Source organism: Bos mutus, chromosome 7 (genome assembly GCF_027580195.1).
Source record: "Bos mutus isolate GX-2022 chromosome 7, NWIPB_WYAK_1.1, whole genome shotgun sequence".
Classification (NCBI taxonomy): Eukaryota; Metazoa; Chordata; class Mammalia; order Artiodactyla; family Bovidae; genus Bos; species Bos mutus.
In genome coordinates this window covers 44,689,415-44,937,100 of record NC_091623.1, presented here as the reverse complement: position 1 = coordinate 44,937,100, position 247,686 = coordinate 44,689,415, and the positions used below count along the sequence as shown (strand labels likewise).

General features: G+C 50.8%; 6 protein-coding genes and 1 non-coding gene across 17 annotated transcripts; 4 read left to right on the top strand and 3 right to left on the bottom strand.

The window, feature by feature from the left end:
- Positions 1-4,130: 4,130 nt before the first annotated feature.
- Positions 4,131-23,450, top strand: CHERP (calcium homeostasis endoplasmic reticulum protein). Of its 4 annotated transcripts, none has more exons than XM_005901458.3 (17): positions 4,131-4,248; positions 4,556-4,729; positions 9,253-9,437; positions 10,501-10,638; positions 10,884-11,035; positions 12,637-12,748; positions 12,851-12,940; positions 14,153-14,405; positions 15,445-15,620; positions 17,283-17,718; positions 18,560-18,798; positions 19,654-19,787; positions 20,449-20,535; positions 20,882-21,025; positions 21,109-21,225; positions 21,714-21,808; positions 22,077-23,450. In XM_005901458.3, the coding sequence occupies exons 1-17, from the start codon at positions 4,224-4,226 to the stop codon at positions 22,268-22,270; spliced, it is 2,751 nt and encodes a 916-aa protein (XP_005901520.2). In that variant the 5' UTR covers positions 4,131-4,223; the 3' UTR covers positions 22,271-23,450. The 4 variants fall into 4 exon arrangements, with proteins under 4 accessions (XP_005901520.2, XP_070229354.1, XP_070229355.1 ...); XM_070373253.1 differs by having other exon boundaries at positions 12,604-12,748; XM_070373254.1 differs by having other exon boundaries at positions 9,226-9,437.
- Positions 23,422-45,987, bottom strand: C7H19orf44 (chromosome 7 C19orf44 homolog). 3 transcript variants are annotated; one of them, XM_005901474.3, is made up of 8 exons: positions 45,884-45,987; positions 38,861-39,605; positions 36,534-36,840; positions 31,849-31,922; positions 30,083-30,503; positions 27,640-27,735; positions 25,864-26,030; positions 23,422-23,989 (listed from the first exon to the last, which is right to left on the bottom strand). In XM_005901474.3, exons 2-8 carry the CDS (start codon positions 39,602-39,604, stop codon positions 23,918-23,920), a joined length of 1,881 nt encoding a protein of 626 aa, XP_005901536.2. In that variant the 5' UTR covers position 39,605; positions 45,884-45,987; the 3' UTR covers positions 23,422-23,917. The 3 variants fall into 3 exon arrangements, with proteins under 3 accessions (XP_005901536.2, XP_070229356.1, XP_070229357.1); XM_070373255.1 differs by lacking the exon at positions 45,884-45,987 and adding an exon at positions 45,389-45,800; XM_070373256.1 differs by lacking the exons at positions 23,422-23,989; positions 25,864-26,030; positions 45,884-45,987 and adding exons at positions 26,118-27,425; positions 45,389-45,801.
- On the top strand, positions 41,047-41,583 carry LOC102285644 (large ribosomal subunit protein uL11). The gene has a single exon (XM_005901459.2). The coding sequence runs from the start codon at positions 41,047-41,049 to the stop codon at positions 41,542-41,544; it is 498 nt and encodes a 165-aa protein (XP_005901521.1). The 3' UTR covers positions 41,545-41,583.
- Positions 45,988-46,164: 177 nt separating the features above from the next.
- Positions 46,165-71,500, top strand: CALR3 (calreticulin 3). Its single transcript, XM_005901475.3, has 9 exons — positions 46,165-46,323; positions 46,538-46,639; positions 52,267-52,470; positions 60,932-61,026; positions 63,849-64,037; positions 65,115-65,222; positions 65,305-65,433; positions 66,277-66,369; positions 70,610-71,500. Exons 1-9 carry the CDS (start codon positions 46,233-46,235, stop codon positions 70,751-70,753), a joined length of 1,155 nt encoding a protein of 384 aa, XP_005901537.2. The 5' UTR covers positions 46,165-46,232; the 3' UTR covers positions 70,754-71,500.
- Positions 57,432-57,504, bottom strand: TRNAG-CCC (transfer RNA glycine (anticodon CCC)). The gene has a single exon. It is a non-coding gene; the product is annotated as a tRNA-Gly (tRNA).
- A 6,869-nt stretch (positions 71,501-78,369) lies between the features above and the next one.
- EPS15L1 (epidermal growth factor receptor pathway substrate 15 like 1) lies at positions 78,370-184,552 on the top strand. 6 transcript variants are annotated; one of them, XM_070373246.1, is made up of 26 exons: positions 78,391-78,439; positions 98,784-98,920; positions 104,105-104,146; positions 104,347-104,436; positions 104,905-104,952; positions 106,744-106,839; positions 107,540-107,602; positions 114,848-114,973; positions 118,879-118,938; positions 122,339-122,572; positions 126,618-126,775; positions 128,497-128,653; positions 128,942-129,027; positions 131,714-131,786; positions 138,855-139,016; positions 139,521-139,718; positions 141,678-141,842; positions 146,458-146,581; positions 147,470-147,520; positions 149,325-149,461; positions 156,557-156,617; positions 157,610-157,692; positions 163,574-163,706; positions 165,989-166,036; positions 178,626-178,831; positions 183,936-184,552. In XM_070373246.1, exons 2-26 carry the CDS (start codon positions 98,801-98,803, stop codon positions 184,080-184,082), a joined length of 2,868 nt encoding a protein of 955 aa, XP_070229347.1. In that variant the 5' UTR covers positions 78,391-78,439; positions 98,784-98,800; the 3' UTR covers positions 184,083-184,552. The 6 variants fall into 6 exon arrangements, with proteins under 6 accessions (XP_070229346.1, XP_070229347.1, XP_070229348.1 ...); XM_070373245.1 differs by lacking the exon at positions 98,784-98,920 and having other exon boundaries at positions 78,370-78,439; positions 107,450-107,602; XM_070373247.1 differs by lacking the exon at positions 165,989-166,036.
- A 24,189-nt stretch (positions 184,553-208,741) lies between these two features.
- Positions 208,742-212,378, bottom strand: KLF2 (KLF transcription factor 2). Its single transcript, XM_070373244.1, has 3 exons — positions 212,198-212,378; positions 211,198-212,014; positions 208,742-210,666 (listed from the first exon to the last, which is right to left on the bottom strand). Exons 1-3 carry the CDS (start codon positions 212,270-212,272, stop codon positions 210,491-210,493), a joined length of 1,068 nt encoding a protein of 355 aa, XP_070229345.1. The 5' UTR covers positions 212,273-212,378; the 3' UTR covers positions 208,742-210,490.
- Positions 212,379-247,686: the final 35,308 nt, after the last annotated feature.

Sequence of the window (247,686 nt, the reverse complement as noted above, 5' to 3'; positions counted from 1 at the left end):
AATGCTTGAAAATGAAAAGTGAAAGTGAAGTCACTCAGTCGCGTCCGACCCTCAGGGACCCCATGGATTGCAGCCTTCCAGGCTCCTCCATCCATGGGATTTTCCAGGCAAGAGTACTGGAGTGGGGTGCCATTGTGCTTAGGTGGTGCCCAAAACAGGAAACAAATAAGCCTCCTGCCCTCTGAGCACTCAGCTCAATTTCTAGATGTGTGACTAAGGAGCACACAGGTGCTGTGTTAGAGGTGGGGGAGAAAATGCTAAAGTGCAGGGTTATTTGAGGGGCACGTGGGGATGTGCTGACATACATTTTCAATTCATAGAATATTTTATCCACACATTTTTTGATACACATGTCTCATTTAACTATCAGAACCCAAAAGACAGATATTAGCCCCATTCTACAGAGGGAGATGGCAACAGAAAGTCAGGCTTGGCCCACTGAACAGGGCTGGAACCCAAGTGTCAGACTCCAGGCCCAGGGCCCTCTGCCCTGCAAAACAGCCTCAGTAAGTGAGCAGTTCTGTTTTTTGTCACCTTTGCCTCACACAGTCAAAGGTACATCCTTTCATTTCGCTCGCCTGGGCCCCCTGTGACAGGAAGGCCCTGGAGGAGCCCTGATGGCCAGGTGACCAAGCAGCTTGGCAGCTGTCTGCTGCAGTTCCACGCGTAGTGCCACCGTCTTGTGAGTCAGGCAGAGCCAGGTTCAAGGATGGCCTCCTTGCTCGGACCCCAGAGCTGGAACCCCTCTTCAGAGATGTCCTCTCTCAGACACTGGAATCTTCCTTTGTCACCCCAGGGCAGCTCCTTTGTGACTAGAGGTTGGTTTGGTGACAGGCAATCAGGCCCAAGGAATGCTCATTGTCTAGGACATGAAAGGATCTTCTCAGTTCCCACAAGACATTCTTCCTGCCGTGGCTTCAGCTTGTTGACCACACAGCGTTCAGTTATTGCAGATGAGGCTATAGCCACACAAAGCTTTGGCTTTATTGAAACCATGGATCTAGATGGGCCTAGATTTCCTCAGTCAGCCACTACTTTTTTTAATAACAATTTTTATAGTCTACATATAATTTTTTAAGTTTGGAAAAAAATATTAAAGCCAAATATACAGAGGTCAAAAAGAAAGAGACAGAGAAAACAACTTGTTTTATATAGATATAAAGGTGCTTGTGAACAGTTGATCTCTGGAAAGGTACACAAGAAGCTAGACATAGCCGTTGCCTTTAAGAAGGATATATGTACTTTCTTCAAAAGTGGCATGTTGCCCATAATATTTTGTAAGCTGCGTTTTAGTAACACTTCCTCGTGTTACTAAATATTCTTCCTTGATTCTGTGTCTGCTGTATATGGTATTAGAGGATGTGCTACAATTAACCAACCCCTATTGCTGCATCTTAAGTACTATTTTAATGGGATAAGTCTGCAGTGCACAACGCTGCACGCGCTTCTGATCTAGGATAAATTCCTTCCAGCACATTTGCAGGACAAAAATGGGCATGCACATGGATCTTAAATTCTTGCCTTTTTGTTACATGGTCCCCTCGGCAAGTTCATCTCACCAAGGAGTGTGCACTCTACTTGTTTTCTTAAAGAGTTCTGTTTCTAGGTCCTTGAAGATCATCTCTGTCTGCAGCAGCCTTGACTTCTCGCAACTCTCTCCTGCTTTCTCCTGACAAGTGGATTCTGATTTGGCCCACTGAAATAAGCCTGGGGGAGGCTTTGTAATGCTTAAATTTTCAGTCTCAAACAGCATTTTAAACACTATGAGATGAATGTACGACACACTGGTCAAGGGTATACAACCTTTTTGGTGGTAGCTGAGCAACATCAGCATTGAAAGTGCAAACTCTCTGACCTCAACACCTGTGCACAAGCTAAAACTTTTAACAGTGGTTTAAAAGCACAACCAACCCAAGAGACTCCAGAGACTGGCTTCACTAAGGTATGGTAAATCCACACCACGTCGTCCTATGCAGTCATTAAAGATGACCACATGGGAACTTCCCTGGTGGTCCTGTGGTTTGACTCTGCACTTCCACTGCAGGGGCACGGGTTCAGTCCCTGGTAGGGGAACTAAGATCCCACATGCCAAGGTGCAGCCAACCAAAGAAAAAAGGATACAATTTGCTTGGTTCAGAGATCCTGTTAAGAATCTGGTCAGTGCCGAGTATTTTCATCTCACGAAAATACATGTGTGCAACAGGGCTATCTCTGTGGTCCAGCTGTGGTGATCACAGGTTAAGTTTCTTCTTGGCTGCACTGGGTCTTCATTGCTGCGCACAGGCTTTCTCTAGTAGCAGTGCACAGGCTTCTCACTGTGGTGGCTTCTCTTGTGGAGCAAGGCCCCAGTGCTCGTGGACTCAGTGGTTGTGGCACAGGGACGTAGCCGCCCCATGGCACGTAGGATCTTCCCAGATCAGGGATTTAACCGGTGTCTGCTGCACTGCAAGGTGGACTCTTAACCACTGGACCACTGGAGAAACCCCAGGTTAAAGCTACTTGATACAGATCTTGACCGATACAGAGCAATCACACTATCTAGATTTCTGAGCATTATAAGAAACAGAACATCCCCTTGATAGTCAGTCCCTCTGCCTGGAGTGTTCACATAGCTGGTTTCGGAGTGGGGATCTCAATCAAACCTTACCTCCCAAGGGCCTTCTCAGATAACCTTATCAGTGTAGACACTGCCCTTCTCCCTTCTCATAGTCTTCACACCCTTTGGTTTTCCTCAATAACACCTTTGAGGTGATATATTTGTTACTGATTTATGGGGTCTGCCTATCTTAGCAGTGGGCTCATGAGAGCAGAGATTAGGTTGGACTTGTTCACTGTTTCATCCACAAGTTACATCCAACCTGCCTTTCTGTGAGCCAAGGATGGTCTTTACAGGTGAACATTTGCAATCAACTGAGGACAGCAAAGACTGACTTGCAATCTTCAAAAACAGCACTGCATTCTTCTCATTAGACCTATATTTTAAAAACTGTACTCAATTGTTATATTTTAAATTCCACCAACAAGTACTCTGGATGTTTTTATCTTTGGTTATATAAGCACCTACATAAAAGCCTCGTTTTTGGCTCTTGGCCATCAGAGCCTATAAAATACTTGCTATCTGGCCCTTTATAGAAAGCTTGCCGGCTTCTGGTCTAAGGCAATATTTCGCGTACAGGAGACAAACCATAAGCGTCAGATGGGAGAAATTACGAAACAACAAAAAAGAAACGTATCTAAACACACAGACATCCATTTCCATAAAATAAAATACCGTATAGCCAACCAAGTATTAATGTGAACAAAGCTATCTCAGCGTCAGATTACCGGGCAAGTCCACAGTTTACATGTCTAATGCATACTGCAGCTTGTTACCTTTCCCCACAATTGGCATACATTAACATCATCGTTTTGGAAGCACTGTAACTGCATCTTTCAGGATGGCGCCGTGGCCTCTGGACGCGCGGTGTAGAGGGCCCAGCACCCGCAGGTCTTGGGCGCTCGCTCGATCACCGCTGCTTAAACGACTGCACAAAAGCCACGGGAGCCCCAGAGGGGCGCACTCGGAGGCTAGCGGAGGTAGGGGTTTCCCTCGCCTTAATATCTTATCAAACCGCTGGATCGAGAAGAAGAAACCGAATTGAAGATCTCTTGAACCTCAAAAAGCCAGTTCCATCCCTGCGAAGCCCGTAGCTTCCCGGTTCGGCTTCTACCTCCGGGCGGGCCCGGGGAGATGTGACAGGCGCCGCGTCCAGGAGCCTCCCGGACGTACCTCACCTCGTATTTTCTTCACCGTGGCCCCGCGAGGAGAAAAGAGGCCCTGACATGGGCAGGAATTCCCCAGGTTCCCTACTCCCGCAGAGAACTCAGCCAGTCAAGCCTTAGGACTGCAACGCGGACAAGCACGCCCGCGGCTAACGGTCGTCTGCGCCGTTCCAGCCGTTACCCGGCGTCGCGCATCATGAGCCCACTCTGGACATGCGCGGAAAAGCCATCGCACGTACGCATCGCTAGCCCCTCCCGCGCGCTCAGCCACGCGAGGCTTCTTCCCGCCCACCCCGTGCCCCCACTTCCGGGGTTTCCTGGCGACGGCCGTAAGTGGCGGGCGGAAGCAGCGCGCGAGGCCAGCCGTAAAAGGCTCCCTCGCGCCACTTCCGGCCGGCTTCCGCAGACGGCCCTGGTGGGCGATCGTGAGGCGCCGGAGGACGTTCCCCGCGGCCGGAGCCATGGAGATGCCGCTGCCGCCAGACGGTGAGGCCCAGCCCTGACTCGGGGCCCGTTGATCTCTCCCCGGGACCCCCAGCTGACCCGCCCCGCCTCCTAGGGTCCCCGGGCCTAGGAAGGGGCGGGGCTCGGCCTCCCGGGTTTGCCCGCGGCCTCTCCCGCGGGTCCTCGCATTCCCGGCGCGCTTCTGGCCCCTATCGGGACCCGTACAAGGGCGGCCTCTCCGGGGCCCACCCCTAGGGACCCGACCGGCGGACGCGGGCTGGGAAACCAGGGCCCCCGGATTTGGGCGGTCCTAGCTGATGCCCCGTGTGGCCTTTTCTCCGTCCTCCAGACCAGGAGCTCCGAAATGTCATCGACAAGCTGGCCCAGTTCGTGGCTCGGAACGGGCCCGAGTTTGAAAAGATGACGATGGAGAAGCAGAAGGACAACCCGAAATTCTCTTTTCTGTTCGGAGGCGAGTTCTACAGTTACTACAAGTGCAAGTTGGCGCTGGAGCAGCAGCAGCGTGAGTCCTCTCCAGCTCTCGGGCCCCCTCCTCTAGCCCTTCCTTTCTCCGATTCCATCTCGGGCTCTACCACTAAACGCCTTATTTGGGGTCGCATGCTATTTCTTTGTGAAAATGGGTTAGTTCGGCATGTATGATCTTTCCCGCTGTTCCTGGAGTCCTGCAGCCCTGAGGCTGCAGGGTCCGAGTGTTACGGAGAACGAGGTTATTGATCTTCCTTCTGGGCTCGGAATCAAGGATTCCTGTTGTTTTGCAAACTTGATGACTGATGTCACCGAGTAGAGTGCTTCAGTGTTTTACAGAGAGGAAGTGATAGAAGCCAGCCTGAGTGGGACCCTCCGGATGAATACCGTCCAGCCCTCTTTGCGGGCTCTCTGGGGCGTCCAGCAGGGTTTTTGTGCATTTCTGGTGGTTGCAATCCAGATCAAAATGAATTGTCCTGTGGACTTTATTACTTGGTAACTGTTTATGTTCACTGGTTTAGTGCTTCAGAAACCAGGCCTTGACCTTAAAGAGTTTAAGATGGAGTTTGTTATCACAGCTAGCCTATGAATAACAAATATAAACACCAGATTGATAGTCCCTGAGCTCACGTCTGTCTTGTTCAATAGCAAATCCCTAGCTTCTAGATACCTTTGTGTTGCAGATTGCCAAGCAGTTGGACATTGAAAGGTGAATGCTCCCTGGACTACAAGCTCCTCGAGGCCAACCAGACCTTGTTTGGGACATTATTGTGCCTAACAGGCAGCATGTAATAGGTGTTCTTATGGCAAAAGTACAGTGGCTTGAACAGGCACAGTGTGTTTTGAGAGCCGAGAGAGAAACCAAAGCGTAAGAGATCCAGCATGGCACCTAGACATGTGTAGACAGAAGAGTTTGCTCTGGAGTGGGAAAGTTTCCAAGGGGAAAGTTTGGGTTTTCTTCCTTTGTTCAGGGGTTCTTCTGGTACCTGTTTAGGTTTTTCGTTTGTTTTAATATTTATTTAGTTGTGGTTCATGGGCTCCAGAGTTCAGGGGCTCGGTAGTTGTGTTGTGAGAACTTAAGTTGCCTGCAGCATATAGGATATTAGTTCTTAACTGGGGATCGAACCCACATCCCCTGCATTGGGAGGTTGATTTTTAACCACTGGACCACCAAGGAAGTCTTGCCTATTTAGGTTAGATATGTGATTAGGGGAGATTTGTTGCCTGAAATTGTAGACAAAATGTACTCACTTACCTATGTGTTTCTGGAGCAAACCATTCCTTCGCCTCAGCCCATCAGGTTTGAAACCCCTGATATAGGCAGTAGGGAACCACTAGAGAGGCTGAAACAGGAAGAGGTGGATTGGGTTTGCGTGGCCTATGTGGCAGACAGGCTGGAGGGAGCATGAATGGAGACCAGGACCAGTGAGGCTGGCAGCTGGTGATGAGGTCTGGATTAAGTCAGTGAGTAGAGTAGAGAAAGTGGGCCTGGGGACAGCTAGGGTTAAGGGGTAGAATACATGAACTGAAATGCCAGTTGGATATTGATGTGGGTGATGTAACTGGGCAAGGGAGGACTGTGTTTCGGTTTGAGTGACCGTGAGGTGAGAGATACTTCTTCAAGGGGAGCCCACTCCCACTCTGGAAGGTCAGCAGTAGGAGGTGGCTTGGGACTTGGTGCCATAATGTGGGGAGCTTGGGGTGCTTCTAGCAGGCGAAGATCGGGGCTCAGGGAATCCTTTCTGCAGGTAACAGTATCTCCGTTGCCATTAAAGTCTGTGACAGAGTTAACCAAGTAGGAATTGAGGAGACAAGAGTGTTCAGACAGAAGATGGAACCTTAGGAGGGGTTGAGGAGTAGTGGGAACAGAAGCTTAGGGTTCCCAAACCCCAGAGAACGAGTGATTCTTGGAGTGGCCAGAAGTGCAGAGCAGGGAGGGCTGGCTTGCAAAGGACTTAGAAATTCTGGAAGCTCTAGGGAAGCTCTGGAAGGGTTTTGGTACTGTGTTCTGGAGCAGGGCTAGCCATTTTGTAGCCAGCCTGGTGGTTTGAGAAGACTGAGTTCCGGGACCACTCAGGAATTATACCCTACAAACTCCTACACCCTACACAGCAAACTGGTTTTGTTTTTTTCCCTCCAATCTGTTGCAGAAAGTACAGTTTTGCAAAGTACAATAAAAATGTGAACTTCTATGAGAGTTCCCTGGTGGTCTAGTGGTTAGGACCTCAGTGCTTTCAATGCCAGGGGCTGGGTTCAGTCCCTGGACAGGGGGCTAAGATCCCGCAAGTTGCACGGCACAGCCCCCCAAAAATGTAAACCATGAAACATCAAACTGCCATGAAAGCGCCCAAACACTCCTCTGCTGTTTCTGTGCTTGTCTCGGTGTCACCTGGGGCTGGCCCCTTGGACCCCACTTGGATCAGCAGCACTACGGCCATGGGGTAGAGAAGAGGAAAGAAAGGGGGCAGGACTGGGCGCAGGGAAACCTAGGTGACGAGTCAAGCCAGAGTCGTGGCAGTGATGGCCGCGCAGAGTGGTGTGTGATCTAGAAGGGTGACTTGACTACGTGGGGCAGCTGGTTAGTGTGGGGTGCAAGGGAGAGAGAGGTGCACGAACTTCGCTTCTGGCTTGGGTAAGTGGGCGTGGCTGTGCCAGCCATGGATCAGGAGTGGGGCTTTGGAAGGGGTGGGGCACAGGGCGAGAGGAAACCATACCTGTTTGGGGCATCTGCAGAAAACAGTGGCTATTTGGTCTAAGACCTAAAGCCTGAGGAATCCAGGGTGCCACTGGTAGATTTAGGGGTTATAGAGCAGTGGTCCCCAAACTTTATGGCATCAGGGACCAGATTCATGGAAGACAGAATGAATCGTTTCTACAGACGATGGTGGGGGCAGGGGGGGACTGGTTTGGGATGATACAAGTGCCTTATACTTGTGCACTTTATTTCTATTACTATTACATTGTGATATATAATGAAATAATTACACAACTCACCATAATTAGATCAGGCATTAGATTATTCTCATAAGGAGCTCGCAACCTGGATCCCTCACATGCGTGGCTCTCAGTAGGGTTCATGATCCTGTGAGAATCTGATGCTGCCACTGACCTGACCGGAGGCAGAACACAGGCGATAATGGGAACGATGGGGAGCAGCTGTAAATACAGATGCAGCTTCGCTTGCTCACTGCTCACCTGCTGCCGTGCAGCTGGTTTCCTCACAGGCCAAGGGTTGGAGGCTCCCTGTCGTAGAGTGCAGATTGTAACTGCAGCCACAGCAATACATCACATTCCCCTAGAGGCTTGCTCAGAGAAGAGCATTTAGTTCACAGTCCAGGCCTCCAGCATGTAAGAGTCGGACAGAGAAAGGGGACAGCCACGCCAGCCACATGCGACAAGGAGCTGAGACGGGGCCATCTGGCTGAGTGGGGATGACTGCAGTGGCTTTGAGGGTGGGGTGGGCAGGCAGAGCCCAGGCTTCTGTGGGTTGAGATAAAGGAGAGAAGAACTGAAGATGAACTTTGGCTTTAAAATTGTTGGATGGGGAGGCACAGGCTGAAGGGGGAGTTTGTAAAGACTGAAGACTCCACCATGACTAGATGCTAATGGGAGGAGCCAGTAAAGACAGAAAATGAAAGACAGCAAGGCGACACGTGCTGAAGCATCGAGGGGCGCGATCCAGACTGCACGTCGGGGTGGTCCCATGGGCTGCCCTTGGGTGCAAGGACCAGAAGGCCCACCTCAGACCTAGGCGCCCTGGCGGGCCCTGGGCAGCACACTCCACCCCATTGTTCTTTCTTTGGCTGGGCCCCCTGAGGGTGGGACTCAGAAGGGCTCCAGCAGAGTATGGTCCTGTTCAGACCAGATGAGGCCCAGAGGCAGAGAGGGCAGCCATCTGTCCCGGGACCCTTCCCCAAGTCCTCCCTTCCTGTCTTACCTGGCAAGGTTCGGGGCCTGCACTTGCCCATCCTGTCTCCTGCCAGCAGGATGGGGCAGCCTATGCTGCCTCAATCTGGATTGACCCCTGAATACAGGAGAGTAGAGTCTGTGGAAGGGAAGGCGAGGGGCCCAGTGTCCAGAGGCCACCACGTGTGTCGGGTCACTGCCGCGCTCCTGCCACAGGGCCACAGTTGTTTGGCCTTGCTGGTTGGCCCTCCAGAGGCTCGGTAGCTTTGTTACCTGGGAAGGGAAGAGTAGACTGGGGGACAGCAGGCAAGGATGCTTGGAGTCAAGAGAACCCCTTGGGGAGGGACTGTTTGTTCAGGCCCAGGTGAGGGTGGAAGCGGGTGGCTTTGGGCTTCTGGGCTAATGGACTGTGGGCAAGGCCAGATGGTGTTAGCTGGAGAGTGGAGACCATCCCAAAGGTCTCCGAGGAGAGGGCAAGTGGAAAGGGCCCAGGGCCAGGCCCTATGAGACAGGGTGAACATAGCTGGGACAGGTCATAGGAGTTCTCTGCTGGGGGGTGAGTATACGGAGGGGAGCTGCCCAAGTAGCCGCCAAGGGGATACCTGGACCCCCGCCGCCTCCTCACAGGGGCTGCCTCTCCTCCTCTCCTGCCAGTCATCTGCAAGCAGCAGGCCCCGGAGCTGGAACCGGCTGCCACCCTGCCTCCCCTGCCCCAGCCCCCGCTGGCCCCTGCGGCACCCGTCGCGCCAGCCCAGGGCACCCCATCCATGGACGAGCTCATCCAGCAGAGCCAGTGGAACCTGCAGCAGCAGGAGCAGCACCTGCTGGCCCTCAGACAGGTACGGGCCCGCTCCTCCCGCCCCACCCCTCCTCCCGAGGGGCACCCGGCACTCACCTCTGTGCCTCGGGTTTCACGTCTGCACTGGCGCTAAGGACGGGGCTGTCCCATTGCCCAGGGCTTGGAGCGAGACAGTCGTCGCTCCTCCCGCGCTGCCACCGCCTTTATTGTGTTTAGCTCAACCCCTCACGCCGGACCCTAAGGTTGGGTCTCCTCCCAGTGAGCTCATTGCATAGGCTTTGACACACATGCCCCCATCATGCTGCAGCAGGTGTGACAAGTGAGCCTGCACGTCGGAAATGGTGTGACAGAGAACGCCAGGTGGCCTCTGGTGCCGTTCGCACAGTTCTTGCCAGTTAGGAGGAGGCTCTTGTGAGGTGGACCCTTTTGTCCCAGTCCATCACAGCCTGGTACTTTGGCCAGATACAGTAGGATCAACTGCTGGAAACCCAAGGTGGATAAGGACACTTGAAACACCAGCCCCAATTTTATTACTGGAGTTGAGACGCAAATTGATGTATTGGAAACAAGACACTCCAGAATGTTCACTCTCAGTTTGCACATGAAACTCTTCACAAACCGAGCAGTCCAGCCTCAGCCAGCCCTGGGCTGACCGCTTGTCCCCCTGCAGTGCTGGGTCTCAGCCATACTTCAGTCTGCCAGTCTAATGGGCAGAAGTCTGGCACCGCGTGTTAATTTTGGACTCCTGGTTGCCAGCACTATGGCCCTGCGTTTATTGACTGGTGTCTGTTTATGTGCATCCTCCCCACGCCTTGTTCACACCGCCACTCATTTTTCTTTCTTTTTTTGGTGAGTTCACGTGCAGAGGTTCCTTGTTCCTCTGGGCCTTAACGTTTCCACCTGTCACCTCTCGGGGGGAAATGTCTCCCCCTGTGTCTTGCCTGGCTACCCCCGCTGCCTACTCTTGTACTGCGGCGTGACTCTCCAATTCGTGTCTCAGGCTTCCGGTGTGAATGCTGGGGGCGGGGCACGGATGGGCCAGCCTGGGTGTGCCTGGGCCGGGGTCCCTCCTCACACAGTCTTGGCGTCCCCTTGCCTTCCAGGAGCAGGTGACGGCAGCCGTGGCCCACGCACTGGAGCAGCAGATGCAGAAGCTCCTGGAGGAGACGCAGCTGGACATGAACGAGTTTGACAGCCTGCTGCAGCCCATCATCGACACCTGCACCAAGGACGCCATCTCGGTGAGGGGCGGGGGCGGGGCGTGCTCCAGAATCTGCTGCTCCTGACGAGGTGGGCGGCCGGTCTGGGCTGGGGCTACTCTCGGGGCACCCCGTTTCTCCCTCTGCTTTCTGCCTGAGCACTTCCGTGGGCTCTCCCGCCAAGAGAGAGGGAAGGTGGGTGGAGGTTCCTGGGCACTCCAGGCACCCGCACACCCTCGGGCCTGGGGAAGCCAGCCCCGCTTCACCTGCTGTCCTGGCCGTTGCAGGCCGGGAAGAACTGGATGTTCAGCAACGCCAAGTCCCCGCCGCACTGCGAACTGATGGCGGGCCACCTCCGCAACCGCATCACGGCCGACGGGGCGCACTTCGAGCTGCGGCTGCACCTCATCTACTTGATCAACGACGTGCTGCACCACTGGTGAGCACCTGCCAGCCCCTCCATCCCCCACTCCTCTGCCCCCTCCCGGCCACTGCTCTGCCCGCAGGAGCCCGGCCTGTCTTGGGATCCCTCTTCTTGAGGGTTGGTCTGAACCACAAGCCCCCACGGGGAGGACAGCCACCCCCTCTCCCCTCACATACACCCCTCAGCCCCTACCCTGGACCCCGCGTCCCCCCAAGGCCACTGTCCCCTTGCGCCTTGCTTTCAGGGCAACTTCTGCGTGTTTTCCAGTGTCCGTTGGCTGCCTTGTTCATACCTGCCACTCATTTTCCTTTCTTCACTGATCTACACACACTCCATTGCCCTGAATGCACTCTGCGTCAGGAGTCTTCCCATAGGGCCTCCTGGCTAATCCTGTGTCCCAGCCCAGAGACTTGCCTCCCCTCTCCACCCAGCCATCCTAAGGCCGGGCCAGTATGTACTTGCTCATGGCCTTTCTGGTGTCTTACAACAAAGGTTAAGTCGGGAAACCAATCCCTGGGCCAAAGACAGGTGGAAGCTCACGGGGCTAGTGAGGCTAGCCTGTCGCTGTGAAGACTGGCTGCCACATTTGACCTTGAACTTGACCGGCTGAAGAGACAGCTCCCATGAGGGCAGCAGGCTCAGACCCGGCTTTTGCCCACTTGCGCCCGCATGCAGCTGGCCCGCCACTCCCTGCTTCCTGGGCCACGTGGGCAGTTCCGCTTCCACTTCGCGCTCCCTGCCTCACCTTCCCTTATTTCTCTGCCGCTGGGAAACTAGCAGCTGCTCGGAACCTTGTGTGCCCTTCTGCTCCACCAGCCGCTCCACGGACTCAGGGCGGCTCGGCAGAGACAGCCCTGTTTCTGGCACTTCTGCAGCCATGCCCTTCCTGAGCCCGCTGTTGGGAAGCCCAGTGCCGCCGGCCCTGTCCTCCTGCCTGGACTGCCCTCCCCCAGCCTCAGGCCCTTGCTGCTGTCTCTGAGCTCCCTGGGGTGGGCTCGCCTCTGGGAGGGGCTCCAGCTGCCCTGCTTCTTTCCCAGGCTCTGACACCTCGTCGTACAGCCTGGGAGTCCCCATACTCACTCACGCTCAGAGTATACCCGCAGCTGTGCCCTGCCCCCGCTGAAAGGCCACCTCATCCTGCGGACCTGATTGCTAGGCCCCCTGACAGCCCACGTGCTCCCTCGTGGAAGGCAGGGTCCCAGCCCAGATTGCCTTGTGCAGAGAGGGTAGCTCTGCTGAGCGAGGCTTCAGGGACTAGGCCCCACACCCACAGCAGCACCAGCCCAGCCCTTGTGGGCAGCAGGGGCTCTCACCAGCCCATGTCTGGCAGTCCTCAGGCCACTCTGGGAGGGAAGGGTCATGGTGCTGAGGAGGGGACCGGGGGGGACAGGCCGTGCTCTGAGAGCCCCAGGGCTGTGTTCTTTCCCACTGCCGTCTGTCCCTCGGGCCCAGGTGCCAGCACGGCTCTTGTTGGGGGCCCAGCCCTTGTCCTGGCCGGGTTGGGGGCCCGTTTCCCAAGAAGGCAGAGGGGGCTGTGGCCGGAGCCGCAATGGTAACGGGCGCGTGGCTGGGTCCCGCCCCAGGGCCCTGACGCGCGGAAGGTCTCTCCCTCACAGCCAGCGCAAGCAGGCCCGGGAGCTGCTGGCCGCCCTGCAGAAGGTCGTGGTGCCCATCTACTGTACCAGCTTCCTGGCCGTGGAGGAGGACAAGCAGCAGAAGATCGCCCGGGTACGCGGGACAGCCGGGCAGGGCGGGGCGGGGACGGGGACAGACGCTGGGGGCGTGTGTGCTTGTCTCCCCCTGACAAGCCTCTCCCTTCTCCACGTCCAGCTCCTACAGCTCTGGGAGAAGAACGGCTACTTCGACGACTCCATCATCCAGCAGTTACAGAGCCCGGCCCTGGGGCTCGGCCAGTACCAGGTGGGCGCTGCTCCCTGAGGTTGGGGGGCTGGGTGGTGCCCTTGGGGTCCTGGTAGCATCTTCCAAACCCAACTCCCAGGGGTGCCCTGGTGTGGTGGTGAGCAGCAGGAGGCGGGGTCTGAGGAGCAGCACTGGGGCCCACCCCCTCCACAACAGCCAGTGAGCTCCCCCTAAGGGAGCCCGTCAGGGTGTCTCCTGGCTTGCCATGACCAGCTACCTGGTGTGGGCCCTGCTCTCAGGGATGTCTTTGGTCCGTCTGCCCTGGTCCTCCAGGCATGATAGGGACGTGCGTAAAACCTTAAGTAGGCTGCCATGGTCATTGTGTTGGGCGCAGGGTCCCCTGTGTGCTTCTCAGAGGGGGCATCTGCTCAGAGGACAGGGCTGCAGGGCAGGGAGAGGAGGGCCAGATCTCCTTGGTTCCCTCTGCCGTGGCTCTGGCATTGCCACCCCAGCAACAGCTGTCTGGATAAAAGACACAGCTCACACCCCTGATTGTCAGGCCGTGAGGTGTCGTCTTCCTGCACATCAAGAAGTGTCAGAAGCTTGAGCGTCAGAAGCCACATGCTGACTGTTGCCCCTGTGATGCTCCTGACCGCCGCCCTCCCTACAGGGGAGAAGCTTTCGAGCTCAGAGAGGCAAACGAGGAGAGTGCATCTCAGGCTTTTAAAAAATTCTACCCACTTTTTTTGGTTGCTAAATAAGAACGGGCTCACATCACCATACCACAGTGATATTCCCTGCTTTTCTTTTCTTGAGTTGGTGGCAGTAGCTCATGGTTACTGAGCCGCCCTGGTCCTGTTCACTGTGTTATTTCCTAGTCCCCAGAGGTAGGTTCTGTTATCGTCCCATTTTACAGATGAAGAAATTGAGGCCCCAGGGAGGTGGTGACTTGTTCAAAGCCATATGGCCTGTGAGCCCGTCCTAGGGTGTGTGTCAGCCCAGGGCACGGCCGTCCTTGTGTATTCCCTTTGTGAGGGAATTCTAAGCTACTGCAGCACTGTTCTTTACCAAATCTGGCTAGATTGAGATGCTCTGTGGTTGTCAAGCCCAAGCTGATTATTTTACGTGACAATCCCTCGCCAGCCTTGGATCCCTGGACCTTGCTGTCTACAGCGTCGCCCCAACCTTCTGGGTGCTGTCCCTGTGCTGCTCCAGAGGGTCTCGGACCTTGAGTCCCACATGCTGAGCGCTGGCTTCCATGCTCTCCCCCAGGCAACCCTCATCACTGAATACTCCTCAGTGGTCCAGCCAGTGCAGCTGGCCTTCCAGCAGCAAATCCAGACCCTCAAGACCCAGCATGAGGAGTTTGTCAACAGCCTGACTCAGCAGCAGCAGCAACAGCAGCAGCAGCAGCAGCAGATCCAGATGCCGCAAATGGAAGCTGACGTCAAGGCCACACCGCCGCCGCCTGCCCCACCCCCAGCCCCCACACCCGCCCCGGCCATCCCGCCAACCACCCAGCCTGGTACGTGGCTTCCTCAGCACCCACCCCCCGGAGGCAGCCTCCAGAAAGCAGTCTTCTCCCCTCAGGAAGGGCTCGGGTTCTGTAGTCTCAGGTCCAATCCTAGGATCAGATTCTAATCTACTTAAAAGCACCAGGCAGGTGATTTCACGGGTACATGCAACCCAGCCCTTACACCTGAGACAGTTGAATACAAACCATCCCAGAGAATGGAGAGGAAGGCTCTCCAAGTCATTTTCTAGGCCAGGATAACTTATACAAGATGCACGTGAGCAGGGAAAGAAATTTTTTTGAAAGATATCAAGTACCTAAGAGAGCCAACGGAGTAGGAATTATTAAAATCTAGGAAGATCTGGGTCTGTTGTGGTAATAATATAGAAAAATGTTAACCCACTGTCATTTCTGAGCAGAGATGGAACAATAGTAAATAAAACCTCAGCAAGTGAAGTCTAGCCGAGGATTTAAAAGGTACATCATGATCAAGTAGGGTATGTTTTAGGAATACGTAAGGGTGGTTTAATACTAGAAAATCTGAGACGTCCCTAATGGTCCAGTGACTCAGACTCTGTGCTCCCGATGCGGAGGCTCGGGTTCCACCCCTGGTCAGGGAACTGGATCCCACATGCTGCGACTAAAACCCGGCACAGCTAACTAAATTCAAAATCTTTTTTTTTTTTTGTAAATACCAGAAAATCTAGCAGAATAACAGTTGGGAAGAAATGATTTTTCAGCTAGATGCAGTAAGTGTATTTAATAAAATGAGGATAAAAATTTTTGAGTAAGCTAAAGTCCATATGGTATAGCAGTCAATAAGTAGGATACTTACTGTCAAGCTTTCAAAGAAGAGAGGTGTGTATCCCGAACAAGTCTTCTGTCTGTGCTGCCTTCCCCGAGGCAGTAGCAGTTTTCCTTGGGGTCAAAAATGAAGGGTTTATTGGGCGGTAAAGCCCAGCCTGGCTAGGCCCTGGGTGCTTGCTGAAGATCATTTCTGGTGGTGCTTCCTGCCGCCCCCTTCTCTGACTGCTCTTTTGTCTGGTTCTAGATGACAGCAAGCCTCCCATCCAGATGCCCGGGTCTTCCGAATACGACACCTCAGGAGGGGTTCAGGACCCTGCCGCCAGCGGCCCCCGTGGCCCTGGGCCCCATGACCAGATCCCACCTAACAAGCCCCCCTGGTTCGACCAGCCTCACCCCGTTGCTCCTTGGGGCCAACAGCAGGTATCTCTTAGAACTTGCTGCTGGGGTAGGTGGATGGCAGGCAGGTGGGTGCTGGCGCCTGTGTGGGTTCATGGGCCTTTAACTGATTCTGCAGCAGGGCACGGGGTGGCAGGGGCGGCCAGAGGGTGGTCATCTTCCCAAGGTGTGGGGACGGAGCTGGGGAGGAAAGCTGGGCCTTTGCATCCTTCCTGGGCGCTTGGGTTGCCTGGGCTTCTCACACAGGCCGCACGTTCACGTGAATGCTCGGAAGGTTCACCGTGTTGAGTATAGTGCGGTGATGTGCTTCCTTCCCTTTTTAACTGGTTCGGCCAGCAGTGTCAACATCTCATCACCTTAGAAAGAACCTGGTGCTTAGAAAGGGAAGGAAGTGAAAAGCGTTCGGCCGGCAGCGTTTTCTGGGGCTGGGACACTGGTCCGTCCCTCCCTCCAGGTTCCTTGGAGTCAGACTCATAGGCCAGGGCGGGTGCAACTCATCAGGCAGAGCATGACTGGCAGGCAGCCCACAGTTTGCTGTCCAGGCCTGGGCCTGGTCAGAGCGTCCAGGTCCAGCTCTGGGCGTCCATCTGCCTGTGGGCCGGCTGTGCTGGGTGTGGCCCTCCCTTGTGATCCTGTTTGGACGGGGTGTGTAAGGGAGATGGCTCTGGGCTGACGAGTAAGGGATTGTGGCTGTGACTTGCCCCCCTTCCCCCAGCCTACCCTCAGCTTCACAAAGGATTGGGTGTCTGCACAAAGCGGCCCCCATCTGTGGGTGCCTGCGGTGACAGCCAGGTCATGGGCACCCTCTCACGTGGAGGCGCTTCTGCGCATTCGGTTGATGCGGAAACAGACATGCCTCAGGTCTCCTGGCTCAGTCTTTCTAGGGACCAGCAGGTTAGGCTCACAACAGTGGGGCTCCCTCACTGAAGGCTAGCAGTGTGCCTACCATGCACGGTAGGACACCACGGCCTGGCCTGCCCATGTGGCATCTTATGCGTTTGAAATAGTTGTTATATTGAAAATCTGGCTTTGGGGTTTCTCTTGAAAGACCTGAGGGTGTGGTGGCCTGAGCTGGCCTCCCAGCCCTGCTCCTGGAGGTGCCCCTCTGGGCAGCCTCATGCTGGTCCTGAGTCTGGGTTGCAGTCCTGTTTAATTGAGTGTTGAGAGCAGCAGCCAGGCAGGCTCTGGAACTTACTGTCTTCGACTCATGGTAAGACAGTTCCTGGTGGCATAGCAGACACTGAGACAGGATGAGAGAACCGTGTTGGGGAGAGACGCGACGGAAGGGGGAACAGGCAGGCAGGGGTGTGGTCAGGGGCCCCATGGCTCAGCCTGCACACCCAGGGAGCACTGGGGAAGCACCCCTGCCCTGTGCTGCTGAGGGGCTCGTGGACAGGTGTTCATCCCACGGCTTCTGTCAGGCATGAGGTTGGGGTGCTCCCCGGCCCTGATGTGGGTGCGGCAGTTGAGATTCTGGGCCCGGGGTGCAGGCAGGCACCTCACATCCTCCGCCCGGGTCAGAGTGACGTGAAGGCGGTCATGCCCAGCTGGACTGTAGGCTTGCAGCTCAGGTGCTGGGCTCACGGCCGCCCACCCTGCAGCCAGACACCAGTGTCGGCAGGTGGCTGCCGCGCACCCCGCGTGCCCGGCACGGGCCGGGACTCACCTCTGCTCTTTGCCTTGCAGCCTCCTGAGCAGCCCCCCTACCCACACCACCAGGGCGGGCCGCCCCACTGCCCACCCTGGAACAACAGCCACGAGGGCATGTGGGGCGAGCAGCGCGGGGACCCCGGCTGGAACGGCCAGCGCGACGCCCCCTGGAACAGCCAACCTGACCCCAACTGGAACAGCCAGTTCGAGGGCCCCTGGAACAGCCAGCACGAGCAGCCGCCCTGGGGCGGGGGCCAGCGCGAGCCGCCCTTCCGCATGCAGCGGCCGCCGCACTTCCGCGGGCCCTTCCCGCCCCACCAGCAGCACCCGCAGTTCAACCAGCCGCCACACCCCCACAACTTCAACCGCTTCCCACCCCGCTTCATGCAGGATGACTTCCCCCCACGACACCCCTTCGAGCGGCCGCCCTACCCTCACCGCTTCGACTACCCTCAAGGGGACTTTCAAGCGGGTGAGTGTGAGATCAGCCTTGGGGGGCGGGGTCTGTCCTGGGGCCAGTGAACACATCCTCACCTGTCCCGAGATCCCCGAGGCCAGCTCACTCGCCAGCCTGCCATGTGACCTGGCATGCCCTGAGCCAGGGTGGCAGGCGGAGGGGTTGTAGGGTGACAGGGAAGCCCGGCCCAGGCCCGGACAGGGGGCAGGTGAGCGCACACTGGCAGCCTTGTTGTGGGCACCTCCCACACGTGGGCAGGCTGATTCTGTGTTTTCTAAAAAAATTTCGTTTTTACTCGTAGCTTCTTCCTGGATTTTCGCATCCATTCTTGACTATAAATTGAGCTGGGAAACCAGTAGGTTTATTGCTTATGTGAAGTGTTCTAGGGCTGCTGTAACAGGGCCATGGGCTGGGTGCCTCCCACAGCAAGGATTTCTCCACAGTTAGTTCTGGAGGCTGGAGGTCTGAGATCAGGGTGTCAGCTGGCTTGGTGCCTCCTGAGGCCTCCTGGGGGCCTGTAGATGGCCGACCTCTCCCCGCGTCTCCTCTATGTGTTAGTGTCTTCGTCTTACAGAGATACCAGTCAGTATTGGATCAGGGCCCACTCACAGGACCTCAGTTTCTCAGGACTAGGAGTGAATTTGCAGGGGAATTTGCACAGTTGAGCTCATAACATGGCTCTCTGAAGGTTATGTGATTTCCCTGTGGTTCCTTCTTTCACCCCGGAGGTCTGTTAGGTGCGGCTGTGTGTGCAGGACAGGCCACTGCCAGCCCCAGCTATTCCTCGGGGCTGTGAACGAAGCACTGCCCAGCTCTTGACTTGCCAGCAGGCCTGAGTGCAGTTTCTGTTCTGCAGAAATGGGACCCCCTCACCACCACCCCGGCCACCGCATGCCTCACCCTGGGATCAACGAGCATCCGCCTTGGGGTGGGCCCCAGCACCCTGACTTCGGCCCTCCACCCCACGGCTTCAACGGGCAGCCCCCGCACATGCGGCGACAGGGCCCTCCGCACATCAACCATGACGACCCCAGCCTGGTCCCCAACGTGCCCTACTTCGACCTCCCTGCTGGGCTCATGGCCCCCCTCGTGAAGGTAACGTTGCAGAGCTGAGCGCCAGGCCTCGCCACGCATGCTTGTCCTCCAGGTGGGACGGTCACGGGTAGGATCCATTCCCCACTTGGCTGCAAGACGTTGTTTCCCAGGCCCCTGTCCCCCCCATTTCCTGCACCCCAATGAACTTGATCAGCTTGTCATTAAGGGTGTGCCTCAGTTAACGACCCTACCTTGCACGCTCACACGTGGCCGTGAGCAAGGCCCATGTCCCTCTGCTCCTCTGAGCGTCCGTCCTGGGCTGCAGGTTTGGTACTGCTCGAGAAGGCTGGGTGTGAAGGGGGGTCCTCTTGGTCCTGGACTTGGAAGCCCCTTGTCCAGGGACTGAGGACAGGGGTTTCTCAGAAAAGGGGTGGTCAACCAATCAAGCAAGGCAGGAAAGGGGGTCAGAAGGGAGCCAGGGCCAGGGCTCAGGGCACTCTGGTCATTGCCCCTCCCTGGAAGTTGAGACAGGTTACACGGGGGCAGCATGGAGAGCTAAAGGTCGAGGTGCCAGTGGGGCTGCCCTTGGGGTAGGGGCTGGAGCAGAGAAGGGGGCACAGAGCGGGGCCCCGGAGGTGGGCATCTGGGCACAGCTCAGTGGTCGGCAAGTGAGGGCATCTGGGGTCCACGGAGGGTCTGGATAATCAGGGTCTTTGCATTTTTGGTAGAGAGAGAATTCTGTAGCTACTGAGTCATTGGTGTGGTTAAAGCCCTCAAGAGTATGGGGTTTCCCAAGAAGGGCCGCCTGAGGCACTCTGATGCCCAGGACAGCTGTCTGCTGCCCCTCGGTTCCCTGGATGGGATGGGCCTGGGGCGCTGAGGCAGGGAGTGGTGACAGCGTGTTCTCTGTTGCAGCTGGAAGACCACGAGTACAAGCCTTTGGATCCTAAAGACATCCGCCTCCCACCCCCCATGCCACCCAGCGAGAGGCTGCTGGCGGCCGTGGAGGCCTTTTACAGCCCTCCCTCCCATGACAGGCCCAGGAACAGGTATGGCACTCCCGGAGACCCGCCGGGGGGCCGGCAGCAGGAGGGGAGGCTGCTGTCCCCTCCCGGCCTGTCCTCCCGGGTCTTTCTTCACCAGAAACTCACAGCAGGCACACCTTGTGCCCCGGGGTGGCGTGAGGAGCCTGACTAGGAGGGCCCACTTCTCCCCCAGCTCGCGTGTCACACGTGCAGTGCCCTCGATAGAAAGCTTTTATCACATCAGACAAGCGCTTATCTCGGGGCAGGTGTGTTTCAGAGACGGCCAGCTGCCGCCCAGCAGGCTTTGTCATAGGCGTCCCTCAGGAGCCTCTCCCCTGGTGATCTCACTTCAGTGGTTACCCTGCCGTGTGGCAGGGCACAGGCCTACCTGCCTACATCAGAGTGCCTCAGCCCCCGTTATGGTAACCTGCTCAGCTGTTCAGAGAAACCCCAGCCTGGAAAGGCGAGGAAGCCACGCAGGGCTGGGGGCGCATCCTGGGGCTGGCCCGCCCTTCAGCCTGGCTCCTCCTCCAAGGGGCAGCCTGTCGAGGCAAGCCCCCAAGGGCTTTCGTGCTGGGTCCTTGCTCAGGATCCCAAGCAAAAGAGGGACGGCCTGTCGGGCAGAAGGTCCCTGAGGAGGGAGACTTGGGTCTCCCTTCAGCCCTGGGACACTTGTGTCTTACAGCGAAGGCTGGGAGCAGAACGGTCTCTACGAGTTCTTCCGAGCAAAGATGCGGGCCCGGCGGAGGAAAGGCCAGGAGAAGAGGAACAGGTGAGAGTCGCATGCCCGCCGCGTCCCCCGTGGAGAGCCAGTCTCCACAGTCTCGTCCCAGGGCGGCCTGCAGGCAGCTCCACCATGGCCCACGGGCTCTCTGTGGTGTCACGCCCAAGGCGAGGGGCAGGGATGGGGTTAGTTCTGGTCTTTGCCTGGGTCTTGGGTGAAGCACCCTACGGTAAGGGTGCCGGGAGCCGCCGCCCACACGGCCAGAGTAAGACAGGACGCACCGGCTGGCGCGCAGCATGCGGGAAGGGGTGTGTCTGCCCCCGCACTGGGCTCCTCTGGGTCCTCTAGGGCAGGGCTGGGGGGTGCCTCCAGCTCACCAGGCCTCTCCCCGCAGTGGACCCTCAAGGTCTCGGAGCAGATCCAAAAGCCGAGGGCGCTCCTCCTCACGCTCCAACTCGAGGTCCTCCAAGTCGTCCGGCTCCTACTCGAGGTCACGGTCCCGCTCCTGCTCTCGCTCCTACTCCCGTTCTAGATCCAGGTGAGCAGGGCGCCGCTGCACGGGGTGTGAGGCCTGGGGCCTCTCGGTGGCCGTACTGACCCTTCCCTCTCCCCGGCCCATAGGAGCCGCAGCCGCTCCCGCTCCTCTCGCAGCCGCTCCCGCTCCCGCTCGCGCTCAAGGTCCAAGTCCTACTCCCCAGGAAGGAGGCACCGGTCACGGTCCAGGAGCCCCACCCCGCCGTAAGATTTCTGTCTTAACTGTCCAATGATCTCTGGTAGCACTGGAACCCTCTGATGCTTTGCTGTGAATGTTGAAACGTGTCGTTAGAAGACCCTCTCTAGGCGGCCCGCGCCCAGGCGGCACCTGGGGGCCCCTGGGCGCTCGCTAGCGCAGTGACGGTGGCATCGCGTCTCACTCCTCGCTCTTACCTCTGCGGTCACGTTGTGAAGCCCAAGGCCAGGGCTGGGCTCTGTTTTCTAACCATTGACGGGTTCGGTGTGGCCGGCCGTTGCCACCAAGTGTGGGGCAGGGACCGTCATCTTAGGGGACCCCCTTAACTGGCCGGCGAAGAGGATAAAGAAGGCGGCTAGAGACCCGAAACGTGTGTGTGTGTGTCCATCTCACGCTGGCGACCCTTCATAGAAGCCACATGCTGTAATACTCTAAGTTTTCATTCCAATAAATGTATCCGCTCTTTTGTAAAAGACGTTACCTGTCTTAATTTTAGTTCCTCGGCTGGTCTGGGTTCTAATTCAGCACCTCCTATACCTGATTCAAGGCTTGGGGAAGAGAACAAAGGACATCAGATGCTGGTGAAAATGGGTAAGTTTCCGGGGAAGACAGAACAGCCCGCTCTGGGCACTCGGGGTTTGAGGGGGCTGAGGGAGTCAGAAGGTTCCCGCTTGGAAACAGAAACCTGCAGGGCTTCTGCCGGTGCTCTTTCTCACCGCGTTAGTTCCAAGTGTGTGCCCTGCGTGTCGTGGACTCCCTGTAGGCATTTGCACTGAACTTCACATCAGGGTAAAGGCGCAACGCTTCGGGCTTCCCCTGGGTCCCCTGGGTCGTAACCACTCATCCGTCTCTCTCTCAGGCTGGAGTGGATCCGGTGGCCTCGGCGTGAAGGAGCAAGGGATCCAGGACCCCATCAAGGGGGGGGACGTGCGGGACAAGTGGGACCAGTACAAGGGTGTGGGCGTGGCCCTGGACGACCCCTACGAGAACTACCGCAGGAACAAGAGCTACTCCTTCATCGCCCGCATGAAGGCCCGGGAGGAGTGCAAGTAGGCCGGCAGAGCCCCGCTGCTGGGCCCACTGCTGGTGGAGGATGGCAGGGGCAGCCCGCTCCCCTCGGCTCTGCCCGTGGGAGCGACAGGAGGAGGAAGACGGGCGCGGGTCTCGTGACCAGTGCCACGCTGGATGGTGCCGAAGGCCCAGGCCCCACCCGCACACCAGCTCTAACGTAGCAGCAGGCGTCACGAGGGGTGCCCAGCCCACGCGGCCACAAGCTTATTTCCCCGGACAGTGAAGCAAGAGACACAAGACCCCTGGATAAAAACTCCCACTGTCTGAAGGCACGGCCGTCTCACTCTCCCCTCAGCCTGAGCCTCTGAAACCAGGGGGCGTGTGTGCACGGGCCCTGCGCACGCACGCCAGGCCAGGCGCTGCTACTGCTCACTCGTTAAAAATGGAAAAAAGCAGAACCTTTTTGATTTGCAGAGTTAAATGGGGTTTTCATTTTTATTCCAAGCGGTTTAGTTTTAGAAAAAAGAATACTGATCTAGGCTGATCCCCAGGGACATAATTTGAAACCTATTTCCCCTGAGACATACCAGCCCTTAATTCAGTTACTTAGCTGTTTAAGTTGAGGATTTTTTTTTTTTTTTTTTTTTTTGAACATTAGCCATTTGCTGTTACCTGCAGAAACAAAAAGTTCTGAGGAAACTCACCTGAGGCATCTTCAGGTCACGGAACAATGACACCCTCGGAGAACTTGCACCCTTGGCGTCTCCACTTGCTTTTTTCACTGAGAGGAACCCCCACACCAGCACTCGTGTGAGACGGCCCATTCTCATCCAGAGTGTGGGGCGCGAGCCCTGGCCCTGCCTCCTGCTCGGTCACTTCTTTCGCGGGTCCCCGCCTGCCCCCAAAGGGCGGGAAGGCCAGAGGGGGCCGCCTCTGCCAGGAGCCGCCTGGGATCCGCCCTCCTTGGCATCCCCGGGCAGCTTGGTGCGGTGCCGTTTATTTGTACAGAAACATTTTTGGAAAATTCTTTTCAATAAGATGCAAAATCCTCTCCAACTTTTCAACCTGATAGGATAAACTGTTTGATTTTTGTTCTAGATTTCCTGTAGCTGTGAATTGTTCAAACGTGTCTGATTCAGGATAAAATGTAAACGTGTTGTTAACAATTTCTTGTGGATTTTACTGTTTTGCCTTCAAATAAAGACCTTTTTTTTAAAGACTTTTATCCCTGTGTTTAAATCAGAAGCGTACTCAGGCTGAGGAGGGCGGAGGTGCGTCCTGAGTGCAGACTGTCTGAATCGTGGAGTTGGGTCGGAGCTCTGCCTGGGTGTCTCACGGGGGTCCCCAGCATGGACGCGTGGCCCTGCTCCCTCGTTAGTTGAGGGGGCTCTTCACCCCCACCGTCTCGTGAGCCTGAGAAGCCAGCACCTGCCCGGTGGAGCCACTCCACGTGGCATCCCCTGGCATGCTGGCATCCCCATCCTGTGCGCGTGGTGACAGGCTCCACCTGGTTCCACTTCACTGGCCTGTGGTGTCCTCTCCCACGACAGGCACACCAACAAGATGGCTACTCAGCTGGAAATGATGAGCACCCCAACCACCGAATGCCCCCTGGGGTCTCGGGGGTGTGTGTCACGGCCGGTGTACGGGACCAGCTCCTCAGGTACTCGAGCCCATCTCTCCTGGCACTCATAGCTCCTTCTTTACCTCCTCCAGGGCCTCCTCCATGGTCAGCAGGGCGGGCCTGTGTTGTCTGATGTACTGTGGGGCAGAGGACACAAGGAAGCCATCACCGCTGCTGCCTCCGTGCACTGAGGTCCTGGGGCCTGGGGATGGCACCTGTCTGTCTCCAGGGGCTAAGAGGAAGAGGGGTTGTGGTAAAGGGGACAGGGGCAGGGCTACCCGGCTGCCCAGAGGATACAGGCTGGGGAGAGGGGCTCAGGTGCCACCCTCAGGGTATGGGCCTGGAGCAGAGCAGGCCACCAGCCACTCGGGCTGTAGGCAGAAGCAATCAGATCACTTCAGCTTGCATTCAGCTAACAACGTCCAACAGCAGAACAAGTTCAAGGACCCCTCAGGGGTGCCATCAGCCAAGTCCAAAACGTGGGAAAGTGGGACAGCCTGTTTTCTTCCAACCAATAAACTTTAAGGAAACAAGAGGTGGGGAAGGTGGGGTGGCCTGTAAGCAGCGGTTCTCAGAGTGGGTCCCCAGTGGGCCCATGGGAGGAACACCCACTCCCAGGCCCACCCTACCGCCAAGGCAAACCAGGTGGTCAGGCCTTCGGGGGTCTCACTGCTCAGGGCTGAGAACCTCTGCTATATATATAGGTTGCTAAGTCACTTCAGTCGTGTCCGACTCTGTGCGACCCCATAGACGGCAGCCCACCAGGCTCCCCCGTCCCTGGGATTCTCCAGGCAAGAACACTGGAGTGGGTTGCCATCTCCTTCTCCAATGCATGAAAGTGAAAAGTGAAAGTGAAGTCGCTCAGTCGTGTCCGACTCTTAGCGACCCTATGGACTGCAGCCTAACAGGTTCCTCTGTCCATGGGATTTTCCAAGCAAGAGTACTAGAGTGGGGTGCCATTGCCTTCTCCGATATATATAGGTTAGGAGTCTAAAAAAATAGTAAGTAAATTTGATGTAGGACTCTGGATACACATGAAGAAAACAGGAATGAAATGTACACCTTTTATGAGATGAGTGAAAATCTGAACACTGGACACCTAGTAATGGTAACTGAGAAAAGTCAGTTTGGTTTTGGTATTACAGTGGTATTGTGATTATTAAAGTCCTTATTCTTAAGAAATACGTACTAAAATATATGTAGCTGAAATGCTAAAAATGAACAATTCATATAGTAGGATGCCATTTCTATAAAGAAACACCTGTCACATCACGTATAACACTACACCTGTTCTATATATTTTATACGTTGTATAGGATATGTGACATGATATTGTATACATGCTCAACAGTTTATATATTACATAGAAATCTAAAGGATATATATCAAGCTGGTAATAATTATCCCTGAAATTATGGAGAACTTTATAAGTAACAGATGTCCAACAGGATTTTTATAAAATAATGTCCTTTTGTCATCGGACAAGAAATGAATTTTGCAGGGGAAAAAGCGAGATGAGTGTGATATCCCCGGAGCGCCAGCCCTTGGGACTGGTGGCCCTCAGGAAGGGTCTGTGGAGGGGCAGGGCCCTCACCCAGGAAAAGGGCACTTTTGCTCTGACGTCACACGGCATCCCTGCCCCAGCCTTGGTCACAGCCAAGGAGAGAAAGGGGCTCCTTTGGCCAGGACCGAAGGGGGCTTGGGCCCCAGCATCCCCAGCACCCCAGTTTGAGCCCCGGAAGCCCCCTGCCCTCTCCCCCCATGGAAGTAGGGGCAGCGCTGTGGTCACCTCTTTGGTTTGAGCCCCAGAAGCCCCCTGCCCTCTCCCCTCCATGGAAGTGGGGGCCCCGGAAGCCCCGTGCCCTCGCCCCACCATGGAAGTGGGAGCCCTGGAAGCCCCCTGCCTTCTCCCCACCATGGAAGTGGGGGCAGCACTGTGGTCACCTCTTTGGTTTGACCCTGGAAGCCCCCTGCCCTCTCCCCCCATGGAAGTGGGGCAGCCCGCGGTCACCTCTTTGGCCTCCTCCAGGGTGTGGTAGTGGAATGAGTCTCCGTCCAGGGAGCGCAGGAGGGACGCGTGCAGGTGCCTGCTGGCCTCGATGAACTGCTGCGTCAGGCTCAGCTGCTGCTTCAGCACATCATTGAGTGCGAACACGGCCGGGCTGTATGCAGTCAGGGCTGCCATCCCGGCTCCCGGTCAGTTGTCGGCCCCCCGGGGCCCCAGCCCCCAGCCCTCGCCGCACCCCCCGGCCAGCCCTGCACCCCCACCCCTCGGCTGTGGCAGGATGCTCTCCGCAGGTACTGCCCCTCCGGAAGCAGCAGCCGCCTCGCCTCGTTCTGTGCCTTTCTGCTCAGCGGTAGATGAACTGCGCTCTCTGACTTGTGTGTGGGTCTCACACCATCGGCCCCCAGGCACCACTGGAAGCCTCAACCTCAGTGTCCAACACAAGGGAGGAAGGCCAGCGACGTGGCTCTCCAGACAGTGCAGCCTCATGGTGTGGGTCTAACTCTCCTGAATTGTACACTTCAAAATAAGCAAGAGTGGAAATTTTACACTTCGTATGTTTAAACATGTGGGGCTTCCTGGTGGCTCAGCAGTAAAGATCCACCTGAAATGCAGGAGACGGGTTCTATCCCTGGGTGGGGAAAGTCCCCTGGAGGAGGGCATGGCAACCCACTCCAGTATTCTCGCCAGGAGAATCCCATGGACAGAGGAGCCTGGCGGGCTGCAGTCCATGGGGTTGCAGAGTCAGACACGAGTGAAGCAACCGAGCAGGCACGCATGCATGTTTAAACACGTAATTAAAATAATTTAAAATGCAATTAAGATAAAATTTTTAGGGACTTCCCTAATGGTCCAGTGGTTAGGGCTCTGAGTTTCCACTGCAGAGGGCACAGGTTTGATCCCTGGGGAGGAAACTAAGATCCCACATGCCACATGGCATGGCCAGAAATTTTTTTTTAAATATTTATATATAATTTTAACAAAATAAAAGTACAATTAAAAATAACTGCAATGGTTAAAAATGCTCATTACTAAAATAAAAAAGATCATTACTAAGACTATACTCATGGAAAAGTCACTGAGGTCAATATTATGTTTAAAAAAAGGATGAGGGTGTTTTTTTTTTAAAGATATAAACATTTTACTTATAACCAATACATTTTAACATCTTCATCTTCTAAAAATGGTAAGAAAATTGAAACGGTAAGAAAAAGAACAGGTTCCAGACGCCCCCCGGCTTCTGTCGTGTGAGCCATCAGTGGCCCCATGGGGACCTGGCACAGACTGGGTTTCCTACAGTGACCGTCACCTCTTCACTGGCACCTTCCTCTCACCCCAGGCTTGGCGGGGCCTCCCCAAGGCCCCGTGACCCCTCCACACTCAGCAAGAAGGCAAGGGCCGTGTCCACAGGACTGGCCACTCAGCACTGGCTGAGCGCCTGCTGGAGGAAAGCAGCTATGAAATCTGGAGAGACGGTCTCAGAGGGAACACATAAAGACGGCCCTGTCGGGGCAGGAGGCTTGCAGTGTGTCCCTGCCAACCTTCCTGTTTTCTCCAACATGGGTGTCCTATTGCAAGACAGAAAAGGTTCTGGGACACCCAGTCTGTCATCTGGGAGCCCAGAAATTGTGGCAGTTACCTGTGGCTGTGACCGTCCCACCAACAGATTCTCCAAACCCAGCACCTAGGGGTGGCCCTACGCCTCCAAGGGTGGATGTGAAACTGCAGGTAAAATGTGTCTGCTTCACCTAAAGGAACCCACAAGGTGGGCTGGGCTGTTACCTTCTATGGCGTCTGCACCGATGACATGGCTGGCGATGGGTGCCGGGTCCACGTAGGCACCTCCCAGGGCTGGTCCAATGGCCGCCATGCCGGCCGCTGCTCCAGACACACAGGGGGAGAGGTGAGTGGGCAGAGTCCAGAGCAATGAGCTTCTCATCAACAGGTAAGATGCTGAAATAGGCTATGTGAGTCTGTCTTTTTCTCTTTCTGAATGTGATGGCCACTCTCCTTGCTTTTTTTAATCTTTCCGCTGCTTAAAGTTTCCCCAAACCTGCCTCCATCTTTCTGGTAGGTTCTCCTTGTTCAATACACAGGTCAGGTGAGCTGGCTGAAGCAGTCACTCAGCTCAGGGCGGCTACCCTTCCCTGGATGGGCCCTCCTCTGACAGCCATTTGTGAGCTTCAGAGGCTGCCTTTTTCCTCTCTCCTTTCGATGTCAGGCCTAATCTAGGAAATCAGCACCACTGATGTTTTACGAAAGCATCTCTAAATTGCAAAGAAGGAAACAGACATGTGCTCATTTGCTGCCCAAAGGCTCTGTTGCAAGAAAGGGAGCAGGAAGACATGGGCAGGGACTCAGGTTTCTGAGTCACAGAGCCAGAGTTGAAAATCCTCTTGAACACCTTCCAGTGATTCAGCTGGGCCCATCTGACTGACCTGCCTCCCTGCAAAACAGAGCAGTCACACCCCGTGGACAGGTGCGAGGTCTGGACAGAAGTATCACGAAGCCCCAGATCCAAAGGACCAGATCAAGCAAGAACCACAGGGATTTCCCTGATGGTCCAGTGGTTAAGAATCCACCTTCCAAGGCAGGTTCAATCCTTGGTCCGGGAACTAAGTTCCCATGTGCCATGGGACAACTAAGCCTGAGTGCTATAACTAGAGAAAAACCCACCTGCCTCAATGAAGAGCCCATGCACTTCAACAAAGACCCAATGCAGCCAAGATAAATAAGTAAATTTTAAAAAGCAGGCATCACACCCCAGTGCACAGCCCGGGAACAAGCTCTGTCTGCATTGTGGGTGTTGTCTAGACGACTGGTCCCCAACCTTTCTGGCATCAGGGGCTGGTCTTGCAGAAGACAATTTTTCCACCAACTGGGGTGGGGGTGGTGATGTGGGGGGACAGTTTGGGGATGACTCAAGCGGAGAAGGCAATGGCACCTTTGCCTTCTCCAGTACTTCCAGTACTCTGAACTTCTTTCCAGTACTCTTGCCTGGAAAATCCCGTGGACAGAGGAGCCTGGTAGGCTGCAGTCCATGGGGTTGCTAAGAGTCGGACACGACTGAGCGACTTCACTTTCACTTTTCACTTTCACGCATTGGAGAAGGAAATGGCAACCCACTCCAGTGTTCTTGCCTGGAGAATCCCAGGGACGGGGGAGCCTGGTGGGCTGCTGTCTGCGGGGTCACACAGAGTCGGACACGACTGAAGTGACTTAGCAGCAGCAGCAGCAGCAAGCGCATTACGTTTGTTATGCTGCCGCTGATCAGACAAGAGGCGGAACTCAGGCGGTAATGCGAGTGATGGGGAGCAGCTCTAAATACAGAAGATGCTTCACTCACCTGCTCACCTCCTGCTGTACAACCAGGTTCTGAACAGACCACAGACCCATCGTGGTCTGTGGCCTGGAGGTTGGGGACCCCTGGTCTTGACGAGAAAAAGGAGCAGTGCATGTGTGCATGGAAATTTGCTTCAGTCACATCTGACACTTTGCAACCCCATGGACTGTAGCCCGCCAGGCTCCTCTGTCAATGGGATTCTCCACGAGTATACTGGAAGGGGTTGTCATGCCCTCCTCCAGGGGATCTTCCTGACCCAGGAATCAAACCTGCATCTCCTGTGTCTCCTGCATTTGCAGGTGGGTTCTTTACCACTGAGCCACTGGGGAAGCCCCGAAACAAAGAAGGGGAATCACTAAAAGAAAGCGACCTTTCCGTCCACATGGGCCAATGCTGAGAACAAGAGAAATGATGAGCCGTGCCTGCTGCATGCCAGAAGGGAATCCACCAAACACACTCGGCGAGTGCAGACCACCAGCTGGACCGGCGATGCAGCAGCTCTTGGAGCCGCCATGCTCAAGGACCCCAAAGCATCTGAGGATGCGCTGTCCTAGAGGCGGTCCCTGTCACACCTGATGTTTCGGGCAGGGTCGCACTCTGGTGGGGCCTTCCTGGCCACTGCAGGGTACTGAGCAGCAGCCCGGCCTCCACCCAGAGAGTCAGTCACCCACCCTGGCCGATGTCCCCTGGGGCCAGGATCAGCCCCGCTGACAACCACTGCTTTAGTTTTTGGTTTGAAACCTTTCAGTGTTTTGAAGCTTGGGAGACAGTGGGGAATACCCAGGGAGCTCCCCTTTTCTGTGGAAGAGGAAGCAGGGGCCTGAGGTCCCACCAGCCGCAGGCCTCCCCCTCCCTCCTCCGACCCTTGGGCCACGTCCTTACCCTCAGCCCACTGGTAGGTGAAGGCAGGATCGGGCGTCTGCACAGCCGTTTCCTTCACCACGACTCTTGGGTGTCCACCCCTGGCCCGCTTCTTCCTGGACTTGGGACTTGAGGGAGGGAAGTCTGACTTCAGACTTGCAGAAAATTCAGGCCGACTGGCCAGCGTCCTGTAGGGAGACTCCTCTGAAGGGGCCATTGACTCAGATGCTGTGGGACTGGGGGATTTTTCAAAATCTTCTGAGTAAGTCGAGTTCACCGCGCTGGCCATAGGTTCCGGAGACGTTGGCCCCAGGCAACAAATGCCCTGGGGCCCAGGGGACGAGGCCGACGGCTCACTCAGGCGCTCGGAGATCTCGCTCTCAGAGGGGGGATCCCCTGCCCAGGGCCTTCTGCTGGATGCCTTGCCCCCCTGACCTTCTTTCTAAAATGAAGGATGGCAGAGGCAACTGGAAAGTATTTTCAAATGAGCAACACAATCAAAATACACGATCAAAATACCACTGCATTAGAAGTGAAGGCGCCCCAGGGACCCGGCAGGTGAGGGTCTACACGGTCCTTTCTAGATTTGGGCAGGCCAAGTATTGGGAGCAGAATTCTTGAAACCCTTCGGCACGAAGCTGCTGCACTTAACAATGATGGTGTGAGCGTGTGTTAGCAGCAGGTGGGTGAAATATGTGTGTCATTTTTGTACCATTAAAACCTGTGCTAGGACTTCCCTGGCGTTCCAGTGGTTAAGGATCTGCACTTCTATTGGAAGGGACACTGTTTCGAACCCTGGTCAGGGAACCCTGGTGGGGGAACCCTGGTGATCCTGCATGGCAATCCTGAATGCTGATGGTGAGGTGGTTACTAATACAGCAAGAGTCACCACAGGGCGCTGGAATAAATATAGGTCAGTGCAGGAACTGCTGTGGGGAGGCTGAAGTCGGACCTGCTCTAATTGTCTGATACGTTAAATAACTCCTCTCTTGTCATCTTAAATCAGGGTCGCTGCACATTGACACGTTGACATTCAAGACACAAATATTCCCTGCAGTGGGGGCCACCCTGTGCACTCTGGGACACTGAGCGCCATCTGGGCCACTGCCTACTCGATGCCAGGAGCACCCTGCATCACAGTTGCTGCTGCTGCTAAGTCGCTTCAGTCGTGTCCGACTCTGTGCAACCCCATAGACGGCAACCCACCAGGCCCCGCTGTCCCTGGGATTCTCCAGGCAAGAACACTGGAGTGGGTTGCCATTTCCTCCTCCAATGCATGAAAGTGAAAAGTGAAAGTGAAGTTGCTCAGTCGCGTCCGACTCCCAGTGACCCCATGGACTGCAGCCCACCAGGCTCCTCCGTCCATGGGATTTTCCAGGCAAGAGTACTGGAGTGGGGTGCCATTGCCTTCTCCAGCACCACAGTTATGACCACAATATTGCCAGACATTGCCAAGTGCTCCCAGGTGAGAATCGCTGACCTAAATGAAGCACCATGGCTGCAAACCGTTCTGCATAAAGATCTAAAGTGAAAAATCAGTTCAGGGACTCCCCTGATGGTCCAGTGACTAAGACTCCAAGCTCCCGATTCAGGGGGCCCGGGTTCAATCCCTGGTCTGCAAACTAAGATCCCACATGCTGCAATTAAGTGTTCACATGCTGCAACCGAAGATTCCCACAATGAAGACAGAACATCCCGCAGGCCGCAACTGAGACCCGGCGCAGCCAGAGTAATTAAATAAATCTTTTTTTAAAAAAAGAAACAAAAAATCGGTTCACTGTACTTACTTCCCATTCCAAGTCTGATTTCTCACTGACAACTGGAGCCAGGTCATCCAGGGATAAAATGTTTATTCTAAAATCTGTAATTAAAAATGTAACATGGCAATATTTACTCATTTACTCCACAGGTATTGACCATCCTGTTGAAGGAACTGGGCTAAGAGCTAGGGATGGGAAGATGCAAAAGTGCCCTCAGAAAGCTAGTCCGGGCATCTGAGCACTTTTTCTTTAAAGGGCGAGGTAGTAAGTATTAATAGTCTGGCTTTTTCAGGCTAGTCTGTCTCTCTCACCATTGGTCAACTCTGCCCTTGTGATGATGGGAAAGCCACCAAGGACTGTGTATAAACAAATGAGCGTGGCTGTGTCCCAGTACAACTTTACTTATAAAAACAGGCAATGGGAAGGGCTTCCCTGGTGGTCCAGTGGTTAAGAATCCACCTTGCAATGCAGGGGATGCAGGTTCGATCCCTGGTCAGGGAACTGAGATCCACATGGTGTGGGGCAACTAAGCCCAGGCACTGCAACTACTGAGCCCCTGCCCTGCAGCGAAGATCCCGCACGTGGCCGCTAAAAGCTGAGGCAGTCAAATAAATACATATTTAAAAACAGACAATGGGAGGATTCCCTGACGGTCCAGTTGTTAGGACTCCATGCTCTTACTGCCAAGGACCCAGGTTCAATCCCTGGTCAGGGAACTCAGATCCAAAACGTAGTGGTGGGGGTGGTTTAGCTGCTCAGTTGTGTCTGACTCTTTTGACCCCCAAGGACTATAGCCCATCAGGCTCCTCTATCCATGGGATTCTCCAGGCAAGAATACTGGAATGGGTTGCCATTTCCTTTTTCAGGAAGATCTGAAAAATAGAGAAGCAAGGAAAAAAAGAAAAACAGGCCAGAAGCTTCCCAGCCCCTGGCCTCCACAGAGCAGCTCACAATGCAAAGAGGGAAGCGCAGTGGTAAGCGTGCTTGAGGTAGGAGGGGCCGGCCCTCCACTGGGAGAGGGCACCTCATCCTAGGTTCTCATTTAAAGCAAGTTAAGGGCACAGGGGGTCTTTCCCGGGGGCTCAGACGGTAAGGAATCTGTCAGCAATGCAGGAGACCCAGGTTCAATCCCTGGGTCAGGAAGATCCCCTGGAGGAGGGCATGGCAACCCACTCTGGTATTCTTGCCTAGAGAATTCCATGGACAGAGGAGCCCGGTGGGCTACAGTCAATGGGGTCGCAAAGGATTGGACACGAGTGAGTGATTAACACATTCGTTTCTAGCTCAGGTTAACTTCCACTTTGTGGTGCCAGCTAGCCAGCTGCCAATGCCTGAATGCCATGAGTGCAGGTTACTAGAAGAGGAAGGCTCCACGTAGTTCCAGTGCCCCAGCAGGTTTTGCCCCATCAACATGTGGGCCTGCTCTTCCCCGGGAGGAGGAAGGCTGACGGGCAGCCAGGGTGAGGAGCAACTCCACCACATGGCTCACTTCATGACTGAAGCACAGAGGTTGGGTGTGTGTGATGCTAGGGGGACGGGGGTGTCCACCTGTGGGACCTCAAAGCCCCAGCAGGTGCATGCAACCCCAGCTGAGCTGGGTGGACACTTGGTGGGGCCTCCAAGGTGTCTTAGGGGCTTCCACAGGGGGCGCCGAGCAGCCTGGCTGGCTGGAAGGATGAGCCTCCCAGAGGAGGCAGGATGTGCCCGCAATTCCAGGAACAGACAGGGGGCAGTCAGCGGGGGCAGCTGGAGCAGCGCCCACCACGTGGGAGGCACAGAGCTGGGGGTGAATGGGAGATGGAAGACCAAGCGGCTCACTCCTCCTGGAAAGGCTGCTGCTGCTAAGTCGCTTCAGTCGTGTCCGACTTTGTGCAACCCCAGAGACAGCAGCCCACCAGGCTCCCCCGTCCCTGGGATTCTCCAGGCAAGAACACTGGAGTGGGTTGCCATTTCCTTCTCCAACGCATGAAAGTGAAAATCAAAGTGAAGTCGCTCAGTACTGTCCGACTCTTAGTGACCCCATGGACTGCAGGCCACAGGCTCCTCCGTCCATGGGATTTTCCAGGAAAGAGTACTGGAGTGGGGTGCCATTGCCTTCTCCTGGAAAGGCTAGCTGAGTGCAATCCCAAACGCCAGGCTGCCCAGCAATGTTAGATGGAAATGAAAACCTAGCTCAGCACTTCAGTGCTAAGGGCTCACCCCGCCTCTGAACTCCTCCGACACTGCCAGTTGCCAGCATGCCTGTGGCACACAGGTCCTGAGATACGTTCACGGACAAGCCTCTGAACTAAGCCATCACGGTTGGCTTGGGCCAAGGCACAGCAGGAGACCGTGGACTAGTAATATTGTCATGTCGGCCAACCCTGCCTCTCACAGGCTCACCGTGCAGGAGCCCTCCACGTGTACTAGCTCACTGTCATAGCTCTGCCCCACGCTACAGATGAGGAAACCGAGACACAGAGCCTGAGGCCGTGTGGCCAGAAGGCGGCAGGGCAAGCGTGTCCACCCCAGGTAGTGTGCTTGTTAGTCGCTCAGTCTTATCCAACTCTTGGCGACCCCGTGGACTGTAGCCCGCCTGGCTCCTCTGTCCATGGAATTCTAGCAAAAATACTACAGCGGGTTGCCATCCCTTCTCCAGGGGCTCTTCCCAACCCAGGGATCAAACCTGGGTCTCCCGCATCACAGGCAGGTTCTTTACTGTCTGAGCCACCAGGAAGCCCCCACCCCAGATGGGCTGGACCCCCCAAACTCAAACTTGTCTTTGCCACTCCTTGCTGCCCTCCTCTCTTGAAGCTGCATCTGGAGGGGAAGGTGGGGTCTGGACACAGAGGGGACCCCTCCCGGCCAGCAGCAGGGGGCTGAGGCGCAGCCTGGAGGGGCAGTCAGGGAGGGCCAGAACCCAGGTCTGGCGTTCCTGTCGGCTGTCACGTCAGCCAACCCTGACCCTCACAGGCTTCCCGTGCAGGTATGCCCACCTTCTCATCCACGCCCACCAGGCTGGCTAGGACACCCATCACCATTTCCTCGGGCCTGAAGATCCGAGCCAACAGCAGTGAGGTGCCACGTGGCACGTGTGGTGACCCCCGAGGGGACTCCAAGGGGGCTTTCTCGCACCCTCAAGCCCATCCCCCTGCACAGGGAGGGGACTTTGGTCAGCTGTGCTTCCCCTCCCTGCCCCTACATCATGGTGCCTTAGCATCTAGGATTTTTTTTCAGGGGTAGGGTCACACCACGCAGCCTGTGGGATCTTAGTTCCCCGACCAGGGACTGAACCTGTGACCCTGAAGTGAAAGTGCAGAGTCTTAACCACTGGACCACCAGGGAAGTCCGCATCTTGAATATTTTTAGCTGCAGGAATCTGAGACACAGAAGGGGCTGCAAGGACTCCCTGACCTCCTCTGAAGCAGGCTGTCCCTCAGGTAAGACTCACCTTCCCTTTACCTGGGGGAGAGGAGCATCCTTATGCCCAGGATGGGGGGAACTGAGCCACCCCTCACCAGCAGGTTTCGCTCTGTCTCCCCTCATCTACTCCTATCCTTTTTCTATCACACTCTCCCAGGACTCTCCACTGCTCATCACACCTAGCAGGAGGCATCACCATTCTTTTACATTTTCATTTCCTTATGAAGGCTCCTGGGTCACATAAAACTTCTATGAAATCTTTATTGAATCTCAGAATGCTTTTCTCCTGTTAACCTGTCTTTGGTTACAGAGATCCAGCTGAGAAGTTAAAAGGACACAAGGAAAAAACTATTTTTCCTCCCTGACCACTGATTCACTGGCTAAAGATCATCCTAGCACCTGGGAACTAGGGCCGGGGCAGGGCAGATTTGCCTGTTTCTCATTGTGGTCCTGACTGACACCACCACGCCTGGCACCTGCTGGCAAACAGCAGGTACTCAACCCAGTTATTTAACTGGGTTTTGATGGCAAGGCAACTGCAGAGGGGAGAAATCCATGTTTTCTTTTTCTGTTCTTTTCTTAAATACATACAATATTAAAACTCATGCTGGGGACTTCCCTGGTGGCCCAGTGGTTAAGAATCCTCCTTCCCGGCTATACCCCAATACAAAATAAAAATTTTCTCTTTTTTAAAAAGAAAAGATCTGGGGAGTTCAATAAAGAGAAGAAAAAAAAAAATGAATCCACCCTGGCTTCCAGGGCAGGGGATGCAGGTTCGATCCCTGGTCAAGGAACTAAGACCCTGGCCACTGCAGCACAGCCAAAAATAAAAAATAAATAAGTACATAAAAAATCATGTTGAATGATGGTGAAATAATAAAAATGTCTGTGACTGCTTAGAGGTTGGTTTTGTTTTCTGCAATTAAAAAGGAAAGGAAATACACTTCTCTTTTACAACAAGGAAAACTTTCTCTCATATGAGGCTCGAGAAGGGTTTGCCTTTGCTCTGTCACTGGGCAGGGTCACTAGATGAAGACTTTAAAGACAGAACAGGGACTTACCTGGCGGTCCAGTGGTTAAGACTGCATTTCAGACACAGAGATGCAGGGGGTCAGGGAACTAAGAGCCCACAGTCCCCAAGGGGAAAAAGAAATCTGACTTGGCCCCTCAACTAGGAAAGAGGGTGTGGAAAAGCCGAGGGTGCCTTGCACCCCTCATGATAATACCCTGTGACCACCATGCTGGGGACCCTAAAGGCAGTCTCACCCTCCCTGCCCAGGGTGACAACTCTGCACAGGGATGAAGGCTACCGTTCAGACTGTCATCAGTGGCTTCTGAGGGAGGCTCCTCCTGAGGCCCAGGCTCGCTCCTTCTCAGGGAGGATGAGAGCTCGTCGGCCCCCGAGGTCAAGGGCGCTGAGTTCGAAAAGGCACCAGGGATGGAATGCGACACGATGCGGGAGGCAGGCGTCTGTGGGGAGGGAGCTCTCAAGCCGGCACCGGGAAGGGACCCGTCTGCTGACCGTGAGGTTGACGGCCATGAAGTGGCGAATGGCTTTGAGCTGGGAAGATCTTTACTGGGCCGTGAAAGGGCTCTTGGTGGAGTTGGGATTTGACCCTACGTGGGCAGAAACAAAAGAAGGGAAATTAACCAAACATGCTAAGTAAGTCCTGATCAAGCGACATTGGGGTTGGTGGACAGTGTGAGGCCTCATGATGACCGTTACCGTTCTCAGCCCTTTTCTCTCTTCTCCCCTCATAAATAAATAAGAAATACTCAGAAATATTGCTTGGCTTTCAAATCGTGTCTGACTCTTTGCAAGCCCAGGGACTGTAGCCTGCTGGCCTCCTCAGTCCATGGGATTTCCCAGGCAAAAATGCTGGAGTGGGTTGCGATTTCCTTCTCCAGGGGATCTTCCTGACACAGGGATTGAACCCACGATGCCTGCATGGCTGGAGAAAGAAATGGCGACCCACTCCAGTATTCTTGCCTGGGAAATCCCATGGACAGAGTGGCCTGGTGGGCTACAGTCCAGAAGGGTTGCAAAGAGTCAGACAAAGTTAGTCACAAGAGTGACTAAGCAAAATTGGCCAAAGTACCTCTACTGTAATCTCCCTTAATAACAAGTGTTGGTGAAGATGTGGAGAAATTGGGACCCTCATGCAAAGCAGTGCAGCCACTGTGGGAATCAGTTTGTCTGTTCCTCAATTAGTTACACACAGGCTTATTATAAGACACAACAGTTTTGCTCCTAGGAAAAACCCAAAGAATTGAAAACAGGGACTCAAACAGATACTTGTAACACTATTCATAATTGCCAAAAGGTGGAAACATCCCAGACGTCCATCAGTGGATGAGTGGATAGACACAACGTGGTCCATCCACGCAGTGGAATATTCCTCAGCCATAAAAAGGAATGGAGCATTGATGCATGCTACAATGTGAGTGAACCCCGAAAGCATCATGCTAAGGGAAAGAGACTGGACACAAAAGGTCACAGGTTGTATGATTCCACTGGAGAAATGTCCAGAACAGGCAAACCCACAGAGACAGAAAGCAGATTAGTGATTATTAGGGTTTGGAGGACAGAGAAACAAGGAGTGATTATTTGGTGCACGTGTCCGTGCTAAACCATTTCAGTCTCGTCAACTCTTTGTGATCCTATGGACTGCAGCCCACGAGGCTCCTCTGTCCACAACATTCTCCAGGCAAGAATACTGGAGTGGGTTGCCATGCCCTCCTCCTCCAGCAGATTTTCCCAACCCAGGGATCAAACCTGCATCTCTTGTGACTCCTGCATTGCAGGCAGATTCTCTACCACTGAGCCAAGAAGGAAGACTGATAGTAATCAGTAACGGTTTACTTTTGGGAGGATGGAAATGTTTTGGAATGAGACAGATGGCAGTTATACAACACTGTGAATGTACTAAATGCCACTGAATTGTTCATTTTTAATAGGTTAATTAGGAATTTTAGGTTATAGGAATTTCACCTCAATTTAAAAAAAAAATGGAAATGGAGCCTTCCCAAGTTAGTGATTCCCATATGGTCCAACCAGCGAGCGGGCACGGGTCACTAACGGCAGTGCTCACGGCCGGGGCTGCCTCAGTCATGCAAAGTGCCGTCCCTGCGGGTACACAGTCCCCAGTGCCGTACGGTGCAAACACCTGCCGTGTCCAAACCCGATCCCTTACAGAGCAGGCCAGGAGTGCGGCCCCGTGATGGGCTGAAACCCAGCCCTTCCTCATCCAACACTCTCTCAAGGAGCTCACAGGTGATGGCACTCCTCAAGACTCTAGTGCTATGACACAAAGGTACAAATGCAAAGTATTAATACAAACAAGTACAAAATAAATAAGTGCAAAATGCAGGATGTCCCTGGTGGGCCAGTGGTTAAGAATCCACCTTGCAATGCAGGGCATGGATGCAGGTTCGATCCCTGGTTGGGGAATTAAGATCCCACGTGCCACAGAGCAACTTGTGTCGCCACCTACTGAGCCCAGGAGCTCCAGAGCCGTGTGCTGGCACTAGAGAGTCCCTGCGCCACAAGGGAAGATCCCACGGGCCACAACTGAGACCCGGTGCAGCCAGATAAACAAATAAAAAACAAAAATGGATAAATACATGCAAACCTTACCGAGACCAGTTTTGTTTGTTCTTTCTCAGTGGCTTTGGTGAAACCCTGATTGGTGGTTGTTTCTTTTTCCCCAGAAGATTCTGTCAAGCTCCCCAGCAACTTTTTCATTTCCTCTTCATCACTGTCTGGTGAATCCAGTGTTCTAGAAGGTTGTTTCTCTCTGGGTCTTTGAGCATCCCTCTCCTTCCCAACCTGGGCTTCCACGGGTATCTTTTCCACCTGTGCTTCTCTCTTCTTTAGAAACCTACTGACCTTCCCACTCGGCATGTCTGTCTCAGGGACAGGAATTTCAAGGGCCTGTTCCTGGGAGGGTTGTCCTGCGTTCTGTGAAGAAAGGTCAGCCGTCCTCCTAGGGGGAGTTTCTTCAGCTCTGCTAGGGAGCCAGTCCTCAGATTCTGCGTCCGATGGATCCACCCGCACCTTCCGGTTCCTGATCTTGGTCTCTATCTGTGCCAGCTTCGTGAGCGCCGCGTTGGCCCTGACCTTGGAGGCAGTGGTTGACGGTCTACTTGAAGAGTGCCAGTGCTCGCTCCCCAGGACAGCGTTCTCTTTTGGCAGGAAGTGTTTTCCACCCAGAGTCTGGTTTCTTTTTAAAAATCTGCTGGGACCGGGTGCTATTTTGGTAAGATGTCTACTGATATCAGAGTTCCACATGTCCCCCAACTTTGAATCTTCTAAGGAAATATCACTGAGGTCGCCAAAGATGTCACGCACAGGACGGCTGGGTTTTCTTATCGAAGCCATTCTAGGGAGTAAAGACAGAAAACTTAAGAATCAGAACATCTGATGTTCATACTGCCAGTTCAAATCTCTCAACAGCTCCCACCACTTGGGAGAGACCACATTCCCTTTTGCCCTCTGGCCAGAGCCGCCCCACCAAGCCCGATGACCACCATGAAAATAAGACACCTGGGACTTCCCTGGTGGTACAGTGGGTAAGAATCCGCTTGCCGATGCAGGGGACACAGGTTCGATCCCTGATCCAGGAAGATTCCAGAAGCCACAGAGTAACTAAGCCCGAGCACCACAGTTTCTGAAGCCTGCGTGCCCTAGCGTGCGTGCTCCCCAACAAGAGAAGCCACCCCGATGAGAAGCCCATGAACCGCAACAAAGAGTAGCCCCCGCTTGCGCAACTAGAGAGCGCCCTGGAGCAGCAACTAAGGCCTAGGGCAGCCAAAAAATAAATTAAAAATATATAAATAAGATACCTGGTATGTTACCACTGAATTACCTGGCAATTACACTGAATTGCCAGGTATTAAGTGACACGTTACATAATAAAGACAAAAGTCAGCGATTCTCAGGCCCCAGCAGGAGCCCCAGTACTTCATTCAGAGCTGCCATATCTCATTTAACCCTCACTTGACCCTGTGAGTTGGTTATTGTCATCCCTCTCTCATAGAAGGAGAGGAAGGAAATGAAGGCCGCAGCAGGTTAGATCCTGATCAGTGAGTTGCTATTGTTGCTCAGTTGCTAAGTCGTGTCTGATTCTTTGAGACCCCATGGACTGCAGCACGCCAGGCTTCCCTATTCTTCACTGTTTCCCAGAGTTTGCGCAAACTCATGTCCATTGAATCAACGATGCCATCCAACCATCTCATCCTCTGTCGCCCCTTCTCCTGCCCTCAACCTTTCCCAGCATCAGGGTCTTTTCCAGTGAGTCAGCTCTTCGCATCAGGTGGCCAAAGTATTACAGTTTCACCATCAGTTCTTCCAATGAATACTCAGGGTTGACTTCCTTTAGAATTGACTGATTTGATCTCCTTTCAGTCCAAGGGACTCTCAAGAGTCTTCTCTAGCACCACAGTTCAAAAGCATCACCTCTTTGGCGCTCAGCCTTCTTTATGGTCCAACTCTCACATCTGTATGTGACTGCTGGAAAAACCATAGCTTTGTCTGTATGGCCAGTGAGTAGCAGAGCCAAATTCGGAGCTTAGGCCGATTCCAAAGATCTCGCTCACCCCCAGAGTTCTTCACAGTCTCTCCAGATGCCCCACTTCAACTCCAAGTCAGTCCTACTCCCCAGTCGCACCCCAAGTCCAGTCTCCGCCTTTATCCAAGTGTCTTCAGTTCTCTCAAAAAAAAAAGAGCTGTTGAGCTCTCGGCTTTTGGCTCAGAGGAGGCCAAAGTGCAACTTTCTTCAGTAGTCCCGAATCTGGGTTCATCTGACACCAGCCGCCTCCAGCATGCCACCTAAGCTCGACCCCAACGAGATTAAAGTCGTGTACCTGAGGTGCACTGGTGGGGAGGTCAGTGCCAAGTCTGCCCTGGCCCCCAAGATTGGCCCCCTGGGTCTGTCTCCAAAAAAGGTCGGTGATGACATTGCCAAGGCAACTGGTGGCTGGAAGGGTCTGAGGATTACAGTGAAACTGACCATTCAGAATAGACAAGCCCAGATTGAGGTGATACCTTCTGCTTCTACCCTGATCATCAAAGCCCTCAAGGAACCACCAAGAGACAGAAAGAAGCAGAAAAACATTAAGCACAGTGGAAACATCACTTTTGATGAGATCGTCAACATTGCCTGGCAGATGCAGCATCGGTCTCTAGCTAGGGAACTTTCTGGAACCATTAAAGAGATCCTGGGGACCGCCCAGTCTGTGGGCTGCAATGTTGATGGCCGCCACCCTTATGACATCATAGATGGTATTAACAGTGGTGCAGTGGAGTGCCCAGCCAGTTAAGAACGGCAAAGGAAAGAAAAATAAAGGATTATTTGACAATCCCCCCCCAAAAAAAGAGCTGTTGAGAGCCTGCCCTGGTAGTCCAGTGGTTAAGACTCCACATTCCCAATGCAGGAGGGCCAGGTTCAACCGCTGGTCAAGGAACTAAGATCCTGCATGCCACACAGTGAGGCTAAATAAATAAAAATAGTTTTAAAAACTGGCTGTACTATTTTTTTAAAAAAGCTGTTTTTGAAACTCAATCTATATGTTTAATGAGCTCCCCAGAAATCTTATTTTACTTAGTGTAAGAACCTCTGCCCCGGGAGCAGGACTGGGGCCTTTGGACAGACACAGGCTGCCCTCTCCTCCCATCCTGCACAAAATGCCAGCCATGTGTTGTGCGTGTGTGCTAGCGTACATTTTTCTGGGGAGAAGGGCCTGAGTTTTCATCGTATTCTCAGAGTTCTCGTGTACCCCAAAAGAATAGGAACAATCCACTGCAAGACTTACCAAGGTTTCAAAAGATTTTAAAGACTTGGAAAAAGTATGGCATGGGTGGGTGTCTGCTGCAGGCCCTTTAGTGAACTTGGCAATGGCAATGAAATGCACAGAACCATGACCCCACAATTCCACATCTGGGAATTTACCTACAATTACATTCTCAAAGGCACATAGAGATGTCCAAGGAATGTCTTGGTAGCATTATTTGTACTAATCAGAAACAGAGGCCCAGTGAGGTCCAGACAACCACAGGCACACAGTGGAATATTAGGCAGCCATTAAAGGAAGGGGGAAATCTGTGTGCGTAACATCTCCAGCATAATGGTCTGTGAGGCAGGAAAGACGAGATGTAGAACCATGCCTCAGCTCCATACTGTTTGAATGGTGGGACTTGCCTGGTGGTCCAGGGGTTAAGACTTTGCGCTTCCAATGCAGAGGGCACAGGTTCAATGTCTGATCAGAGAATTAAAATCCCACATCCTGAACAGTGCAGCCAAAAAAAAAAAAATACTGTTGAATGTTCTACCAAGACTATATATGTTACTTTTATTAAAAAACAAAAAAGTACTGTGAGACCCAAAAAAGCCTTTTCCCCCTCTCTATCCACTTGGAAAACTACTTTATTAGGATTACCAGAATAAACAGAGGACAGTTATTTGAATTTTAGACAAACAGCAAATAATTTTTAAGAATTAAGTATGACACAAATATTTTTATGGTAAAAGCTAATGTTCTGAACATTTTATACTAAAAAGCATTATGTTCCAAATATCTTCATATTAAAAAATTATTCATCTGAAATTGAAATTCAACTGGGTGTCCAGTATTCTGATTTAACTTGGCAACTCTACATGTTAGACACCTTTTAAAGCTGAGTTCAAATATTTTGTGCTGCTGCTGCTGCTACTGCTAAGTCGCTTCAATCATGTCCAACTCTGTGCGACCCCATAGACAGCAGCCCACCAGGCTCCCCCATCCCTGGGATTCTCCAGGCAAGAACACTGGAGTGGGTTGCCATTTCCTTCTCCAATGCATGAAAGTGAAAAGTGAAAGTGAAATCGCTCAGTCGTGTCCAACTCTTAGCGACCCCATGGACTGCAGCCTACCAGGCTCCTCCGTCCATGGGATTTTCCAGGCAAGAATACTGGAGTGGGTTGCAAATTTTGTGCTAGGCAAAGCATTTAACCCAGTCCCTAAGATTCTGGAGAAGAATGAATTATTTTTATTATTTTATTGTCTGTTTCTCTGACTAGTGTGCTTGCTTTCTTATCCCCATCTTAACAATTCATACACTAAGAGTGCCCAGCATAGGCCTGACCACAGGGGTCAGTGAATGGGAAACCACGCAGAATTCCTAGAGGGAGTGACCCTGGTCAGATTACTTAACCATTCTGTACCTCAGTTTGGTCATCTGTAAAAAGGGAATAACATAGGAATATAGGAATTCCTCATAAGAACATAGGAATCCTATGTTCAGTACGGCATACAATAAAATTTAGATAGCTGTCATGATGGTATTGGGGGGCTTCCCAAATGGCTCAGTGGTAAAGAATCTGCCATCCACTGCAGGAGATGCGGGTTCAACCCCTGGGTGGGGAAGATCCCTTGGAGAAGGAAATGGCAACCCACTCCAGTATTCTTGCCTGGGAAATCCTACGGACAGAGGAGGCTGACAGGCTACAGTCCATGGGGTCGCAAGAGAGTCAGGTATGACTTAGCAACTAAACAAAATGATAACAATGACAGTATTTGGACTACCTGCATAATGGGCTAACTTTTAGCTGCAAGGACATGGGGAAGGGGAAGTAGAAAGCACTGAACAACAACAGCTATCTCTGTGAATATTTTTGTAGTTAAGACTCCAGGCCATTCCGTGCTGGTCAGAGGGCAAGTCTGACCACCAGGCCAGGTTTTCTGGCATCTAGTTCTTCTGAAAGGTTTAAAATAAATTTAAAAAGTAATTTAAAAAATTTTTTTATTAAAAAAAAAAAGGAGGGGGGAATTTCTCTGGTGGCCTAGTAGTTAGGATTCCAGGGGGTGGGATTCAGTCCCTGATCTGGGAAGTGATATCCTGCAAGCCCCACAGATCAGGCAAAAAAAAGAATTAAAAAAAATAATAATGTTTAAAAGGGTAAATTTCATGTTATGTACACTTTACCACAACTAAAATAGATATGTATTTTTAAATTTTTTATTGAAGTATAGTTGATTTACAATATTGTGTTAGCTTCAGAAACATGTATTTTTTGTAAAAATACATTGTAAACTCACAATTAAAAATAAACCAATAGGCAAAATACATGAACTGATATTTCACACAAAAAAATATACAAATGGCCAATAAGCATGTAATAAGATGCTCAACATTATCTATGAGGGGAATTCAAATCAAAGCCACTATGAGATCCCACTTCACACCCACTGCTGCTGCTAAGTCACTTCAGTCGTGTCCGACTCTGTGTGACCCCACAGACGGCAGCCCACCAGGCTCCCCCATCCCTGGGATTCTCCAGGCAAGAACACTGGAGTGGGTTGCCATTTCCTTCTCCAATGCGTGAAAGTGAAAAGTGAAAGTGAAGTCGCTCAGTCGTGTCTGACTCTTAGGGACCCCATGGACTCCTCCATCCATGGGATTTTCCAGGCAAGGGTACTGGAGTGGGGTGCCATTGCCTTCACACCCACTAGAGTGACTGTAATCAAAAGTACAGAAAGGAACACGTGGTTGGTGAAGATGTGAAGATATTAGATAGAACCATTATACCCCTTGGAGGAGACTGTAAAACGATGCATCTGCCAACCTGGAAAACAGTCTGGTAGGTCCTCAAAAAATTAAACATAGTTCCCATAGGACCCAGCAATTTCAATCCCCTGCAGCCCAAGATAACTGAAATGGATGCAAATGTTCGTAACAGTTTTTATTCATAATACACAAAAAGTGGCAACAACCCGAATAGCCATTAACTAGTGAACGGAGAAGGCAATGGCACCCCACTCCAGTACTTTTGCCTAGAAAATCCCATGGACGGAGGAGCCTCGTAGGCTGCAGTTCATGGGGTCGCTAGAGTCGGACACGACTGAGCGACTTCACTTTCACTTTCCACTTTCATGCATTGGAGAAGGAAATGGCAACTCACTCCAGTGTTCTTGCCTGGAGAATCCCAGGGACAGGGGAGCCTGGTGGGCTGCCGTCTATGGGGTCGCACAGAGTCGGACACGACTGAAGCGACGCAGAAGCAGCAGCAGTGAATGGATGAGAACTATTCAGTAATAAAAAAGAACAAATAATGATACACACAACACGCACACGTGTCAAACACACCACACTAAGTGAAAATACCAGATGATGCAAAAAACCACACACCCTGTTATTCCAGTTACAAGGACTGTCCAGAAAAGCCAAGTCCACAAACTCACAAAGCCCATCGGTGGTTGCCTGGGACTGCGGGTGGTAGCGGGGATGGAGAGATACATTTCGGGTGACCCACAGGTTCGAAAGCTGGATGGTGGTGATGTTTGTACCATTTGGTAAATTTTTAGTAAAATAACGGGAATTGTAAGCTTAAAAGGGTGAATTGTACCGTATGTAGATGAGTTATCAATAAAGCTGTTAAAAGATAAACCAATTTTTGAAAATAGGGGCGCCCTTCAGACCAGCGGGTTGTTCCCCCAAGGCCTGGAGCGACCCACATCGGACCATCTCTCCTGTGCGCCTCAGACGGGGAAACTGAGGCTTCAGGCCCCTGAACCGCCCTCCCGCTGCCCGACCTACTCAGCTCTGGAGCGCGCCCCTTTCCCCTCAATTCCTCTCCCGAGTCCAGGCATCAAGCCCGGCCACCGCCCAGCCAACCCGGCCAACCTCCTCCCGCGAAGTCCTTCCGCGGAGGCTGCCGCCGCTCACGGTGGAACACTCGTGCCAGAGGGGACCGTTGCCCTCGGCAATAGCGCCCTGGCGAAAGAGACTACATCTCCCGGGTCACCCCGCGCCCTGAGGACCAATAGCGCCTCAGATCACAATCGCAAGGCTTCATGGGAGTGGTAGTTTTGGGGCGGGCCTGGTGTGCACCGCGCGTCCGAGCCCAATGGTCTCTCGGGTCATAATCGCGAGGCGTGACGGGAGCTGTAGTTCCGGGACTGGCCTGGCGGGCCGCGGAGACCGCTGGACGCGCCAAGGGGCAGTTACGAGAAGAAGTGGTGCCGCACGGTCCATGGCAGCGGCTCGCGTCCCGCTCTGGGCAATCTGTGTGCTGCGGGTGGCACTGGCCACCGTCTACTTCCAAGAGGAATTTCTAGATGGAGGTGAAGGGGCGACGCCGATGGTGGCGGGGGTGTAAGCTCCCGCATACCCCGTTTGCCCATCGGATGGCCTGAGTTGCCATTTGGCCCGGCCTTTAGACGAAGGATCGGTGGTATCAAAACCCTGAAGCCTCGAAGCCTCGAGCGTCCCCATCATTCTCCCTACGACACACATTAACAGTTTTCAGCCCTAACCTGTGTTATTTACCCCCTACAGAGCGCTGGCGGAACCGATGGGTGCATTCCACTAATGACTCACAATTTGGGCATTTTAGACTTTCGTCCGGGAATTTTTATGGTCATAAAGAGAAAGACAAAGGTTAGTGTAGGAAACGTGAAATTAATTAAATGAATATTAAACGCCTCATAGAAACCTTTCAAGGTAGGTGTGGCACACCCCAAAACCCATTTCACAATTCGGGAAACAGGCCTGGGTAGGGTTGTTTTGTCTTTTCTCTCTTTAGAAGAGACCAGGATGATGCCTCTTTACAAGCACTAGTCAGATGGGTTTGGAGACCCGAGGGCCTTACGCTCCAGAAGGAAAAAGATTAGAAGATACTTCTCATTTTTATTTTCAAGTTAAAAAAATTAAGGTAAAAGTTATATGCTGTCAAGTGGATGGATCTTAGGGGGTCCAGTAGAATGAATATAGTATATGACTGCACACCCAGATCAAGATAGGAACTTTCAGGCCCCACTTCCACCCCCAGAGGCAAATCCCCCACCCCCACCCGGCCCCAAGTCAGTAGCCTTCTGGTACCAAGAATAACCTCCGTTTTGGCTTCTCATTCCTAATAATTAAAAGTAGACAAACTACTGCCTGTTTTTTTATACACCCAGTTAGATTTCTAAATTTTCTTTTTAATCCACCTCAGGGCTTAGTCACAGCATGCGGGAGCTTCCGTTCCATGGCGAGGAGATCTTTTTCTTGCCATGCACGAGCTCTCTAGCTGTGTCACCCTGGCTTAGTTGCTGTGCGGTATGTGGGATCTTAGTTTCCAGAACAGAGCTTAACCTCTGTCTCCTGCATTACAAGGCCAGTTCTTAACCATTGGAGCACCAGGGAGTCCCCTCTTCATTGTTTAGTTGTTGGAGGAAAAAGAAAGGGAAATAGTATTTTGTGATGCGTTAAAGTTATACGAAGCGTTCCATGCAGTGTCTGAAATTTCACAGTCTGTAAATAAAGGGTTAGTGGAACACAGCCATGCTCACTTATTTGCATACAGTCTGTGACTGCTTTCGGACTACAATTCTCAAGGCAGAATTGAGTAGTTCAGACTCTCAAAAGTGTAAAATGTTTATTCCCTGGCTTTAACAGAAAAAAGTTTACCAACCCCTGATTTAGATGAAAAGTTCCCCTCTTTACCACCTTCCATTCACCTTCCATTCATCTTCCATCTTGGCCCTGTTACAGCAATGTTGCCCTAAAACCCGGCAACCTCTGGTTTTGGAATGTACTTGTATTGTTTCATAGATACATGGTGCTACAAATTGTCAGGCTGTAATGGAAAAAATGGAGTTGAAAATGACAAGTTCTATGAAGCTTGTCTAAGGAGCAGAGTTGTCATTTGTTTTTTTCCACCATAATATTTTTCCTTCCTCCAACCTGGAATGCTGAGGCTCTAGACTCTGCATTTCATTCACTCCAGCACGTGTCTACTGAGAGCAGATACAGGCAAGACACTGAGTATACTGGTTAATTCCACCCCTCATTGTGGTCTCCCAGGATCATGACATAGAAGTCATGGATGGAAAGATCCACAGAATTTAACTAGACAGAGAAGGGAGGTGCTGAGAGGTGATGGTGATGGCTGAGGAGTGGGGTGAGTCAGATGGCCTTCAGTTCAGTTCAGTGGCTCAGTCGTGTCCACCTCCTTGCGACCCCATGGACTCCAGGCTTCCCTGTCCATCACCAATTCCCGGAGCTTGCTCAAACTCATGTCCATCAAGTCAGTGATGCCATCCAGCCATCTCATTCTCTGTTGTCCTCTTCTCCTCCTGCCCCCAATCTTTCCCAGCATCAGAATCTTTTAAAATGAGTCAGTTTTTCACATCAGGTGGCCAAAGTATTGGAGTTTCAGCTTCAAATCAGTCCTTCCAGTGAACAGTCAGGACTGATCTCCTTTAGGATGGACTGGTTGGATCTCCTTGCAGTCCAAGGGACTTTCAAAAGTCTTCTCCAACACCACAGCTCAAAAGCATCTATTCTTTGGTGCTCAGCTTTCTTTGTATTCCAACTCTCACATCCATATGTGACTAATGGAAAAACTATAGCCTTGACTAGATGGGCCTTTGTTGGCAAAGTAACATCTCTGCTTTTTAATATGCTGTCTAGGTTGGTCACAACTTTTCTTCCAAAGAGTAAGCGTCTTTTAATTTCTTGGTTGCAGTCACCATCTGCAGTGATTTTGGAGCCCAAAAAATAAAGTCTGACACTGTTTCCACTGTTTCCCCATCTATTTACCATGAATTGATGGGACCAGATGCCATGATCTTAGTTTTCTGAAGTTGAGCTTTAAGCCAACTTTTTCACTCTCCTCTTTCACTTTCATCAAGAGGCTCTTTAGTTCTTCTTAGCTTTCTGCCATAAGGGTGGTGTCATCTGCATATCTGAGGTTATTGATATTTCTCCCGGCAATCTTGATTCCAGCTTGTGCTTCATCCAGCCCAGCATTTCTCATGATGTACTCTGCATATAAGTTAAATAAGCAGGGTGACAATATACAGCCTTGACATACTCCTTTCCCAATTTGGAACCACTCTGTTGTTCCATGTCCGATTCTAACTGTTGCTTCTTGACATGCATACAGATTTCTCAGGAGGCAGGCACCTCTCAGGAGGTGGTCTGGTATTCCCATCTCTTTCAGAATTTTCCACAGTTTATCATGATCCACCCAGTCAAAGTCTTTGGCTTAGTCAATGAATCAGAAGTAGATGTTTTTCTGGAACTCTCTTGCTTTTTCGATGATCCAGAGGATGTTGGCAATTTGATCTCTGGTTCCTCTGCCTTTTCTAAATCCAGCTTGAACATGTGGAAATTCACGGTTCACGTATTGCTGAAGCCTGGCTTGGAGAATTTTGAGCATTACTTTACTAGTGTGTGAGATGAGTGCAATTGTGCGGTGGTTTCAGCATTCTTTGGCATTGCCTTTCTTTGGGATTGGAATGAAAACTGACCTTTTCCAGTCCTGTGGCGACTGCTGAGTTTTCCAAATTTGCTGGCATATTGAGTGCAGCACTTTCACAGCATCATCTTTTAGGATTTGAAATAGCTCAACTGGAATTCCATCACCTACACTAGCTTTGTTTATAGTGATGCTTCCTAAAGCCCACTTGACTTGACATTCCAGGATGTCTGGCTCTAGGTGAGTGATCATACCATGATTATCTGGGTTGTGAAGATCTTTTTTGTATAATTCTGTCTGTTCTTGCCACCTCTTCTTAATATCTTCTGCTTCTGTTAGGTCCATACTATTTTTGTCCTTTTTTGTGCCCATCTTTGCATGAAATGTTCCTTGGTATCTCTAATTTTCTTGAAGAGATCTCTGAAAGTGAAAGTCGCTCAATCGTGTCCAAATCTTTGTGACCCCATGGACTATACAGTCCATGGAATTCTCCAGGCCAGAATTCTGGAGTGGGTAGCCTTTCCCTTCTCCAGCAGATCTTCCCAACCCAGGAATCAAACTGAAGTATCCTGCATTGCAGATGGATTCTTTACCAACTGAACTTGCCTCCTGTACAATGTCACTAACCTCTGTTCATAGTTCTTCAGGCACTCTGTCAGTCACATCTAACCCCTTGAATCTATTTGCCACTTCCACCGTATGATTGTAAGGGATTTGATTTAGGTCATACCCGAATGGTCTAGTGGTTTTCCCTACTTTCTTCAATTTAAGTCTGAATTTGGCAATAAGGAGTTCATGATCTGACCCATAGTCAGATTCTGTTCTTATTTTTGCTGAGTACATAGAACTTGTCCATCTTTGGCTGCAAAGAATATAATCAATCTGATTCTGGTATTGACCATCTAGTGATGTCCATGTGTAGAATCATCTCTTGTATTGTTGGAAGAGGGTGTTTGCTATAACCAGATGGCCTTAGAATTGCCTGGATGGTAGCGGGAGGGACTGCAGATCACCTGAGAGAGGTTGAGGGGGGAGAGAATGGAGAAGAGAGAAGTAGGTGTGGGAGTGGGAAGTCAATGGTGAATTCAGGCTTAGACATACTGATGTAGAATGCCAGGTTCATTAATGATGGCTCTCAGCAGAGGCAATCATGGGGACAGGATTATGTTGCACAGAAGGGTAGGTTATAATAAGACTGGCTGTTTTCACGTTTGTCTTTCTTGTTTTAAGTACAGTTGATAGTTGATTTATAATATCATGTTAGTCTCAGGTGTACAGCACAGTGCTTCAGTTTATATATATATATATATATATATATATATATATATATATTTCAGGTTCTTTTCCTTTATAGGTTATTACAAAATATTGAGTGTGGTTCCCTGTGCTACTACAGTAGGTCCTTGTGGTCAGGTTTGTCTTATAGCCCAGTAAAAGGTAAGGAGTTGGTTCAGGGCCATGTGGCTGCTGAAAAGGGAGTTTGGTCTTGAAGTAAATGACTAGGCTTGTATAAGATGATTCACACAACAAAAGGATGGTTGTCTTCATAAAAAGAGCCGCTATACAGGTGACACCTCGAACCAACTCACCCCACGTGGTGAAGCACCTTTTTTTTTTCCAGATCAGCACTCTGTTCTCCTTTAGCTATTGTGTCTCTAAAGTAGCTGTTTTATGATGAGAATTAAGGTAAAGAAGTAGACTGCTCCATGTATTTATTTATTCAACTTTGTATTTTGTATTGGGATATAGCCAATTAACAAACAATGTAACGAAGGGACTGGCCATACATACCCAAGTATCTGTTTTTCCCCAGACTCCCCTCCCATCCAGGCTGCCACCGAGCAGTGAGCAGAGTTCCCTGTGCTCTACAGTAGGTCCTTGTTGGTTATCCGTTTTAAATGTAGCAGTGTCTGCATGTCCATCCCAAACTCCCTAACTATCCCTTCCCCATATCCTTACCCCCAGCAGCCATAAATTCATTCTCTTAAGCCTGTGAGTCTCTGTTTTGTAAATTCATTTGCATGATTTTTTTTTAAAATATGGATTCCATATATAAGGGCTGTCATAGGACATCTCTTCTTCTCTGTCAGACTTACTTCACTTAGTAAGTCTAAGGTCCATCCGTGTTGCTGCAGATGGCACTATTTCATTTTTTAGAAGATTAGTTAGTTTCGACCGCACCGGGCCTTCGTTGCTGTGCGCAGGCTCTCTCCAGTTGTGGCGAGTGGGGGCTACTCTGGTCGTGGCGCGCAGGCTTCTCGTGGCGCTGGCTTCTCTTCCAGCAGCGCGTGGGCCCTGGAGCACACGGTCTTTAGTAGTTGTGGTACACAGGCTTGGTTGCTCCACGGCATGAGGAATCTTCCTGGATCAGGGGTCACACCCATTTCCCCTGCCCTGGCTGGCAGTTTCTTAACCACTAGACCACCAGAGAAGTCCCAGAATGCTCCATTTTTTAACCCAGTTGCTACAAAGCTTCCTTGTATATTCCCACCCCTTGGAAAATGAAGGGAAGCAAAATGAATCTTTTATTTGTAATTAGACTGCATATCTGTCAGTTAGAACTGAAGCGTTTTTATAACTTAAGACCTAACTGGTATATTAAATACAAAAACACACACATGGGTATGTGAGATAGAAGTTCGGTGGCAGCAGAGAGCCTGTTAGTGACACGCCCGTTGCATATTATTGTAGAGATGTGCTATAGGTTCAGGATCAACATAAATGGTTGGGAGGTTTATTAGGTAGGGGAGGATAGCCATTTAATTCCTGTCTTGCTGAGTGGTGTCATTCCTATTCCTTCATGAGTACTTTTTATTTAAAGGTCTGCAAACCACGCAAAATAGCCGATTCTATGCCATCTCTGCACGGTTCAAACCATTTAGCAATAAGGGGAAGACTCTGATCATTCAGTACACAGTGAAACATGAGCAGAAGATGGACTGCGGAGGGGGCTACATTAAGCTGTTCCCTGCAGACGTGGATCAGAAGAACCTGAATGGGAAGTCCCAGTACTATATTATGTTTGGTGAGTTTCGATAGTACTGACAACCATTTCTGGTGATTTTTGAAAACCTTTCCACTTATAGGATCCTTAGATCGACTTTGCTCAAGTTGTGTTGAGAAAATCTAACTAAAGGTTTTTAGTGCTGTTAAACCTAATTAATTTGGAGGAGGGCATGGCAACCCACTCCAGTATTCTTGCCTGGAGAATTCCATGGACAGAGGAGCCTGACGGGCTACAGTTCTTGGGATCACAGAGTCGGACATGACAAGCACCTTAGCATGCCCCCACACAGATTTAATTAATATAGCAGAAAGGCAACTGTACCATTCTATTGTTCTGGGGAGAAATTTATTTATCCAACATTTATATAGCCCAGGTATTTTGAATGCCTCAGGAATGTATACCTTGACCATGGGCCATGTCAGCCCAAAGCCTGTGTGTATTATGGCTGGTGAACTAAGGATGGGTTTTTAACTCTTTTTTTGGCTACACTGCATGGCTTGCAGGGTCTCAGTTCCCCAACCGGGGACTGAACCTTGGCCACGGCAATGAAAGCCCAGAATCCTAACCACTAGGTCCCCAAGGAACTCCTAGGTTTTTAACATTTTTGAATGATTAAAAAAAGGACAGTACTTTTGATCCATAAAAATAATAGACACTCAGATTTCAGTGTCCACAAGTGAAGTCTTAATTGGAATGCAGCCTCACTCTGTTCATTCACATCTTGTCTATGGCGGCTTTCAAGCAGCAGTGGCAGAATTGAATGGTCATGACAGAGAATATGTAGTTCACAAAACCAGAACTATTTACTGTCTGGCTCCTTACATAAAAAGCTTGTTGATTGCTGCTGCTGCTACTGCTAAGTTGCTTCAGTCGTGTCTGACTCTGTGTGATCCCATAGACGGCAGCCCACCAGGCTCCCCCATCCCTGGGATTCTCAAGGGAACACTGGAGTGAGTTGCCATTTCCTTCTCCAATACATGAAAGTGAAAAGTGAAAGGGAAATCGCTCAGTCGTGTCGACTTTCAGCGACCCCATGGACTGCGGCCTACCAGGCTCCTCGGTCCATGGGATTTTCCAGGCAGAGTACTGGAGTGGGGTGCCATTGCCTTCTCTGTGGTGACTGCTAGAATACATTAAATGTCTCATAACACCAGGAGTAATTAACATCTGTGCTGGAATTGGGAAGGGACCACATTTGGCTATAGGAACCAGACATAACTGAAGTGTGTGGATTCAAAAACCTTTAAGAATGAGGATTCTGGGAAGATGGGGGAAAAGGAAGCACCAGGAATCTGTCTCCCCACCTAGACAACAGTTGCACTGGCAGAATCTTTCTGATGTAACTATCACGGAACTCTGCAGTCAGTGGAAGTATTGCACCTCCCAGCAGAAGACTGGGGAGGTCACCGGCGGTGAATTTCAGTTCTTTGCCTGGTAGTACCTACCCATCTCCCACCTCTAGCCACATGGCTGACAGACAGCTGTGCACCCTGTTCCTGGAGCAGCTTTTACTGGGACCAGGGTAGGCAAAAAGGATCCTGTCCTCCAAATAACAAAGATCTGAGGTCCAATGGCTGATTCCTGCTTCTGATGGTAGAGGCACAGAAAAACAGATGGCCAGCCATTGTTGTTACATCTCCATACATTGTTGTAAGCCTCTCCTCTTCCCCCTGAAATGAATCTCAGGGGACTAAAAGGGCTAGAACCCTCCCCTCCCACTCTTCATTTTTCACCTTTCCCCCTTTAGGAAACTAGGCGTTAAAGATTAGGACATTAAAAAGACAAATGCATATGCAAGGGAAACTAAAAAGTGACTGCACATACCCAGGAAAACACTCAGAAAAAAGCCTGAGAAAACCCTATTTATGTCCCAGGCTGACCCTTGGTACAGAGTGAGCCTTCAACAAATCAAGCAAAAAACCAAAAACAACAAAGCAAAGCCTACAGAAGGAGGAGAATCCAATTTCCAGAGTTAACATTAGCCTCAAATGTCCAGTGTTTAGCAAATAATCACAAAGTATACAAAGAAGCCAGAAAGTATGGCCCACTCAAATGAAAAAAAAAAAAATCAATATGAACGGTCCCTGGTAAAAAGACCTAATGACAGACCTGTTAGACTTAAATATCTGTCTGAATGACTCTCAAAGAACTAAATGAAGATGTAGTGAAAGTCAAAAATATGAGAAAATGGAAATACAGTAAGGAGATAGGAAAAAAGCGAAAAAAAAAATAGAAGAAGAAAGAAAGAAAGCCAAGGATATGGTAAACTTAACAAGAACCCAAAATCAAATTCTGGAGTTAGTACAACGGACATGAAAAGTTCACTAGAAGAGTTAAAGGCAGGTTTGAGCATATAGAAGAAAGGATCCAAGAACTTGAAGACAGGTTAGTGGAAATGATTAAGGCTGAGAAGCAGAAAGAAACAAGTCTGAAGGAAAGCAAGCAGAGCCTAAGGGGCCTATAGGACACCATCAAACAAACCAACGTATGCACTGTGGGAATTGCATAAGGAGAAGAGAAACAATGGCCTTACAAATAGCTGTGAAAAGAGAAGCGAAAAGCAAAGGAGAAAAGGAAAGATATGCTCATTTGAATGCAGAGTTCCAAAGAATAGCAAGGAGAGATAAGAAAGCCTTCCGAAGTGATCAATGCAAAGAAATAGAGGAGAACAATAGAATGGGAAAGACTAGAGATCTCTTCAAGAAAATTAAAGATACCAAAGGAACATTTCATGCAAAGATGGGCTCAATAAAGGACAGAAATGGTAGGGAACTAATGGAGGCAGAAGATATTAAGAAGAGGTGGCAAGAACACACAGAAGAACTGTACAAAAAAGATCTTCACGACCCAGATAATCACGATGGTGTGATCACTCACCTAGAGCCAGACATCCTGGAATGTGAAGTCAAATCAAGCTAGTGTGGGTGATGGAATTCCAGTTGAGCTATTTCAAATCCTAAAAGATGATGCTGTGAAAGTGCTGCATTCAATATGCCAGCAAATTTGGAAAACTCTGGAGCGACTTCACTTTTACTTTTCACTTTCATGCATTGGAGAAGGAAATAGCAACCCACTCCAGTGTTCTTGCCTGGAGATTCCCAGGGACGGGGGAGCCTGGTGGGCTGCCGTCTATGGGGTCACACAGAGTCAGACACGACTGAAGTGACGCAGCAGCAGCAGCAGCAGCAGCAGCAGCAGTGGCCACAGGACTGGAAAAGGTCTGTTTTCATTCCACTCCCAAAGAAAGGCAATGCCAAAGAATGCTCAAACTACCGCACAAATGTACTCATCTTACATGCTAGTAAAGTAATGCTCAAAATTCTCCAAGCCAGGCTTCAACAGTATATGAACCGTGAGCTTCCAGACATTCAAGCTGGATTTAGAAAAGGCAGAGGAACCAGAGATCAAATTGCCAACATCCGTAGGATCATCGAAAAACCAAGAGAGTTCCAGAAAAACATCTATTTCTGCTTTATTGACTATGCCAAAGCCTTTGACTGGGTGGATCACCACAAACTGTGGAAAATTCTCAAAGAGAAAGAAATACCAGACCACGTTACCTGCCTCTTGAGAAACCTGTATGCAGGTCAGGAAGCAACAGTTAGAGCTGGACTTGGAACAACAGACTGGTTCCAAATAGGGAAAGGAGTACATCAAGGCTGTATATTGTCACCTTGCTTATTTAACTTATACGCAGAATATATCATGAGAAACGCTGGGATGGATGAAGCACAAGCTGGAATCAAGATTGCCCGGAGGAATATCAATAACCTCAGATATGCAGATGACACCACCCTTACAGCAGAAAGCTGAGAAGAACTAAAGAGCCTCTTGCTGAAAGTGAAAGAGGAGAGTGAAAAAGTTGGCTTAAAGCTCAACATTCAGAACACTAAGATCATGGCATCTGATCCCATCACTTCATGGCAAATAGATGGGGAAACAGTGGAAACAGTGAGAGACTTCACTTTTTTGGGCTCCAAAACCCCTGCAGATGGTAACTGCAGCCATGAAATTAAAAGACACTTATTCCTTGGCAGGAAAGTTATGACCAACCTCGACAGTATATTAAAAAGCAGAGACGTTACTTTGCCAATAAAGGTCCGTCTAGTCAAGGCTATGGTTTTTCCAGTGGTCATGTATGGATGTGAGAGTTGGACTATAAAGAAAGCTGAGCACCAAAAAGAACTGATGCTTTCAAACTGTGATGTTGGAGAAGACTCTTGAGAGTTCCTTGGACTGTAAGGAGATCCAACCAGTCCATCCTAAAGGAAATCAGTCCTGAATATTCATTGGAGGGACTGATGTTGAAGCTGAAACTCCAATACTTTGGCCACCTGATGCGAAGAGCTGACACATTGAAAAAGACCCTGATGCTGGAAAAGATTGAGGGCAGGAGGAGAAGGGGATGACAGATGATGAGATGGTTGGATGGCATCACTGTCTCAATTGAATAAACTCTGGGAGTTGGTGATGGACAGGGAAGCCTGGTATGCTGCCATGTCTCACATTTATTCTTGAATTTAAAATCTGGAATGAAAAAGGTCTTTCTTTAGATTAAGAAACAATTTTAAGTGGCTCAATTTGGGTTATGTAATTATTCCCTCAAGACAGGATAGCAGAGATATCTGGCAAAAAAATATTACCACCTGTTGAATTAAAGATGATTTCACAAATATTTGATTTAGTTGGATTTGGTAAACAAAATAACTGCAAATATCTACCTAATACTACCTTTAAATACACTCAACATGTCTGCTACATGTAAATTGCAAAGCAGCATATTTTGGAGTAAAGAAGATATTTAAAGTTTTCTGTTAATACAGAAAACTGTTTTTAACTCAAAATCAGTTACATTTCACTCAAATCCATTGTGTCAGTCTTAAAACACTTCCTGCGATTTCTTAGCTGCAGTTTTTTTTTAAAAAATATTTATTTATGTATTTGCCTACATTTGGTCTTAGTTGGCATGTAGGGTCTAGTTCCCTGACCAGGGATTGAACCCAGGCCCCCCGCATCGGGAGTGCGGAGTCCTAGCCACTGGACCACCAGGGAAATCCCCTTAGCTGCAGTTTTTGGTTTGAGAGCAGCTTGCAGGTGTTGAAGAGGAAGAGAGGAGTATGTTTCACTGGGCCCTTCCAGGGGCCTTAACTATGTGATCTTAGATTATGTTTAAGATGCTAGAAATGGGTAATGTGGCCCCCATTTTGCAAATACGGAAACTGAGGCTCAGAAAGATTAAAATACTTGCCCAAAAGTCAGGTCAGCCCCACTTCAGAGCCCATAGGCTTCCATTTTTCACAAAAATCCACTCCTGCATAATTATTTTATGATTGCTGTTAATGGAAAAAGTCCAGATTTTTCTGGTCAGATCTAGGCACATTCTGAAGCTGAATTTAATAGTAAAAACGTGTAGGTACTTAGAGAGAAGAAATTTCTGACCAATTTTGAGGGAAAAATAAATTTCATGTTCCAATTCCAAGGTAATAGTTCAGTTCAATTCAGTCACTCAGTCATGTCCGACTCTTTTCGACCCCATGAACCGCAGCATGGGAGAAGGAAATGGGAACCCACACCAGTACTCTTGCCTGGAAAATTCCATGGATGGAGGAGCCTGGTGGGCTACAGTCCATGGGGTCACAAAGAGTCGGACACGACTAAGCAATTTCACCTAGAACCGCAGAACATCAGGCCTCCCTGTCCATCACCAACTCCCGGAGTCCACCCAAATCCATGTCCATTGAGTCAGTGATGCCATCCAACCATCTCATCCTCTGTCATCCCCTTCTCCTCTTGCCCTCAATCCTTCCCAGCACCAGGGTCTTTCAAATGAGTCAGCTCTTCGCATCAGGTGGCCAAAGTATTGGAGTTTCAGCTTCAGCATCAGTCCTTCTAATGAACACCCAGGACTGATCTCCTTTAGGATGCACTGGTTGGATCTCCTTGCAGTCCAAGAGACTCTCAAGAGTCTTCTCCAACACCACAGTTCAAAAGCATCAATTCTTTTTGGTGCTCAGCTTTCTTTATAGTCCAACTCTCACATCCATACATGACCACTGGAAAAACCATAACCTTGACTAGACAGACATTTGTTGACAAAGTAATGTCTCTGCTTTTTAATATGCTGTCGAGGTTGGTCATAACTTTCCTGCCAAAGAGTAAGTGTCTTCTAATTTCATGGCTGCAATCACCATCTGCAGTGATTTTGGAGCCCAAAAAAATAAAGTCTGACACTGTTTCCACTGTTTCCCCATCTATTTCCCATGATGTGATGGGACTGGATGCCATGATCTTAGTTTTGTGAATGTTGAGCTTTAAGCCAACTTTTTCACTCTCCTCTTTCACTTTCATCAAGAGGCTCTTTAGTTCTTAGCTTTCTGCCATAAGGGTGGTGTCATCTGCATATGTGAGGTTATCCAAGGTAATAGACTTTCATACAAATAGTTCACATAGCTTTTGTTTTTTTAAAAAATTAAACTCTTTTCCAGCAATAACAAAAAAAAATAAAAGAATTTCATAAACCACACATCTTCAGGGAACTCCACTGGGAGATAGATGTGGTGTTTTTTGTCCTCCTGTAGGATGCTATTTCTCGGAGAAGGCAATGGCAACCTACTCCAGTACTCTTGCCTGGAAAATCCCATGGGCACAGGAGCCTGATAGGCTGAAGTCCATGGGGTCTCTAAGAGTCGGACACGACTGAGCGACTTCACTTTCACCTTTCACTTTCATACATTGGAGAAGGAAATGGCAACCCACTCCAGTGTTCTTGCCTGGAGAATCCCAGGGACGGGGGAGCCTAGTGGGCTGCCGTCTATGGGGTCGCACAGAGTCGGACACGACTGAAGCGACTTAGCAGCAGCAGCAGCAGCAGGATGCTATTTCTAAGTTCAACGTCGCATGTACTCTGACAAATTGTTAATATTCTTTAAGTAATTATGTGCAGCCTAGTTATCTCTTATTTAATCTGGAGGTTCATCTCTACAGATTCTAGAAGAAATCGCAGTCATCTGCTGTGTTTACAGAGTTTTTTCATGGGGGTAGGTACAGTTTTGGGTCTGTGGATGTAATGGAGTTCTATTTGAGACAGAAAGACACGCGGACACTCTCATGCATTCCTACGGCTTCAAGTCAATGAAGGCACAGCTGGGTAATTCCAGACATTCTCAGAAGGCTTGACAGATTTTCTAGATCCCTCCTGTAAACCTTGCTTAGAATATTCAGAACTTCCTAGTCTTTGAGCAAGGAATAGAGTATCCTGCTGCTGCTGCTGCTGCTAAGTCGCTTCAGTTGTGTCCTGCTCTGTGCGACCCCAGAGATGGCAGCCCACCAGGCTCCCCCATCCCTGGGATTCTCCAGGCAAGAACACTGGAGTGGGTTGCTATTTCCTTCTCCAATGCATGAAAGTGAAAAGGGAAAGTGAAGTCGCTCAGTTGTGTCCGACTCCTAGCAACCCCATGGACTGCAGCCTACCAGGCTCCTCCGTCCATGGGATTTTCCAGGCCAGAGTACTGGAGTGGGGTGCCATTGTCTTCTCCATAGAGTATCCTACAGAATTCCATTTCCTTGGTGACTGAAACTTGATCTCATACCAATTTAAAAATCATTAACTTTGTTGTGTTTTTTTAAGGTTTTTTTTTTTTTAATGTGGACCACTTTTAAAGCCTTTATTGAATTTGTTACAATATTGTTTCCATTTTACATTTCTTTGTTTTTTGGCCATGTTTTTTGGCCTGATCAGGGATGGAACCAGCACTTCCTGCATTGAAAGGCAAAGTGTTAACCACTTGACCACCAGGGAAATCCCCAAATCATTAACTAGAACTTCTTACAGACTTCACCATTCAGCAGAATCTACATACTGATCCTAACGTCTCTTTTGCTTCTGATGTGGGGATATTGTTAAGAAAGAATATCTATATATGTGTATATTTTCTTGGAGCATGACAATAATAACAAATATTGAGCATTGCCATACTAAAAGCTTTACATACATTAGCCCCTTGAATTAGCTTTGTGAAGTCAAGATTAACACCCCCATTTTAGAGACTGGGACACTGAGGCGGGAGAGGCAAATATGTTATTTGCAAATACGTCTCAACATGGAAGGTGGCTGGGATCAGAGCCAGTCAGTCCAGCTCTGGAGCCCTCCTGTGGGTACAGGAGCCCTGATCAGAGCTTCCGAGGGAGGGTCTGAAGTTCAGACTGCATGTGGCGGGGACGCTTACCAGAGTGTTGTTAGACCTTCCTTTTCTTCCTCACCTGCTGGCTTACCCTTGAGTTCAAAGTGGCTGCGGTGACCATGACCTGAACTGAATGTCGCCGTCCATTTAAAAAATCTCCCTGGGGCATCTAATTATTCCCAGACACGTATGCTCCCTGTGTCTTGTGTACTGTTTCAGGAGAACGGTGGGGATATTGCTTTGGTGATGTATTACGGAAGGAATTTGAGAGCGGTTAATTTTTGTTTGTTTGTTTGTAGGACCTGATATTTGTGGATTTGACATCAAGACAGTTCATGTTATTTTACATTTCAAGAATCAGTATCATGCAAACAAGAAATCAATCAGGTGTAAGGTAAATGCTTTCCTATTAAATTGGTGATCGTGTTAACTCTTGAAAAGATGATAATGGAAGTTTGTAGAAAATAGTTTTGACCTTAAAATATTTAAGGGAACCATGGGGGTGAGCCTTGTCTCTCCTGTCCCCACTTTCCAGTTTAGCAGGCCCATTAGAGACACTTGTCCACAACTTGGATTGGATTGGGTTCTGAAGTCTTTTGGTTTTTTTTTTTTTTTTTTTTGATGAAAAATTATTTTATTTTAAATTTACAGTTTTTTTAAACTTTTTATCTTATGTTGGGATATAGTTTAACAATGATTAACAATGTTGTGATAATTTCTGGTGGACAGCAAAGAGATTCAGCCATATGTGTGTGTGTGTGTGTGTGTGTATCCATTCTCCCCCAAACTCCCCTCCCACCAGAAGGGCACACTTACATCTCACCCTGAGCTGTGACACCCATTTATAATTTGCTTCATAATGGTTATAGCAGAATGGTGGCATTTCAGCCTCCATCATCATTGGGCTTCTCAGGTGGCGCTAGTGGTAAAGAACTCACCTGCCAGTGCAGGAGATGCAAGAGACTCAGGTTCGATTCCTGGGTCGGGAAGATCCTCTGGAGGAGGGCCTGGCAACCCACTTCAGTATTCTTGCCTGGAGAATCCCATGGACAGAGGAGCCTGGAGGGCTACAGTCCATGGGGTCCCAAAGAGTTGGACAGACTGAGCGACTTAGCACGCATGCACATCCATCATCATTAAGGAATGAAGTATTCAGGATGAAAAATCATTCTGGAGGAATTCATCTTCCAAATACCAAAACAATTTTTTTTCTAAATATTTATTTGTTTGGCTGAACTGGGTCTTAGTTGCAGCATGTGGGATCTAGTCCCCTGACCAGAGATTGAACCCAGGCCCCCTGCTTTGGGAGCAAAGGGTCTCAGCCATTGGACCACCAGGGAAGGCCCCCAAAACATTTTAAAATGGGAATATTTCTAAAATGAATGCATACATCCTTGACGTTTTTACCCAGAGGATCCTGTGAAAATGACCCTTTAGGTCTTAGGGCCTGTTTATACTCAATGATCCTGAGCCGGGCTCCTCCAAAGAGGCAGCTTGCATTAAGTCCCTGGTGTCTGGGCCTAGGAAGAAGAAGTAGCCTCCCCAGTGTGCAGCCCCCACTTTGAAGGTAAGCACCAGGAAGTAGGGACTTGGCCCCTGAGGAATCCCTAGCACCCATAGCCTCTGGGAATCTGGGCAGGAGGCCAGTGTGTTGCAAGATGATTGACAGCAAGGAGAGGGAGCATACGTGAATGCGTGCTCAGTCGTGCCCACTCTCTGCAACCCTGTGCACTGCAGCCCGCCAAGCTCCTCTGTCCTTGGGATTCTCTAGGCAACAATACTGGAGTGGGCTGCCATGCCCTTCTCCAAGGGATCTTCCTGAGCAGGGTTCAAACCCAGGTCTCCTGCATTGCCAGCCAGCTCAAACTCTAAGCTAAGAAAGGTGAGTGGAGACAGAGGCAGGCAGAGAGCAGGGGGAGAGCATTGGAAGAATCATGCCTTCAGCTGTCAGAGCGGACCACAAGGGTTGAGGGGGACACAGAATAGACTGTAGTGCCGATTCTGGATAGAGCTATCGGCCACACAGTATGGCAGATCAGAGTGATACTGAAAAAATGTTTTTAATTGTATTTATTTACTCTTGTCCATGCGGGGTCTTCATCGCTGGGTGGGCTTTTCTCTAGGTGCGGCCAGTGGGGGCTACTCTCTCGTTGGGGTTCACGGGCTTCTCATTGCAGTGGCTTCTCTCATTGTAGAGCACAAGTTCTGGAGCGCATGGGCTTCATAGTTGCGGTACTTAAGCTCAGTAGCTGCAGCTCCCGGGCTCTAGAGCACAGGCTCAATAGTTGTGGCGTACGGGCTTAGTTGTTCCACAGCATGTGGGATCTTCCTGGACCAGGGACTGAACCCATTTCTCCAGCATTGGCAGGCGGATTCTTTACCACTGAGCCACTAGGGAAGCCCCTGAAAGTGTTTGGATTTGGCTTTTAGCAGGGAGAGACTCCTCCTGGCAGGGCCTTTATGCCGGGGTGGTGGTTCTCAAACCTGAGTGGTATCAGAGACCCCGGAGGGCCTGTGGAAGTGACCAGAGGGTCGGCTGAGTTCCAACGCAGCAGATCAGGGCTGACCTGGGAATGAGCATTGCCCCTGTACCCCCAGTGACACTGACGCTGCCGGGGTATGGTGCTGGGGTCTCCTCTGCTGGTGACAGGCATGTCCTGGGAACCCCCAGCTTCCCTAGGCACCCTCCCACCCACCTTCCAATTTTCCTTTATTTTATTTATTTTTGGCCGCACTGTGTGGCTTGAAGGGATCTTAGTTCCCCAAGCAGGGATTGAACCCATGCCCCCTGCAGTGGAAGCACAGAGTTTTTTTGTTTTTTTAAAAAATATATTTATTTGACTGCATTGGTCTTAGTTGCATCCTTGGGATCTTTCATTGCGGCACACGGATCTCCAGTTGTGGTACCCGGGATCAGTAGCTGTGCCCCACATGGGCTTTGTCGCTCCCTCTCGTGTAGTTCCCCGACCAGGGATCAACCCTCATCCCCAGCGTTGCAAGGTGGATTCTTAACCACTGGACCACCAGGGAAGTCTCCAGACCTCCTTTATTGAATGTTAAATGCTTTCCTTATGTCCAGTCTGGGCTTTTAACCATGCCCAAGAAAGAAACCAGGCCTGCCCCAGCCAAGCTTCAGTTGTTGGACAACTCATCAGGAGAGTGTTAGGAAACATCGAGGGTCTCATTCTTTTCTTCTTCTCCCCACAAAACACGCAGGTTGATAGCTTTACACACCTCTACACTCTGGTTTTAAGACCAGACCTCACTTACGAAGTGAAAATTGATGGTCAGTCGATTGAATCCGGAAGCATCGAGTATGACTGGCAGTTAACGTCACTGAAGAAAATGGAGAAGGCATCAGCAGAGGCTGAGGGCTGGGACCAGGCTGCCAAGGACAAATCCCAGGTGTGGATTCTTCCCACACAGCTGCTAGAAGGTGTAAAGCGTAGATTGTGAGTGCCCAGGTGCCGTGCAAGTGCTGCCTGGCTGGTAGTGATGGTGCTAACAGTCAAACAAGGAGCCCTCCCTAGAGTGCATGTGCTGAGACCAGCCACACAGCTGCATACTGCACGGTATTGTGAAGGAGTTAGAAGTATTTGAGATGAAAGCAAGAAGGGTTTGTTTTCTTAACTGATATTTTAAAAATCTTTATTTATTTGGCTGCACCAGGTCTTGGGTTTCCCAGGTGCCTCAAGTGGTAAAGAATAATCCGCTGGCCACTGCAAGAGACTTGAGTTCGATCCCTGGGTTGGGAAGATCCCCTGGAGGGGAGCGTGGCAACCCACTCCAGTATTGTTGCCTGAACAATCCCATGGACAGAGGAGCCTGGTGGGCCGCAGTCAGTGGGGTTGCAGGGAGTCGGACACGACTGAGCATGCTTGCACCTGTGCCAGGCCTTAGTTGCGGCATGTGGGATCTTAGTTCCCTGACCAGGGATCAAACTGTGGCCCCTGCAATGGGAGCATGGAGTCTTAACCACTGGACCACCAGAGAAGTTCCAAACCAATGTCTTTTTCCAAAAAAAAGAAAATGCCGCAGCAACCTTTATAAAAATGATTTTCTTTTCATTCTGCATTTGAACATAGCATTTTTGAGCATCATGCTTGTAACCAGCAGCCAAGCATCCATGACTGTAACAGCTGCGTATTAGTTTCCTCTTGTTGTTCAGTCAATAAGTCTTGTCCCCCTCTTTGCGACCCCATGGACTGCAACACACCAGGCTTCTCTGTCCTCCACTACCTTCCGGAGTTTGCTCAGATTCATTTCCACTGAGTTGGTGATGCTGTCTAACCAAAAGGACCTCAAACTGCAGGCTGTGGTCGAAACCCCTGGTGAAGTTAGGAACCCCAGCACTCAGCCCTTCCACCATCAAGTTGAGGAGGAGAAAAGGGCACCCGGGGTCACAGGCCTGCCTCTGCCTCTCGGCAGATTTCCTTTCTCAAAGCTGAGAATCTAACTTTTTCCCCCTGCACGCATTTGAAGGACTGGGAGAAGCATTTTCTGGATGCCAGCGCCAGCAAGCCGAGTGACTGGAAGGGCGAACTGGACGGGGACTGGCAGGCGGCCATGCTCCAGAAGCCTCCATACCAGGTGTGTATATGGCACCATCTTCCTGCCAGTCCCCTCCCCACCCGTGTCCCCGGGGACCAGCACATATGGTTTGTTGTTGCAGGATGGCCTGAAACCTGAGGGCATAGACAAAGATGTTTGGCTCCATCAGAAGATGAAAAACAGCTATTTGACCGAATACGATCTCTCAGAATTTGAGAACATTGGTGCCGTTGGACTGGAGCTTTGGCAGGTCGCTCATTTTGTCTTTTTGCTGTTTTCTGCACTGGGTCTCTGTTGCCATGTGTGGTTCAGTAGTTGTGGTGCAGGGGCTTAGTTGCCCTGAGGTGTATGGAATCTTCCAGGACCAGCGGTCAAGCCCGTGTCCCCTGCGTTGGCAGGTGGCTTCTTAGTCGCTGGTCTGCGAGGGATGTGCAAGTCGCCGGGTTTTAAACTTGCTCTGGTTTAGTAACTCTGAACTTCACCCTGAACTCCTGCTCCTGTCGTGCACCTGGCACCCTTACCCAGACCCAAAACTTACAGCCCTAGGTAAAACGGACATCCTTCCTGTCCGCTGGACACTTCTTGTCTGCCCCCCACACCCCCTGGAAATCTGCCTGGAGCTGACCTTGTGGTGCCTATCAGCTTTAGGATAAGATTGCAGGTTCTGATGTAGTGGGTCCAGGGTGGAACCTGAGATCCTGAATCCCTAGTGATGTTGATGCTGCCCATCCATGGCTCACACTTTGCCCAGGCAGGGTCTCAATCACGGTTCTCAAACATCACTGGATGCTTGAGTCCCTGGGGAGACCGTCAAAGCCTCTGTGTCGGGTCATGCCCCAGACCTGCTAAACCAGCATCCCTGGGAGTGAGACCAGGCATCAGCAGTCTTGTCAATGTTCTCAGTGGTCCCCATACACAGCCAAGTTTGAGGACCAGTGCTCTGGAGGGAACTGACATTCCAGAAAAGGGTTTCAGCATGTGCTAATGTCGACAGCTAATCTCTGTGACAGTACTGAATAAATCACAGCAGTTTTTACTTTGTGGAAAGTTTCATTTTCCACACCAGTATCAAAGGACTTATTTTCATCCACAGGTGAGATCCGGAACCATCTTTGACAACTTCCTGATCACAGATGACGAAGAGTATGCTGAGAATTTTGGCAAGGCCACCTGGGGTGAAACCAAGGTACGATGAATACAATGAACTTTTTTTTTTTTAAAGAAGACAGCCCTTTATTTATTTATGTGTGTATTTGGCTGTGCTGGGTCTTCACTGTCGGACGTTTGTTTTCTCTACTTTTGGTTGGTGGAGGCTACTCTTCGTTGCAGTGCAAAGGTTTCTCATTGCAGTGGCTTCTCTTGTTGCAGAGCACAGGTTCTAGAGCGCATGCTCAGTAGCTGAGGCACGCGGGCTTATTTGCCCCGCGGCATGTGGGATCTTCCCGAAACAGGGATTGAACCTGTGTCCCCTGCATTGGCAGGTGGATTCTTAACCACTGGACCACCAGGGAAGCCCATGAACATGATGAACTTTGCTTTTGTTATTCATTTATTTCCATACTTGAGTCTCACATATAGAAAAAGGTGCTTCACTTTTTCTATAATAAACACCCCATCCAGATCAAGATATAGAATGTCACCAGAGCTCTAGGAGCCTCCTCATGTCCCCTCCCAGCCGGCACTCATCCCCAAAGGAATGGCATTTCCACTATTCCATCACCGCAGATGGATTTGACCTCCTTTTGAAATTTGTATCAATGTAGCTACCCATTATTTATTCAGGCCATGTTGTGAGGCTCATTTGTATTTTCCCATAGAGCAGTAGCTTGTCTTTCCTTTGTGAATATTCTAGAAGCTATGCATCTGTTCTCTGTGGATACAGCTTTGGGAGACTTCCAGCTTGTGGCCTCAGGGATAAGCTGGTTCCCGTCATTCCTGTACCATCACTCCCGTACCTGTCTTTCAGTGGCCGCATGCCCAGGAGTAGACAGAGCAGTCACCAGTTCATACGCAAACGGTTTCCAGCGTGTCATCCTATTTACATTCCCTTCTGCACAGATGAGAATTTCCATGCAGGAGGGAATGCAAATCTTCGGCCATGCTAGGCGTTACTGTCAATTGCTGATGAGTCGGATTTATTGAAGGCTGACTTACATGCCATGAAATGTACAGTTCCATGAATTCTGACAAACACGTACAGTTATGAAAACACCACTAAAAATCAAGATGTAGAACAATTTTGTGTGTGTGGGTTCAGTCGTGTCTGACTCTTTGCAACCCCATGGACTGTAGCCCCAGTCTCTACTATCTGTGGGATTTCCCAGGTAAGAATACTGGAGTGGGTTGCCATTTCCTTTTCCTGGGATCTTCTCAACCCAGGGATCGAGCCTGATTTTCTTGGATCTTCTGGACTGGCAGGTGGATTCTTTACCACTGTGCCACCTGGGAAGCCCAGAACAATTTCACCACCCCCAGAAGTCTCCTTGTAGCCAAGCCCTCCCCTATGCCAGCAACTACTGATGATCTGATATCTGTCCCTATTGGATTTTTTTTTAAGTATAATTTATTAACAATGTGTTAGTTTCAGGTATACAGCAAAGTGCTCTCTCTCTCTCTATATATATATATATATGTGTGTGTGTGTGTGTATTCTTTTTCAGATTCTTTTTTCCTTATAGGTTATTACAAGATGTTGAATATAGTTGTTCCCTGTGCTGTACAATAAGTCCTTGTTTTTATGCCCCTATAGTTTTGCCTTTTCCAGAATGTCATATAAATCGAATCATGTAGTATAGGGTCTTCTTTTTTTGTCTTTTTCTTTTTTGACCTCACTGTGCGGCACGTGGAATCTTAGTTCCCTGACCAGGGATTGAACCTGTGCCCTCTGCACTGGGAGCATGGAGTCTTAACCACTGGAGGCATGGAGTCTTTCTGAGTCTGCTTTCCACACCAAGTGCAGTGTCTCCAAGATTTCTCCATGTTGCTGGGGTTTCATCAGTACCTTGTTTCTCCATCTCACTGAGAAGTTTATTTGCTCACCAGCTAATGGACATTTGGGTTGTTTCCAGTTTTTCACAGTATGATCAAAGCTGTGAACAATTTCGTATATAGTTTGTGTGTGTGTGTAGATAAGCGCTTTTATTTCTTTTGGTTAAAATCCAGGATGGGGTTTGCTGAGCTGCATGATGTGTCTTTAACTCTATGAGAAACTGCCAGACTGTTTCCCGAGGGGCCGCACTGTTCTGCGCTTCCTCCAGTCTCCCCAGCACTGGGGAGCGTGGGTTTCTATAGGTGTGTCGGGGGTATCTCGCTCTAGTTTTGTGTGTATTTCTTGGATGAGGAATGGACGTGGGCACTGTTTCATGGCTTTTGTGGCCATTTGGATATCCTCATTTGTGAAATACCTGTGTTCTTAAAAAAAAAAAAAAAAAATCTTTTGGCCCCACTGCATGGCATGAGGAATCTTATTTCCCCAACCAGGGATCAAACCCAGCCCCCCTGCACTGGCAATCCAGAGTCTTCACCACCGGGGAAGTCCGAAATACCTGTGTGTTAAGATGTAATACCTGTGTGTTAAGATGTAATACCTGTGTGTTAAGATGTAAGTTTTGTTGTTAGTCAGGTATGGCAGGACTCCCAGACCAGGAAGTGGGCACCATCAAAAAAAGATAGTTTGTTTTACTAACAGATCCTGAGAGGAGGGGCCACGCCAGGCCACACGGCCATATGGGGAAGCACCAGGTTTGGTCAGGAGGCAGAGGGAAAGGGTGGAAGATGTGAGCAAAAAACTTTGGTTTGGTCTCTGCAGGAAGGAGTAGATGAAGCAGGATAAACAGGCTTAGGATTGGCTAGTTTAAAGAATTTCTGTGGGCCCTGGGGCACTAGTTCTCTAGCACCTGGCAATGGGATAATTCAGATGAGATATCAGCCCTGAATATAAAAAGCCCAGTAGTTGAGGTGGTTAGGGATGTGAGCTCTGGATGTAGCTTGCATATGAAAGGAGTTCTTTCAGGCATTGACTCTAAGACTCAGTCCCCTTGGAAGGGCCATCCATCCATCCCTGGGTCAGCAGAGCCCCACACGTCAGAGCAATAGAAACATGTCATGTCCATCACCCTGGGACCAGCTGCAAAGTGGGTGCTTAAACTTTTAACATTTCATGGCATTTCGGGGGGAAACTTCCCCTTCACTGATGAAAGGTGGTTATCACTAAGGGATTTTTCTTATGAGCCATTTCTTCTTGAATCTGATTTCTGCCGCAAAGGCTTACTAAACTCTTTTCGGCAATGACTTCGGGAACCTCTTTGACGTATCTGCACTCAGTCCTGGACTTTCTTTTAATTACCAAAGTTTGGATTTTCTCATTTAGGCTCTGAGGCCTCTTCTCATTTCTCCCTTACTGGTCAGCTGGTTGAAAGACAGACCCAGGTGCTCTGGGAATGGAAGAAGCAGAGGGTATTTATTTCCTGGGGCTGCCATAACAATATCACCACAAACTCGCTGGCTTAAAACATCACAGATGGGAACTTCCCTGGCGGTCCAGTGGTTAAGACTCTGAGCTTCCACTGTAAGGGGGGTGAGTTTGATCCCTGGTCAAGGAACAAAGATCCCTCATGCCATGAAGCTGGTCAAAAACAAAAAGGTCCATGGCAAATGTATTCTCCCAAATTCTGGAGGCCAAAAGTCCAAAATCAATATCAGTGGGCTGAAATCAGGGCATCAGCAGGGCTTTGCTCCCTCCACAGGTTCTAGGGGAGAACCCTTATTTCATTTCTTGCAGCTTCTGAAGGATCCTGGTGCTCCTTGGTTTGTGGCCACATCCTTCCAATCTTTGCTTCCATCTTCACATGGCCATCTCCTCTTCTGTCTCTGTGTCAAATCTCCCTCTGCCCCTCTCCTATGAGAACACTGTGATAGAATTTAGGGCCCACCTGGTAAGCCAGTAGAATTTCCTTATCTCAGCATGCTTAATTTAATCACATCTGGAAAGCTCTTTCCCCCTACATAGTGTGTGTGCGTGCTAAATCGTTTCAATTGTGTCCAACTCTTTTCAACCCTGTGGACCGTAGCCCACCAGGTTCCTCTGTCCATGGGATTCTCCAGGCAAGAATACTGGAGTGAGTTGCCATGCCCTCCTCCAGGGAATCTTCCCCATCCAGGGATCAAACCCATATCTCTTTCATATGCTGGATTGGCAGGTGGGCTCTTGACCACTGGCGCCACCTGGGAAGCGCTCTCCTACTCCATTTAAGGTTACATTTCCAGGTTCCAGGAATGAGGACTTGAATATCCTAGGGGGGGCTTCTTTTTCAGACCCCAGCTGGTGTGGAGGCTTCCAGGAGGCAGAGGCAGGCTGTATGCTGACACCCAGTCAGCCCTCAGAAAGCCTAATCCCCGGCCACCGGGTTCTTTGTTTTTTTCCCCAGGGCCCAGAAAAGGAGATGGATGCCATACAGGCCAAGGAAGAAGTGAAGAAGGCCCAGGAGGAAGATGAGGACGACATGTTGATGGGCAGGTTCAGTGGGCGAGAAAATAGCTTCAAAGGATTCCACAGAAGGAACGAGTTTTAGTCATCCCCACCCCAGATAAAGATGACTGGAAAAACCTTGTTTCTTTACTTTATTCTACCTTTAAAAGTGTCATTGTCTAGTTTTCTTTGAAAAATGTTCCTATTTTTCTCCGTGGGGTGGGTATGGTTCTCCCTGAGCAGTCTCCTCTCCCCCCCTCCCCTCCCCTCCCCACAGGTCCCCCTTGTTCCAACCTCCCCCAATCCTGGTACCCAGAAACATTTCCTCTGGACAAACCCAAGTGCTGGAGGAAGCCCGAGGCCAGTGAGACTCTGGCCCAAAACACCACACCCTCTTCTTAATCCCCCTCAAATGTTTTATTAAAAAAAGGTAGTAAAACTTACTTTGAGAAAGGAGAAATGATGCTTTATTGCTTTGGGTTGTAAATTACTGGGGCTTCCCTGATAGCTCAGTTGGTACAGGAGACCCTGGTTTGATTCCTGGGTTGGGAAGATCTGCTGGAGAAGGGGTAGGCTATCCACTCCATTATTCTTGGACTTCCCTTGTGGCTCAGCTGGTAAAGAATCCACCTGCAATGCGGGAGACCTGGGTTTGATCCCTGGGTTGGGAAGATCCTAATAACGTGGGAAACTTTTCCAGTATGGGCTCTTTATGCAGCACCCTTGGTCTGGAAAGGTTTTGCATGCCTCCCTTGCATGCTGGTTATTCCAGAGAACCCAGGCCTTGTGTATAGACGTTTAACATTCCATAAAGAAGGTGACGCTTTTCCCCCCACTCTGTGGCCCACTTCTGTGGTCGTTGGTTCTCTGTAAAACAGAGCAATGAAATCCATTCTCTCAAGTGAAAATAGTGATTACTTTGCAGTTTAATTTTTTTTCCCTTAAAGCAAATGACTTGCTTTGAAAAAGTCACACATAGAGGATTCTGTTTTGAAGAGCTCTGTTTTCACACAGAAATTTGTGTTGGGAATAATCAAATTTAATACACCAATTTTGGAATTTGGAATTTAGTCATGTTACAAGGAAGCCAAATAAAATTGGAAATGATACACAGCATGTGGATAAATGATTGGTGTGAAAAGTCTGACCAGGAAGTAAAGGTTGGACAAGTTTTGTTCTGGCTTTGGTTGAAGTTGGCAGACTTGCGACCTTGAATTTTTTCGGCTCCCAGATCATTTTGGTCTTCCCAGGTAATCAGGAGTTATCAGTCTCAGAGGTCTTCTCTGGTGCCTCAGTGGTAAAGAATCTGCCTGCTAATGCAGGAGTCCCAGGTTCAATCTGTGGGTTGGGAGGTTCTCTTGGAGGAGGAAATGGCAACCCACTCCAGTATTCTTGCCTGGGAAATCTCATGGACAGAGGAGTCTGGCGGGCTACAATCCATGGGGTCACAAAGAGCTGGGCACTTAATAGCAACTGGACAACCACGAACCAGTCTCAGAAGCTAAAGACTCACTCCCTGGAAGCGCAGGGGTGGGACTCAAACACTGCCCACCTTTCAAAACTCTAAACAAGGGAAAAGTTAATGAGGAAAGAAGCAGTGCTAGAACTCGAGGGAAAATGCCAGAAACAGCTGAACAAAGGTGGGTCAGACCGGCTCAGACCTGGCAGGACTCATCTTCTGCAGCAGCACAATCCTGGAGAACTTTCTTCGTCTTCATGGCCAATACAGTAGCCATTGGCCACATGTGAGCCCTTAAAATGTGCCTGGTGGGACTGAGAGATGAATTTTTTTTTTGATTAATAAACTTCACTGGGTCTTCCCTGGTGGTTCAGTGGTTTAAGAAAACATGTTTCCACTGCAGGGGGCGTGAGTTCAATCCCTGTTCAGGGAACTAAGATCCCACCTCAAGGTTGGTTGCCTCAAGGTGCAACCAAAAAAATAAAAATAAAATAATTTTTAAATTAATAAACTTCATTTTCTAGAGAAGTTTTAAATCCACAGCAAAACTGAGCAGAACTGAGAGAGTTTCCATATACTGTCTGTCCCCACACTCGTATACCCTGCCCTAACAATGACATCCCACACCACCATGGTTCGTTTCTGACAATTGATGAACCTACACAGATGCATCATTATCACCCAGAGTCCGTCCTGTGCATTAGGGTTTGCACTTGGTGCTGTACCTTCTCAGAGGAGAGAATTTTTAATCTCACTTAATTGTAATTAATTAATTTTTTCTTCCAGTTTTACTGATATATAATTGACATATAGCACTTCATGGGAAATAGATGGGGCAACAGTGGAAACAGTGTCAGACTTTATTTTTGGGGGCTCCAAAATCACTGCAGATGGTGACTGCAGCCATGAAATTAAAAGACGCTTACTCCTTGGAAGGAAAGTTATGACCAACCTAGTTAGCATATTCAAAAGCAGAGACATTACTTTGCCAACAAAGGTCTGTCTAGTCAAGGCTGTGGTTTTTCCAGTGGTCATGTATGGATGTGAGAGTTGGACTATGAAGCAAGCTGAGCACCGAAGAATTGATGCTTTTGAACTGTGGTGTTGGAGAAGACTCTTGAGAGTCCCCTGGACTGCAAGGAGATCCAACCAGTCCATCCTAAAGGAAATCAGTCCTGGGTGTTCATTGGAAGGACTGATGCTGAAGCTGAAACTCCAGTACTTTGGCCACCTCATGCGAAGAGTTGACTCATTGGAAAAGACCCTGATGCTGGGAGGGATTGGGGGCAGGAGGAGAAGGGGACGACAGAGGATGAGATGGGTGGATGGCATCACTGACTTGATGGACATGAGTTTGGGTGAACTCTGGGAATTGGTGATGGACAGGGAGGCCTGGCGTGCTTCGATTCATGGGGTCACAAAGAGTTGGACACGACTGGGCGACTGAACTGAACTGAACTGAACTGTGTAACTTTAAGGTGTATAGCATAATGATTTGATTTACACACATCATGAAAGGATGACTGCAATAAACTCAGTGAATGTCCATCATCTCATATAGATATAAAATTAAAGAAATAGGAAAGAATATATGTTTTCTTTGCACTGAGAACACAAGATTTACTCCCAACATCTTTTATATATAACCTACAGCAGTGTTAATTATATTTATCCTGTGGTACATTATATTCCTAGTACTTATTTTTCTTATAACTGGAAGTTTGTATCTTTTGACTGCCTTCATCCAATTTCCTTCTCCCAGCCCCCTGCCTCTGGTAACCACAAATGTGATCTCTTTTTCTCTGAGCTTATTTTTGAAGTATAATTGTCCTACAACACTATGTTAATTCCTATTCCATAACATAGTGATTCAGTATTTCTATACATTTTAAAATGAGAAATAAAGTCTTGGGACTTCCTTGGTGGTCTAATGGTTAAGACTCTCAGCTTCCAATTCAGGGAATGGTTCAATCCCTGGTTGGGGAATCAAGATCCCATATACTTTGTGGCCAAAAACACATAAATAAAAATTAAAAAATATATAAAGTCTTTATAGAGGTAATCAAGTTAAAATGACATCATTATGGCTAACAAATGCTATGACAAACCTAGTGAAGTGAAATTGAAAGTGTTAGTCACTTAGTCATGTCCGACTCTTGCAACCCCATGGACTAGCCTGCCAGGCTCCTCACTCCATGGAATTCTCCAGGTGAGAATACTGGAGTGAGTAGTTATTCTCTTCTCCAGGGGATCTTCCTGACTCAGGGATCAAACCTGGGTCTCCTGCATTGCAGGCAGATTCCTTACTGTCTGAGCCACCAGAGAAGCCTCAAGACAAACCTTGACAGCACATTAAAAAGCAGAAATATCACTTTGCCAACAAAAGTCTGTATAATCAGAGCTATGGTTTTTCGAGTAGTCATGTACGGATGTGAGAATTGGGCCATAAAGAAGGCTGAGCGCCAAAGCTCATCATGATGCTTTTGAACTGTAGTGCTGGAGAAGATTCTTGAGAGTCCCTTGGACTGCAAAGAGATCAAACCAGTCAATCCTAAAGGAAATCAACCCTGAACATTCATTGGAAGGACTGACGCTGAAGCTCCAATACTTTGGCTATCTGATGCAAAGAGCCTACTCATTGGAAAAGACCCTGATAAGATCGAAGGCAAAAGGAAAAGGGGGAGGCAGAGGACGGGATGGTTAGAGAGCATCACTAACTCACTGGACATGAATTTGAGCGAACTCTGGGAGATAGTGGAGGGCAGAGGAGCCTGGACTGCTATAGTCCATGGGGTCACAAAGAGTCGGACACAACTGAGCATGCACGCATGTCGCCATATGTGGAGTGGCCACTGTGTTGGATGGTGCAGCTCTAGACTCTGGTGAGAGAGACCCCAGGGTGGTTGATCACAGCCCAGGATGGCCACCACAGCAGTAGAGGGAGTGCCCTGGTGGGACTCTTATCATGGAGCCTCTGATTCCAGTCAAGACCAGGCCAGAGTCTCTGTGTGGTTGTCGCCCTTGTAGATGCCTGACAGGCTGGAAGCCTGCACACCTTTCCCAGACACCCTTGCCCACTAGTGTCCCGTCATGTTCTGTGAGAAGGACGTCAGAAGACAGGCAGAGAGGAGAAGCCATTTTTTTTCCAGGCTCCTGGCCGCCCCTTAGTCAGTCGAGACAATAACAAGGACTTTAGCAACAACAGCAGAGGGACTTCCCTGGTGGTCCAATGGTTAGGATTCTGAGCTTCCCACGCAGGGGGCGTGGGTTTGATTCCTGATGCGGGAACTAATATCCCACAGTGTGGCATGGCCAAAACAGAAAGCAATAATGGCAGAAACCGGCATCCGGGTTCCTGATCAGCGCCCAGTGGTGGTGGGTTTTGGCATAACACCCTTTCCCTTTTGACTTTTAACCCTAAAGAGACTAGCAGTTTCCTCATGTTACTAACCTTCGGTAACCTTGCCTTCCCCTCTGCTTTTCGAACAATTTTGTACTCAATCTCCTGTATCAAATTGCCTTCTGTTTGAAATACAGATATTGCCGGCTTCTCTTTTCCTTATGGAACATGGACTGATAAAGCACCCAAGGCAGCTAACAGCCTCTGTCACCCCCGCCTGGACCACTGCTGCATCTTTCCAGCTGTTCCACTTGCTTCTACCCTCTCCATCCACTTTGCCCGCCTTATCCAGAGCCACTGTTCTAGAACACAAAGCTGATCATGTGCAAAACAGTCTGGGGGCCTCCCCTTTCTCTGTGCACAGGAAGTGAAGGATCCTGTGAGACTGAGAACTTGGAGCTCAGAGAGCAAGATGGTCTCAAAACGAGGCTGAATCACATATGGTCCTGTTTCACTGCTCTATCCACAGTGTTGTCCGATCAGACTATACGTGATCTGGCCTTGTCTCAAGACTCTCGTGGGCTCAGCTGATAAAGAATCTGCCTGCAATGCAGGAGACCTGGGTTTGATCCCTGGGTTGGGAAGATCCCCTGGAGAAGGGAAAGGCTACCCACTCCAGTATTTTGGCCTGGGTTGCAAAGAGTCGGACACAACTAAGCGACTTTCACTCTCACTTTCAAGGCCCTCTGTCTTGCTCTCTGAGCTCCAGCGTCTCAGTCTAAATATGCTTCTTTGCGCTTCAGCTCCTTTTTGCTTGTGGTGGTTCCCAGCCGCCCCCCATCACTGAATGCACCCTCAATCTTCAAGTGTCACACCCTTGGACTATGATGTAGCACTTATCACTATGTATAGTTATCTATTTCTTCACGTGATTTTTTTTTTCTTTTGGATTTTTTTTCCCCCTCTAGACTTGTGGTTCTCACAATGGCAGGGGCAGGGGAATGGCCTGAGACCAGCAGCTTCAGCACCTCCTGGGGATTTGTTTGCTGTTGTTCAGTCGCTAAGTCATGTCCAGTTCTTTTTGACCCCATGGACTGCAGCACCCCAGGCTTCCCTGTCCTCTACTGTCTCCTGGAATTTGCTCAAATTCATGTCCACTGAGTCAGTGATGCCATCCTCTGCCACCCCCTTCTCCTTTTTTGCCTTCAGTCTTTCCCAGCACCAGGGTCTTATCCAATGAGTCTGCTCTTTGCATCATGTGGCCAAAGTACTGGAGCATCAGCTTCAGCATCAGTCCTTGCAGTGACTAATCAGGGTTGATTTCCTTTAGGTTGGACTGGTTTGATCTCCTTGCAGCCCAACGGACTAAGGTCCCACCCAGAGCTATAAATCAGAATCAGAGACCCAGTCTGTTTAGCAGACCTGGGTAGCTCCAGGGTGAGACCTATTTGTGGACAGCGTGTGTCTGCCCAGCTCACCAACAGAGCACCTGTGCTCAGTGAACACTTGACTGTGAATAGTTTGTTGAATGAGTCACAAAGCATGTTGTGCTCATTTGAGTGGCACGAGGTACATCAAGTTGCTGAAGACCCAGGAGCAGGAAGCTTGTGAGACTTCAGAGTAGAGGAGATGGACTGGAAGCTGTGCCCTCACTACCTCAGGATTGCTCGACCTTCCAGCCTGACTGCCTGAGAAGTGCCACTGTCACAAAAGAGACCACGTAAGGGGAACCTGTGCTGAAGAAGCCTTGTGTCACTGTGGTCAGTACCCAGTGGAACTTTCCTTTGTCATCCTTTTAGTGGAAATCGGCTAAGGATGAGTGGAAAGACAGTGTTAGTCGCTCAGTTGTGTTTGATTCTTTGTGACCACATGGACTGTAGCCCACCAGGCTCCTCTGTCCATGGGATTCTCCAGGCAAGAATACTGGAGTGGGTGCCATACCCTCCTCCAGGGGATCTTCCCGACCCAGGGATCAAACTCCGTTATCCTGTGTTGAAGGCAGATTCTTTACCATTTGAGCCACAGATGAGCAGGTGTCCATAGCAAAAAGAAGGCAACACATGTCTAAAGAAATAAATGCCTCTCCAGTAATGGTCCTCCGGCAAACACCAAATGCCTGCTCTGTGCAGGGTCCAGTGCAGAGGTGGAAGGATAGCAAACACATATTACCATTCCCTCCTTTCAGAAGAGGGGCTGGGGGTGCAGAGGCTACTTGCCGAGGCCACACATCAAGAAGGTGGCAGTGGGGAAATAATTCCAGGTGTTGCGGGTGCTACTGCGGTGCAGAGAGGTGAAAATACTGCAGCCCAGTTTAGCTGACACCCATATCACACACACACACACACACACACACACACCCCTATCCTGGAACAGGGCGCCTTGTTGGGAAGGGTGGTGTACACACACACATACAGACCCCTATCCTAGGAACAGTTGTTGGGAAGGGTGGTGTGTATACACACATAGACACACAGACCCTATCCTGGGACAGGGCGCCTTGTTGGGAAGGGTGGTGTGTACACACACACACAGACACACACACCCTATCGTAGGAACAGGGCGCCTTGTTGGGAAGCGTGAGGATCCTTTTTGCCAGGCGCACGGGAATGGCAACGGCATCCCTTGCAGAGGGCCCAGACTCAGCAGGAACCTGGAGGGCTAAGGGACCTTGGCATAAGAGCAGAGAAATCCTGGAAGAGGTGGTGAAGGAATGCAGGAGGAATTCCGCAAAGGTCCCTGGTCCGCGCACCTCCCAGGCCCCGCCCCTTTCGGCTAGGGCTAGGCGCGCGCGGCCCCGCCCTCGACCCCGCCCCTTCAGCTCCGCGGAACTTGAACCACCCCGCTTTGGCCCCGCCCTCCCCTGGGCTCGGCTGCGCGCGCACCGCCCCTCGCACCAGTGCGCGCGCGCGGCCCCGCCCCATTCCCCGCCGGCGCTCGGAGCCCGAGTCCGCGGGAAGATGGCGGCCCCGCTCATCCCCCTTTCCCAGCAGGTACGAGCTAGACGGGCGAGGGTGCGGCGTCGCCGCGCGGGGCGCGAGGCGGGCGCTGCGGGGAGTCCTAGGCGTGCGGAGGCCCAGCTGGGTGACGGCGGCTCGCGCTGAGGGTCCCCGGCGGAGAGCGGGCGAGTGGGCGGGCGGTCCTGAAGGTGACAGGCCGGTCCGGCCCGCGGCCTCCCGCACCCTAGCGACCCTTTGCGGACGGCGACCCCGCAGGCAGGGCCGCATCGCGTGTCCGCTCCGTCCGGGGCCCGGTATTCTCCGCAGCTTCGAGGCCGGGTGATGCATGGTAGCATTCGGCTGTTTCCCGGGGAGGTGGGCGAGGGGCACCAGGATTTTTGCGGGTGCGGCGGCCCCGCGGGTCTTTGTCTCCTGTCGGGTCCCAGTGCCGGGTCGGCCAGCATCTCCGCCCCGGTGGAGGGCAGAGCCCCGCCGGAGCCGGGACCCACCAGCATTGCGACCCCGGACTCGTCTCTTCCCTTGGGAGCCCCTTCCGCCACCCCTGCGCTGTGAAAGGGAGGTGGGGGTCTCAAGTCTCCGGACTCCTTGTTGTGCCTCAGATCAGCCTGATGTTCTTACCGAGGGGCAGTGTCAGTGGCGCGACACAGACCTGGAATAAGAGCCATGCACAGGCAGCCCTGCCTTCTGGGAGGCACGTTCATTCATTTATCCATCCTTCAAATGTGCATAGGGCCAGGTGCTGGGAGCGCAGCAGTCACCCAGACTAACAAGGTCGCTGCTCTCCTGGAGGTGACACTCTCGTGGGACCTAGAAACAACCCATGTCCTGCTGATAACAGCTGCCCTTATTTGCTGAATGCTGTGTCGTACCAAGCACCGAATTATGTGCAGTTTGCCAGAATGATCGAGCACAGCGCTGGGATTCAGTGAGGATACAGGGTCACATTATCACGTGTTCAGATCTTGGCTCTGGGTCTTACTCCTCTGAGTGTCCTTGGATGACGCCCTTATCTTCTCCATGCCTCAGTCACCTTATTTGGAAAATGGGAATGTTAAAAAAGTATTGGGATCAAGTGAAGATTAAGCATGTCAAGCGCTTATAGCAATGCTTGGCACATCGGTATCACTCAGTGATCCTGTAATTAGGGCCATTATTTACTTCTCTGGCAGATTGGGACATTTGGAAGTAGCGATGACAGCAGTGAGAATGCCCAACCCCAGAAGAGCTCTTAGGCAGGTTGTCATGACTGGTCAGCTGATACATGGAGAGAAGTGGTGCCTACTTGCTAGATATTGCCAGAACTAGCCAATTTGTAACACTGTCACTAAATTCAAAGCACTGGAGATCCCTGTTATTAAGTAACAGATATAAAAGTGCTTTGTAAGCTATTAAGTGCCCTGCAGATGTTGCATATTATTATTACTAGCCAGTCGCTACATTTTAGGGTATGGGGGGGTGAAACATGGGTAGGCTCATTTAATGATGAAGCGCCTCTGATTTTTAAAGCTTCTGATCCGAATGACACTTGCCTTAATTTGCACTTTGATGACAGTAGCTAACGTTAATTGAGTGCTTTAGAGTTTATTAAATAATTTCTAACTTGTGCTTACCCACACAACAAATAGAGGTGATTCTTTACCGATGAAGGATTAGCTTTAGAGAAAGGCAGTGGTTTTTAGAGAAAGGCAGCTGTGAGGTCCGGTGTGAAAACCTGAATCAGGTCATGTGATTCACCTGCTTAGAATCCTTTAGACTAAAGTCCCAATCCCCTCCCCCGCCCCCAACACCACCACCTCCCTGCCACCCGCAGGAATCCCTGGTGGTCAGGTGCCTGTCAGCCTCTCCTGCCTCTTCCTCACTCTGGCACCCACACCGCAGCCCTTCTTGCGGCTTTTCTCCTCCTCCCATAGCCTAAGCTCTGTCTGTCCTCCTTCGGTGTCTTGCAGGCTGCTCTGTCCTGAAGCGTCCGTCCCTGTTTCTTCCCTTGATGCTCCCTTCAGGTGGCAGCTCACGTGTTGTTCTTCTGAGAGGCCTTTGCTGCTTACCTGTCCTAAGCCCCCCTCACACAGCAGTGTGCCTCCCTGACACCACCCATCGGTCCACAGAGGTCTGTGGGTCTCTTTGCTGTGTCCCCATTCGACCAGGTGCAGGCCTCTGTGCTCAGCACCCAGGGCGTGGCAGGTAAACCTGTGAAGCAAGGACCAAGGAGTTACACCACCCAGCACCCTTCACAGATGGCCTTTCTTCTCTCCATTTGGCCAGGGATCTGGGCCTTGAGGGTAGGGAGCTCCACAGCGTGGATCTCCTGGTCTCTGACAAGTTTAGGGCATTCACTGCCTGGTGTGCTTTTCCTGTTCCTTTCTCGGTATGTTTGTTGAATGATGACGTGGCCAGACTTTCTTCCTTGGATAGTCTTGTCAACCGTTCACACTTGTTAAGTGAAGCGCTGCACCACGGGTTCCTGTAGACCCAGACCTACCAGGCGCTTCCAGTCTAGCTGGGGGCCTCCCAGAAGTTCACGATTATTACCGGGGAAGCATGGATCTAATTCCAGGATAGTTTCTTTTTGGGGGCAGTGGGGGAGCCCCCTCTGGATCAGGAGGCCATGAGCTGGCTGGATTGAGGTGTAGGGCACGCTTGGAATGTGAATGGCCAGTTGAAGGTGAGTGAAGTTAGGAGCCAGTGAGTTTGTGGAGGGTGGGGTGTTTTTCCTCTGCCTCCAGCCCTGTCTGGGTTTTTCTTATCAGCCTCATTCCCGCTCTGCTCCCTACGCAGCCGTATCTGTGATGTCTTCTCCCCCTATACTCTCTGCTGACCCTAAATATAAATCTTGTCTATCTGAAGAGTGGATAGTTCTCCTTCTAACAGTGATTTTTTTCCCCCCTCCATCAGCGTCTCGTTGATTTTTCTTTCTCCCAGGCCCCCTTGCCTCTCCTCTTGCAGCGCCCCCAGAAGTGCACCCGTGTTCCTTGCCCCCTCTGTCCCAGGCGCTCTTGTAGTTTGCCGGCCGCCTTGCTGACCTTAACCTGGGTGACCTGTCTTTGGGGCTGGTCCTCCTTGAGCCCTGCGACACTTGTCAGTCACTGTAGCCCACCCTCAGCCTTTACCGTCTTCTCTTCTCTCCTGCTTGCATTGTTTTTTTCTGTGTGTTCCCGCCTCTGGTTGAGAGCACTCTAACCCGCCCTCTCCCACCCCAGACCCCATGGCCAGAACCTCATGCTGTGACCTCCCTTTGAACACTGTCTGCCCCAGAGGCCTCTTTACTGGGGTCTCCCCTCAGCTCCACTGGGAGTTCTCCCCCCTGTACTTTACGTGGCCCCCAGACCCAAGGGGCAGAGGTAACAGAAGGAGAGCATTGGGCTCAGTGGTAATGAGTCTGCCCAGTGCTCAAGGAGTTCCTTCTTCCTTCCTTTCCCCTTCGTCATAAGTTTCTTTAAAAAAAATATTTATTTTTATTTTATTTATTTTGGGCTGTGCCGGGCGTTTGTTGCTGCGCGCAGCTTTCTGTAGTTGTGGCTGGCGGGGGCCACTCTAGTTGTGGTCCACAGGCTACTCACTGCGGCGGCTTCTCTTGCTGTGGAGCTCAGGCTGTAGACGTGTGGGCTCAGTGGCTGCGGCTTGCAGGCTCCAGAGCACAGGCTTGGTAGTTGTGGCACACAGCTTAGTCGCTGCTCACTTCTTTTTAATGTGTGCCACTGTTCCGAGAAGGTTTTATTCCCATTTTACAAACAGGAAATGGAGACTCAGAGAGATGAAGTATAATAACTCGCTGAAGTCCCGCTGCTGGTGAGCGCAGAAATGGAGTTAAACCCACTTCTGTCTGCCTGCAGAGCCCTGCAGTTTCTGCTGTTGCAGGCGGCCCAGTGGGAACCCCGCCCACAGCATCATCCAGCAAGTGTGTCTGGAATGAAGGCTCAGGGCTTGGGACACTTGTTTGTCCTTTCCTCCCTTGTTTTTCCCTCCAAAGTAATCGCTAGTTTTTCTATCTCACTCAGATGCTAATGCGGTATAACTTGGGGGTGGATGGGGTAAGAGTCAGGTTTTAGAGTAAATCTGGCCCATCCTGTAAGATCCAGAGATCCCGGCTGTCTCTCTTAGTGACCTGCAGCAACCTGGTTTTTGTTGACTGTGTGGCTCCCAGTCACGCAAAGAACATGTAAGTTTTGTCTCTTCTGCCCCAACTTTGAGCTTTAAAACAACTTTTCCCACGCCTAATTCTTAATCCCAATCAGCTGATGGCAGAAGTGAGTGAGCATCTTTGATCAGATGTAGCAAATAGAGGGTTTTTCCATTAGTCATGTGTGGATGTGAGAGTTGGACTATAAAGAAAGTTGAGTCCCGAAGATTTGATGCTTTTGAACTGTGCTGTTGGAGAAGACTCTTGAGAGTCCCTTGGACTGCAAGGAGATCCAGTCAGTCCATCGTAAAGGAAATCAGTCCTGAATGTTCATTGAAAGGACTGATGCTAAAGCTGAAACACCAATACCGTGGCCACCTGATGTGAAGAGCTGACTCATTGGAAAAGACTCTGATGCTGGGAAAGATTGAAGGCAGGAGGAGAAGGGGACGACAGAGGATGAGATGGTTGGATGGCATCACCAACTCAGTGGACATGAGTTTGAGTGAACTCCAGGAGTTGATGATGGACAGGGAAGCCTGGCGTACTGCAGTCCATGGGGTCGCAAAGAGTTGGACACGACTGAGCGACTGAACTGAACTGGATAGAGTGCGCTTCCCAGGTGGTGCTAGTGGTAAAGAACCTGCCTGCCAGTGCAGGAGACATAAGAGACTCGGGTTTGATCCCTGGGTCGGTAAGATCCCCTGGAGAAGGGCATGGCAGCCCACTCCAGTATTCTTGCCTGGAGAGTCCCATAGACGGGGGAGCCTGGTGGGCTGTGGTCCATAGCGTTGCAAACAGTCAGATGTGAGTGAAGCGAACTAACACCCACGCACTGGATGGGGTGTGCACTGTCTGGTGCCTCAGGCTGTGCCAGCAGACCTAGTCACCACCCAGGTGAGAGGCAGCTCGTGAACCCCACTCCAAGGAGTGGTGTTGGGTTCCCTCCACCTTGACCGACCTGAGCAGCCGGCACTCACTCAGAAAGCTGCTTGACATTCTTCCTGGGACGCTGCTTGCAGGGCCCCGTTATCCTCTGACGCCCCATCAGGGTGCCTGTTTTCCACGTTCGGGCCCCGAGGTATTCTTCCAGTGACCTTAGTTGTGCAGTACTTCGTGTACCTCAGTTTCCCCATCTGCAGATTGGGACTAATACCTACTTGTTTTACCGGCTTCACAACAGTGGAGCATCAGGATCCCTCAGAGCGGCAGATGTGTGTGCCTCCACTGTGCTGTTCGTTCAAGTGTTTTTACCGGGCATCTTCTCTGGGCAGGTGCTTTCTGGGCAGCAGGTTATACCTGTGAACCTAAAGACCCCCCTGCCTCAGGGAGCTGAGGGTCTAAGGAGGGGCCTGTTGGTGTCCTTTAGTTGCTAAGCTGCATCTGACTCTTTGCGCGTCTGACTCTCTGCAACCCCATGGACCGTGGCTCCTCTGTCCATGGGATTTCCCAGGCAAGAATACTGGAGCAAGTTACCATCTCTGTTTCCAGGGGTACCTTCCCGACCCAGGGATCCAACCTGCATGTCTTGCATTGGCAGGCAGATGCTTTACCACTGAGCCACTTGGGAACCACAGACATGCAGAAATGCACAGACATGTGTGCAGTGGAGCGATGCCGTCTGCGCTCTGAAAAGTATAAAGCCGAGGAGGGCAGTCAGATTGGAGGTCTGGGAAGGCCTGGAGTCTGTGCAGGCACCCAAGGACTGGGCAGGACAGGCATTTAGTTGGCTCAGATCATTGTCCCAGTCACCCTGGTAGGTCTCCTCCTTGCCTTTATGAAATGGTAAACTGAGGCCCAGGGACCTTATGTCTCTTGCCCAAGGTCGCAGCCAGCAAGCGCACGCCGACGCGCTCTTCTGACCCTCTCCCTGGCCTCGGCGCTGCTCTGTGGCTTCCCGTCTGGGAGTTTGCTTGTTTGTGACGCTGCCAGGCGTTACAGTCGTGTGAGTCTCATCTGATTTAAGCAGCGCTCATGCTGCTTCAGCGCTGGGCTCTGCAGAGTCTAGTGGAGAAAATCACTTGGTTATGTTTTTATTGATTTGTTTTTGGCTGTGCTGGGTCTTCGTTGCTGCCGGGCTTTTCTCTGGTTGCAGAAAGTGGAGGCTGGTCTTACTGTGCAGCATGGACTTTAGGGTGTGGACTTCAGTAGTTGCGGTACATGGATTCAGTAGTTGTGGCTCCCAGGCTTACTTGCTCCATAGCACGTGGAATCTTCCTCGATCAAGGATCGAACCTGCATTGGCAGGAGATGCTTTATCACTGAGCCTCCAGGGAAGCCCTACATTTTAATTTTGTTGTTTTAATCTTGTCTCAGTGGAAGGGGGAGGGGGAGGGGGGATGGAAAAACCTCCTCATTATCTTTGTGAGGGGTCAGCAAGTTTCCCTGCTGGCGTGGCTCCTCAGTGCTTCCAGAGGCTGAAAGAGGAATGAGCGGGCCTCGCCAGCCCAGAGGGAGCTCGGACTCTGCTCGGGCCAGGGCGGCTCAGGTCCAAGCTGGAGGAGGGGCGGCTGACTTGCTTGGGTGTGTTGGAGACAGCTGCGTGGACAGGGCAGGGGGGATCCTGGGAGGGGAGATTGGCACGACCTTTCTGACAGGACAGGATGAGGGGAAGCCGAGAAACTGGAGCTCCAGCTCAAAGGGCTGTCATGGCTGGGATTTTGGAGTACATGTCCTGCTTTTAACTAGGGTGACTTAGGGTTGGAAGGAAGAAGGTGGCTTGGTAAAACGGGACACAGGAGTCTGTGCCTGGCCTACAAATCAGCCTGAGACAAAAGTGCCTGACCGGTGTCCGCTTGCCCAGAGAGGGGCTGACGCAGACGCGGGGGAGGAAGGGAGATGTGCTGGCTCACGGGCCCCACGGCTGCTCCTGCGCGCACGCCCGCCACGGCCGCCCCAGTTCTTACTGCCACTTGCTAATCGGGGAAGTAGAGGGTACAGATGACCGCAAACAGCCGTCTCCTTGGGTTGCCACCCGCTCTGCCTGCTGGGCGGGATTCCTGCAGTGTTTGATCGTAGAAATGATTTACTGGCTGGGTTCTGGCCTGGCCGACACAGAGGCGGTTCTCCTTTTGTGCACACTGGCTGGAAGAAGCCGATGGTGTGCCTGGCCTCCGCTGTCTGTGGGCTTATCGGGCCCCTGCCCTGCCCTGCACTTGACACCCTGTAGCCTGCACCTCCCAGACTTGTCGCTCTAGGCCCTGCTTTCGGTAGCTTGCACATTCTCTCCTGCCTCAGGGCCTTTGCACATGCTCTTTAGGGCCTCTCTGGAGTGTCCTTTTCCCTTTTCATCTCTGGTTAATCCCGGCTGCTCTTCATATCTCAGCTAGCACATTGCTACCCTGACAGACTGGCCCAGCTTTTCTGTTACTGCCTTGGGGAGACCTTGTGCTTTTCTACATACCAGTTTGTAATTTTGTGCTGGTGGGAGTCTTCGACTGATGGTGTTTCTCCCCACCGTGTGGACTGTGTCTATGAAGGCAGGGACTGTTCCGGTTTTATCTTTGGGTGTGCTTCCCTGATGGCTCAGTGGTAAAGAATCTGCCTACAATACAGGAGACATGGGTTTGATCCCTGGGTCAGGAAGATGACCCGGAGAAGGAAATGGCAGCCCACTGTGGTATTCTTGCCTGGGAATCCCATGGACAGGGGCGCCTGGCGGGCTCCAGTCCACGGTTGCATGAATCGGGTACGACTTAGTGACTGAACATCAGCCTTAGGTGCTGCTAATCATCTGTTGAGGTAAAGGGTGACTGGTTGGGCAAGTCCACTTTATGAGAGACAGGCTCTCTGGCAGTTCTTGAGGAGTGAAGCAACACACGTAGATTGATTGCTTCTCCAGGGAAGGGCCAGAGTTGGTGCTAGCTCGGAGACATTTGCTGTAGTGGGACCTGCAGTGACGAAGAGCACCCTGACCAGAGGGTGCCAGAAGGGCAGAAGGGCTGGGGATGAAAGGAGTGTGTGGATTGGCTCCTCGGATGGGGTCCTCCAGGGGGGCGGGGGTGGGAAGCAGGTGTGGTGTGGGCAGGCGCAGGACCAGACGGGCCTTCCTGGGGGCCAGGGGGTGGCGCCAGGTGGCGGCTGCCTCCGCTGAGACCAGGCTGTCATCACCTTTGCAGCAGTCTTCCAGGCCAGGGCAGACCCCACACAGAGGCGCAGCCCGTCCCCTGGGGACACCCCCATGATGTTTACCGAGCACTTAAGTGTGCTGGCTCAGGCCCAAGAATAAAGCCAAGCGCCTGCCCTTCAGACAGCTGAGCTGGGGCCGGGCTCCCAGATGATCAGAGGTCTCGAGGAGGTCAGGCGGCAGCCTGCAGAGGTGGAGTGAATGGCCTCCACTGGGCTGGAAGTGAGGAGAGGAGGAAGAGGGACCAGCCTCTCCCTTCTCCCACCCCTTCCGTCCAGTCAGAGCCCCAGTTCCTGGACTCTGGTCACCCGGCGTCCCCCAGAGGGGTGCTGGGGAGAGATTGGGGCACAGGTCTTGCGTGGTAGTGAGGGAGTATTGTTGGACACCCGCTTTGTGCGCATTCACCACTGATTCCTTGTCAGGGAGGTGTCATTACCATCATCCTTATGCTCATTGGTTTATTACATTTAATATTTATTTATTTATTTGCCTGAGCCGGGTCTTAGTTACGGCATGCGGTGTTTTTAGTTGTGGCGTGTGAACTCCCAGTTGCAGCAGGTGGGATCTAGTTCAGGGACTGAGCCCTGGCCCTCTGTGTCGGGGGCGCGGTCTTAGCCGCTGGACCACCAGGGAAGCCCGAGGGCGGGCTTTTCAGTTTTACATTTCCAGTGGAAACAGAAAACTGTGTTCTTTCAGGCTGTTTTTAAAGAGGAGAGATTGAACAAGAATACAACTTGACAATGAGGCCCTCTTTTGGAGACAGTTTAACCATTAGGACTCTGAAATTTTGGGGCTGGGACCAGCCTCTAAATCGCCCCACACCTGAGGGATGGCCATGTTGGAGGTCCCAGAACCTGATTGACTCCGGTGTGTGTGATTGCAAATGTTTTTCCCTTTGGATGTTTTCTTTGATAAGGGTTAGAATGGCTTCTGTGCCCTCAGCGCACTCCTATGCCCATTTTGAACTTGGAAAAATATTTACTTGGCTGTGCTGAATCTTAGTTGCAGGATCTGTAGCTGCAGCACATGGGATCTAGTTCCCTGACCAGGGATCAAACCCAGGCCCCCTGCACTGGGAGTGTGGAATCTTAGCCATCGGACCACCAGGGAATACTCCCCATTTTGAGCACTCCCTATGCAGAAGGGGGGTTCCCAAGGGGGTGAGCTGACACCCACGATGCTGAGTGAGGTGGGCAAGCCTGTGGGCTACTCTGTTGCTCACACATCAGGCCGTGGAATCAGCAGCTTCTTCCAGACCAAGGTTTTAGTGTTGGCTTTCTACTTTTTGATTTTTTTTCTGTTGCCTTGTTGCCACTAGAAAATATTCTTTCAGTCAGAATCCTGTAAGTGGGTTTTTATTTGTATGTATTTAGCCTACTGTGGGCTTCCCTGGTGGTTCAAATAAAGAATGTGCCTGCAATGCAGGAGACCTGGGTTCATTCCCTGGGTTGGGAAGATCCCCTGGAAAAGGGCATGGCAACCCACTCCAGTGTTCTTGCCTGGAGAATTCCGTGGACAGAGGAGCCTGGTGGGCTACAGTCCACGGGGTCACAGAGTCAGACACGACTGAGCAACTTTCTTTCTTTCTTTAGCCTACTGTGTGTGAAATTATATGTTAAATAAAAACAAACCACAGAAACTAAGAGAACTGAAAGGCTGTTCAGTCCTGGCGTTGAGAGCAGTTCAGCCAACGAGTTGAGGGAGAAAACGAGGGCGATATGTACCATCGTGTGGCCAGCACTTGATGAAATATTTTACTGTTTGCTGAAAAGATCGTTTGGCACGGCCAGCTGATCGTTTGGCACGGCCAGCTGCGACATGGTTTGATGTCACTGCACACGTCCTAACAGCTTTGTCTGACTTCTCTCCCAACAGTTCTTCGTAGATAAAACCTGGTCTTCCGTCTCAGTGACAGTAATAAAGGCCACCATAATAATAGATCTCATAAGTGCTTCCCTTTGCTGAGTGTGCATTATCTACATTTTCTCACTTGATATAGGAGCAGACATCTTACAGATAGGGAAACTGAGGCCCCAAGAGGCTTCAAGCTCGTCTTCACTTTGCCTTGTCTACCCGAGGGCTGACCACCTTCCACCCATCTCACCCCCTCCCTCCCAAGGCGCCATCTCAATCTCACCCATCCCACGAACAGCCTTTTCCTGACCCAGTGTTGTGGGTGGATCTCACAACATGCGAGTGTGAAACTCCATCCCCCAAGAAGGGAAATGCAGGGAAGGGGCCCAGGCAGTACAGTAGTCTTAACATAAATTAACCTTGAAGAAGTGTCTCTTTTATAAATTTGGGGCTACGGAAGCATGGGAGAGGGACTTATTTCAGTGGGGAATTCCGACTACTTCTTACAGCCGGAGATTTGGTGTGGGGGCTGGAAGGTAATTGGCTTTCAGCAGGCAGACACACACAGCCACACGCCCCGCTAGGGGTAGTCTGTGCTCAGACAGGGTGAGCGGTGCACAGCATGCAGAGTGGAGCATCCGCCAGGCCGGGAGGGAGGGCAGGCAGGGTTTGATGGCGGTGTGTGTCTGTGAGCCAGTGAATGTGTGTGTGTGTATGGGTGAGTTTGGGGGGAAGTTGGGCCATCAGGGTCAGAAGGTGGCTGTGGAGCACGTAGCGGGCACAACCCAGTGGAACTCCAGACTCCTTCAGCAACCACCGAGGGGCTTTCTGAGCAGAGTTGTGACCCTGTGCCAAGTGGGATGGAGAGGGGAGCGGGCGAGCGCTGGAGCCAGCTGAGAGGCCGAGGTGTGTGCGGAGCCCTGCGTGGGTTGGAAGGCCGCCGTCGCTGCTCTGTCTGCCTGACCCTTCCCTCCTTCAGGACGAGGCTTCATTCCTGTGCTGTCCCTGCCCGTGCCTTTGTGGTTTGGTCTCTGACCAGACGTGATGCTCTGCTCTGTGGTGGCAGGGACTGTCTTTTCACTCACTGTGAAACTGGGGAGCCTGGCTTGGTGCTGGGAACTTCGAGAGCCCCTGGGCTCTACAGAGGAGTAGGCGCTGGGAGGCCTGACGGCGCCACCTGCAGAGGGGAGCAGGGAGGCGGCAGGGAGAGCTGCTGGCCTGGTCCTGGCGTCCTGTTGTGCCAGGGGTCAGAAGATGGCAGGGATGTTGGGACCCCGGGGTGGCCAACATAGAAAGGGATTTGGGGAAGGCTCAGGGCACGCTTTGGAGAAGGCAGTGGCACCCCACTCCAGTACTCTTGCCTGGAAAATCCCATGGATGGAGGAGTCTGGTAGGCTGCAGTCCATGGGGTCGCTAAGAGTCGGACACGACTGAGCGACTTCACTTTCACTTTTCACTTTCATGCATTGGAGAAGGAAATGGCAACCCACTCCAGTGTTCTTGCCTGGAGAATCCCAGGGACAGGGGAGCCTGGTGGCCTGCCGTCTCTGGGGTCGCAGAGTCGGACACGACTGAAGCGACTTAGCAGCAGCAGCAGCAGGGCACGCTTGGGCCTTCCCTTGTGGCTCAATGGTAAAGAATCCGCCTGTAATGCAGGAGACGTAGGAGACTCGGCTTTGATCCCTGGGTCGGGAAGATCCCCTGGAGAAGGAAACGGCAGCCCGCTGCAGTACTCTTGCCTGGAGAATCCCATGGACTGAGGACCCGGCTGGCCGCAGTATGTGGAGTCACACGGAGTTGGACACGACTGAGAGCAGCAGGGCACGCCTGGGGGGCATTGGGACCACTGTGAGGAGTGGGCACCTTCCAGGAGGGCAATCAGTGCCCTGCTGTGCGTAGGGGGCACTGACTGCTAAGGTGTCACTCCTGTGAGTCTCTGCAGGGCCTGGTCCCTCAGATGGAGGAAGGGAAGAGAGAATGGACATGGTGGGGGAGGGGCTGTTCTCTGAGACGCCTGGAGGAGCCGTGTCTAGGAGGGCTATGAGCTTCCCTGGTAGCCCAGAGGCTAAAGAATCTGCCTGCAGTTCAGGAGACCCGGGTTCGATCCCTGGGTGCGGAAGATCCCCTGGAGAAGGGCATGGCAACCCGCTCTAGTATTCTTGCCTGGAGAATTCCATGGGCAGAGGAGCCTGGCGGGCTACAGTCTGTGGGTCACAAAGAGTCAGCCACGACTGAGTGACTAACACACACAGGGATACAGGGAGGCCAGGGCTGCGTTGATCTTAAGCAGGAGTTTGGGGCGGGAAGCTGCTCCCTGCTCCCTCTAGGCGGCCTGGGCAAGGTCCCTTTCCTGTCCAGCCCACCTGCTCCACCGTGTGGCCGCACTCAGCCCCGTACCCCTTCCCCTGTGCCTGGCAGTCCCCCCAGGACCCCACCCCCTGGGTGTTTTCTTGCCAGTGGCGTCTCCTTCTGGCTCAGTCGGGGCCCGTCCTCCCCAGAGCTTCAGCGTGGGTGCCCAGCGTCTGTTATCCCCTCCGGCAGACTCGCCACGGTGGCTGCCGGCTCCTCTCCCTGCGGCCTGTGTCTGTGGGCCCCTGCGTCGCTCCCCATCCTGCCTTTTCCTCTCAGCACTTGTGCCCTGCTGGTTTCACTGTCATGTCTAATGCCTTCTCCAGAGCAGGAGCTCCAGGAGGCTGAGGGGGGACCCCATATTCACTGTTGCACCCCTACTGAGGCCAGTGCCCAGAACCAGGCGGGCAGTCCGTGGGTACTGCGGAGTGGAGAAGGGATTACCACCTCCATGCCCCGTGGAGACCTCCAGAGAGACGTGTTCGGGGTGGGCAGCCCCTGTTCTGTGAGTTGCTGCACCATGGGTGGCTGCGTCCATCTGTGTCCTGGAGGATGGGCAGTGTCTCCCCAGCTTCCTCCACTCCCTGCTGTCACCGGCTCCCAGTAGCCGAGGGTATACTTGGTTTTCCTCCTCACGAGTGCATCTGCTCAGCTTGCCTTTAGGAAGATGGGATGATATTCTGACCTCCCAATGAGAGGTGGGCAGACCTGTCGTCTCGCTGTGCCTGTCTCACTGAAACTGCACTGAGTGACCCCGAGTCCCTGCTGGGGGACTCGCTGCAGGGCCAGCCTTGCCCGTCCCTGATCTGCCCCCTGACTCTGCAGGCCCAGGACGTGCCTCCCGTTGTGACATCTGAGGCTCCTGCGCTGGAGTCCTGGGCTCACTTCGCCTGCCTCTCCCCTTGCTTGAGCCTCAGAGCTCAAGATACGAACCTGTGTCCCTTGCATTGGCAGGTGGATTCTTTACCACTGAGCCACCAGGGAAGCCCAACATGTACGTGTTCAATAAGTGAATGAATGAATTCGTAAGTTCAAGAGCAGAAAACTGGCAAATCCAAGGGCGTGCCACTGTCTGTGAAGGACAGGAGGAGCTTGGTAGTTTGAGATGCAGTCATGAAGGGTGGGCATTTCTGGGCATAAAGGAGCTGGTGAAGGAGAGTGAGGTGTGAGAGGACGGGACTTGACAAGCCAGTGTTTGTCGAGAGCTCACCGCATGTCAGCGGCCAGCGGTGGGAGGCCTTGTCCTTTTTCCAAATGAAGAAATCAAGGCACAGAAAGGCTGCTCAGCCTCCCTATGAAAGGTTGTTGCTGAACGACACAAAGACGCCGGGATTCTTGGCCTCCGGAGGAGAAGAATTCAATCCGTGGCCAGAGACGAGGCTTGATCGCTCAGAACTTTTGTGTGATAAAGTTTTATTAAAGTATAAAGGAGAGAGAGAAAGCTTCTGACATAGGCATCAGAAGGGAGCAGAAAGAGTACCCCCTGCTAGTCTTGAGTTGGATGTTATATAGTCACTAGCAGTCTGTTAATGAGAGAAAGGAATGTCTTAAAACTCAGAATGGCACCAGGCCCCTCACCCATAAGATGCATTTTGGGATAATCTTGGCACCAAAAGGTTCATCCCGGGCCATAAAATGATTAACTTGAATCTTGTAGAAGGGCAGATCACCATGCAAATAGTTTCGTTTACATAGATTAGGGCAACAATATCTGAGTATAACATACTGGTTTGTCAAGTAGGTTCTGAGCCATTAGGTGGAACCGACTTGAAGACAGAGTCTGGGGTAAATGCATAGCACATTAACATAGCTTAAGACAAACATTTCCATAAGAAAAATGCACTGGTTATCTCAAGGTTTGAGAATAGTTAACTTCAGGTGAAACCAGGTGTCATTATGGCAACACAGTATTTTAAGAGAAACCTCCTTTTAAATTTGTATAGAGAAGGAAAAATAACGCTAGTTTGTTTCCTCCTGCCGCTTAAGAGAGAGAAAAATGTCTGACACTTGCAGCCTATTTCCTCCGCTTGGAGACCCCCGGCCTTCCTGCCTGTTACCCTCTCACCCAGGGTGGCACGGCGTCCCAGTGGTGGGGTTGGCCTTGAGTCTACGTGTGTGTGGTGGCACCCTTGACCTCTGTGTGGTTCTGCTTCCCCTGGTGATGGGAAGACCTGCCGAGAGGTGTGGGCAGAGGCTTTCTTGGGGAAGGTCGGGGCTCCGCGTAGGTCCTGCATCCTACATGGATCAGTGTGTTGGAGCCAGAGGTGGCCTCCAGTGACTTTGTTCCTCTCTCCCTTCCATTTCTGGTAGATGGGGCGGAGAGCTCTGGTCTCCCAGGAGCGTGGAAGCTGTCACACCTTGATTCTGTGTTCCTCCAGATGGCTTCTCGCCCTGAACTCCCCCTGCCTGCCTTGTTCACCCTGAGGCTCTGCGGTGTGTCTGATCGTTCTGAACGCTCCTGCTCCATGGTTCTCCTTGTGTGTATGTGCTCAGTTGCTCATTCTTGTCCGACTTTTTGCAACCCCATGGACCGCAGCCCGCCAGGCTCTTCTATTCATGGAATTGTCCAGGCAAGAATACTGGAGTGGGTTGTCATTTCCTTCTCCAGGGGATCTTCCTCACCCAGGGATCGAACCTGAATTTCCTGCCTCTCCTGCACTGAGGCGGAGGCTTTACCTCTGTGCCACCTGGGGAGTCTCCTTGCAGGCCGGGACTATAAATGTAACTCCCCCGAGGTCTGCATGGGTCACAGGGAGGCCCTGCCTTCTGTGCCACATGGCGGGCGTGCCCTTTCGTGGTCCTTCATCGTGGTGTCATTTGGGTCTCCAGGGAGAATCATGTGTCTTCCTTCAGATCCCTCACCTTCCACGTCTCCTTTTCCCTTTTCTGTCCTAAAAGCAGTGTGTGTTAACTGGAGAACTCAGAAAGCCAGGGGAGGCCCCTGTTCACGGGGAAGGATCATTGCACACGTGTGTGTCCGTCCCACCAGGTGCAGATCCCGTGCACGTGGCTGCTGTGTGCTCGCCAGCTGGGTCATCACCGGCCTTCTGCTCTGGGCCCTTTTCACTTAAGCAGGCTTCATAGATGTTCTGCCTGGGCCGTTTTTACTGTTGGATGGTATTCTGTCCCAGGATACACGGTGATTCATTTATCGGCTTAACCGGTTACTGACTGCTTTAGGCCTTCGCTGTCGGCTGCAGTCCCTGCCCGCAAGAAGGGCACACGGATCCAACCTTCTTGCCCTTCTGCCTTCTGGCATATCTGATCATCACTGAATCCCTGGGGTTGTGTGTTAAAGAAATTCTGGATTTTATTATTTGGCAAAAGCACGATCCTGCCAGTGGTGAAGCTGTTCTTCATTTATCACACTTGAACCTGAAGCAGCTTGTACCATGAAAATCCTTGCCAGAGCAGAAACACATCAAATGTTGGTCTTTAGTTATATGAAAACTTTAAACACACTAAAAGCAGAGGGAAGAATTTAATGAACTCTCATGTACTCACCACCAGTTCACAACAGAGGCCAACATTTTGCAAATATCTTTACCCAAGTTTGTTTTCACCTTAGAAACCATATTTCGAGACTTCCCTGATGGTCCAATGGCTAAGACTCTGCACTCCCAATTCAGGGCGCCTGGAATGGTCTCAGGTCAGGGAACTAAATCACACATACTGCAACTAAGAAGTTTGCATGTGGCTTTGAAGGCCTCAGAGCAAAAAAAAAAAAAATTAAAAAATCATATTTCAATATGCACCTGTAGTAGTTGAGACTGTTTTCTTTTACATCCCTGCCGTGCCCTACCACAACAGAAAACAATAAGGATTGCTTAGTATTATCTGATACCAGTCCATAATTCAAATTTCCCTAATTATCTAAAAATATCATCTTGCATTTGGTTGTGAAATCTCCTGAGTCTCTTTTTAAAATTTTTTAAGTTTGGTGGCAGTCCACTCCAGCATTCCTGCCTGGAGAATACCCACGGACAGAGGAGCCCAGCGGGCTACAGTCTGTAGGGTTGCACAGAGTTGGACACGACTGAGCGACTGAGCACGTGTGCAGGACAGCGTCCAGACCAGAAAGTCATGTGCTCCACAGTTAGATGCAGAACAGCTCCATCCCCACAGGGATCTCTCTGGTTGCCCTTTTACTGCCACACCCTCTTCCCTCCTACCCCGTTCCTTCCTTAACCCTTGGCAACTACCGATCTGTTCCTTTCTGTAATCTTAGCACTTGATTATGTGCAGTGGACTCATACAGTATGGAGCCTTTGGAGACTGGCCTTTTCCATCAGTATAGTGCTCCGGGGGCTTCCCTGGGGGCTCGGTGGTAGAGAATCCACCTGCCAATGCAGGAGACGTGGGTTTGATCCCTGGGTCAGGAAGATCCCCTGGAGAAGGAGATGGCACCCCACTCCAGTGTTCTTGCCTGGGAATGGACAGAGGAGCCTGGTGGGCTGCAGTCCATGGGGTCGCAAAGAGTCGAACAGGACTGAGCAACTAAACAGCCACCACTACAGTAGTGCTCTGGAGATCCTGCTGGGTTGTTGTGTCTGTCCGGAGTAGATTCCTTTTCATTGCCAGGTAGTATTCCACGGTGCTGTGGGACCATGGTCCATTAGAGCAAAAACCCACTGAAGGAGGTCTGGCGTGTTTTCAGTGTTGCGAGACTGTTAGTAATAAAGCTGCACTCAGCTTTGAGTCCAGGATATTCTGTGAATTTAAATCTTTGTGTCTCTGAATGCCTAGGATAGTTGCTGGTCTGTGACAGTTGCACGTCTAGTTTTTTTTTTTTTAAGAAACTGCATGCCAGGCTGTTTTCCAGTGTAATTTCACTTTTTTACATTCCCACCAGCAATGTAGAAGTGACCTAGTTTCTCTGCATGCTCACCAGCGTCACTGTTTGCTGTTTTAGTCGTTTTGGTAGCTGTGTGGTGGCCTCATACTGTGGTTTTTCAAGAGAATTTTTTTTTTTTTACTTGAAGTATGGTTGATTTGCAATATTGGGTTAGTTTCAGATACACAGAAAAGTGGTTCAGTTATAAATCTAACTTCTCAGATTCTTTTCCAGTCTAGGATTCTCACAGTATATTGAATATGGCTCCCTGTCACTGCGGTTTTTAATTTGCACTTGGTCGCTGAAGGTGTACTGACCATCTTTTCATGTCCATATTTGCCATCTGTACATCCCGTTAGTGAAATGTCCCTTCATGTCTTTGCTCATGTTCTCATTGAATTGGTTCCTTTTTGTGTTGTTGAGTTTTGAGAGTTCTTTATGTATTCCTTCCTGGCTTCTGTGGTGACCCAGATGGTAAAGAATCTGCCTGCAATGTGGGGCACCCATGTTCGATCCCTGGGTCGGGAAGCTCCCCTGGAGAAGGGCACGGCTCCCCACTCCAGTATTCTTGCCTGCAGAATTCCACGCACAGAGGAACGCGGCAGGCTACAGTCCACGAGGTCGCAAAGTCGGACACGACTGAGCGACTTACTTTCACTTTTACTTTATGTATTCCGGGTACCAGTCCTTTGTTGGATATGTGATTTGCAAATAGTTACCCTTGAACAACACAGGTTTGAACTGTGCAGGTCCACTTATATGTGAATTTTTTCTTTTCTTTTTACTTTCTTGAGCAGGCCAGCCCTGAAGGAGTGGCCTCTTTTTCTTTATTTTTTAAAAGTTTTTTTTTTTTTTTTAAGTAAGTGTGTGCTACAGTCAAGCACTACTTGATCCGAGTTTGGTTGACTCCACAGATGTGGAACAGAGGAGCTGTGTATAGAGGGCTGACTGTAAGTTACACTTGGATTTTCAACTGCAGAGGGTGGGTGCCCTAACCTCCACAGTCAGTGTTCAAGGGTCAGCAGTATTTCCTTCTAGTCTGTGGCTTGTCTTTGCATCCACTTATCAGAGTCTTTCATAGATCAAACATTTGAAATTTAAATCGATAAACTGAGGTCCAGTTTATCGATTTCCTTTTTTTTTTCTTTTGAATCAGCCTTTTGGTGGCACATCTGAACTCTCTCCCCAGCCCCCAGTCCTGAATATTTTCTCCTTTGTTGTTTTCTGAAAGTTTTCTGGCTTTACATTTAAGCTTGTGATCCCTTTGGAATTCATTTTGTAGAAAGTGGGAGACTTAATGTCTCCAGGCTCCTTTTCTTCTCTGGAGGATGGCCAGTCGCTCCAGCACCCTTGTGGACATGGGCCTCTTTCCTCCTAGCTGGCTTTGGCACCTTTGTCAGAAGTCACTTGGGCATATCTACGTGGGTCTGCTTCTGGGCTCGCTGTTGTGTTCCACGGTTTTGTGTGTCTTTAGCACCATCAGTGCCACGCTGTCTGGATTACTGGAGCTTTGTAGCAAGCCTTGGAATCCGGTGGACAGAGTCCTCCCACTCTATTCCTTTGCAACATTGTTCTAGCTTAGTTCCTTTGCCTTTCTGTATAAATTTTAGAGTAATCATATCTGTATCAATGAAGACTTGGAATCATGTTAGACCTGCATGTGGGGGCATGCACGTGTACCGCATGTTGCGCTGGCCTCAGAAAACCCCTCCACCCACTGAATCTTCCCACTGGCAGGGCCCGGGTCGTGTTTGCACCTTTGCCAGCCTGAGAGCAAATACTGGCATTTCCTTCCATTTTGCAGTCTCTCAACTGAACATCTCCCCTAACTTTGCTGCATCCCTTCTTTCAGAATCACCTTTTTCTTATCCTTGGCTAGTTTTTTAAAATTGGGATATCTCTTTCCTCAAGATTTATGAAGGCTCTTTCTCCTGTCTCAGTTCTTCCTGCAGTGTTCACCTTAGCTCTGGCTTAGAGGCCTCGGATCCAGCAGATGGAGGGAGCTGTCAGTTTCAGGGAGGTTCAGGATGCCCCAGTGTTTGCTGAAGCTCTGTGAGAGCTACTGAGTTATATCCTGGTTTCCTTGCCTGCAGAGTGTGGGCTGGCCTGCCTGGAGGGCTGTACACACAGCCAGGGGGATGGTTGTGCACACCGCCGGGGTGGGGTGACGGTTGTGCACACAGCTGGGGTGGGGTGACGGTTGTGCACACAGCCGGGGTGGGGTGATGGTTGTGCACACAGCCGGGGTGATGGTTGTGCACATAGCCGGGGTGGGGTGATGGTTGTGCACACAGCCGGGGTGATGGTTGTGCACATAGCCGGGGTGGGGTGATGGTTGTACACACTGCCGGGCTGATGGTTGTGGACACTGCCAGGGGGATGGTTGTGCACACCACCGGGGGAACTTAAGAGGAAGGCGAAATGCAGGGATTATCAAGTGAGCACTTCTCTAGTCCTGTTTTGGTCTCAGCATCTGGTTTTCCAAGTAGGCACTCACACAGGGATGTCTTCTGGTAGTATGCGCCTAACTTCCTGCAGAACTTAGCAATAGCTTTGAAAAATATGGCCATTACGGAGTCTCAGTGTTCCTGAGGAAATGGCAGGCTGCCCTGGTTTTTAAGTCAGTTCTTGTGCTGAAGTCAAGTGGTGCACTTTGACCACGTCCGTCGACTGCAGCCTACCACGACACAGTCACGTGTTTGCGTCTTCTCGGGCGAGCGTGCACAGGAGGTTGTGCAGGCCTGTGTCCAGCTCTGTCATGCCCTGGCTGCTTTTGCAGAGTGCAGAGTAAGTTTGTGTCCCAGGGCCTGGGGCTCCTCTGACTCCATCACTCCTGGGCTGTGTGACCCCGGGCAAGGTAACTTCGGTCCCTTCACCCATATATGGGGGCAAACAGTAGCATCTGCCCTGTAGCACTGTTGGAAACAATTAAATGAGATACTGGATAGAAAACAGTGAGCATTCAGTAAGTGTGATGGACTGTTTATCAGATCAAGGATTATAAATACTTTTTTCTAAAAGTTTAAAAATGAAAATGGGTTTACGTAACAAATGTTTTGAAGCAAGCAAGGCGAGCGATCATGATTTTGTTTTGCAGAAGAGCTCCTGCCCTGTATGAAAGCAGGAATCGGAGCTGATGGACTCAGTCCTGAGAGGATCAGGAAGCCCAGTCCTCAGGGCTTCCCCTCCAAAGCAGTACTGCCGTGTTCCTCATCTGAAGCTGCTTTTCCCCAGGTGTTAAAATTACACACACTTGCATGAACTGTGGAGTTTTAAAGGCCTCCGAGTAGAAGGATGTGAGCTTGTTCCCTGCTGTGTTCCCCTGCCTGTCTCCCCATTTGTACAGTGCCTCTTGGGCTTCCCTGTGGCTCAGCTGGTAAAGAATCCACCTGCAATGCGGGAGACCTGGGTTCGATCCCTGGGTTGGGAAGATCCCCTGGAGAAGGGAAAGTCTACCCACTCCAGTATTCTGGCCTGGAGAATTCCATAGACTGTATAGTCCATGGTTGCAAAGAGTCAGACACGACTGACCAACTTTCACTTCTGGGCTGGAGGAGACAGTGAAGAGGCCCTGGGAACTTTTCTTAGTATTTTAGGAGTATTTTAGGAGACCAGCTGAAAGAGCAGATTCACAGGTTTTGTATTTATTTGGGTGTGCCAAGTCTTAGTTGTGGCATGTGGGATCTAGTTCCCTGACCAGGGTTTGAACCCAGGACCCCTGCATTGGGAGCACAGAGTCTTCGCCACTGGACCAACAGGAAAGTCCCCAAAGTGAAAGTTATACTGAATGTCCGTGAATAATTCAGAGTCAAAGATGGCCTCTTAGCACCCTGGGCTGGTGGAGGAGAATGCCCTGCTGCACAGACTCTGTCTGACTTCCGTTCTTGAAGCCATCTCTGAGCCGTCCGCAGCCTCTGAACACTGAAGGCCTTGTCCCCTGGCCTGTTCCCTTTCTACCTTTGCCCTGGCCTCACTCGGGGTTGGGCAGAGGTGGGCGGCTCTGGCGCCCACTCTCAGCACTCAGGGGCTCTGTCCTGCAGCGTGGCCGCCCGCAGCGAGCTGTTGGTGTCCACAGTGTCTGCCTGGCGTCCAGGGGCTCGAGGCTTCGAGGCGTTTGTCGTCAGTTCTGTTGCAGTCATGTATCGGGCAGCTGGCAGGCATGACTCCACTGTTCCTGGGGGGAAGTTGTGTGGTAAGAGGAAGTGCCAGTTAGATCTGCCGATGTTTCCCCTTTCCCGCCCCCTTCTGCATATGTAGTGGCTGACGTGTGTGTAATTAAATCAGAACCTCTTAACTGCCGTCATTGTTCCAGGTTACCCAGACAGATCCCTGTATTTAGTGAGGAATGAGTGACGCATACTCTGTGGTTTTCCATTAGTTGTAGGTCATTTGGGATCGACTTCTGAGTACAGATTGCCTATGAGCGGAGTCCTTAGCACTGACAGTCCAGGCTTCGGAGCCTGGGGCTTCAGGGCCTTTTCTGGACTATTTGGGGTCTTGTTTCTCCTGATCGTGGATCTGATTCGGAAGCATTTGGGAAGTTTGAGACAGTTATTAACCCTTGGTGCTCCAAATACCATAACTCTGTTTTTCATTGGAATCACAGTAGCTTAGAAACCTCTCTCCTGCCTACCATGAGATCTTAAAAAAATACCACTGGAAATTCATTTCAGAGCCATGCCTCTCCGATTGCTGGCAGCAAGGGGACCTTTTTCCAGGTTGGGGGGGGTGGTCCCTAGGGTCTTGCATTCTGCTCCCGTGAGCCACAAGCACATGATGTACTATCGGGACCCAGCACCATCACCTTTACTGAGAGGTCACAAACAGCCGGCCTGACTCTGCTTCCTCACTTGGCCTTATTCCTCCGGGGTGATGTGTTTGGAGAGCATGTAGACTTTTAATTAGTTAATTAGTTTAAATTGAGATTGCAGTTGACCTATATAACATTATGTTAGTCTCACCTGTACAATGTGATTTGTTATTTGTTATTCATGTTGTGAAATGATCACAATACTTAACACCCATCACCACACATAGTTATAAAGTTTCTTTTCTTGTGATGAGAACTTTTAAGATGTCCTCTTAGTAACTTTCAGTATACAACACAATGTTATTAACTAACGTATTCTATCCTGAGAAGTTTCTACCTTTACCCATTTTGCCCCCCCCCCGCCCCGCCCCCGCCCTTCCCACCTCTGGCAACCACCCTTCTGTTCTCTGTGTCTGTGGGTTTGGCTTTTTGTTTTTCAGATCCACGTACAAGTGAGATTGTCTTTCCCTGTTTAACTTATTTCACTTAGCATAATGCCCTCAGGGTTCATCCACGTTGTCACAAATGGCAAGACCTCCTTCTTTAAGGACTGAATAGTGTTCCTCTGAATGTGTGTGTACACACCACGCCTTCTTTATCCATTCAGCCATCAGTAAGTAAATATTTAGGTTGCTCCCAGGTCTTGGCTGTTGTAAACAGTGCCGCTGTGGCCATGGAGGTGTTTGTTTGTTTGTTCTCCTTTGAGTTAGTGTTTTCATTTCCTTTGGATAAGCACCCAGCAGTGAAATTGCTGGATCGCATGGTAGTTCTGTTTTTAATTTTCTGAGAACTCTCCGTATTGTCTTTGATAGCAGCCGTAGCCACTTAGACCCACCAACAGTGTTCAAGGGTTCCCTTTTCCCCACACCCTCACCAATGCTTGTTACTTTTTAATCTTTTTGATGCTAGCCTTTCTACCCAGTGTGAGGTGGGATACTGTAGTTTTTATTTGCCTTGCCCTGATGATTAGTGATGTTGCGTGTCTTTTCACATGCCTATTGGTCATCTGTAATATTTTCTTGGGAAAAGTGTCTGTTCAGATCCTCTGCCTATTTCTTCATAGGCATATGAAGACTTCAAGTCATAGTGGGTTGTTTGTTTTTTTGCTGTTGAATTCTGTGATTTCATGTGGAATTTTAAATTCTGGCAATCAAACAGGGTGTGATGGTGGTCACTACTGTCTAAGTCATTAGAAGCTAAGGGGGACAGCCTCTCCCAGAATGGTATCTGCAAGGGCCCAGGGCGGGAGGAAGCTGCCATCCTGGGAGTTGCTGTAGCTGCTGTACACTTAGCTTTTTTTCCGGCCGTGCCACACTGCTTGCCGAATCTGAATTCCCTGACCAGAGCTTGACCCTGGGCCCACGGCAATGAGAGCACCAAGTCCTAACCGCCGGGCTGTCCGGGAAGCCCCCTTAGCTCTTCGTTTCTTCCTGTGGTGTCGTCTTTTCTTTCTCAAGCATCGGTCTTTACCCTCCTGTCTTGCCTTTTTTTTTTAAGATACCTGTATCACATAGCAGTATATTTTAAAAATATTTATGTATTCATTTTGGCTGCAGCGGGTCTTAGGTGCAGCTTGAGGGAAGTCTTAGCTACGGCGTGCGGGGAATGGTGCCCTGACCAGGGACTGAACTGTGGGCTTCTGCATCGGGAAAGTGGGGTCTTGGCCACTGGGCCACCGGGGAAGTCCCGTTTCTGGCTTTTCCACATTGCGCTGCCCCTCTCCGTCTGCCTTCCCAGGACTCCTTTCCACATTGCGCTGCCCCTCTCCGTCTGCCTTCCCAGGACTCCCCCCTTTCTTTCGTTCTGACTCTCCTCTGCCTCCGTTCAGGCCTCTGTGCTCCTTTTCTTCTATTTCCATCCTCTGCTGCTGCTCTTCTTGTACTTTCACTTCTTCCTGTGTTTGCAGGTGTTGCCATCCCCCAGAGAAGCTGACCGTAACCTGGGCATTATTTTTAAACTGAGGTGACTCTTTACTACACAGTAGTATGCAAGCCTTGGGCTGGTTCAAGTCAGTGATTGTAGCTGAAACAAACCCACCTCCCCCGTTTTATTCATTATGAAAAATTGCACAACAGTGTTTGAAGACTTTTAAAATGAGCACTGTCATCCGGGACTCATTTTTCCTGGCGTTCTTCTCTTTAGCTGTTTATACACCTGTTCTTCCATACGATTAAGCATAATGTTGTTTTCTTCGCTTTTCTCAGCTCCCTAAGTCAATAGCACCTTTGCGGTGTCCCGCTTTTTTCCTTTCACACAATAAAAGACCAACACGTGTAAGAGCCTTTACAGCCAGCACCTTCAGTTCAGTTCAGTTCAGTCGCTCAGTTGTGTCCGACTCTTTGCCACCCCATGAATCGCAGCACGCCAGGCCTCCCTGTCCATCACCGACTCCCAGAGTTCACTCAGACTCACGTCCATCGAGTCAGTGATGCCATCCAGCCATCTCATCCTCTGTCGTCCCCTTTTCCTCCTGCCCCCAATCCCTCCCAGCATCAGAGTCTTTTCCAATGAGTCAACTCTTCGCATGAGGTGGCCAAAGTACTGGAGTTTCAGCTTTAGCATCATTCCTTCCAAAGAAATCCCAGGGCTGATCTCCTTCAGAATGGACTGGTTGGATCTCCTTTCAGTCCAAGGGACTTTCAAGAGTCTCCTTAGAGGTGCTGAATTCCTGCCCCTGCTGGCACACTCCCGCAGATCTCGTCACTGGGGGGGGCGACTGGCTGAGGTTGGAAAGAGACCACAGACACTGTTGGATGTGTGAGGGTTTGGCCTCCACCAAGCTGAATCCAGGCGTGTCTCAATTAGCCTCTTGACTGTAGATCAGGTGGTTATCTTCTCTGAACAGCAGCATCTTAGGAAATCTGATGGCCGGAACATGGAGTGTCTTCCGTGCCAAGCTGAGGACTTTGAACTTCCTGCCTGTCCTAGTGGGAGCTGTCACTGGCCACGTCTTTCCTGGTGCCTGGGGCTGGTCAGTGCCTTTTTGCCCAGTCCTTCGGGTGGGTGGCTGGAGGAAGACCAGATGGGTGGGGATAAGCCTTGGAGCAGGGAAACCAGTCTGAAGCTGGTGTGACTGGTGATTCATGGTGACTTGCGGAGACTCCTGTTCCGGTTCTGGAGCCAGAGAACAGTCTCAAGGGATAATGGTGTCTGTTCCCCGTGAGCTCCTGGACGCACCGAAATCCCATCGGTCAGTGAATCGAAACGAACTCCTTCCTGAACAACCGCCTGGTTTGTGTTGGAGTCAGGACTTATTTGAGAGCATTAGCATTTCCTTTTTCTAAACTGAGGAAGTGTGAGATGTCTGTCTGAGAATAAACTGCAGTCTGTGTTTTTTGTTGTTAAGTCGCTCAGTCGTGTCTGACTCCTTGCAACCCCGTGGACTGGAGCCTGACAGGCTCCTCTGTCCATGAGATTTCCCAGGTAAGAACACTGGAGTGGGTTGCCATTTCCTCCTCCAGGGAGTCTATGTAGAGAGGACATTTAAAGTGCCTACATTTTGATTTTAATATTTATGTATTTTGGTGATGACAGATTTAGGGATGACACTTTTTTTAAAGAGAGGCTTTGTGTCCACATTTGACCAATGTCTGTGGTTTTGTTTACAGATTCCCGCTGGAAATCCATTATATGAGTCTTACTACAAGCAGGTAAGTTTTCACTAGTGTCTTTCTGGATTGAGCTTGGAGAGGGAATGACTTGGAAACCCCCAGCTGTGAATTGCAACCCAGAGAGGCCTTCCCTCCCTTTCTGTTTCCCAGCTGTCAGCTAGCAGCCAGTGTCACGGGTGTTGCTTTACCTGCTGCTCGGCTGCCAAAGCCTTATCTCAAGTGTTGCTCCCCAATTCCAGGTAGACCCAGCATACACAGGGCGAGTTGGGGCGAGTGAAGCTGCACTTTTTCTAAAGAAGTCTGGACTCTCAGACATTATCCTTGGGAAGGTAGGTGATGAACGATAGCGATTTCTCTTCTGCGACCACCCTCAGGGCTCCCCTGGCAGGTGAACACTGGCCTGTGCAGACCCCTCTTCGTGGGGTCTGTACTCCTCTTGGGAAGCGGGCTGGCCACTGCGAACCTCTTGGGGCTGTAACGGGTGGATGCAAATGCTTTAATGGTTGCTGCCCCCCTTTGCTTGGGTAGCAGCAGACAAGGGGCCTGAGCCCTCTTGGGGTCTTAGCTATGGACTTACGTTGGCCTTGGAGCCTGGTACCCTTGGGAGTTCTCTGGACTGTGCTGCTGCCTGCTGTGTGCAGGGGAGAGGGAGGGGTCCAGGCCGTTCACCTCGTCTGAGTCTGGCTGCTGGGACCTATACATAAGGCTCACATGTATAGGTGAGTGGCGACGATGGCTCCTGTTTGCTGAGGAAATGATCGGCGGTCACACTCATGAGCCCTTTTGTGTTTCCACAGATATGGGACTTGGCCGACCCAGAAGGTAAAGGGTACTTGGACAAACAGGTACATACATGTACACACCGGGTCAGTGGAGGGGCTGGGCCAGAGCCCCCAGGCCAGGTCACCTCTGCACTTCCTCCCTTGTTGTCACCACTGACAAGTGTCACCAGACATAAATGGGGCCGTCAGACTATTACAGTGGCGAGGGTTCATTTCAAAATAAAGGCCTCTTGAACTCTTGGAGCCGTGTTTCCTGGTTAGCGTAATCTTTTTAATATTTTGTGTGGTTACAAGTGATTCACATGTTTTCCAAATGTTCTGTCAGGGAAGTTGCAGAAAATAGTTGAGATTGTTCTCGTGTGTCCTTCCCCTGCTCTCCCGAAGCACTGTGCTCAGGTCTGCGTGACGCCAGACCAGAGGCCTAACCCGGAGCTGACCACGTTCATAGGCACTTTGGTGTGGTTTTGGTCTCTGGTGTATAGAATTCTGTGTAATTGTATCACTTGCATAGATTCAAGTAACCACTGCCACTGTCAGGATTAGAACATTCTCACTGCCCCCGAAGAACCCTCCTCATGCTGCCCACTGGGCGTCACACCCTGAACCCTGGCAGCCGCTGGTTCCGTCTGTGATGGAATCCCGTCATTTTGAGAATATTCCGTAAGTGGAATGTTAGAGTACTTGAGACTTTTTGTGTATTGGCAGTTGGATTCTTCACCACTGCGCCACCTGGGAAGCTAGTACTTATGATTTTTAACTGGTCATGTTTTAATTTAGTTCAGTCTTTCCCCAAACTCTATTCCAAGGGGTGTGGATCACTGTCCGTGATCCGACCTGTGGAGTAAACGCCATCCGCTGCTCCTCCCTTGCTTGAGGTTCATAGCGCGCTTGTGTGTTAAGGGGTCAGAGGACCTTTGTGGGAATGAACCCTGTTTTCTCTTTTTAAAAATTTTTTGGCTGCAGCACGTGGCATGTGGGATCACAGTTCCCTGACCAGTGATCAGACCCCTGCCCCCTGCACTGGGAGTGTGGAGTCTTAACCACTGGACCACCAAGGAAGCCCCAAGAACCCTGTTGTCTGTGCTGAGTGCAGTTCTTCTAACTTTACCGGTGTCCCCGTTTCTCTACATGCTACACAGACATTCTGTAGACATCAGCCTGAGAAAGGCTGCTCTAGTGCTCACATTTCTATGAAGAAGATTTTAAAACCATAATTGTGTTTACAGCTTTAAAAAGAATCCATGTTCTTAGGCCTGTTGATCAATTTAGAAGAACTAGGTGATCCTGCACAAGTGCCCTAAGCCTGTGGCATGGCCAGTCTTCGCTTCGGAGGAGGGTGAGGAGGAGGCAGGGCCCCTAGTTCGGGCCCTTTGTCCCTGTGTGGGAGATGAAGTTCTCGTCTGGCCGCTGAGGAGCGGGGGTGAGTGCAGGACACTGTGTTCAGCGAGGCCAGGGGGACCCACCGAATCATGAGTGTCAAGTCCCAAACAGCTGCGTCTATTCCAAACCATTTCTAAAAAGTCAGTGCATAGTTGAACCACCCTTTAGACTTAAAACTGTACACGCTAGCATTTCCTAAATGTTGAGGGCTCATTGTTTCTGAAAATATACCTATTTGCAATTTTATAGCGTTCAGAAAGCAATGGGCTAAGTCTGTTTTAGCACATTCATTTAAACAGTGCTCCCAGGGTGAGACCGGTTCTGCTGGAGTCTTTGAGACTTGAACATGTGTGGGCTCCCCTGCTGAAGTGAAATGAAACCCCTCGTCCCCCACAGCCCCGGACTGCAGACAGCTCCTCCACCACTGCGGCCAGCTGGGCGGGGTTCACGCGTCCCCCTCTCTTGGATTTGCAGGGTTTCTATGTTGCACTGAGACTAGTCGCCTGCGCACAGAGCGGCCACGAGGTTACCTTGAGCAATCTGAATTTGAACATGCCACCGCCTAAATTTGTAAGTGTCAGAGACCTCCATGCTTCTCTAATTTATCTGTTCGTCTCTCTTTCTCCATGTTTTTTTTCTCTCTTTTTAATTTTTTTTTAGTTGCAGGGAGATTCACATAATCTAAAATTGATTTTAAAAATGAACCATTGGGTGCTGTTTAGTGCATTCACAGCATTGTGTAGCCATCACCTCTGTCTGTTCTAGAACATTGTCATACTCCCCCAAAGAAAACCGTGTACCCATGAAGTAATCATTCTCGATTCTGCCTGCCCCCCACCCTGCCCCCAGCCCTTGGCAGCCACTAGTCTGCTTTCTATCTCTGTGCATTTTATAGACTCATGCGTCTTGTTTCTTTCAGTCAGCATGATGTTTTCAAGGTTCATCCACTTTGTAGCATGTGTCAGTACTTCATGCCTTTTCATGACCGATTAAGATTGCATTCTGTGGTCTGCCTCATTTTGTTGATCCATTTGTCTGTTGGTGGGCATAATAATTCATGTACAAGGAATTGTTTGCATACCTGTTTTCAGTTCTTTGGGGTCTGTACCTAGGAGGAGAATTGCTGAGTGATGTGGTAATTCTGTGTTTAACTTTCTGAGATCTTTTTCCCTTTTGAAAGCACTGTGAAATGGATATCCTTACAGTGAACACATGCTCCTGTAGTAGAATTCGGTGCCAGCTACAGTGGAGTCTTTCTCTTTCTCCTCAGCACGACAGCAGCAGCCCTCTCATGGTCACGGCGCCTTCTGCAGAGGCCCACTGGGCTGTGAGGGTAAGTGCCCGGCCAGGCCCCCGCAGCTGTCTTTCACTTGCATTTGTTTTAGTCATTTGTGACGTTCAGCACGTTTCATAGGATGATTGTATCCACTTTGTTTCAGAGTGACTGTGCCACAGAATTTGGATGAAATACTTTTCCAAATTAGAGTCTTTTGCAAAAAACCATCACCTTTTCCTGTAATTGGGTGTTGTTGCCTACTAAGGCAGGCAGATGTTGCATTCTGAAAATTTCACAGTGGATACCTTGTGTTTCTGGCTCATGTTCTGTGATTTTGCTGCCCGGGTAGGTTAATCAGGATCGAAGGAGAAATTGTGCGAACTCTGAAGCTTGAAGACTTCCAAAATGTCTTCATAGCTTTCTCCCTTATTTCCAGCCAGTTTGTGCTTTACAGTTCTTTTCTCTCTGTTGCTGTCATTTCTTTTTGAAAAACTTCTCTCACCACTTATAGTGTTCTTTTAAAGACAGGATGTTAAGGCCACAGAGCTGTCTTACTGCCTCTAGAAAGAAAAGAAATGAGTGGTGTGTCTCTTAATAAGTGCAGAATTACTCCTGAAGGCAATTTGTGTATGACTCAGATGGTCTCCCAGTGAGATTCCTCCCAGCTCACTGTTGTTAGGTTGCCTCAGTTTTATTTGGCTTAAATACCAGCATTAACAGCAGTCCTGCTATCGAGTAGACACCTCTCTTCAGTTGAAGTGAGGCGTATGAACCCAGAACCTGTTACACAGAGTGAAGTAAGTCAGAAAGAGGAAAACAGATGTCATGTATTAGTGCATATGTATGGAATCTAGAAAACGGTACTGATGAACCTGTTTGCAGGGCAGGGGTAGAGACGCAGACGTGGAGAACAGGCTTGTGGACAGAGCGAAGGAAAGAGAGGGTGGATTAGCTGGGAGAGTGGCCTTGACCGTGAGCACTGCCGTGTGTGAGGCAGCCAGCCAGTGGCAAACTGCGTATGACACAGGAAGCTCGGTGCTCTGCGACGGCCCAGAGGGCTGGGGGGGGTGGGGGGGGAGGCTTACGAGGGAGGGGTGTATGTATGCTTACGGCTGATTCATGTTGTACAGCAGAAACCAGTGTCACATTGTAAAGTGATTATCCTCCAATTAAAAGTAAATTCAAGAAAAATAGACACCTCCCAGCCCAGGTGGTTTTGTCCTTTTTTATAGGGTTGGACCCTTGGAAGGGTTCAAGGAGGGAACCCCGGGGAGAGGTCTGTGCAGGGACAGGGCAGGGAGGCCTCAGCTGACCCGGGGCAAGGAGTTGCCTTTGTGATAAATCAGGCACTTTGCCAACCGAGATCATAGTTCCGAAGGATTTCTTTCTGTGTAGTCCAGTTGCATGGCATCTACTTTGAAAAGCATCTGCTTCATTGTGAAAGATGGTTCTAAAGGGCTCTTATTACTCCTCAGACCATTTCAGCCTCTTTCCAGCAGGGGCTGTGTTGAGTCCTCAAGAGAAGAGCTGGTGACTGAGGAGCCTGTGAGGCCTTGAAGAGGGGAGTTGGGGAAGGAATGGTGCCGTGATGGGGCAGAGAGCTTCGGGTCCCTTCAGAGATCAGTGACCATTGTTAGCGATCTTTTCTGTTGTGAAAGTCCCCAGGCTTCCTGAAGCCAGAGTCGGCAAGTCTGACAGATCTGTGGAGAAGCCGCACTCCAGGCAGATGCAGGGAGGTGGGCTTCTCAGTGCTGACGGCGAGGTGCGCGCTCAGTGTCTGCCTGTGTTCTGATTTCAGTTTCTTTTGAATTGCGGTAAAATATATGTCACACATTCACTGTCTTGCATGCATGCGTGCTCAGTCGTGTCCGACTCTGTGCGACCCCATGGACTGTAGCCTGCCAGGCTCCTCTGTCCACAGGACTATCCTGTCGGGAATACTGGAGTGGGCTGCCATTTCCTCCTCCAGGGGATCTTCCCGACCCAGGGATGGAGCCCGAGTCTCCTGTGCCTCCTGCACTGGCAGGTGGTCCTTTACCACTGAGTTACCTGGGAAGTCCCGATTCACTATCTTAACTGTTTTTTAAAATTGAAATGTAGTTGATGTACAGCATTCTGTTAGTTTCAGTTTCAGAGTTATGCTACTTTTCATCGCGATTTGACATTTGCATGTGTTGATGATCACCATGGTAAGCCTAGTAAGCATCTGTCTGCATCTAAAGTTCCTACACTGTTACCGGATTCCTTATGCTGTGTATTGCATCCCCTGGCTTATTTGTTTTGTACCTTGAAGTGTGTACCCTTTAATTCCTTTCAGCTGTTTGCCCAGCCTTCCACCCCTCCTCTCTGGGAACCACCTGTTTCTTCTTTGTATCGAAGAGTGTTTTCATTCTGTTTTGTTTCTTAGATTCCACATGTAAGTGAGATCATCTGGTTTTTCTTTTTTTCTGTCTTCTTTCGTCTAGCATGAAACCCTCTAGATCCATCCATGTTGTCATGACTGGCAAGATTTCTTGTTTTTTTAATGAATAATAATTCCGTTGTGTATATGTATGTATGTGTGTGTGTGTGTGTATACACACACACACACCGCATCTTTTAAAATATTTTCTTTAGTTTTGGCTGTCTGGGGCTTTTCTCTCGTTGCAGTGAGTGAAGGCTCACTGTCTGGCTGCGATGTGCGGGCCTCTCACGGTGGTGGCTTTTCTCGTGCGGAGTGCGAGCTCTGGGGCACACGGGCCTCTCCCTGTGGTGGCTTTTCTCGTGCGGAGTGTGAGCTCTGGGGCACGCGGGCCGCAGTCGTGGCCACCTGTGGACTCAGCAGTTGCGGCTCCTGCGCGCGAGAGTACAGGCACAGTAGTTGTGGCACGTGGGCTTGGTTGCTCTGCAGCATGTGGGATCTTCCTGGATCAGGGATCAAGCCCGTCTCCTGCATTGACAAGCAGAGTCTTTACCACTGAGCCCCCAGGCCCAGTGGTAAAGAATAGGGGTGAAAAATGCCCCCTACCACACTTTCTTTTCAGTCTTCTAGTGATGGACACTTGGGGTGCTTCCGTATCTTGGCTATTGTAAATAATGCTGTAGTGGACATAGGGATCACGTCTTTTCCAATTAGGGTTTTTATTTTCTTTGGAAAAATACCCAGAAGTGGAATTGCTGGATTGTACGACTCTTCTAATTTGTTGAGGCGCTTCCATGCTGTTTCCGGTCGTGGCTGGGCTGTGTTACGATCCTGCCAACAGGGCACAGGGTTGTTTCTACACTCACACTGACGCTGGTTGTTTCTTGTCTTTTTGTCAGTTGCCATTCTGACAGGTGTGAGGTGCCACCTCGTTGTGGCTTTGATTTGCATTTCCCTGGTGATGACATTGAGCATCTTTTCATGTGTCTGTCGGCCATCTGTAATACTTCTTTGGAAACACGTCTCTTCAGATCCTCTGCCTGTTGTTTAATCCGGTTGTTTGGTTTTTGATACTGAGTTGAATGAGTTCTCTGTATATTTTTAGATATTAACCCCTTACGAGGTAAACCATTTCCAAATCTCTTCTTCCATTCACAGGCTACCTTTCATCTCTAATTTATTGATTTTAGTCTTCTCCCTTTTCTTCTTGGTGATTCTGGATAATGACTTGTCAATTTTGTTTATCTTCTCCAAGAACCAGCTTTTAGTTTTGTTAATCTTTGGTATTGTTTCCTCCATTTCTTTTTCATTTATTTCTGCTCTGATCTTTATGATTTATTTCCTTCTATGAGCTTTGGGTTTTTTTTGTTCTTTTCCCAGTTGCTTTAGGTATAAGGTAACATTGTCTATTTGATGTTTTTCTTGTTCCTCAAGGTAGAATTGTATTGCTCTAAACCTCCCTGTAGAGCTGCTTTTGCAGCATCCCATAGGTTTTGAGTCATCATGTTTTCATTGTCACTTTTTTTTTTTAGGTATTTTTAAAATTTCCTCCTTGACTTCTTCAGTAACCTGTTGGTTATTTAGAAGCATATTTAATCTCTACATATTTGTGTTTTTTTTACATTTTTCCCCCCTAGATATCCCTAATTGATATCTAGTCTCATAGTGGTGTAGTCAGAAAAGATGCTTGATACAACTTGAATTTTCTTAAATTTACCAAGGCTTGACTTGTGACCCAACCGAGATGTGATCTATCTTGGAGAATGTTCCATGTGGCATTTGAGAAGAAAGGGTATTCTTCTGTGTTTGGGTAAATGTCCTGAAGATATCAGTTAGGTCTATTTAAGGCTTGTGTTTTCTTATTAATTTTCTCTGTGGATAATCTGTCCATTGGTGTAAGTGGGGGTGTAAAAGTCACCCAGTATTATGGTGTTACTGTTGATTTCCCTTTTTATGTCTGTTAGTGTTTGCCTTATGTATTTGGCTTCCCTGGTGGCTCAGTGGTAGAGAATCCGCCTGCAGTGCAGGAGATGTAGGTTTGATCCCTGGATCAGAAGGATCCCCTGGAGAAGAAAATGGCAAGCCACTCCAGTATTCTTGCCTAGAGAATTCCATGGACTGAGGATCCTGGTGGGCTACAGTCCATAGGGTCCCAAAGAGTTGGACATGACTGACGTGACTGAGCACACTCCTATGCTGGTTGCATCAATATTTACAATTGTTGGGTCTTCTTTTTGGATCGATCATTATGTAGTTTCCTTATCTCTTATAATATTGTTTATTGTTTATTGTCTGGTAATGAGAATTACTGCTCTGGCTTTCTTTTGATTTCCTTTTGCATGGAAAATCTTTTCCCATCCTCTCATTTTCAGTCTATACGTGTCTCTAGGTCTGAAGTGGGTCTCTTGTAGACAGCATATATATGGGTCTTGTTTTTGTATCCATTCAGCCAGTTGGTGTCTTTGGTTGGAGTGTTTAATCAGTTTACATTTTAAGTAATTATTGATATATGTGTTCCTATTAGCATTTTATTGTTTTGGGTTTGTTTTTGTAGGTCTTTTCCTTCTCTTGTGTTTCCTGCTTATAGAAGTCCCTTTGGCATTTGTTGTAAAGCTTATTTGGTGCTCCTGAATTCCTTTGCTTCTGCTTGCCATTAAAGCTTTTGATCTGTCTGTCAATTTTGAATGAGATCCTTGCTGGGTAGAGTAATCTTGGGTATAGATTTTTCCCTTTCATTACTTAGTGTATCCTGCCACTGCCTTCTGGCCTGCAGAGTTTCTCCTTAAAGATCAGCTGTTAAGCATATGGGGTTTCCCAAAGCAGCAAGTATATTACCTGCTGCTTTTTATACTTTTCTTTTGTGTCTAATTTCTGTTAGTTTGATTAATAAAGGTCTCAGTGTGTTTCTCCTTGGGTTTATCCTGTATGGGACTCTCAGTGTTTCTTGGATTTGATGGACTTTCCTATTCCTTTCCTATGTTGGGGAAGTTTTCAACTATAATCTTTCCAAAATTTTTCTCTGACATTTTGTTTTTCTCTTCTTCTTCTAGGACCTCTATAATTTGAATATTGGTGCATTTGATATTGTTTCAGAGGTCTCTGAGACCATCCTCAGTTTTTTTTTTCATTGTTTTTTTCTGTACTCTGCTCTTTAGCAGTTATTTCCACCATTCTGAGGTGGAATTTCCACCATTCCACCTCACTTATCCATTCTTCTGCCTCAGTTATTCTGCTGTTGATTCCTTCTGGAGTATTTTTAATTTCAGTAATTGTGTTGTTGGTCACTGTTTATTTTTTCTTTATTTCTTTTGCTGCTGCTGCTGCTAAGTCGCTTCAGTCGTGTCTGACTCTAGGTCCTAGTTAAGTGTGTTAAATGATTCTTGTGTTTTCCCCATTCTATTTTTGAGATTTTGGATCATCTTTGCTAATATTACTCTGAATTCTTTTTCAGGTAGTTTACCTATTTCCTCTTACTTGGTCTTGTGAGTTCTTACCTCATTCCTTCATTTGCACCGTATTTCTCATCTTTTCATTTTGTCTAGCTGACTGTGTCTGAGGTCTCCTCTCCTGTGGTTAGAGGGTCACAGCTCCTCTCAGTCTTGGTCTCTGCGCTCGGCGAGTGAGGTTGGTCCAGTGGCCTCAGTAGGCTTCACGTCAGGAGGGGCTTGTGCTTGTGTTCTGGTGGGAGGAGGTGACAGGGCTGTGTGAGGTGGTGTGTTTTGGGGTATCTGGGGGAAGCCTGTCTGCTGATGACTGGGTTTGTGTTCTTACCTGGCTCCTTATTTGGGTGAGGTATCCTGCGCTGGGTGCTCCCGGCAGTTGGGAGGTGCTGGGTCTTGAGTCTGTGTGTTCCTTTCCGGTGGTCAGGGACTCCTGCCTGTACTCAGCTGTTCTCTGCAAGATCTTCTGCATCTGAAGATGTACTCCTGATGCATCTGTGGAGAGAGATGTACTCCACTTCCACCTGCTCCTCTGCCATCTTGTCTGTCTGCCTTCTCGTTTTGTTGATGGTTTTCTATGCTGTGCAAAAGCTTTTAATTAGGCTCCATTTCTTTCTTTTTGTTTTTGCTTTTGTTTGCTTTAGGAGACAGATCTAAAGAAATATCGCCACAATTTATATCAAAGAGTGTTGTGCCTGTGTTTTCTTCTAGGGGTTTTCTGGTCTTACACTTAGGTCTTTAATCCACTTTGAGCATGTTATTGTATGTGGTGTAAGACAACGTTCTGGTTTCATTCTTTCACATGTAGCTGCCCAGTTTCCCCGGCCCCACTTACTGAATGGACTGTCGTTTCTGCAGTGTACGTTTTTGCCTCATTTGTCTTAGATTAATTGAGCATAAGTGTATGGCTTTATTTCTGGGCTTTCCGTTGTGTTCCTTTGATCTTTGTCTGTTTTTGAACCAGTAGGATACTGTTGTGATTGCTGTAGCTATGCAGTATAGTCTGAGGTTAGGGAGCTTGATATTTCCAGCTCTGCCTTTTTTCTCAAGACTATTTTGGCTATTTGAAGTCTTTTGCATTTCCATACAAATTTTAAAATTACTTGTTCTCATTCTATGAAAAATGCCATTGGTATTTTGATGGGGATTGAATCTGTGGATTACCTTGGGCTGTTTTTGTTGTTGTTTAGTCACTAAGTGATGTCCGACTCTTGTGATTCCGTGAACCATATAGTCTGCCAGGCTCCTCTCTCCCCTGTTGACCTTTGCCACCATATCCGTAGTCACTCGAGGACTGTGTCCTTCTGCCTAGACTTTACTTTGCAAGTGCAGGAAGACTGTCCTGTGCTCTTAGGTGAGCCCAATGCTGGATCCTTGCCCACTTTCAGTCAGCTTCAAGGTCAGGGCTCATTTTGGACACTCATACTTTTCCCCTCACTCAGGCTGTTTCTTTCCAACTAGGTAGAAGAAAAGGCAAAATTTGATGGAATTTTTGAAAGCCTCTTACCTGTCAATGGTTTGCTGTCTGGAGACAAAGTCAAGCCAGTCCTCATGAACTCCAAGCTGCCTCTTGATGTCCTGGGCAGGGTAAGTGGTTCTTTCATACGGGGCACTACTGCTGAATCTGGTTGGTATGCCACCCCGCCACCTCCCCCGACACTTCAAGGCCTTCAAGGCACAGCCGTGCACCGTCAGTTTTCCCAGGAGCTGCTGTGGGTGGAGTAGTCACTGCATTTGGGCTGGCTCGGGGCCGCACAGGGTGCAGCTGACAGAGGCTTCCCAACATGCATGGGGTGGCAACTTCAAAGGTGCTCTCGCTGCCTAGGACTGAGGACAGGACAAGCTGGACTTGAAGCCAGACCTCTAGGGGAGGAGTGTGGTCATATATGTCTGTATTTCCTTTCTATTTTTCATTTTTTTTTCCTCCCTGTGAACCTAAGGTAAAGGTACTTTCAATTCTGCTGCAAGTTTAGATAAAATTTTATGCATTCTCCACCCCCCCCACCCCTTTATTTTAAAGCCTCAGTTTTGTTCCTATTAAACACAAGTATTTAAAATTTTATTTTTTGGCTGCACTGCACGGCATGCGGTATCTTCATCCCCCAACCAGGGATCAAGCCTATGCCCCTGCAGTGGAAGCACTGAATCTCAGCCAGTGGATCACCAGGGAAGTCCCTACAAGTTTTTTAGATCCAGCTCTCTAAACCTGACTGTTTTCTTTCTGAGATTTGGTTATGGCCGCTCACGTCTACCCTGTGCACAGAGCCCAGCTCTGCAGTGGCTGTCTCCGTGCCACTCTGGATCGAGGGGATGGATGTTGTCCTCTGTCTGGATGGAGCTGCTGAGGTGACAGGCGCAGACCTAGAATAGGAGGACAGAACAAGGCCCCCGCTGCCCTTGGCCACGGCTGTGGGTCAGGCTCGCGCCATTGGGTAGAACCGTGGGCAAGGGGCAGATTCCTGCCCACGTGGAGTCCCCTAGTAACGCCCCTCTTTGAGTCGCACATTTGCAGATTCTGGCCCCTTTTTGTGGTGCCCAGATAGGACTTGGTTTGGGAATGAGACCACTGAGAAAAGGGATCTCACAGACCCCTTTGTCTTCTTGGCCGTGGTGTGGTGTAGATGGAGACCTGTTGGGGGACCCACAGTGATCACCAGTGGTCTTTATCGGGCAGGATGGGGTGATCTGCTCCTGCACAGGGTGTGCCTTTATTTGGCAGTTCTTCAGAGGACCCGACAGCGGGCTGCGATAGTGTCATAAAGCCAAGTCGTGCACGGGCAAGGAGACCGACAGAAGTGGGTGTGCCTTATCAGAAGGGGAGCTGCCGCTTGGAGGGTGGGCTCTGCAGACCTTCTACCCTGGCACCAGGTTTTCTCCACAGGGCTCACTTCTCTGCTCTTCTCTCATTCTCTCCCTCCTTCCAAACACCAGCCCACACATGCACCCGTTTACCTGTGTTATGCGCGCCCCCACGGCCACGCACCCATCCATCTGTGCATGCGCACATCGGTGCACTCAGGCGTCCGTCCCCGCATCTGTGCACGCTCATTCATCTGTGCACCCCTGCACCCACACATTGGGTATCCAGTTAGTCATCTGGAGCCTTTTTTTGGAGTCTGCTCTGTGCCAGCCTTGTGCTGAGCACTGGGAAGAGGGGGATAGAATCATTAATAGATACGGTCCTGGAGGTCAAATAAGTAAGCAATAGTTAAGATCCCAGTATTTATGTATTGGGGGCTTAGTAGATCCCAGTATTTATATATTGGGGGCTTAGTATGTGCCAGACGCTGTTCTAGGGCTTTGCAGGAATGAAGTCTCTGAGTAACCTGCAGCTCCTTTATTATGGATGGTGTTACGGGTGCTGTCACTTTTGTTTTCTTTCTTTTCTGTTTTGAGATACAGCACGTGGATCTGCCCTGACCGGGTCCTGACCAGTGCCCCCTTCACTGGGAGCACAGTCTTAACCACAGGACCGCCAGGGAAGTCCTCCATTTTCCGTATGAGGAAATGGGGGCCTTGAGAATGGGCAGTTGGTTGCTCGGGGTTTCATGGAGAGGGGAATGAGGTCCTGGTGGTCCCAGAGCTCTCACTTTTCCCTGGTGCTCCCCCGCCCCACCATTGCCTCCTTGATAATCACAGTTCTGCTTGGTGGGGACAGTAGTAGAAGGGGAGGTACCTGACCTGTCTGAGCGGGGGGTTCAGGGCAGGCAGGGAAGGCTGCCTAGAGGAGATGCCCCTGGGTTGTAGCCTCCAGAGGGAGGGAACAGGGGCTTATGATGGGTTGAGAAGGCTGGCTGCACGATGGCACACGCAGAGGCCGCCCAGCATGCCGAGGAGGGCTGGCGTTCTCACCAGGCAGTTCCACCCACGGGGATGTTGAGCGGTGTCTGGAGACGCTCTTGGTTGCCCCACGTGGGTTGGGTGCTATTGATAGCAGGTGGGCAGAGGCCAGGGATGCTGCTCAGTAGCGTGCCGTGCACAGGGTGGCCTCCACAGAGGTGAGCTGGCCCCAGACATCAGTGTTGTTGGGTGGGGTGGGACCGTGGAGCCAGGAAGGCCTGTGTGTGCTGTGTTTTGGGGAACGCTCCTCTTCCTGAGCTGCTCTTCCCTAGCTGAGACCATGGACGTAAAGCGCTCAGCCCAGTGCCAGGCACTTGAAAGGGCATCCGTGTGCTTGAGGGGACTGTGAACTGTTTGAGGGCCCTGGAGGTCCAGGTGGAGTCCCAGGACGATGGGCTGGGGTGTGGAGCCCAGCTAAGGGCACAAGGCTCCCTGTGCCAGGCGGAGCGGCAGGGTCTGAATGCTGTCAGTGGGGTGAAGTGGGGTGAGAGTGCGTTCTAGGGCAGGTCCTGAGGTTACCCCGGGGACAGGACTGGAGGCAGGGAGGCCAGCTGAGGCTCTGGCCTCTGTGGAGTGATGGAGTGGCCCAGGCCAAGGACATAGCAGCAGGAGGTGAAGAGGAGGGCCCACACATGACAAGCAGCCCTGAGCTGAAGCAGCTCGTGGCTCACTGGGTGCGGGTACAGCATCCATAGCATCGTGGGTGGACCCTGGCCCTTTGCCTGGCTCTGGGCACTGGTGTCCGAGTCAGGCCGGCCCCCCTACTGGTCCTGGATGGCTGACCTAGGTCACGAAGCTCATGCCTTGATTGTACTTTGGAAAACCTAGCACACGACATTTGATCTGTGCCTGCCTTGTCTTTCTGGGTGCTAGGTTGACCTGGCATAGTTTGTGGCCTCTTTCTCACCATCCACTGATAGGGGAGAGGAGGCACGATCCCATAGTCCTACTCATGGGCATGCCCATGGCCCTTCCCAGCCGTGATGGGGCTGGGGTGGGGGGGAGGGTGTGTGTGTGTGTGTGTGCATGTGTGTGCACGTGCAGGGGTCGGGCTTGTGTTCAGAGCCAGAGCTGTACTAAAACCAAAGACTAAAAACCAGATTGCTGCTGCTAAGTCACTTCAGTCGTGTCTGATTCTGTGCGACCCCATAGACAGCAGGCCACCAGGCTCCCCCGTCCCTGGGATTCTCCAGGCAAGAACACTGGAGTGGGTTGCCATTTCCTTCTCCAATGCATGCAAGTGAAAAGTGAAAGTGAAGTCACTCAGTCGTGTCCGACTCTGCAACCCCACGGATTGCAGCCCACCAGGCTCCTCCGCCCATGGGATTTTCCAGGCAAGAGTACTGGAGTGGGGTGCTGTTGCCTTCTCCAAAAACCAGATTAGACGTGATTATAATCATGGTCATTTGTTAGTGAAAATGATCGTCAATATGGTGGAAAGGATCTTGGAATTGACAACACTTCATCGGATGATGGCTTTTCAGAGAACCTAAAGACTGGTTTTTAAATGCACTTTGATTTCCTTGTCTTAACCTGGGTGTGCAGTCAGAATGTGAGTTCTGGTGGGCATGCCTGCCACCACACAGGCCCTTCCTGCCTGCGGGAAGCCCAGGTACCGTCCCCCACTAAGCCTTGCTGCTCTTCCCTTGCAGGTCTGGGACCTCAGCGACATCGACAAGGATGGGCACTTGGACAGAGATGAGTTTGCAGTGGTAGGTCCCTGCTGAGACTCTTTTCCCCACCCTCCTGAGGATGGAAATGTGCCACTCGTGTGGGGATTTCTGGACTTTTTTCTTTCTTTTTTTATTGGAGTATAGTTGCTTTGCAATATTATGTTAGTCTCTGCTGTACAATGAAGTGAAGTAGCTATATGTGTACATATATTCCCTCCTTCCCACCCTGGATTTTTTTTTTTCTTGTTTATTTATTTGGCCATGCCTTATGGCATGTGGGATCTTTGTTTCCCCACCAGGGATGGAACCTGTACCCTCTGCATTGGAAAACCATAGTCTTTAACTGCTGGGCCGCCAAGAAATTCCTCTTGTTTAATTTTTTAAAGAATGTTTATTTTGACATAATTTGGGTTTAATTTGACAGACTTCTTTTGAATCTTCGCTCAGATTCCCAGTGTTGCCATTTTACTACAATGACTTTCTTTCTCCTTCCCTCTCTTCCACTCCTTGCCCCCCTCTCTCCTCTCATTGGCATATGAGGGTATACAGGCATATATACACACACATTAATTTTTCCTTTGAACCATTTTAGAGTTTCAGACATGGGCCTTTTCATCCTGAAATACTTCAGTGTGTATATCCCCAAGCCAGAGGATTCTCTTAAGTTACCACCGTCTAATTCAAGATCAGGAAATTGGCACTGACATTGTGTACTATTGTACTATCTGTTATTATAGGTTATATCATATATGTTTTGTATATATACACATATATATATTATGTGTATTATTTTATTAATCTGTTGTCTAATTTAAGGATATTATTCACATTTTGCCAGTTGTTTCCCAAAATGTCCTTTATAGTGAAGGAGACTCCAGCCTCCTGTGTCTGTACTCCTGTTTCTTGTAATCTAGGTCAGCTCCTGCATCTGTCTTCCTGTCTTGTGGTTGTGTGGGCATTTTTAAGGCCAGCAGTTTGTAGAGTATCCCTTGGTGAGGGGTTGTCTGCTGTTTCCTCGTGATGATCCAGGGCATGTACTTCTGTGGGACAGGTCCCCACTGAGGTGATGCTTGTTCTCCCCAGGGCACAGGACATCCACAGGACGTGTGATGTCCTATTACACGTCTTTGACCTTGGTGTCAGCCGTGATCGAGGTCAGTGGAGGCCTCGGGGCTCTCTCTGCAGTTACTGTTTCCCTTTGTGCTCGGTCTTCATGAGAGACGATGCGTGGAGACGGAACACGCTGCACCCTTGCGCCTCTCACCTGCTAGTTGTCACATCCTCCCAGGAGTCTCACCTGAATCAGTCGGGTTTCTGATAGTTGCCTTATGAGGATTTTCTGGTTTTGTCATTCCTTGTACATTTTCTAGCTCGCCCTCTACTGCAAGGGATTTGTTCACATCACAGTGGACTTAGGGACGTGTCTCCTGTTCTCTGTTCCATGGTTTAGAATCCTTTACTCGAATGATTTATTTTGCCCAGTGGGAGCTCTTGCAGCCCAACCCCTTTGTCATTTGGTCACATGGTATCATTCTTTGAGCATCTGCTTACTTCTGTCATGATGTGACGTTCCCGGCTCTTGCTGTGTACCCATTCTCTCAGCTCGTTATCAGCCATTGCTCTGGGACCCCCAGTTCCTTATAGTGGAGAAGGGTATTAGAGACCACGGTCTGGGCTCTGGAGTGCTCAGTGGCCCCTGGATGCCACTGCTTCCTCTGGCCCTTTCAGCAGACAGAGCTGGGAAGCAGGTGTATATGCAGACATGACCACCAGGTGTCCCGATGGTTCCATGTCAGCTTCTGTCCATGCCAGATCCCTGACACTCCTGGCCTCTTCTCCTTTAGCAGCAGTGCTAGATCTCTGCATAGTTGGGGGCCCTTAGGTCCCACAGGCCGCCTTCCTATGCAGCTGGCCTTCCTGCACACCCCTGCAGCTCCCCACCCACTTCTCCCAGCTGCCTGCTGGGCTGACTTTGCCTGGCCCCCATCTCCCCACCCTGGGCCCAGGTCATTCCATCCCCTGTTTTTCTTTCTGCCTTCCCTTCTCCTCATTCTCATCTTTGATCTTTCTATCCGCTTTATGACATTTATTCACTCATCTCATTCCATTAAATGTCAAATGAAAATAGAATAAAGTAGCCCCTTATAGTTAAGAACAATGCTTTAATAAATAGTAATTAAGTTCAGGGCTTCCCGGGTAGCTCAGATGGTAAAGAATCTGCCAGCAGTAAGGGAGATCCGAGTTTGATCCCTGGGTTGAGAAGGTCCCTTGGAGGAGGGCATGGCAACCCACTCCAGTATTCTTGCCTGGAGAAGCCCCATGGACAGAGGAGCCTGGCGGGCTACAGTCCATGGGGTTGCAAAGAGTTGGACAAATTGAGTGACTAAAAGGCACACACATGATTAACTTCAAGCAAAAAAAAAAAAAAAAAGCTGAGTAATCTGATAATTCCTAAGTAATAGAAAAACAATGAAATACAACAATATCCATCTTCTGTTCCAGGAATTTTCAATGTATTTAAGATGAAATTTTACAATATACAAGTGAATTAAAGCTTGTTACTATCTTACTATACAGTGGTATAAAGCCTTTGAAATTTTAAATTTCTAGATTAAATTTAAACATTTTCCAAGAAAATTATAAATTTCTCATGTGATTCCATTCATACTCCTTCACACCCCACACTGCTCAGTTGTGTTTTTTCCCCCAACACACATCAGCTTCTCTGAGCATTTTCCGTGTTTCTCTGTCATCCTGTTCTTTTCACTGGCTGTCCATTATTATTTTTTAATTTATGGTAGAATACACGTAACAGAATTTATCATTGTAGCCGCTTTTAGGTTTGGGGTTTAATACACTCCTGTGGCTGTGCAGCCATCACCACCGTCCGTCATCAGAGCTTTTTGACCTGGCAGAGCTAAAGCCCTGTCCCCATTAAGCACTAATCCCCAAACCCCTCATGCTTTATTTTTATATTTCTTTTTTTTCAAATATATTTGACTGCCCCAGGTCTTAGTTGTGGCGTGCAGGATTTAGTTCTCTGGCCAGATCCCTGACCCTCCTGTCCTCTTCTCCTATAGCAGCAGTGCTAGATCTCTGCGTAGTTGGGGGCTCTTAGGTCCCACAGGCCTAAGACCGCGGGCCTTAGGTCCCATCTAACCCAGGCGTCCAGCAATGGGATCGTGGAGTTTTTAAGCACTGGACTACCAGCGAAATCCCTCTTTTTGTACTCATTTCAGTGTTGTGTGATTGAATGAACATCTTGGAAAATCATGCCTTGGTGGCATAGCTCATCAGAAAAGGTATATTTTCACTCGTTCCGTTTGGAAGCAGCCTCAGAAAGAGCCGTCTTCATGGCATGCCTGAGCCACTGAAGAGCTGCCCTCCGCCTGCCCTGGCGCTGGGCCTCGCCCCCAGATGCCTTCTTTTGTCCTCGCAGGCTATGCACTTGGTGTACCGAGCCCTCGAGAAGGAGCCCGTGCCCTCCGTCCTGCCCCCGTCCCTCATCCCGCCCTCCAAGAGGAAGAAGACAATGTTCGCGGGGGCTGTGCCCGTCCTGCCCGCCAGCCCCCCACCGAAAGACAGCCTGCGCTCCACGCCTTCCCACGGCAGTGTCAGCAGCCTCAACAGCACCGGAAGCTTGTCTCCCAAGCACAGCATCAAGCAGGCACAGGTGAGCGCCCTCTCGTGCTGGCACACCTCAGAGCGCCTGTTGGCACTGCTGCGTAGAGTCCCAGTAAGAGGTTGCTCAGGAGTGAGTCATTTGTGACCCAAGAAGGGTAAAGTCTGGGATTAAGTCACATCTTTATAGCACATGTCTTAGGCCATCTGGGTGCTGTGACAATGCCATAGACTGGGTGGCTTCTAAACAGCAGATTTGTTTCTCACTTCCAGAAGCAAAAGTGCAAGATCCCGGCGCCAGCAGACTCGGTGTCTGGTGGGGCCGCTTCCGGGTCCACAGATGGCTGTCCTCTCGCTGTGTCCTTGTACAGCGGAAGGGGTGCGGAAGCTCTCTGAGGTCCCTCTTACAAGGGCACACTAATCCTGTTCATGAGGGCCCTGTTCTCATGAGCTAGTCACCTCCCGGAGGGCCCCCCACCACTTCTAACACCGTCACACTGGGGCTGAGGACGTGTGGTGTATGAATTGAGGGGGTTGCAGACATTCAGACCATAGCAACAGGGCTTCAGAATTAACTTTCTCCTTCCCTTATACATAAACACCACCTTTCCCCAAACACACTGAGTGCACTCCCACCTCGGGGCTCTCTGCTCACCCCCTGGCCCTCCTTCCTCGGGCAGACCCTTGGCTGGGAAGGCACGCCCCCAGATTGCACCCTGAGGCACCCGGCATCGCAGGGCCTCTGCTCACAGGTCACTTGTCTGGAAAGCCTGGTGTGACCACTGCTGACCCTCTACCTGCCTTCTTCTAGCACACGTGGCCTGTTCTGCAGTTAATTATGTATCGTCTGTTCAGGTCCCCTCCTCACCCCCAGCCCTCTGCTGTTAGCTTTGTGAGAGCATAGTTAGTTCCTGATTATAATGTCAGTGTCAAGAAGAACCTCTGGTGCTTTGATGCTCAGTAAACACATGTTGAGTAATCAGATGATGGAGGGAGGCATCCGTCTCATGTTAGGAAAACAGGAGGGGGCTCCACCTCTCCACAGGACAGCTCCTTATTTGTCAAAAAAGATGCTTCTCCCTCTGGCAGCATCATGAGGAGCTCTTTATGAAAAGGCACCTTTGACGTTGTCTGAAACGTGCAAGAACAGGAGATACATCTCTGCCTCACTTGTGGTTTCAGAGGTGATGAACTGTGACAAGAAGGCCAGCCAGCACCACGTGTGTGTTTTCAGTATGATGGAGATGAGAAACGCACAAGAAAACAGCGAGGTCTCTTGATAGTGACATTTGAAAAAACCCCAGTATTATTTAGTTTTGGCTGCACTGGGTCGTCATTGCCGCACATGAACTTGCTCTGGTTGCGACAGGTGGGGCTGCTCTGTGGAGGTGAGCAGGCCTCTCGCTGTGCCGGCCCCTTGTGGAGCACAGGCGCTGGGGCACATGGGCTTCGGTAGTTGCGGTGCACGGGCTTAGTTGCTCCGGGGCATGTGGGATCGTCCTGGACCGGGGATGGAACCCGTGTTCCCTGCACTGGCAGGTGGATTCCTAACCAGTGGACCACCAGGGGAGTTCCAGTGATCGTGACATGTATTTAAAGCTTGGTTTTCGACTTGTGAGGCTCAAGCGGCTTACATATCTTGGAGTTGGGGGGAAAAAAAGATATCAGATAGGGAGGAGGAGGCTTAGTCCTAGGAGCCTGTTGGAGAGGGAGGCATGGCCTCTGGCTGGTGAGTTGTGTGTGGCTCTTGGTGAAGGGCAGTTGCAGCTGGCCCCACCCAGGCACCTTTCCTAGCCTACCAGCTGTGCCCAGTACTTTCTGGGGCTGCTCTCTGGGGAGACAGATGATAAACTAAGCTTCAGATGATAAGCTTAGTTTACATCGGTAAACTGAGGAAGCTCCAGCAGTCCTGAGAAAGCAGAACTTGGCCTGGCCTGGAAGTGCCCGGGTGAGGAAGGGTTCCCTCCTGCAGGTGGTGCCAGCTGGAAGGCCCCTGCTGCGGTGACATCTGAGCTGACATTTCAACAATAAGAAGCTACCTGAGGACTAGCGCCTGGCCAGGCTCTGAAGTGGGGATGTTCCCCGTGTCCTTGAAACAGGAAGAAGGCTGGGGCAGAGTGAGCCAGGAGATGGTGAACTGGACTCAGAGAGGTGGGGCTGGGCCCAGTGACTTAGACTAGCATGAGCTGCTGTTTTCCAAGACCCAACACCTTTTAAAAAATTATTTATTTATTTTTGGTTGTGCTGAGTCTTTGTTGGTGCATACGGGCTTCCTCTAGTTGCAGTAAGTGGGTTGCTGCTCTTCATTGCGGTGCTCAGGCTTCTTAGTGTGGCAGCTTGTCTTGTTGGGAAGTGTGGCCTCTAGGTGCACCAGCTCTAGTTGCTCCACAACATGTGGGATCTTCCTGGATCAGGGATCGAACCTGCGTCCCCTGCATTGGTGGGTGGGTGGATTCCTATTGAATGTACCACCAGGGAAGTCCCAGACCCAAGACCTTGAGTCTGCAGAATTCTTGCCGAGAGTTCTTAAGTACCATAGGTTAGGTCACATGTGGTGTGTTTCACTGACAAGGGAGCAAGTGGGGCTGAGGTTGCTGATGGGGGCAGCCCACCCCCTGGTGGTCTGGTGACTCTCCCCGGATCCCAGGAGCATGCTGCTGACCCCACCGACTAGACGGTGTACTGCTGGCCACGGTTGGGGGTCAGAGGTGGGGGTCTGTGTGTCCCCTTCCGCAGGAATAGGGGCAGCTTGTGGAATCACAGATATGAGAGCAGGCATCTCTGTGGACCCACAAACTCCATGCCTCCCCCCGTCCTCGATCCCTGCTACTTTCCTCATCCCTAGGCGAGCAAAGCCCTACCTGGGCCCCCAGAGGGCCAGTTACGGGGGCCCTGACCCCATGTCTCCTGCATTGGTAGGCAGACTCTTCACCACTGAGGCACCAGGGAAGCCCTGCCCTGGCCCTGGCGCCCCCTGGCATCTGCCCTTCTTGTGTAGGACTTGAGCAGGTGGTGTGAGGAGAGATCACACGTGCGCTGGGTGACTGACCACCGAAGTTGCAACACGTTGCTGGGCTCTCAGCTGCGTTGGCCGCAGCAGGGCCCTCCTGGGTGGTGGTCGTGCTCCTCTGAGGCCTGGGCTCCCACACCTGCACTGCGGACTCTGGGTGCCAACCTGCCCCATGGGCGCAGTTTTCGTGTCAGCCCACTCACTGCGTGGCAGTGCCTTGTGTGTGCCGACGCCTCCCAGGGGGGTCTGCTGTGTCTCAGGGAGTGGGCTCAGGCTCAAAGGAGGATGGAGTGGGGGGTCTGCAGCTGCGGGCCGTGAGGCTGGCCTTGTGGCAGCAGAGAGCACCTGCGGGTGGAAAACGGGGGGGCCGGGGAGGCGGCCTGGCCACCGGGCCGGTGCTCGGGAGACAGGCCTTCCAGAAGGAGTGGTCAGGAGGGTCCTCTCTGGTGCACTTGAAGCCTCCCCCTGGCAGGGGTACCAGCTTTCCCTGTTTCCCAGGCAGCGGGGTGGGCGGGCTGTTGGCAGATAGACCTGCTGGGTCTTCACCTTTCTCTCGGGACAAAGGTTCAGGGTGCTGTGATGGGGTTGCGAGAGGCACAGACGGGCCATTGGGTGAGACTGACCGAGTCAGCACTCAGCTTTCTGAGCCTCAGTGTTCCCATCTACAGACCGGAGATCCTGTCTGCCCGTTCGCCTCATGGAGGGTCTTCTGCTGAAATGAGCACGAGAAGACTTTGATAGTGTAATATCTGTAGGTGATAAAAAGCCTGAGGATTTTTAAAAATAGAAGTTTATTTACTTATTTTTGGCTGTGCTGGGTCTTCGTTGCTTTTCTCTCATTGTGGAGAGCAGGGTTGTAGTCCGAAGACTTCTCTCTGGTCGCGGAGCACAGGCTCTAGGGCGCGCGGGCTTCAGTAGTTGCGATTCCTGGGCCCTCAAGCACAGGCTTAGCTGCTCTACTTCACCTGGAGTCTTCCCGAACCAGGGATTGAACCCATGTCTCCTGCGTTGGCAGGTGGATTCTTTACCACCGAGCCACCAGGGAAGCCCCAAAGCTTGAGAATTAACGTCTGAAAACCCCTTTCAGCCAACAGTGAGCTGGGTGGTGCCGGTGGCGGACAAGATGCGATTTGACGAGATTTTCCTGAAGACCGACCTGGACTTGGATGGCTATGTGAGCGGCCAGGAGGTGAAGGAGATCTTCATGCACTCGGGCCTCACCCAGAACCTTCTAGCACACATATGGTAAGGGCGGACAGACGGACCTCTGCTCCTCAGCACTGGGGGCCTCACTGACCCTCCCAGTGAGATTTGGGCTGTGTGTAGGCAAGGCCGGAGCGGGCGGCTGTCAGGGCCGAGTGTACGCCCGTTCCCTGTATTCCATGCGTGTCCACGTAGTCTCCTCCAGTGGGAAGGCTTCCTGTTGTGTCCCTCTGGGGAGCTCAGGGGCGATCTGAATGGCCGGGGCCAGTTCTTGCTAGTGGACCTGCAGCTTTCAGCACAGCCACTGGAGCTGCAGGCGCTCGATCCGGACCCCTTGGGGGTGCAGTGTGCAGTGAGGATGCCAAAGGCTCCAGCAGGGCCACCCTGGGCCTCAGGGCTGTGGCCACATCCCTGAGAGGCCCTGCCCCATGAAGGTCAGTGATACGGGGTTGGGGAGAGGGAGGCTCCAGTCTGCACCTCAGGACCGGTCAGGGAGCCATCTCCGCTGCCCGTTTCCTCCCGGGCCGGCAGGACAGTCTTCACGGCCCTGGGATGGCCAGCAGTGGCAGTCACTTCCTAGCTTTCTTCTCGGAGGGGCGAGTCCTCCCTTAGAGGGCTTTGCCTGGGGGCTGTAAGAGAATTTCCATGCAGCTGGAGGGATGAAGCCCTCTCAGCAGAGCTGTGACATTGACTGGGAGTAACTGGGGAAATAACTGTCCTTTGCAATAAGTGAGAGATGGCCGCATTGTGAGGCGAGGCCCTGCTGAGAAAACGGGCTGTCCCTCCTCAGGGAGCACGTGCCTCCCAGTCAGTCACTGGGGGAGGCCCAGCTCCTGGTGACGACTCGGGCGGCCTGCGCCCTTGGGTGCTGAAGTGCCTGTGAACGGGATTCGAATTATGGCCCGATCATCACATAAAGGAAGGTAATTTATAACATGGATCTCGACCTGTAAGGGCCGACCCATAAATGACATAATGAAATCACAGATATACTCGGATTAAAGGAAGGCACGTGGAGGGGGTGGCATACCGAGAGTGAAGGCCGAGGTCAGGAAGAGCGAGCTCTACACTCAACCACCGGCACGCTCAGAGGACAGTCTGGGGTTGTCTGCAGGCGGCTGGGGACTCGGGAGGGGGACGCAACCAAAGCAGAGATAACATGCCAGGAAGGGTGCAGGGACCGCATAAGGATGTGGGCCTGTCCCCTGCAAGTGCCCAGGGAGCCTGTGAGAACAAGCAGAGCGACGCTGCCCAGTGCACACGGACAGAGCAGCCGCAACATGTGGGCCAGAGCCCCTGTGCCTTCAGTGACCGGGAAACGGGGCGGGCCGGAGAGACGAGACTGCAGATTGAGAGCCGCTGTGGGCTGGGTGTGCTGCAGGACTGGCCCTCACCCAGAGAACTGGGAGAAATAGTTGCAGTTCAAGCTTTCCTATCCTGCCCTTGAATGGGAGCAAGAACAAAGATGTCTTAAAACCAGCCTTTAATAGAGACACTTAGTGGGATCTCTCCCAGCCCTGTTGGCTGCTGTTTGGGCCCGAGGCAGTTCTCCAGCCGGGAGAGGAGCCCCCTCCTGCCTGACGCTTGGGTTGGGGGCTGCTGGTGGGGGGGGGTGGCTGCTCTTCAGTAGGAAAGGAAGCGCAGGTGTGGTCTGTTGTTTTCAGTTCCTGTCACGGTCCATGTTTCAGAAGTGTGGGTTCCTCATACTCAGAACCGATGCTGGTGCTTGGGATGTGTAATCAGCATTGCCGTGTTTCTCCCAGGGCCCTGGCCGATACGAGGCAAACGGGAAAGTTAAGCAAAGACCAGTTCGCGTTAGCTATGTATTTCATTCAGCAGAAGGTCAGTAAAGGCATCGACCCCCCTCAAGTGCTCTCGCCGGACATGGTGCCACCCTCAGAGAGAGGCACTCCCATCCCGGTGAGTAGCTGCAGGTCCGTTCATTCCCATTCATTCCTCTAGTGTTCGCGGTGCTCCCCTCAGCCCGCCACCAGGTGGCGCCGGCAGCCCACCGAGCAGGCAGGTGCTGGCGGTCTGCCCAGCCTTCGCCAGGGGCCCCGCGGGGTGTGTCTGGACTGCCCAGATGGTTTCCATCCAGGCTGGGGGATGGAGATGAATGATTTTATACCTTATTCCAAGACCTGTTGCCCCTGCTGTCTTATGAGGTCAACTTTGTGGTTTTAATTCTGTGTCTGAATTTGGTTCCAGGATAGTTCAAGCACTCTTGGATCGGGGGAGTTTACCGGGGTGAAGGAACTTGACGACATCAGTCAGGAGATCAGCCAGTTACAGAGGTATGCTAAAATGCCCCCTTGCCCTCCAATTCCAGTCTGTTTTCCCAGGTTGCTACTGGAAGCAGCAGAGGCTTGTGGACGAACTCTCAACTTGGCCATCACGAGTTTGTTCAGCAGGAGCAAAGGGACACAGATTCTCCCAGGTTCCTGAAATGACTTAATGAGCTCAAGTCCTGAGCCCCTCAGTGGGAGCCAGTGTGGGTTGTGGGGTCTCCAGCACTGAGAGCACCCCATGCCCTCCGCAGGAAGGCATAGTATCCAGACAAGTAAAGCAGCTAGTCTCAGGTGGCGAGACTGTGGCCTAGGAGGAGCCGCTGGGCTCTGAGAGAGAGGCCTCGTGTCCAGGTTTCCACCTTCGCTTCCAGCGCCCACCTGTAAACAAGGGCTTTGGTGGCTGTGTCTGTATTCTCAGCGTATGTGGTCTTCTGTACAGCAGCATCCTCTTACCAGCTTATTCTGGGGCCGGGGGGTGGGGCGTAGCCAGTTAAGGACCAAGGGCACCCGCCGTCCACCAGAAAGGGAGTGTTTATCTGGGCCGAAAGTGGAAACGGTGTCACTTTGCCAGAGCAGGTGAGGCCCTGCTCACAGCTGGGTGCCCCTCGGGCATGGTTTGCACCTGACTGGAGCAGAACTCTGAGAGGCAGAGGCAGATCAGATATCGTGGAAGACCAGTTGGGTGGGTGTCTGGCTGGCCACTAATCTCCTGAAGCCAGATTCTCTGCTTCATGCTCAGCCCAGAACATGGCTCCTGTTCTGTCCCCAGCTTCCCCGAGGCCAGATTTCCAAACCAGAGATCAGTGCAGGCAGCCTGGCAAGGCAGAGAGGGTCTGTGAGGATGGAGGGCTAGTTTCTTAGAGCCAGGGTGAGGCTGTTAATCAGGCGTGCAGATAGAGGAGGGAGGGGACCCTCTAACGTGAAGGTTGGGGTCTTGGTGTCTGTGTCAGGCCAGGACTGCCTCTGCACAGCTGCGCAGCCTTGGGCAGCCTGGAGCATTTCCCAGTGAAGGTGAGAGGCGAGCGTGTGTAGAGCAGGCCTGTGCAGGAAGCCTGCCTGGGTGACCTCGAGAGTGACCTTCAGGCCTGTTGCCTGGGGGCGTGGCAAACTGGCGCCTCTCCCCGGGAGACGGGACCCCGTCTAATGGATCTGAAGGGGACGTTGTATTGTTAGGTGGTCCTTAGACTTGTGGGAACGAATATGCAAGCTCTCACGGTTGTTTCATGTCTGACCCGGTGATCCAGAGGAGGCCTTGCTGAGTGAGTGCTGGGTTCCTGGCAGGGGAGGCAGGGTGCGTTGGCCACGTGAGGTTTCTGACACGGAGGCAGCCCCTTCTGGCACTTGGTGCATTCAGGCTGCTGTAACAAGCCGCCCCAGACTGAAGGGGCTTACACAGCAGATACATAGTCTCCTCATCATGGAGACTGGGGGTCCAGATAGAGGTGTAGACAGATCCAGTGTCCAGTATGGTGTGTCTCCTGGTCCACAGACAGCGTCTTCTTAGGGTGTTGTCACATGCTGGAGGGGCGCGGAAGGTTTCTGGGGTCTCTTATAAGGGCACTAATCCCCGTCCTGGGAGCCCTGTCCTCATGACCCAGTCACCTCCCAACAGGCCTACCTCCTAACACCATCACAGGGGGTTAGGGTTTCACTGTATGGACTTGGGGGAGGGGCACACAAGCCTTTGTCTCTCAGGAGAAGAGCCAGGCTGGTTGCTGCCGGGGGTGGGGAGCTGTCTGCAGCTGAGGTGGCAGACAAGGCCCCAGCAGGGACCCGGAGTGCACAGCGGCCCACCACAGCCTCCTGTGAGCAGTAGCCGGGCTCAGAGACCCTCACCCACTCCTTGTGGCCAGCCCTCTGGAGTCCCTGGCCCACTTTGCATCACTCTGGACTCGACCGTGGCTCCCCCGCTGAGCTCTGCCTCCCTGTGCCCATTGACAGGAATGTTTTGCCATCACATTGTCCCCTCGCAGGCCGTGTCCTCGGTCCTTCCTGGTCGTCCACTGTGGGACACTCCACCCCCTTCCTTACCCCGTTGGGTTTCCCTCTCGGCACTTAGATTGTGTGCATTCGTGTGTTCACCTGTCCCCTGTGAGCTCCTTGAAAGCCAGGCCCCTTTCCACGTGTCCTCGGTGCCTGGTCTCCTGAGAAGCAGGCACTCACCATTCATGGGCAGGCGCACCAAGGATTTAGAGAGCATATTCATTTTCTCTTGCTGTGTATGGAATGGCTTAAGACAGCACAGATTCATTCGTGTGCAGCTCTGCAGCCCGGGAATCCAGGAGGGCTCAGCTTGGCCCCTGCTCAGGGCTTCACAGGGCCGAGTTCAGGGTGCTGTCCAAGTTCCTCAGAGCTGGGAGGCTGGGGCCTCCTTTCCTACTGTATGTTGGTGGGGCTCATTCTGCTCTGAGGGGCGGCCCTGTGCCGCTCTCCTGTGACCCCTCCATCTTCAAAGTCAGCAGAGGCATGTCCAGCCCTTCTCACCCTGAACGTCACTCCAGCACTCTCTACTTTCAGAGGCTCACGTGACCATGTTGGGGGCCAGGCCTTGTGGCATCCGCAGGCTTCACCCACACTTGGAGGGGAGGGGGTGACTAAAAGCAGACGGTCGTTGGGGAGAAGTGTGGGGGAGACGGTCAGCTCGTGCCTCATGCCCTCTCTTTGTGCTTTCATGGACTATTCAAACACACAGAGAGAAATACTCACTGGAACAAGACATTCGAGAAAAGGAAGAGGCAATCAGACAGAAAACCAACGAAGTACAGGTAAGCACGCGGCTGGTTTTAGTAGGATGGACCTTGTATCAGATGTGGTTCAGGGACTCCCGGTGGGGGTAGTGGGGCAGGGCAGAGGGGGCAGTGTGGCGCTCATTGGAAACTCAAGCTTTTAGGGATTTACAAGTGATTTATTTTGAGTTTCCCATAACCGTAGATAGTGGGTTTTTTTTAGAAAAAAGATATTCACGTAACGTAGCATCCATTCTTCTGAAGTATATAATTCAGTCATTTTTAGCATATTCTTTATATTGCTTAACCATCACCTCTGTCTAGCTCCATAACATTTCCATCACCCCGAAAGGAGATCCCATCACCATTAACAGTGACTCCCCATCTCCTCCTCTAGCCCCTGATAAGCTCTTTTCTGTCTCTATGGATTTGCCTCTTGTGGACATTTCACAGAAAGGGAATCATACTACATCCCATCCTTGACGTCTGCTTTCTCCCACTTAGCCTGAAGTTCTGAGGTTCAGGCAATGCTCTCTAACCTGTTCTCGGGACGGCCCTGCTTGAAGAGTCTCCTTGTGGAGGGTGGTGACGATGGACACTGGGGGTCTGAGTTGTTTTTCAGTTATGTCCGACTTTTTGCAACCCCATGGACTGCAGCACACCCAGCCTCCCTGTCCCTCACCGTCTTCTGGAGTCTGCCCAAGTTTATGTCCATTGAATCGGTGATGCCATCCAATCATCTCATCCTCTGCCACCTTCTCCTTTTGCCTTCAGTCTTTCCAAGCATCAGGGTCTTTTCCACTGAGTCGGCTGTTTGGGGTCTGAGTGCCAGGGCTCAAACCTGGCTCTTCTTAGCAGCTGTACGCTTTTGGGCTAGTTATGTAACATCTCTAGACCTTACGCAACATTGGTAATGAGTGTTCCGCTCCTCCAGGCAGTGGGCTGGTGCCCGGGATCTGGCAGGCGCTCACTCATCTGGGCAGAGTGAGGCTATGCTGGAAACACAGTGGTCAGTGCCTAGGAGCCGCACCCTCGAAGACACCTTGGTTCCCAAGATGCCTCAGGTCTCAATGAATAGAGAATGGCCCTGCCACCAGGGGGAAACGCGAGTTGTCTGTCTCCACCCGCCCGCCCCCCCCCCCCGCCCCGCCCCAAGAATGCCTACTGCTGGGCCTGTTGGTCTCTGTGTGGGGCCTTTGAGTGCTCTGAGCTCAGAGCTGGGGGGAGAGGAGTGAGGCGGAGCAGTCAGCACTGTGGCCCCAGCGTGGCTCACCTGGGGGACTGCGGGAGCTGGCTCAGCCTCCCGGCCTCAGTCTTCCCGCCGGCAGCTTCCCGCCGGCAGCGAGGGCCAGTGCCGGGAGCAGCGTCTGGCCGTGATGTGCAGGCCCTCCCACCACCCTGAAGTGGGTGCTTCTTCTGGGCCGCCTCCTAGGGCGGCAGCACCCGACTCCGTGAGGCTCAGGGGTCTGGGCAGCACTCTGTCGCCCTCCCCATCCCCTGTCCCACGAGGGCTGGGGGATGTCATGAGACACCCAGCGGACTGGCGACGCGCAGTGCCCGCTCACCAGGCAGGAGGTGTCCTTTGTCACAGCTTCCATCTGCAGGCGGGGTAGGGTGGGTTCTCATTGGTTCACACATTGCAGTGTCCAGACGCTTCTTTCCTGGCTTCTCACTCTGTACACGCTGGCATCAGGGGTTGGGCCTTAGATGGTCCCCTGGTATGTTTTGGATCAAAAGGCAGGGAACCGCCTGCCTCTGTCGTCATATTTTTTGTTTTGCTTTTTTGCTCAAGTAAGCTGCATCATGTATGAGGCCACGGGTGAAGGGACTATTTTTCTGGGTGTTTGCTTGTTCTGGTGTATTGCTGTCATCTCAGCCCTCTGATTTCTACCCATGTCCTGGAACTGCCCTCCCGTATCACTCACTCTCCACCCTGTTTGGTGCAGGGACGCTGGTCTCATCCCCCATCTCCCCTCGGCCCTGGCCCAGCCAGCCACTCGAATGCCTGGCCGGTCCTCCCTCTCGTGTCTTTGTCATTCCATACGGTCTGCTGTCCCCGGGGATCTGGGTGCTGTGACGTCCTTGAACTCCAGGAAAACCAGTCCCCAGGTCCTCGGCGATTCTGAGAAAGCCGTCAGGTCAGTCTGGTGTCTGGAGGTGCTGTCCCTTTGGTCTGCACAGCAGGCTGGATGAGGCCCCCCCAGAACCTTGCTGCTGGGCTCTGACAGCACACTCCTGTAGCCTTTGAGATGTGGTGTCCCTGTGCACCCCACAGCCCCTCGGAGCTGGAGCGGGGCCAGTGCCAGCCAGGCCAGCCCCTGCTGCATGGGAGCCTCATTTGTACTCAGACCAGGATGGGGCTCTAGTCTAACGAGATGGCAGCTCCTTAGGCAGCAACAAAACACTATTTATTTATTTATTCAGGCCATGACATGTGCAGCATGGGGGATCTTACTTCCCCGGCCGGGGATTGAAACTGTGCCCCCTGCATTGGAAGGCAGAGTCTTAACCACTGGACCACCAGGGTCCCCTCAGAGCACTGTATGTATTAAAGCTCTTTTGTGAGAACCAGGTTTGACTCCGGTTCCTGTTGCCTTTTCCCAGATGGGTTTGTCCAGGAGATCATCTGTCATGCCTGCCAGCATGGGCTTCAGAGGGCCTAGCATTGACTAGGAGGCCTTGGTCCTCAGGCCAGTTTATGTTGGGTTTTAAGCAGTGGGAGCTTCAGCTTCTGCCCCCAAAGGCCCCCCTTCCCCCTCCTGCCTGAGGGGGTCTCTCCGTTTCCATGACTATCGTCCTAGTGAGGTCCTGTGGCATCTTTGCCTGGTTTACCGTTCTGTTTTGTGTTTCTAACAACAGCTTTATTGAGATGTAACTCACATACCTTACAATTCATCCATTTAAAGTGTATAATTCGGTGGGTTTTAGAATATGCACGAAGTTGCACAGCTGTCCCCACAGTCAATTACAAAACATTCTCATCCCTTCAAAAAGCGCCTCCATACCCATTAGCGGTCCCCAGTCCTTCCCGGCCCTTGGCATCCACCAGTGTACCTTCCGCCTCTGGATTTACCTGTCTGGACATTTCCTGTCAGTGGAATCATATACTGTGGCCTTTTGTGTCTGGCCTCTCTTCACTCAGTGTAGTTTCAAGGTTCATTCATGTTGCATGTATCAGTGCTTCATTTCTTCTTCTTTTTCTTTTAAAGATTTATTTATTTATCTTTTATTTGGTTTTTATTTATTTTTTATTCTCTGTTTTATTTATTTGTTGTTGACTGTGCTGGGTCTCCGTTGCTGCGTGTGGGCCTTTTTCACTTGGGGTGAGCGGGACCGCTCTCTGGTTGGGGTGCGGAGCACAGGCTCTAGGCACGCGGGCTTCAGTAGTGGCGGCTCACAGGCTCCAGGGCACAGGCTCAGTAGCTGTGTGCACGGGCTTCGTTTCCCTGCTGCATGTGGAACCTTCCCGGACCAAAGACGGAACCCATGTCCCCTGCATTTACAGGCACATTCTTTACCACTGAGCCACCAGGGAAGCCCCATAGCTGACTCTGTGCTTCACTGTGTGGCTGCACCGCACTTTAGTCATCTGTTCACCAGTTCATCGCTATTCGGGTTTTTCTGTTTTTTAGCTATTGCAAATGATGCCACTGTGAATATTAACGTGCAGGTTTTTGTGTGGACCTGTGATTTCACGTCTCTTGGGTATGTATATTTAAGAGTGAAATTGCTGGGTCACTTGGTAACTCTGTGTGTAACCCTTGAGGCAATTCCAGACTGTTTTCCAAAGTGGCTGCACCATTTCTCATTCTCACCAGTAATAATGCATAAGGATTCCAGTTTTGCCACATCCTCGCCAACACTTGATGTTAGTCCTATTTTTTTTAATAGCCTTCCTAGTGGGTGTGGAGTGGTATCTCATTCCCCATAATGCTTCCCCTAATGATGGTGAGCATCTTACCATGTGCTCATTGGCCATTTGTATATCTTCTTGGAGAAAGCCAACTCATCTCCTTTGCCCATTTTTTATTGGATTATTTGCCTTTTTGTAGCTGAGTTGTTAAGAGTTCTTTATATTTTCCAGATAAATTCTCTTATCAGTTAAATGATTTGCAAATATCATGTCCCCATCCTTGGGTTGTCTTTTTGCTTTCTTGACGTTGGTCCTTTGAAGCACAAAAGTTTTAAATTTTGATGAAGTCTGGCTTATTTATTCCATTTTTTGCTCTTTTAAAAATTTTTTTTAATATTTTGGCTGTGCCACTCGACCTGTAGGATCTTAGTTCACCGGGGATGAACCTGTACCCTCTATATTGGAAGTGAGGAGTCTTAACCACAGGACCCCCAGGGAAGTCGCTACCCTTACTTTTGGTGTCATATCCAGGAACCCATTCTCAAATCCAAGGTCACAAAGATTTACCCCACATTCTCTTCTAAGAGTTTTGTAGTTTTAGCTGTTAAATTTATACTTTTGATCCATTTTGAGGGAATATTTACGTATGGTGTGAGGTAGAGGTCCAGCCTCATTGTTTTGCACGAGGAGGGCCAGTTAGATCCTTTTCTTGAAGAGACTGTTCTTTTTTTCCCCTCACTCAATTGTTTTGGCACCCTTTTCAAAAATCAGTTGGTCATAGACATGTGGATTTATTTTTGACCTCTCAGTTCTGTCCCACTGATTCCTGTCTCTCCTTATGCCAGAATCACACTGTCTTGATTGCTGTTGCTCTGTAGTAAGTTTTGAAATCAGAAAATACGCATCCTCAACTTTGGATTTTTCAAGGCTGTTTTGTCTGTTCTGGATCCCTTGCATTTCCTTTTGAGTCTTGGAGTCTGCCTGTCAGAAGACGACTGGCATTCCAGTTGGGATTGACCTGGGTCTGTAGGTTGTCTGGGTTTTTTTTTCTGTCTTCTCTTGGCTCAGATACCTCCTCCACTCTGACCCCGGCATCCTTCCTAACCAGCAGCTGGCAGTCCGTCTTCCCCTGGGCTCCTCCACGACTGCCTCTGTGTTACAGAAAGAGGCCCAGATTCCTTGACGTCCCGCGTGCCGAAGCTGCTGGGTCTGACCCTCCTTCTTCCTCTGTCTCCCCGCCTCCACCGTCACTTGTCCTTCCCTTGGATGTGGCGGACCCACGTTTCCACTCTGCCACTAGCCTCCTCTCAGAGACATTTGGCTTTATCCCTTCCAGACTTGTCACGCTCAAGGTCTGTTCTTCAAATTAGAGGTCAGGGACAAGGAGACTGGGCAGCAGAAAACCCAGTCCCACAAATAACTCAGAGATGTGCTTTGGCGGACAAAGAGGAGCGAGCCATGACTTTTTGTTGTCAAAGCAGGGAGAGGGAGGGACTTCCCTGGTGGTCCAGTGGTAAAGAATCTGACTTCCAGTGCAGGGGGTGCGGGTTCGATCCCCGGTCGGGGAACTGAGATCCCACAGGCCGAGGGGCAACTAAGGCCAGGTGCCACAGCTAGAGAGTCCGCGCACAGCCTGAGATCCCGCGTGAGACACCTGAGGCCCGACACAGCCAAACGCGTGAATACGTATTCCGTAAACACTAGAAAAGCAGGGAAAGGGAGACCCTGCACCCCCTTTGGGTTGTGCTCTGAAATGACGTCAGCCTCTGGCAGCCCCAGCCGGTCCTGGGGATCGGTCTCTCCACTCCTGTCTCCCCGACCCCCCAGGGGTCACCTCGAGTCCACCGCTCCCCTCGAGTCCTACAGCCACCCCCGTGCCCAGGCTGCCGCCGCCTTGCCCTGGGCCACAGCTTGAGTCCCTGCCCCAGCTCCACTGCTTCCTCGTGTCAGCCTCAGGCCGCACTCTCCCCTCCCCCTCTGTCTCCTTTAGTTCTCTGCCTTGCAGGTAGATGTGACATTCACCTGGTTGAAAATAAGACAGAGACGCCTCCTACCCCCCACCCCCACCCCCTTTCCCCCACAGGCACAGTCCGTCAGCTCCCGCGAGGCCTCGCACAAAGGTCTTGTGTGTGTTTAAGGAGAGAGATCTGTGCCTGTTCTTGCCTTCCTGTGTGCACAAGTGCTGGTGTGCCTCGCACGTGCATGCTCTGCCGCGTGCCTTGTTCTTTTTGCTCTATAGCTCGGCCGCAGGGTGCAGTGCCCCTCAGGGCGCGTTGTGCTAAAAGTCCAGCCAGCTCCGCTTGGAAATTTACATCGCTTTCAGATTTTGCCATCATAGACAGTGCACATATTCACACTCGCCCTTCCACCTCTAGGATCCTTCCCCTGGAAGTCTTAACAGTGAAGTCCGAGGACACCTGCACTGGCTGTCTTGGAGCCAAGCTCCTCCTACCTGGAGGAGCTTTAGCGGTTGGGAACCATCATGTCCTGCTCCCTGTGTTCAGCCAACTGCAGGGGTTTCTGGCTGCAGAAGCCAATGGCATCTGTGGCGTGGCATGTGACCTCGGGTGCTCTCAGCCTGCTCTCCTTTGATCCAGGTGGAGCACGGCATCCTCTTCTCTTACAGGTCCTCTGTGGCCCCCTCTTCTCTTCACCTTCCTGGCTTTTTTCCTGGCTGCCACCTGCTCATCCTTTGGGTCCACGTGCTTCCCTGGGCTCTTCCCCCCTCATGCAGCATTGGTCTGGTCTCCCCACGCCCCTGAGACCCTGACCGACAGCACCCAAGCTGTCCATTCATTTCTGCTCATTTATGTCTGACTAACGCCTCTTCCCTCCCCGCTCATGACCACCAGTCACTGAAGTGCTCCTCTTGCCAGGAACCCAGCCCCTCTGCTGGTGCCTGGCCTCTCTTAGGACGTCAGTAAATACTTCCTGAGGGCCTTAGTGAGAGACCGAACTGGAGCCACTGCACCGGGATGTGTGCATTGTTTGCTGTGGTATGTGTCGTTCTGTAGGCCATCTTTCTATTTTTTGAAATAATTTTTATTATTTTTTGGCCATACTGCACAGCATGCAGGATCTTCTGTTCCCCAACCAGGGATTGAACCCTGGCTCCCTGCAGTGGAAGCTTGGCGTCCCAGCCACTGGACCCCCAGGGAGGCCGTCTTGGGGGCTCCGGCCTCGGCTGTGACAGTTAGCTTGGACGTGTCCCCATTTTAACGAGTCTTGGGTAAATTCATGTGACCCTTCCCTAGGAATTACAAAATGATTTAGACCGGGAAACAAGTAGTTTGCAAGAGCTGGAAGCTCAAAAACAGGATGCCCAAGACCGCCTGGATGAAATGGACCAGCAGAAGGCCAAGCTCCGAGACATGCTGAGTGACGTCAGGCAGAAGTGCCAGGATGAGACCCAGATGGTGAGTCATCATCTCCCTATGCCCCAGGCCCAGCAGGAGGAGAATGCTTTTTGGGAACTTCCCTGAGCTCACCATGACCTTGAATCAAGGCTAAGACATCCTACTGGTTTAGTAGAGTTGTTGAACGGATCATTTGAGAAAGTGTCCAAGCATCTATGGCCTGACCTCCATCTTAGCCGCCTTGTCAGACATATAAGTGTGAATCTATGTGTGGACACACCACCCTGGCCCATGGACACAGCATGCCCATCTCACCTCCCCCGGGTGTCTTTGCTGCTTGTCACAAAGCAGGGAGGCTGTGACCTCAGCAGATCTCTGAGATGAGGGGATGTTCAGCCTCAAGGGACAGACAGATTGCTGATGCCTCTCCCACATGTGGGGAGGAGTCCCTGTAAGGAAGCCAGGCATCCACTTTTTGGGCTGGTATCTCCCTCCCTGGGTCAGCTCATCTCAAGAAACACGAACCAGAATTCTTCCTCGAAGTCGCATTTCATCTCATTTCAGATTTCCTCGTTGAAGACGCAGATCCAGTCTCAGGAATCTGACCTCAAGTCCCAGGAAGACGACCTGAACCGGGCCAAGTCTGAGCTGAACCGACTGCAGCAGGAGGAGACTCAGCTGGAACAGAGCATCCAGGCTGGGAAAGTTCAACTGGAAACTATCATCAAGTCCCTAAAATCCACTCAAGATGAAATCAACCAGGTATCTCCAAGGGGGTGGGGTGGGGCAGGGCCTGCCACCCCTGGCTGGGGCTGGGGGTGGGAGTGGGATGCGGCTTCTGGGGTCTCCTGCCAAGCAGGGGGGTGCCACAAGCACAGCAGTTACGGAGGTGTGTGCGACCGCGGTCCCAGGTGTCTGCGCTGCAGTAGGTGTCTCCGTGGCTCCTGCCCACCTCATCCACATTAGGTTCTCTCCTTGGGAGGCTTTGTTCAGCCTGAAGGTGAAGTGCTGAGAACCCCCAGCATATGTTCCCCCGTCATGTTGACTTTGGTCTTGTGGGGTCCGCTTTGCCTCACCAGCCTTCTGCTTCCCTGCTGGAGCGGGTGCGGGCTGACTGAGCGCAGGACGTTAACTGGTTTGAAGAGAGTCTAGGTTCAGGACCTGTCTCAGCAGCCTGGGTCCTTGCACACGCAAGAGGACAGAGTCCAGGATGCTTTCTGTCCCGGTGCAGCTCAAAGGCGGCACAGCGAGGAGGCCCCGCCCCCTCAGGAGCTCCGCCCTCCCTGGCCCTCTCTGGGGAGAAGGCCCCAAGGCCTGTGGCCGCTGCCCTGCGTGGAACGGCCAGAGGCCTCCTTGCTGGCCCTTGGATGTCCCACCTACACACTGAAGGTTATGTTTGACCTTGGCAATATCAGAATGCACATCTGTGCTTCCTTTTTTGACTGAATTGATCTCTTGGCTCTTTTTGCCAGTTTACAGGCAAAAGTTGATTACAAACTCAAACCTCTTTTGGGGTTTGGTGCTTTTTGGGGCTTCCCTAGTGGCTCAGATGGTAAAGAATCTGCCTACCATATGGGAGACCTGAGTTTGATCACTGGGTGGGAAGATCCCCTGGAGAAGGCAATGGCTACCGTAACTCCAGTATTCTTGCCTGAAAAATTCCATGGACAGTGGAGCCTGGTGAGCTACATACAGTCCATGGGGTCACAGAGTCGGACACGACTGAGCAGCTAACACTGACAGTGTGCTTTACTGTTAGTTAATATCTGTAGAGTCTTCTCCCACTCAGCCTTGTTGTTGTTGTTCAGTCGCTCAGTGTCTGACTCTTTGTGGCCCGTGGACTGCAGCGCTCCAGGTTCTTCTTTCCTTCACCATCTCCTGGAGTTTGCTCAAACTCATGTCCGTTGAGTTGATGATGCCATCCAACCACTTCATCCTCTGTTGCCCCCTTCTCCTCCTGGCTTCGATCTTTCCGAGCCGAAGGGTCTTTTCCAGTGAGTCAGTTCTTATTAGCATCAGGTGGCCAAAGCAGTGGAGCTTGAGCATCAGTCCTCCAGCCTTTATAAAACAGCAGCCAAGACATAAATGTATGTTAGTGATAATAATAATGATATTAAACATGATAGCTACTACTTACTAAGGCCACCCTGCCAGACAGTGCGAGAGGGCTCTTACTCATCAATTCCATTTTTGAGAAGAGGAAACAGGTGAGGTCACCAGTGTGCAGGAGACAGTTAAGATAAAGCCGGGTCTGTCTGCCTCCACAGATCACCGTCCTTTCCCTGGCCTCGCATGCCTTCTCCAGGAACAAGGAGGAGCAAATGGGGCAATAAAAATCCCGCAAAGTGAAATGGCTGCTGAACACCACTCTGAATAAATAGTGAATCTGGGTTTTGTCCCATTTCAGTTCATTCCAAATCAGCAAACGTGTATTTGAACACTTGCCTCTCTTGGGGACCGGGGATACAAAGAGGCCGCCTGAGGGCAGCCAGAAGGGGGTCTCCCCTCTCTCTCTCTCTCTCTCTCTCTCTCTCTCTCTCGGTCTCTCTTTCTCCCTCTCGGTTTATGAGCAGCCTCAAGTCTTGTAAACTTGGCTCTGTAGACAGGTAATTCACTTATCTGCGTGAATCATCTGGGGCGGGATGCCCTGAGAGATAAATGCGTTGCCTGATGCATTCCGCCTGAACCCTCCTCCACGCCAACCATGTCTTCCTTGTCCAGGCCAGAAGCAGGCTCTCCCAGCTGCACGAGAGCCACCGGGAAGCCCAGCGCGGCCTGGAGCAGCACGATGAGATGCTGGACGGGGCCCCCGGCGTCAGCCTGAGCAGCCTAGCAGACCTGAGCACGGGCGTCTCCCTGACAGAGAGGGGAGGTTTTGGAGCCATGGTAAAGGTTGAATAAGTGTTTCCCAGTCCTGGGATTGGGTCCCATGTTGGGCCCAGAGAAGGCCCTTCCTGCTGGATCCAGCCCTCGCCAGCCTTAATCCTATCCAAGTGCAGGGTGTTGCTCATTTTTTGCAGCTGCTCTGCCTCTTCCCCACCAGCCCTGCAGCCCGGCATCCTCCGGGACAAAGCCGAGGATAGGCCTGGATCCTTTGTGAAACCAGTTTGTGAAGACCTCCATCTCTGTGGGCTAGTGCCTCCCATTGGGAGGGCTTCCCTAAAATGGGATCAATTCTCACACATTGTGAAACCCCACATTCTCCTCATTGGGAAGATGGAAAAGTGTGTGTGTGTGTCCATGTTTCTACAAGGAGCATCTTGAAGAATCACAGGTGGAGATAAAGAGCAATAGGAATGGCAATCAGCCCTCCCGGGGTGTTGCTGCATCACCCACGAATTGGTCCGTCTCCTGAAATGTTGGTCACATTTGAAATGTCAGCACTTGGGTTCACACCGCAGGACCCTGGTGGTCCTGGTGGGGGGCTGCTGGCTTCCAGACAGTGTTACTTAGTCGCCTGTTGTGGCTGGAGTTCACTGCCGTGGCCCTGAGTCCTGGCGTGTGCGGTTTCTGGCTCACTCGGACTAATGAGGGCGTCTCTGTGCTGCTGCGGGAGCCAGGGGGACACAGCTGGTCTCTAGTTCCCTTGTGCGCTGCCCCAAAGCCTTTGGCCGCACGCCCTGCACTGCCGTCTCTCTCTTCCAGGCTCCTGCTCTTGGCCTTGTTCGCTTTGTGGAGTCCTTCCCCTCCTCGTAACTGTTCAGCCTCTCTCTCTCTCTTTATGTGAGACTCTGGGCCTTTCTCGACATGTCTGTTTTCTCAGTGGCCAAGTGCTCTGTCCCTAGGATTTACGGGAAAGCTTATGCCTAATTCTCCAGAGCGCTGAGAAGATGCTCTTGGTGTTCTCATCTGTCTCCCATCTCTGGCCCTCACCTCCTCCCTCTGCCCTTCACACATTCCTCTCCACTTGGAAGTGGCAAAACAAGGGATTTCCGTATCCGCTCCAGGGCCGGTTTAGGCAGCTTCATCGTCTGAATAGACTGTGAACGGTCCTCTTTCATGCACCGCCTGAGGCGGAATTTCCTGCTTGACCGTCTGTCTGCCTCAGCGTGTGTTCCAGCCTCATAGCCTTGCTCTTACTTGTGCCGTCTGTCCAGGTACCCTCACAGCTCTTGGCTTGCCCGTTCCGTCTTAGTTCATGGGACAGCTCACTCTTAAATTCTGTCGCGCAGGCTTTGATAAGATGGGTTTCCTTGGATAAAAAGTTGGCAGGGAAGTGTCATTTGGAAAATAGGGATTCTCCCCACCCTTGCCGGCATCCCCCCAGATTTTTTTGCCTTTATTTTTATTCATCTCATTACAGATGTTTACATGATGGTCAATCATCTTGAAACGTTGACGTCACATGTGTTACATAGAAACCCACAACCACTGTTTGGAAGAAAAACTATATCTTGTTGCACAAATACAATCTTTAAAGCACTCACTTTTTGGTTTGTTTCCATTTCTTAATAAACACTGTGAAGAGGGCTTTTGTTCACTCCTGGACATTTCAAGACTGTTCCCAAGGAGAGGGAGGTCTCTTAGTTCTCTTCGGAGGGGATGAAAGTAAGGGGCTTAATTTCCTGAGAACCAGTGTAACCAAAGAGGTGTGTCTAGAGCGTTCTAAGTCTGGACGGTTTTACTGAAGTCACTGGGTTTCTGTTAGGCCCACGTGACTTGACTTTGTCCAAGATGGCAGGGATCTGAAAGCCGTGTTTATTCCTGTGTCTCATCTGCTGATAAGGGTACTGGCTTCTCATCCTTGGAGTCGGTGCTCAGCCAGCCTGTCTGCTAGAGAGGAGCAGAATTCAGCTTCACCACAGACTCATCACGGAGGCCGGGCTGGCCTGTCACATTCAGCCCCTGGCCTACTGGAGCCGCTTTTACTGACTCTTCAGAGCCGATGACTGAATAGCAATTTTGTAAACCTAAGCTCCACCTTTGGTAACTGGACATCAGCCACAGTGGGGTAGTGGCACCATGGGAATTGGCAGTGGCTATCAGGCAGAGCTTTTATTTTCTCTTGAGAGTGTTGATTGCACCGGCACACCACCGCCCAGCCCCTGTCTAAAGGCGAGGAGCGTCGCAGAATGCCACCTTGATGCCCTTTCGGAGTTGTCACGTCTGTTTCCTGAGACGTGCAGAACTTAAGACTGGTCAGGGAGCTCCTTGTTCATGATGCTTGCTCTCTGCCGCGAGCTTGGCCACGACACTTGAATCTCCCAGGTGGGCGGATGGCTCCGTGCTCCTCAGTAGGTGGTCAGCAGATGGTGGAGTTGATGGCGTCTTTGTGCCAGGGCAAATCTAGCTTTCTGCTCTGAACCTGAAATGGAATCCGTAAATGGTAAATGGTTACCCTAACCACGTGAATCCTGCCGGGGTCGTCTTAGGCTTCTCCTTTGAAGGGGAGGGAGCGGCTACTACCTCAGGCCAAGCAGTCGCTCCTGAGAGAGAGATGGCAGACCTGCCTTTCAGTTAGGGGGACTGCAGCCGGAGCACCCAGGAATCAGTGTCTTCTCTGCCATCGTCCACTGTTACTTGTCAAGTCTTCCAAGTGGCAATTGAAAACATTAAAAAAAAAAAGTACCAATTAGCAGTGGTACGTCACTGCTAATTAAAAACCAAATAGAAGCTTCCATTCTATTTAGTTTTCCAAGTTGTCGTTCTCAGTTCACTACTTTATCCAGGTCGCTCACCATCTCTGTTTCTTCTTCTGGAACAAACATGTTCCTTTCCCCAGGGCTGCAGGGTGTTGATTTTCCCTGCTGGCCGCCTGGCTTCCGTAGGTTAGGACTCCTCCAGCATGTTGGTCTGTTTCAGACCCCCACTGGGTGCTTGCTGGCATGGGCATCTCATGGTAGTTGGCACCACAGCATCCTTACTGAGTCTGTGTGTCGCAGACATGGGCGCCGCGCTTGGGGACATCGGCACTCAATTGCCCAAGACCTGGCTTGGCTTATCCACCTCGGGAAGCCCTGTGGTTGGAGGCCCTAGGTAATCTTTCTCAGGTAAGGAAAACCGTTCCACGTCCGTCAGAGGGCAGGGGTGTTTGGTCCATTCCTCGGGAGCCTGGGGCTTCTGTTGCCCTGGTACCTCTGAGACACATCCCGCTCCCTGGAGTCACCCAGCCTAGTCAGGAACCTCCCGTGGGCACCTCTGACGTCACTGCCCTGTGTTTTCATGGAAGCCCCGGCTCTCTCATCACCTGGTCTCGGTCAGTTGGAATAATGGCTGAATTCGCCAGCCCCAAGCATGCTGACACATTTGCCAGATTCAAGGAGGATGTTGTGCTTTTTAATGTCATAGTGAAACCTTTGTGTTTTCACTGAGGGTGTGTCTTTCTGAACCAAAATATCTCAGTATTTCTAAACCAAGTGCACTGTTTTCCCGCATATATTGTGAGGTCCGTCCCCAACCCCTTTCAGGTAATTTTTCCACTATAAAAACTTGCTCTTCAAAAGCAAGTCCCCCCCATCCACCGCTGATTTAAATATGCTGTTTGTTTCTACAAATAAGCACTTTTTAAAGAAAAAATGCAAAGTGCTGTGTATGCTCTAGTAGTTCTAACTGTATAAGCACGCACTTCCTCTCTGGATGTAAATAGCCATCGTGCCTCTTGGTGTGGAAACAGGCATTTTTAAAAATGCGCACATAGGCACACGCTCTCTGAAAAGCTGCTTGAGGGAGGTGCACCTTTGAACCAGGAGGCTTTGAGCTGCAGTCGTTGGAGGGACTTGTTACATTTTCTTTCTGACATTTCCAAAAATAGGACTTTTTTTCTGACACAGTGATATATTAAAAAATATTTTTAATTATGGTAAAAGACACATAACGTAAAGTTTACCATCATAACCATCTTTCATTATACAGTTCAGTCGCGTTAACTGTGTTCATGTTGTACAGCCAAGCTCTAGAACTTCTTCATACCATTAAGCACTGCTCCCCATCCTCCTGACCGCCTACTGTTCTGCTTTCTGTGTCTCTGAATCTGATGGCTCTAGGGACTTCGTGGAAGTAGAATCCCACAGTGTTTGTCTTCCGGTGACTGGCTTCTTTCTCTTAGCCTGATGTCTTCAGGCTTCATCCGTGTTGCGTGTGTCAGAATTTCCTTTCTTCTAAAGGCTGAGTGACACCCCATCGTATGGACATGCCACACTTTGCCTGTTCATTCATTCATCACTGGATGCCTGGGTTGCTTCCACCGAACGATTTTTAAATAGACTTTCACTTTAGAAGACTTAAGGAAAAGTTGCAAAGATAGTGCAGAGGGTTCCTGTATAACCCACAGCCAGCTTACCCTGTTATTAATGTCTTGTACATTTATCACAATGAATGGACTGTTGTTGACGTTATTAACTAAAATCCGTCTTCTCTGTTTTTTTTTTTTTTTATAAAAACTACTCTCATCAGGGTCACATCACTTAAGAGGGGAAAATACACCGGTTAGGTATAGAATTCTGTGCTTGGCTTTAAATCTGAAATAATGAAATCCCTGTCCTGTCTCTTCGCAAAATTACAGGACGATCCTTTCAAAAATAAAGCCTTGTTATTTAGCAACAACGCCCAAGAATTGCATCCGGATCCCTTTCAAGCAGAAGACCCCTTCAAATCAGACCCATTTAAAGGAGCCGATCCCTTCAAAGGTACCTCATTTGGCGCCCACTTTGTCACTGCAAGGCTGTTTGTTTTGTGCCCCTCTGGGTTGTCTCGTGACTGGCGGCACCCTCTGACGTGCGGGGAGGAAAGAAATTCTTGGAACCTAACTGGCCTCTTGAATCTCTCAGTTCCCCTGGGTGATTGAAGAGCTGTGGTGTTGCATGGGGGAGGGAAGAGCTCCAAGCTCACTGTGACACGCCCACGTTCACGGGTAACTGGCTTGGCCCTGAGACTGCATCCACCTTGCAGGACTAAGATAAGTAGGCATAGCAGTGATTATGGAGCCCCTAGTAAACAGCGGATCCCCACATGCACAGGCTCTAAGGCCTTCCCACAGCGAGTTCACCCAGAGCCACACGGGTCAGGAATAACTAAGAATTCTAGAAACAAGATTTCCTAAGTTTTCTTTTTTTTTTTTGCAGAGCAAAACTATTTCCAAGAAGGCTATCTGTATTTTCCTGAGAAAAATGCCAGGGCAGGGAGAGGGCAGTGGGAGTGCCTTTCCAGTTAGAGACTTGGAGTAGAAGCACCCGAGTTCTGAGAGATGACTCGGGCAGCTGCCGAGGCTCAGGTGTCCCAGGAGGCTGAGGAGGGGGCCGCTCTGGGGGCTCAGGTTCTTGGAACCCCAGGGGGGTGGGTGATGGGGAGGGGAGGGGTGAGCCATGAGCAGGGCATAGAAAGAGAGTGAATTCAGGCTGGTCCTGTGTTTACCCACCGTTGGGCCCACGTTGAGTAGCCCGAGTTCTTTCTGCTTCATCTTCATCATCTTTGCCGTGATGAACTCCCTCAGCCACTGGCCACCCTTGCTTTCCCACTTTGCCCTGCCCAGGTCATTTCTACCACAGAGCTGAATGGTTCTCTCTTCTCTAATCCAGGTGACCCATTCCAGAGTGACCCCTTTGCCGAGCAACAGACGGCTTCAACAGGTAAAAAAAAAAAACAAAAAAAACAACCTTCGTTACTTAAAAGAAATGTTCTGTGAACTGGTCCTCAGAATATTCCCATTCCTAGATAACTAACGAGAACCTACTGTATAGCACAGGGAACTTTGCTCCGTGCTCTGTGATGACCTAAATGGGAAGGAAATCCAAAACAGAGGCAATATATGTGTAGATAGATCTGATTTATTTTGCTCTACACCAGAAACCAACACAACATTGGAAAGCAATTATTTTGTTGTTGTTGTTGAGTGGCTGAGTTGTGTCTGACTCGTCATGACCCCATGGACTATAGCCCACCAGGCTCCTCTGTCCGTAGAATTTCCCAGGTAAGCATACCGGAGTGGGTTGCTGTGCCCTCCTCCAATAAAAACTTAAAAAGAAGAGTATTCCCATTCCTAGTTCAGCTTGAGGGAAATGGAGAAACACCTTGCCGCCTCCTGTGCTAGGCGAGCTTCTGAAGGAAGCTCCGTTGTGCCTCCCTTTCTCAGTCTGGTGCCCCTTCCTGCTGGTCGCACAGCACAATGAGAACGAGAGCCAGAACGCCAGCCCCTGGTGCTTGACGACTGTGCAGACTCCCGGTCGCTTGTGCCTGCTGTGCCCGCTGTGCCACCATCAAGGTGTCCTGTGTGGTGCCCACGCTCAGTGGCACTTCTGCTCGATACTCGGGGTGGCGGTGCAGTGAGCAGGGAAGGACAGCATCACTTTGCACCAAAGCCCAGCATCTTGGGCTTCCCCGGTGGCTCAGTGGTAAAGAATCCACCTGCCGATGCAGGAGACACAGGTTCAGTCACTGCCTCGGGAGGACCCCAGACGCCTGGAAGCAGCTAGCCCTGTGCACCACAGCTTCTGAACCCATGTGCCCCAGAGCCTGTGCTCTGCAACAAGAGAAGCCCCCGCAGTGAGAAGCCTGGCACCACAGCCAGAGGGCAGCCCCCACTCCCTGCAGCTAGAGAAAAGCCCGAGCGGCAGCAGAGACCTAGCACAGCCAAAAATAAACGGAAGGTTTTTTTTTAAATACTTAAAAAAAAATTGGTACACATCATAGAGAAAAGAAAGAAAGGCCAGTGTTTTGTTTCTTCTGGGTGGTGGGGGCTCCCCTCCTGGTCGCCAGGCCCGCGCCCCACGTGAACACACTCTGGGCATGGCAGTGTTGGCATCGTGCTGCCTGTTTATTTCCTTTTCCCTTGCTGTTTATCTGTTTCTCTTGAGGTAGGATTCATGTAACACAAGCCTGACAAATGTGCATAGTACAGGTTAACCGTCTTAAAGTGCACATGCCACTGGCCTGTGGTCAGTTCGCCGTGCTGTGCACTTACCACCTCCATGTAGTTCCAGAACGTCTCCGTCACCCTGAAAGGAGACCGCGTCTGCCAGTGCCCTCCACTCAGCCCCTGGCAGCCGCCAGTCTGCTTTCTGTCCTTCTGGACTTTCGCACATTGTTTGTTCCTACTGATTTTGTTGAGAGGTGTAATGAACACGCCACAGAACTCGCCCATTTTGAGTGTAGAATCGGATGCGTTTCAACCTGTGTGTAGCCAGATGAGAGAGCAACTGTCTGCATTGTCCCTAAAGGCCCCCTCCTGCTCCTCCACCCCTGTGCCACCAGATCTCTGGCAGCCACTAACTGGCTTTCTGCCACTATGGTTTTTCCATTTTCTAGAATTTCACATAAGTGGTGTCAGTCAGTTGTGGTTGGTTTTTTTTTTTTTTTTTAATGGGAGTTTTCTCACTAAGCATAGCGTTTATTCATGGGACAGTTTTTTCCTTCTCTTTCCAAAACACCTTCCAGATCCATTCGGTGGGGATCCTTTCAAAGAAAGCGACCCATTCCGTGGCTCCACCCCTGATGACTTCTTTAAGAAGCAGACAAAGAGCGACCCATTTACCTCAGACCCGTTCACAAAGAACCCTTCCTTACCGTCAAAGGTGAGTGCCCTCAGGAGGGCCGCTGTCCCGGTGCTGCCCGTCTGCGGGCTCTTTGTATGAAGGCAGCCCTTCCCACCCGCATGGACCAAATCAGGGCCTCCCTCTCTCAGACTGAGCTTGCTAAGCCTGGCAAGTGAGAGCCGTCGGGGGCTGGGCCATTCCCTGGGAGCTGGCGAGAAGGCCCAGCCTCCTTCCTGGATGGCACGTGACCATCTCTGCTGGCCCCTGTGGAGGCTTGCCCTGTGAAGCCGGGTATCACGTCCAGCAGTCTGGTGAGCCCACATCAGGGTGTTCTGTGTCCTGAACAGCTGTCACCCCTCCATCCCTTTCGGTGCCCCTTTACTTCAGCTCAGGCCCACTGGCTGGGTTCTCTGCTTGGCCACCGCATCCCCCAACAAAGACGAAACAGAGCGCCACACGCGCCCACAGGTTTGCCCTGCTGCCTGAGTGCCCAGTGCAGATGGCGACACTGGCATCAGCCTGCCCCAGGGGGTCCCCGCCGTGGCAGGAGAAATCCAGACGCACAGGCTGCCGCGCTGAGTGTGCTCCCCACCCCTCAGCAAGCAGTAAGCCCTGTGTTTTGTACATTAGGCCCAACAGCCTGGTGTAAATTGGTGTCAGCGAGGACTTAAAACGCAGAGAAGAGACTTTGTGATGGAATGAGGATTTTGCGTCTAAGTGAGGGCCACATGTAGCTTTCCTGCGCTCTAGGCTGCGCCTCTGCCCTCATTTTACCCACGCCTTGGTTTTTCACTTGTCCGTGGACCTACTGGTCTGCCGCCCTAGCCCCAGAGCTCCTTGAAGGCAGGGATTAACCCGGAGCGTTTCTGTCTCTGCGACCGGTTGTGAGGGCCCCCTTTCATTCCTGATGTTGGTGGTCTGTGTTCTCACCTCCGTGTGGATCGATTTGATTCATCTTTTCCACAAGCCAGCTATTGGCTGTGTTACTTTCCTCTCCTGTTTGTTCTCTGTCTCACTGATTTCTGCTCACGATTTCCTTCTCCCTACTTTGGCCTTCTGTTTCTAACTTCTTAAGATCCAACCTTAGGTCATTGATCTTGGATCTTCTTTTTCTAATGTAATTGTTTAATGCTATGTATTTCTGGGCTTCCCTGGTGGCTCAGTGGTAAATAATCCACCTAGCCACTGCAGGAGACATGGGTTTGATCCCTGGTCTGGAAAGATCCCACATGCTGCGAGGCAGCTGAGCCTGTGCACTGCAACTATTGAAGCTGTGCCCTAGAGCCCAGGAACCGTAACTGCTGAGTCCGAGCGCCTGGAGCTTGGGCTCCACAGCAAGAGAAGCCTCCACAATGAGAAGCCTGCACGCCACAAGTAGAGAATACTCCCCATTTGCCACAGCTAGAGGAAAGCCCACGAGCAGCGGAGTCCCAGCACAGCCAAAAATAAATAAAGTTATTTTATTTATTTATTTTTTTAATTTATTTTTTCCACCACAGGTATAAAGTTATTTTTATAAAAAACCTACGCATTTCTCTTCAGGCACTGCTTTAGGTGCATTCCACACATTTTGATATGTTGTATCTTCCTTGTCATTCAGTTTGAGATATTTTTCAATTTCCCTTGTGAATGCTCTGTTGAACCGTGGATTACTTAAAGGGTGTTGTTTCATTTCAAAGTACTGCCCCCCTCCAGGTGTTTTATAATATTGGTTTCTAACTAGATTTATTGTTGTTAGAGAATATATTTTGTGTGTTTTCAGTCCTTTTTGATTTATTGAGACTCGTTTTATGGTCTTTGTTGGAGAACATAACAGGGTACAGTTGAGAAGAGTATCTATTTGCCATTGTTGGGTATAATGTTCTGTAAATGCCACCTAGGTCAAGGTGGTTGTTCTGAAGGTCTATTTTTTCCCCCATTTTTTTAAAGTGGGTCACACCCATGTAGCTTGGGGGATCTTAGTGCTCCAACCAGGGATTGAACCTGGGCCACATCAGTGAAAGTGCTGAGTTCTAACCAGTGGGCGGCCAGGGAATTCCCCCTCTTTCCTTTTTTTAATTGAAAGTTTAGCTGATTTACAACGTTGTGCTAGTTTCTAGTGTACACCACAGTGATTCAGTTATACATACATATATATTCTTTTTCATACTCTTTTCCATTATGTTCTATAAAGGACTGATCATCTATTTTTAAGGTGTTTGTTAGCTCTACCAGTTGCTGAGATGTTAAACTCTTCTATGATTGTAGCATTGTCCATATCCCCCTTAATTCTGTCAAGTTTAGCTACATATATTTTGAAGCTGTCAGTTGCCTACATATTGATGATTGTTGTATCATCCTGATGCAGAGACCTTTTTTCTTTAAAAGGGTTCCATTTTTCCTCTGGTGATAATCTTTGTCTTAATCTGTTTTTATCACATTTTAAAATAGCCACCTCATTTTTCTTATGCTTATTCTTTGCATGCTTTATCTTTTCTTATCCACTTACTTTCAACCTATCTGGGAGTTGAAGTTGATGTCTTTTGTGTTGAGCATATATCAACAGTTGGGCCTTGCTTTTCTAAACAGTCTGGAAATCTCTGCTTTCTAAATGGAGTATCTAGTCCATTCACATTTAATGCAGTTATCAGTATAATTGCATTAAACATCCACTGGATCATGGAAAAAGAAAGAGAGTTCCAGAAAAACACCTACTTCCGCTTTATTGACTATGCCAAAGCCTTTGACCGTGTGGATCACAATGAACTGTGGAAAATTCTGAAAGAGATGGGAATACCAGACCACCTGACCTGCTTCTTGAGAAATCTGTATGCAGGTCAGGAAGCAACAGTTAGAACTGGGCATGGAACAACAGACTGGTTCCACATAGGAAAAGAAGTACATCAAGGCTGTATATTGTCACCCTGCTTATTTAACTTACATGCAGAGTACATCATGAGAAACGCTGGGCTGGAGGAAGCACAAGCTGGAATCAAGATTGCCGGGAGAAATATCAATAACCTCAGATATGCAGATGACACCACCCCTATGGCAGAAAGTAAAGAGGAACTAAAAGCCTCTTGATGAAAGTGAAAGTGGAGAGTGAAAAAGTTGGCTTAAAGCTCAACATTCAGAAAACAAAGATCATGGCATCTGGTCCCATCACTTCATGGCAAATAGATGGGGAAACAGTGTCAGACTTTATTTTTTGGGGCTCCAAAATCACTGCAGATGGTGATTGCAGCCATGAAATTAAAAGATGCTTACTCCTTGGAAGGAAAGTTATGACCAACCTAGATAGCATATTAAAAAGCAGAGACATCACTTTGCCAACAAAGATCCGTCTAGTCAAGGCTATGGTTTTTCCAGTGGTCATGTATGGATGTGAGAGTTGGACTGTGAAGAAAGCTGAGCACCGAAGAATTGATGCTTTTGAACTGTGGTGTTGGAGAAAACTCTTGAGAGTCCCTTGGACTGCAAGGAGATCCAACCAGTCCATTCTAAAGGAGATCAGTCCTAGGTGTTCTTTGGAAGGACTGATGCTAAAGCTGAAACTCCATTACTTTGGCCACCTCATGCGAAGAGTTGACTCATTAGAAAAGACTCTGATGCTGGGAGGGATTGGGGGCAGGAGGAGAAGGGGACAACAGAGGATAAGATGGCTGGATGGCATCACCAACTCAATGGACGTGAGTTTGGGTGGACTCTGGGAGTTGGTGATGGACAGGGAGGCCTGGTGTGCTGCGATTCATGGGGTTGCGAAGAGTCGGACACGACTGAGCGACTGAACTGAACTGATCGGTATAATTAGATTCAAATCTACTATTTTATTATTTACTTTCTTTTATTCTCTGTGTTTTATTCGTCTGTTCCTCTCTGTCTTCTTTTGGGTTATTTGCATGTTTTCTGGGATTCCATTTTGTAGTACTTATTGGCCTCTTTTAACTATACTATTTATTTTTTTTTTTTTAGAGGTTGGTTTAGGGATTGCCATTTTCACCCTTAACTTTTTGTAGGCTACTTGGAATTATTACTGTGTCATTTGCTGAAGCAGAAGCTCCAATACTTTGGACACAGATTGCAAAGAGGTGACTCATTGGAAAAGACCCTGATGCTGGGAAAGATTGAAGGCAAAAGGAGAAGGGGGTGGTATAGGATGAGATGGTTAGAGAGCATCACAGACTCAATGGACATGAATTTGAGCAAACTCTGGGAGATAGTGAAGGACAGAGAAGCCTGGCATGCTACAGTCTATGGGGTCGCAGCAAGTTGGACAAAAGTTAGTGACTGAACAACAGCAACAAACAACGCAATGTAAAATGTGAAAACCTTGCCACCATGTAGATCCATTTATCCACCCCCCCCCAACAGCAGTGTCTCTGTTACAGTTGTCTTAAGAATGTAACATGTCTAAATATATTAAATGTCTTAAGACAGTATTATAATTTTTGCTTTAATCCACTGTATCAGTTTTAAACCAGTTTTACAGTCAGTTTTAAACCTGTCAGTTCTAAAGGAAATCAGTCCTGATTATTCATTGGAAGGACTGATCCTGAAACTGAAACTCCAACACTTTGGCCACCCGATGCAAAGAACTGACTCATTGGAAAAGACCCTGATGCTGGGAAAGATTGAAGGCAGGAGGAGAAGGAGACGACAGAGGATGAGATGGTTGGATGGCATCGCCGACTCTATGGACGTGAGTTTGAGCAAGCTCTGGGAGTTGGTGATGGACAGGGAAGCCTGCCGTGCTGCGGTCCATGCAGTCACAAAGACTCGGACACGACTGAGCAACTGAACTAAACTGATCAGTTTTAAAGAGGAAGAAAGTAGTTGTTACTTTCACCATATAGTCACCATTTCTCAAGCTCTTCATCCCTTTCTCAAGATCTGGTTTTGCCTCCTTCAGCCTGAAGAGCTCACATTAGCCCTTGTATGCAGGGCTGCTTTGTTGCCGTCCTTGAGTGTATTTGTGGCCAATCTAGTATCATTTTTCCTTTTGGTTCTTGTAGGATGTTGTCCTGTTATCTTCTAGTCTCTGATGTTCTTAATGAAAAGTTGCCAGCCTTTCATGTAGTTGTTCCCTGCATGTAACATGTTCCTTTGGTTGTTTTAAAGAACCTCTCTTTATCTTTGCTTTTCAGTAGTTTATGTAGGGTCTGGATATACTTTTCTTTTTATTTATGGTGCTTGGGGTTTGCTGAAGTTCTTACATCTATAAATTAGGTCTTTCACCAAATTTGGTATGTTTTCAGCCAGTATTTCTTCGAAAAAATTTTTCTTTTTTATTCTCTCTCTTTGTGGGATTCTAGTTACACAGGTGTTAATATTATCCTCAAAGTTCCCTGAGGCCCTGTTTTTCTTTTTTTTTCTCTTTTTTCCATCCGATTATGTAATTTCTACTGATTTATCTCAGCTTCAGTCCCATTTTTGTCCTTTGCTGGCTAGCTAATCTACTGACGCTTTTATTCTGGGTACTGTAGTTTACAGTTTTAGAATGTCCATGTTTCATCTGTGTAGTTTCCACTTCTCTACTAAGATCTCCTATCTTGTCGTTCATCTGAAGTGTATTTTCCTTTATCTCATTAAGCCCAGTCACTGCTGCTGTAAAGTCATTCTCATCTGAGAATTCCAGTATCTGGGTCATCTTGAGATTGTCTCCATTGATTATCTTTTTCCCTTGAGAATCACATTTTTCTTGTTCTCTGTATTTTGAATAACTTAGAGATATATCCTGTGCATTGTGCGTACTCTGTTGTGGAGACTTGATTCTGTTGCATTCTTCCAAAGAGTGTGGATGGTTTTGTTTCAGCAGGCAGCTAACTGGTGAGACTCACACTGTAGTCTCTCCCTGTCTGGCCTGTGGTTTCATTCCTGTGGCCTTAGCTATAGGCTGCTCTAAGTCTGCCCACCCACACACAGTGTAGGGGTCAGCCTGAGATCTGGGCGGAGCTTATCATGGAATTTGGGACTCCCATTCTCTGCCTCTCCTTTCTAGACCCCACATCCCGCCCCCTCTTTTTAAGCTTTGGAAAAAATAGTCTTTTAATAACTGTTTTATCACCATGTTAAGTCATGCAGTTACAAGGTAGTTAGAAATTTCTGAAAGGATATTATTGTTAAAAAAAAAAAAGAAAAGTTCATTCTTAAATAAATAATATCCAGCACTTCACTGGGACACTGCTGTTCAGAAGGCCCTGGCCAAATAACTCCCCAATAAAACGCAGCCTCAGGCTGTTTGCAGCCATCTGGGGATGAAGCCATGTGCAGAAGACGAGGCTTCTAAACGAGGACACCAAGTCAGGGCACGTCGGGGCCGCTGGCAATACTCAGCACCGCCGGCCAGACTCTAGAGAAGGAGTGCAAGCAGGTTTCTTTCTGGGACACTCTACTTGAATTATTGTTCAATTAGTCAACACAATAGATCTTCATAAGAGAACAGTTGATTAACATGGTAAGGATGTTACTTAATATTCTTTGGATTATATGTTGTAATTATGGTCAGTAAATTCCAACAGTCTTAACAAAAATAGCCTGCCTCATTTGCAGGTATGAAGACAGCTTAATTCTCCACTGGGCTTTTTGTTTTTTGCTGGGCCACATCCCTTTTTCATGGCTGTGGCTGTCCTGGGATTCTCGCCTCTGAGCTTCAGTGCAGAAAGACAGTGAGTTTTCTTTTGGAGTCCGTAGCCTCTCAATATTCTCAGACTGTAGCTATCAAGACGGAAAACCTGGGAGTTCCCTGGTGGTCTGGTGGTTAGGATTCAGTATTTTCACGGCTGCGGCCGGGGTTAAGTCCCTGGTCAGGGAGCTGAGCTCCCACAAGCTGAGCAGTGGGCCAAGATGAAACAAAGCCTGGAAAGCTCAGCCTGTGCTGTGTGTTTACTGCCAAATTTCAGTCCTCTTCCAAAGTCTTGCTGCTTTGATTCACTTCCTATGTCTTCAGGTGATTGCTTTTTTTTTTTTCCCCCAGTCCAGGGTATTTGTTGGTATTACATGCAGGAGTGGTTGGTCTGTTGGACTCTGCCAGGATTTGGTTTAAATCACTGTGTCCTCCCCATGGCTGGGGCAGATATCCAGAGAGTTTGTGGTTGAATGAATGGGTGATGGGCACAGGAACTGCTTTTCACTCTCTCCTCTGTCCTTTTCATTCAGCTCGACCCCTTTGAATCCAGCGATCCGTTTTCATCCTCCACTGTCTCCTCAAAAGGATCAGGTGAGACCAATGGCTGCTTTTACTTCTCACTCGTCCCTGGGCAGTAGAATGGCCCACCTGTTTCCAAAGCTGGTGCGTCCTCAGCGTTTGTGTGGTTAGTAAGTAGCACCCAGATCCTCACCTGAGGCAGTGGCCCACGCCACGGCCCTCGTCTTCCTGAGCGGGAGCTGGCATCTGCTGGGAAGGAAGCTTGGCTGTAGGGATTAATTCGGTAATAACACTAACGTATTAGTTACTTGTTACTCGGTCTTTCTTATGAATGTTTGGTTTGTATGTTTGGCTTTTTTTCCTAAATAAATCCAAAGGTCTGTTGAGGCTTGTCCTATGGGCGCTGGGTTTGAGGGACCCTCCCTTCACAGCACAAAACCCTTAGGTGCCGCTAAGGGAGGGGAGCGTTTGCGGATTGCACCCCCGCCCCACCTTGCCTGTGGGAACAGGCCCCACTTGGTACTGCCACCTTGCCTAGCATCTTGGCTTGTTAGTTACAGAGCTTGACTTCATAGGTGGGCTTGTGGGCTACTCCAGGAAAATCACACCACCCACCAAAGGAAAAATCTCAGCAGAAATCTCTATCCACAGATGATGTCCCCACATGAGCCGTGTGGGCGGCAGTCCCCTCCCTCTCACTCCCCCTTCCTGGTCCAGAAGGACAGACACCAGACCCTGTCTGTCCTTCCATGGGGGGCTTGTCACTCCTTCCATGAGTGTGAACGATGCTGGCTGGCAGCCCAGCCACAGGGCTGAGTGCCCCTAGCTCGCGTGGCCGCAAACTGTCTGGCTGAGCCACACCAACCACAAGCCAGAGTGGGCCGGGCGGGGCGGGGGGTGCTCCTGGTTGAGAACCTGCACCAGAGTCACCACCCCACAAGCAGATGTGACCACCCTGGCTGTGCTCTGGTGCCGTGGGGAACTGGGAGGCGACGCGTGGGCTGGCCCCACGAGGCGTGCTCCTGAGCGCGCCGTGACTCTGCCTCTCCCGGTGCTGCTTGCAGGTCCCTTCGGAGCCCTGGACCCCTTCGGAAGCGGGTCCTTCAATAGTGCTGAGGGCTTTGCCGACTTCAGCCAGATGTCCAAGGTAAAGCTCTCGCGTGGAGCCCCTGTGCCTCTGCTGGTGTCCGTGTGCTGCGGTCGTGATCGTGGTCTTGTGGCTGCCGGGCATGGTAGTTTCATGCCACGTATGTATTTCCTTGGCACCTGTCGAACTCTGAAATGCAGAATGCATGCTCACGTGACGTCGTGAGTGCACAGACAGGGTCTGGAAGGTGTCCATGGCTGTGGCTGGACCCATTTCCCTTCCTCCAAGTGGTGCTGCCAGAGCCCTGAGTCCCCCCCTGCCCAAGCATAGGTGCGAGGGGCTCCCTCCTGCCCTCGCTGGTGTCTCACGACCTCAGGTGATAAAGTCTCCCAATGGCCAAACAAAGCAAGAAGGTGTTGGGCACAGGGGCCAGGCCTGGCGTGCAGCCTGCGAGGCCAGAACAGGGGGCCACGGGCCCACACGCAGGAGATGTGTCTGGAGCTGCCTGTGGGCAGAACCCGAGAAGAATGTGGAAAGCGAGGGCTGGGCTCAGTCGGTGAATAAATACGCGGGTGAGAAGTGAGCTGTTCAGGAAGGCCCCCAAGTCACTCCTGTTCTGCCTGGGCGGTGTGTGCGTGGCCGTAATTACCTGAACTGACTGTAAATGTAGCCCCACACGTGGTGTGATCACACTGTCGAGAGGGGCTCGAAGGAGGTGTGCCTGGAGAGTTAAATCTTTACATAGCAAGAAGTCCGTCGGTAGAGATTGTCCAAAACAGAGCAAGCAGTGAGAGTAGAAGCCCATGACTCTGAGGTACATTCCAGAAGAAACTGCTGAGATGTTGAAAACGTTGGCCGTGGGGAGTTGATTTGCAGCTCCTGTTCTCCGTCCTAACCTTTAGCATCCCTTGGTTTCGACTGCGAGCCCGGGTTAACAGGAGTTTAGCGAAGCGTTCGGTGTATGTGTCTTGGCCTCGTCAGGAGGGTGGGGTCCCCTCAAGGATACAGAACCGGGTGCAGCACAGCCTGTTGAAGCCCCCGTGTTCTCCACTTATTCCTCCGGTTTTTTCCAGCCACCTGCTCCCGTCCAGGTGGCCCGGGCTCCATGGCCACTGGGGCACTGGTGACCACATGCAGATACAGTTCCTGTCCCTGATCTTGCCGCTTAGCTGGAGGGTGGGGGGGTGGCTGGAGAACGAACACTGGAGCGTGTGGGAGCAGGCACCCACAGCCTGGAGTCCCGTACCTCCCCTGACCTTGCACCCCACATGCCAGCTCCTCAGAGGGGCATCCCTCCTGCTTCACTCAGCCTGAGGGGCGCACGGCTGTCTGGGTGCTGAGCGCTTGTGGTTAGCAACATGTGATTGTGGCATGTGGCTTCCAAGAAACGTTTGAGGTTTTGTTCAGGTTTTCAGAGAAGCGCGTGAGTGTAAACTGTCGAGGTAGCAAATCTAAGTCCTGGCTGGAGGCAGAGCATCTGTTTGCCCATTGGCTGCCGTGGGAGGGAGCCTGGGGGTGCCAGGGTTTCCGTCCTGTCTCCTTCCAGCGCCTGGAGGGAGTCATCCTCCTGTGGGAACTGGGATGCTTGTGGTCTGGGATCAGCCAGAAGGGACCAGAGCCCGAGATGTGCCTTTGTGTTCACCTGTCACTGTGTGGCTGTTACATGCACTCCCCTAGTGGAGCTGTGTGTCCTTGGCTTATGTCCCTGCTTAGCGGGCGGGAAACTATCCCCTGAAATGAAGAAACCTCTGCCACGTGGGGGCGGCAGTCTCCAGGGAAGGGGCTCACGCTGTGATCTCAACCCAGCACGAGTGGGCCCTCTCCCCCAGAGGCAGGGGAATGAGGGCGAGCAGTGCCCCCGAGCTGGGACCAGGGGACAAGGACGAGGCGTGAGCCAACCCTCTGTATCAGGGAGCGTTGGAGGCTGTGTGGAGTGGCCGCCTGGCGGGACCCGAGCCGCCGCCTCCAGGCAGCACCCACCTGCGTCTCTGCTAGCTGCAGAGGCGACCCCGAGCCAGGCACTTCAGAGCCTGGCCCTTCCCTCTTGGCGCCCGTTCTAACCTACAGTTGCGTTTTCCCTCTTTTATTCCACTTTCCCTCTCCTTGATCTCGTGTCCCGGATCAGGCCACACACACGTGCACTTGTGACTTCAGAGCCAGCGCCCCTTCCTGTTGGTGGCACTGGGCGGGACAGGGCTGGCTGGGGCCGTGGAAAGTTTGTCCAGTTCTCCGTTGTTTTGTTTCCACGATCCCATCAGCTCCTGATCTCATGCCGCTTGCCCAGCTCAGTTCAGCGCCCTAACCTCATAGGTCTCTGTTTTTCCCTTTTGGTTCCCTTTCTGTTTTTCAAGAACAACATTGTGTGTATAAATAAAATGCCGAAGGAAATGAAAGTAAAGTGGCAAGAAGGTGTTTTTTTTAAGTGCTTGGGGTGTGTGTGTGTGTGTGTGTGTGTGTGTGTTTTGAACATCGCTGTCTCTTCTCCACCTGAGTGGGGTGGGGAGGCCGTGCGGGCTGGCGCCCTTCCTTAACTTCACCCAAAGCTGGAGTGTGCCCCCGCTGCCCGGCAGTGCTGGAGGAGAGAGTGCCAGCCAACAGTCCGATCCCCTGGCCTCCTCTGGGAGTTGCTCTGGGCCTGTACCCTTAGTTGAGGTCCCCTCGTACCTGAGGCGGTTTTTCTAGGCAGTATTACCTTGCGTTAAGAACACTTTCCCCAAAATAGATCTCAGAAAGCATCTGAGAATAAAAACAAGACTCCAACTTAATTATTTCACCCCTCCCACCCTAGGATTTTTTTTTTAAAAAGCCAGCTATGAAATACTTGACTGCCCTTTGTCAGCCCATTTTCAGTTGTTTTTCAAGCATGCATTTCTATTTAGGGCTTTTTTTTTTAAGTTGAGAGTCATTTGTTTTAAGTCAGTTTTTTAAACTGTAAACCTTTTAGAGCTGCGTCTTGTATAGTAGCTTTTTTGTCTGTGCGTTTTCCTTTTTTTTTCTCTGTTTTTGGAGCACACTTCACTATAGCCCAGCCAGAGAGCCCCTACCGGCTTTACTGAAACCCTTCTAAAAATAGCAACTTTCCCTGAAGCTGCAGCCTGAGTAGGAACCAGTCAGGTCCCAGAGGAGGCTTCTTGGGAAACTTCAAGTCATGAAAGTCAGGATTCGGAAATGACGCAGGCTTTTTGGTGTCAGAAGTGATAAAACTCCCTGCTGTGGGCGAACTCTTTCTCCTTGGAGCGGGTCCACCAGCCACGCGGTGGGTTTAGACAGATGGGGGGGCGGTGTGCGGAGGGTCAGCTTGGCCCACGGTGTGCCCAGCCAGCCGGGAGGCTCAGTGCAGCTCGCGCTCGGGTGCGGTGCACAGGCCGGGTGGACAAGGGCCTCACCATGCGCCATGCAGCTCTAGGGGCGGGGGCTCTGCACCCAGAGGCTCCCAGGTGTCCCTCTGCACCCCTTCCCCAGAGCTGGCGCACACCCAGCTCCCAGGACAAGAACGGGTCCACGCAGGGGCCTTGGGAGCTGGTCACGCCCCCTGTTTGCCAAGAAATTGATTTTGGTTCTTGCCTGCTCGTCTCAGGTTGTGGCAAGCGTGGAGAGAGCTGTCAACCCGGGGCGTGTCCTGGGAACAGCAAAAGCAGAAGCAGCGCGCGCTCTCATCTCCTCAGCGGCTGCTCCATCTTCTTTCCCAAACAGCAGACCCTAACCCATTCACTTCAGAGCTGAGCTGCAGGTCCACGCTGCACCTTGGCTCTCCGGCTCGCTCAGTCTGGGAAGGGCTCTGTGGATGACAGGAAACAGCAGAAACACAGTGTCGGTGGCCAGCAGGCATTTGCAGATTCTTGCGGGCATCCAGGGGAATCCTAGTCACATCCACATCCTCGGCATGATTCTGCTTGCGCTGTCTCTGCTGATGTGGTTCGGGTGCCGGGTGGAGCCGCTTATGCACTCCCTTTCAACTTCTCGCCCAGCCCTGCGAGCGCAGGCCAGTCATGATGGTCATTTCACAGAAGAGGAAACAGAGGCACGGAGCCGGGACCGGGGCCTCCAGGTCCCACCCTGAGGTGCTGTGCTGTCAGCAGGCCGTGTCTCCTCCCAGTTCCTTAGCTTCCCTGCCTGTGAGATGGAAGGGGTGGCCAGAGGACTCTGTCCCCAGGCCGGTGGGATGATGTGGTGAGACCAGCACAGAGTGGACGTCTCCTACCCTTGGGCCTTCTGAGGTTCTGGGGGAGGAACTGGGGTTCCCAGCGGTCCTGGCTGAGGGTGCCGCCGCCCTCTCCAGGCCCCCTCCTTATCTCTGTGGACCAGCCGCCTCTCTCCCACCTGAAACGAGTATCTGGGACTAGGTACGAGGGACAGGGGTGGCCGCATCTGTGTCCCCGTGACCACGACCCTGTGACTGATGCCCGCCCTTCTCCCCACTGCTCCATCCACGTGTGGGAACCAGGTGCCTAGGGAAGTCCCCAAAGTGGGCTCTCCTGTCCCTCGGCCAGCCCCTCCCCCCGCACTGGGGAGAGCATTGCAAGCGCCCCTCCTCGCGCCGCTGCGTGCCCACCGTGCGTCTCCTTTCCTTTGCTCTTTTGAGGATCATATCAGCGCTTTCACTCCAGTGTCCACTACTTCCCTTTGTGTCCAACAGCTCTGAGTCTCCTCTCTACTTTTCCCTAGTTCTTTTCTGTGTGAGTGAACACGATCCCCCACCCATAGAGAGAGCGATCTCCCTTCCGGGCGCCACTGGTCCTCTGCGCTCATCTGTCCGTCAGTGGAGGTTTGTCGTGCCCAGCGCCGTGCTGGGGCTTCAGGAGAGGGAGCCCATATAGACGAGTCCTTGCCCGCCACGGGCAGGTGTGCGCCCTATCGGTGCCTCTTGCCTTTCAGGCCACTCAATTAAGACAGGAGGGTCCTGGCTGCCTGACCCTGGCGTGATAAGCTGTGTCCTGTCAGCTCCCCCCTAGGACATCTGAGCCGGTCCAGGAAGGTGTGGCAGGGAGGGGTCTGGGGGTGGCAGTGAGCTCCAGCCCGTCTCTGAGAAGGAGCACGGGCTCGGTGGATGGGAAGGGCTGAGCGCCCCGAATCAGGGACCCTGTATGTATGGAGGCCTAGGGATGGGGCACCCGGGGCTCCAGGCATCAGAGAATTGCCAAGAGAGGGCCCACTGCAGGGGTGAGGCCAAAGCATTGCGCAGTGAGGGGTTGGGGGGGCTATGAGGAAGGCCCAGTGTGCCTTGAGGAGTACTGGGAGTTGCCTTTAAGCTTCAGGGCCTGGCCGCGCTCCTGCCTGCCCATCTTCCTGCCTCCCTGCCCACCTGCTGTGTTTACCTTCCCTCCTGCCTTCCTGCCCACCCATCCCTCCAGGCATCTCTCTGTGGCTGGTGTGATGTGGTCCGATTTGGGTGTGAGATGGTAGATATCTGGGGGGAGCGGGGCGTGGGTGAGACTAGGGCTGGAGGAAGCCCGTGGAGGGTCCAGGCCAGAGGCGACAAGAGCCCATCAGAGGTGGCAGTGGCTGTGCCAGTGTGGGTGGGGTGGGCTCCAGCTTGAGTCCCTGGGGGGGCAGCTCAGCGGCACAGAGAGGGTCTGGTGCCACTCTGACTGAGTGCCTGACGCTGACCGAAGGGAGAGGGGTGGGACACGTCTCTGAAGTGTGAGCAGGAAGCCCCGATACCCCTAGGCGGGTGGCAGGGAACAGCTCCCCACCCCCACGCCCCGCCGCATGACATTAGCCCATCAAGGCGGTGGGTATTCCCGCTTGCTCCTTGTGTCTGCCAGCTGCCCCCTTGTGGGCCAGAGGACGCCGTCTGTCGAGGGTGGAGGAAAGCAGGGGGCTGGCGAGCAGCCCTCGGGCCGAGCGGGGGCCGTGCCGCACAGCGCGGAGGGCTCAGTGGGCGTCCCTGCCTCCATGTTAATGATTGTTTCTGCCTCTCTTTTCGTGTCCTCTCTTGCAGCCCCCAACTTCTGGGCCTTTCACCTCCTCCTTTGGAGGGGCAGGATTCTCAGATGACCCCTTTAAAAGTAAACAGGACACTCCCGCTGTGCCTCCGAAGAAACCTGCTCCTCCGCGGCCTAAACCGCCGAGCGGTCAGTACGCTTCCTTCTCTTGAAGCTTCCTGCCCACCGTCGCTGGGCGGCGGGGGATGGCGGGCCCCTCCGCTCACCAGCCCAGAGGGTCCGTGTTCGGAGCCAGAGGGGCTCCCCTCTGCCCGTCACATGGCTCTGCGCACCCCATGTGCCTGGAAGCGCCTCCGGTCCCTTCTATCCTCGCCTCGTCCTGTGGGCCCCTGGGCTCTGGGCTCTGTGTGGGGCTACAGAGTGGTCTTCAGAGGCCGGGGGCTAAGAACCCTCCTGGCGGTTGGCAGAGCTGCTGCATGGCCCCTGGCTCAGCATGTAGTTGTGGCCCCTCCGACCTCCCCACCCCTACCGAGCTCTTTCCCAGGTTGGCTCAGGGGGGGCCCAGGGCTGGGGGCGGCGGAAGCAGTGGCTGAAGCCACTTCATCCATCCTGTGCCTCCACATTGGTTCAGGACTTGGGGAGGGGTGGGGCTCTTCCTTGGTCATGTTTAACGTGAGAGGAGCCACATGGCTTGGGGCTCCCTTGCCCTCTGCTCCTGCCCCAGCATCTAGGCAGATAGCTCTGAACAGGGGGCTTCCTGCAGCCCTTCCTTCTCCTGGTTATGGGATGTTGCTGGCTTCTCGCAGCATTGAGCCCTCTGAGGGTGCCAAGGATGGTTAGCTCATGCAGGGTACCTGTCTTGGGTGATGGCGATGGTTCAACAGGCCAGGTTATCAGACTTAAAAGCAGGAAGCTGTTGCTCCCAGTGGCAGAAGGATTCACTGCAGTTTCCCAATCGTTAGTCTGTTCCCCCTTTGTGGTCTGCTCTGGTCCCCCAGCAGAATCCCCTGTGCTGTCCCTAGACTGTAGCTCATAGAAGAACCGCGCCTTCCTGCGGTCGTGCCTTCTTCTCATGGCCTCCTCTCCTGGTCCTTTCTGTTGGAAGGTGACTCTCTCCTTCCCACCTGAGTGCACCCTGCCCCTGCAGTCAGCCCCCAGGGCCTCCGCCCGCACCCTGAGGTCACTAGGTACAGGGGGTCATGAGTTCAAGGATGGCCAGCCTTCCTACACCCGTCACTAGAACCTCACAGAGGGGAAGCCGTTTAAAAACGCACCCTCCCCACTCCTGTCGCCTGCTGGCAGGGCCTTGTCTCAGGAGGACAGGCCCTCCGCCCGCAGTGCCCAGTTTGGCCTCCTTGTGGATGGGACACGAGAGAAAGCACGCCCAGTGGGTGGGGTGAATTTATGACAGATTTTCTATAAACCATGCTTCAAAGGCATTCACCCTGAAACGGGGTGGGGAGTTGAGGGGGAAGCAAGAACTGTGAAGGAATTCCCTGCGTCTGCGAGAGGCCGCTTACACCTTAGAGGCTGTGACCCTCGAGGGACACTGGCTGGTCTCCTGACGCAGTGGTGTTGGGCCTTCTCTATCAGAAAGACGGGAGCCATAGCAAACCTGTGCACGCACACGCTCTCACACAGTGCCTGCACGCGCCTGTGCACACATGCACACACACACCCGGCAGCTCAGCATCTGTTGGGCCTCGTGGAGGAGCTGCTCCCCTCGCTGGCTGCGGCAGGCGCCGAGCTTCGTTCTCAGGGTTTCTTGGAAACATTCATCTCAGCCTCCTCCCCTTCCCTGAACCAGCGCGGGGGTGCCTTTGAAGTCGCCCTCGGCTGGCACCTCCCCTTGTGTCTCCCTCAGTGAGTCTCCCCACCCACCGCGGCTTCTGCTCTCAGTGTGCCGTGGACTTGGAAAGCAGAGCCCGCTGGAGCCGCAGCTCAGCTCCTGGGGGCTGGCTCCAGGGCTCAGGCTTTTCAGAGCCCTATCCGTGTCGGGGGAAGTCTGGGCGTGTAACCCGGGGGTCTCAGGCCGCCTCTGCTCGTCGTGGCTTTGGCCTGCTGCACCCTTGCTGAGCCACAGCTGGCCAGGTGCCCCAAGTATCCTCTTCACATCATGACCCTCAGGGTGCAAGGTCACGACTATAAGCCCACCAGATTCTGGCAAGACCCGCAAGACTGGACAGGCACCATGATGCTGTCTTATCAGACCTGGAGAGGGAAGGGAGAGGTTCACGTGGGCGCCCGAGGTCACGCAGCAAGGGTGGGCAGCAGGGCCAGCCCTACACCTGGTGACCCCCACCCCCTCCCAGGCCTCCCGCTCCCCCACGCCCCCAAGCTGTATTGAGAACCATGCCACGAGCTTTGGGTGCTCTGGACAGCAGCCAGCCTGTGTGCAGTGCTGCACCTGTGAGCGGCCACACTGTGCCCGCATGAGGCCTAAACATCTTTCGTCTGATTCTCTTACCTAGAAGCAGTGGCTGAACAGGAAACCCCCGCGCTGTACACGTTGCTGGGTGGTAGGTACACGCTGTGTGGCGGGTGCTGTGAGAGCACTTCCAGCGGTGCTTCTGCTGTGATTCCACACTAACCTGTAACAACTGGAGACTGCCGGCTGCGTCGATGCCCCGCGAGGGCCGCCCGACCCAGCAGGCGTCATTGAGCAGGGTGGATGTTGGTGGCGGGCATGCACTTGTCCTCTCCAGGCTACTTCCCCGATTGGGGGATTGGAGCCCAGCCGTGTGCACGGCCTCTCTCCCCTGTCTACGTCACAGGGAGCAAGGCCTCTTCAATTGGAGCCACCTGGCCGTGTCTGCTTATTAGCAAGACAGGTCAGCAGATGAGAGTCAGAAAATCCCGCTTGGAATGTTTGTTACGGAAGCTTCGGGCTCAGCTCTCGCTCTCTTGGCTCCTGCGATGGGAAGCAGCCAAGGGGATGTCCACGGGTGGTGGTGGTTGTCTTTGTGAGGAATCAGAGTCCAGCAGTTGGCGAGTGAGGGCTTCTTGCTGATCCAGCCCTTTCGTGCTTGGAGGGGCCACGTGGCCAGCGCGTGAACGTGCCGTGTTGTCACGGTCAAGGGCCACCGGACGTGTGGGGGTGTTGGTCTGGGGAGGGCGAGCAGGGAGGGGCTGAGGCGGGTCCCCTGCTCCCGAGGCCGGGTGGCCTTGGCGGCGGAGCCATGACCCCTTCCTTCATGGAGGTAGGTGAGCAGACAGTCCAGCCAGCCGGGTGACTGTGGCTTTTCTTACATACACAGCTTCATACCCACACTCCAGAAACCACGAGGAAGGAGCAGGCTCACCTTCACCACTCTGTATGGGAAATGGGTCTGATTGAGCACATGCCCACTCGAGGCTCACCTGGAGGGGACCCAGAGCTTCTGGAACCCCACTAGGTCTTTGTGTCTGGAGTCAGCTCCGACGTGTGAGGCCAGGAGAGGCGAGTCTGATGCTGCCTCCCTCGGGCATCTGGGTCCCCTGTCCTGCTAGCATCCCAGGAGGATGCTTGATCAGACTGGTTGCACGTTCTGGCTGCTTCCGTTTCCCGGAGGGGCTCTGGGCAAGTGTCTTAACCTTGCCGAGCCTGTTTCCCCACCTGAACTCGGGCGCACCTGTGGCCTAGCGTGTGGCCTCTCTGGTAAGTGCCTTGCACAGCTGATGAGCGTCGTGACGAGTGTGGTGTGTACCCACCAACCCGGCCCTGGGGTACAGGGACCAGGACTCAGGGCCCTCCTTCCCCGGGGAAAGACAGAGGCTGGGCCTGAGGCTGTCATATGCGTACAGGGAGTTCTCAAGGGATCCTTTTCCCCCATGAGTTGGCAGTTCAGCAGAAATCTTTGCAGCCGAAAAAAAATAGCGTGGGTAGTTGAACTTCAAAGAGGGCTCCAGGGTCCTCTCTGGCAAAGCTCAGCTGTCGTCACTCGTGTGGGACCAGGTGGATGTTTGGGTCTGAGTTAACTCCTGGCTTTGGGGATGCCAGCCTTATGCCCCAGAGGCTGCAGTGTTCACAGCCTGTGGGAGCTGAGTTTTGGTTGCATCTTTAAGTTTGATGAAAGATTAGCTGACATGAGATCAACACACAGCGTCAGCCTGTGGAGTCACGATGGGGATCCCACCAGCCGGGAGCCTCACCAGGGTTCTCTGGGAAAGAGTTCTGGCATCCGAGGCGCGTGACTGGAGCAGCCCTCAGGCCGGCCATCTGCTCTGACCCAGGCCAGAAAGCTTTGCTCGAGAACCTTTGAGAATCACCCTCTGGGGCAGTGCATGGCGCTCTGGAGTTGGCACTGAGTTCTCTGAGCCCAGAGGTGTTTTCTAGAAAGGTCTATCAAGGTATGCAGTAACAAGCAGGTGTCTGTTTGGGTAGAGACTTGGTTTCTTCTAGGCAGATGCAAAACAGATCACTCTGGCAGCCGCCGAAACCTGTCAGTTAGAATTAGCGCTGGTACACCTCCCCCAGGTAAACAGCCGTGTGCTCTCTGCAACGGACCAGAGATCGAGATCAGTCAGAACTCACCGCCGAAGAGTTTCTAGGTAAAAGTTGTTGATTTGCAAAGGGAGAAACAGATTTTTTTTTCAAGTGCAGGAAATGGCTGTGTGGGTGTCAGTGATTGGGCCCTCGCGCCTGCGGCGACAGATAGCGGGATCCTGTGCCCTGGGCCCCACCCTTGCCACTTCCTGTAAGCGCAGCCCCACATTGCGGTTCCTGCAGCGCCTGGGTGACACCAGCTAGCGTGCCTTCACCGCTAACCAGCCAGTCACCTTTAACCTCTCCCCAGTTTAATTATTATTACAGCTAATGACCTTTTCACCTGCAGAATAAAGCCACGCACACTCTGGTGGTGTCTTTCTGCCCCCTCCCCCTTCTCAGTATCCTTCCAACCCATACCAGACAACGGGATACTATTTAATAACTAGGGTCCTGTTTGATTCAAGTGATTCTGAAAAAATAAATAAATCATCATTTCTCCCCTGGAACCCGAGTCCCCTCCCACATCTGTGACTGACCCCACGCGGTAACAGAACAGGGTCACAGAAGGTGGCATCTTTCTTCTGGCGCCTTTCTGGTGTCTGCCCGCCCCCGGGGCCAGCCCATCCGCCCGGTGGTCAGCTTGGCCGTCCCGGGAGCTGCCACCCGGGAGCCAGCTGCAGAGGAAGCCTCAGGCCCCTCCGTGGCGCCAGCCGGGGTGTGTGCCCGGCTCTGAGAGGCCAGGCAGCGTGGCGTGAAACCAGGGCGGTTAAGCAGTGCCCCTGTGGATCCCAACCCCTTGTTTATCGCGCAGGATCCACTCTGAAAATGGCTTCTCCAGTTGAGCCGTAGCGGTTAGCACCTCGGCCTTGAAGTTAACTACTTGAATTCCGTTCCCACGATGATTTCAGAGAGATAATTCAGTGGGTACATGTGATAGTTCTAGAACAGGACAAATGCAGTTCATTGCCAGCTCGAATGTGGAAAAATGCGACAGTTGCCGGCCAGCCAGGGTTGGGGTGCTCCAGGGTCGGGGAGCTCCAGGGAACCTCAGGCACCCAGCCTGGTGGAGCCCTCCTTTTCCCGTGGGCTGCCCACCGCCCCCGCCGCCTATCAGGAGCGTCCATGCTGGGACTGGGCAGGACCCCTGACCACAGTGCTCATGAGCCGGCTCCTGGCCAAGGAAAGAAAGTCACTTTCCTCTCAGCTTCTTAAGGTGTGAAACGCCTGGAGACGAATTGTTCTCTGGGGTGAATTTCTGTTTTGCAAAGTCGGCCGAGTTTGAAAATAGAAGCGTTTGCCTGCCTTAGCCCACGCCCGCCCTCCTGCACCCAGAGTCGCGTGGTGGATTGAGTGGGAGTTCAGTGACACGCTTGTCACCTGTTGTATAGCGGGGTGAAAGTGCCCAGACCTGGGGGGCCTGGAGCAGAGGAGTCGGGGCTCAGCCTGCTGGGGTCTGGGGGGCTTTATAGCAAGGCCTTGAGGTGGGGTGCAAGAGCCTGGACTCCCCAGTCTGGCGTCTGTGTATAGGTGTGAACAGACAGCAGCTACCACCCTGGCCCTGGCACCCCCCTCGCCCACGGCAGAGGCCCTGTGTACCTCCCCCAGCCCCTTGGTTCTACCTACAGCAAGGTGGGGGGGACCCAGGGAGACGTTCTCCACGAGGTGCTGGCTTTTCTGATGGGGTGAATGTTAACCCCCAGCTCTTCACTCCTCGCATTCAAAGCACTGAGTCAACCCCGCTCCTGCCTCCACTGTCAGCTGAGAAGCAGCACGTGTGTGTGTGAGTGGGTGCTGGGAACCAGCCCTCAGGAGTGCGGGGGCGGGCGGGCCCCCCGCTCCAGGCTCTCTCTCCTTTCTCACTGCCCCCACGCTGGGAGGGCTCCCGGTGGGCTCTGCCCCCCGCCCCTGACTCCAGCGCACACGAGTGCTTTCTCACCTCTCCAGACCCGCCGCACGGCACCCTGGGGACTTTGTTAAATGTGGGCACGGCGCCTCCCTGCCCGTGCCGAGGTGGTGTCCTGGCTGCACGGGCGCCGCTCTGTAGGGAGGAACCAAGGCTGGGCCACTGCGGCCCCAGGGCTCCCCCCACCTGGCTGTAGCTAGCATCTCCCTATCCCCCCAAGGCACCCCAAAAGGCCCCTCAAGGGGACGTGTAAGGCCAGCACACGGCTGACTCAGCAGAGTGTTGCAGGCGCAAATCAAAAAACAAATATAATTTAAAAAAAAAACAAATTGTGAGACCTGCCAGGTTGTATTATTTTTGTTGTGAAGGCTGATTTATGGTTTGTAAACTCATTGATAAGTCACGTACCCCCTCCCCGTGTTTGCCACAGAACCAAAACAGCCCCCGCCAGGTTTCTTACGAATGTCTTTGGAGTCCTCTGTGGAAACCTCTTAAAAAGTGTTTTTCAGTCCTAAGGGAATCTGTCCTTTGAGGACCCCAGAAGTGTGGCGACACTTTCCCCTTCTCGCCTTCTCCCTCTGACCGGGCAGTGACCCCACTCCCCTTGGGCTCGCTACCTCTGACCACCCCTGGCACCTTGCAGAGGGTGAGACAAGCTCATCAGGTGTGGGGGTGCCTGGTGGATGATAGTAAATATTTGTTCAGCTTTTCTCAACAGTTCAGAACCAAACCTCATCCTGCTCCCTTCAATGCATTCAGCAAATTTGTCTTAAAATTCAGTAAATATTTTTAGTGGAAAATCTCAATGTTGTGATGGTGGGGACCTCAGATTTTATCTTGCTGGGGCTCTGCTGCTTGGCACGGCTTTGATCTGTGGGGTTTGCCTTCTCCTTGCGTGTGCTTGAGCCAGAGTGAGTGGGCTGGAGTCTGCAGGGCTCCTGGCTGGCACACCGCTTGCGTGGCCCTGTGGGTCGTGGCCCAAGAAGTTAGGTCACCTCGTCCCACCAGAGGGGGCCGGGTGTTTCTCTTGTGCGTTGCTGAAAAGCGATCTTTTTCAGCAAATAAAAAGTTTCCGAGTGATGATGGGTGTGAAAGGTGAAGCTCTGGACAGCCTGCTTTTTCTCTTCCCCCAGTTCAGCTTCTTCGCTGGGTTCAGGGGGCAGGAAGGGAGCAGCCAAGGTGACAAGGAGGGCACCTCCACAGCCATAGCTCTCCCGTAGTACGACTTTCAGAAGTCTGGTGGTTGTGTGGGTGCGCCGTATTGTGTAGGACGAGAGGCAGTTGTGTGGGTGTCCTGTGTTGTGTGGGACGAGTGACAGTTGTGGGTCCTGTGTTGTGTGGGACGAGTGACAGTTGTGGGTCCTGTGTTGTGTGGGACGAGTGACAGTTGTGGGTCCCGTGTTGTGTGGGACGAGTGACAGTTGTGTGGGTCCCGTGTTGTGTAGGACGAGAGGCAGTTGCGTGGGTCCCGTGTTGTGTGGGATGAGAGGCAGTTGTGTGGGTCCCGTGTTGTGTGGGACGAGTGACAGTTGTGGGTGCGCCATGTTGTGTAGGACGAGAGGCAGTTGTGTGGGTGTCCTGTGTTGTGTGGGACGAGTGACTGTGGTGTGTGTCCCGTGTTGTGTGGGACGAGTGACAGTTGTGGGTCCCGTGTTGTGTGGGACGAGTGACAGTTGTGGGTCCCGTGTTGTGTGGGACGAGTGACAGTTGTGGGTCCCGTGTTGTGTGGGACGAGTGACAGTTGTGGGTCCCGTGTTGTGTGGGACGAGTGACAGTTGTGGGTCCCGTGTTGTGTGGGACGAGTGACAGTTGTGGGTCCCGTGTTGTGTGGGACGAGTGACAGTTGTGTGGGTCCCGTGTTGTGTGGGACTAGAGGCAGTTGTGTGGGTCCCGTGTTGCCACAAATGGCAGCTTGGGAACGTCCTGTGTTGTGGAGAGTAATAGCTCAGGTGGGGCAGCTGTCTTGACCACAGACCTTTGTTTTTTATTTTTGTGTTTGGTTGTTTTTGTATTTATCTCTCATCTACAGAGCTGCACTTTCCAACTGCAGCCCTGAACCTTATAAACAGAGCCCAGCCACTATCTGGTCGGGATGAAACACACACTCTGGCTCACGTCTGCTTTTGATTATGTTCTGTTCATCTGATTTATTGAGACCCTCCCGCAAGTCACCCAAACGTGTTAAACTCTCCTTCGAGGTAAAAATTTGCAAGCAGAAGAGCCTGCCTTCCTTCAGTGTTCACGTTTGTGAGTCGTGGAGGGGATTGTATTCCACCGTTTTCTCCCCTCCCTGCCGACTCTCCGGGCTGAGACCTTCCCGGAGAAGCCAGGAGGGGGAGGTCGGCTCAGGGCTTCACGCCCTCCAGCGCCCCCGGCCTGCCAGTCCCCGATCCTGGGTGCTGGGGGCCCTCTTGGTCTCGGAAAGTTCAGAAGCAGGAGAATTAAAGATACTGCTCCCAGGGTGGGGCCGGCCAGCAGGGTTTTTTTAACAGCACACACCGTGGTAAACCATCAGGTTCATATTGTTTTTGCTCAAGGCCGTCCTGAGTGCGGTTTCGGTGCACCGCTAGGGTAGCTGCTGAAACTGCTGCGGTTTCAAATCAGCCGTGTTCTGTCCTGTCTTCAACCTTGGTTCCCCACCCTGGTAATGAAGCCTCCTCTAAGTGCCAGGGAGTCACCAGGGGGCTCGGCAGCTTCCAGCCCCGAGCTGGGGGAGGGTCTTTATCTGATTGTCTACAGTCACATCCTCCTGTCCACTCAGGCCTCCCTGCCCTGGGCAGATGTCTAGGAATGACAGGCCAGGTGTCATCCTGGTTATTAGTTGTATACCAAAATTTAAGGCAAAAAAAAAAAAAAGATTTGTGCTCTCTTCTCTGAAACACGCCCCAGACAAGCCTCTTTCCTTTACTCTCAGTGCCTGGAGCCGCAGAAAGGCGTAAAACGGGCGGCAGGTCTGCCCAGGGGCACGGAGGCAGATTGGGTTACCCTGTCACGTTTAATATGAGCACCACTTCAGAAAAAAACAATTAAGGACCTAGCAGAAGTGGTTACATAAAAGCAGGAACCAGCCCCAGAATGTATGAAAAGTGCAGCTGCTAAAAATAAACGGGGGCGCAGAGTGGGAAGTGTTGTGGACCAAGGGCAGTCAGGGCAAGGGCGTCTTTTGTAAAAGGCGTCTCTGCTCGTGAGCGTCGTGTCAGGCCAAAGCCGGGAGGCCACCAGTTTTGCACGTGTGAGGTCCGATAACTCAGTCTCTATGCCCGAGCACAAAAACAGATAACCGAGAAAAAACCGTTTCCCCCACCACCACCACTCCAAAACAGGAGCAGTTGATGTGCCCTGGTTTCATATTAACACAGTCATGATTTCTAAATAACAACGGTTTCGGCAACCAAGCAAAAACCAGGCCCCGGGCCGTTCGTTCTTGGGTGTGAGTGCCTCCTTTCAAGATCTCCCCGATTGATCATCTCCATGCCTGTTAGAAACCTCAGCTTGACATTCTTGCCGGCTGGATTCTTAACTGCCTCCCACCCTCCAACCTCTGCCCCCAAAGTGACTGAAAAAAAAAAATCCCCCAGACCAAGAGAGGAAGCTCTTCTTAAAATAAAAAAAAAAACAAGGCACAGAAGTGGGTGATGGTGTATTTGAATATCTGCACTGTTGGGGTCACTCTCAGGGCCTGGCTAGGGTCAGCCAACCCTGTTATGCGTGCTCAGATGTTTGCCGTGCTGGACGGCATGGGGAGGTCTGCCTGGTGGAGGTACCTGTGGGAGGGAAACCACGGTAGCCAGGCTGCAGGGACCATGCCAGCTGAGGTCAGTGTGCCCATGCCTCAGGATGGCATACCCCTGGGCGCCCCAGCAGAGGTGCATGCATCGGGTTGGTTGGCAGGTGAGGCCTCGTCCCTTGGGGCCTAGGGAAGGCTGCCGGTGTCCCAGGGGACCCCGGCACAGGGTTCGCTCAGGATCCTGTCTATTCACAATCAGCCTTTGGTGACGCCACCCCTTGGGGTTTGGAAAGCGAGGCAGGGTCTGCATCTGGGTGTACGCTGCGGGGGGCTCTTCTCTCGGGGGGCACGCCTGGGCTGTGGTGCTGCTGCACTGCGGCAGGGGGAGGCCGCATGGAGGGTTTGAGGAAGCCCAACAGGTGGGGGCCAGCGCAGGTAACCCGGAAGTTCAGGGGAGGCCACCCTGCCCAGGGGCTACACATGCCCACCCACCACCCTGCTCGGGGGGCATCTGAGCAGCTCTGCACGCGGGGTTCTCAGTCTCCTTGTGGAGCTCATGGGGGACTGCCGAACTGTCCTGCCCTCTGGGTATTGGAGCCATGCCAGCCTGGAGTTGGCAGACTGATAAAACGTGATTTACAAAAGCAGACAGCCCCCTCACAGGCTGACCTCAGCTCTGGTGGCCGTGGAGAGCGGACACTCCTTTACGCCGCCCGAGTATCCTAGGGCCGCCGTACCACATACTGCAGACCGGGCAGCAGAGACAGCCGAGACAGAGCGTCTCAGAGCTGTGGAGGCCGGAAGTCTGAGATTGAGGTGGAGTCCGGGTTGGCTTCTCCTGAGGCTGCTCTGGTTGGCTTGTAGACGGCGTCCACCCCTGTGCCTTCCCGCGGCCTCCCCTCTGTGCATGTGCGTGTCCTGCTCTCCTCTTTTCTCCCGAGGTCACCAGTCCTCCTGGATTAGGGCCCATTCAGAGGACCTCATTCTAACTTAATTAGCTCTGCAAAGATCCCTTGTCCCAAGACAGCCACATCCTGAGGTACCGGGGGAGAAGACCTGAGCATAATGAATTGGGGGTGGGGGACCAGTTCATCCCATCACAACCCCATTTCATGGATAAGGAAGCTGAGGCTGAGGGGGGCGGTTGCCATGTTCCTCCCCATCTTCCAGGGGTCCACGGCCCACTGTCTCCAAGGGCTGGGCCAGGAGGGCTGAACACAGGCCTAGGGAGATGGTGGGCCCAGGCACTTAAGGCAGAGGGACTGTCTGGAGAGAAGCCCTGGGCTGGGGTCCTGGGGAGCGAGGTATGGCTCGGGCCCCTGGAGGGGTGTCGGGGGACAAGGTGGGGAAGGGTTTTGTGCGGGCTTTCTTAGTTCGTCACGGTGGAGCTTGCACGTTAGAAAGCTGTGTTCAGCAGAGCTGTCTGGGGAGCGGGGACACAGCTGTGGGCAGCCAAGCGCTCTGCCTTCTGGAGCTCATGTTCTCTTGGGCAAGAGAGAAAATACACAACGAGTGACCTAATGACAGAGCAGGACGGGCTGCAGCGGTGTCTGCGCCAGAAGTGGGGAGGGCGGCCTCTGAATGTGCGGCACCCCTGTGGGGAGGGGTGCTCTGGCCTGTAGCAGTGAGCGCAGGGCACTGCACTGAGCTGGGGAAGGATGGCCGAGGCTGGGGTGGGTGCTCCCAGAGAGCTGGAGAGAGCTCAGCAGGTTCGGCGCAACTCTGAGTTAAAAGGCCACCTCGCTGAGTGCAGGGGCCCACGGGGCTGAAAGCTGAGAGAGTGAGCTGCCCAGTGGCTGTCGCAGGGCTGGTTCCCAGGGACCCAGGAGAGGCGAGGACCACTTGCCTCGGGTGGTGGTGCCACTGTGGGGACCCAGGCTCCCGGGGCTCATGCCCATCCTCCTTGCCCAGGGTGCCCCTGTGATCTGCCCGGCTTCCCGTTCATTCATGGCTCCCGGCTGTACAGCCTGGAGTTGATGAGCTGCGGGGCAGGGCTTGCCTGATCCCTCCCGCCTGTGCTGCCTGCTCACCTCCAAAGAGGGGCTCTCCTCTGCCTGTGGTGCCAGCCCAGGGGGCCCGCGCTCACCCGTCAGCTCATCCCTCGGACCAGGGAGTAGGCTGCTGTGGAAGATGGGCTTGGGGGAGGTGGCTCTTCAGCCCGGCACCCAGATCGGGTCTCCCTGTTGTCTGAAGCCCACGGGGCTGAGGTCTGGGAGGGAGAGCAAAGCCAGCAGCTAGGAGGACAGGTCAGGGAGGAGCATTTGGTGCTGGAGGGGGAGCAGCCCGAAGTCTGCGGCTCTGTCACAGATAGAAGAGGAGGGACCAGAAGTCTCGACCTGTATGGAAGGTGGGGTGTGGGCACAGCCCCCAGGACTTCACTTGAAGAAGCCAGTTGCCCTGGGGAAGAGGGGCCCTAATTCCTACTGTCTTGGCAGTGGACTTGGCCCGTCCTTCCGGGGAAGTGTCCCCGCCCCAGCAGGTGGGGCCCACCCAGGGGTTTTGGCAGAGAGATGTTCGCCTGGCCCACTGAACCTCATGGTTGATTGTGACCTGACTTGTGGCCACCGGGAACCTCAGAGAGCCTCCCCAAGTCTGCAGCCTTCCCCCTCCCCGCCCTTCTAGGTCAGGGTGTCTCCTGTCAGAGCCTGGGGCAGGTACTCGGAAGGTCAGGCTGCAGTGGGCACGCCTCCTGACTCACAGCCCCACCTCCAGAAAGTGTGTGAAAGTGTGAGTCGCTCAGTCGTGTCCAACTCTTTGCAGCCCCATGGACTGTAGCCCACCAGGCTCTTCTGTCCATGGGATTCTCCAGGCAAGAGTACTGGAGTGGGTTGCCATTTCCTTCTCCAGGGGATCTTCCCAATCCAGGGATCGAACCCGGGTCCCCTGCCTCGTAGGCAGTTTCTTTACCATCTGAGCCACCAGGGAACGTCTCTATAAATAGACACAGGTGGGTGAGGCTGTGCTGTTTGTGACAGTAAGAACCTGGGAAGGCCAGAGGTCAGCATGGGGGCCCCATGAGGCCACAGGCAAGGGCATAGTCCTTTGATCCAGCCTCCGGAGGTGACGGAGAGCCGGGTGCAGAGCGGCCTGTGTCTCAAGAGCCCTGTGCGAGCCTCGGGAAGTCAAGACTCTCAGCGTTTCCTTAAACACGCAGACAGAAACCAACAGCAGCTCTCGGGGGCGGGGGTGGCTCAGGGCCTCTGTGTCCCAGCCACACTGCTGGCATCACCCGCCCACCCAGAGGTCCCAGCTCAGGTGGGAGGGGGCGTGGGGATTTTCACCACCGCTTCTGGTGGGCTCCGCCCCCATCTCTTCTCTGTGGGCTCTCCTGGGGGCAGAACCACGTCTCCGGTGACTCGAGGTTCTGAGTGAAACTGATGGAGTCGGGGTGGCCTTTGTACCTTAGGGCCACCCAGCTGCTATGTCAAGTGACAAGTAAAAAGACTCGTGTATCCAGAGGGGCCTGAGGTCAAGTGGTCACAGGCCCCACATATGCCGAGCCCCGCTTGCGCCCGCAGTAGGGCATCAATCATGGACTCTGACCCCTGACCCTTCATGCCCACTTCCCAGACAGAAGCAGGCCAGCTGGGCCTGAGGCCCTGGGCCTGGTCTGGGTCTCAGAACTCAAGGGGACAGAGGCAGAAGTCCTTAGGGACCCCTGGGAACCCTGAGAAATGTGGCCTTAGGAAGCAGCGTCAGAGAGTGTGGTTTTGGAGCTGGGCCTGGAGGTGGACGTGTGGGCAGGTGGCGTGGCAGAGGCCAGCAGGGTGGGAAGGCAGGTGCCCTGCGCTCAGGCGCTGCAGACAGGTCAGGCGTGACTCAGGGTCAGGGCCTGCCTCTGGACATGCAGCCTATGTCCAGGGTTCTGTATGGAACGTGGCCCTCGGCTTTTGGCTTCTTCTCGCACATTAGTTTTAAAATTGCAAGAGCAGAACATGGGCAACTCAGTTAACAGATCAGAATCATGTTAAGTGTGCCCTAGCCTGGGCTTGGACACAGAGCTGCCGAATTGACCGTCTCACCCCAGGGTACCTTAGTTACCCCAGGCAGCTGTTGGGCAAATGAATGGCGTCAGGCAGGAACCTGGCCTCCAAACCCAGCAGATCCTGGAGGCTCATCCCATGGGCCCCCCTTGCCAAGCAGGCCTGGAGAGGGGTCTGGTTGCTCGTGGATGGTTCTGACGTGTTGGCAGGACTCACTGGGAGAAGCCCCTTGTCCTTGGGCCACACCCCCCAAGCGTAGCCTCACAGCCTCATTTCCCACCAATTCTAAACACCTGTCTCCCATGTCCTCGTGGAGATCTACCTTGCTGGGACCTGGGTCTCCCAGAGCCACCCTCTTGGCAAGAGCCCACAAAAGCCCAAAGCCTGCCCCCTTGGAGTCAAAGGGACAGACGCAGGAGCCGGAAATGAATTTCAACCCAGGATGAATTTAAACCCAGGATGGCCGAGTGGGTTTGTCTGGTGAGCTGCATACAGACCCTCACCACTAACATGGCTAACTCTACATCACGTCATGAAACTAATTCCCCATCCTTCCTGTTTAGTTGCAAGTAATCCTCCACCCCCCCTTTTTTTTTAATTGGGCTCTTACAGTCATCTTTTTCTGCTCGACCATGACTTTGTAAAAACTCAGTGTGATCGTGAATGTGTTGCCCTGCTAAAATGAATCACTTTGAAACACGCCTGCATGTGAGCTTTCTAAAGATGATGTAAATTTTAGCTGTGGTGGGTGGGGAGAGAAGGGTCATCTGAATTGGTTTTCTGAGACCTCCCACAAAATCATTAAGCCTCCGGGATAAAGGAAGAGGAAAGCGGAGACCCATGCCAATTCCCCCTGGAGTCCGTCCCACGAGCCACATTCCAGCTCTTTCCAAGTGAAGGATAGAGTTTCCCAGGGAGCTAGCACCCGGCTCCTCAGTCAGGACTCTTGTTCTGTCCCTGGTCAGTAACTTGTATTTCTTCTTCTTTTTTTTTTTCTCCTTTTTTTTTTTTCTCCTAAATTTTCCAGGTAAAAGTACACCCGTAAACCAGCTTGGTTCTGCAGACTTTACCGAACCCCCTGATCCATTCCAGCCACTTGGGGCCGACAGCAGTGACCCGTTCCAAAATAAAAAGGGGTTTGGGGACCCGTTTAGTGGAAAAGATCCATTTGCTCCCTCCTCTTCAGCTAAACCTTCTAAAGCCTCCTCTTTGGGCTTTGCAGACTTCACCTCTGTAAGTTGAGTTCTCTGCCTTCCGTGCCATCCCCTCCTCCCCCCTGCTCCGCTTGCAGCTTCCTTGGGGTTATCATTATTATTATTATTTGTCTCTTTGAAATGGCAAAGCTCCTTCTGGCCCAAGTCTCCCGGAACCTCACACCATCACCCGTGTTATTTATTCTGTACTGTTTCTTGCTGTAAGAAAAAAACGGTTTCTCAATAAAAGAAAAAGAGCACTGGTTTGGATACTCTGTGATGAGGATGCATTTTCCTTCCAGCAGGATGGCCCAGAATGCCCGTTTCTTTGTGTTTCACGGTAGACTCTCTGTAGTAGTTCTGTCGCCCAGAGGCTTTTGTGTTCGTTCAGTTTTTTTTTTCGGGGGTGGGGGGGAAGCCACCACGTCAAACACTTCTGAAGTACGAAAACAAGATCGCTAAAGTTAATCTGGGTGCTGCTGTCCTAAAAAAGTGTCTGTGCGAGAGTTCTCATGGTCCCAGTTTAGGGCAGCAAGGATTCAGGCAGATCACACCAAGGGAAAGCAGTTTGATTTGTTTTAAAAACACTTTTTATCAGCTTTGGAGAAAACCGAAATGCAAACGAGAACAGCTGCTCTGAAGCCCCTTCCTTGTGCAGGGAGAAGAAGAAAAAAAAAACAAAACCAAAACTCAGAAAGCCGTTCAGCAGCGTGAAATGCCTTTTCAGAAGCTAACCCGGGGATTTTGAAAGCCTGGCTCCGTGTCTCAGTTTGAAAAAAAGATTCCAGGCTGTAAAAGGCTTTCATGTTAGTGTGCTTTCTGCACCTTCGTGAGTACCCAAAGATCTTGTTCTCAGAGAGCTTCAGATGTTGTTTTCCCAGAAACGGTTTCCCTGTCCGTTGCGCACCTAATATTTTTTTGAAAAGGCTTTCTTCGCTTGGTTTGACAGAGAACCTTGTTTCCTCGTTAGGTGTGAGATGTATTGTTTATAGATGCTCCAGCTCCTAGAATGTCTATCTTAAAGTGAGCACCGCCGTTCCAGTGCCCAGGGCATGCCTGACTCATGTCAGATCCAGCTCATGCACAGCTAGGCTGTGGCTTATTGACATTGCCCAAGATGCTGACACGTTCCTGGCTCTTGGCAACCTGTAGATATTTTACAACTGCAGTTGGCCCGGTTTTGTTGACAGCTAGTGCACGCTGGACATATACAAACGGTGACATTGTTAAATAAAAGCCAGAAACAAAACCCGCTTTATCTACAGTTTCTTGAATAGCACCGCTTTTATTTTTTGGTTAGAAAAAAAAAAAAATGAAACACTGATGGAAAAAAATTGAGCTATTCACATGTGACTTGGGTACTGTGTTTAGGGTAGGGGGGAAGGGTAAGTGGGTTTGAACAGCAGTTTGAAGAAATGATTGTTCTCTCTCTGAAATGCACAGTTCTATTTCTTACAGTCCCCCTCCTGCCACCCAATGGCTGGTTTTTGGAACACTTTTTTTTTTTTTAACCCCCCAAGATTTCAAGTTATCATTTAGTTCATCATTTCTGGTCATTTCAAGCACAGTTGTTAACTTCCTATTTTAAAACACCCATGGGGTTGAGTCACCCTTAGTTCCAGGCAAGGAATTGGGTTCTGCCAGTTCTCAGGTGCAATACAGGAGACCTGGGTTTCATCCCTGGGTTGGGAAGATCCCCTGGAGGGGGGCATGGCAACCCACTCTAGTATTCTTGCCTGGAGAATCCCATGGACACAGGAGCCTGGCGGGCTACAGTCCATGGGGTTGCAAAGAGCTGGACACGACTGATGGACTTGCACTCAGTCTGCAGCCCTGCTGCCTTACGTTTCAAATCGCCTTTCCCACTTCGGGCCCCCCAGTCTTCCTGGGGAAAATCAGCTGACTGGGAGGTTCAGCCCCTTGTGATAGGACAGGAAGTGGGGGAAGGCAGGACATCTAGCTGATTTGTGTTGTCCCCTCAGCCATACAGAACTGTTCCACCTCTGGGGGCTCGCAGTGTCTTTCATGTTCGTGGTGTCCAGGGATTTGGTCCATTGCCCGATGTTTTGTTTGTTCACTGGACCTGAGAGATAGGTGCCAACTGAAAGAAGGCCAAAGTTGGTTCCTCGAGTGTGTGTGTTTCAGCTTCCCCGGGGGAGACGCAGAGTGGTCTCTTGACTGCTCAGCAGCCTGGCAGCGTGACTCTCAGATCAGACGTTCTAAGTGTGTGGTCAGGACACGTTGTTAACCCATGCAGAGGCAGCTTGGTCCGCGTTGGCCGTCAGGGAAGCCAGTGTCACGCATGTACCCAGTCCGCTCCCCACCCCCTTGGTGCCCCAGCGCTGCCACTCTGGAACCCTCTGATTCACAGACCCCGAGTTTCCATCAATGGGTTTCTTGTGCTTGTAGCAGCTCACAGGAAACCTCTCTGGCGTTTCTTTTAAAACGGGCCTTCTTTGTCTCAGGCAAATGTGTTTTATTAGGAAGTCGTATTTCTAGGTGGGCCAAACAGCGCTTTCTTTCGGAAGTGTGCATTAAGAGCAAATATCGGATGGGATAAGTTGCGCTTTGCCTCGTCAGATGAGTTGGATGCGTTTTCAACAGCAGGATAAGCGAGCTAACGGGAAGCGGCGAGAAGTGTCCCCACACGTGGTGACAGCAGACGGGGCGCACACGTCCATCCCCGTGGAGGAAGGATACTGTTACTTCACGTGCAGAGGGCTCTGAACCTCAGATTTCCATGGAGAGGCCGCCAAAATCAAACCACCCAGAGTCTGCCGGGCCCCAGTGTGTGAGGTGTCTCAAGGGGGCAGAGTGCTCCCGACCTGCCGGGTTGCCTCGGTCCCTCGCTGTCATGAGAGAAGTAAAACCTGGAGCCGGCCATTCGCCGAGCAGCCCCTGCACACGCTGGTGTTCCAGATCCGGGCCGTCGCGTGACGCACCTGACGTATCCAGGTCAGAGGACCAGAGCGTGGCCTGGGCGTGGGCCCACCGCCAGGGCCGGGGAGGGGGTGCTCCGCTGATTCAAGACACGGAGGGAGCTACAGAGAAGCCCCTGCCTTCAGCCTGCCTCTGCCCGCGTGCCCGCTGTGAGTCTCCACCCTGGAGCCTAAGCTCGCCTCCGACGAGTCCTCCCCGAAGGCATCTAGAACATTCCCGTCAGCACGTTTGCTTTGAACTCACAGACTCCTGGAGCGGGAGGTTCCCGGGCTGAGCAGGCCCCACTGAGGTGCGGGCCTGTTTCTCGTCGGCCCCCCCCACCCACCCGCCTGCTCCTCCGGGCTGGCGAGGGCGAGGTCCCCTGTCCACCCAGCTGCCTGTCGCCTCCCACCACTCATTCCCATCGGCATTTGTTGTTCTTTCCTTGTTTTTCTCCTGAAGAGGTGTTGGAAAATTCCCCATAGAGTACGAGGTGGGGGAGGGGAGGGCAGTTATCTGTGGCCAGTGGTGGAAAAACGAGGGGCGGGGACTGGCTTTCAGGAGTCCAAGCTGGAGACCCATCTGATCCCTGAGTGTTTTTCTGGGCCATTTCTTTAAGAAACTAGGACTCGACCTTTGTGCCTGGAGGGCGGCTCCTCTTCTTTTTGACCCTCACCTGCCCCTGCCTGACTCCCCAGACAGGTGGAGGGAGGCCTTCTGGGCTGTCCCATCTCCTCCCCCTCCTTTGGCTCCAAACCAGGCTCCCCCAAGCCAGCCCTCCCCTGCCCAGCCCCCACTGCCTGGCCTCGTCACCCCCAGACTGGCGGTCAGGTCATGAAACATGGACAAACCGCCAGTCTGATTGCCCCACTTGCTTGTCCCAGGAGTGTCCTTGGGAAAATCTTAGCTCCTTTCTGGTGCACATGGGTTCGCTGTCCCAGATCCTTGGGGTTCAGCTGACTTCTCCACACAGAGGAGAGATGCCGACGCAGGCAGGCTAGGGGCCCAAACAGGCTGCAGCTCCGCTGGGGGTCAGCGGTGCTGGAGGCACCTCACCTGGAGACAGGGCACAGTGACTGGGGGCCTCGGGGGCGGGGACTCCGCCAGGGGAAGAGTGTGTGACATCCGGCTTTGCTTTCCTTTGCATAGAGCTGGACGTCCATCGCTCGAATGGTTTGAAATCACCTATCTCAGGAGAAGGAAATGGCAGCCCACTCCAGTATTCTTGCCTGGAGAATCCCATGGACTCTCTGAGCCTGGCGGGCTACAGTCCATGGGGTCAAAAGAGTCGGACATGACTTAGCAACTAAACCACCATCTTGGGATCAAAACAGTTTCTTCCCTTGTTTTAAGATTTTTTTAAAAAGTACCTTTTGGAAAAGGACCCCCGCCCCCCTCCACCACCACCACCAAGAATGAAAAACTCCTGGACCAAAAGACAGCGTGATTGCCAAGGGCTCCTGTGAACGTTCAAGTACAAAGTGGCTCTTAGCATCTCCCAGAACCCCTGGGACCGTGGCTGAGGCAGAGCTCCCGCATCTCTGGACCTGTCGTCTCGTTTGGCCTCAAGGCCCGTGTACACGTTGGAGACTCGGAGATCTATTTGAGCATGAGGTCTCCAGCCCCAGCGCCTCTCGCCCAGGCATCACGGGCTGTCATGGAGGCCCAGGCTCACGGGTTCGGCGTCCCATCTCCTTGGGATTCAGCTGACTCCGCTCCCAGCTGCTTCCAGACGCCTCTGCCGTCCCCCGACAGGAGGCCCAGTAGAGCTTCTCCGTCTCACCTCCCCACCCCCCGTGAAGCCTCCTCCAGGCCGGGGGAGGGTCCCCAGAAGTCTCTCAATGTCCCTAATCTGATGCCTGGCCTCCACCTGCTTCAGCTCCCAGCAGGGATGGGGCGTCTGGTTTCTCTCCGAGGTGGAGGTGGCGGTTAAGGTCAGACTCAGCCCTGCGTATCTCAGTGCATGTGACCGCCTTCCAGGCTGGGGGTCAGGACTGGGGCACGCGCGTCCCCTCTGCATCCCCAACCAAGAGGGGGCTTCTGGCTTTTCCTGGTTTTCACCCCCACACATCAGGTACCTCCCCTCAATGCATCCCAGCCTGGCGTTTCCCCACACCCCACCGATCCCCCCAGGGGAGACCTCCACATCCTCTGTGCCCCAGCCAGCTGGCAGGCAGGCACCATTTCGGGGACCGTGTAACCCACCCTCCGTTTTTCCTTTGCAGTTTGGCAATGAGGAGCAGCAGCTGGCATGGGCCAAGCGGGAGAGTGAGAAGGCGGAGCAGGAGAGGCTGGCGCGGCTGCGGCGGCAGGAGCAGGAAGACCTGGAGCTGGCCATCGCGCTCAGCAAGGCCGACATGCCTGCCGCCTAGGTGCGGCCCCGCACGCAGGTGCCCGGAGGCAGGACGGCCACGGGTCGGGCATGAGGCAGGAGAGGACGTGGAAATCCCTACGTATACACACACTCGCTCTTGGCGGTCCCCAAGTCACAGCCACTGTTACGTCAAGGACTTGCTGGTCAGAGAGCCCCGGGCGCTGGATGCCTCAGCCGGGAAGGGGAGACATGGTTCACCCTAGCAGAGCAAGGCCTGAGGAGAGGCCGAGGATCCACCTGTTCGCTGTGACACGCCCGCCTCCCTCCTGGAACCGGCAGGCAAAGCACAGGGCGAGCAGAGGACGCGCCTGTCTCCTTACCCTCCCCCGCTGCTCACACCTGGGCACACCCACCTGACGCCTCCCTGACTCCCCTCTCAGACAGACACCCCAGTGATGTATGCATTCATTGTATAAAAATTAAGTTTGAATGATTAATATAAAATATTTTAATACAAAAACACAAGAATCCTTTTTTTTTCACTTACCTGTTGTTTTCCTTGCATGAAGGTCCATGCGTGATGTCACAAAGGCAGACTGGCTTCGGGCAGGCGTGGAAAACCAGGTCAAACATCTCTGGTTAAATCCTAAGTGTTTGAGAGAGTTCCTTGCAGTCCACGCTGCCTGTGCAGGGAGCATGGGTTCAATCCCTAGTCGAGGACCTAAGGTCCTGCATGCTGAAGGGAAAAGAAAAAAAAAATTCTGAGTGTTTGAGCAGAGGCCACAGAAAACAGCCAGCTTGGGAAGTGTTCAGAGGTCACCCTGTACCTCCGGTTGCAGAGTGCTTCTGGAACGGTGGGCGGTGACCTCACTGCCCTGTAAGCAGGGCAGGCGGCCCTCGGTCACCATGCTGCCATTTGAAATGAGATTCCCACCATACAGTTCACTGGAGCCCCGTCCAGTCTGCACGAGGAGCAAGGCCGGCGGGGCGGGCCTCCTCAGCAGGAACCCATACTCAGAATCAGCACACAGGGAGAGACTTCCACCAGCATGCAGTCCCCAGAAACCCCTAGAACCTTCCAGAAGCGTGGACATCACTGTTGGGACGACCTCTGGTGTAGCTGAGACTGTCACACATTTGCTTTCTGCTGGGCCTCTTCCATCCCCAGGGAGACAAGACGGCCCAGACAGACATCTCTCAGGTGAAGATGGTCCAAACTTGTGACTGAGCAGCCTGAGCACAGAGAAATGGAGTAGAGAAGCCCTGACCTTAAAACCAGGCAGGAAGGGGGCGAGACACCCTTCCAAGACTAACGAGGCCCAGACTGTTCCACGTCAGAAGCAGCCTTTACTGGAAATGGCAGGGCACACGCAGGCCCAGCCCTCTGCTACCTAGAAGCCCCTCTCTCTCTCTCCCTCTTGTTTTTTTCCTGCAAGCCTCACAACTTGCAAGATCTTAGTTCCCCAACAAGGGATTGAACCCACACCCTCAGCAGTGAAAGTCTGGAGTCCTCACCACAGGACCCCCAGGGAATTCCCATAAATGTCCTTTCTTGAGAAGTTCCTGTTGAGAGCGTGTTCTGGGTCTCTGGGTTCCAGTCCTTGTCCCCTTCTGTCCTCAGCTTGGGCAGCTGTTGACAACCCCCTTCCTACCCGAGATGCTTTAGCCCAACCAGGGAATCGTTCTGAGAGAGGCATCTCTTTGCTTATTTTTTCACTTTAAGAAACTTAATTTTTTAGACCGGTTTGAGATGTGCAGAAAAATCACACAGAGAAGAGGAAGAGTTCCCATAAGCCCCTCATGACTTCCTTTCTTTTTAACATCTTACCTCCGGCTGGTATGTTTGTTATAAAGGAACCCAATACTGGGACACGATTATAGTCTACACCTGACTCATGGGGCTTCCTACGTGGTACTAGTGTAAAGAATCGGCCTGTCAATCCAAGGAGATGCAAGAGATGCAGGTTCGATCCCTGGGTCAGGAAAATCCCCTGGAGGAGGACATGGCCACCCACCCCAGTGTTCTTGCCTGGAGAATCGCGTGGACAGAGGAGCCTGGTGGGCCACAGTCCATGGGGTGGCAAAGAGTTGGACACGACTGAGTGAGCACACACGCCTGATTCACGTCTCGTCAGTTTTGTCCCCGAATGCCCCTCTTCTATCCCAGTATTTCACATGACATTTGGTTGTCGTGTCTCCTTAGGTGCCTCTGGCCTGAGATAGTTGCTCAAGACTTGCCTTGATTTTGACGACCTCGACGGTTGTGAGGAGTGGTCAGCTGTCTTGTATGTGGTCTCCTGTTGAGACGTGTCCATGTTTTTCTCATGGTTAGTCTGGGGTGACGAGTTTGGGGAGGACCTCTGGGGTGAAACACCCTTCTTGTCACATCGCATTGAGTCCATGTCATCAACCGGATTCATCACCATTAATGTTGACCTTCATCACCTGGCGACGGATGTTTTTAATTTTTTGGCTGTGCTGGGTCTTTCTGCAAGGGCTTTCTCTCGTTGCAGCGAGTGCGGTCTACTCTTCGTTGAGGTGCAGGGGCTTCTCATTGTGGTGGCTTCTCTTGTGGAGAACGGCTCTGGGGCGCACAGGCTTCAGTAGTCACGGCACATGGGCTGAGCAGGCGTGGAGCACAGGCTTAGTTGCTCGCAACATGTGGAATCTTCCCAGACCAGGGAGTGAACCCCTGTCCCCTGCATTGGCAGGTGGATTCTTTACCACCAAACTGCCAGGAAAGTCTGAGAGGTTTGTGTTGGAAAGACAGCTTTTCAGACCCAGGTGTTCAGTCACATAGTAGATTTAGGAGAGTGAGATCAGCCAGGACAGTGCAAGTCTTGGTAGATCTCCCTGAGGTCCTGGACGGGGAGGGATTGCTTTGTGTCCGTGGAAGGTCCTTGCCTCTCTGTCGGCAACGGTGATCTGGGTCTGGGACCTGGTACCTGTGTGAGGTTCGTGGGCTTCCTAACCTCTGACGTGGCCCTAATCCTTTCTAGAAGAGGAAGCAGTTTTTAGAACATGGCTGGAGGCAATCCTTATAAGGCTTTCTCTTCCTGCCGCGGAACCATGAGAATAAATCTGAAAACCCATGCTTCTTGTCCCACGGTATCCCTTTGGGGAGGGAACTGACTGGGCCACCTCTCCCTGAGGTGCTCAGAGCCATATGCATGCTAAGTCACTTCTGTCGTGTCCGACTCTTTGCGAGCCCCAGCAGCCCGCCAGGCTTCTCTGTCCTTGGACTCTCCAGGCAAGAATACTGGAGTGGGGTGACATTCCCTTCTCCAGGGGAATCTTCCTGACCCAGGGATCGAACCCATGGCTCCCGTGGCTCCTGCATTGCAGACGGATTCTTTACCTCTGAGCCATCGAGGAAGCCCTTGCTCACAGCTGACCACTCCTCAAAACTCAAGGTCCCTTACTTAGGAAACTTTGAGTTGCAAACTTTCAAAACAATGCAAACGTGTGTTCACATGTCCAGTCACGTAAGTTAGCTCACGTGTCTGGTGTACACTGGCACGTGCATGCCTTCTCTACAAGTGGCTGTGCCTGTGTGTGCTTTACAGCACTGTATAGAGCAGTGAGAGTGAAAGTGTTGGTCACTCAGCCGTTTCTTACTCTGTGACCCCGTGGACTGGAGCCCAGCAGCCTCTTGTCATAGAATTCCCCAGGCAAGAATACTGGAGTGGGTTGCCATTCCCTTCTCCAAGGGGTCTTCCCAACCCAGAGATCAGACTCTGTCTCCTGTGTCTCCCACGTTGCAGGCAGGTTCTTTACTGCCTGAGCCACCAGGGAAGCCAGAATCTGTGCCATCAACGTGAGTGAGTGAAATCACAGGCGTGAGGGAGACTGCAGCTCGCCCTCCGACTCCTGTTGCTAAAGATCCCTCGGCTCCACCATCTCACCTCCTCTCCCTCCTCTAGCCAAGGACTCTTCCTGCCTGTGCGCTCGATGCCAGCCCCTGCGTGTCAGCTGTGCTACTGTAAGGTTAAAGGTGTTTATTTTTTTGTGTTTGTTTTTACGTACTATTTGTGTGAAAAATATCCTAAACCTACTACAGTACAGTATGATACAGCTGATTGTGTCAGTTGGGTACCTAGGCTAACTTTGAACAAATTAAACTTACAAACATGCTCTCAGAATGACTTGTTCATATGTAGGGGACTTCCTGTAACTCTTTCAGGTCTAATGTGTCATTTCAGGCTGGTGTTTCCTTATTTTTGCCTCAGCAGTGGCCACGGGACTGGAAAAGGTCAGTTTTCATTCCAATCCCAAAGAAAGGCAATACCAAAGAATGTTCAAACTACTGCACAATTGCAGTCATTTCACACACTAGCAAAGTAATGCTCAAAATTCAAGTCAGGCTTCAACAGTATGTGAACCATGAACTTCCAGATGTTCAAGCTGGATTTAGAAAAGGCAGAGGAACCAGACAGCAAATTGCCAACATCTGTTGGATCACCGAAAAAGCAAGAGAATACCAGAAAAATATCTACTTCTGCTTTATTGAATATAAAGCTTTGACTGTGTAGATCACAACAAACTGTGGAAAAATCTTAAAGAGATAGGAATACCAGGCCACCTGACCTTCAGTTCGGTTCAGTTCAGTCGCTCAGTCGAGTCGGACTCTTCGCGACCCCATGAATCGCAGCACGTCGGGCCTCCCTGTCCATCACCAACTCCCAGAGTTCACTCAAACTCATGTCCATCGAGTCGATGCCATCCAGCCATCTCATCCTCTATCGTCCCCTTCTCCTCCTGCCCCCAATCCCTCCCAGCATCAGAGTCTTTTCCAATGAGTCAACTCTTTGCATGAGGTGGCCAAAGTACTGGAGTTTCAGCTTTAGCATCATTCCTCCCAAAGAAATCCCAGGACTGATCTCCTTCACAATGGACTGGTTGGATCTCCTTGCAGTCCAAGGGACTCTCAAGAGTCTTCTCCAACACCACAGTTCAAAAGCATCAATTCTTCGGTGCTCAGCTTTCTTCACAGTCCAACTCTCACATCCATACATGACCACTGGAAAAACCATAGCCTTGACTAGATGGACCTTTGTTGGCAAAGTAATGTCTCTGCTTTTGAATATGCTATCTAGGTTGGTCACAACTTCCCTTCCAAGGAGTAAGCATCTTTTAATTTCATGGCTGCAGTCACCATCTGCAGTGATTTTGGAGCCCAAAAAATAAAGTCTGACACTGTTTCCACTGTTTCCCCATCTATTTCCTGAGAAATCTGTATGCAAGTCAGGAAGCAACAGTTAGAACTGGACATGGAATAACAGACTGGTTCCAAATCAGGAAAGGAGTACGTCAAGGCTGTATATTGTCACCCTGCTTATTTAACTTATATGCAGAGTACATCATGAGAAATGCTGGGCTGGATGAAGCTCAAGCTGGAATCAAGATTGCTGGGAGAAGTATCAATAATGTCAGATGACACCACCCTTATGGCAGAAAGTGAAGAAGAACTAAAGAGTCTCTTGAAAGTGAAAGAGGAGAGAGAAAAAGTTGGCTTAAAACCCAACATTCAGAAAACTAAGATCATGGCATCTGGTCCCATCACTTCATGGCAAATAGATGGGGAAACAATGGAAATAGTGAGAGCCTTTATTTCTGGGGCTCCAAAATCACCACAGATGGTGACTACAGCCATGAAATTAAAAGACACTTGCTCCTTGAAGAAAAGCTATGACCAACCTAGACAGCATATTAAAAAGCAGAGACATCACTTTGCCAACAAAGGTCCATCTAGTCAAAGCTATGGTTTTTCCAGTAGTCATGTGTGGCTGTGAGAGTTGGACTATAAAGAAAGCTGAGTGCCAAAGAATTGATGCTTTTGAACTGTGGTGTTGGAGAAGACTTTTGAGAGTCCCTTGGACTGCAAGGAGATCCAGCCAGTCCATCTTAAAGGAGATTAGTCCTGGGTGTTCATTGGAAAGACTGATGTTGAAGCTGAAACTCCAGTACTTTGGCCACCTGATGGGAAGAACTGACTCATTTGAAAAGACCCTGATGCTGGGAAAGATTGAAGGTGGGAGAAGGGGAAGACAAAGGATGAGATGGCTGGATGGCATCACCGACTCAATGGATGTGAGTTTGAGTAAACTGTGAGTTGATGATGGGCAGGGAAGCCTGGCGTGCTGCAGTCCATGGGGTGGCAAAGAGTCGGACACAACTGAGCAACTGAACTGAACTGAAATGTGTCATTTCAGGCTGGTGTTTCCTTATTTTTCTGTCTGATGATCTGTCCTTTGGTGTAAGTGGGGTGTTGAAGGACCTCCCCCTTAACCAGTTTTAAATCCTGTCTCCTTCTTCCCCAGGTACACACACACATACCCCCCTGATGTCTAAATGTGCGTGTGTGTGTGCATGCTTAGTTGCGTCCAACTCTTTGTGACCCCATGGACTGTAGCCCACCAGGCTCCTCCGTCCATGGAATTTTCCAAGCAAGAATGTTAGGGCATGTTGCCATGCCCTCCTCCAGGGGATCTTCCCCACCCAGGGATTGAACCTGCATCTCCTGCATTGGCAGGCAGATTCTTTACCACTGCACCACCTGGGAAGCTGCTGCGTAAGTAGCCAGTTTCAAATCCACCCATCCATTCACACTCCCATGGGTTCTCGCTCAGCCTCTTCCTTGGCAGAGAATACTCACACCCTTTCCTGAAAAACAAAGAGTATCCAGTTTGAAAAACTTTGTTGTGAAAAATTCCAAACATAATAGTGAGAAGAGTACAATAAACCCCGTCACCTAGCCTCACTCTCTGGATTTTGCCACTTTCTCTTCACCCACCCCTTTCTTTCTCACCCTCTCTCTGCAAACATGCTTTAAAGTTCAGTGATGACATCACTTCACCCTTCCATGGTCAAGTGCACTCAGCTAAGACCTGTGGGACCTTCTCTCGTAACTGGCAGGCATGGTCACACCTAAGAAAATCAAGACTAACACCTTCCTTTTACCAGTCACATCCGTCAGATGGGCAGCAGCTTGTGATTCTGCAGCATCATCGATTTACCATGCTGGAGCTTGGGAGTGCTTAGGGGCTGATGCACCCTCCCCCCGCAGGCTCCCACCCATGGCAACTGGTTCCCAACCCCTTCACGGTCCAGCAACCCAGCTCCAGCTACAATTGGACCGGAACCCAAGGGTCTGGGCTACCTGGTCTGAGCAGCATTTTGCCAGAGGATGCCTGATTATCTACACACTTGCTCCAATGACATGAAATCACATCTTCAAAGCCAAGTTCATTTAAAAGGACATTCTAGTCCTGGAACAGTGGTGGAAAGCTATTTTTAAAACAGGAAGTATCTGAGCAACAAAAGAACCTGCCTCTTGAAATAATGGAGTAAATATTTCTGCCTCCTTATCAGATCTGGTGCCTTTGAAACATGGTCCTTTTTTTTTCCCCAAAATTTTCCCCAGTAAAAGTTACCAGGAGCTGTACAAATTGTATCATGAGCTGTTGCTGGAAAAACATAGAGGGAAATGGAAATGTGATCTTATCACGAGCGTATTCCAGAGAAATTACGTGATGTGGGCTTGCACGGCTGCAGTTGTGTTTGTCTTTAGCGGGTCTTTAAATATCTCACTTTGATTTGCTTTCTGATGGCCATGCTGTGTGGTCTCTGCTTTGTGACTTGGCTTCCCAGCCTCAGTTTCCTCATTTGGCCGAGGAGTTTGGACTATGCAACTAAAGAAGACTTTCTAGCTACAGGGTCCTTAAAATGATTGTTCAGATCTCTATAAAGGCACATATTTTAGGATCTCGGTTAATGTATAAGGAGAAAATGGAGTAGATGTCATTCTGCCAGCCTCATCTTTGCTGAAAATATTTTGTCCACATGTAGACAACCATATTGCATTATAATCATCAAAATTGCTAAGAGACTGGAACTTGGTTATTTCCACCACTCAAAATAAATGATCGTTATGTAATATGATAGAGGTGCTAATTGCTACCATGGCAATCATATTACAATAGAGAAATGTGTCACTTCCTGTCCACTTGAAACTATCACAACATTGTTAATTGACTACACTCCAATACAAAACAAAAAGTTTAATGAAAAGTATGTAGAAATGTATAAAACCAACATGTCGTATACCTTAAGTTGACCCAGTGTTAAATGTCAAATATATTTCAAAAAATTTTCTGAATAAAATAAAACATTTTCCATGCATGAAATTTTTAAAAATATCCCACCAAAGGTGTTATTAAAAATAAATAGGTAAATGACTGAAATAAAACATTTGCCATGCCCATATCTGACAAAAAAAAATTGTATTCAGAATATATAAACCACTCCTACAAACAGCTCATATAAAAAGGGTCAAGGACTTAAAAAAAGACCTTTCACAAAGGAAGATGTGCCAACGGCAAACAAGCTTAAGTGCTCACCAATAATAGTGATTTAGGAAATACAAACTAAAGCCACATGCTACATAGGTGGTCAAATAAAAAAGGCTGACAGCATTAAACATTGATGAGAATGTAAAACAACCAGGAATTCCATACACTGCTGGTGGGAATGTAAAAAAAATTTAAAAACATTTTGCCCACTCTTGATAATGATTTGATAGCTAAGGGAGAAATATTAATTTAAATAACACTAGGGACTTTCCTGGTGGTCCAGGGGTTAAGAATCCTTTTTTTTTTCCTTATTATTTATTTTAATTGGAGGATAATTGGTTTACGAAATTGTGTTAGTTTCTGCCATACATCAACTCAACATGATTCAGCCATAGGTATATAGATGTTCCCTCCCTCTTGAACCTCCCGCCCACCTCCCACCCCATCCCACCCCTCTAGGTAGTCACATATCACCACCTAGACCTCCCTAGGTTTGAGCTCCCTACGTCATACGGCAAATTCCCACTGGCTATCTCTTTTACACACGGTAACGTGTAGGTTTCAACGTTCCGCTCGCAGTTTGTCCCAATCTCTCCTTTCCCTACGGTATCCGCATGTCTGTCCTGTATGTCTGTGTTTCTATTGCTGCTCTGCAGATCGGTTCATCAATACCGTCTTTCTAGATTCCGTATACATGTGCTGATATATTTGTTTTTCTCTTTCTGACTTACTTAATTCTGTGTAGTAGGCTCTAGGTTCATTCACCTCATTAGAACTGACTCAAATGCCTTCCTTTTCAAAGAATCCAACTTGCAATGCAGGGAATGCAAGTTCTGTCCCCAGTCGGGGAATTAAGATCCCATATGCTGCAGGGCAACTAAGCACCACGACTTCTGAGCCCGGTCCTCTGGAGCCTGTGTGCTGCAACCAAGACCTGACACAGCCAAATAAAAATTTACAAAGTAACACGAGTTTCATATGGTATAGTGTGATATCATATAATGTAATATGGAATATAAATGGTGTAAATCAGTAACATAATTATATCACCATCAATAATGTATTGATATAAATATATTAATAATATAAGTATATCTTATAAGCTTTAAAAAACTAGTATAAGAAACACTAGTTTAATAAGTGAACAATACTGAATTGCCAACGGTTTTTCTTCTACACTAACTTCAACCAAGGGGAGAGAGAGGCCTTCCCAAAGACCAGAAGCATAAGGACTTTTGAGATAGTGGTCTGCTATGAATACTGTTTCTTTGTACTAAAGACAAAGGACAGAATTTCCAATCCAAGAGCCAAAAAAAGACCCAAGACAAGATGTAGCCATTGTTCCACAGTAAACATACTTTTTAAAGGAAGTAGGGATCCTGGGTCTAAGAGAGCAACGTGGTAGACCAGAACTCTGATTCCTTTCCGGTTCTAGATCCTGGGATAAGAGTCCCACAGTTTCTCTTCTCTGAGGGAAACCACGGAAGACATGAAGCCGTGCAGAGGCCATGGGTGTGTTGGAGAGGACACAGCCTTGGAGTCACACTGACTTGGTGTAAATCCAGCTCCCCTCTCGGTAGTGGGATGAGCCTGGGAAGCCAGTTTGACCTCTGCAGTCATTTTTCCTCATCTGTAAAGTAGCGATAATAACATCTACCTCTCAGGGCTGTTGTGAGAATCCACAGTAGAATCCACAGGCTGTGGTGAGAATCCAGAACCTTCTAGATGCTTAAGGTAGTCAGAACAGTAGTAGTTGTTGTGTGTTTTATTTTTTATTACGAATTGTGGTTTGAAAAAAAAACATGTAACATGCAATTTACCATCTCAACCCCTTTCAAGTGTACGGTTCAGTAGTGTTAAGTACACAGACTTTGCTGTGCAATAGCTCTCTAGAACGTTTTCATCTTGCAAAACTGAAACTGTGAACGTACCCATGGAACAACAACAGCTCCCAATTTCCCCCTCCCCCCAGACAGTAGTAGCGGGTTTTGTTATTACTGATTCACATGGTTATTATTAAAGCTGTGGCTACTTCGATAGTGATTGCTTTGCATTTTGAGAGTAGGGTGTATATATCCTGGTTCTACTACCCAGGAACAGACTGAGAGGTAGCTCCATCCATATTAAAAATAAGCTACTATATTATTTCTTATTACAGGAGTCTTGTTCTAAAAGAACTCATATAGGGTTGAAGAAGACAGGAAGCCCAGCCCTGCCATTAACTTTCTGTATGAGTCTGTGGTCTTAGGAGAGAGGGGGGCTCAAGTGTACTGAACACCCTGTACATACCAAGTCCATTGTCAGCCACCATTCAGGAAAACGGCAGTCTTATCTGAAACCAAGATGGTACCATTAATCCGGAGGCTTTCTACTCAAGGGGGACCAGATGCCATGGCCCATCTGTGGCACCATAGGACTGTATCATGAGCTTGCCACCACTTCCACCGTGGTTACTTTTTTTTTTTTTTAACCGTGGTTATTTTTATAGCTGATGATGAGACTTTCCTGGAAATGGCTTGGCCTTCTTGTATAGAAAGCTCCTGCACTTAAACCTGGGTAGTTGGAATGCATGAGCCGTGGCATGAGCCCTTGACTGAGACATTCCCACAGAGCAGATCACTTCCAGCCCAGGAAGAATTCCAGGGATGCTCAGCCTTCCCGAGGACCAGTTCTCTTAGGACACTTGTTTGAGGCCACAGAGCCATCGCCCTCTCTCCTGTGTCACAGTTCTCTGACCTGCAAGGCTTACTTTGCCTCCCCTGCCTGGCCCTCCCAGGAAAGAAATAGATCTGCCAGGATTGAAGGCAGAGGGAGAAGGGGACAACAGAGGACAAGATGGTTGGAAGGTGTCCCTGACTCACGTGAGTTTGAGCAGGCTCCAGGGTATAGTGACGCACAGGGAGGCCTGGTGTGCTGCAGTCCATGGGTTCGCAAAGAGTCGGACATGATTCAGTGGCCGAACAACAACAGGGGCAGAGAGTTCTCCCATTTTCCATTCCTCATCCCACTTTCTCGAGCTGTAAGCTTTTCCCAGATGCCCTCTCTCTCTCTCAAACATTGACTGGACCAAGGAAGGTGGTTCCTTTGATGGAGGAAGTGACAGGAGCCTGATTTGCAGCTGGGAGGGTGGAAGCGGGGACATAGAATATGTCACCCATGACAGCATCATCTCTGTTCCCCCACCTGTGTCCTGGCTCGGGAGAAGTCCCCGCATGTGGCATTTGGGGGACAGTGTGTCTTCAGGGCATTTGTCACATTTCCAGCAATTTTTTTAATACTTTTATTTTGTATTGAGGTGTTTCAGGTGAACAGTGAAGGGACTCAGCCATACACACACTCCCTGAACCTCCCTTCCCATCCAAGCTGTCATATAACATTGAGCAGAATTCCCTGTGCTATAGGACCTTGTTGGTTACCCATTTTAAATATAGCAGTGTGTACATGTCAATTCCAAACTCCCTAACTATCCCTTCCCTAATCCTTCCCCCCAACCTTAAGTTCTCTAAGTCTGTGAGTCTCTTTTTGTTTTCCAGCAATTCTTTTTCTCTGTCTCTGACTGCTTCTCTCACATCCACACCAGCCCCTTTGAACCCTGTTTTTGCACACATTGTCTTGCTGACACTGTACCCCAAATCCTAGGTCACTGCCACGTGTATTCCCTGAACTAAAATTCTTCGGAAGCGTGGCTGAGCAAACAAGCAGGTGTTTTCCATTGGTCATGGGCTGAGTCACCTCCCAGCAAAACAGACTGAGGGGTCCCCTGGGCTTGTGTGTTTTCTTGGGGGCTGCAGGGACCGTGGATAGATGGGAGATTTTGCAAGGCATCTGAAGAGCTGAAGTCAGCCAGTGAGACTCAGGGAGCTACTCTCGTCTAGGTCCTGCTTTCACCGAGGGTCTGTGGTGTCTGTGATACTGGATCTAGAAAATTCCTCCCAGTTGGAGTAGACAGCAGAGCCTGTTCTCACCAAATCACCTTCTTCCTGTTACCCAAGAGGCTGGGATTAGTCTATTCAAGCCCTGAGTCCTGGACACCCTTTTCTGCTGTTGGTCATCTGTAACTTTCTCCTAGGAACCCTGGTGCGTGTGCATGCTAAGTCGCTCAGTCATGTCCTACCCTTTACAACCCCATGGACTGTAGCCATTAGCCAATTCTACAATGAATTAGAATTCTACGTAGAATTACCTAATGAAAATAGAAAAGAGGGTTTGAATTTTCACCCTTTCTGTGTGTCTGTTGCTAATGTAATACTGTTAGCAAAGGAGATGCAAAATTACGGTTTGTGGGACCAAGAGGCTACAGGTCAGTTCTGTGTTATTACTCTGATTTTCCTACCTATTTGCTTATGTATTAAATTGTGGTAAAATACACAGAACTTAAAATTCACCGTCTTAGCCAATTTCAAGTGTAGAGTTTAGTGGCATTAAATATCTTCACATTGTTGTTCAACCGTTGCCACAATTTTTTCATCTCCCCAATTGAAACTCTGTCCCCGTTGAGCACTGACTTCCCACGCCCCTCCCGCAGCCCCTGGCTCCCATTTTTCTACTTTCTGGTGGTGACTCCTCTGGGGACCTCATATAAATGGAATCGAGCAGTATTTGTCCTTCTGTGATTGGCTTACCCTACTCAACATGACGTAGGGTTGAACCATGATGTCCTCAAGGTTCATCCACGTCGTGGTGTGTCAGAATGTCCTTCTTTTTAAGGCTGAATAATATTCCGTCGTACAGGTGTGTGTGCATTGTGCACTCTGTCTGCCCCTGTGTGTATGTACCATATTTTGTTATCTGCACATACCTTGATGAAATTTTATTTTACATTTCCATGCATGAAAAGAATTTCATTCAATACAGCAACATTTTACAATTGAAGTCTCTATTCCCAATTGTTTCTTTTTAAAAATTGTTTTTATTGAGGTGAGATCCACGTAAAGTAAAATTACTCATTTAAAATGTATAATTCAGTGGCATTTAGTATGCTCACCATGCTGTGCAGCCACCACTTCTAGTTCCAGAACATTTCTATCATCCCCCACAAAAAAAAAAAAAAAACCTGTCTCCATTAGCAGTCACTCCTCACTTCCCCTCCCCAGCCACTGACAACCACTGATCTTCTTTCCAAGTCCATGGATTCGCCTGTTCTGGACATTTCAGATACATGGGATCATGTATTAGGTGGCCTTTCTTTTCTGGCTTTTCTCTCTCAGCCTGATGTCTTTGAGTTTCATCCATGTTGGAGCATGTGTCTGTTCTTCCTTTTCATAGCTGAGTAATATTCCATTTTGTGGGTGGGCCACATTTTGTTTTCTTCTTTTTTAAAAAATTTCTTGGCTGCGCTATGTGGCATGAGGGATCTTAGTTCTCCAATCAGGGGTTAAACACATGCCCCTTGTATTGAAAATACAAAGTCTTAACCACTGGACCACCACTGGTTTAGCCACTAAGTCATCTCTGACTCTTGGGGTCCCGTGGACTGTAGCCCACCAGTCCATGGGGTTTCCCAGGCAAGAATACTGGAGTGGGTTGCCATTTCCTTCTCATGCTTCCTTCCTTCCTGGCGCAGGGGATCTCCCTGAGCCCGAGATTGGCTGCGTCTCCTACATTGAAGGCAGATTCTTTGCTGCTGAGCCATCAGGGAAGCCCAGGGGCCACCAGGGGAGTTCCCTATTTATTCATTATTTGATGGCCACTTGGCTTCCTCCTGCTTTTTGGCTACCATGAATGCTGCTGCAATGGTGGAGTAGGTTGCCATGCCCTCCTCCAGGGGATCTGCCCAACCCAGGGATCGAACCTGGGTCTCCTGCATTGCAAGCGGGTTCTTTACCATCTGAGCCATCAGGGAAGCCCATGAACATCCCAGTTGTTTCTGAAACAGACAAGCCAACAACAGCAACACCAGTAATGGAAATAATTGCCAAAACTTTTCTTCCAGGCAAAAATCTTGCAGGAGCCCCTCCCACTCAAAAAGACATCCTTGAGATACATGCTTACACTGGAGGGCGAGGTCACCCAAACTGACGCTCTCCTTGTGCATTTCCATTGGCCTCCTGACTTTCTCGTGCAGAAGTCAGCTTGGAGGCCGACAGTTGTCAATGGTATCAGGTCTGTCCCGAGACACGGCAGTCCCCTCACTTCCAGTTCCACCTCCCAGGGGCCGGCAGGATTCAGCAGCAAGAGATGGCTTGTTACTTTGAAGTTCCGCTGTGTGTGTATGTCTCTGTCTCTCTTTTTTGTTTTGGTTGCACCATGCGTCTCTCCAACCAGGGATTGAACTGGGGCCCTCAGCAGTGAAAATGCAGAATCCTAACCACTGGCCCGCCAGAGATTTCCCTGTCTCTCTCTTAATAATGAGGGCTTCCCTGGTGGCATAGATGGCAAACAATCTGCTTGCAAAGTAGGAGACTCAGGTTCGATCCCTGGGTCAGGAGGATCCCTGGAGAAGGGAATGGCTATCCACTCCAGTATTCTTGCCTGGAGAATTCCATGGACAGAGGAGCCAGACAGACAGAGGGTGGGCTTCAGTCCATGGGGTCACAAAGAGTTGGACATGACTGAGCGACTAACAGTTTCACTTTGCACTTAATAACGAGTTCCTCATTGAGCACCTACTGTGTGCCGGGCATAGCACAGACCCCAGCCATTGGACAGCAGCCACCAAGACACATGCTAAGGTCCTTTTGATAGTGGAGGAAAGGGATCCTGGGAGTCACAGATTGACAAGAGTGAACCCAGGAGCTCAGCTCACACCTGGCTGATGACCACAAGCCCCTGCTGGTTGCTGGGGCTGCCCCTTTGAGTCAGCAGGGGCTCAGATTTTGGCAGGTAGGGCCAAGCTGGCTACAGGCTCCTGCGATGAACAGCACAGATGCAGGCAGAGGGTTGGTGGGAACCAGCCGTGCTTGATGGAACAGGCGCCAACTTCTGAGATGAGAAACCCTTCCTTTGACAAACCTCTGTGTGACTCAAAACGAACTGACGAGCCCCCAGTGAGCTGCCCTAAGTCACCCCGGGGTGCACTGAGGAAATGAGACATCAGGATGTATTTGAGGTTTGGGGTTCAACAGAAACACACTGGGAATGTGGAGAATTCTGCTCCCGAGAGCTGGAATTGGTGCCTCTGGGCACATTTTAAAGCCAAGTGAAAAATGGGGCTGGCTGGACTCCTGATCCTGGTTTCTCTCCTTGCTTTGAAATATCATAGAACCCCCGAGGCCACAGACAGCGGGGGGTTAGCCAAGGAGTGTGTCTTTCGGTCTTGGGACAGTCCCCAAAAGGCCAACTCGGGGTCAAGGTTGAAATCAGGGGTGTTGGAGGTGGAGGGCAATCCAGATGTACTGGAGAAGGCCAGACGGCAACCTCATGAACAATGAACAGCATCTGGCACTCGGAGGGTGCAGAACTATTTCCTGAATAACTGTGACAGTTTAGAGCCGCACGTCTCAAAGTATGGCTGAGCCAGTCCCCAGAGCGTGGCACAGATGTCAACTTCTGGGCCTTGCCTGAGCCCCCCCAGATGAGATTCAACTTCTTCTGGAGGAATGGAGGGGTAGGAAAGAGCGGAGGCTGAGGTCCCATAGTGTGGGGGAAGGAACCTGACTTTGATTTACTTTTCTGACCAGCCCAGATGGAAGCTGTCACTCTCAGAGACTGAGCAGTTGCCTGGGGCCACAGCCAGAAGACCAGTGTTAGAGCTGGGGTGACCTAGGCCACCAGACTCCAAGTCCTGTCTACACTGCCTACTGCATACAATGCCGCATTAGCATTAGCACAAACTCCTGGAGTTGATCAGAAATCCTGTCATCCCAGGAAGGCCTGAATTTGGGGTTTGGTTGCATATGAGGACCTGGGGACACAAGTGCTAGGCCCATTCGTGGGTACTGACTTCTCAACTGCCCCCCTCCCCTGCCATGTAGGTAGCACCCCTCACTCCTGGCTGCTCAGGCTTCACTGGATGAGGGTGCCAGGTACCCATGCAAGTGTCTCCACCCCAGTGAAGTCAGGCCTGCACGGTGGGAAGAAGAGGGTTTGCTGGGGGAATCAGGGCAGACTTCCTGGAGGAGGTGATGCTTGAGCTAGGCCTTGAAGGATGGACTAAGGTTTCCATGGATGCATGGAAAGGGCTTTTGAGCATCAGGGACAGTCTCTGCAAGGATGTGGGGTTGGGGAGGAGCCAGGGTGAGTCAGAGTGGTGGGGAGACAGAGATTAAGATGAAAGGTGAAGGGTGAGAGGGAAGAAGCAGAGGTTCAGAGGAGAGAGACTGCTGACCGTTAAAGACTGGAATGCAGAGTGTTTTCAGCATATTCTCAACAAGCCAGGGAGAAGCGTATCTGGATGGCTGGGGGATACTCTCAGAAGCAACCCCCATGTGAACCCCACCGGAGCCATGAGGAGCTGCCCTTGGGGGTTTGGGGGTCACTCATGTGCAGCGGGACAGGCTGCCATTCTGTAGGCCACACCCCTTTCCGAACCACAAGAAATCCCCTGGGGACACCAGAGACTTCACAGATCCCACCCCCCCCATATCTGCAGATGAGCCCCGGGTCCACACAGGCCCCCAAGCAAAGCCGGATGCGTGTCCTGCCTCCCCCCAGCCTTGGAGCTCAGGTCCCTGCAGCGAATCTCCCACCTCTGGGATTTGCTGGCTCTATCTTGAAGCAGGTCTCTCTGTACTATTGTTACTTCATTTCCACGTATTTCCAAGGTTGCCAGCTTTCTCGTGTTTGGGGTTTCTAATTTCATTCCACTGTGGTCGGAGAACATACTTGGTATTATCTCAAGCCTCTTCAATTTGTTGAGGTTGGTTGGTGGCCCATCCTGGGGAATGTTCATGTGTATTCTGCCGCCTTTGGGTGGAGTGTTCTAGACACGTCTGTTCAGTCTTGTTGGTTTCCATGCCTGCATGTTCAGTCGTGTCTGACTCTGTGACCCCATGGACTGTAGCCTGCCAGACTCCTTTGCTCATAACATTTCCAAGGCAAGAATACTTGAGTGGGTTGCCATTTCCTCCTCCAGGGGATCTTCCCGACCCAGGGATCGAACCCACGTCTCCTGCATTGCAGGCAGATTCTTTACCACTGAGCCATCAGGAAAGCCCAATTGGTTTCCAGACTCCCTCTATCGAAGAAGAACAAAAAAACAGTGGTGGAGGGGAGAGAAGAACAGAAAGGCTTGTCAATAACATGTTCTGTTCACGCTGATCTAGGTTAAAACAGAGCAGGTCCTGGGAAGCAAGGGCCATTGGCAGGCACTCGGCCTGTGTGTCTGGCTCTTGTGACTCAGGGCAGCCAAGGGACCCAGGAGGTCTGGCTGGCCGATCCCACTGAGTGGCCTCTGCTGCTTCGGAGTGAAGGCAGATGATGTTGGCCTAGCTCAGGCCCTGGCCTGGTGGAGGGTCTCGTGGTCTGGCCTCCAGGCGTCTGTGCGCCCTCTCGAGAAGGCTGTCCTGGACCTTCTGCACCTGGTAGGGTCGGGTACTGGCTTCACACAGAGCATCTTGTAGGCTGAGCGGGCAGGCGGGTGTGCCGGGTGTGAGCGGCACCTCTACCGCAGGCCGGTCCAGCTCCCTGGGCCTCTCAGCCTCTCTGCACAGCCTGTGCTGCTGCGAAAACACAATTTCCGGACCACCCCAAAGGCAGGCCACTGGCAGCGCTCCCCTCCCCTCTGCTGTTGCCCCCATTTTACAGAGGAGGAAACCGAGGCGCAGAGTGTGGCTGGTTGGAGCTGACGGTGGTGAGCTGGTGTTGATGAGAGATGGGCGCCTTGAGCGATTTGCAGCTGGGCCTGGGCGAGCTGCTCAGAAAAGAAAAACATCCGAGTTTCCGAGAAGCGGTGAATAAAGCTTTCAAAAGAAAACAAGAGATCCAGGATTCTACTTCTGGGTCGATCGCCAAAGAACTGAAAGCAGGGTCTCAAAGACATGTGTGCATACCCATGTTCATGGCAGCTCTACCCACAGCAGTCAACACGAGAGAGCGGCCCAAGTGTCCATCAGTGGATGAAAAGATACACAAATGTGGGCTATCCACACGAAGGAATATTACTCAGCCTTAAACAGGAAAGAAATTCTGAACTATGTGATAGCATGGAAAAACCTCGAGGACATGATGCTGAGTGAGATAGGCCAGCCTCAAAAGGACATATGTGGTGTGGCTCCACTCACACGAGGTCCCTAAAGTAGTCAGATTCATAGAGATAGAAGGTAGAGAGAAGGGTGCCAGGGCCTGGGGTTGGAGCTGGGGAGTTTGTGTTGAATGGGGTCAGAGGTTCACTTGAGGAAGATGAAAAATTTCTGGAGATGGATGGTGATAATGGCTGAACCACAGTGTGAGTGTTTAATGCCACAGAACCATATGTACACCTAATACTGGTTAAAATGGTTGATTTGGGGACTTCCCTAGGGGTCCAGTGGTTAAGACTTTGCCCTCAGATGCACGGGGGGAAGGTTTGATCCCCAGATGGAGAGCTAAGATCCTACCTGCCATGCAGCCATGAAACCAAAACATAAAATGGGGCCAATATTGTAACAGGGCTTCCATGGGGGCTCAGATGGTGAAGAATCTGCCTGCAGTGCAGGAGACCCGGGTTTGAGAGTGGGCACACACACACGCACACACACACAGAATTGTAACAAATTCAGTAAAGACTTTAAACATCAGATCGGATCAGTTCAGTCGCTCAGTCGAGTCCAACTCTTTGCAACCCCATGAATCACAGCACGCCAGGCCTCCCTGTCCATCACCAACTCCCGGAGTTCACCCAGACTCACATCCATCGAGTCAGTGATGCCATCCAGCCATCTCATCCTCTGTCGTCCCCTTCTCCTCTTGCCCCCAATCCCTCCCAGCATCAGAGTCTTTTCCAATGAGTCAACTCTTCGCATGAGGTGGCCAAAGTACTGGAGTTTCAGCTTTAGCATCATTCCTTCCAAAGAAATCCCAGAGCTGAACTCCTTTAGAATGGACTGGTTGGATCTCCTTGCTGTGCAAGGCACTCTCAAGAGTCTTCTCCAACACCACACTTCATGGTCCACATTAAAAAAAAATCTTTAAAAAAGGGTTAGTTTTGTTATGTGTACTTTTGTTGCTGTTGTTCAGTCGCTTAGTCGTGTTTGACTCTTTGTGACCCCATGGACTCCTGTCCTTCATCATCTCCTGGAGTTTGCTCAAACTCATGTCCATTGAATCGGTGATGCCATCCAACCATCTCATCCTCTGTCGTCCCCCTTCTCCTCCTGCCCTCAATCTTTCCCAGCATCATGGTCTTTTCCAATGAGTCGGCTCTTCACATCAGGTGGTACTTCAGCTTCAGCGTCAGTCCTTCCAAGGAATATTTAGGGTTGATTTCTTTTAGGATTGACTGGTTTGATCTCCTTGCTGTCCAAGGGACTTCCTAGAGTCTTGTATTTTATGACAGTGAAAAAAGAAAGAAAACAAGAGATGGACGGGAGGAAGATGAGGAAATGGAGAAGACAGAGGATGGATATGGTACTCAGTCCTGAAGCAGGGTCTTGTCAGAGTCCCTGTCCCCATTTTCTCTGAACTGTGTGACTCCTAGAACAGTGAGCTCACTTCTCATGGTTGGTCTCAGCCAAGGTCCCACCCAGGGAGCCCCCTAGTCAGAACCAGCCTCCAGGGTCTGGGGTGAAAAATACTAAGGGAACCAAGAGAAGAGTAGGGAAGGGTGTGTGGCCTCAGAGAGAAAGGGGGGTGCCTTCCCGGCCACAGTCATGGTGCAGGAACCATGTTAATGGGCTTGAGGGACATGGCACAAGGCTGGGGGTCACCCTGGCCTGCATCCTTCTGTGGCTCCCACTGCCCTTCAGTCCTGCATCCCGGACTCACCCCTGCCTCCTCCTGTGGGTTCCAGCCAGATCCACCTTCTCCCTCTTGAAAGCCCCCTAGGTGGGACCTCCATCCACCCCTCTGCCTCCCAGGTGGGTCAATCCATAAGCCCTAGCATTGGAGGCAGGATCAGTGGTGGTCCCACAAGGCTGAGTCAGCTATGTCCTCTGAGAAGCCCAGCAGAGGCTCAGGGGCCTGTGGAGGAGGCCAGTGGGGCAGGGTGCAGAGCCGTGTGGGACTGGATGGCCGCTGGGTCAGCCTTGGGGATCTGGGTGAGGATGTAGGGGGACAGCACTCCAAGAAACTCTGGCTTTTCCTGCTGTGTGGCCTCAGGCGGGCTCCTCTCTTCTCTGAGCCTCCCTGTGCACTGCTCACCTCCCTGGCACATCAAAGAGTTCATCGGCCCTGCCCGCCCCAGTTCCACCTATTTGGGTAACATTGGCCAACGTGCAGTCAGGCCCGGAGGAGCCCAGTCATTTGAAAGAAGTCAAATGGTTGGTCTCAGCCAAGGTCCCACCCAGGGAGTGTGGTCCAGCAGGAGGATGGCATTGAATCCTCTACCCCAGAGAGTGTGTAAGGTTAGCTGGACAGACAGGGCCTGGAAGGGCAAGGAGCAGCTGGCCAGCATTTCCAGCTGCGTGAATGGCAAGTGCAAAGGCCCTGAGGCAGGGCTGGAAGGCATGTCTGTTTATTGGCAGAGCCGCGTGTGGCCATACATGTAACCCTGCCCCCACCCGCTCTCTCTTCTAAAAGAAGAATTAAAATGGGTGGAGGATGGGGCATTGAGGTTTGCCTCCTCCCTCTGCCTCTCTCATGAACTAGAGTGAACCTGGCCTTCTGAAGGTGCACAGTGAAGGGAAAACCCCTACCTTCAGAGCGGGAGTCCTAGCACCAGTGAAAGACTCTGGGAAACACCTCCGGGCCTCAGTTTCCTCTTCTACAAGGACAGGGAGAGGATGCCTCTGAGGGGCTTTCCCCTGGGTCAGATCGACAAGCAGAGGTGTTGGGACTTGAGATTCCAGGGCCAGCTTCTTTCCCCTGGTGTCTGGTGACAGCCAGTGGGGCCCCCGCCCCTTGCCTGGTGGCCTCCTGCCTGTCCCCTGAAGATCTGGTGGTGTCTGGCTTTGAGGCCTCAAATATTCCCCCAGTACAGCTTGGCTTGGCTGCTACTGGTGGCTATGGGAAGAAAGCAGGGAACAACATTTCACATCTGGAGAACAGCAGGTGCAAAGGCCCTGAGGCAGGACTGAAGAGGAGCATGTCTGGTAGACAGTAAGGAGAAGAGTGTGGCTGACGGAGCACGTAGGCATGAAAGAGAGCTGGGCAGGAGGAGGTGGGGCCCCACAGACCACAGTGAAATCTTTGGACTTATTCTAGAATGATAACAACCTGCTATATGATACCATCTGGTTTTACTGGGGAGGTGAAATTGTCCCCAGTATGTGGCCCATGTAGAGGAGCCCCTGGGTCCAATGCCCTAGTTGGTCTGTGTTTTGGCTGCACGGGGCCTTTGCTGTGGCATGTGAACCTTCTCTGGTTGCGGCAAGCTGGGGCCGACTCTCTAGCTGCAATGTGTGGTCTTCTCATCATGGTGGCTTCTCTTGTTTCAGAGTATGGGCTCTGGGGCACACAGGCCTCAGCAGTTGGAGCTCGCAGGCTTTAGAGTGTGAGCTCAGTAGTTGTAGGGCACAGGCTTAGTTGCCCCCATGGCACATGGGATCTTCCCAGATCAGGGATTGAACTCATGACTCCTGCATTGGCAGGCAGATTTTTAACCACTGGACCACCAGAGATGTTCCCTTCTTTTGCTTTTTATTGCAAAATCTCAAATAAGTCCATCCACCCAGTTAGGCTCCCTTCCGCCAGACACCTATGTTTCCTGAGCCTGCTCCTCTTTGCCCAAGATTTTCTGGAATATGAGTTTTCCAGGATATTCAGAGGGGAGCCTCTCAAGGACTCACTGGGGGCTTCCAGGCCCGCCAGGTAGTGTGCAGGAAGAAGAGGGTGAGTTTGATGCAGTTTAGCATGTAGGTCTTTCCAGGTGTGGATAGGAGCTGTGACATCAAGATTGGGCCAACCTGGGTTTGAACCCAGCCTCCACCACCTACCCCTGCACAGGGCTAAGGGCTAGCCTTCCTCTGTTGGTGCCCACTATCCACATTTGGAAGATGGGGGTGGCTATTCTCTGCCCCCACACACCACAGCTTAGTGGGAAGGTTGAAAGAGAGAATTTGTGTTAAGGGATAAAAGTACCTGCCCCAGCCAAGAGCTCAGCTCAAGTTCTCACTGCCTTAGTCACTCAACAAACACTTGTGGATACTGGCTCTGGGTAATGAGGTGAGGCTGAATCACTTCTGCTTCCCCAGAACTCTGCTCAGGACTGAGGTATTGGGAGTATTTGCTGAATGAATGCGTGGAAGAGAGAGACAGATTGAGAGAGACAGAGAATGGGACAGAGGTGGAGAGAAGGAAAGGAAGAGAGATTGAGAGAAAGATTATCAGCTATCTATGCATCCTTCATATGTATCTATCATCTATCCATCTATCCGTCATACCTATCTATCCATCATCTATCTATCCATCCATCCATTCATCATATCTAACCATCATCTATCCATCCATCATATCAGCTATCATCTGTCTATCCATCCATACATTCATCCATCATATCTATCCATCATATCTATATATCCATCCATCTATCCAGTCATCTATCCATTCATTCATCTATCCATCCATCATCTATCTGTCCATCCATCTATTCAACTATTCATCTGTCCATTCATTATATCTAACCATCATCTATCCAACCATCCATCATATATATCATCTATCTATCCATACATTCATCCACATTCATCCATCATATCTATCCATCATATCTATATATCCATCCATCCATCCAGTTGTCTATCCATTCATTTATCCATCATATCTATCCATCTATCATCTATCTATCGATCTATCATCTGCCCATCCGTCATATCCATCTATCTGTCTATCTGTTTCTATATCTAGAGACATGTCACACACCTACTCAGCATGAGTCCAGGCACCTGCCTCGTGCTGGTGCCTCTGAAAACCATTCATCACTGACCTGTCGCCTTGAAACTCTGTAGGGTGTGGCTGAATCTGGGTGCTAGCTCAGCTTTGCTGATGGGGTAGGGTGCTGAGTCAGGCGTGTACTGGGACTCACCTCCTCCTCTGAAGGCTCTCCCTGCCCCCATTTCACACCACATCATTCTGCAGGATGCCTGGACCTCCCTGACATACAGGAAACTCCTGTGAGAAAAACAGCTCCTATATCTTTCTCCCATCACTGGAGTCACTCTTGGGAGAGCATTTTGGGCAATACCCAAAGCCCTCCAAAACTGTTATCTTTTTCAACCCTAGGGGGACAATCTGAAATATGGCCCAGCATGTATATACAGATGCCCAGTGCTTGTCTGCATAAGCAACTCCTGGCCCATCTAAATGGAATATTATGCAGCCATTTAAAATGATGATAAAACCATATCATGGAGGAAAATAGATGGAAAAATAGTTATAATCTTTCCTGGAAAAAAGCCAAAAGATACAGTGATAGTCACAGGCATGTGAAAACAGCTCAATCACTGACCAGCAATCCCTTTCTCCAAAAAACCTTTGATAGGAACTGGGTTATCGAATGAAGGGCAAAACTTATTTCTTTTTTTTTCTGGTTTAATACTTTGTATTTTCTCAAGTGGACACCAGGAAGGAAAAGTGTTCTGCATCTTCTCACAGGGATGGAGACGGGGCCCAGCAGTGAAGTTTTATTCATACTTTTATCTGGGTAGCATCATCTATCATGGAAGCTTGATCCCTGAGATGGAGCCCCCTCCTTGCTGATAAAAGTGATGAATGAAGATGATCGTTTAGGAACCTGAGCATTTCAACTGTGACATTAACGACACTGGGACCGAATGACTCTCTGAGGAGCGAACTGCCTTGGGTCTGCTACAATGCTTCTGCGGCATCCCTGGCTCCCGCCCACTCGATGCAAGAAGCATCCCCCAGTTGTGGCAACCCCAAATATCTCCAGACCAGGTTGCCACTGGCTGAGAACCACTCATCTGGAAGATGTTAGTCAAGCTTTGGGTTTCAGAAAGGGGCAGAGAAAACAATAAGCGAGGGTTTCTGCATTAATCAGTGCGAGCCGGCTCTTTGCAGGCCTGTGTCTCTTGCCGAAAGGTACAGCTGTGTAGGAGCCTGACACTTTCTATTGTATCAGTCAGAGGTACTCAGGAAACAGAAACTTCAGCAGCATCAGTCCCTTCACAAGTAGCCTCTCACTGGAGCCAGAGGCCTCTGGGAGGTGTTTTCAAGCCAGTGAGAAAAATGGTTTTACCCCAAAACTCAATAAGAAAGATCAGAGGACCCTACCAAAAATTACTTAAAATCTCTTTCAAGTCATTCTTCTATTCCTATTGCCTCTGAAACCAGCTCTGAGCAAAGAGGGGGTGTTTCCAGAGATGGAGGGGGCCAGTGCTCTGCTCTGGAATCGTTTTTGTTTTTTTGCAAAAGCTGCAGAGAGAGGATACAGAGGCTCACACACACACACTCGCATGCCCTGTATCGCTAGCGGAAGTGGGTCCAGGCTATTGACTCAAGAAAGATGAATCAGATTGTCATCTTCCATTTCTGCTTTTTGTGGATTGCCAAACACTCTCAGCTGTTTCCAGGGCTGCTGGGGAGGCGGGGAGCGGGGGTGGTGGTGGTAGGAAGGATGAAGAGAGGGAGGGAGGGAGGAAATCCCAGCCTCTGTCGCAACAGGGCAAGAGTGTTTTTAAAACAGGCACTGCTTACAAGCTATTTTCACTTTCTGCAAACAACTTGTGCAATTGTTAGTGGCCATAGTTACCCACCCAGGGCTCCGAGAAGGGGGAAGAGGGGGAACCTGGCAGGGAGCGGTACCTCCGTGCCTGATCCGAGGCATCCAGGGGGCTGTGTGGGGATGCTGCCTTGCTCACGACTTCTTGAGTGGACACCTCCAACCACCAAGGCTGGGGCTCTGATGTGACTCTGTCACACAAAGGCTGCAGGGGAGGGTCTTCTAACCCTCCAACACCAGCAGCAGGTGGCTTGTTACAGAAATCCCTCTAGTGGGATCTGGGGACCCTTGGGAGGCAGACAGACCAGGTTGACACCTTGACATCACTGTTCCATAGCTATCTCTCTGGGCCTCTTGTTTTCTCCTCTGGAAAAGAACACTCACCATTCATGACCCTCAAACATGGATTTCATTTTTTTTTCCTAACAGGATGGGGAACTCATCTTTAAAAAAAAAAAAAAATTCTACTAAAAGGCAAGACTAGTGAAAGGCAATGAAGGTCAGAAACTCAGCATTTTACCCCTTCAAAAAAAAAAAAAGTCTGTGCTTTACAAAAGTTTGGCTAAAACCTCAGAAGCTTCCAAAAAGAGGTAAGACTTTTTTCAGCCTAGAGAAGGCCACGTCAGTGGGACCAGCAAGCAGTTTCTCCAGCTCTAGGGAAAAGCAGGCAATTTATGGTTCAGGGAACAACCTTAAAATAACTCCTTCAGTCCTAAAATGCAGTGTTTAAATTTATAGAAAAACCCACAGGTTCCTGGCAGCTGGGGGCTGCAACTGGCAACCCCGGGTGCTAGCTGGGGCCGGACCCCCCTCACCCAGACACTGCCAGGCTGCCCTCCATCTAAGCTGCCTGTCCCCACATCCTCTCACCCCTCCCAACTGTCCCAAGCCCCCAGTTATCCAAGCGGCCAGACCAGGGCTGTGATTTTTTTCAAACGATGCAAAACTTTTTTTTTAATTAGAAAAAACAGTAAAATCTTATAAAAATGTTCTACCAGGTAGTCAAAATGCCCACTTGTCTCATTTACAATAATACAATATGTCACAGTTTCTATGTACAATATTATAAAAAAGGTTGCACAGTACAAGTTAAGGCGTTATTTTTCACAAGGCATCAAGCCTCGATCCTCTAGTGTAGACCCGGTGGGGCCGGGGGAAGACGACGCTTAATTATTGCACCATTTTGAAAACAAAACTCGTCAAGGAGGATCGTGGTCTTCTCCCACCGGGCCTTCAGTCTCTGCTGGGGGTCGGGCATCGTGGGGGGGGGGGTGCGGAGAGGAGCACCCCCTCGGTGGCCACGCTGTGCCTGGCCCCGGTCCTCTGGGTCCAATAAATACCAGTCACAGTTTGGAAGTGGGCCGTGCCCGGCGCGTGGGACCCGCCACGGCCGCGCGCGGGTGGGGGTGGGGGGCGTCCGGGCTACATGTGCCGCTTCATGTGCAGCGCCAGGTGGTCGGAGCGCGAGAAGGCACGGTCGCACAGGTGGCACTGGAAGGGCCGGTGGCCCGTGTGCTTGCGGTAGTGGCGCGTGAGCTCGTCCGATCGCGCGAACTTCCAGCCGCAGCCTTCCCAGTTGCAGTGGTAGGGCTTCTCGCCTGCAGGGAGAGGGCGAGAGCCGGTCTTAGCTTTCCTCCTGCCGGAGACTCCCGGTACTCACCCCGCTGCTTAGTGGCTACTCGGGTGCGCACATCCTACCCCTAACCAGCTCTCCGAAGTGCTCCCGGCTACTTTTTAAACCTGTAGGCATCCTAGGCACATTATCCCTCACTCCCCGGTCTCGCGATCCTCACTCCCCCGGGGTCCGAGGCGCACCCTGTCCGCTCCTCCTCGGTGTCTAGAGCCAAGCCCCCAGGGGGCTCCTAAGCCTGCACTCTCTCCGCAACAGTCTGAGACACAGGGTTCCCCTAGGTTTCCTAAGTGCTCACCCTTGCCCAAAGTCCCGAGCCACGCTCCCAGGAGGATCTAGGGGCGCACTCACGCCCCAGGTTCCCGAACCACGCCCCCAGGGGGCTTTCTAAGACCTAGCCCACTGCCCAACCCTTGGGCTACGCCCTCTGGGGGTTCCTAAGCATGCCCTTCCTCTAGCGCGCCCTCGCAGTGGTCCCCAGCCCGAGCTCGCCGCCCACCTGTATGCGTGCGCAGGTGCGCCTTGAGGTGCGAGCTCTTGGTGTAGGTCTTGCCGCAGCCCGCGTAGCTGCAGGTGTGAGTGGCCGTGCGTTTCCGCGGCCAGGACCGGCGGCCGCGCTTGGGCTTGGCCTCCAGCAGCTCCAGCGGAGACGCAGGCGGCGTGAGGAGACCTCGGGCAGCGGGTGGCGCCAAACCCAGAGCCGCGGCGGCGGCGGCCGCGTCGTCAAAGAGACCGAAGGCGGCGGGCGCGGACGGCGCGTAATGCAGGCTGGGCCCGGGCGCGCCGAAGCCAGGGCCGCCGAAGGGAGGCGGGAAGGGGGCGCGCGGGCCGGGTGCAGGCAGGCGCGCGGGGCCATCGGGACTGAGCGGTGGCGTGTCGGCCGGTGGCGGGGGCCGGCCCCCGGGGCCTCGCATGCACGCGGCTGCCGGGCCCGGGGCACCCTCGCGCTTGAGGCCCCGTGGTCCGCGGGCCAGGCCGGGCGGGCAGCCGTAGCCGCCGCCGCCACCGTCCGCCTCGGGGGGCTCAGCCTTCACCAGGCGGCCCGGCGGCGCCAGCAGAAAGCGACCGTGCAGCGAGGGTCCCGGTGGCACGTCCAGTTCGGGCCGCAGCAGCTCGGACACCAAACCGCCCGCGGGGGCGCCATAGGGAGGCGGCGCGCCAGGGTCCGGGTAGTAGAACGCAGGCGGCGGGGGCGGCGGGGGCTCTGGGGCGGACTCAGTTCCCAGACCGTCCAGCCCCATGGACAGGATGAAGTCCAACACGCTGTTGAGGTCGTCGTCGGTGCCGCCTGCCTCGGGCTCGGTGCGCGGCCAGCGCTGCGGGTGACAGGGCGATAGGCGCGGGCGTGAGCGCGCGGTGGGCGGAGATCGCAGCCCGCTACCCGCCTTCCATTACCCTGAGCCCGCAGTGCCTGCCGCCTGCGTTCTCCTACCCCGCAGCCCACGTTCTGCTACCCTGAGCCAGCCGCCCCCGCCGCCCGCGGTCCCTGCCGCCCTCACCTCCTGCAGGCCGCGCTCCCGGCACGGGCTAGCGAAAGTGGAGAAGGACGGGAGGATGGGCTCGCTCAGCGCCATGGTTGGGACTTGGGGCTGACGCGGACTCGGGACACCGGTGAGTGGCTGCCCGAAGCCGGGCTGGTCGGGGCGCGGGCGGGCGGGGACGGCTCTGCGGGCCGCGGCCGGGCCCGCCCAAGCCTTATAGGCGCGGCGCGCGCGGGGGCCGGGCCAAGGCGGCGGCGGCGGAAACGCGTCCCGGATGGGGACGAGCTCCGGGCGCAGCCTAAATTTAGCCGCGGTATATAAGCCGGCGGGCGGCGGCGGCCGTGGCCACTGAGGCCGCCAGGGCCCTGCACGGCCGGCTCGGCCCCTAGCGCAAGCAGCCAGGCCGCTCCCCCACCCCGGGCCCGCCCCCGCCCGTCTCCCAGGCGACGGCGTCAACACACGCTCCACAACAGCAGCGTGACGCTCAGGGATCCCCGCTGTCCTGTCCTGGGCTCCCACCTGCGTGAGGACCCGGAGCGGGGGATGGCATCGGGGACCCGGGACTGTGAATGGACCGGGATCCCCGACGGATGGGGAAATGGGCCCCGCAGTCACAGAAGGGTCCCCAGAATCCTTGATGGATGGGGGTAATGGGTCTGGCGAGCTCAGGGTGGTGTTCCCTCGACTCCTGATGGATGGAGAGACTCTGCGGCTCATTTCCTTGGGACCCACCAAGCCCTGATCACTGCTAGGCCCACCACTCTGCTTTCATGATGATATCAAGAAGTGTTAAATTTTTGAGACTCTCCGTCTCAAAGAAGCCCTTCAGGGAGGGGAAACTGAGATTCCAGACGTGGTGGGAGAGGCTTGAGGTCTGACAGCTGTCCACAGGCTTCGTGCCTTTTCTGACTCATGTAAGTGAACAGACTCAAGACAAGGAATCTGACAACACAGACCCAGAACCAGCGGGGCCAGTGGCAACAAGCCTCCCCTGGGAGCATCTTAAACACGGCCTCCTAGGTGCCCCACGCCATGCTTGACGACCTGCCGGGAAGGGACTGTCCCTTCTGCTGTTACTGTGTGCTGTTCTCTGTGGGCACTGGGAACGCATTTGCCAACAGGCAGACAAATCCCTGCCCTCGAGGCTTTCACTGTAATGGGGGGTGGGGAGGAGATGTCAAATGAACGACTATTTGGGGGAAAGCAGGGGCCGGAGATAGGTAGTGAGTGTGTGTGAAACGGAGAGAGAGAATGTGTGGAATTTTGAACCTCACCCAAGAGGAGTTGTGTGAGTCAAGATGTGGGGGAAAGGGGAGCCCAAGTGGGTATCAAAGGGAGAGTATCTCATGGTGTAACCTGGAGCCAGTATCCAGCCTTGATCTCTTGATACCAGCACCCACGTTCAGGCTTGGAGGTGTCCATAATCAGGTAGAGTCCCACGGCCAGGTGGGGAGGGGTGCAGGCAGCTCCTAACCTGAAAACCTTCCCTGGGGTCAGGAGACTTTGTCACGGATAGCATCTGGACCCCCAACCCCCACCAAAGCCCAGGGCCACTGCAGGGGGACCGCCTTGCCATCACACAGATACCAAGAGACCCTCTTTGGGGTTCACAGTCCTGGATTCTCCCAGCTGGAAGGAGCTCAGGGGTGTGCCATCTCATCGTGATTCATCAGATTGTGGATTAGGCAAACACTTGTTGATAAGCCCTGTTTGCCAGCTGTGGGGCACCCAGAGGTGCTTTCAGTCCCAGTCACAGTTCACGACTTCAAGTTGAGCTCCAGCATGCTTCCTGCGGCCAGCCACTGTGATGGTGGAGAGTCAGTCTTGGCCACTGACCGCTCCCTGTGTGACCGCAAACAAGTAGCTTTGCCTCTCTGAGCTCACAGAACATAATAATGCCTTACCCCCACAGGGATATTGTAAGAGTCATGCAGATGCTTTTTCTTTGGTGGAAGTGTTGATGAGATCCTGTGACCTTACCTGAAGGGCTGATTGCTTTGCTCATTGACATTCTCTGGGCCTCAGTTTCCCCAAACGATAATGAGCGGAAGTCAAAGGGAAAGAGAATGTGTTTCCCAGGTTGTGTGATTCTCAGGCAATCGCAGACCTCTGCTCAGATGGCCCCTGGGTCCTCCTTCCCCTCAGAGAGGTCCTACAGCTCTCTCCAGCCCATCCCTGTTCCTTCCCTACTCTTGTTTCCCTGCAGGTTCTGAAACACACCAAGCACATTACCTTGCCCCTGCCCCCCAGGCTTTGGTACTTCTGTGCCTTCCACCAAGCCTTCAGTCCTCTCACTTTCCACTTGCTGGGCTCTGGCTCATCTCCCACCCCCTCCTCCCTTAGCTAATGAACTTTATTTTTATAGAGGAGTGTCAGGTTTACAGAAAAAATGAGCAGAAAGTACAAAGAGTCCCCATATATCCTCCCATGACAGTTTCCCCTGTTATTAACACCCTGCGTTAGATACATTTGTTACCTACTGATACATCATTATGGAGCCAATCTCAATACAATATTATTAATTCAAGCCCGCAGTTTACCTTAGGGTGCACTCTTTGTGTTGGACACTCTAGGGGTTGCAACAAATGCATAGTGACATTGATATACTGTTATACTATCATATACAACAGTTTTCAGTCCAGTTCAGTCGCTCAGTCATGTCTGACTCTTTGCAACCCCATGAATCACAGCACGCCAGGCCTCCCTGTCCATCACCATCTCCCAGAGTTCACTCAAACTCGTGTCCATCGAGTCAGTGATGCCATCCAGCCATCTCATCCTCTGTCATCCCCTTCTCCTCCAGCCCCCAATCCCTCCCAGCATCAGGGTCTTTTCCAATGAGTCATCTCTTTGCATGAGGTGGCCAAAGTATTGGAGTTTCAGCTTCAGCATCAGTCCTTCCAGTGAACACCCAGGACTGATCTCCTTCAGAATGGACTGGTTGGATCTCCTTGAAGTCCAAGGGACTCTCAAGAGTCTTCTCCAACAACACAGTTCAAAAGCATCAATTCTTCGGCGCTCAGCTTTCTTTATAGTCCAACTTTCACATCCATACATGACCACTAGCCTTGACTAGACGGACCTTTGTTGGCAAAGTAATGTCTCTGCTTTTGAATATGCTATCTAGGTTGGTCATAACTTTCCTTTCAAGGAGTAAGTGTCTTTTAATTTCATGGCTGCAGTCACCATCTGCAGTGATTTTGGAGCCCCCAAAAATAAAGTCTGACACTGTTTCCACTGTTTCCCCATCTATTTCCCATGAAGTGATGGGACCAGATGCCATGATCTTAGTTTTCTGAATGTTGAGCTTTAAGCCAACTTTTTCACTCTCCTCTTTCACTTTCATCAAGAGGCTTTTTAGTTCCTCTTCACTTTCTGCCATAAGGGTGGTGTCATCTGCATATCTGAGGTTATTGATATTTCTCCTGGCAATCTTGATTCCAGCTTGTGCTTCTTCCAGCCCAGCGTTTCTCATGATGTACTCTGCATATAAGTTAAATAAGCAGGGTGACAATATACAGCCTTGACGTACTCCTTTTCCTATTTGGAACCAGTCTGTTGTTCCATGTCCAGTTCTAACTGTTGCTTCCTGACCTGCATACAGGTTTCTCAAGAGGCAGGTCAGGTGGTCTGGTATTCCCATCGCTTTCAGAATTTTCCACAGTTTATTGTGATCCACACAGTCAAAGGCTTTGGCATAGTCAATAAAGCAGAAATAGATGTTTTTCTGGGACTCTCTTGCTTTTCCCATGATCCAGCGGATATTGGTAATTTGATCTCTGGTTCCTCTGCCTTTTCTAAAACCAGCTTGAATGTCTGGAAGTTCACGGTTCATGTATTGCTGAAGCCTGGCTTGGACAATTTTGAGCATTACTTTACTAGCATGTGAAATGAGTGCAATTGTGCGGTAGTTTGAGCATTCTTTGGCACTGCCTTTCTTTGGGATTGAAATGAAAACTGACTTTTTCCAGTCCTGTGGCCACTGCTGAGTTTTCCAAATTTGCTGGCATATTGAGTGCAGCACTTTCACAGCATCATCTTTTAGGATTTGAAATAGCTCAACTGGGATTCCATCACCTCCACTAGCTTTGTTCGTAGTGATGCTTTCTAAGGCCCACTTGACTTCACATTCCAGGATGTCTGGCTCTAGGTGAGTGATCACACCATCGTGATTATCTGGGTTGTGAAGATCTTTTTTGTACAGTTCTTCTGTGTATTCTTGCCACCTCTTCTTAATATCTTCTGCTTCTCTTAGGTCCATACCATTTCTGTCCTTTATCGAGCCCATCTTTGTATGAAATGTTCCCTTGGTATCTCTAATTTTCTTGAAGAGATCTCTAGTCTTACCCATTCTGTTGTTTTCCTCTATTTCTTTGCATTGATCACTGAGGAAGGCTTTCTTATCTCTCCTTGCTATTCTTTGGAACTCTGCATTCAGATGCTTATATCTTTCTTTTTCTCCTTTGCTTTTCACTTCTCTTCTTTTCACAGCTATTTGTAAGGCCTCCTCAGACAGCCACTTTGCTTTTTTGCATTTCTTTTTCTTGGGGATGGTCTTCATCCCTGTCTCCTGTACAATGTCACGAACCTCCGTCCATAGTTCATCAGGCACTCTATCTATCAGACCTAGGCCCTTAAAACTATTTCTCACTTCTACTGTATAATCATAAGGGATTTGATTTAGGTCATACCTGAATGGCCTAGTGGTTTTCCCTACTTTCTTCAATTTAAGTCTGAATTTGGCAATAAGGAGATCATGATCTCAGCCACAGTCAGCTCCCAGTCTTGTTTTTGTTGACTGTATAGAGCTTCTCTATCTTTGGCTGCAGAGAATATAATCAATCTGATTTTGGTGTCAACCATCCAGTGATGTCCATGTATAGAGTCTTCTCTTGTGTTGTTGGAAGAGGGTGTTTGCTATGACCAGTGTATTCTCTTGGCAGAACTCTATTAGCCTTTGCCCTGCTTCATTCTATACTCCAAGGCCAAATTTGCCTGTTACTCCAGGTGTTTCTTGACTTCCTACTTTTGCATTCCAGTCCCCTATAATGAAAAGGACATCTATTTTGGGTGTTAGTTCTAAAAGGTCTTGTAGGTCTTCATAGAACCGTTCAACTTCAGCTTGTTCAGCATTGCTGGTTGGGGCATAGACTTGGATTACTGTGATATTGAATGGTCTGCCTTGGAAATGAACAGAGATCATTCTGTCGTTTTTGAGATTGCATCCAAGTACTGCATTTCAGACTGTTTTGTTGACCATGATGGCTACTCCATTTTACTGCCCTAAAAATCCCTCCCTCCCTGCCTCTTAGTCCTGGGTTAGGCTCTATAGTTTTGCCTTTCTTGGAATGTCATTCAGATGGAATCACAATGTATGTATCTTTTTCACACTGGCTTCTTTCACTCAGCAGCATGCATTTAAGATTCTTCCATGTCTTTTGAATGGGAGAAAATAATAGCGAATGAAGCAACAGACAAACAACTAATCTCAAAAATATACAAGCAACTCCTACAGCTCAATTCCAGAAAAACAAATGACCCAATCAAAAAATGGGCCAAAGAACTAAATAGACATTTCTCCAAAAAAGACATACAGATGGCTAATAAACACATGAAAAGATGCTCAACATCACTCACTATCAGAGAAATGCAAATCAAAACCACTATGAGGTACCATTTCACGCCAGTCAGAATGGCTGCAATCCAAAAGTCTACAAGCAATAAATACTGGAGACGATGTGGAGAAAAGGGAACCCTCTTACACTGTTGGTAGGAATGCAAACTAGTACAGCCACTATGGAGAACAATGTGGAGACTCCTTAAAAAACTGGAAATAGAACTGCCATATAACCCAGCAATCCCACTGCTGGGCATACACACTGAGGAAACCAGAAGGGAAAGAGACACGTGTACCCCCATGTTCATCGCAGCACTGTTTATAATAGCCAGGACATGGAAGCAACCTAGATGTCCATCAACAGATGAACGGATAAGAAAGCTGTGGTACATATACACAATGGAGTATTACTTAGCCGTTAAAAAGAATGCATTTGAATCAGTTCTAATGAGGTGGATGAAACTGGAGCCTATTATACAGAGTGAAGTAAGCCAGAAAGAAAAACACCAATACAGTATACTAACGCATATATATGGAATTCAGAAAGATGGTAACAATAACCCTGTGTACGAGACAGCAAAAGAGACACTGATGTATAGAACAGTATTTTGGACTCTGTGGGAGAGGGAGAGGGTGGGATGATTTGGGAGAATGGCATTGAAATATGTATAATATCATATATGAAATGAGTCGCCAGTCCAGGTTCAATGCACGATACTGGATGCTTGGGGCTGGTGCACTGGGATGACCCAGAGGGATGGTATGGGGAGGGAGGAGGGAGGAGGGTTCAGGATAGGGAACACATGTATACCTGTGGCAGATTCATTTTGATATATGGCAAAACCAATACAATATTGTAAAGTTAAAAAAAAAAAGGTTCTTCCATGTCTCTTGGTGGCTTGATAGCTCATTTCTTTGTATCAAGGAATAACAGTCCATTGTAATAATAGTCCAGTTATATCCATACCATGCATGGTATAGATACACCACAGTTTATCCATTCATGGTAAACAATCTGCGGGAGACCCCAGTTTGATCCTTGGGTCAGGAAGATCCCCTGGAGGAGGGCATGGCAACCCACACTGATATTCTTGCCTGGAGAATCCCCATGCACAGAGGAGCCTGGCGGGCTACAGTCTATGGGGTCACAGAGAGTTGGACATGACTGAGCAACTTTCACGTCCATTTACCTATTTTTTTATAATGATGATAGTAGTAAATTATTTCTTAAATACTTATTTTTATGTATTTATTTGGGTGCACCAGGTCATAGTTGCAACATGTGGGATCTTTAGTTGTGGCTTGCGAGATCTAGTTCCCTGATCAGGGATCAATCCCAGGCCCCCTGCACTGGGAGTGTGGAGTCTTAGCCACTGGACCACCAGGGAAGTCCGTCTATTCACTTGGAAGGACATCTTGGTTGCTTCCAGTTTGGGGCCATATAGTTGCAATTGACTAGGCATTGATTATGGCTGCTGTAAAATTTCATGTGCAGGTTTTGCCTGGATAAGTTTTCAAATTAATTGAATCAATATCTAGGAACACAACTGATGGACTGTAGGATAAGACTGTATTTAGCTTGGTGTAAGAGAACACCAAACTGCCTTCCAAAAGAGCTGTACCATTTGCGTTTCCATCAGCAAGGAATGAATGAGAATTTTGGTTGCTCCACATCCTTGTCAACATTTTGTTGTTCAGTTGCTCAATCGTGTCCGACTCTTTGCATGAACTGTAGCACGCCAGGCTTCCCTGTTCTTCACCATCTCCCAGAGTTTGCTCAAACTCATGTCCATTGAGTCAGTGAGGCCATCCAGCCAACTCATCGTCTGTCATCCTCTTCTCCTCCTACCTTCAATCTTTCCCAGCATCAGGATCTTTTCCAATGAGCTGGCTCTTCACATCAGGTGACGAAAGTATTAGAGCTTCAGCTTCAGCATCAGTCTTTTCAATGAATATTCAAGGTTGATTTCCTTTAGGAATGACTGATTTGATCTCCTTGCTGTCAAGGGGCTCTCATTAGTCTTCTCCAGCACCATAGTTTGAAAGCATCAGTTCTTCAGTGCTGAGCCTTTTTATTGTCCAGGTCTCACATCCATACATGACTACTGGAAAAATCATAGCTTTGACTATACAGACTTTTGCAGACAAATTAATGTCTCTGCTTTTTAATATGCTGGCTAGATTTGTCATAGCTTTTCTTCCTAGACAAGGAGTAAATGTCTTTTAATTTCATGGCTTCAGTCACCATCTGCAGTGACTTTGGAGCCCAAGAAAATAAAGTCTGTCACCATTTCCATTGTTTCCCCATCTGTTTTCCATGAAGTAATGGGAATGGAAGCCATGATCTTCAGTTTTTGAATGTTGCATTTTTGAATGCCAGCTTTTTCCCTCTCCTCTTTCACCTTCATCAAAAAGGCTCTTTAATTCCTGTTCACTTTCTACCATTAGGGTGGTGTCATTTGCATATATGAGGTTATTGATATTTCTCTGGGCAATCTTGATTCCAGCTTGTGCTTCATCCAACCCGGCATTTCACATGATGTACTCTGTGTATGGGAAACAGTGGCAGACTTTATTTTTGGGGGCTCCAAAATCACTGCAGATGGTGACTGCTGCCATGAAATTAAAAGACACTTACTCCTTGGAAGGAAAGTTATGACCAACCTAGATAGCATATTCAAAAGCAGACACATTACTTTGCCAACAAAGGTCTGTCTAGTCAAGGCTATGGTTTTTCCAGTGGTCATGTATGGATGTGAAAGTTGGACTATAAAGAAAGCTGAGCGCCGAAGAATTGATGCTTTGGAACTGTGGTGTTGGAGAAGACTCTTGAGAGTCCCTTGGACTGCAAGGAGATCCAACCAGTCCATCCTAAAGGAGATCAGTCCTGGGTGTTCATTGGAAGGACTGATGTTGAAGCTGAAACTCCAATACTTTGGCCACCTGATACGAAGAGATGACTCATTTGAAAAGACCTTGATGCTGGGAAAGATTGAAGGCAGGAGGAGAAGGGGATGACAGAGGATGAGATGGTTGGATGGCATCACCGACTCGATGGACATGAGTTTGAGTAAACTCTGGGAATTGGTGATGGACAGGGAGGCCTGGCATGCTGCAGTCCTTGAGGTTGCAAAGAGTCAGACACAACTGAGCGACTGAACTGAACTGAACTTTCCATATTGGTTAAATAAGCAGGGTGACGATATACACCCTTGACATACTCCTTTTCCAATTTAGAACCAGTCTGTTGTTCCATGTTGGGTTCTAACTGTTGCTTCTTGACCTGCATACAGATTTCTCAGGAGGCAGGTCAGGTGGTCTGGTATTCCCATCACTTGAAGAATTTTCCAGAGTTTGTTGTGATCCACACAGTCAAAGGCTTTAGTGTAGTCAATGAAGCAGAAGTAGATGTTATTTTGGAATTCGCTTGCTTTTTCTATGATCCAATGGATGTTGGCAATTTGATTCCTCTGCATTTTCTAAAGTCCAGCTTTAACATCTGGAAGTTCTTGGTTCATGTACTGTTGAAACCTAGCTTGGAGGATTTTGAGCATGACTTTGACAGCATTTGAAATGAGTGCAATTGTGTGGTAGTCTGAACATTCTTTGGCATTGCTTTTCTTTGGGATTGGAATGAAAACTGACCTTTTCCGGTCCTGTGGCCACTGCTGAGTTTTCCAAATTTGCTGGTATATTGAGTGCAGCACTTTCACAGCATCATCTTTTAGGATTTGAAATAGCTCAACTGGAATTCCTTTACCTCCACTAGCTTTGTTCGTAGTGATGCTTCTTAAGGCCCTCTTGACTTCACACTTCAAGATGTCTGGCTCTAGATGAGTGATCACATCATCGTGGTTATCTGGGTCATTAAGATCTTTTTTGTATAGTTCTTCTGCATTTTCTTGCCACCTTTTCTTAATATCTTCTGCTTCTCTTAGGTCCATACCGTTTCTGTCCTTTATTGTGCCCATCTTTGCATGAAATATTCCTTTGGTATCTCTACATCTCTAGTATCGTCAGCATTTACTGGTGTCAATTTTTTTATATTTCAGCCATTTTAATAGATGTTTGGTGGTATCTTGTTTTAGTTTACAATCCCTTGATGACATCTGATGTGGAACACCCTTCCATGTGCTTATTTGCCATCTGTATGTCTTCTTTGGACCAGTTGTTAACTGTTTTTTTAATTTTCTTATTGGATTTTAAGAATTCTTTGTGTATTTTGAACACTAGCCCTTTCCAGGTAGATGTTTTGTGAAGATTTTCTCCCAGTCTGTGGCTTGTCTTTTGATTCTCTTAACAGTGCCTTTTGTAGAACAGAAGTTTTTCATTTTAATGAAGCCTAGCTTGTCAGTTTTCCATTTCACAAATTGTGCTTTTGGTCTTGTATCTGAAAAGTCAGTGCCAAACCCAAGGTCATCTCGATGTTCCCTTATGTTATCATCTAGGAGATTTACAGTTTTGCATTTTATGTTGAAGTGAACGATCATTTTGAGTTAACTTTGTTGTTGCTTGGCTGATAGTTTGGTTTTGCTTGTGGATGCACAGTGGCTCCAGCATCCTCTGTTGAAAAGGCTGTCCTCAGCTCATCTGACTGTGTGTTTCAGTGTAAATATGAGCTTCCCTGGCTCCCTGACCCCACAGATACTGACCCCTCCCCAGGCCATACAGTGCCTTCCTCCACCCCTTGTATTTTTGTTGTACGGCACTTTTCACCATTGATCATTATTTTAATCCACCCGTTTCCTTTTTTTTTGTTTGTTTGTCCTACAAATAGTGGATCACTCTCGGGGAGGATGGGAGCCAGGTGTATATTGGATCCATTGCGTGTGTTCTTCAAGCCCAGTTCAGCACACAGTGGGTGCTCAATAAATGTTCGCCAGAGGGATGAGCAAGCAGATGATCAGCTACATCTCTTGCAGCCATAGGAACTTCTGCGGGTAGCTCTCTACTCCTGCGGGATTGTCTATACTCTCTCCCCTTCACCCAGCCTCCTGCGCACCTTCCTCATCACCGTGGGTGATAATACGTTAAATATGTCCCCAAAAGTTATGTCCAAGTCCTCACTCCTGGTTCCTGTGATTGTGACTTTAATTGGAAAGGGGATCTCTGCAGATATAATTAGGGGCCTCGAAATGAGACCATCCTGGGTGAGGATGGGTCCTAAATCCAATGATAAGTGTCCTTAAAAGAGAAAGGACACAGAGACACGAACACAGAGAAGGCCATACAAAGGTGGGACAGAGACCGGAGATTGGTAGCTGTAAGCCAAGGGGCACTGGAGATTGCCAGGGGTCACCAGAGGCCAGCGGAGAGGCCTGGGACAGATATTTTCCTCGGAGCCATCAGAAGGAACCAACCCTATCAGTACCTTTATTTTGGAATTCTGGCCCTTAGGGCTAAAGAGAGGCTACATTTTTGTTATCTTAAGCCCCCCAGTTTGTGTCATTGTGTGGTGGCAGCCCCAGGAAGCTCAGATGTCATGGTAACCAGCTGTTCTGCCCTCCTGGTTTCCATTCAGAAAGGGAGCCCCTCACTCTCTGTGTCCCCCGGGCCCAGCTGCGGACCTGGTGTGGAAACAAAGACGACGTGATGGCCACCCACCGAGGACCTCCCGGGGCAGCGTGAAACACTTCAGCAGAGCATCCAGGGAAGGGAACCCACACAGCGTCCCTCCAGGGGGTGGAAGGAACATGCGCTTTAGTTACCACATAGCTGGGTTACCGCGGGCGCATCATGTAACCGAGCCTCAGTTTCATGGTGAGATAGGAGTCCTTACTGCCTGATTATGGGCATGGAGGAGTGAGCCGGATAGGAGATCCTGGGCCGAGGGAGAGACTTGGCACCGAGGAGTTCGGGGTACGGCCCCTCTCTGGCTGCGGGTCTGTCTCCCTACTATCCAGGCTGCGTCCCATCCTGTGTGGGTATGTGTGTGATGTCTCAGATGATGATACTTTTGGAAAACGAGCTCTGGACCCCCAAGTTCACCTCTTACAAGTGGGGTGACTTACTCCTTTTTAAAAAATTTTATTTATTTATTTTTGGCTGTGCTGGGTCTTTGTGGCTGTATGTGAGCTTGCTCTACTTGAGGCAGGCAGGGGCAACTTTCTCGTTGTGGTACACAGACTTCTCTCATTGCCAGGCGTGGGCTCTAGGGCATGTGGGCCTCAGTCATCACGGCTCATGGGCTCTGGAGCACATGGGCTCAGGATTTACGGCGCATGGGCTTAGTCAGGGGATCTTCCCAGCCAGGGGTTGAACTGACATCTCTTGCATCACCTGCACTGGCAGGCAGCTTCTTTACTACTAGCTCCACCTGGGAACCTTCCCCGAGCGTGGGTCAACCCCACGTCTCCTGCATTGGCAAGCGGATTCTTAACCACTGGACCACCAGGGGGGGAGACTTGGGGTGTCTTGGCAAAGCTTCCGAGCAGCCTGTCCCATTGCTAAGCGGGGGAGAATAAGGCATGTGTCCAAGCATTACATGGTCAGTAATCAAACTGCTGATGCTGAAGCTCACAGTGGGTGTTGAGTACCCTTCTCCCTGTCATGGGTAAATTCCTAAAGGCTAGGGACTGGCCCTGTCCGCCCCACCAGCCCTCTCTTCCAGTCAGGAAGTTTATGTCTCTTGATAGTGATGTGCTTGCTCTCATCTCTTTCCCCAGTCCTCCCACCCTCTCCTAGCAGCCCCACATGAATAGTCTAAGCCTCTCAGATCCATCAATAATGTTTGGAGCACTGTGGTTGCACAGATTCTGAGATTACATCCAGGTTCAGTGCTGGAAAAGAGTGCCGTGATCGATTAGTGATGTCGGTCACCAGTGAAGCCTTGTAGGGGTAGTAGGCATGCCAGGCTCCTCTGCCCATGAAACTCTCCAGGCAGGAATACCGGAGAGGGCTGCTCTTCAGGGGAGTAGGCATGCAGCTTCACGTTTACCGTCTCTTGCCAGGCTGTCTTTAAGAACTCGGAAAACTTGCAAATCAGAAATTTTGAGTCTGAGCAACAAATAAATGTTGAGCTTCCTCTCCACATTCTACTGGACATGGAGAGGAAAATAAAAATGTACACAGCTCCGTTTCTGCCCACAGAGAGCTTACAGTCTCCTTTGACTGGGTCCTGGCCATTTCTAGGATCCTGTACTTCTTTCCCCTTTACTTCTCAAGTCTAGATTGCCTCTCCCTTTAACAGCTGTTCTGTCCCAAATAGCTATTGTGTGTACTTGGCTCAGCTCCCAAGAGCAAGCACTCAGGAATTCTACAGAAAACACGTCACTTAAAATACAGCTGAGCTTCCAAGACAAATTGTGAACGCTCTAGAGGAATTACAGTCGCATGACAGCAGCAACTGGACGATGACTCCCAGCTGGGGCAATCAGGGTATTTCTGCTTAAGTTTGCACAAGTTTTTTGCAGCACGTTGCCAAACTCGGCTCCCTGACGTTTCGAGGCTCGGTGTTTCTCGAGGATGAGAAATGATGCAGGCAGGGATGACCCTGCAAGTGGGCTTTTCCTGCAGGTCACCACCTTGCCACTGCCATGCTTGTGGCAGAGACCCATTGAGAAAGGGCACTTGCCGATTTGCCTTCCAGTCTCTGGGGTTTTCTTATCGCTTATGAACAATTAAGTAGTGAGCGTGTAGGGAGGCTGCAGAATGTGTTTGGTTGATGACTGATGGATTTCTATGAGGACCTTTCATCATCTCCTCACCAGTCAGGCTGTGACTCAGTCTCATCAATGCAGGGACAGGAGAGGGGAACAATTATTAAGCACCTACTGTATGCCAGCTCCTGCACTAAAGAGCTGCATGTATTTTCTCATGTTTAATCATCACAGCAGGTCTGTTCAGCATGGTGAGCAATGAACAGAATGGGGGTCCTGAGCCAGGACCCCAGGTCAGATCCTGGCCCTGGCACTTATAGATCAGTAACTTTGAGTGAATGGCTTTTTCTTTTTTGAAGCTTTGTCCCTCTTCCATCACAGGAGCATGAGAATACCTTGTCACATGTTAATGAAGATAAGAGACACCCCATGTAAAAAAACTTTTCCCAGAAGAGGCCCTCTGTTCCTGGAAGCTATTTTTATTTGACTAAATCAAGGGCTGGTACATCCTTGCTTGTAGCTTTTTACAAATGTTTGTGTGTGTGTGTGTGTGTGTGTGTGTATGAAGATGTCATGAATATTGTTCTTTTTTCAAAAAGATTATTTTAAGTATAGTTGATTAACAATGCTGTGTTAATTTCTGGTGTACAACAAAGTGTTCGTCATATCTCCCATATATTTCAATTTTAATTATAGATGTGTACATATGTGTGTATGATTTTTATGAAGGTGGGATTCACATAATATAAAATTAACCATTTTAAAGTGAGAAATTCAGAGCATTGAGGACATTCACAGTATTATGCAACCATCCCCTCTATATAGTTCCAGAATATTTCCATCCCCTCAAAAGGAAACCCCGTTCCCATCAGCCAGCGCTCCATATCCCCTTCTCCCCCAGCCCCTGGTAATCACAAATGCGCTTTTAGTCTCTATGGATTTGCCTGTTCTGGACATTTCAACTGAAGGGAATTGCACACTTTGTGACCAAAGCAGCTTTTGTTTGCCCAATAGTTACATGCGTTATTTTCCCCTTTATGAATGATTAGATAGATTGTGGAAGTCACTCAGTCGTGTCTGACTCTTTGTGACGCCATGGACTGTAGCCCACCAGGCTCCTCCGTCCATGGAATTCTCCAGGCCAGAATACTGGAGTGGGTTGCTATTTCTTTCTCCAGTGGATCTTCCTGACCCAGAGATCAAACCTGGGTCTCCTGCATTGCAAGCGGCTTCTTAAGGGAAGCCCCATATGAATAATTTGGAGAAAACCAAAAGAATACTGTTTCAGGATACATGAATATTCTATGAAAATCAGATTTCAATGTCCATAAATATATTTTTTATTTATTTTTAAATAACTTTATGTGTTTGGCTGTGCTGGGTCTTTGTTGCTGTGCGGGCTTTTCTCTAGTTGCAGGGAGTGAGGGCTACTCTCTGGCTGTGGAGCACGGGCTTTAGGGCGCACGAGCTTCAGTGGTTGCAGCTCCCCGGCTCTGGAGCACAGGCTCAATAGTTGTATCGCGTGGCTCAGTTGCTCCATACTATGTGGATCCTCCCGGACCAGGGCTCAAATCTGTGTCTCTTGCCATTGGCAGGTGGACTCTTTCCTGCTGAGCCACCAGGGAAGCCTTCCTAAATATGTTTTATTGGCACACAGACACACCCATTCATGGATGTATTGAGACTATGCACAGAAAAGAGACTGGATGAACTCAAGCAGAAAACACTGAATCTCTGGACCAAAGCTTAGAGAAGTTGAATCCCTTCTGGACTCCAGAGACTGAGCTGGGTCCCCAAACCATAACTGCCTCTGAGTGTGGATTTAATAGACATTTATGGAATTCTTCTTACTAAGCAGGTCCTGAAGAGTGAGTTGTCATCAAGAGTGAGTGGGTCTCTGCCCTTACTTAGCTCCCAAGTGTTAAATGGATAACTAGCCAAATAGATACGGAGATGAATCGCAAGACATCCTTTAGATCAGGGATGTAGGGACATTCAGCATCTGGGATATCACAACACCTGGTTGTAGAGGTACAGTTTTTAGTGATGACTGACTTCATAGGTTTTTTGTTTTTTCTGCTTAGATTTTTTGTTACCTTTTGGCCATAGCATCTGGGCTAGGGGCTGCCTTTTTGTTTTATTTTTACTTCATTTTTACTTTTAAAACAGTTTTATTTCGATTTAAAATTTTTATTTTATTAATATTTTGTTTTATTTAGATTTCAAATGTCTAAATTTTAATTTTTTACTTAAAAATTTTTAGTTTTATTTAGATTTAAAAATTTTTAAGTTTCAGAGTTTTCCTTGGTAGCCTAGTGGTTAGAATTCTGGGCTTTCACTGCTGTGGCCTAGGTTCAATACCCGGTTGGGAACTGAGATCCTGCAAGCCGCACAGCAGAGTCAAAAAAAAAAAAAAATTAAGTTTTGTTTAGGTTTAATTCTTTTCGTTTAAAATTTTGAATATTATTCAGATTTTCTAAATTTTAATTTTGTTTCGATTTACTGTGGGATCTTTTGCATACTCTGAAATTTCCACGTGGTGCGACCATCACCACAGTCCAGCTTTAGAACTGTTCCCATCACTCCAGGGGAATCTCTCATGGCCCCCTTTCAATCCATCCCCACTTCCCCCCCAGCCCCAGGCACCCACTGATGTGCTAAGTCTATAGATTTGCCTCTCCCAGATATTCCATGTAAACGCAACCTTTTCATCTGGTTACTTTCACTATACATAATTTGAGGCAGAGCGTAACGGCCCCTGGTTTCTTTTCGTTGCTGAATAGTATTCCATCTTACGTGTGAGCCACAACTTCGTCACCCCTTCGTCTATTGATGGACACAGTAATACTGTGTTGTCCTTGTAACTTCTTGGAGCCCAAGAACAATCCCACACGCATAGCTTAGAAAGGGCAGTAGGGCCTCCCTGATGGCTCAGTGGTAAAGAATCCACCTGCCAGTGCTGGAGACACAGGTGTAGTCGCTGATCCAGGAAGATCCCACACGCAGCAGGGTAACTAAGCCCGTGAGCCACAACTGTTGAACCTGTGCTCTAGAGCCTGGGAGTCGCAGCTACGAAGCCTACATGTGGTAGCTGCTGAGGGCCGTGGGCCCTAGAGCCTGTGCTCTGCAACGAGAGAGGCCACTGCAGTGAGGAGCCTGCGCTCCGCCGCTAGAGAGTGGCCCCTACTCACCACAACCAGTGGAAGCCTGCCCAGCAATGAAGACCCAGCACAGTGAAAAATATATACAATTTTTAAAGAAAATGCAGTAATGTCCTTTCCCACCTCGTGTGCCCTGGCCTCCCGTCCCTCATTGGCTGGGGACTCTAGCACTGTTTGCAAAGTCACCCCTTTGGGCGGCTGGTTAGACCTGTGTGGTTCCCTGCCACACCTAGCCAGGAGGAGGAGGATAGCGTCCTGCCCTCTGAGAAATCCATGGGTTCTCTGCACTCACGTGCCCAGCATAATCAAACAGCTTGACCTAACAAGAGGAACAGGAAAGGCCTGGGCGCTGGGGCAACAACCACCAATTTTGAGCCCCCCATGTTTGGCACCTGGGAGACCCTTTTCCTCGCACAGTCCCCTGACTTGCATTCTGACTTCAAGAAAGGCTTGAGCCTCGCTCGTATGCATAACAAGCCTGCACAGAGCCTCCTCTCCTTAGGGATCACGGCCCGTTGTCACACAGCTTGCTTTGATTTCCTGTCGTCAGCTGAAGGAGCTGGTTTTGGCACTGACCTCGTTTGAATCTGCCTCTGCTCCTTCCTTGGTAGATGGCCTCAGGCACATTGCTTCACCCTGCTGACCTGCAATGCTGTAATCAGGGTGGAAAATAATAATGACACGATTAAGTTATTATGTTATTATATCATTATTATATATTGTTAATAATGATGGGCACTAGACAGTTTGGCCAGTGCTCTTCAAGGGATGCAGAGTTTAAGGACCCCATTTAACATTGCTAAAGTTTATTTCTAAATCTCCACATCTTTTATTTGGGCAAGGGGATAAGGAATTTCTGGATGCCTGGAACAGCTTCTCTGGAAAGCAAAGAAGCATAAATATTTTTCAGATCCACCTTTTTTTTTTTACTTTCATTTTTTTAAGTTGAGGTGAAATTCACAAAAGGAAAAATTAACCACTTAAAGTGTACAGCTCAGTGGCATTAAGTCCATTCAAAATGTACAAACATCCCCTCGAGCTAGTTCCAGAACACTTTAATCACCCCAAAAGGAGACCCTGGACCCATTAGTGGGTACACTCACTCCCCATTACTCCCTTCCCATCTCAGTCCCTGGCAACCATTCATCTGCTTTCTGTCTCTATGAATTTGCCTGTTCTGGAGGTTTCATAAATGGAAACATTCAGTAAGTGGCATTTTGCGTCTAGCTTCTTATACTCAGTGTAATGTTTTCAGACTTCATCCATGTTTTAACATGTGTCACAGTTGCTCAGTCATGTCCAATCCTTTGTGACCCTATGGACTGTATCCCACCAGACTCCTCAGTCCTTGGAAGTCTCCAGGCAAGAATACTGGAGTGGGTAGCCACTGCCTTCTCCAGGGGATCTTCCCCACTCAGGGATCAAACCCAGGTCTCCCACATTGTAGGCACATTCGTGTCTCAGTGCTTCATTCCTTTTAATGGCTGAATAATATTCCAAGATCTAGAGGACCACATTTTGTTTATCTGTTGATGGACATTTGGGCTCTTTCGACCTTTGGGTGATGGTGACTCGTGCTGCTGTGAACATTTGTGTACAGGTATTTGCTTGAGTCCCTGTTTTCAGCTCTCTGGGGTCTACGCCTGGGAGTGGAATGGCTGGATCTTATAATAACGTTATGTTTAACTTTTGGGGGAGCTGCCTGATCAAATCCATTTTGAAAAGGCTCACCTGGGTCGGAGACAGTACTGGGTCTTCTAGCCTTGACTGCACCCCCCACCGCTGCCCCAGGATATTTCTTCTTCTGATGACATTGATTTGAGCCTATACAAGCACAGTCTCATGTCTTCCCTCCAGACACCCCATGATGGCTCTCTCTACCAAACGCTTTCTCCCCCTGTTCCAGGAACACAAGCCTTTTCCCACTTCCCACTGGGAGCCAAGCCATGGGATGGATGAGTAACACTGCAGCTTTGACCGGATGGAACACACCTGGACGGTGCAGTCAGCCCCCTTTATGAGGAACCTGAGGCTCACTGCCACCACACCAGCCCCCTCTCATCCCCAGTTCTTCAACATCTATGCTCATCAACCCTGGGCAAATGCTGGCTTGTGGTCCCTGAACTACAAATGCTTTTCTGATTGAATCTGGGGGAGGGAGGTTAAACAAAACCTTAAAGAGTGATAGGCCCTGATGGAAAAATATCTACAGTATCATGGGGTCAGTGGTGTCCCCACTAAAAGACACACCCGCATCCTAGCCTCCCATATCCGTGAATTCGACCTTCTTCCCAGGATGCATAGTGGCAAAGAATCTGCCTGCTAACGCAGGAGGCGCAAGAAACTCGGGTTCAATCCCTCGGTAGAGAAGATCCCCTGGAATGGGAAATGGTAACCCACTCCAGTATTCTTGCCTGGGAAATCCCATGGACAGAGGAGCCTGGCAGGCTGCAGTCCACGGGGTTGCAAAGAGTCGGACACAACTGAATGAGCACGTGCACATGTGATTAAATGAAAGATCTTGAGATCATTCTGGATTTAGAGTGGACTCTAAGTTCAGGGACAGGTGTCTTTGCAGAGAAAAAGAAGGGGAAAGAGAGAGAGAAAGGCAGGCCATGTGAAGACAGAGGAAGAGAAAGGGGTGATGCACCCACAAGCCAAGGAGTGATGAGGGCGGGTTGCTGGCAGCCACCAGAAGCTGGGAGAGAGGTGGGACAGATGCTCCCTGCGAACCTCTGGAAGGAGCCAACCCTGCCTGCACCTTCATCTCACACCTTGGCCTCCAGGACTGAGAGACAAATATGTCTGTGCGACGCTACCCAGTTTGTAATCATTTTTTAAAGCAGCCACAGCAAGGCGGGGACAGGAGGGGTGGTCAGGGGTCTCTGCACACTGAACCTGGCCTGATTGTGACTGAGATCGCCCGCTGAGGCTGAGGTGCCCTGGGCCCAGCCGGGAGTAAGGCGTGCCCACAAACAGCCAGGGTGGAGCAAGATAAATGCCATGAAAGAGGCACAATTATTATCGTTCTCATTATCATTATTGTTGAGTCATTACTGGTCTCCGTGAAATGGGGGGCTCATTATTCCCCCTACTCCAGCCCATCCCTCCCTTCCCCACCCCAGTTAATGGAACCCCCTTCTTTTGCTGAGGCTAGAGTTGCCAGATCAAACATAAGACGCCCAGTGAAATATGAATTTCAGAGAGCTGAGGAAAGATGTTTTCATATAAGAATCTCCCCATATAACTGCCTTCCCCTCCCCATGCTTAGCCTAGAGTTGTTTTTACAACTTGGCTGTGCCATGTGCATGTGGGATCTTAGCTCCCCAACCAGGGATTGAACCCGAGCCCCCTGCAGTGGACTGAATCCGTGCTACCTTCCATGGAAGTGTGGAGTCTTAACCACTGGAACGCAGAGCAACAAAGCCCGTGCTCCAGACCCTGGGAGACGAAACTGTAGAGCCCACAGGCCTAGAGCCGTGCTCTGTAACAAGAGAAGCCACTACAAAGAGAAGCCCACGCACGGTGACAAGGAGCAGCCCCCACTCGGTGCAACCGGAGAAAGCCTACGAGGCAAAGAAGACCCAGCACGAACAAAAACAAATAAGTAAATAAAATTAACCCCTGGACCACCAGGGAAACCCCTACAAATAACCTTTTACTTTTGAAGTGACAGAGCTAATTGCAGAAAAGCTATGAAAATCATACGCAGAGTTTCCAAGTCTCCCCGACCCAGCTTTCCTGAAAGTTAACGTCTCACAAGACCACGGTGTGTTTGTCGAGACTGAGAAATTAACACTGGGCAAAACTATTGATGCTACACTCCAGACTGTATCCGATGCCCCCGCATCGTCCATGAGTGTCCTTTTTCAGTTTTGGGTCCCGTCCAGCGTTTAGTCATCACGTCACCCCAGTCTCCTCTGGTCTGTGACAGTTTCTTGGGTCTGGTTTTTCCATCACCTTCACAGTCCTGCAGAGTGCCAGCTGGCTGTCCCCCAGGACCACAGAATGTTCCCCCATCTGGGTTTGTCTGCCGTTTTCTTGTGACTAGACGAGGGGATTTAGGGAGAGGACCACCGAGGTGAGGGGTCCTCAGTGTCACACCGTCCCAGGGGTCTCTGATGTCGTCATGACTTCTTACTGTAATGTGAACACTGCGCTTCATGCTTGGGGGCACCATGAGCATACCCCTAAACATCTTCAGGAACCAGATGGAGCGTTGGTTCCTTGAAAGCGGAAGGCAGCGACAGGACGCATCAGGCACTGGGCCAGGCCCTGGGAGGAACCCACTTCGAGCTGCTGGAAGACAGATTTTTAAAAATGAGTTAATTATCTTTGGTTGTGCTGGGCCTTCATTGCTGTGCATGGGTTTTCTCTAGTTGCGGCAAGCAGCGGCTACTTTTCGTTGAGGAGCGAGGGCTTCTCACTGCGGTGGCTTCTCTTGTTGCTGATCATGAGCTCTGGGTTGCACAGGCTCAAGAGTTTAGAGCACACAGGTTTAGTAAGTTGTGGACCCGGCCTTACTTAGTTACTCAGCAGCATGTGGAATCTTTAAGGTCCCGTGTCCCCTGCATTGACAGATTGGTTCTTAACCACTGGATCGCCAGGGAAGTCCCAGACGACAGATTTTAATGGGAGAAAGTGGATGTAGAAGAACTTCTCCAACTTCAGAGCCTGGAATCCTGAAATGGTCCTCTTATCTTCTGCCCAGTTTCCCGAGGCTGCATACTTTGCAGCTTCTTTAAGCAATAAGAGAGGCAGCCATTTTTGAGAAGTGTGCCTGAAGCGTGTTCCTCATTTAATAGCCTGAAGAACTTGGGCTGAGCCATTTTAACTCTCGGAATTGATTTCATCTTCACAGCAGCTCTGTGATGTTACCCAAATTCTCCCAAGGAGAATGGAGGCTCAGAGAGCCTCTTGAAGATCACACAGCAGCTTGGGTTTGCTTGCTTCCACCAAATCTGCTCCCTATTGCAAGAAACCTCAGTAGTTAAATTGCATCTTCCCTAGAATATGTTCTTTTTTTTACTTAATCCATTTATTTGGCTCAGTGGTAAAGAATCCACCTCCAATGCAGGAGACACAGGAGACTCAGGTTCGATCCCTGGGTCAGGAAGATCCCCTGGAGGAGGAAATGGCAACCCACTTCAGTATTCTTACCTGGGAAACCCCATGGACAGAGGTGCCTGGCAGGTTCTTGTCCTTGGGGTTGCAAAGAGTAGGACACGACTCAGCGACTGTGCAAGCATACCTACATGTTTTAGTTAATCATTTTTGGCCGTGCCTGGTCTTTGCTGCTTCATGTGGGCTTTCTCTAGTTGCGGTGAGTGGCGGCTTACTCTTTGTTGTAGTGACCGGGCTTCTCATTGTGGTGGCTTCTCCTGTTGCAGGCCACAGGTTCTAGGGCACTTGGACTCAATAGTTGTGGCACATGGACTTAGCTGCTTCGCAGCATATGGGATCTTCCTGGACCAGGGATCGAACCGGTGTCCCCTGCATTGGAGGCAGACTCTTAACCAGTGGACCACCAGGCAAGACCTAGGATATGTTCTTAAAAGGTTGGGGTGGGGGCAGGCCATCATGAGAGCTGGGTCAGGGCGGCCTGTGAGCAGGATTTTCCAAGCTCGGTGCTGCTGACATTTGGGGCCGGATGGGACTGCCCTGTGCACTGCAGGGTATTGAGCAGCGTCTCTGGTCTCCACCAACCAGATGCCAATAGCATCCTCTAGTCGTGACAACCAAAAATGTCTCCAAGCTTTCCCCAAGGGAGCAGAGAGACCCTCCATGTAAACACAGGAGGCGAGCCTGCTACTCAGCTGTGATTTGCATTTCCAACAAACCCAGGAGCCCAGCTGGGCGGTGGGCCCGCTTCCCAGCGCTGGAAGGAAATCTCCCTCCATCCATTGTCACCATCAGCAGCCAGCTTGGAAGACGTTGGACTTTGGCAATTTAATAAAAGTCTAAGCTCCCCTGACTCAGGGGAGCCTTGTACTCAGCGATCAGTACTGTTTACACCAAACAATGACTGAGGAATTGCAGAAAGCCTGTCACATGTGGGTATGTGAAGAGCAAGAAAAACCAGAGGGGCTGTCAGCTCTCCTGACTCATATGCTGCTGTGCTGGGAGTTCGGCCAAGCGCTGACTCACGGCGATGTCATACCTGTGCTGCAGCCCAGGGACGGCACCCTTCTGAGAAAATATTGGCTCAAGCCATGGCCATTAGGCTCGGCCCTGTGCTTGCTCGCGGCACCCAGGGTGTGAAGGGGTGTGGGACCCACGATGGCTTTGCACCTTCCTGGGGAGCCCCGGGCTGTTTGCAGTAGGCAGGCTGAGTCAGCTATGGAGGGTGGTGCTGGGCCGAGACTCCTGGGGATGGAGAAAGGGGCAGGGGAGCAGAACTTCAGACACGTGCCTTCTGGTTCTGTGTATTCATTTTTGTCTTTAACTTAAAAGAAAAAGTGAGATGAAATTCCTATTACATAGAATTAACCTGGGCTTCCCTGGTGGCTTAGAGGTAAAGAAGCTGCCTGCCAATTCAGGAGACTCGGGTTTGATCCCTGGTCTGGGAAGATCCCCTGGAGGAGGAAATGGCAATCCACTCCAGTATTCTTGCCTGGGAAATCCCATGGACAGAGGAGCCTGGGAGGCTACAGTTCATGGGGTTGCAGAGTCAGACACGACTTAATGACTAAACAACAACAAAAATTAACCTGTTTTAGTCCTGCTATAACAAACTACCATAGGCCAGGTGACTTAGAAACAGCAGGACTTCGTTTCTCAAAGTTCTGAAGGTTGCAAGTTAAAGATCAAGGTGCCGGCTGATTTATTTCACTCCGTTTGTTTTCAAGGTCCACCTACATTAGCACAGGAATCAGGGTTTCATTCCTTTTTAAGGCAGGATAATATTCCATTGTGTAGATGAACCACAGTTTTTAAATCTCTTCATCAATTGATGGATATATACATATTTCTTGGCTATTGTGAGTAGTGCTGTTCCAAACATGTGTGTACGAATATTTGTTTGAACACCTGTTTTCAATTTTGGGGGGTCTACACTTAGGAGCAGAGTTGCTGGCTCACGTGATAATTCTATGTTTAACCTTTCAAGGAACCGGCAAAGTGATTTCCATGGCGGCTACAGCATTTTACGTTCCCGCCAGTGGTGCACAAAGGTTCCAATTTCTCCACACTAACACTTGTTATTTTCCTGTTTTATTTTTTTTGTGTTTTTTTTTTTTGGTGGGGAGCAGGAGGCAACCTAGTGAATTTGATTTGCATCCACTTTAAAGCATCTGCTCTGTGTAGACTCTGTCTCAAGTATTATGGGGGTGGGGGGAGGGGGAGTGGTCCCTGGGGCCTGGAAGAATTTATAGGGACTCTTGGAACAGTGGGAGCATATGTCTCTTGACCAGGCTAGGAGGGGCACCCAGGAAGACTTCCTGGGAGAAATGGGTTAGACAGAAGTTCACTTGTGGCTCAGACAGTAAAGAATCCATCTGCAGTGCAGATGGACCAGGATTCGATCCCTGAGTTGGGAAGATCCCCTGGAGAAGGGCATGGCAACCCACTCCAGTATTCTTGCTTGGAGAATCCCATGCATCCTCCCAGGCTATAGTCCATGGGGTCTGCAGAGTCAGGACTGAGCGACTAACACTTTCACTTTTACAAGGGTCTTGCGCTATGGCCCATGGGTCAGCTGCCTGTTTTTACAAATAAATTTTTGTTTATTTTTGCATGCACTAGGGTCTTTGTTCCTGCGAGCAGGCTTTCTCTAGCTGCAGCAAGCAGGGGCTACCCTTAAGTTATGATGCCTGGGCTTCTCATTGCGGCGGCTCCTCTTGTGGCAGAGCACAGGCTCTAGGGGGAAAGGGCTTCAGTAGTTGCGGCTCCCAGGCTCTAGAGCACAGGCTCAGTAGTTACGGCGCACAGGCTTGGGTGCCCCAGGGCATGTGGAAACTTCCCGTACCAGGGATCAAACCCATGTCCCCTGCATTGGCAGGTGGATTCTTAGCCACTGGACCACCAGGGAAGCCTGCAAATAAAATTTTATTGGAACACAGCCATGCTCACTCATTTACATGTTGCCTATGTCTGCTTTTCACTATAACAGCAGAATTGAATCATTTCGAGAGAATGTATGACTGAGAAAGGTAAAAATGTTTATGTCAGGCTCTTTATAGAAAAACTTTGCCAACTCTTAAGCTAAGAAGGATCAGTGTGTACATCACTCCGACTCATGAGCTGGCATGATCAGGAATGGTGTTCTAGGTTTTCTGTCTGGTTGGGTTGTCCAGTACCTGAGAGGAGTGTGAGAGATGAGGCCAAGGGTTGGGGTCGGAGGTGGGTGTCTGCTCTGCGGCCAGTCATCTCCTCTGCTGATTCCACCCTGTTTTTTCATCCTGCCCTGGGCTGGGAGGCTGGCCTTTAAAACATCAAAGGCTCCTTGTTGAGTTTGGCCCAGAGGGCAGAAAGAAAGTGACTAGGGAATTGGTTCTCTGGGGTCCCTCCTGCGGGAGGCTGTGGTGGCTCTGTTTTCTGCTGAGGGCTACACTGCCCTCCCCAGGACACCCTGCCTGCCCCTCCCTTACCCCTGCTGCCTTGGGTGTCCCCCCAGCACTGCTCATCCTGGAGGCTGGACCAGCCTGGCTGGCTTCCCAAACCCTGTCCCTTTGCCTCTTTTCCCCAATCACCCAGGGTGAGCATCTATCTGGGCTGTGTCCTGGGGGATGCATTGACCCAGCTGTCCCCCAAAAGATTTTCTCCTTTTTTTTTAGTGGGTGAAAACAGAACTTATTTTTTTATGGACTGAATGTTTATGTCCCCTTAAAATTCACATGTTGATCTCCTAACCCACAATGTGATGGGATTGGGAGGTGGGGCCTTTGGGAGGTGATTAAGTCATGAGGGTGGAGTTGTCATGAATGGGATTAGCACCCTTATACAAGAGACCCCAGAGAGCTTGCTCACCCCTTCTGCCATGTGTTGTTCAGTTGCTAGGTCACGTCCAAATCTTTGTGACCCCATGGACTGCAGCACGCCAGGATTCCCTGTCGTTTACTGTCTCCCAGAGCTTGCTCAAACTCATGTCCATTAAGTCAGTGATGCCATCCAACAGTCTCATCCTCTGTCGTCCCCTTCTCCTGCCTTCAATCTTTCCCAGGATCAGGGTCTTTTCAAATGAGTCGGCTCATCGCATCAGGTGGCCAAAGTATTTGAGCTTCACCTTCAGCATCAGTCCTTCCAATGTGTATTCAGGGTTGATTTCCTTGAGGATTGACTGGTTTGATCTCCTTGCTGTCCAAGGGACTCTCAAGAGTCTTCTCCAACACAATTCGAAAGCATCAATTCTTCGACACTCAGCCTTCTTTATCGTCCAGCTCTCACATCTGTACATGACCACCGGAAAAACCATAGCTTTCACTATCTGGACCTTTGTTTGCAAAGTGATGTTTCTGTTCTTTAATGCTGTCTAGGTTTGTCATAGCTTTTCTTCCAAGGAGCAAGTGTCTTTTAATTTTGCAGCTGCAGTCATTGTTCGCAGTGCTTTGGGAGCCCAAGAAGATAAAATCCGTCTCTGAGGATACCATATATACTGTATCAGTGTTTATATCAATATATATTGTCTGCAGCTGGGAATCAGGCTTGTGTCAGAACCTGACCATGCTGGAACTTTGATCTCAGACTACTAGCCTTCGGAACTGTGAGAGGTGAAAATCTGTTGTTTAGGGACTTCCCTGGTGCTCCAGGGTTAAGACTCTGCAGTGCTAGTGCTGGAGGCCGGGGTTTAATCCCTGCAGGGAACTAGATCCTGTGTGCTTCAGCTAAGAGCCCGCATGCCGCCTTCAACTAAAGATCCTGCATGCTGCAACTAAAGATCCCAGATGCTTGGCTAAGACCTGGCTCGGACAAACAAATTAAAAAAAAAAATTTTTTTTTTTAAATCTACTGTTTACAAGCCACCAAGTCTATGGTATTCTGCTAACAGCAGCCTGTGCTGATGGAGACAGTCTGTATTATCTCCCAATTTACAGGTCAGGAGCCCAGCATGACATAGATGGTCCTCTACGCAGGGTCCCACAAAGCTGTAGTCAAGGTGTAAAAAAGCAGAGCCATCACTTTGCCAGCAAAGGTCCAGGTGGGGGAGCCTCACCTGAGACTTGGGGTCCTCCTCCCTGGGTGCGGGCAGAATCCAGTTCCTTGTGGGTGTAGGACTGAGCCCCTCGGCTCCTGTAGGCTGCTTGTTCTTCCTCCTTACAACCTGGCCACAGGCTTCCTCGAGGCTCGTGGCATCGCAGTTCTCTGCTGCCTCCAACTTCTGGCTGCTAGACCTTCTTCTCTAAAAGAATTGTCCTTCAAATACTTAATTTAATTTGGATTGTCCAACATTGTTTTTGTAAAATTGTGTAAAATAAAGTATACATAACATTAGCCCCCCTTTTATGCTTTGTTTAATTTTTAAAATTTGAAGTGTAGTTGATTTACAGTGTTGTGTTAGTTTTAGGTATACAGAAACGTCATTCAAATATATATGTACACACACACACACACACATATGTGTGTGTGCTAACTCTCTTCAGTCATGTCCAACTCTTTGTGGCCCTCTGGGCCATAGTCCACCAGTCTCCTCTGTCCATATGTGTATATATTCCTTTTCATATTCTTTTCCCTTATAGGTTATTAAAGAATATTGGGTATAACCCCTTTTAAATGTACAGCTCAGTGGCATTAAGTACATTTACATTATTGTGCAACCATCACCACTGTTTATGTCCAGAACTTTTCATTTCCCCCAACTAAAACTCTGCCTTTATTAAACACTAACTCCCCAATATCTCCTCCCCCAGCCCTTGGAACTACCATTCTACATTCTGTCTATGAATCTGTCTACCCTAGGGACCTCGGGTAAGTGGAATCATACTGCATTTGTCCTTTTGCGCCTGGCTTGTTTCACACACAGTCATATTCTCAAGGTACATTCATGTCATATGGGTCAGAATTTCATTTCTTTTATGGTTAATATTGTGGTGTACAGATATACCATATTTTGTTTATCCATTTATCCATTGATGACACCTGGGTTGCTTCTACTATCCAACTTAGTTAAAAATTTTTTTGATTAAGAAAACTGTTGTTAAAAAACAAAGACATAACCTAAAATTACCTGATTAGGCCAGGCCCACCCTCCTTTACACAGACTCAGAAATCAAATGATTTGGAACCTTAACTGCATCTGCAAAAATCCCTTCACTTTGGCCCTATAATGTAACCTAATGAAGGGAGCAATGTCCCAACTATTCACTGGTCCCACCCATAAGTAAGGTATTACACCAGACAGGAATCTTAGGAACCTGAGTCCCTCCTACCATGAGCCCCACCACCTCCCATTGCCCATGGGCAGTTAGAAAGGATTGCTCTGGAGGCTGGGGGGTGGAATTGGGAGTGGGGAGTTCCTCATCAGAAACACAGTGCCCCATCCTTCCAAATAAAGACCACGTGCATTGAGATAATGATAGTCCTTTGTCCTCTGGGCTGAGTGTCAATGCCCTGGATGACAAGACCCTGCAGGCAGGAATGGAGGGACCGCATTCAAGTTGCAAGTCCTCTGTCCCCATGCACAGAGGAAGCATCTGCTCACTTTTGAGACCTTTTGGAAGTGACTGGCCATTGGTTTTTGTCCCTATTGGGTCCAAGGGGACCCCTCGGAAAGGTTTTCAAAGGACCGACTGGCTGATGGCCAGACCTCTTACTGAGGTTATTGATTGTTGCGATGAAGGACCTTTTGCAGACAATCAGAGGGCTGAGTCCCCATGACTCATGGTGTCCTAGGCACCTGGAGGCTGTGTACCAAAGGTGGTGACTGTCAGGGGAGGCTGCGTGTGTGCATGCGTGTGGCTCCCGGCCACACCTGGTTGAGTCACCAGGGAAACCGCTGGGCGGTGGGGACACCGGCAGGTTGGAGGGGGCGGCCTAAGGGGTTCCACGTGGATCATCAGCTCCTTTAGGGATTCCTGTTTCACATTTGGGTTCAGTTTGGGGTCCTTGGGCATGTCACTGAGGCTGCTTCCATGTGGGGCTTGGGGTGGGGGAGGGGTGGATCGTGAGTCCATGGCTATAAAGCACGTGGTGCATGGAGAGCAGTCACCTACAGTGGCCACCATCATCAGTGACAGCTCCTCGTGGGCAGGGAGGTGGCCCCTGTGAGCCCAGATCCTTTCACTACCACCCTTCCATGGCCTGTAAGACGAAGCCTTATCCTTCCTCTGGGAAATCCCGCCAGAGTTAGCACCATTAGAGCAGGGTTCCCTGGGTCCTGGGGCTGGTGGGACTCTGAGCACCAGCTCCGATCCAGGTGTGGAAGGTTATGCTGAAGCCTAAGTCATTGCTGCCCCTTAGTGAATACACTAGGTGCTCAATAAATACCTGCCCAATTTTTTTCAAAGGAGGAAAAAACTTGCACACAGCTTAGGGCTCTAACCTGGAGGGTACGCTCAGTGGATTGCACTGATGTGACCATCACCCAGATCAAAACGTGGGAACATCCAGTGTCCCCAAGGTTCCGTCTGCCATTGAGGAAACCGTGCTTCTGCCCTCTATCCCAGGAGATGAGTTTTGCCAGCTGTTGATTTCACTGATGGAATTCACTGTAGAATCACCATTATGCCCTCTGTCATGTCTGGTCCCTTTGCTCAATTTGGTGCTTAGGGGTTCCCACGTTCTGTATGTAGTAGAACTCCTCCACCTCAGCCTACCCTGCCATTGGTGTATTGTTATTATTCGGTCACTAAGTTATATCCCATTCTTTGCAAGCCCTGGACTGCAGCACTCCAGCTCCTCTGTCCTTCACTGTCTCCGAGTTTGCTCAAATTCATGTCCGTTGGGTCTGTGATGCTAAACAATTTCATCCTCTGGTGCCCCCTGATCCTTTTCCCCTCAACCTTTCCCAGCATTAGGGTTTTTCCAATGAGTCAGAGCTTTGCATCAGGGCGCCAAAGTATTGGAGCTTCAGCTTCAGCACCAGTCTTTCCAGTGAATATTCAGGGTTGATTTCCTTAAGGACTGACTGGTTTTCTCTCCTTGCATTAAATGAATATACTATAGTTCATTCATTGATGACATTTGGGTTCTTTCTTCCCTTCCTTCCTCTCTTTCTTTCTTCCTCCCTCTCTCTCTCCCTCCCTTCCTTCTTTCTTCACTGTGAATACTGTGGCTATATTTCTTTAGTGCAAACATACAGATTTATTCCTTTAGGGGTACACATCTAGGAGCAGGATTACAGGATTGTAACTTTAGGAGATACTGACAAACACTTTTCCAAAGTGGCTGGACCAATTTATTGCTCGTGAAAACAGAACAACCACCCCGAGGGGAGACTGCAGCTACTTAAGGAGCATGGCCTGCAGAGTCTGCAAAAAGAAAATCCGGAACACGAACCGTGGACAAGATTTGAGAGTACCCCCTAGACTGGCTGATGAGGGGGCATGTAGCAGGTAAGCGAATAATGCTCGGGTTGAATTTTGTGAAATGAGACATCCCCACTACATCTGAGCCGGAGAACATTTATTATGCCCACTCAGGTCCTGATGGCCTTCCCTGGTGGCTCAGACAGTAAAGAATCTGCCTGCAAGGCAGGAGACTCCGGCTTGATCTCTGGGTCAGGAAGAGCCCCTGGAGGAGGAAATGACAACCCACTCCAGTGTTCTTGCCTGAAGAGTCCCATGGACAGAAGAGCCGGGTGGGCTATAGTCCACGGGGTCACAGAGTCAGAGATGACTGAGCAACTAACACACACACACACACACACACACAGGTGCTTATTCTGACAATCACCAGCTTCTATGCCCACGGAAGTGGCCTTTCAGGAAAATATTGAAAAACATTGACTGTGGCTTCGGATTCAGCCAAGTGTGACTTTGCTGGGCTAAGTCGCCTCCCCTCTCTGTGCCTCGGCCTTCCTTTTCTGTAAAATGGGAAAGGCGTTGGGAACTCCCAAGGGCACTATGAGCAGTACGGAGACGCTGCTAGTGGACTTTGTGCTCCAGCGGCTAAGACTCCACAGCGTCAGTGTAAGGGGCCCCGATTGGATCCCTGGTCAGGGAACTAGATCCCAGCTAAGAGTTCACATGCTGAAACTAAAGATTCCGAATGTCGAAACTAAGACCTAGCACAGCCAAATATATATATTTAAAGGGAGACGTTGATAGAAAGTGACTTAAAAATCCCGGCTCACTGTGGGCGACCCGCAGATGAGCGCTGGATCCCAGCTGCCGGTGGTTCTTAGAGGAAGATTCCTTTACTTTCCTCGGAAGATTTGTGACGGTTTACAAGCGCTGGGGCTTGCCAACATATTTCAAATATGTGCTTGGCCTCCCAGCCGCATCCACATTCCCCTTATCACTCCGGTGGAGGAGTCAGAGATCCCAGCCAAGGCGTCACTTTCCCTTCTCCGCGTCCGCCTGCTGCCAGCGGAGCCCTCCGCCCCGCGCTCGTTCGCTGGTTCGCAGCCTCGGGTGTGTGTCCAGGGGCCGCTTGCATAAACTCTGTGTTACGTAAGTCCTGAGCTGATTTTTGGAAAACTCCCACCCCCTCCTCCCAGCACCTTTTTTTTTTTCTTTCCCTCCAGATTTTCCAGTGTCACCCAAATACCCAGCTGCAGGAGGGGGGATGGGGAAGGGGTTGTTTACACGTCTTGGTTAGAACAGCGTGTCTGGAGGCCCGGCCAAAATGTGTGTGAGTGCTTTCGATTGTGGAAAAACAAATGTGATTTGAGAAATCGAAAAAGGAAAAAAAAAAAAAAAAAAAAAAGAGGAAAAATGAAATGGAAAACAACTGCTGGCAGAACTGGAACTTGGAGGCACGGCCCCGATTGCAGGATTTCTAACGACCTGGGGAAGAATGTTCCGGAATACTCTAGGAGGCCCTTGTGCTCTTGGCAGGCTGACAGCCCGTGCCCCTCACCCTCCACACCACATCACTCGGGCCACTCCGGACGTGCTGAGGAGGGCGAACGGCTGCTTCTTTTCCCGGGGTTGTGAGCACATGTCCCCAGGCGCTTAAAAATAGCCACGGTTTATTGCAGACCTGAGTCTAACAATCAGGGTTTTCTTCAGATGTAAAAACTTTTCCACCGCAAGGGCAGTTTTTTTTAAATATGTGTAGTAGGAGTTTTCCTTTTCTTTCTCCCAAGAGTAGATATGAAGGCTTGAGTTTAAAATGGCCAGCCCAGGGTTGTGTGTGTGTATGTGTGTTTGAGGATTGAGGGACCTACTAATATTGAAGACCTACAATGTGCCAGAGCCTATGTGGAGCCCCCATTGGGCCTCAGGACTCAGAGAGCCATTAGTTTTTCTGGGGGTGGGGGAAGGAATCAGAGGTACTGCTAATCCTTGGCTAGCCAGGAGTTCCACTGTCCGAGTGTGAAGTCTCTGATCCTGACCCAGGCTTGTTTCCCTGTATGAACCTAGCCTCCATGGACCCCCTGAAACTGAAGGTAAGTTGCTGGCATATGTCTACCATGAATAATTCCAGCTTTCATCACGCAGGGCCCCAGGACATCAAAAAGACACAAAACCAGTGACTTCCCCTCTCAATGCGGGGAGCTTGGGTTCGACCCCTGGTCAGGGAACTAAATCCCACAAGCCGCAACTAAAGATCCCATGAGCTGAAACTAAGACTTGGGGCAGCTAAATAAATATTAAAAAAAAAAAAAATACAAAACCGCTCCTCCAAAGAGATTTTTTAGAGAACCATGGCCTAGAGCTTGGGTCAAGTTGCTTCTCTTCTCCAGTCCTCAGTTTTGTTATCTGAGAAATGGGTTTATCTCCTGATACTTGCTAGATATGTGGTCTGGAGTCCCTCCCCACACTCCACCAGATACTGACATGTCCGCTGGAGGAGGCTTTTTCCTGCCTTTGTAGTGCAAACTTGTAACAAGGCCACCTTGATCTTTGTGAGTAAAGCTCAGGGTTGAAATATGACCTCTGGGAGGGACTTCCTGGTGGTCCAGTGACTAACAGTCCACATTTCCAATGCAGGAGGCCTGGATTCAATCCCTGGTCAGGGAACTAGATCCTGCATGCCCCAACTATAGATCCCGTGTGCTGCAACTAAGACCCAACGCAGCCAGATAAATATTTTTTTTTAAAAGAAAGTTACCTGTTTATTTTTATGAAAAAGAAAAAAAAAATGTCTTCACGGGGTCTGAGGCACATTTCCTTTTTCATTAGTTTTCTGCCTGGCCAAGAGGTCTAAGTGTTACCAAATGATTGGGTCGTCAGATTTAACATCACAGAATTTAACCTCATCAGATAAAACGTGAGGTACCCAGTTAAATGGAGATTGAAACAGCACATTTTTAGCATAAATATATACCAAATTTCACATGAAATGGGACATACTTCCTCCATTTAAAATTTTTTTTAGGTTTTAGAACCTAAAAATTTCATTTTCACCCTCTGAAGTAAGAAAAAATAAAACTTTTCTTTTCCTCTGCCCTAAATTTTTTTTTTCTTCTGATTTGAAAAGATATCAAGGGACTTCCCTGGCAGTCCCAGTAGTTAGGACTTATCCTTCCAATGCAGGGGGTGTGGGTTTGATCCCTGGTCGGGAAGCTAAGATCCCACATCCCCTGAGGCCAAAAAACTGAACCATAACGCAGAAGCAGTGTTGTGACAAATTCAATAAAGACTTTTTTTAAAAAATGGCCCACGTTAAAAAAAAAAATCTTAAAAAAAAGAAATTACAACATTTCTGTGAACTCTTAAAAGTACCAGGGCTCTGGACTTCCTGTCCGTGATGTATCAGCTGGCCCTGGAAAAGGTGGCCTTCATTTAAGTCCAAGTTCCCTGGGTGGACAGTGACCACAGAGATTCCCTTAAGTGACACCGTCCGGCATCTCCCAGGCCTCAGGCCAGTTCTGGGAAAAATCGGGGAGAAGTGTCGCTGGTTCAGGTTGCTCTGCCCCTCACAGAGATGCTTCCGGTCCTGAGGGGCTCTGTTTGAATACAAGGAAGCATGAATCAGACCTCGGCGCCCCCGGAGGCAGGCCCAGTGAGGTGTCTTTCCAAGGGGCTACCCTGAATGCTCACCCCTTTGCTCACTGGCCTTCCGGCAGCCTGGGGTTTGAGGACAAATTTAGATCATTGGTCATCTGACTGAAGTAGACCTTCAACAATTTCCCAGGGTTTTAACAAGTTGTCACCAGACCTTTCTCGAGGAACCACTAGAGGGTCAGAGCCATCTTGGCAGCTTGGGCCCCAGCTGGGTTTTGTTGAGATGAGCCAGGTGGATCAGATATTTGGGGCCCCAAATACCCAGAACTGCCTTTGATTTCTGTCTGGCTATGATGTCCATGATTTTTGCGTGATTTCTGCCTGATTATGAGGAGGTTCAAGAGGGAGGGGACATACCTATACCTATGCTTGGTTCCTGTTGAAGTATAGCAAAAAAACAACACAATATTGGGAAGCAATTATCCTCCAATTAAAAAAAATAAATTTTTTAAAAAAGGAAACAAGCTGTAACAAAATCCAGTCACCAGAATGAGAAAATAAAAGGCAGGATACCCAATTAAACTGGGATTTCAGATAAACAACCATTTCCCCTCCCTCCACCTCATGGCCACACGGCATGTGGGATCTTGGTTCCCTGACCAGAGATTGAACCCTCACCCCCTGCATTGGAAGCGTGGAGTCTTAACTGCTGGTCCGCTAGGGAAGTCCTAAACAAAGATTTTAAAATGTAAGTATATCCTAAATTTTGCATGGAATGAGATATGCTGAAAAGTCACCCAGTGTTTATCGAAATTCGGATGTAACTGGGTGTCCTGTGTTTTGTCGGGAGGTGGTGGGGGAGCACGCATCCTAGCTTGAGGTGGTAGTGGGTGCCAGGCCAGCAGTGTCATCTCCTTACGTCATCACACAGCCAGTGAACAGATGAGGAGGCTGAGGGCTGCGGGATGCTGGTGCGGAGTGGAGGTCTTTCTGGTGGGCGGCTGCAGGCGTGTCCACACAGGCATGCAGAATTCAGGTTTAATCCTGCCAGAGCAGAGCTCCTCAAGTAATTAAATGTAGCATTGCAACATGACACAGCTACTCCACTCCTGGGGATCTACCCCATCCCACCCGCACCAAACTGAAAACAAGTGTTTTCACGAGTTTTGGCACACACATGTCCACAGTATCACTGGTCCCAATCGCCAGAATGTAGAAACAAAGGAATTTCCTGGCGGTCCAGTGGTCAGGGCTTCAAGCTTCCACTGCAGGGGGCTCGGTTCAATCCCTGTTTGGGGAACTAAGATCCTGCTGGCTGTGAGTTGTGGCCAAAAGAAAAAGGGAAAAGGTAGAAACAAGCCCAATGTCCATCAGTGGATGAATGGATAAACACAATGTGATCGTCCATACAATTACAAAGGAATAATACAAAGGAATGGAGCACTGATTCATGCTATGATGTGGATAAACCTCAAAAACACCATGCCGCGTGAAGGAAGCCCAAACATAAAAGTTTATATGTGATTCCATTTATATGAAAGATCCAGAATAGGCAAATCCACAGAGACAGGAAGTAGATTTGGTGGTTGCCAGGGGCTGGGGGAGGGGACGTGGGGAGTGATTGCTAATGAGATGGGCTGTCCTTTTGGGGGTGAAGGAAATGTTTAGGCACTAGATAAAGGCGCTGATTGCCCAACACTATAAATGTAGTAAATGCCACTGAAACACAAACTTGAAAATGGTTAAAATGGTAAATTTTATATTGTTTATTTGACCACAACTTTTAAAAAATATTAGGGAGGGGCTGGCTAAGAGGAAACTTGGGCTATCATCAGGCCTGTGGCCAGATTCCTGGAAAAGTTGTGAGCAGGGACCCTCTTTGGTGGGCTTCCCAGGTGGCTCAGTGGGTAAAGAAACCACCCACAATGCAGGAGACGCGGGTTCAAGTCCCCGGGTCAGGAAGATCCCCTGGAGGAGGACGTGGCAACCCACAGCAGTATTCTTGCCTGGGAAATCCCATGGGCAGAGGAGCCTGGCGGGCTACCGTCCATAGGGTTGCAAAGAGCCGGACACGACAGTGACAGAGCGTGCATGCAGGCACGCGCCCACTTTGGTTGGTTACTTGCTGTCAGGAGCTGTGCCG

Bases quoted from the DNA above. Each gene is read 5' to 3' on its own strand.
- CHERP (XM_070373252.1), top strand. From the start codon at position 4,224: ATGGAGATGCCGCTGCCGCCAGACG. The intron at 17,719-18,559 runs GTGAGTGTGAGA...TCTGTTCTGCAG, and splicing joins TCAAGGGGACTTTCAAGCGG to AAATGGGACCCCCTCACCAC. The intron at 21,026-21,108 runs GTGAGCAGGGCG...CCCGGCCCATAG, and splicing joins TACTCCCGTTCTAGATCCAG to GAGCCGCAGCCGCTCCCGCT.
- LOC102285644 (XM_005901459.2), top strand. From the start codon at position 41,047: ATGCCACCTAAGCTCGACCCCAACGAGATTAAAGTCGTGTACCTGAGG.
- C7H19orf44 (XM_070373255.1), bottom strand. From the start codon at position 45,549: ATGGTACAAACATCACCACCATCCAGCTTTCGAACCTGTGGGTCACCC. The intron at 36,841-38,860 runs GTAAGGTTTGCA...CTGCCCACGTAG, and splicing joins AACAAACAAAACTGGTCTCG to GGTCAAATCCCAACTCCACC. The intron at 30,504-31,848 runs GTAAGTACAGTG...CCTTCATTTTAG, and splicing joins AATCAGACTTGGAATGGGAA to AAAGAAGGTCAGGGGGGCAA.
- CALR3 (XM_005901475.3), top strand. From the start codon at position 46,233: ATGGCAGCGGCTCGCGTCCCGCTCTGGGCAATCTGTGTGCTGCGGGTG. The intron at 46,640-52,266 runs GTTAGTGTAGGA...TTTTATTTAAAG, and splicing joins TCATAAAGAGAAAGACAAAG to GTCTGCAAACCACGCAAAAT. The intron at 66,370-70,609 runs GTACGATGAATA...TTTTTTCCCCAG, and splicing joins CCACCTGGGGTGAAACCAAG to GGCCCAGAAAAGGAGATGGA.
- EPS15L1 (XM_070373245.1), top strand. From the start codon at position 78,407: ATGGCGGCCCCGCTCATCCCCCTTTCCCAGCAG. The intron at 104,953-106,743 runs GTACATACATGT...TTGGATTTGCAG, and splicing joins AAGGGTACTTGGACAAACAG to GGTTTCTATGTTGCACTGAG. The intron at 106,840-107,449 runs GTAAGTGTCAGA...CCCTTTTGAAAG, and splicing joins ACATGCCACCGCCTAAATTT to CACTGTGAAATGGATATCCT.
- KLF2 (XM_070373244.1), bottom strand. From the start codon at position 212,272: ATGGCGCTGAGCGAGCCCATCCTCCCGTCCTTCTCCACTTTCGCTAGC. The intron at 212,015-212,197 runs GTGAGGGCGGCA...TGTCACCCGCAG, and splicing joins GGGAGCGCGGCCTGCAGGAG to CGCTGGCCGCGCACCGAGCC. The intron at 210,667-211,197 runs GTGGGCGGCGAG...CTCTCCCTGCAG, and splicing joins GCACCTGCGCACGCATACAG to GCGAGAAGCCCTACCACTGC.